The sequence below is a fragment of the Schistocerca gregaria genome, chromosome 8 (genome assembly GCF_023897955.1).
Source record: "Schistocerca gregaria isolate iqSchGreg1 chromosome 8, iqSchGreg1.2, whole genome shotgun sequence".
Classification (NCBI taxonomy): Eukaryota; Metazoa; Arthropoda; class Insecta; order Orthoptera; family Acrididae; genus Schistocerca; species Schistocerca gregaria.
This window is the reverse complement of record NC_064927.1, coordinates 313009107-313297464: the sequence shown is the minus strand read 5'-3', so window position 1 is coordinate 313297464 and position 288358 is coordinate 313009107. Positions and strand designations below refer to the sequence as shown.

Below are 288358 nucleotides of genomic sequence, written 5' to 3'. Positions count from 1 at the left end.
CAATGAGGTGTTATCCTAGGTGTCGGTGATTCCTAAGAAAACCATAGGATAGCGTAATTGGTAGTCGAGATCTCCGCTTTCTGGTTTTTGGTGAAACAGATAAGGGGTTCAGACAATCAGGCGGCAGATGCATTTAGCCAAATCTTCATTGAGCATCAGGAGCCTCCTGAGATAGTGCAGTCTCGTGGGAATTACCATGTTTGTCGGGCTGTACTCACAGAGATTCCTGCATTGCTCAGAAACTTGGAGGATCAGCAGGAATGGGATCCTGTGCTCCAGAATGTTAAACAATACCTCCTTAGTGGAAAGGAGGTAGCTGCATATCAGATTAACAAGGGAATTCTATGTTGTAGTATCCACTATAATGGAAAGTTAAAGATATGCCTTCCTAAGGAACTGGTCCCAGCAGTGTTTAGGTATTTTCGCATTTCTGTATGTGGTGGCCATATGGGGATCTTTAAGACCTTCATGAAAGGACACCTGATGTGGCCACCTCTGAATTCTGATGTTAGAAAATTGGTCCAGCACTGCCACAAATGTTGTTCAGTCAAGCCTAATCTCAGTGCTTGTACAGGTTTACTGCTCTCTAGTTGGGAAGAGAGGCACATGGTCAAATTCTTATAGACTACTTAAGGCCGTACAAAGAGTGGCACTAAGTATGTATTGGTTGTGCTGGGTGCATTCACCCACTTCATCTGACTGATCCCAAGTAGGAAAACGACGGTGCCTTTAAATATGAAGCATCTTAGCAAAGATACTTTCTTATTTTTGTCCCCCAAAGACATTGATCAATTGTAATGTGTCGACTTTCACAACAAGGGAATTCAAAAAATTCTGTTTTGGTTATGCCATCTCACATACATTGGTGAGCCAAATCATTATGGCTCTTGCTTAATGGCATGTTTGTTTCTTTGTCTTCATAACAAAATACATGACTGATTCTGCATATCAGGGATCCAACAGCTTGTTGTCAGGTTTGTGGAGGTATGTGACATTAGATGTCTACACATGGGTCCTGTAATTCATGTAAATAATGTGCCGCTGATTTGTGTACACAGTGATGGCACCTGATAGTGACCTGATGGGTTTCATAGGATTTTCATCAGGTGAATTTGGTCACTGTGACATCAACAAGAGTTCACTATAATGCTCATCAAAACAGTTCTTGCTCCAAGACATGAAAAATTATAATGCTGACAGATGACATAGTAGTTTGAGAAGACATCAAGCACGAAAGAATCCAGGTGGTTTGCAGCTGTTAGCATGCCTTTGATTACTATCATAGTTCCAATGCAAGGGCAGGAGAATGTCTCCCATTGCATAATACAGCTCCCACCAGCCAGCCTCTGTGGGGCACTGCACATTTCAAGCCACCATTCACCTCGATGACACAAACATCAACCTAGTGTAGTAAAAATGTCATTCACCCAAAGAGCTAACACATTTCCATTGATCAACATTTGAATCCTGATAGTCCCATGTCCAGTGCAATCATAATTGATGACATCATTGGACCAACATGTGAACATGTAGGGTTGATTTGCTGTGGAGTTCCATATTCAATTATGTGTGATAAATGGTGTGCTCTGAAATACTTGTGCATGCACCAGCATTGTGCTCTTTCAGCAGAGATGCCACAGATCACCATGTATCCTACTTTACAGAGCAGACAAGACTCCAAACCCCACGTTCTATGAAGAGTCTTGAACATCCAATCATTTAGTGTATGGTCGTAGTTTCACTGTCCTTCTACCGCTTTCCATAGATGCTCAAGACAGTAGCACATGAACACTCAACCAGTTTTGCCTTCTTTGAGGTACTTATTCACACGCTCCACATAATGATAACAATCTGCTCTTTGTCAAAGTTACTTATCTCAATGGATTTCTCCATTTGCAACCCATATCTTCACTAGGGTGATCCCCCATCTATGTCTGCTCCACTTACATACTTTTGTTACCATGTCACATGTCCACAATGCTGCCAGGCGGCATCCCTCTTTGTGGTGGGCAGTGGTCATATTGTTTTGGCTGATCAATATATCACCACCATTCCATACCATTGATGATTTATTATGGCCCTTCTCAAGGTAGCTGGGATAGGTCCATTAGCTGACTTAACTTCACATTCAGTTTCATGGTGCATGAAGCACATAAGACAGCTCCTGTTAAATTAACACTGGTATACCCAGTGAATTCCCCAATTTCTAATCTGTGGTCAATCAGTGGCCTCTTGTCAGAATAAATCAAAGCTAAGACCATTAGGAAGAACTGGAGCATGCAGTTAACAACATACAGTGAAGGTAGTTGAGCTGCCTTGTTGGTGAACTAGGTTACATTAGGAGTTTTGGACTCATAGTAAGGGTGCAGAGCAACTCTCTGCAAAACTTTTGTCATGTCATTTTGGTCCCTGTAAGGTTCTGAAGATTCCCACCTAGTAAGATTCTTGGTACAGAATGCAGCCACCGGTAAAATCCATAGGATCCATAGTAGTCAGGTGAAGGCAGGCCCCTAAGGGGATGAGTGCAAGGCTACTCCTCTCCCATAGGGTAGAGTTTTGGGGTGAGAGGATTGGACATGCACAAATATGTGTCCCGCTGAGCTGGCATCAGGTCTTTCTAGGGTGCTTATGTGCTGTCTAGTTAGTGCTTAAGTCTAGTAGAAGACAGTTTCTTGAAGGGCAGTGGCTCGGTACAAAGGTGTGGCTGTTAGCATTAATGCCTTCCAGGATGAGACCCACATCCAGGGTTCAAGACCAAGTTGTGGAGCTTGATTAATAAAGATGTTGGCAACAAAGCAAAGTGGTTTTCTTTGCTCGTGTGATCAGTTACATACAACAGTAGTGGCAGGGTAGAGTAGTACAAACATAAGGACATACCAGTCAAGCATTGCATTCTATGCTCTGGAGATCACTGTAACTGTGGTGCAAGTTCCCCTCATGTGTTATACATGTTGTTGAACTAAGAGGACAACATTTCTTGATTCTAATTTATATGTGCTTTTTCCCATGTTTCTCATGATCTGTAATTACCTGACCTTGTATGAAGCAAGCTGTGATAATTTTAATTCCCCTATTGTTTTGCCGTCTGCCTCAGTTTTAAAGAATATAACACCAGATCTAATTTTGTGCTTAGGTTTTTGTATATTATTGACTTTCTAATTTGAGTATTCCTAGTTAATATTTTTTGTTATAGAGTGAAATCCCATGGAAGCACAGTTTACTCCTTTGTGCAGCTGTCTATTCTTTAGTGTCTCACCTCTGTCCACCACCATGGACTGCATTTAGTGTCTGGATCTTTTTACACCAGCCCGGTGGAGGGCCTTTAGGCTGAGACTGCTGAACATCTGCTGTCCAATCGGTAAGCTGTCCTTCTGAGTCATTGCTCTAGTCATCTGTCTTCCATGCCTCCTCATCTGGCCCACACCCTTTTTCTTCATCACCTCCTTGGATTGAGGGTGTGCAGGCCGCCCTTCCTCTCTATTACCACCAGGAGCCCACTCCTGTCAACTGCAATGTTCTCTTTCTTTCTACTTGACAAATGGGGGTACAGCACCATCTTGGCTTCATCCCCAGATGTGCCTGCTCTGTGACCTTTGTCAGCTTCCTAAGGATAATAACTCCCCCCCCCTCCACCCCCCAATCAGGCATTTGCTGTTCTATGCACACAAATGGAGGATGCCACATTTATTCACACTGATGTCTCAAAAACCACATTTGGTGTTGTGAGTGCCTATGTTGTTGGCAACATCCCTAACAGATTTCAGCTTCCTGACCAGTGTTCGGTTTTTTAGTGCGGAGCTTTACGCTGTTCTCCAGGCTTGCCAATACATTCTTTGCCATAAGTGGCTACAGTATATTATATGCTTGGATTCGCTCAGCTCTCTCCTCAACTTCCAAGCTCTTTATCCCGTCCACCCTCTGGTCCACAGGATTCAGGACTGCCTCCACTTGTTCCACTTGGGGGCATCTCTGTGGCATTCCTCTGGATCCCAGGGCACGTTGGTATCTGTGGAAATGAGGTAGCCAATGTAGCAGCCAAGGCTGCAGTCTCTCTTCCTCGGCCTGCTGTTCGCATGGTTTCCTTAGCTGATCTACAGAGTGTTTTATGTCATCATGTTGCTCTTTTATGGCACACACGTTGGTCTACACTTCCTAATAATAAATTACGGGACATGAAACCTCTTCTCTGTGCTTGGACCTCTTCCTCCCAGCCTCATCATCAGGAGGAGGTAATTTTAACTAGACTCCAGATAGGGCACTGTATTTTTATCCATTGACAGCTTTTAAGTGGTGATCCTTCCCCAGTTTGTCCCCACTGCTCTCAACTGTAGATAGTGAGACACCTTTTACTTCAGTGCCCCTATTTTAATCCGCTAGACTCCCTTTTAGCAGATGGCACATACTCAGCCAATCGTGTCCTCAAGTTTATCAGTGTCAGTGAAATGGCATCGCTCATTTGAAGCCCTGTTTTTAGGGGGGGGGGGGGGGGGACAACAACCCTATCTTCAATAGTAGTTTTTAGTTTCCCTCCTTTTTGAGTTTTTCTCTCATTGCTGCTGATTTAACATTCAGATTTTTACCCTTCCCTAAGCCACAGAAGGGGTGCTTGTGACCACAGCAGTTTTGCACCATAAAGGCATAACAAAACAAAACAAGTAACTGTTTCGTAACTTAAATTCTGTTGTTGATGTGTAAACAAATATGAATTCTGTAATAATTAAAAACATTTGGAAGATGAAATATTAGTAATCTTAAAGTATCTATTTGGCTCTCTATGAAAACATGTTATCAAAACCAGCCCTTGATTAATTACAAAGTAATTAACAGCTTTGTCAAAAGTATTGTTTGCATAGCTGTGTATGGTAATTTCATGATTTAAACAAATAATTCAGCCTAACTCTTGCAGTAGAAGAAACTGTTAAAAAGACACAATTTTTCAATGTATTCAGTTAATTTAAAGAGTTAAGTTTAAATTATAATTTCAGTAAATTTAACTTTGAACAATGTGTAGTCTCAGCACCTATTATTGTGAGGCTATATAAGGGCCCGGTTTTTTGGTCACAAGACAGCCAGTCCATGGCCAAGTTTCAGGTGAGAAACCTGCGTTGGTTAGAACAACAACAATCCTTCAACTTAACTGTGAAATGTGTTAAACAATTAGGCTGTGTGTAAAAACAATGATAGTGACTGCTCCATATATACCTTTCTATTCTTCAAGAACTGTGAACTTTGTGGTTAGGGTTTTGCTGCTCGTAGATATTCAAAAGTAAACTATTGTAACAGTATGAGAATGTTCGCCTGCAACCTATTATTGGGTCTTATTGAAAGTTAAACAATAGTGCACTGGCCATACAACTGAGTAATATTGGGGGGCGTTGTGAACAGTGAAAGTAAAAGACTGTGAAATGCAAATGTGCATCTGTCAGCTACATCATTTACACTAGACAGTAGTTGCACATCCATCCCCAATTTTTTCAGCCAGTATGACAACACTGAAGGCAACAAATGAAGAAATAATTGAAGCAGGCAGAAATGTCACTACCTGAACTAACTGTTAGTTTTCCAGTTACATTAGTTGTGTTCTTGGAAATTTATTAAACACCCTTTCCCTTCTACTTTGGTTCTTATGCATTTGTATAATTCAAATGCCTCAGAGTGAAAGATATCTTTTGGGTTCATATATTCTGTTATAGTTCTTAGATGTTTGTGTAACTCAGAGAATTCAGAGTATAAGGCATCTTTTGCATTGACTAGTTATCATTGAAATTCTTATAATTGCTTAAGGCATTTTTAATAATAAAATTATCTAGTTGGTCCTTCAAAAAATGTGTTTTCTGGTACAAATGTTAACTTCATCTTCTAGCACCTAACCACTTCCTGCTTTTTGCTAGCTGCCTCACTTCAAGTATGATTTGGAAACGTATATGTTAGCGAGCTGAATGTGTCTCTCAAGTTTTTGGTTACATCTTTTGTTTGAGTTTTGCCCAAAGAGTATAATATGTAGCTTCAGTTTCTAACTAAGTGGATGGAGTTTCTTGCTTACTGTAGTGAAAACTCCGCCTCAGTTTCCTATTAACCAATCATTTCTACATACACTCTGATACCCCAGAAATCTCAATGGTGTCTGTTTCATTTTTAGCCAGCTTTACATGTGTAGTATTACATGAGCTACACTGTTTTCTAAGATAGCTTCAAAATTTGGGACCTTGTTGTTCTTCGGCAGTTGGTAATGTGAGTTTCATCACATCATCTGTGGGGACATTTCATTGGGCCCCAACAGCTGTCTTTATCTGAACTGGATCAGGAGCTGTCCAACCTGAAATCTCTTGTGCACACTGCACACAAAATTAGCCACAATATTTTAAGGTACCTTAAAGCCATCATTATCTGGCTTGGATGGGGGTTGTTCAATCTTAAAACAGTTCTGTGCACTCCAGGTTGTTGTGCACCGCTGACCCTTCTAGGAAGTCATGGCCTAGAATGCTACAGAACCTTCAAAGTCTCTGGCTCAACCCTTTTACTTGGCACTGAACCATAGGACCATGAGCAGTTCTAGATCAAACTGCTGCTGTAGATTGTTAGAAAGGTTGGTCTTCTCCACCCTTTCATCCATTTACTGTAATGAACCAAGTAGGACCTAGGATTCCTGGTAACAGGTATTTTTTTAACTGAATTTACTAGCCTTTAGCTTATAACTTACAGCCAGCTCTCACTTACATAAAATTGGCAGGCATTTTTAGAAAAGTTGGTGTTAGAATATTTGGTCACACACACACAACATTTTAGATAGAACATGCTTAGTTACAATGCAACAACAGTAAATCTGTACATCATGTTGAAAGGACTGTGATCCTGTATTTCTATCAAAGCTGTTATGAAAGTTGGCAATGGGTAACCAAGCTTCACAAGTTTTTTGTAAAAGGATTGTGGTACTGCCATGTAGTCTGAGTCACCCAAACAAAAAGATGATTTGTGTCTTCTTTTTCTCCACAAGAACAGAAAGGTGTCTCTACAATGCACAGTCTGCGCAGGTGTTTACAAAAACATGCATTTTTACATTTGAGTCTGGCTATTTTCTCTTGTTTCCACTAAACACTTTTCTATCATGTGTTTGTGTAGGACATGTTGGTAACAGCCGCAGTTTCATTTTCAGTGATCCCACATTGTGATTTCAGCTGAGCTAAATTAATGGAATGGCCTTCTTCATGCATCAATTTCAATACTTCAATAATCATATACATTATGGGGTTTTCAGTCAAACTGCTGCTAAAGTTTTTCAGTACTGTCAGATAATGAGTCACTAGTAGGAAAAAACAGAGATGCTGTCATTCACAAGAAGAAATGATGTGGTTCTAGTATTCTAACAAATTCTGTGGTCATATTTGTTTATTTATTTATTTAATACATGTGATCTGATAGTAACAGTGTGTTACAGATGTCAGATAAACTTTGCTAACATTGTTAACCTGTATTATTGGTAGATTTTGGTATTATAATATACTGAAACAGTTTGAATAAAATAGCCGAGTAGTTCATGTGTTACACTTAAACATAACCAACGAGATTACTTCTCTATGCAGTCTTTTACAGAGTAAAACAGTGGCTCAGCTAATAGGACTTCATGGATTTACTAAATTGTATGTTACCTTAAATATACTTAATACATCTGGGAAGCTTGTTGAACAGCTGGAGGTCTATGTGTAATGCTACCTTTTTTATAAAGTTGAGTGTTTGCTCATAATACATGCATATTTGAGTTTATTATGCTGTTGTATTAGTGTATTTTACTGTTCTTCTTTAGTCTAGATTCAGCTGCCACTATGTGGACTTAAAAATTTTACAGACTTCCCAGAAATGTATAGACAAGGCAGTGTTAGGATCTCTACTCCCTGAAGATGGGTTTGTGGGAATCTCTACATTTGTTTCAATTAATGATTGTCAAAGCTGCCTTCTAGATTCTGAAATGCTCAGGGCAGTTGAAGAACTTCTCCAAAATATCATGTAACATTTCAGGTTGGTCCATATGTACAATGAGAAGCAAAAAGATTGCTCAGCCTGAATAATTTAGAGTTCAAGAACAGAGCATTGTACAAGTTGAAGTTTAGAAGTGCCAGTGTTCACAACTGTAGTGGTCTGTGGAACTTCAATTTGGTGTTTACATCATCCAATAGGAGCAATGTAATAGTTAGGATACACTATATTCATTATTCATTGCAATTTAACTCACTGTATCATTTCTTTTGTAAATCATTATTTGAGAATGTAGAAATGGTTAAAATATAACAACTCCACATTGGTATAATTACTACAATGACAAGTGTTTCACATGTGTTTCAATGACTGAGTGGATAGGCTGATGTTTTATGAAGGTAACAGAAAAGCATTCAAATCTAATAGGAGTCAGTTATCATTTTTTATGTATATCTTTGCAGGTAATATTTTAAACCTCAATTCACTACAAATTGTGCAGTTGTAGACTTTTTAGGTTCCATATTCTTTCAAAAGATTCAATTTTATAATAGTATAATCTTTAAACAAACAGACAATTGGTCATAGTTAAAATATTGACAATAGATATATTTATTTGTAATTACCTTGACAGCCACTTGGTGCATCTATAGTCTTCAGCTAATTCAGCTAAGAGAAATGTCTAACTGATTGGTGTACATTATAGGTCTGCTTGGAAATGGCGGATGTGAATGTTCAAGAGTGAAAAATTGCTCTCTTTGAAAATGGTGTTAGTGCATCTGAGACAGGATATCATGTTGGTACTGATGCTCCCACAACAAGGTGATGGATTAGACAATTTAGAGATAGTGATGAGGTAGTGAGATGTCCAATTCCTGTAAGACTACGAGCCTCTATACAGAGACAGGATGAAGAATTGGCCAGGGTAGCTCAGAATGCTCCTATGTCACTCATCCAGGAACTATGGAGAGCTTCACATTTCCTAGGCTCGTCAAGAACTTCTCTTAGAAAATTAAGGGACCATGGAATCAGGTCCTATCACACTCTTATCGAAGGACCACTGTCTCCCAAACAAGCCATGGATAGGCTAGCAATTGTAAGTTTCTGGGATGATGTTGATTGGAGGAAAGTCATTTTCTCCAACAAGTGCACAACTGAGTCCACAAGCAGAGGTCTTGCTCTTGTTTACTGCACAGACAGTCAATGATATAACATGTGCTTCATGGTCACATGCACTAGAAGTGGACAAATAGGTGTGAAATGTTGGAGCTGAATGTCTTACATGGGTGTAGGAACTTTAGAACATGTCCAAGGCAAGTTCAGTTCAGTATGCTATGAACATTTCCTTGAAAATGGAATCACACCAGAGCTTGACTTAGGTATGATGATGGACATCTCACTTACCTCCATGATAATCATCCATCACACACTAGCATTAGGATACAAAGCTGGTTTCAAAGGAGGGAGAACATTATTCAGTGCCTTCCGTGGCAAGTCACCTGATCTCAGTCTCATAGAGCACTTATGCGCAAAACTTAAGAAAATTCTGTGGGACGGTTGACCAGACCCTCCTCTGGGAACTATGAACGCACTATGGGATTTTGTTCATTCTTCATGGGAGAGAATTGTCATGGATGAGGATTTTTTCCATAGATTTGTCAATTCTATGCTTTGAAGGATCCAAGCTATTCTTGACCCCAATGCACATGGACAAAATACTGATGCTATATCTAGCCTACACTTCATTTTATTTTATTTCATTTTTTATATTTTTTCTGTATATTATTAAGCCAACAACATTAATTTCAAAATACAAATCTACTTGCTACTATATTATCTGTATTTTTATGAAGGTTCATATGAATATCACCCTCCAAGGACGATTATTTGTATTTTTATGGGAGGCCAGATGAATATTACCCTCCAAGGAAGATTATTTTTATGGGAGTTAAGGTGAATATCACCCTCCAAAGATAATTATTTTTATTGTTTTTATTGTATACCTTCCAAGGAAGATTATTTTTAGATATTAAATTCACAAACCATAATTAGTTATTTACTGAACAGAATACTGAAAAAAAATGAAATATAATTTAATACAAAAACTAAATAATGCACAAAACATTTGTGACATTATTAAAAAAATGCTGTGATATGATTTGATCCTACACGTATTACAGCTAACAGTACAGTAAGCTGATACGCAACCAAGGAGCTACCAGTGTCTTCTTTTTAGTATAATAGTTAAAAAGGCCTACCATAGTTGAAGAATGTATATCAAACTGGAAACAATAGATACTGGAAGGCAAATCCAATTGCTCATGTAAACTGCATGTAAGGAGTCAAAAAATTTGCCAAACAGCTGATATGTTTCTCTTAGCTGCAAGCCATACAGACACAAGTTGGTGGCCAAAGTAATTACAAATTAATACATGCATTTTCAGTATTTTTCTATGACCATTATAGAATGACAATTACAGAATGGAATCTTTTGAAAGAATGTGGAACCTAGAAAAGCCTACAGCTGCACAATTTGTAGTGAATCACGGTTTAAAATGTTACCTGCACAAGTCTGAATAAGAAAAATAAAAAAATATGACAGTTGACTCCATTTAGATTCAAATGCTCATCCTTTATGTTCACAAACCATCAGCCTATCCACTCAGCCATTGATACAGATGTGAAACACATGTTGCTGTAGTAATTCCACTGATATTGAGTTCTGTTTCTAGGTCCTCAAATAATATTTTCAAAAGAAATGATATGGTGAATTAAATTACAATGCGTCTTGACATATAGTGTATCCTAACTATTATATTGCTTCTACTTTATGATGTAAACACCAAGCTGAAGCTCCATAACTGCTATAGTTGTGAACACTGGAACTTCTGAACTTGGGCATGCACAATGCTCTGTTCTTGGACTCTAAATTATTCAGGTCAAGCAATCTTTCTGCCTCTCATTATATGTGTAGTATGCACTAGTTACCATTTCTTGGCTAGCACATGATTTCAGCACACTCAAGGTGTAGCAGTCAATGCTTATTCTGTAATTTACTTTTGCAGTCTGTTTATTCCATTTCATGTTATCTTCTACCCACAATCCCAGGAATCTGAGCACGGCATTAGTATCTACTGGTTGATTATTTTCTGTTATAAGTGGTTGAGAAGGTTTTGCATTTGCATGGTGTGAAACTTCATGGAAACTATCTTTTTAGCACTGATGGTTAATATATTTATGGGAACGGGATTGGTAATCAAGATATAGAAAATTTAATTCCCATATATGTCGTAGCTCATATATATTTACACTTGACACTGCACCCGTACAGAATTAAGTATAACAAATAACTGATGAAAGTAAAGATGGAGGCTCGACAAAGCACTTAAGAATTCACAGATCACAGATATTAAGTTTTGTGGTCGACACGAACTGTCCCCCCCCCCCCCCCCCCCCTCCACCACACACACACACACACACACACACACACACACACACACACACACACACATGCACACTGCAGTACGCAGTACTGCAAATGACCAAGGGTGAGGGCATGCAAGATGCGAGTGTCAACATCGGTGGAAATTGTGCGAATAGGCAGGCACATGAAAGGTACTTCCATCTCAAACGAGATGGGTTGTGCAGGCGGAGTGGCGAGAGGCAGGTCCACTTTGTAGTCAGTCAGCCACCATGGGTGGATGAGACAGTGGCTGGCCTGGGAGGAAGAGGGCGGGGCGGTCAGCAGTGTGGTGGAAGCGTGTGTGGTCCTTAAGTGGATCGAGCCATCCGTAGAAATGAAAGCACGTATAGATGCTCAGTCCCACTCGCTCGGGAGTGTGAGGTTATGTGCAATGTTGACGTGTAAGGGACAGTCCGATGGCAGGACCTCGGTATCTGTCAAAAGAATGAGCACTCGGTCATCGAACATCAATATAGAAACATCATTCACTCAGTGCAGTGGCACACTGCAGGACAAACTCATTGTAGGTGTGTATGTCTCTGACATTGGAGATGAGGGCACAAAACCTGTGCAGGGTGAAACAGGGAGCAAGGTCGGGAAACCAGTGAAAGGTGGCACAAAGTCTTCGGTGGAAGAGGTGTGCAGTGAGGTTGATCGGAGCACGTCTTTGTTCTCGGTAAAGGATGGATTGTCTGCAGAGTCTGACTGTGGTGGCGTGAAACCATCAGGGATGACGAATGCAGGTTTCAGGCAATGCAGAGAAACTGTCTGTGTGTGGTCTTTAATCATGATATCAAAAGTTGTGTCCCCCCACCACAGGACCTTGTAGGGGCCAAGATAAGGAGATTAAAGAGGCTTCCTAATTACATCATCACACAGAATGACGTGGGAGCAGTTGGAAAGTGCAGTGGGAACATAAGACTTGGGCAGTGAGTGACTGATGGGTGGGTGCAAACACATTTGTTGAAAATGCGTGCGCATCCAGCTAATGAAATCTGTTGAGGGGGGAAGATCTTCACTAACCTGGTGAAGAATAAGTTCCCCAGTAGGACCGTATTCTTGTTGAAAACAAATTCGGATATAGTACCCTATAGGTCAGGTTTATAGGTTGAGTGTAAACCAAGTAGCACCCACGGGAGAGCTTCCAACCAGAGACAATCATGGCATCAAAGGGCCGTCTTGAGGGTGCAGTGCCATCTCTCTACCAACCCATTGCTTTGTGGGTGATAGGTGGTAGTTTGTAGTACTGCAGATATTGCAGAGGATGGTGAAAAGGGAGGATTTGAACTGTCAACCCTGATCAGTGTGATAGTGGTCGGGCAGCCAAAACGAGCTATCCATGAGCCAATGAAAGCCTTGGCCACCGTCTCAGCAGTAATGTTAGGAAGAGGAACAGCTTCGACCCAGTGACACAAACGGTTGATAGTTGATAAGATATATCTATGGCCCTCTGTAGGAGGAAGAGGCCTGATCAGCTCAATATGTATGTGACAGAATCATCCTACAGGAATGTGGAACTTGCCCAGAGGTGGGGAGGTGTGGCAGCCAATCTTGTTGCACTGGCAAGCGATGCAGCTGCGTGCCCAGGTTTGACAGCCCCATTTGATATTCTTTCAAACAAAACATTCTAGCACAAGACATGTGGTCAGGTGGGCTAGGTTATGCAGGGCGTCAGAAACCTGTTAGCGCAGCCCGGGTGGGAGCAAAGGGCGTAGGGTGCCAGTCGAAGAATCGCACCACACCTCATTGGAAACGCCAGGAAATTTAGCCTTTGTGAAAACAAGTGATGTTTGTGGGTCTCGTAGGAGAGCTTGAGAATGTTTATCAGAGGCTTGGAGGGAGGCCAGATCGGAAAGATCAACGATGCGGGAAACGGCACTAATCCGCGAGAAGAAATCTGCAGCGACGTTATGTGCACCCATGATGTAACAGACATCCATTGTGAATTGAGAAAGCAGGTCAAAGTGGCAGTTCTACCAGCATCTGAATAATGATTCCACTGCTATTATTAAACTGCTGTAGATAGGTAATTAGGCTATTATAGTAGTGCATAAGTATTTTTAACTTACCATCAAATCAAAATCCATTTTCTTCTTCTCTCTAGCCACAAAACATCAAATGGTAGCACTTACATTAAATACAACTGCAAATAAGAACAGTACTGACTAACAAAACAACAACTGAGCTGAAGTGAGGTCAACATTTGGTCCTGACTGAAATAGGGATGGGGGATGGCTGATTGTTCTTTTGATGTTTAGACAGGTTATTGCTATCATTGGCCTTGCTGACTGTCAATAGTGTGTATCCCACTTTCATCATATGATTGAAAACCAAAACATCTTTTAATTTCACTACACAGCATCTAGGTTGTATATAATTTCATTTAGGTAATAAGCGAAGTCTGGACCCCCTGGACCTACATTTTGGTGATCTCGTTGTGTACATGTATGATGTTTCTGGTTTGCTAGTTAATATTTTATGCTTGGATTATTTTTGACCAATTTTTGGCGTTTGCTGAAGATTTCTGCCAAAGCTTCAGAATTAAGTATCAGTTCTATGTTGTGTTTCATTCCTATGTTTGTATGTTTTCATTTCTTTCCCTTTTTATAATATTCCACACTGTTTTTACTTTGTTGTTGGATTTGACAATGTACTCATCATTGTGCATCCTTTTAGCTTGTTTCGTCACAATTTTTAAGACAGAAGTGTAGTTTTTATGGTATTTGATTAGTTGAGAGGGTCATTAGTTTGTTTATATAATTTACAGAAAATTCTCGTATTTGTTCTTAATGATTTTTTTGGAAAAACTACTTTAAAATGGTGAACTACTGTGTCAAGAAATATGTTGAATTTTATGTTAATATCATTGGCTGCATACATCTCTGGTCCACTTTCCTATACTTAAGAGGACATTTAGCTTATTTAAGTTATGTGGCGTGTAATACCTTCATAAACTTTTAGATGAGATTTGGTTTGAGATATTTTTGTTTACATGGGCACTTAGTATAACAGCTTGGTGACTGCTGAATGGTGCATTGTATACTTGTAGCGCTGGGCTAAGTTCAGATGTGGTTGTTATTATAGTAAGTTCAGTTACAAGGCGTGACTGGTTGTAAGATTTTGCTATGATATGCAATGTCTCCCTGTTTCTAATTTGGGTGAGGAAGTCAATATTAGTCACTGCATATAATGATATCATGTTTACACTGACTTTTGCTTAAAAACGAGTCAAATCTGAGCAGAGAATCACTAATGTTATTGGTCTGCAGGTAATGTGAATAGCCCAGCCTTCATCAAATATGGTATGCAGTACATGGTTCTGTCAAAGTTAGTGGCTTTTTTAGAACCATCAGTATAGATATTTAGTGCCTCAAGATATTGTCTTAAAACTGTGCTGAAGTTTTATTGTTAAAGTGAGCCTCATGGCCAAAGGTAAGTTATTTATTACCTTCACCTAAGACAATATCAGTGGGAAGGGGTTGTAGCAAACTTCTACACTCTCACAGAAAAGCTAGTGTGAACCTAGGATAGCCGCAAAACCACAGGTCATCTGGTAAAAATGGCATAGTGGCCAAACTACTGAAAAACCTTACACCAAACTCACACAGATCATCACAGACACATGGACACCAGAAAAGTTGCCAGATGACTGGAAATGTGCACTGATTCACCCTCTGCAGACAAATGGTGACCCCACAGATGTGAACAATTACAGGGGATTCTCACTAAAACAAGTCACACACAAGGATTCTCAGTGTGCCTACTCCAAAGGACACAGATGCAACTGGAACATAAGATCAGTGGGTACCAGGTGGGCTTCCACTCTGGTCTGGTCACTCCTGTGCACAACATATCTTCAATCTGAAGACTACTCTGAAAATCAAAGCCGTCAGGAACAGTCCAGTCATATGCACCTTTGTTGATTTCAAGAAGGCATTTGACTCCATCGACCGCCAGTCACTGTTTGAAATTCTACATGAACAAGGTCTGGACAGCAAGACATTGCGACTGACCAAACAGAAACTGACAGACACATCATCTATGGTGATGTTCAAGGGGGAAATCTCTGAACCCTTTGAGATCAAGAAAGGTGTTCGCCAAGGTGATGGGCTCTCATCACTCCTCTTCAATCTAATGCTGGAGAAGGTCATCAAGGAGTGGGACAAAGAGCTGCAAATACAAATACAATACACTGGAAGCCAGTGTGACTTGGACAACCCAAGGACAAGTTGGTGGTCAGCTGTCTAACCTTCGCAGATGATCTGGCACTACTCACAGATAACAAAATCACAGCAATCAGACAGATATAAGTACTCAAAGAGAGCACAAAAAAGTAGGGCTACAGCTCTCCTATCAGAGAAACTGAATTCTTCTGCATGAAATTAAACATACCAAATTTGAACACAAAGTGTGGCAAGATCAACAAGGTCACACACTTTAAGTACCTAGGTGAATGTTAGAACTGATGTGAAAGAAGAAAAGTGCCCAGAACACTAGGTTATTGAAAATGAAGAGAGCCTTATACAATACACTGGGTATTCACAACAAGAAATGCCTGTCCACCTGTGCCAAAATTCGTCACTACAACACTGTAATCAAACCTGAGGTGCTGTACGCCAGTGATATTACACACAAAGGCTGACCTTGAGAACTTTCTCACACAGGGAAGAAAAATTTATTGGGCCAAAACTCATGGACAAATGATATAGGCTTCACTCCAGGGACACCACAGAGAAGTTCTCCAACATCACAGCAGACATCAGATAGAGGCAACTAAAGTTTTATGGATACATCAGCAGACTCCCACAGACCAGACTCACCAACAGAATCCTCACATACATTCAGGGATCAAGATCACTACACGCTGGATGACACAAGTCAATACTGATCTGGAAAGAAGTCAGAGAAATTCAGCAGACATCATGGACAAAGGCATCTATAGACACAAGGTTTGCAAGTGGGAAGTGATGTCAAAGAAAACAGCACCTAAAGCCCAAAGGTGAAGGTGGACTAAAGAAAGGAAGAGTGCCTTTAGTAAACAAATGATGAAGTACTGGAAGAACAGGAAGAACAAGTAGTCATGGATGTTTCACTTGGTCTGATATAAGGCCTGTAAAGTGCGTAATAATAATAATAATAATAATAATAATAATAATAATAATAATAAACCTCTCTGCCATTTCACACCACACTTTCTCACCATAATGTTTCTATGACTTTTCTTTTCTGATCAACCTCACTTTTACACTTTGGAATGGGTGATACTAACATTTAATTCTCTTTCTAAGCTCAATATCTCACTCACTTTGTGAAGATTCTGACTACATTGTTCAGGCAAGCAACTGGGAAGTTGCAAACATTGTCACATTGTTTCTGATACCAGCTGCTAGTGTGTGTAATGTTACAGAGTGAAATTACTTGTGTTTAGTGTTTGTACGTGTGTGCGTGATGGTGGTAGTGAGGGGGGAGGGGGCATGTGCAGTGACTGGTACTGAGAAGTTAAAGAAGCATTTTTATGCATTATCAAATAACTTCTTTGCAAAAAAGTATTGTAACCAGCAAAAAAATGAATGGGGGTGCACTGTTTCAGACAGACTGGGCCTGTATCCAGGAGAATCAAGAATCCAGTCTTCATCCAGACATTCTCCTTTAGATTCTTTGTGGTTTCCCTAAATTACTTCAAGCAAATGCAGGTTTACTTTGAAGGAAGGTTATCAGACATAACAAAAAACCAATATATATAGAGGTCATGAATGAAGGAATGCTCAATTACAAATAACATCTATTAAGAGCAACAGTCAAAATCAAAACTCAGAATAACATTCTTGAGAAGTTTTGTGGTACATCATGGGGATCCTCAGCATCAGAACTGCATGCATCAGATATGGTGTTGGTTCACCCTGATGAAGGCTATTGCTTCCCAGCTTGGATTAAAAGTACTCACACAAAACTTGTCAACACACAGCTCAACCATACCATGTATCCTAGAACTGGTACAATTTCAGCTACACCTGTTTTCTGGCTAACTATATTTAGCCAGACATCCAGCTCTGTGGTAAGAAAGTGCACTTGTACAGGAGTACAATAAATACATAAAAATCCTTACCTCCATGTTCATACAGACATTTCGTTTGGACAGCGTGCTAATTCTGTAAATGTTAGCTGTTCCAGTTTACCACATTGTATTCGTCTATTTCAACAGTCTCCTGACAAATCACCATGATAGTAAGTATTATACTCAAATATCTTTCTATGTTATACTTTCTGATGTGTTCCACACCCACGAGAATCATCTCATATTTTTGGGTCTATGGTATGAAAACTGAATCTAATCTCTAATCTAATCAACCATCAGTAAAGAAAGGCTTCACTCTCACCACCCACCTCTGGAAACTGCTTTGATACTAATGACTGCTGGAGACACACACATATGGCAGATTAATGTTCCAATAGTATAACTTAAAATTCCATATATATTGACCAAGCTATTTGACTTTGAATTGCTCCACAAGATATAGTCAGTTCTTAATCATATAAGAACCAATACTGGCAGGTGTGCTGATTCTCTGTGCATGTAGAGGTAAATAACTTCTCCAGTTGTGATTGTAATGCTTAAAAGCAGACTATCCACAATGTAGTTTAGTAATGTCCTCTGAGAGCTTGTCCTGATGATCCAACAGAATTCCTAGTCGTGACAGAGGTATCAATATTTTATTTATGGCTTGGATATTAGTCTGCATTTTGAGATAATTGAATACTAATTTTTAGTGATATAGCCCTATGCTAGATAAAAAATAAGTCCATTACTGATTACCTAACCCATCCTCATCAGACCATACCTCTATGTTTGTAATTGATTTTACAATTGAATTACATCTATTTTTTTCATTTCTTAAATTGTAATACCATGGCATGTGCAATATCCTTGTAAAAGTGATACATGGGTCATTAAAACTACTGCTGCACTGTGATTCCTATAAGCAGAGTGAACCACAGTGAAATGTCAGTTATGAGTCTGAATTTAGTGTGTTAGTTACTATCATAGATAGCCCCATATTAAGGATATGAGCATAGAGGAGCATATTGCAGGAATCCTGCACCACCACTCACAGCAGGGTTTGAAATTGCCTTCATCCGACTTATTATAAAGTGTTAAGTTTGTATCTGTCATATGGATGACTGTGATAAGTGTTTTTACAGTGTAGTGTTGTATTTGTGCTGTTAAGGATGAAAGGAAGCAGAGGGTGAACCCAGTGCAGGCACGTGGCCTGGAAGGCCACTGAGCTTAACATCACAATCTGACAGAATCGATCTCCATTCAACAGTGTTACATGACCTCACTTGGAATTTTATCAAGGACATTGGCACATAAGCCGGTGATTACGAACTTTTTACCACCTCTTCTCCTCCCCTTACTGGCCAAATATTGACAGTTAAAATTTCATCCAGCACTAGGATTTGAACCAGTTTTTGTCCGAGTCAAGTGCCACTGCACAAGTATGCTACAGAGGTGGGTAGGTTAGGTACACTGGATACTTATTCCTTTACTTACATATTTTTAATAAATTCATTCATTCACAGTGTTATATTCATCCCATCAGGAAGGAGAACTTTCAGGAATGTTGAATGAGTCAATGTATACATTAACAAAAGACAAGAAAATCTTGAAACATAATCTTGCTACCATATTAACAGCAAATTATCACTATACTGTACAATGTTATGACAGAAACAAAGTTGCTACTCTGAAAAGAACTGCTGCTTTCCCATTTTTAATACAGTACACAGAAGCTGATTATCTGTTATTGTTAGCTTAATATTTCCCTGATTATGAAGGTAGTTGTCACAGGAAATGTTTACCTTCATCTGAAAATAATGGGTCCTATCTAGAGTACATTACTAATTGTCATGTAGCTTTATACAAGTGGCAATGCACAACCACATGTTTGTGCCTGCCTCCCACTTGCTCTGGTAGATGATCCCATGCTGTAGCAGTAAAGGTGTGACCCAGCCAAAAAGAATTACATTGCAAACTGTATGCATCGAAGGACAAAAGTTTTTTCAGCTACATGCCTCTTTTCTTCAGCACTTCGGGTTTTTCCCTAAAGCATGCTACAGGAAGTGTCCCCAACTCCTGACCCTACACCTAGCTGTCCACATGATGAGTGCTGTGATATAATTTTCTTTTGGCATTAGGTTGATGCTGAAGTTATTTCATTATCAGAACTTAATGGCTAGCCATACAGCTACAAGATAGTTGCATGACCCATTTGTCTCTGTGTCTGTGTGTACAAACAGCATTGCAGGCTCCCACAACACCTATGAGGAACTAGTTGGTGGTACTGGTACCATAATTGATGGCTACATTATTCAGCACCTGCCACATGATCTCATGTCCTAAGCATGCAGTAACCATTTGATGGAGCCCATTAAATTACAGCAAGTGCAGCAAGATCTGACCTCTTTTCTGTGAAGTATATGGAAACCGTTTCAGTGCCATGCATGCAGCTGTTAGAGGCTGATATCCCCAACTGTGTTAGATTAGCTTGACTTACAGTATCTCAAAGTTTGTTTATTTGTGTTTTATAACTTGCTTTCTTCACCACATTAGATTAGATACGGTCATGAACCTCTAAGCTTATTTACTTGTATTTGCATATTTTCTTACATTAGATTAGCTCTATTTACCATACCTCAAGGTCATTAACAATCTTTCCCATGTTGTTTTAAAAACCTGTTTAAACTGATTTCACAGCATATGGCAGGTGGGAACCTCTCATGTATTATATTCATAATTCCTTCATGAGTGGTGGGGATTATCGGACCTACTTGATTCAGAGTCTTTGCTCATAGACATTTTGGCAGCAACTTACTTTTGTGAATGCATTCCACAATTAACAGTTCCTGTTAATATTCCAGTGAAGGAACTGTTTTGTATTTGGACATCTTTTTCTTATGTTGTTTCCATTCTTTACCCACCCATTTTACCATCCATGCTTAGCAAACCCATGGCATCCACTTGTCATGTGCAGTGAGTAACAAGATTCCCACACTGGTAATCCCTGCTGGACCGCCCTGTTCCCCGTCTCCCCCCACCCCCTCTCCCCTTTCAGCCCAAGCACCACACAGCAACTGAACACAATGAGCAGCTGTTGACATCATGTTTCACACATAGCACAGCACACTACTCTGCCATTGCAACTGTATTACAACAAGTGAAGGATCAAGTCATTGGATGAGTCTGATTCCTGCTTAATGGTATCTTTGAGTTTGGCCTGCTCGGTAACCAAAGCAGACTTTGCCCTCCCCAATCTACAAGTGTGTATGGCCAGGTGTCATGCTTTCCTCAGCCACTTTGCACAGCTCATTGGGACCAGCACCACCTCAGCTCACACCATTTTTCTCCCGTTCTCCAACCCCCAGCCAGCCCATACCAGCATCCACGTGTTGGCTTTTAACTCCTGTGACCACTGGCTGTGGTTTCCTTCTGCAGAGGCAATATTCATAGGCTCCTCAGTCACCTGAAACTTCATGCATTTTGCCCTAACAGTTGCACAACTTGAGCCTTTGGTCATCTCAGAGGCATGCGTTATCATTTCAAGCACACTACAGTCCAATAAATTCAGTGCCCTGAAACACAGACTGATAGTGCAGTTCATCATGTCAGAAATAAAGCACATGTGCACCCTATTTTCATTGGGGAAATGCACTAATCTCTGGCCCTTGCAACATGTCCTGCACCTCCATGCACTTGCTGAGCCTACAATCATTCCTGAAGGTACTTGCACAACTGCCTGCTTCAGTCCGCACAGCATTGACTATGCTCAGTTATGTGAACATTGACAGTGCAGCCACCATGACAGCCGCAGTCTTCAAGTCCTTCATCCCCCACACCATTGCTGATGGTGTGCAACGTCACAATATTATTCATGCAGTCTCGACACATACAGTCTGCATCAGCACCTGTGCCCTCCGTGTACCACAAACCCTCCATGGACATGGTGCAGCTCATGACACACATGAGTGGTGAGATCATCAAGCTCACCTCTGCCCTGCAGTGTGCACACATCCTTCACCCCCATTTTGTGCCCATCCCCGCCTCATGATGCCTACGACCACCAGTGCACGTGCCCACACAGCCTCACAGCCCCTCGACCAGTTACTGGCAGCCAGGATGTTTGGTGTAATGGTGAGTTTTGTTCATACCATTAGCAGGCAAATACATATCAGTAATGTTGCAAATGGCTGGGCAACATGCACATGGCCCAAACACCAGCAGCACCCAGAAATTGGCACACCCAGTTGTTCTGTTATTTCTCACCACCTGTTCATGAGCAACCATCAGAACCCCTTTTACCCAACAGCCCACCTGCTTGACACCACTCTGATCTCTCCATCTACCCCTGCAAAGTGTTACTCTCTGTTAGCCCCTCCCCCTCATCCTCTTTATGGCTCATGGCTCCTTAATAACAACCTACTGTTTCCACACAAAGTTCATCAACATGAGCCTCAGCAAAGATCTGATATGGACATTTACTGTGGCTGACATTATGGACCCTATCCTTCATACGGATTTCATCACCCACTGTGGCCTCCTTCTTGACCTGATGAATCACTGTGTTGTAGATGGCACATTCCACTATTCCACTCCTTGTAGAACCCACACTGCCACCCACTATGCAATCAAGCAATTGTCCTATTCTGGCTCCTTTACTGACCTCTTCACTGAATTTCCTCTCCTCACTCTCCCTTCCAGCATGTACAAGGAGGCACACGATGGTATGTTGCACTACATGACAATAGTGCTCCATGCTGAGCTTGCAGTGTGACACACTAGAGACTGATGTATACCATGCTGCTGCCTCCATCATCACCAGTGTCTGCAGCACTTCCCCCACTGATGCCATACCACCTCCCCTAGCAGTCCACCTTTCAATGCTAGGAACAGGCACTGCCACTGTGTCCTTCAACCTGCTCTTTCCTTCTCACATGGGGTTAACTGTGTGGCAGTTAACTACCTACACATTCATGCCCATGAACCACCTGCTCTAGCATTTGATCTCTTGCTGCATTAGGCAACGTGTCACCTTGACAAGAAACATCACATCACAATCTGTATGTATCTGAGGACAAGAGTTTTCTTTGCTGCACAAGTCTTTGCCACAGCACATGGGATTTTTTCCAAATCACGCTGCAGCAAGTGTCCCCAATTCCCAGCATTTTCCAAGCTGAGATCAAGTTGTCCACATGGAGAGTACAACAATTTAATGTTCTTATGGTGCTAAGTTCACATTCAAGTTATTTCATTATCAGAACTTACTGACTTGCTGTAGTGCTACAAGATAGGTGCATGACACATGAAGACATCAATGGTCAGTCAGTTTTGTGAGTCTGTAAGGCCAACAGCATTACAGGCTCCCACGTCTGTGGAGAACTAGTAGGCAAGACTGATACCGTACTTCAGGGCAACATTATTCAGGACTCGTCTTGCATCTCATGTGCTAAACATGGAATATCCACTTCATGGAACCTGTTAAATTATAGAAAGGGTGGCAAGATCTGACCTCTTGTATGTGAACTACATGCAAACCACTGTCCAAAGGAAAAGGCACTGTGACAACTTCAGCCACTTGCGATAAGCTTGAAATCTGGGTTTGAGTCCCAGCCTGGCACAAATTTTCATTGTTGTGATTCCATTATACAACTGATGGTTGTCCTTATTGGCAACTGCAAATACACTTATTATATTAGATTACTTATTCCACCACACAGTGGATGGTGGGTACCCATTGTGTGCACCTGTAATGCCTTCAGAGTTTTGGGGATTACTGGACAAATTCAGTTGAGAGCTTTTGTTTGTAGACATTTTCATTGCTACTTACCTTTGTAGATGCATTCTGTAATTAATTGTGTCTGTTAACCTTCCAATAAAGGAACTGTCTTGTATTCATATGTCTTTTTGTTACATTGTTCCTGTGCTTTACCCATCCATTTAACCTCTATGGTTAGTAAACCCATGGCATCAAACTGTTATGTTCAGCGAAGAACAAGATTCCCATAAAGCACTCCTACTTGTCATGTAGGTTACAGAACTTTTTAGTCAAACAATACAAATATTCAGTAATTTTTAGAAAGAGAGACTAATGAGGAACGTTTTAATTTTGTTTTGGATTGGTAGGGATTACCAATTTATTGCTGAAAATCTTCCCACCAGAATAACGTAACTCCATTCTGAGTCCTGGACAAGGAGACAGTCTGTATGAAAGCTACGTTTGTGTCTTATATTGTGACTGTGTAAACCACAGTTCAGCTGAACTGATTTTTATTAGCACCAACAAAACTCACTAAGGATAGAATGTGTTTGAATGTGAGTAAGAATTTTGAGATTCTTAAAAAAGGCTTCTGCAAGATGTGTTGTTGTCCATTTTACACAATCTTATTACTGCTCACTTTTGTTAAATAAGCACTTTACTCTCTATATTAGGTTTATAACATTCTTCAGTGAATGACTCAAACTATACACTAGTGCAAGGAGTGTTCTCATCAATGCACCTAATGTCATCTTCAATGTACAATTAATGTTATGGTCCAAACTGTTACCTTCATATTCTATCTTTTTATGCATCTTTTCCAAGATTCTTCCCCAAAGAGCGCAAATCACAGGTGGCATTTTTGAGTCCTGCCCTTGGCTTACAATATTAGTTACCTGGTAATTATTTTTCTGCCACATGGCTATGACACAGCAATAAGCCCTTCCTGGTCTTCCTTCACTTAAATTATCTTTCACCTTATTTCTTGTACTGTCCCAATGCTTCTGGACTCCTTATGTTGTCTGAAAGCTTTTGTTCTTAGTTTCCAAACAATTGAAGCTATTGGACTTAACAAAACTGCAACTAACTGACTTGCAGCATCTCCTGAATCTGGACTGAAATGCTTGATTGTAAACCAGTATTCTGTTCTAGCCATAAAATTACTATTGAAGAATATGGATTGTAGAACTATTAACTCTACTTGCCAAAACAGCAGTGAAGCAGTAATGACAATAATTGCATCTCCTGAAGTAACAGCATAATTTCTCATGTCGATTGTATTACAACATCCCAAATGCCAATAATGCTGATATTTGCTTTTTTCAGATGTGCATATATTTTACTTTGTTGGTATTAATATACACTCCTGGAAATTGAAATAAGAACACCGTGAATTCATTGTCCCAGGAAGGGGAAACTTTATTGACACATTCCTGGGGTCAGATACATCACATGATCACACTGACAGAACCACAGGCACATAGACACAGGCAACAGAGCATGCACAATGTCGGCACTAGTACAGTGTATATCCACCTTTCGCAGCAATGCAGGCTGCTATTCTCCCATGGAGACGATCGTAGAGATGCTGGATGTAGTCCTGTGGAACGGCTTGCAATGCCATTTCCACCTGGCGCCTCAGTTGGACCAGCGTTCGTGCTGGACATGCAGACCACATGAGACGACGCTTCATCCAGTCCCAAACATGCTCAATGGAGGACTGATCCAGAGATCTTGCTGGCCAGAGTAATTGACTTACACCTTCTAGAGCACGTTGGGTGGCACGGGATACATGCGGATGTGCATTGTCCTGTTGGAACAGCAAGTTCCCTTGCTGGTCTAGGAATGGTAGAACGATGGGTTCGATGACGGTTTGGATGTACCGTGCACTATTCAGTGTCCCCTCGATGATCACCAGAGGTGTACGGCCAGTGTAGGATATCGCTCCCCACACCATGATGCCGGGTGTTGGCCCTGTGTGCCTCGGTCGTATGCAGTCCTGATTGTGGCGCTCACCTGCACGGCGCCAAACACGCATACGACCATCATTGGCACCAAGCCATCGCTGAAGACGACACGTCTCCATTCGTCCCTCCATTCACGTCTGTCGCGACACAACTGGAGGCGGGCTGCACGATGTTGGGGCGTGAGCGGAAGACGGCCTAACGGTGTGCGGGACCGTAGCCCAGCTTCATGGAGATGGTTGTGAATGGTCCTCGCCAATACCCCAGGAGCAACAGTGTCCCTAATTTGCTGGGAAGTGGCGGTGCGGTCCCCTACGGCACTGCGTAGGATCCTACGGTCTTGGTGTGCATCCGTGCGTCACTGCGGTCCAGTCCCAGGTCGACGGGCACGTGCACCTTCCGCCGACCACTGGCGACAACATCGATGTACTGTGGAGACCTCACGCCCCACGTGTTGAGCAATTCGGCGGTACGTCCACCCGGCCTCCAGCATGCCCACTATACGCCCTCTCTCAAAGTCCATCAACTGCACATACAGTTCACATCCACGCTGTCGCGGCATGCTACCAGTGTTAAAGACTGCGATGGAGCTCCGTATGCCACGGCAAACTGGCTGACACTGACGGCGGCGGTGCACAAATGCTGCGCAGCTAGCGCCATTCAACGGCCAACACCGCGGTTCCTGGTGTGTCCACTGTGCCGTGCGTGTGATCATTGCTTGTACAGCCCTCTCGCAGTGTCCGGAGCAAGTATGGTGGGTCTGACACACCGGTGTCAATGTGTTGTTTTTTCCATTTCCAGGAGTGTATAAATTTTTCTTGCTGAAGTCTTATATTAAGAAACACTCATTCATCTAGTTCTTCTGTTACTGCATCTAGTTTTTCATTCAGTCATCAGTTCATTCACACATTATATTCTGTAAAACCTGTCATGAAGGAGAGCCTTCAGTAATGTGGAATGAACCACATTATACCTTAGAAAACAAAACTACTACTGGCTACTTCAGTCAGATCATGTTCAATTACATTTTTTACACAAATGACTTATCATTTGACCACCACCCCCTTCCCCCCTTCCCCTTTCCCTCACAAACTTATACTCATGTCAGTTTTTACTACTAATTATGATACAAATTGTCTAAAAATCTTGTACATGGTTCCCTGGTTGCACTCTCAGCTTGTACCCAAGTAATCACTACTAATTGTGATATGTCCTGCATAGAAGTCTTGCAGTTGTGTCTCTGGTGTCCCTCTCAGTTTGGTGCCTCAAGCAATGACTTGAGATTCTTGGGCCTAAAACCAGCCCTTGAAGCAGAACAGAGCAAAAGGGAAAGCAAATTGCTACCACAACTCTTAGTTCATTGAGGGTCAGCCACCACATAGAGTCCAATACAGTTACAAGAATGTAATGGCTCTATTTTGTACACTAATTATAGCATGTGCAACCATTTTAAATTAAACAAAGAACAAGATAATAATGCCACAAACATTTAGAAGTAGTAATGTACACCTAGTGGTTAGTGTAATATATAAATGATTATGAAGTACAAACACATCAAACCATAAAACTCAGTCAATTTGTAGGAACATCTGAAACGGTGTTATTTTGTTTTGACTAACATATAATTTACTCATTTTTGTTTATCGGGCAATATATATAAAGCAATGTTTGGGAGAATATAAGAACTACTATTATCCATCTTTCAAAGGAATCATGTGAGTTTAAACAAATAACAAAACACAACACATGTAAAAATCACCAAAATGTAATTTACATGTAAAATGCAACATTATTGTAAATGTTAACTGAAAGTTCTGTTAAAATGTATGTCAGAAACATGGTAAGAACACCAAACTTAATTTTGTTATTGTGTAATTAATGTAATTGTCAAAGTCACAGTTCATTCTGCATATCTCATGAAAATTCATATGTTATCATTGTTTTCTGGGTAACTTGTATGTGCAAAACGAATAGCAATGTTTATACTGTATTTGTACATATGTTAAACTGACTTGATGATGTGCTTCCAGTTGTAATTACCAAAAACTGGAAGATTAACAGTGGCATAATTGTTGGAAAGTCTGTATCAGAGTGCAAGTTGGGGAGTTCAAGATTCACTGTTGAACTGCTATTTGCGATGGACCTCCTGTGTCACAACGCATGTTTTAAAAATGTATCAAGGGGTACCCATTATTTTATGGCACATTGCACACTGATGGTAATACTACTGATCCTGTTCATGTCAAAATGACCAGGACATTGAATAAGAAGAAATTAAGTGTCTATTTTACACCATGTGTCTGAACTGAATAATTTTAACAAGACTTATTTGCAGAAAGTTTATTTCATCACACTCTTAATAATTTTCAACAAGAAGTTACATCTCATCCTGACTTCTGTAAAAAAACACTCACCATTATCAGAGCTAATGTACGCAGATTGATAATTACACTAGATTAATTTATGTACGTATATTGAGAGAAAAGCAGCTATTTTCATAAGAGCAACAGCTCTTCCTCCTATACAACTTAGCTGTAGATTTGATCTAATACTTCAAATAAATCATTTATATAATATTGCACTAAGCACTGTTGGCTGTGTGTATACAGGCAAAGTCACAATCTGTCAACTAAAAAGTTATTTGAGGTAAGAATAAATTATATTGCTAAGTCCAAATATCCTTATAAATAATAGAAGTATGGGCTAATCACATTTTTAGTTTATTTTTGAAACTTTACTCATCATGAATTCCTGCCTGATGTCCTCCAGCAACCTGTAACATTTATTTATTTATTTATTCATCTCAGAATGATATAGAATATGTCATAGTAACAAAATATAAAAAATAAATAAATAAATAAATAAAATAGATCCAATATACATACAGAATATGTAAGTATGATTTATAAGGATTGGACAGGTGGTTTGCTGAGGGATCCATCACAGCATTCACTTGAAATGATTTAGGAAAACTGCAGAAAACATGAATCAGGATGTTCAGACAGAGAAAAGTCAATCCTCCTGATTATGAAGTCAGCATCTTAACAATTGCACTGTCACATTCAGCTGGTCTCTATAGTATAATGTTCTTTGTTCTTTTGATCACATACAATTTGGGCCAAATGTCTTATGATTAAAAAAAATGTATGGACAACCCCAGGTGATTCCATGATCATGAACATGCATGCCACCATGTCCTCCCATCAGCTTTTCTGGAAAACTAATCAACATCCTTCTTAATGAGTGAGGCAATAGCAAGATATTATTATCAATTGTTTGCACCAAAGAACCAAACTCTATTTGGAATCTTAGAGAGGGACTCATAGTCTATATGAGAATTATTTTTACTTCCAGTATTTTCATTGCAAATTGTAGTGTTTATGCTAAATTCTCACTTATTACTAACAACAAATGCCATTATGGAATGTATGTATTGGCATCTAAGTGTAAGTATCCCTATATCCCTGAAGAAGTGTCTGAAAGATGTACAGTTAGCAAACTTTTAACAACATTGTTATTGTGCACTTCAGTAGGATAAACACATTTTTGACCTTAATCACACTGCCCCAGAACATTATGCCAAAGGACAGCACTGAGTGAAAATATGTAAGATGTGCTAGTAAACCTGTCTGCTATTGACACAATGAGAGATATTTTTAACTGCAAAATAGGCAGAATTGAATTTTTTGTTAACTTATTCACATGTAGGTGCCCCTTCAAATCATCACAAACTTTTATAATAAAAGATGAGTCATTACATGCATTGATTACAATGTCACAAACTGCTGAGGACAGACATCAATATATAAAATGGATATAAACGGATCCAGAACTGAAATAAGAATTATAATTTACACTTTGAGACAGAAACAGGACAGAACACAAAGGAATTATCTGAACTGTATGAAAATCTGTGGATGTGATGTAGATGTATAGATATACAAATGATTACTTTGTCAAAAAAATTGGACAGTTTATTCAAGAGAAAGGGCTTTGCAAGTAAAGCACAACAATACTGCATTGATCCACCTCTGGAGCTTATGTAAGCACTTACTGAGCTTGACATTGATTGACAGAGTGTCTGGATGTCCTCCTGAGGGATATCATGCCAAATTCTGTCCAACTGGCATTTTACATCATCAAAACCATAAGCTGGTTGGAGGGTCCTGCCCATATAGCTCCAATGTTCGCAATTGGGGAGATATCCAGATAACATGCTGGACAGGGTAGAGTTTGTCAAGCACCAAGGCAAACTGTAGAAACTCTTGCCATGTGAGCGTAAGGCTAGGATGGCCTGCCATGAAGGGCAACAAAACAGGGATAGAATATCATCAGTGTACCCCTTTGCTGTAAGGGTACCACGAATGACAACAAAAGAGGTCCTGTTATGAAATGAAATGACACCACAGGTTGTAAAAGAACTCCCTCCTCTAGCATTACTTTTACTCAACAGAAGTAGTTGATACCAGACATGTTTTTGAATTTTGAATAGATCAATATTATATCAGCTGTTTTTCTAAAAAGAAAATCATATGATTTTGTACGTGATGTGTTATATTACAAGCTAAAAATCAATAAAAAGAAATTACTTTATTTTCTTTCTTACAATCAATATGTACTAGCTCTGAATTTGTTACAGTTGTAATTATTTTCTTTTAGAAACATTTGAAATTGTGAAATATTTGACGTACTTAAAACTTATATTATTAATTACACAATCTGCCACTATTTATTATGTGTATTTCTGGATTCATTTATAAAATAATAATATAAATTGATTGAAATCCATTTGCCAAGAAAATTTGTTAACCCTTTGGAATATTGTTATTATAACAGAGTGAAGTAGTAGTGGGCATGCCTCTGATTGACCAGATGTGTTATCTTATTTGGGAAAAGCAATGTAACTTTGGCTCTGTTAATGTAAAAATTCAAAAAACTGTGTTGTACAGAAAAATGTGAGAGAATAAAATATTCATGAAAACAAAAAATACAGCTCAGGCATTTTCAAAGTTCATTATGTTAATTGGAACCATGAAAACACAAAATTTCAAAAATTTCAGCTTCAAGATCAGCCCCTAGACATGAAGAAGTGGATCCAACTACAAGAAAAGAAGATAAGTAAAAAGTTTATTGTAAATGTTACTCCTCTCATGTTTTTGAAAAAAGAGATCTTACCTTTGGAAATAGTAGTGACAACAACAAACTGTGGGAGGGGGAGATTACAAGGTGCACACCAGGTTGTTGGGCCATATGGCAGGTGACAGTCAGGTTGGTATCTCATCACTGTTCTAGCATCTCCAGACATGTCTTCAATCTGAACTCTCATTGACTAAAGTAGAATTGTCTTCAGTGATGGGTCCTCCTTTGCACTGAGCCCCAACGATCAGTGAAGACATGTCTGGAGATGCCCCAAACAATTGGGGGATACTAACCTGACTGTCACCTGCCATAAGGCCCAACAACCAGGAATGACAGTCTGTTGCAGGGGTGGCTTCTCAGGTGGTGCTCTGGCAGCACTTATATGAGAAAGAAAGAAGGAGAAATCTATGCAAGTTGCACATAAAACATTGTTTTGGAGCATGTATTCCGTTTCTCATGGTAGTTTTCTGGAGCTTGGAGACAATGGCAGTTTGTCACCATCTTTCCTCATAAGCACTGTGTGAAAGGCTTGATTGTCAGTTTCTACATGCTTTTTATGCTGGAGAAGGAGGCACAGCTGGTCTGACTCTGAGCTTTACATTTCTTCCACCAGAGAGCAGTAAAATGCAGAACTTATAGAAACAGAATGTGCCATCTAGTGATCATGTAAGAATACATCAGAGTGCAAGTTTGTTGCAATCTAGTTTTAAAATCTTTCTGCACATTAATGCTAATGCATTCCTAACTGCAAATTAATGCTTAATTAAATCAAATACAGAAATAATAAACTTAAATGTCATTATAAATAGCTATATATAATGTGAATATAATTATACCCTTAGATTTTGAAACTAAGTGTGAGAGGCATTATTTCAATATTGGTATACTTCACAATGGCAGGGCTACTGCTAAAGAATAAAGAACTATTGTATTCATCACCTGTTGAGCATCTGTTTTCCAAACAACAGTGTAGTATTTCTGTTTATACTCATTACATTCATGTGATATAGCTCTGTACAGACACATTGTAGTTATTGTGAGGTCAGATAATTGACTGTATATAGCTGTGTGCACAGTGTTATCTGTAAGGTAAAATTCAGTTGGCTGTGAAAATAGAAAACATGAAAAAAATAAACAAGTTATTTAGTGACAGGACTCTTAGTGAAAAAATTCAGATAAAAAACACTCAGTCGGCCACTCCTGAATCTGAATCTGCAGCAGCAAACAAAAAATCAATGCCGAAAGTTCACTCCAGAAATTTAGCAAAAGAACAAATGTAGTTGTGGGTGTGAAGAAAGCAACACTGTTTTTGGTTTTCCTTGTGTGTTATTTGGGGAGACGTTCATTGGTGTAAGACCGAAATAACTGATATTGGGCATATATGGTCTAAAATGAAAGTACATGAAATGCCAAAGTGACACATAAATAATGTAATGTGCTTAGTCTTCCATTTCTAGGCAAAACTAACATTCAGGAAAAATTATATTCGCAATATAGACAAACAGTTGACAGCCACAACAAACATGCAGAAAAGAATAGATATACACTCCTGGAAATGGAAAAAAGAACACATTGACACCGGTGTGTCAAACCCACCATACTTGCTCCGGACACTGCTAGAAGGCTGTAGAAGCAATGATCACACGCACGGCACAGCGGACACACCAGGAACCGCGGTGTTGGCCGTCGAATGGCGCTAGCTGCGCAGCATTTGTGCACCGCCGCCGTCAGTGTCAGCCAGTTTGCCGTGGCATACGGAGCTCCATCGCACTCTTTAACACTAGTAGCATACCGCGACAGAGTGGACGTGAACCGTATGTGCAGTTGACGGACTTTGAGCGAGGGCGTATAGTGGGCATGAGGGAGGCCGGGTGAACGTACCGCCGAATTGCTCAACACGTGGGGCGTGAGGTCTCCACAGTACATCGATGTTGTCGCCAGTGGTCGGCGGAAGGTGCATGTGCCCGTCGACCTGGGACCGGACCGCAGCGACGCACGGATGCACGCCAAGACCGTAGGATCGTACACAGTGCCGTAGGGGACCGCACCGCCACTTCCCAGCAAATTAGGGACACTGTTGCTCCTGGGGTATCGGCGAGGACCATTCGCAACCGTCTCCATGAAGCTGGGCTACGGTCCCGCACACCGTTAGGCCGTCTACCGCTCACGCCCCAACATCGTGCAGCCCGCCTCCAGTGGTGTCGCGACAGGCGTGAATGGAGGGACGAATGCAGACGTGTCGTCTTCAGCGATGAGAGTTGCTTCTGCCTTGGTGCCAATGATGGTCGTATGCGTGTTTGGCGCCGTGCAGGTGAGCGCCACAATCAGGACTGCATACGACCGAGGCACACAGGGCCAAAACCCTGCATCATGGTGTGGGGAGCGATCTCCTACACTGGCCGTACACCTCTGGTGATCGTCGAGGGGACACTGAATAGTGCACGGTACATCCAAACCGTCATCGAACTCATCGTTCTACCATTCCTAGACCGGCAAGGGAACTTGCTGTTCCAACAGGACAATGCACGTCCGCATGTATCCCGTGCCACCCAACGTGCTCTAGAAGGTGTAAGTCAACTACCCTGGCCAGCAAGATCTCCGGATCTGTCCCCCATTGAGCATGTTTGGGACTGGATGAAGCGTCGTCTCATGCGGTCTGCACGTCCAGCACGAACGCTGGTCCAACTGAGGCGCCAGGTGGAAATGGCATGGCAAGCCATTCCACAGGACTACATCCAGCATCTCTACGATCGTCTCCATGGGAGAATAGCAGCCTGCATTGCTGCGAAAGGTGGATATACACTGTACTAGTACCGACATTGTACATTCTCTGTTGCCTGTGTCTATGTGGCTGTGGTTCTGTCAGTGTGATCATGTGATGTATCTGACCCCAGGAATGTGTCAATAAAGTTTCCCCTTCCTGGGACAATGAATTCTTATTTCAATTTCCAGGAGTGTATATTGAATTTAATTGTAGACTTTAGGTTCTGTGGTTCTTTGGAACTGGCTTTCAAGGGCCACTATGAATCTGATGACTCTCAAAATAAGGGGGTTTTGTGACCTAATTCAGTTCAGTGTGGAATTGGATAATGATTTTCAAGTTCATCTCAGTCAAACATCAGTGTTCAAAGGCATTTCTAAGACTGATCAGAATGAACTACTGCAATGCATGTTGGAAGTGTATAATGGTGAAGTTAGGTAAGAAATAAAAAATGCCAATTATGTTTCAATAATCTCAGATGAAATGACAGATTGTCTTGTGAATTTCAGTTGATTATTGTTTTGCATTATGTTGTTGAGGGAAACCTGTTGAAACATTTTGAAACTTCATTAATCCAGAAAGTCAGAACACTCATGCTATAGCTGAGTGTATTCTGAAAGAAACTGAACCATTAATTGGTGATGACTGAACAAAACTAATAGCTTAGAGTTACAATGGTGCAAATGTTATGAGCGGCAGCTCAAATGGTGTTCAGAAATTAACTAAAGACAAATACCTAAATGCAAACTACATCCATTGTTATATGCCTCATTTCAGTCTTATTATGTATATGGCAGACTCTGTCAATTGCAAATCCCACATCTTTTTTGAACATCATTCAGGTATTTCTTCTTTCATTTCTAACTCACCACAGAGATCAAAAGTGTTGCATAGCATTCTTCAAAAAAGCGTGCCCCATGTGTGTGTCGTGAGTAGTAACAGAAGTTTTTCATAACGTGGAAAATTTTATTCACTGTTATTAAAGTCACTAAAACAAGTGAGAGCATAAAACTGTCTTCTACTATTGAAAAAGCTGGTTCATACACACAAATACTGCTAGATAACAAATATATTTTCTGTCTTATGATTTTTCTGTAAGATAATGCTTCATGCAGATGTACTTTTTAATCAACTTCAGAAGAATGTAACCAAATTGACCAAAGCAAAACAATGCATCCAGAACTTCGAATCAATAATGTAGAACATCAAAGATGACATTGACTCCATCCATAATGAGATTAGTTTCGAAAATGACGAAATGATGCCTGCCAAGAAGTCACGTATTCTTGATGAGCATGCAAAAAGAGTTGCTTTGGAAGTGTGCAAAGCCCAAAGCCATCCTTTCTGATATAAAATTATGTTTTCAATTTCTGGACCCCTCATTGCAGCCAACTTATTCGATATAAATCAGTTTAACAAATATATCACAAATTTTCAAGACAAATGCCTTGAAATTACAGACACATACACAATCCTGGAATAAAGTAAGTTTCTTTTATGCTATGCTTGAATTGAGAGCAGTTTCTGAAACAGATCTGTCTCTTTTGCTGATTCTAGACGATGAACTTTGTGACACATTTGACGAGACTGTTAAAGTTTTGAAACTGATAATTATGATTCCTATCTCAACATCAGAAGCTGAACAGAGCTTTTCAGTGCTCATAAGGAACATCATGACAGAAGAATGAGTAAGTGTCTTAGGGATGCTATACTTTGAAAAGTCATTCATGTGTAAAACTGAAGATTTAAATTTCAGAGTGACAGATTTATTTGCCAACAAGAAGGAGCGATGAATGGATTTCCAATATTGTTCCTACAGCTGTTACTTCACCAAATGCAAATGAATATATAATATTGAACTCTAGTAAGAGCAAAAATATGGTTGTCATTGGAATAATACATAGCTATGACCATATTAAAGACTCGTGTGTAATAGAGAAATTATAAAGGCCAACAAACAGTTTGAGGAGATCTGCAAAATGTATCAAAACACTCAGTTTCTATCTGTTGACTACATGCAGAGACACAGTTTCACAAAACATAGAATGCACATGAATGGAAAGGGTAAGAGACTTCTCAGCTATAAAACTCTGGAAATGTTGACCGCAACTAGCAAAAATAAAAAGTTATGTGTCTGAAATGGCAGACCCAACTGTAGGATGCCAACCACAAACAACAGCACACACCCATCACCAGCTGCAGCAGCTACTGCTACTTTAGCAGAACCAGCACGAGTGGCAGCTACATCAGCATCAACAAATATAAATCTATTATCAGAAGCAGCAGCAACAACTGAAAAAGCATCGCCAGCCTCCCAGTCAACAACAGAACTACAACCATCACTGGCAACAGCAGCAGAGCCACAGCCACCAATGGCAGCAGCATCCCCAGAATCATTATAATCAGAAACACAGGCCACAAGAAAAGACTCAACACAAATAACGAAAAATGCAACATCAACACTGGTAGAAGTGATAGGAGCCAATCATCCCCCTAACAAGACAAAAATTTCATCCCCATGCCATCTGAAGGAGCAGTTGACACTGGAAAACTCATCAAATGGTCATATACTGAGGAAGAAGAAAGCAGCAGTTCCATCCCATCTCAATGATTTTTGCTGAAGAGCTACAGGAAAACCACAGTAAGATAAGTACAAGTGTAATATGCAGACTCATAAGAACAAACTTAATGAACTTCAATATTGGCTGGAAAACTTAAACTGCACTGTGATTTCAATAAATGAACACTGGCTTAGCAAAGAGGATCTTCATTTGGATATGAATTGGCAACTTACTGTAGGACAAATATTAAACATGATAGTGTATCTGTATATGTTAAAAATAGTGTAAACCTAATCTATGAAATTATAGATGTAAGTGGACTGTGCACAGAAACAATTTGAAGCTGCAGCCATATTAATGTTGCCAACGGTTGGCTGCTTCATCAGGAAAGAGGGAAGGAAAAGGAAAGATGAAAGGATGTGGGTTTTAAGGGAGAGGGTAACGAGTCATTCCAATCCCGGGAGCGGAAAGACTTACCTTAGGGGGAAAAAAAGGTAGGTATATACTCGCGCACACACACACACACACACACACACACACACACACACACACACACACACACACACACACACACACACATATCCATCCATACATACACAGACACAAGCAGACATATTTAAAGGCAAAGAGTTTGGGCAGAGATGTCAGTCGAGGTGGAAGTGTGGAGGCAAAGATGATGTTGAATGACAGGTGAGTTATGAGTGGCGGCAACTTGAAATTAGCAGAGATTGAGGCCTGGTGGATAACAAGAGAAGATATATTGAAGGGCAAGTTCCCATCTCCGGAGTTCGGATAGGTTGGTGTTGGTGGGAAGTATCCACATAACCCGGACGGTGTAACACTGTGCCAAGATGTGCTGGCCGTGCACCAAGGCATGTTTAGCCACAGGGTGATCCTCATTACCAACAAACACTGTCTGCCTGTGTCCATTCATGCGAATGGACATTTTGTTGCTGGCCATTACCACATAGAAAGCGTCACAGTGTAGGCAGGTCCGTTGGTAAATCACGTGGGTGCTTTCACACGTGGCTCTGCCTTTGATCGTGTACACCTTCCGGGTTACAGGACTGGAGTAGGTGGTGGTGGGAGGGTGCATAGGACAGGTTTTACACCAGGGGCAGTTACAAGGGTAGGAGCCAGAGGGTAGGGAAGGTGGTTTGGGGATTTCATAGGGATGAACCAGGAGGTTACGAAGGTTAGGTGGACAGCGGAAAGACACTCTTGGTGGAGTGAGGAGGATTTCATGAAGGATGGATCTCATTTTGGGGCAGAATTTTAGGAAGTCGTATCCCTGCTGGAGAGCCACAATCAGAGTCTGATCCAGTCCCGGAAAGTATCCTGTCACAAGTGGGGCACTTTTGGGGTTCTTCTGTGAGAGGTTCTGGGTTTGAGGGGATGAGGAAGTGGCTCTGGTTATTTGCTTCTGTACCAGGTCAGGAGGGTAGCTGTGGGATGCGAAAGCTGTTTTCAGGTTGTTGGTGTAATGGTCCAGGGATTCAGGACTGGAGCAGATTCGTTTGCCACGAAGGCCTAGGCTGTAGGGAAGGGACCGTTTGATATGCAATGGGTGGCAGCTGTCATAATGGAGGTATTGTTGCTTGTTGGTGGGTTTGATGTGGACAGATGTGTGAAGCTGGCCACATCTTGGCACAGTGTTACACCGTCCGGGTCATCTGGATACTTCCCACCAACACCAACCTATCTGAACTCCGGAGATGGGAACTTGCCCTTTAGTATATCCTCTCTTCTCGATATCCGCCAGGCCTCAACCTCCGCTAATTTCAAGTTGCCGCCGCTCATACCTCACCTGTCTTTCAACAACTTTTTTGCCTCTGTACTTCCACCTCAACTGACATCACTGCCTGAACTCTTTACCTTTACAAATGTCTGCTTGTGTCTGTGTATGTGCAGATGGATATATGTGTGTGTGCGAGTGTACACCTGTCCATTTTTCCCCCTAAGGTAAGTCTTTCCGCTCCCGGGATTGGAATGACTCCTTACCCTCTCCCTCGAAACCCACATCCTTTCGTCTTTCCCTCTCCTTCCCTCTTTCCTGAAGAAGCAACTGTCGGTTGCGAAAGCTAGAAATTCTGTGTGTGTGTCTGTGTGTTTTATTTATTGTGCCTGTCTACTGGCGCTTTCCCGCTTGGTAAGTCTTGGAATCTTTGTTTTTAATATATATATATATACGAGCTTTCGCAACCGGTGGTTGCTTCGTCAGGAAAGAGGGAAGGAGAAGGAAAGATGAAAGGATGTGGGTTTTAAGGGAGAGGGTGAGGAGCCATTCCAATCCCAGGAGCGGAATGACTTACCTTAGGGGAAAAAATGGATAGGTATATACTCGCACACACACACACACACACACACACACACACACACACACACACACACACACACACACACACATATCCATCCATACATATAGGGACACAAGCAGACATATTTAAAAGCAAAGAGTTTGGGCAGAGAACGAAGCAAAGAGTTTGGGCAGAGATGTCAGTCGAGTGGAAGTACAGAGGCAAAGAAGTTGTTGAAAGACAGGTGAGGTATGAGCGGCGGCAACTTGAAATTATCGGAGGTTGAGGCCTGGTGGATATCAAGAAGAGAGGATATACTGAAGGGCAAGTTCCCATCTCCGGAGTTCGAATAGGTTGGTGTTGGTGGGAAGTATCCACATAACCCGGATGGTGTAACACTGTGCCAAGATGTGCTGGCCGTGCACCAAGGCATGTTTAGCCACAGGGTGATCCTCATTACCAACAAACACTGTCTGCCTGTGTCCATTCATGCGAATGGACAGTTTGTTGCTGGTCATTCCCACATAGAAAGGGTCACAGTGTAAGCAGGTCAGTTGGTAAATCACGTGGGTGCTTTCACACGTGGCTCTGCCTTTGATCGTGTACACCTTCCGGGTTACAGGACTGGAGTAGGTGGTGGTGGGTGGGTGCATAGGACAGGTTTTACACCGGGGGTGGATACAAGGGTAGGAGCCAGAGGGTAGTGGTTTGGGGATTTCATAGGGATGAACCAAGAGGTTACAAAGGTTAGGTGGACGACGGAATGACACTCTTAGTGGAGTGGGGAGGATTTCATGAAGGATGGATCTCATTTCAGGGCAGGATTTTAGGAAGTTGTATCCCTGCTGGAGAGCCACATTCAGAGTCTGATCCAGACTGATATTTACGCAAATATATACTATTTTGTGCCCAGCCTTTCAGGCACATTGCACCTGGACACGTAATTATCCTGGTGTTTTCTCTTTTGCGCCCCAGATTTTCCACAAATATGGCTTGGAATTACTATGACCTGTCTAACCCTCATCATCATGAGGAAATATAGGATTTGTTGATGTGTGCTGAAGAGGAAGACCGCATGCTGATTGAGGATCTCGGGGATGAGAGTGACATTGATTCTGAAGACGAGGTGGAAGAACGTGAAGGTGATTCTGTAACAGAGCAAGATGTTGAGGAGACTGATGAAGATGAAGAAAGAAGGGACAACAAAACAAATAAAACTTCCTGGCAGATTAAAACTGTGTGACAGTAAGTGCTCTAGTGGTAGAGCACTTGCCCGTGAAAGGCAAAGGTCCCGAGTTCGAGTCTCGGTCCGGCACACGGTTTTAATCTGCCAGGAAGTTTCATATCAGTGCACACTCCGCTGTAGACTGAAAATCTCATTCTGGAAACAAAACAAATAGCTTTTATTTAGGAAGAGATAATAAGACCATGTGGGCCAAAAAGCCACCTGGGAAAAGGAAGCACAAGGAGTCTCACAACGTCATCACTCACCCTCCTGGAGTCATAGGAAATGCTAAGAATGCTAAAACTGCAGTTGAATGTTGGAATAATATATTCACTGATGACATCCTTGATAAGATCGCTAGATACACATACCAATATATGGACACTATCAAGGATTGTTTCTCCAGAGAGAGAGAGACATCAGTTCCACAGATGTAATCAAACTAAAGCCCTTTATTGGCTTGTTGTACCTAGCAGGCGCATACAGAGGAAACCGTCAAAGTCTGGAGGAACTTTGGGGGACTGAAGGCGACGGTGTTGAAAAATTCGGCCTCGTGATGAATCTCAAATAATTTAAGAGTTTGATACATTGCCTTTGTTTTGATGACCGAATGACCAGAACCCAACGGAAAGAATTTGACCAGTTAGCACCGATTCGTGAAGTTTTCGAAAATTTTGTGGTAAATTGTCAAAAGAGCTATTCCCCTGGTGAAAACATCACAATAGACAAAATGCTTCCAGGTTTTCGTGGAAGATGTGTTTTTCGGTAGTACATACCATCAAAACCAAACAAATATGGAATGAAACATTTTGCTCTTGGTGATGCTAAAATGATGTATGCAGTCAACATGGAGATCTACATTGGATAGCAGCCATTTGGTCCCTTCTTTGTCAGCAACAAGCCAAGTAAAGTTGTCAAGAGAATGGCTAAGCCTTTATTTGGATCTGGTCACAATATTACGGCAGATAACTGGTTTGATGATTTTGAACTCATGGACTATTTGAAAACAAAAAAGCTGTCATTTGTTGAAACTGTTAGAAAAAATAAAAGCCAATTGGCATCAGAATTTGTTGAAATAAAAGGGAAGAAATGATATAGCAGCATGTTTGGCTTTAATGATGAGAAGGTTTTGGTTTCCTACATACCACGCCAGAACAAAAATGTGATTCTTGTATCTTTGTTGCATACAATGACACTGCTATTGATACCAAATGGGGAGAGAAAAATAAACAACAGATTGTTTCTTTCTACAATTCAACAAAAGGTGGTATTGATACTGTAGATCAGATGTGTGCTACTTACAGTGTCAGCCGAAACACAAAGTGCTGGCCAATGATAATTTTTTTCACAATGCTGAATGTGAGTGGTATCAACTCATAGGTAATTTATCTTGGAAATCAACGGAGAAAATCACTGGCGCATCAACTTGTTTTTGGAGAGCTACACATTAGCAGTATGAAAAAGGTTGGAATCCCCTCCAGTCTGCAAAGTCGGCTCAAAAGATTTATCCCCACTGAAGATAGAGAGGAATCACCACATTTCCCATGTCCAAAAAGATGTAGATGCACCACCTGCACTACAGAAATGGGTTACAGAAGGATATCAATCTATGAATTTAAGAACTGCCGTAACGCAATCTGCCTATCCTACACAAATATGGTCTGCCAAATTTGCTTTTCTGTGCACCAATGTGTTCCTTATGGTAACTCTGAGTGAGTGTGAAAGACACAAGCATCAAAAAAGTGGCTTACAATTGGAGCTTTTTTTCTTAAATTAACTGTTAAGTAAAATTTATGTGCTAAAAACTGCAACTGCTTGGTGGTGGTTTTAAAATTTCAGTTCTTTCAATTTTGTTACTTTGGTGGTTAATAATTTTTTTTTAATCCACTTTCATATTCTCTGTCTCTACACATTCCCATGAAAGCAACTGATTACGTTTAGGGTACTAAAGTTGAGAATCTGAGATAATAGGTGATTTCAAAATCTGTGCCTGTCAGGCTCATTGTGCCCAAACTCAGGAGTCCCAGAATTGCACCTGACCGAGGGTTAAGGAGGACAGTTGATGACCATAACATAAGAAGTGGACATACAATTAATATCCTACATGCTAGGCTTGCAAAGACTCATAGCAGATACAGACATCTTGGTCCTATCTACTTCAACAAATTACCTAAAAATGCCTACACAGTGCCAGTAAATAAATTTAAAACTAGTCTTCTGCAGTGGATGGAAAGTAAAATAATTTACTCTGCTGAATAGTTCCTTGAGAACTTGAAAAATGACCACTTTTCTTATGAGAATGAACAATAAATTAACTACAAACTATACACATGTCACACTGTGCAACTATTTTATTACTGTATCATGTACTTATTATTAATTCTATGTTTGATTAATTATTTGTCATTCACTGAACTATGTAGTTCACTTGTCTTCTAACTGATCTAGTAGGAAACTTTTTGTTGTTATTGACATTTGCATAAATTTGTATTGTATCCATCTTGCATTATTATATTGTAGTTAATGACATCTGTACAAGTTTTTATTATTATTGTCATTATTATTGCACTAACACTGATGACATCAATAGTGTGCAAATATGCTCAAATGTCAAATAAAACATTTGTATTTGTATTCCCATTCATTATTACTTTGAAGTTTCTTTCCAAAGTCATGGAGTTGCTGCTTTTGGAGAGTCCAATGCCTTTATTTTTAAATGTTGGTAATTTGATTAAATTTGCTTCACAAAATCCAGATTACAATTTCAAATAATTTATGCATGCTCTATTATTTCTTGTACTGGCACTCAGTTTGTATCATACGCTTTTCTGGCAGTCGACTTGTGATGAAGCAAGATGGGATATGTTTACTTCCCCTCTTGTTTTGACATATGCCTCTAGAATTCATTTTTTAAACTAATTACCATTAACATACATGAATATACTCTGCATTTTCATGAAATAGAAAGACTGGCCCTCAGTTTTAAAGTATATTACACCAGATCAAATTTTGTGCTTAGTTCGTAAATAAAATAGAAAGAAACTTCCACATGGGAAAAATATATTAAAAACAAAGATTCCAAGACTTACCAAGTGGGAAAGCGCTGGCAGACAGGCACATGAACAAAACACACAAACACACACACAGAATTACTAGCTTTCGCAACCGATGGTTGCTTCTTCAGGAAGGAGAGGGAAAGACGAAAGGATGTGGGTTTTAAGGGAGAGGGTAAGGAGTCATTCCAATCCCGGGAGCGGAAAGACTTCCCTTAGGGGAAAAAAAAGAAAAAGGACAGGTGTACACTCGTGCACACACACACACACACACACACACACACACATATTGTCCTTTTTTTTTTTTTCCCCTAAGGGAAGTCTTTCCGCTTCCGGGATTGGAATGACTCCTTACCCTCTCCCTTAAAACCCACATCCTTTCGTCTTTCCCTCTCCATCCTGAAGAAGCAACCATCGGTTGCGAAAGCTAGTAATTCTGTGTGTGTGTTTGTGTGTTTTGTTCATGTGCCTGTCTGCCGGCGCTTTCCCGCTTGGTTTGTGCTTAGTTTTATGTATGTAATTGATTTTATACTTTATTCCTTGTTAGTATATTCTGTTATAGGGTCAAATCAGTAATTGTTTCATAACTTAAATTCTATTGTTGGCATATAAACAAATATGAATTCTGTACTAATGACAAACATTTGGAGGAACAACTAAGAATCTTAGAGGATCTATTTGGCTCTATTTGAAAACATGTTAGCAAAGCCAGCCCTTAATTAATTCCAAAGTAATTAACAATTTTGTCAAAAGTATAGTAGTAGAAGAAACTGTTAAGAGGAATTAATTTTTCACTGCATTCAGTTAATTTAATGAGTTAAGTTTCAATTGCAATTTCTGTAAATTTAACTTCAAACAATGTGTACTTTCAGTACCTATTATTGTGAGGATATATAAGGGCCTGATTTTTGGTCCCAAGCAGTCAGTCCACAGCCGAGTTTCACATGAGGAACCTTTATTAGTTAGATCAACAACAATGCATCCATGAAATAAGTGTGACTCAATTGGGCCGTGTGTAAAACAATGACAGATTCTGTTCCATATGTTCATTAGTAAACTATTGTAGCTGTATGTGGATGTTCATCTGCGAACAATTAATGAGGCTTATTGAAAGCTAAATGATAGTGCACTGGCCATATTAAATGTGGGTTATAGGTGGGTTGTGAATAATGAAAGTAAACATATGTGAAATGCAAATGTGCACCTGTTGGCTACATCATTTAAAGTGTCTGTGTTTGACTTCCACCCCCCCTCCCCCCCCCCCCCCAACACCACCCACGCTCCACCCCCAATTTTTCAGCCAGTATGAGGACAACAAACAAAGATATAGAGAAGGCAAACTGTCACATTTGGTGCCCCTGGTGAGGACTGCTGTATGCGAGCAGAATAAACTAGAACTCATGAAATTTGACAATGAAGTGGGAATTTGAGTGGTTTTCAGTACAGTTTTAAACAGAGGAAATGCAACAGTCAATCAGTGTTGGGTTTTCACGGCCACAGTAAGACAGCAGTCACTCAGTGAGCGGGTTCTATGGAAGCAGCCATTGAGAACAGGAGCAGCCAACCAGCACACAAGTGGACACAGCTGACTGAGATAAACAGAATGCCTCACCAAGAGAATTACAACTTTCAGCAGATGAGTTGAGATGACAACCTCAGCAGAGCAGCAGCAGACGAGTGAATAAAACAGGGTAATTCATTGAAAAACCTGTTTTGTATTATGTGATGCATAATGAGTGACCTCAATGAACAAGACTGTGTGATGGGAGACAAGGGCCAACAGGAGACTGGTTCCATGGACAATAGTGATGATAAATCAAACATGAATGTAACTGTGAATGATGGGGACGAAAGTCCTACTGTACACGAAATGATAAAAGTGTCATCTACATTTGGTGGTGATGTGAGCAAATTGGACAAAATCAGTACTGAAGTGGATGAAATCATTAATGTTATGAGGGAGGAACCTAGTAGCAAAAGTCAGCAAAGGTAACAGTTTATTGTTGTTGTTGTTGTGGTCTTCAGTCCTGACACTGGTTTGATGCAGCTCTCCGTGCTAATCTATCCTGTGCAAGCTCCTTCATCTCCCAGTACCTACTGCAACCTACATCCTTCTGAATCTGCTTAGTGTATTCATCTCTTGGTCTCCCTCTATGATTTTTACCCTCCACACTGCCCCCCAATACTGATGGTGCAGTTTATGGCGGACGGAAATTTGGAAGTGATGTTAAGACAAATTATGAGTAGTTTGAGTTGTTTGAGTAATAATAGTATGAAATGAAGGTTGAGGCAGTAGCAAATGATTTTGATGAAAAGGTAAAGAAAGTAGTACATAATATTAATGAGAAATTAACATTGATTAATAAATGTGTAGTAGAGAGTGAGAAACTTTGTAATGACAATAGTAGGAGATTGGAGGCTTCTGAAAAACAGTGTAAAGATGAAGTCAAAGCTGCCAGGAAATTTTGTGCTCAAAACAGGGTTAAACTTGAGAACCAAATCAATCATATTAAAAATGATTCAATAACTGAGGTAGAAACCAAGTGTGCAGTAGTGGTAGTGGGAAAACTGTAAAAGTAAATAAAAATGTAGACTCAAAATTGGCTAAAATGGAGAAAAAGATGGAAGAAGTACAAAATCTGAAACCTAGAGAAAGTGACAGGTCTGATAATCAATTTAGTAAATGGGATGTTAGTTTTTCCAGGGAATGGATTAATGAGGGTTTGTTGTATGAAGAGGATCACACATTAAGTAAAAAGGAAATGTGGCACCCTGTAATAACAACAAATGTACAAAGTATACATGTTAAGTGTTTACTGGACAGTGGTAGTGATTTGAATGACATTTCACAGGCAATTTTTGAATCTATTACGAACACAGAGGGTATAATAGTGATGCATGTTACTGGAATAAAAGTTATTGGTGCTAGTGGTAAACTATCAAAGGGTGAGGAACACGAGGTACTGTTAACTGTGAAATTGGCAGGACAGCTGTTTAGAGTGCAATTTCTTGGAGATTCAAAATCTCAGCATTGATGTAATATTTGAAACTAATTTGTTGTGCAAATAGCAAGTAGGGGGTTCAACAATCTGTGTTGGTTTCATTATGGGGCGATAATGCTTGCCTCAGCTATCTGTCTCATTTTTTGTTTTTCCTGAGGCAGTCAAACTCTTCTGAAAGGTGTCAGCATGAGTGGAGGAGAAGGTGCCTGTTATCTGAAAACTATTATTAACATCTGAAGTAATCAGCTCACTGGTGCAGCAGCAGAGGCAATATGCAGTAAAAACCATCTTCAATGCCAGGTCTCAATGTTAATTGTGGTATAATAGAAGTGTTTGTGTTCAGTGCAGGCCATATATGTGAGACAACTATTTATCTGTGTCATGCTACAGCCTTTTTTAACATTAAGGAATTACAACTTTAAACATAGTTGCCTAGAGTAATGTGTGTGGAAAGATTATGCAAGATTTGAATGCATGTTGCCCTTCAGGCTAGAATCTTAAGCGACTTGATGGAATACAAGCAAATAATAGTTTTACGAAGAGATAATTTTATCTGATCAGTAATGATAATTAAGTTTGCCTTAGAATAACGAGTGTTTTACAGTATAATCAATTTTGTATTGAATAACCAAAAAAAAAGCACTCCCTCTACAGGCCACGAGTGGCCTACTGGGAACATCAGACCTCCTTGCCGTCCTCAGTGGAGGATGCAGATAGGAGGGGCGTGGGGTCAGCACATCGCTCTCCCGGTCATTATGATGGTATTCTTGACCGAAGTCACTACTATTCGGTCACGTAGCTCCTCAGTTGGCATCATGAGGCTGAGTGCACCCTAAAAAATGGCAACAGCGCATGGCAGCCTGGATGGTCATCCATCCAAGTGCTGACCACGCCCGGCAGCACTTAATTTCAGTGAGATCACGGAAACCAGTGTAGCCACTGCGGCAAGGTCATTATTGAATAAGCAAAGCAGGTGTTTATTGGTTAATGAAACAATAATGAAACTGTGGCATTGATAGGTCACATTGACCACATAAAGCATGATCTTTGAACTCTAACTGCTCTGACAAGCCACCATGTTAATGTTCCAGTCAGCCTTTATACCTTGTACAGTGTACATGTGTATCTTTCTTTGTGCTGAAATATATGTATGTATAGACATTTATAGGAACAGTTTGTTGCGTATACAGTCATCTGTATTCTCATTTTCCATATTGGTGACTCCAAAGTTTCTATGTCTTCCGCGACTTGTGCGTCGGCTGTGTGGAATCAACAGGTTTTACATTTGATGCCATTGCTGCCTTAGCCAACATTTTTATAAGGATTTGGAGGCTCAACTGCTGCTACCATGCCACTCCAATCCCCTGCCAATGGTTGTTTCACACCTAACGGACAGTGATTCGCATTCTCCAATGAAGTTAACATCAAACTTTGCAGCTCTACAACTGCCAAGTGTTACGCCGTTACCTCAGACAATGGAATATGTTTCAAGTCGCCAGACGTGTACAACAAAATGTGAAAGGTGAAGTGGACGATTTCCAGAATTGTGTAATGATTGATCACTCATGTAGTGTTCAAAGGGACCCAAATTTGCACAAGTGCTTTGATCCTCTACGCATCGCAACGTTGGTTACAGTACATGCAAAATGCACACGCGGTCAACTGCTATGAAGCTATACCAGTTTTCCCTTCCTCACAATTTAATAACAGACATTTTTATTCATCAAGTTTGACAGACTCAACCACCTCAACCACCAGATCTGTCGCCCAGTTTCTCAACCACATAGATTGATGCACACCCAACAGCACTTCACCATTCAGAAATGTTGTACCATGACAATGTGACTGCCAGAAAATTTCACCAGTGATTTATGGTCCTACCACACGGGGTGCATTTCCGTTGTGCACAGAAAACTCTCGCTATTACCACACCAAGCACCAAACTACCCCCCCCCTCTCCCCCCCCCCCCCCCCCCTTACTCACAGGGGGCCTCGATTCCAACCATACAGCTGCTCGCTCCTTCCGCAGTACTATCTGCACCTGCCACACCAGCCTTCTGCATCATTTCCGAGGTGGACAATTTAAGTACTGTGCCTTTAACCACCGGTCCAGTTAACGGGTCTACCTCACGCACTACTCATCCATTCGTTCCCATGGTATCGACTGTGCCTGCTGCATCATGCTTCCATGACTCATCAGGGACATTGCAATCGGCCTTTGTTTGGGACATGTTTGCTAGTAACATGCCCATGCCAGTAGTGCTGGGTTACAGGACAGCATACCATGGGACAGCAGACCTTCCAAGATAAGATAGACCAAAGCCACCCTTGTCCTCCCCCCTCAGCCATCTGCCAAAGCTACCTCCTTTATTTGAGGACAACCCCATTTCATGGCTCACACTTGAGGAGCACCTTTTCAAGTTACATCAGGTGACCAATGACAACTCTAAATTTCAATGTCTTGCCATGTACCTCCATGACCACTCAGATTTAATTTGTGGCCTCTTCCTTTCGCCACCACCGTCATCAAAATACATGTTTGCCAAGAAGACAATATTGGACTGACTCACCTGCTCACCACAGGAAATATTAATCAAGATCCTGTACAAGGAACACTTGGGGAACTGCACTCCGTCACAACTCTGGCGCTGTCTGGCTTGTTCTGCCTCCGCGCCATCTACACCACCGGGCAGTACTCGTTTGCTCTCTTTCTGGGTTCTCAAGAATTACACACACACCATACATCCCAGTTTACATTATGGAACAGATCAATGAGGAAAAACCTCCTCCACTGTCACACACACACCATACATCCCAGTTTACATTATGGAACAGATCAATGAGGAAAAACCTCCTCCACTGTCACAGACACAAGCAGACATATTTAAAGGCAAAGAGTTTGGGCAGAGATGTCAGTCGAGGTGGAAGTGTGGAGGCAAAGATGATGTTGAATGACAGGTGAGTTATGAGTGGCGGCAACTTGAAATTAGCAGAGATTGAGGCCTGGTGGATAACAAGAGAAGATATATTGAAGGGCAAGTTCCCATCTCCGGAGTTCGGATAGGTTGGTGTTGGTGGGAAGTATCCACATAACCCGGACGGTGTAACACTGTGCCAAGATGTGCTGGCCGTGCACCAAGGCATGTTTAGCCACAGGGTGATCCTCATTACCAACAAACACTGTCTGCCTGTGTCCATTCATGCGAATGGACATTTTGTTGCTGGCCATTACCACATAGAAAGCGTCACAGTGTAGGCAGGTCCGTTGGTAAATCACGTGGGTGCTTTCACACGTGGCTCTGCCTTTGATCGTGTACACCTTCCGGGTTACAGGACTGGAGTAGGTGGTGGTGGGAGGGTGCATAGGACAGGTTTTACACCAGGGGCAGTTACAAGGGTAGGAGCCAGAGGGTAGGGAAGGTGGTTTGGGGATTTCATAGGGATGAACCAGGAGGTTACGAAGGTTAGGTGGACAGCGGAAAGACACTCTTGGTGGAGTGAGGAGGATTTCATGAAGGATGGATCTCATTTTGGGGCAGAATTTTAGGAAGTCGTATCCCTGCTGGAGAGCCACAATCAGAGTCTGATCCAGTCCCGGAAAGTATCCTGTCACAAGTGGGGCACTTTTGGGGTTCTTCTGTGAGAGGTTCTGGGTTTGAGGGGATGAGGAAGTGGCTCTGGTTATTTGCTTCTGTACCAGGTCAGGAGGGTAGCTGTGGGATGCGAAAGCTGTTTTCAGGTTGTTGGTGTAATGGTCCAGGGATTCAGGACTGGAGCAGATTCGTTTGCCACGAAGGCCTAGGCTGTAGGGAAGGGACCGTTTGATATGCAATGGGTGGCAGCTGTCATAATGGAGGTATTGTTGCTTGTTGGTGGGTTTGATGTGGACAGATGTGTGAAGCTGGCCACATCTTGGCACAGTGTTACACCGTCCGGGTCATCTGGATACTTCCCACCAACACCAACCTATCTGAACTCCGGAGATGGGAACTTGCCCTTTAGTATATCCTCTCTTCTCGATATCCGCCAGGCCTCAACCTCCGCTAATTTCAAGTTGCCGCCGCTCATACCTCACCTGTCTTTCAACAACTTTTTTGCCTCTGTACTTCCACCTCAACTGACATCACTGCCTGAACTCTTTACCTTTACAAATGTCTGCTTGTGTCTGTGTATGTGCAGATGGATATATGTGTGTGTGCGAGTGTACACCTGTCCATTTTTCCCCCTAAGGTAAGTCTTTCCGCTCCCGGGATTGGAATGACTCCTTACCCTCTCCCTCGAAACCCACATCCTTTCGTCTTTCCCTCTCCTTCCCTCTTTCCTGAAGAAGCAACTGTCGGTTGCGAAAGCTAGAAATTCTGTGTGTGTGTCTGTGTGTTTTATTTATTGTGCCTGTCTACTGGCGCTTTCCCGCTTGGTAAGTCTTGGAATCTTTGTTTTTAATATATATATATATATACGAGCTTTCGCAACCGGTGGTTGCTTCGTCAGGAAAGAGGGAAGGAGAAGGAAAGATGAAAGGATGTGGGTTTTAAGGGAGAGGGTGAGGAGCCATTCCAATCCCAGGAGCGGAATGACTTACCTTAGGGGAAAAAATGGATAGGTATATACTCGCACACACACACACACACACACACACACACACACACACACACACACACACACACACACACATATCCATCCATACATATAGGGACACAAGCAGACATATTTAAAAGCAAAGAGTTTGGGCAGAGAACAAAGCAAAGAGTTTGGGCAGAGATGTCAGTCGAGTGGAAGTACAGAGGCAAAGAAGTTGTTGAAAGACAGGTGAGGTATGAGCGGCGGCAACTTGAAATTATCGGAGGTTGAGGCCTGGTGGATATCAAGAAGAGAGGATATACTGAAGGGCAAGTTCCCATCTCCGGAGTTCGAATAGGTTGGTGTTGGTGGGAAGTATCCACATAACCCGGATGGTGTAACACTGTGCCAAGATGTGCTGGCCGTGCACCAAGGCATGTTTAGCCACAGGGTGATCCTCATTACCAACAAACACTGTCTGCCTGTGTCCATTCATGCGAATGGACAGTTTGTTGCTGGTCATTCCCACATAGAAAGGGTCACAGTGTAAGCAGGTCAGTTGGTAAATCACGTGGGTGCTTTCACACGTGGCTCTGCCTTTGATCGTGTACACCTTCCGGGTTACAGGACTGGAGTAGGTGGTGGTGGGTGGGTGCATAGGACAGGTTTTACACCGGGGGTGGATACAAGGGTAGGAGCCAGAGGGTAGTGGTTTGGGGATTTCATAGGGATGAACCAAGAGGTTACAAAGGTTAGGTGGACGACGGAATGACACTCTTAGTGGAGTGGGGAGGATTTCATGAAGGATGGATCTCATTTCAGGGCAGGATTTTAGGAAGTTGTATCCCTGCTGGAGAGCCACATTCAGAGTCTGATCCAGACTGATATTTACGCAAATATATACTATTTTGTGCCCAGCCTTTCAGGCACATTGCACCTGGACACGTAATTATCCTGGTGTTTTCTCTTTTGCGCCCCAGATTTTCCACAAATATGGCTTGGAATTACTATGACCTGTCTAACCCTCATCATCATGAGGAAATATAGGATTTGTTGATGTGTGCTGAAGAGGAAGACCGCATGCTGATTGAGGATCTCGGGGATGAGAGTGACATTGATTCTGAAGACGAGGTGGAAGAACGTGAAGGTGATTCTGTAACAGAGCAAGATGTTGAGGAGACTGATGAAGATGAAGAAAGAAGGGACAACAAAACAAATAAAACTTCCTGGCAGATTAAAACTGTGTGACAGTAAGTGCTCTAGTGGTAGAGCACTTGCCCGTGAAAGGCAAAGGTCCCGAGTTCGAGTCTCGGTCCGGCACACGGTTTTAATCTGCCAGGAAGTTTCATATCAGTGCACACTCCGCTGTAGACTGAAAATCTCATTCTGGAAACAAAACAAATAGCTTTTATTTAGGAAGAGATAATAAGACCATGTGGGCCAAAAAGCCACCTGGGAAAAGGAAGCACAAGGAGTCTCACAACGTCATCACTCACCCTCCTGGAGTCATAGGAAATGCTAAGAATGCTAAAACTGCAGTTGAATGTTGGAATAATATATTCACTGATGACATCCTTGATAAGATCGTTAGATACACATACCAATATATGGACACTATCAAGGATTGTTTCTCCAGAGAGAGAGAGACATCAGTTCCACAGATGTAATCAAACTAAAGCCCTTTATTGGCTTGTTGTACCTAGCAGGCGCATACAGAGGAAACCGTCAAAGTCTGGAGGAACTTTGGGGGACTGAAGGCGACGGTGTTGAAAAATTCGGCCTCGTGATGAATCTCAAATAATTTAAGAGTTTGATACATTGCCTTTGTTTTGATGACTGAATGACCAGAACCCAACGGAAAGAATTTGACCAGTTAGCACCGATTCGTGAAGTTTTCGAAAATTTTGTGGTAAATTGTCAAAAGAGCTATTCCCCTGGTGAAAACATCACAATAGACAAAATGCTTCCAGGTTTTCGTGGAAGATGTGTTTTTCGGTAGTACATACCATCAAAACCAAACAAATATGGAATGAAACATTTTGCTCTTGGTGATGCTAAAATGATGTATGCAGTCAACATGGAGATCTACATTGGATAGCAGCCATTTGGTCCCTTCTTTGTCAGCAACAAGCCAAGTAAAGTTGTCAAGAGAATGGCTAAGCCTTTATTTGGATCTGGTCACAATATTACGGCAGATAACTGGTTTGATGATTTTGAACTCATGGACTATTTGAAAACAAAAAAGCTGTCATTTGTTGAAACTGTTAGAAAAAATAAAAGCCAATTGGCATCAGAATTTGTTGAAATAAAAGGGAAGAAATGATATAGCAGCATGTTTGGCTTTAATGATGAGAAGGTTTTGGTTTCCTACATACCACGCCAGAACAAAAATGTGATTCTTGTATCTTTGTTGCATACAATGACACTGCTATTGATACCAAATGGGGAGAGAAAAATAAACAACAGATTGTTTCTTTCTACAATTCAACAAAAGGTGGTATTGATACTGTAGATCAGATGTGTGCTACTTACAGTGTCAGCCGAAACACAAAGTGCTGGCCAATGATAATTTTTTTCACAATGCTGAATGTGAGTGGTATCAACTCATAGGTAATTTATCTTGGAAATCAACGGAGAAAATCACTGGCGCATCAACTTGTTTTTGGAGAGCTACACATTAGCAGTATGAAAAAGGTTGGAATCCCCTCCAGTCTGCAAAGTCGGCTCAAAAGATTTATCCCCACTGAAGATAGAGAGGAATCACCACATTTCCCACGTCCAAAAAGATGTAGATGCACCACCTGCACTACAGAAATGGGTTACAGAAGGATATCAATCTATGAATTTAAGAACTGCCGTAACGCAATCTGCCTATCCTACACAAATATGGTCTGCCAAATTTGCTTTTCTGTGCACCAATGTGTTCCTTATGGTAACTCTGAGTGAGTGTGAAAGACACAAGCATCAAAAAAGTGGCTTACAATTGGAGCTTTTTTTCTTAAATTAACTGTTAAGTAAAATTTATGTGCTAAAAACTGCAACTGCTTGGTGGTGGTTTTAAAATTTCAGTTCTTTCAATTTTGTTACTTTGGTGGTTAATAATTTTTTTTAAATCCACTTTCATATTCTCTGTCTCTACACATTCCCATGAAAGCAACTGATTACGTTTAGGGTACTAAAGTTGAGAATCTGAGATAATAGGTGATTTCAAAATCTGTGCCTGTCAGGCTCATTGTGCCCAAACTCAGGAGTCCCAGAATTGCACCTGACCGAGGGTTAAGGAGGACAGTTGATGACCATAACATAAGAAGTGGACATACAATTAATATCCTACATGCTAGGCTTGCAAAGACTCATAGCAGATACAGACATCTTGGTCCTATCTACTTCAACAAATTACCTAAAAATGCCTACACAGTGCCAGTAAATAAATTTAAAACTAGTCTTCTGCAGTGGATGGAAAGTAAAATAATTTACTCTGCTGAATAGTTCCTTGAGAACTTGAAAAATGACCACTTTTCTTATGAGAATGAACAATAAATTAACTACAAACTATACACATGTCACACTGTGCAACTATTTTATTACTGTATCATGTACTTATTATTAATTCTATGTTTGATTAATTATTTGTCATTCACTGAACTATGTAGTTCACTTGTCTTCTAACTGATCTAGTAGGAAACTTTTTGTTGTTATTGACATTTGCATAAATTTGTATTGTATCCATCTTGCATTATTATATTGTAGTTAATGACATCTGTACAAGTTTTTATTATTATTGTCATTATTATTGCACTAACACTGATGACATCAATAGTGTGCAAATATGCTCAAATGTCAAATAAAACATTTGTATTTGTATTCCCATTCATTATTACTTTGAAGTTTCTTTCCAAAGTCATGGAGTTGCTGCTTTTGGAGAGTCCAATGCCTTTATTTTTAAATGTTGGTAATTTGATTAAATTTGCTTCACAAAATCCAGATTACAATTTCAAATAATTTATGCATGCTCTATTATTTCTTGTACTGGCACTCAGTTTGTATCATACGCTTTTCTGGCAGTCGACTTGTGATGAAGCAAGATGGGATATGTTTACTTCCCCTCTTGTTTTGACATATGCCTCTAGAATTCATTTTTTAAACTAATTACCATTAACATACATGAATATACTCTGCATTTTCATGAAATAGAAAGACTGGCCCTCAGTTTTAAAGTATATTACACCAGATCAAATTTTGTGCTTAGTTCGTAAATAAAATAGAAAGAAACTTCCACATGGGAAAAATATATTAAAAACAAAGATTCCAAGACTTACCAAGTGGGAAAGCGCTGGCAGACAGGCACATGAACAAAACACACAAACACACACACAGAATTACTAGCTTTCGCAACCGATGGTTGCTTCTTCAGGAAGGAGAGGGAAAGACGAAAGGATGTGGGTTTTAAGGGAGAGGGTAAGGAGTCATTCCAATCCCGGGAGCGGAAAGACTTCCCTTAGGGGAAAAAAAAGAAAAAGGACAGGTGTACACTCGTGCACACACACACACACACACACACACACACACACATATTGTCCTTTTTTTTTTTTTCCCCTAAGGGAAGTCTTTCCGCTTCCGGGATTGGAATGACTCCTTACCCTCTCCCTTAAAACCCACATCCTTTCGTCTTTCCCTCTCCATCCTGAAGAAGCAACCATCGGTTGCGAAAGCTAGTAATTCTGTGTGTGTGTTTGTGTGTTTTGTTCATGTGCCTGTCTGCCGGCGCTTTCCCGCTTGGTTTGTGCTTAGTTTTATGTATGTAATTGATTTTATACTTTATTCCTTGTTAGTATATTCTGTTATAGGGTCAAATCAGTAATTGTTTCATAACTTAAATTCTATTGTTGGCATATAAACAAATATGAATTCTGTACTAATGACAAACATTTGGAGGAACAACTAAGAATCTTAGAGGATCTATTTGGCTCTATTTGAAAACATGTTAGCAAAGCCAGCCCTTAATTAATTCCAAAGTAATTAACAATTTTGTCAAAAGTATAGTAGTAGAAGAAACTGTTAAGAGGAATTAATTTTTCACTGCATTCAGTTAATTTAATGAGTTAAGTTTCAATTGCAATTTCTGTAAATTTAACTTCAAACAATGTGTACTTTCAGTACCTATTATTGTGAGGATATATAAGGGCCTGATTTTTGGTCCCAAGCAGTCAGTCCACAGCCGAGTTTCACATGAGGAACCTTTATTAGTTAGATCAACAACAATGCATCCATGAAATAAGTGTGACTCAATTGGGCCGTGTGTAAAACAATGACAGATTCTGTTCCATATGTTCATTAGTAAACTATTGTAGCTGTATGTGGATGTTCATCTGCGAACAATTAATGAGGCTTATTGAAAGCTAAATGATAGTGCACTGGCCATATTAAATGTGGGTTATAGGTGGGTTGTGAATAATGAAAGTAAACATATGTGAAATGCAAATGTGCACCTGTTGGCTACATCATTTAAAGTGTCTGTGTTTGACTTCCACCCCCCCTCCCCCCCCCCCCCCCAACACCACCCACGCTCCACCCCCAATTTTTCAGCCAGTATGAGGACAACAAACAAAGATATAGAGAAGGCAAACTGTCACATTTGGTGCCCCTGGTGAGGACTGCTGTATGCGAGCAGAATAAACTAGAACTCATGAAATTTGACAATGAAGTGGGAATTTGAGTGGTTTTCAGTACAGTTTTAAACAGAGGAAATGCAACAGTCAATCAGTGTTGGGTTTTCACGGCCACAGTAAGACAGCAGTCACTCAGTGAGCGGGTTCTATGGAAGCAGCCATTGAGAACAGGAGCAGCCAACCAGCACACAAGTGGACACAGCTGACTGAGATAAACAGAATGCCTCACCAAGAGAATTACAACTTTCAGCAGATGAGTTGAGATGACAACCTCAGCAGAGCAGCAGCAGACGAGTGAATAAAACAGGGTAATTCATTGAAAAACCTGTTTTGTATTATGTGATGCATAATGAGTGACCTCAATGAACAAGACTGTGTGATGGGAGACAAGGGCCAACAGGAGACTGGTTCCATGGACAATAGTGATGATAAATCAAACATGAATGTAACTGTGAATGATGGGGACGAAAGTCCTACTGTACACGAAATGATAAAAGTGTCATCTACATTTGGTGGTGATGTGAGCAAATTGGACAAAATCAGTACTGAAGTGGATGAAATCATTAATGTTATGAGGGAGGAACCTAGTAGCAAAAGTCAGCAAAGGTAACAGTTTATTGTTGTTGTTGTTGTGGTCTTCAGTCCTGACACTGGTTTGATGCAGCTCTCCGTGCTAATCTATCCTGTGCAAGCTCCTTCATCTCCCAGTACCTACTGCAACCTACATCCTTCTGAATCTGCTTAGTGTATTCATCTCTTGGTCTCCCTCTATGATTTTTACCCTCCACACTGCCCCCCAATACTGATGGTGCAGTTTATGGCGGACGGAAATTTGGAAGTGATGTTAAGACAAATTATGAGTAGTTTGAGTTGTTTGAGTAATAATAGTATGAAATGAAGGTTGAGGCAGTAGCAAATGATTTTGATGAAAAGGTAAAGAAAGTAGTACATAATATTAATGAGAAATTAACATTGATTAATAAATGTGTAGTAGAGAGTGAGAAACTTTGTAATGACAATAGTAGGAGATTGGAGGCTTCTGAAAAACAGTGTAAAGATGAAGTCAAAGCTGCCAGGAAATTTTGTGCTCAAAACAGGGTTAAACTTGAGAACCAAATCAATCATATTAAAAATGATTCAATAACTGAGGTAGAAACCAAGTGTGCAGTAGTGGTAGTGGGAAAACTGTAAAAGTAAATAAAAATGTAGACTCAAAATTGGCTAAAATGGAGAAAAAGATGGAAGAAGTACAAAATCTGAAACCTAGAGAAAGTGACAGGTCTGATAATCAATTTAGTAAATGGGATGTTAGTTTTTCCAGGGAATGGATTAATGAGGGTTTGTTGTATGAAGAGGATCACACATTAAGTAAAAAGGAAATGTGGCACCCTGTAATAACAACAAATGTACAAAGTATACATGTTAAGTGTTTACTGGACAGTTGTAGTGATTTGAATGACATTTCACAGGCAATTTTTGAATCTATTACGAACACAGAGGGTATAATAGTGATGCATGTTACTGGAATAAAAGTTATTGGTGCTAGTGGTAAACTATCAAAGGGTGAGGAACACGAGGTACTGTTAACTGTGAAATTGGCAGGACAGCTGTTTAGAGTGCAATTTCTTGGAGATTCAAAATCTCAGCATTGATGTAATATTTGAAACTAATTTGTTGTGCAAATAGCAAGTAGGGGGTTCAACAATCTGTGTTGGTTTCATTATGGGGCGATAATGCTTGCCTCAGCTATCTGTCTCATTTTTTGTTTTTCCTGAGGCAGTCAAACTCTTCTGAAAGGTGTCAGCATGAGTGGAGGAGAAGGTGCCTGTTATCTGAAAACTATTATTAACATCTGAAGTAATCAGCTCACTGGTGCAGCAGCAGAGGCAATATGCAGTAAAAACCATCTTCAATGCCAGGTCTCAATGTTAATTGTGGTATAATAGAAGTGTTTGTGTTCAGTGCAGGCCATATATGTGAGACAACTATTTATCTGTGTCATGCTACAGCCTTTTTTAACATTAAGGAATTACAACTTTAAACATAGTTGCCTAGAGTAATGTGTGTGGAAAGATTATGCAAGATTTGAATGCATGTTGCCCTTCAGGCTAGAATCTTAAGCGACTTGATGGAATACAAGCAAATAATAGTTTTACGAAGAGATAATTTTATCTGATCAGTAATGATAATTAAGTTTGCCTTAGAATAACGAGTGTTTTACAGTATAATCAATTTTGTATTGAATAACCAAAAAAAAAGCACTCCCTCTACAGGCCACGAGTGGCCTACTGGGAACATCAGACCTCCTTGCCGTCCTCAGTGGAGGATGCAGATAGGAGGGGCGTGGGGTCAGCACATCGCTCTCCCGGTCATTATGATGGTATTCTTGACCGAAGTCACTACTATTCGGTCACGTAGCTCCTCAGTTGGCATCATGAGGCTGAGTGCACCCTAAAAAATGGCAACAGCGCATGGCAGCCTGGATGGTCATCCATCCAAGTGCTGACCACGCCCGGCAGCACTTAATTTCAGTGAGATCACGGAAACCAGTGTAGCCACTGCGGCAAGGTCATTATTGAATAAGCAAAGCAGGTGTTTATTGGTTAATGAAACAATAATGAAACTGTGGCATTGATAGGTCACATTGACCACATAAAGCATGATCTTTGAACTCTAACTGCTCTGACAAGCCACCATGTTAATGTTCCAGTCAGCCTTTATACCTTGTACAGTGTACATGTGTATCTTTCTTTGTGCTGAAATATATGTATGTATAGACATTTATGGGAACAGTTTGTTGCGTATACAGTCATCTGTATTCTCATTTTCCATATTGGTGACTCCAAAGTTTCTATGTCTTCCGCGACTTGTGCGTCGGCTGTGTGGAATCAACAGGTTTTACATTTGATGCCATTGCTGCCTTAGCCAACATTTTTATAAGGATTTGGAGGCTCAACTGCTGCTACCATGCCACTCCAATCCCCTGCCAATGGTTGTTTCACACCTAACGGACAGTGATTCGCATTCTCCAATGAAGTTAACATCAAACTTTGCAGCTCTACAACTGCCAAGTGTTACGCCGTTACCTCAGACAATGGAATATGTTTCAAGTCGCCAGACGTGTACAACAAAATGTGAAAGGTGAAGTGGACGATTTCCAGAATTGTGTAATGATTGATCACTCATGTAGTGTTCAAAGGGACCCAAATTTGCACAAGTGCTTTGATCCTCTACGCATCGCAACGTTGGTTACAGTACATGCAAAATGCACACGCGGTCAACTGCTATGAAGCTATACCAGTTTTCCCTTCCTCACAATTTAATAACAGACATTTTTATTCATCAAGTTTGACAGACTCAACCACCTCAACCACCAGATCTGTCGCCCAGTTTCTCAACCACATAGATTGATGCACACCCAACAGCACTTCACCATTCAGAAATGTTGTACCATGACAATGTGACTGCCAGAAAATTTCACCAGTGATTTATGGTCCTACCACACGGGGTGCATTTCCGTTGTGCACAGAAAACTCTCGCTATTACCACACCAAGCACCAAACTACCCCCCCCCCCCTCTCCCCCCCCCCCCCCCCTTACTCACAGGGGGCCTCGATTCCAACCATACAGCTGCTCGCTCCTTCCGCAGTACTATCTGCACCTGCCACACCAGCCTTCTGCATCATTTCCGAGGTGGACAATTTAAGTACTGTGCCTTTAACCACCGGTCCAGTTAACGGGTCTACCTCACGCACTACTCATCCATTCGTTCCCATGGTATCGACTGTGCCTGCTGCATCATGCTTCCATGACTCATCAGGGACATTGCAATCGGCCTTTGTTTGGGACATGTTTGCTAGTAACATGCCCATGCCAGTAGTGCTGGGTTACAGGACAGCATACCATGGGACAGCAGACCTTCCAAGATAAGATAGACCAAAGCCACCCTTGTCCTCCCCCCTCAGCCATCTGCCAAAGCTACCTCCTTTATTTGAGGACAACCCCATTTCATGGCTCACACTTGAGGAGCACCTTTTCAAGTTACATCAGGTGACCAATAACAACTCTAAATTTCAATGTCTTGCCATGTACCTCCATGACCACTCAGATTTAATTTGTGGCCTCTTCCTTTCGCCACCACCGTCATCAAAATACATGTTTGCCAAGAAGACAATATTGGACTGACTCACCTGCTCACCACAGGAAATATTAATCAAGATCCTGTACAAGGAACACTTGGGGAACTGCACTCCGTCACAACTCTGGCGCTGTCTGGCTTGTTCTGCCTCCGCGCCATCTACACCACCGGGCAGTACTCGTTTGCTCTCTTTCTGGGTTCTCAAGAATTACACACACACCATACATCCCAGTTTACATTATGGAACAGATCAATGAGGAAAAACCTCCTCCACTGTCACAATCACTGCCACCGGCACATCCAGCTCATCCATACTGTTGGTACCACAAGATTTTCGGGAATGCGGCCAAGAAGTGCAGATTACCTTGCCAGCATCCAAACACTGACCACAGGATCTAAGAGATACTGAGTACTGCACAGAACTTCACAGGCATCCTCAAACATTGCACTCCATCCACTCGTCCTCTCGGCTGAGCGGTCATTTATACAAGACCGACATTTTGTCGTGGCTTGTTTTCCTAGCCGACACAGGTGCTGACGACTCCATCATACCTACATTGTTGGCTCCTCCAGATTTTTCACAGACAATGTCGCTTCTACACACTGTTCATGAATCAACATTAAAAACTGTTGGCTCTGCTAAAGTTATGGTGCTTCTATCTCCTTCTCTACATTTTCTGTGGAGTTTTTACATCACTGATGTTGACAAACCAATTTTCGGTATGGATTTCTTGTCCCATTACAAACTCTCCCCGAACATAGTCCAACGTTCAGTGCTACACTACCCTTTTGACACTCAGATACCGTGCTCGGGCACTTATGCTCACAAGTGCTCCTCTCTCACAGACAATATTGTGACCTGTGTCACCAATCTACTGTCAGAGTACAACGCAGCAGTGCAGCCCCATTGGCAAAATGACGAATTGAAACAACGCAATGCTCACACTTTCGACGATCTCACTGCGGCTCATACCTTGCTGTTACTACTGCATTCCACAGTTCCTTCACCTGGTTGACCTCCATCAGCAGACACCAGCACGGACACTCATCAAGTTAGTTCAAAAACATTCATTGCGTGTGACGATTCATCTTCAGTGATCTCTGCACCTGCCACATGTCCGCTACATGCAGTGCCATGTGTTTCAAACAGTGCTTCTAATGACAGTCACACATGTGATGCGAACATGCCCAACGCGCAGGCAGCCACCCTGAATGTTGGTAAACATTACCCCTATAGCCAACCACGAGGTGGCCATCGTCATTTCCCATGAGATTCCAACGCCTCTTTCGCCAGCGCCAGTTACTCAAGGCAAAGCTAACAACAGACAGTCGCTGCACGGCCTGATCTGCTCCATTCTGTGCGAGCAGCCAACCTCTCAAAACATGCGCACGCTGCAATCATGTAAAAGGCATGTAACTTTCGTGCTGCCTATTCCCATTTGCGCTAACAGCTATGCCCCATTGCGCCCCACTCGTCCCAAAACTTCACCTCAGGACGTTATTCAGCCTCGTGTGCAAATCTCAGTCTCTTCCGTCACTGAATGACTGAATGACACACAAGATAATTACCACTTCCGGCCCTCCTATTAGGCACAAGGTTAGGCACCTCAAACCCATTATGTTGTGCGTGGCCTTGCAACAAATTAACGAACTTCTGGAGGCAGGCATTCTATCTACAGCAATCGGACAGCAATGGGTCATCACTGATTCACCTCGTCACCAAACACGATGGTTCTTTTCGAATGTGTGGTGATTACAGACCTTTAAATGCTCATACCATCATGGACAATTACCCAGTGCTGCACATAAACGATTTCTGATTGACTGTAAACGTGTGTATCACCAGATTCTCATAGCGCAGGAAGACATTACAAAGACTGCTATCATCTCACTGCTCGGTTTGTTCCAATACAATTTCATGCCATTTGTCTTAAAGAATGTGGCACAAACATGGCAACGTTTCGTTGACTCAATCTTACGACACTTCCAAGTTCTGCTTTACATATCTGGATGACATCCTCATTTTCAGAAAGTCGACTGAGGGCCACGAAGATCATTTATCCCAAGTCTTGCAGACCTTGAACTCCAATGGTGTTGAGGTCAACAAAGATAAATTCCAATTGCGCCAGTCTTCTATGACATTTTTGGGTTACACCTTCTCCACAGATGGAATACAATCTCCCAAATCCCACGTGCAGGCTATCAGACTATCATGTTATTGCCCCCCCCCCCCCTCCCCCGAGCAGCTACAAACAAAGAACTCCCACGTTTCATGGGTGCTATAAATTACTTCCGTCAACATCTACCTTCTGCCGCTGCCATGCAGGCCCTTGTGAAGGACTCGCTGTCTGGCAAACAGACTTCGGGCATTAAGCCAGTCCATTGGACTGAACCTATGCTAAACACCTTCAGGGCTCTAAAGACAGTGTTAGCTCAGACTGTCGTACTTGCCCACCCCGATCCATCTGCCAAGTTGTTCATCACTACGGATGCCAGCGACATCGCGGTCGAGGCAGTATTACAGCCTTGCAAAGGCGACACGGTTTCTACCCTTCATTTCTTCTCTAAAAAACTTTCTACAGCACAGAAGAAATATTCTGCTTTTGATAGAGAACTTCTGGTGGACTAAGAAGCCATCAAACACTTTCGCCTTGACATCGAGGGCCGTCCTTTATTCATCCTTACTGACCAAAGCCAAGTTCCCTGGCGTTTTGGATGAAGTGTGTTGCGCCTCCTCTACCAGCACTCTGCGGTCGTTGCTCCCTCCCATGTTGTGCCAACAAGCCTTTGATGCTTTGCATAACCTCATGCCTCATCACCCAGAATTTTGAATGGAAAAATGTTAAGCAGGACTGTCAAACCTGGGCACACAGCTGAATTTCCTGCAACAAAATTGAATGCCACAAGTCTCCTTCCTTGGCAAGTTTGACATTCTGCAAGGATGTTTTCATCATGTACATATTGATCTTATCGGCCCTCTGCCACCATCAGAGGGCCACAGATATATCCTCTCCACTAGGTTCGGTTGCCCATCCACCATCACCACCGACTAGCGTTGGCAGTTTGAGTTTGCACTTTTCACGATTCTATGTAACCCTTTCAGTACTAAAAAAATTAATACAACTGCCTACTACCTGCAAAGCAATGGTTTAGTGGGATGATGGCACGACACCCTTAAAACAGCACTCAGGTGCCATGACTGCCTCTGGTCTGAAGTGCTTCCTTGGGTGTTAATCGGTCCATTTGACCTTTAAACCTGACTCACAGGGAACCATCTCTGAATGTGTTTTTGGCGAGAACCCAGTCCTACCTGGGGAATGTATCCTGTCTCAAGCACTCGAGGATTTCCCCACCTCCGCAGACTTTATCAGTAGAATGTGCACCCACTTTAGACATGCACGGCTACACCTGCCTGTCAGTCATTCCCTGCAGGACACTTAAATGCCAACTGCAATCAAGCAATGCTCCCAAGTTATACTCAGGGACAATTCCGTTAGACAACCCCCATACCTCGGCTCCTTTGAAGTACTCTGGAGGTGCGAGACAATGTTCGAGATTATTGTTATAGATCACCTGCACACCATTTTGTTACACAGGCTCAAGCCTGCTGTCATGGACTCTGATGCCCCTCTGCCATCCCACTCATACCATCCAGAATTTTCCACTGCTGAGCCCTAAAATGAGTTAACTCATACCATGGTAGGGTCTTCTCCTTCTGATGATTCGTCACCACAGTTGGACAAGAAAGGCATTTGATGAGTAGTGCACACGCAGAAGCATATATGTTGCTCTTGGGTGGGTTCAGCAACAAGTCACTGATACGATCATGGTAGTCAAAACAAATGCCGTCATCCACAATGCCTTATTCCCAACATGTTGTCCACTGAAGTAAACCACATCACTTGGTTGTCTGCTTTTAATGGCAGCAGCTTTAGAAAACGATCTGGGGCCATTGTTTGCAGGGGTGTAGGAAAAGCACAAATTATGCAGAGTTCTGCAGTGTTCGCTGACTGTGCCTCGGTAATGGGCAATGTGATGTTATGAATGTCAGGGAGACATGGTGTACAGTCCTTGTAGGAAGGAAATCTGTACGGCCACTGGATAAACGCAGTGTGGCAGGTGTGGAAGGATCACCAGCTGATGCAGACCAAATCTTAAGCAGAGATGTGAAATTATGACTGAGCGTCAAGTAACAGATCAGAACCGAAGCAGGTGCATTGCCTGAGGTGTGTGTGGGTTTGCTAGAGTACATTTGTGTGGTGGATTATGCAGACCATTAAGTCTACTGTTGTGGCCTTGACATATTTTCATCAACTGTGCCCAAAAGTGTAAAGAAGTTCCAACAATTTTTGTAAGTCTCAATAAAGGTTTCAGTTAATACTCCAGTCAATTGACCAACCACTCATAAGCAGTGCCACTATAGAAGCAGGTGTGTGTGTTTGGGTGTCCAATGTGTAAGTGCACACAAGTACAACTAGAAAGAGGAGAGTAGCACAAAGGGCAGTAACACCTTTGTATTGTTAAATGTGTTTCCATCCGCACATACACAGACACTGCTTGTGTCTGTGTATGTGCGGATGGATATGTGTGTGTGTGTGTGTGTGAGTGTACACCTGTCCTTTTTTTCCCCTAAGGGAAGTCTTTCCGCTCCCGGGATTGGAATGACTCCTTACTCTCTCCCTTAAAACCCACATCCTTTCATTTTTCCCTCTCCTTCCCTCTTTCCTGACGAAGCAACTGCCAGTTGCGAAAGCTCGTAATTCTGTGTGTGTGTTTGTGTGTTTTGTTCATGTGCCTGTCTGCCGGCACTTTCCCGCTTGGTAAGTCTTGGAATCTTTGTTTTTAATATATTTTTCCCATGTGGAAGTTTCTTTCTGTTTTATTTACATCGTCATTAAAAAGACTGAGTGTGTAGATATGAGCATTATTTCAATTTTTGGATGATAAAGCACACTCAATAAATAAATAAATAATAATAAAATAAAAATGCACCATGAAGAAATTATCTGAATGGAATGGAAATCAATAAATGTAAAAAAAGAAGAAGAAGATGAAGAAAGTGGATGATTACATCATCAAAATTGCAAGCTGGTTGGAGGGCCCTGCCCGTAAGGCTCCAGACACTCTTAACTGGGGAGAGATCTGATGAACTAGCTGGCCAAGGTAGGACTTGGCAACCATGAAGAAAGGCAGCAGAAACTGTCATGGTTTGTGGATGGGCATTATTTTGCTGAAATGTAATCCGAGGATGGCTCAGCATGTAGTGCAACAAAACAGGGCCCAGAATATCATCAATGTACCACTGTGCCATAAGAGTACCATGGATTACAGCCAAAGGGGTCCTGCCATGAAATGAAATTGCACCCCAAACCAGCGGCAGTCACTGAGGCAGTTCACTGGTGGAGCCAAAAAGAAAAAAAAAGAAATAGTTTGGTAGCATTGAACATATTACGGAATTTTGTCAATAATTCAATGACCACAAGTGACCCCAGAAATTTGGTTTAACAATCTACACACAAAACAATTGTTACATATGAAGTCTTATTAAAACTACAGAACATATGTTTTTTTCTTCAAATTTATAGTTTCATGAACTGGCCATATGAAAATCCAAACACAAAATATATACATATAGTGTATTGTACAATTGCACAAAATATTCAAAAGTGTTACTTTTAGCAATAATTATGCATTTCATCATAAGTGATGTCCTTTTCGGGTAAACAAAGATTACATTCTAAGATACATACCACTTGATACAAGTCCTGTCTTCCTTCAGATAATAGATCCTCATGGGTTGCAAAAAGTTAAATTACACTGCACATTGCAGTTCACTGTTTAGACAGAAAATTTCACTTGCTCAATGTTTAGTATTTTTCACAAGCACTTTCATACTTTTAATCTGCTTTAACACCCTTTCTCATCAAGCTGTCCATGCCTTCGACAGGTCCAAGTGGCAGTTAGCAAGTAAATGCACTGCCTGTGATCAGTTCCCTTGGTGGTTCTCCTCTGGCACAGTACATGAAAAAATGAGACAAAATACCCTACTTTAGTACACTTACTTTTACTTCTAACTTAAGTATAAGAAAAAGATATTTAATACAAATGGCAAATGATAGTCATTAGATCATAAATAAATACGTAGTTCTCATAACATTGCAATAATTAACACTAAATTTGACTACAGTACGAAAGGTGTGGACTAGAATTTTTTAAAAATCAAGTACATATTACACTATAAAACTTTACTCTAAGTCGTAACTTTCTGGAACTGGTTAAACTTGAAAGACTTTTGTTTCTTTCCCATTTGCAAAATAGCAAACACTCAAGATGTGCAGTAGCATAAATTTACTAATCATTATGTTATGAAAAAAATAGAGCCATCAGCACATAACTTAATTACTATTCAACTCAAAATTAAGGGGATGGAAGTTGTACCAAACATTGCCCTATATTTCCACTCTGAGTACTACTCTCATTCAAACAGAAAATTAGAACCTCACAAAATCTCAAAATGTTAGCAAATAGTTGACCTGTCAGAATATTCACATCAGTCTAGCATCAGAGTTGTGTCAAGTCTGTGGTGTCTGTAAGGAGCACAAGCACATGGTTGTCGAAAGTGACAATTGACACATCGTCGACATGGTTATGTGGTACATTGCAGTGCAAGTTGAATGTCGGGGAGCCTGAGGCATGGATATGTGTGATGTCCTTAGTTTAGTTAAGTTTAAGTAGTTGTAAGTTCTAGGGGACTGATGACCTCTGATGTCAAGTCCCACAGTGCTCAGAGCCATTTGAACCATTTTTTGGAATGTCATCAATACCAGTTGAATACTTATTCTTCAGTGAATTAATAGTATTTAGGAGCTCTGTTGGGCTTATTGGACTGCAGAACATGGATATATTATTTATTTCAATAGATGAAAGTTCTTTCCATGTTGTATTAAGCGGATTTCCAAATTTTTCCTTCACTAATTTTCCAGCAACAGTTGGTAATGAGAATTGAAACTGTTTGCAACTCCCCTAGGGTCAGTGACATTCTTGCCATCATGCGATATCACAATATTTTTGTGGGTTGTCTTCTTCTCGGTAAGATCCTGCACAGCTTTCCACATGAACTAATTTTTATTGGGTTATTTCATAATATATTTGTCATTTTCCTTAATTTTTGCCTCTTTTATGACATATGTCAAAACTAGTTTGTATTTTTTGAAATAATTAGTAAATTCTGGACTGCTATAAGTTTTTGCCTGCAGAAAAAGTCCCCACTTCCTTTTACAAGGTACTCTAATGCCTGATGTCATCCATTTTTTGAATCTATCTGTGCTTTTGGAAATCACTTTCCTTCGTGGAAAAGCTATGTCAAAGTTATGCTTGAAAATGATCAAAAAATTTTCCATCTTTTTGTTGGTAATAGAGGTATCATATACTTCTCTCCAAGCTTGCTCACTGATTAGGTACTGGAAGTATTCAATATTTTTCCTGCTATAGATCCTTTTATGGATAACATTTTCTATCCTGGTCGAAATGTGATTTACAGGTATGGTCAGTAATTGTGAAAGGTTGTCACTATAACCAGTATCAAAGTTTTCCCTTATGTGAGTCATTCTAAAAAGTTACCATTTTGCACAGATTGTAGAAAAACACAGTGTTCGTGTCACCACTGTAGGAATTCTGATGTGGAAGGCTTACAGAATGAAGCTGTCTGCTAGTGAGTTAGGTCAACATGAATTTCTTACTACAAATGGAACATATAGGAAGGTTACGTGCATACATTAAAATTTTCACAGCAAATTGAGGACGATTTGTGTGACAAAGATATTCTTTTCTGCAGGCAGTCTTGTCAAATATCTTTGCCAAAAAGTTTAATTTGTGTGGTATTTCATTTATTTGATGGTGAAATCCACACAGTTGTTTATATTGATAAGAACTTTAACTAGAAGGCACATGATCCAGCTTTGCAAATGTTTTGTTTCAGGCAAGTTCAGGTATGGCCTTGTTAATGCCAAAAAGATGATGACTTTCCTTATTTTCATTCGTTATTGTTTTATGACATCATATTCTGTGGCAATCGCTGAGGAAAAAAAGTATATGTTGAAAAGAAACGTGTAGTAAGGACAGTATGTGGTGTCCACTTTCGACCCTCTTGTAGACATCTTTTTAAGCCATATGGAATACTGACAACAAGCTCTCATTACTTATACATCTTCGTAATGTTTGTTGCTAACAGTCAAGCACAGTCGGAAGACATTTACAAATATAATACTAGAAGGAAATATTATTTAAAATGCCCATCATATAGCTCTATTGTAGCACAGAAATGAGTGAAATATTCTGCGAGGAGCTATTAGGTCCTTTGAGGATCACACCATGGGTCAGCCAATTTAAAAGAAATCAAATAATTCATTTATGCTGATGCTGCAGTGATTTTGGAAGAGGGGAATAAAATACTTGCATGGGAACTATTTACTACATTTCTTGAATACTTTTCAAGAAACTATGAGCTCAGTGTTCTGAAGCCAAACGCCAAAAAAACCAGGGCATGTGTTTTTTGCCAGTAAACAAACAAGTGTAAGCAAAACTGCTTATAGAATGGAGGTGACAATAACTTCATTAATGCTAAAAATCGATGTATCTTGGTGTAAACCTAGATAGGACTTAGTCTTTCATACAACACCACCGAGAAGTTGTTTAACAAAAAAATAGTAGAAGGAATGTGACACAAAAACTAACAAACCAACTGGAGTACTTAGCTACACACCAGCTACTGCCCTCTGTTTATCAACTACAGAATATGCAGTATCTGCTTGGAGAAATTATCATTAAAAATAAATAAATAAATAAAAATGGATATTGCTGTTAATGAGACTGGGCATATTGTAACTTCCTGGCAGGTTAAAACTGTGTACTGGGCTGAGACTCCAACTCAAGACCTTTGCCTTTCGTGGTAAAGTGCACTACCATCTGAGCTACCCAAGCACGACTCATGCTCCGTCCTCACAGCTTCAATTCTGACAGTATCTCCTTCCAAACTGAGATGGTAGGGCACTTGCCCATGAAAGGCAAAGGTACCAAGTTCGAATTGGGTTTGGAACACAGTTTTAATCTGCCAGGAAGTTTCATATAGTGCACACTCTGCTGCAGAGTGAAAATTTCATTCTGGGCATACTTTGTTAGACTTAACAGAGAAAATTTACCTGATTAGTGCAGTTACTTTACATTGTACAAGGAGAGTTATTACAGCAAACAATGATAGCAAAAAGTGAAATACTGTCCTGTCTCATTTACTGCTTGGTCATAAAACATCATGATCTAGTTTTGGATCAAAGAAGAGTTATTTAAAAACTTGTGAGCCACTTATTGGAACCACAGAAACTAGCAGAATTGAAATGTTATGAAAACAAATATCAGACCTATTATGGGGCTTCAAGGAAGTTCTCCTGCTGGTTTATGACCTTCCATATGTGGTCTGAAAGATTTGGAAATAGGGGTGTTTTGAGTGGACTGCCTGAATTAGGATGAAAATTGCGACTGCAAATTGCCACAAAAAAAGATTCAGTCTACTGAACTTGAGTAGAATCTTTACCAACAGGGACTTTCTAATACGCAATTGAAAAGATACCTTTTCAAATACATAGCGGTAAAATCAAATTTCAGATTTAGTTACATTATTATTATTATTATTATTATTATTATTATTATTATTAAATGAATTTCTGAAAGTGCATTAAGTCATGATAAATAAATAAATAATACTCGATAGCCTTTCAGATATTACATTGTTGAAGACTGTTAATTCTTAGTGGAGATCACTAGGCAATAGAAGATCTCAATTAGTATTGAGCAATGTAAATTTATAATTAATTCATTTTCCTCGTGATGGATCCCCTAGCTAGTGCAGTTTTATCCTTTCAGTGAGTGCAGGATAAGGGCCACCTCATATCAAAATGTGAAGTGTGCTAGAAATTTCTCCAGCACTATTCATGTTCATCATCAAATTTAGTCAGTTAGTTTTAAGTTCCAGTGATCATTTGTACAATCAATTGAAACAATGTGGAGTAAGTCAAGTTATACTCACATTACACATTCATTTGAAAGTAAACTTACAAGTTAAAAAAATACATATGTGAGTTGGTAATTCCTGCCCTTCTACAGATTTCAAAAATAGAAGTTCTTTTTTTGGGATAAAAGCAAAAACTTTTACAGTTTCTTTCCAAATTTCACTTTGCTGTCTGCCAGACACATTATACTACTGAGTACGTGACCAAAAAATTTCGTTTGCAGCATTGTAATCCCTTTTTGAGCTAATGACAGCCATAATATGAAATAACAAATGTCATATCCTCTTCAGGTAAATTAATTATGTACATTATTGTTCCTTTGGAAATTTAAGGGAAGGATCTGCAAATACTAGTACTGGTAGATTAGAGTTTCCTTGAAGGAATTACATGGAAGTGAAGGAACAATCTTGTTATTTCTAGCAGACTAGTAAAATCTAGTGATAGGCCCATTCTAGCAGTGACTCTCTTATCACTTAATGACAAGACATATTTCCTGGTTGACTTAAGTATGAAGTAATAACACCCATATATTGAATAGTCAACAACAACATCTGCATTTCACAGCCATAATTGTAGCTAAGAGATGGTTCCACACAGGGTTGACTGTCTTTGAAAGTCAAATATGTAAGTAAACCTTTAAGCAAAATTTCACCACCTAGCAATAGCCAGGAAAGGCTGCACTCATATATTGCAGATGATTACTTGAAAGATCATCTGAATAAATCAAAGAATCTGAAGATACCCAAGACTGATGATGGACAATCAAAATATGTAGTCAATACAGGATGATAAATAACATAGCATTGCGTAATATAAATTCCCTTAAGCAACAAGGAAAACTCAAAATTTTGACGTATGAAATGGATTGACACAGGATTCTGATAACTGAACTTCAAGGCATGAGAAACACTGATCAGAAGCCACAGAATCGCAAGGATATAGAATTTCCAAGGAAATATCAGGTAAAAGTGTAATAAAGTAATGTTCATAATTCAGAACAGGATTTGTAGTCAATCTCAAAATAATAGTCTGTAATAGTATTTAAAGCAAAAACCCTTACATTTTCAACATTGACTGTAAAGACTGCATGTAAAATATATGCAATAATAAATGTCCATGCCTCAACTAACAATAAAAATAATTGGAAAAAACACAGAGAAGATGGATGGGTTTTGGGGTTTTGGATCAGATGGCAATCAATATCAACAAAAATCACAGCAAAATTTTAATTGGAGACTTTAATGCCCAGCTGAGATGGGAAAAGAGACCGTCATCACCACTGTCATCATCATCATCATCATCAGCAGCAGCAGCATTCTGTTATTAAAATGACAGGGTCTCTTCAAGTCCTAAGCTCAGACACATCTGCAACTCTTTTTTTCTTGGGTACTACTCCACTGATGAACTCCACTATCCTTCCATAGCTCTTTGTCCCATCAGCCTGGCAGTCTTCCTTGTGGTCTGTCTCTGTCTCTTGGACTTCATTCCACCACTGCCTTTATCAATTTGTTCTTCTGGCAACCTGTCCAGTCCACCGGTACTTCACAGTGGCTCTTCTCTCCAGGATGTAACTGATGTCAAAATTCTGATGCCTTCACCCCTTTATTTGTCTTTCCTTGTAAATCCCAATATAGACTTTTCCATGTCTCACTTCTTAGTTTCCATCTTGTATATTCATGAAGTTCCAGCACACTCAGCCATAACTCTACAAGGGGAGGACACACTTATCAAAAACTATATTTCTTTTCAGTTTTATTGGCATGTTTGTACTGAATATATGTGAATGACTTCCACATCCTTGCCACTCTAGCTCGATGCATTGAAAGATTTCTGATCTTATGTCTCCATTCATATTTAAAAGCTGACCAAGATACATGTATTCTTTAACAGTGTGCAGTGATGTGTTTTTCAGTTGTATGTTTCCTAACATGTTCGATTTATTAGACAAAACTTTTGTCTGGGAAAGGTCTATGTTCAGTCCCACTGTCTGTCGTTCTGAGGCAAGATTCAATACCAGTGTCTGTAGATCTTCAAATTCATTTGCCAACAGCACAATGCCTTTTGCAAACCTCAGGTTGTTCAATCTTGTTCCATAAATTCTAATTCCTTTTTCTTCCCAGTTCAATTCTTACACTGTCATTTCCAGGAAGTCAGGGAACAGCTTTGAAGATAAGGGATCACTTTATTTCACTCCTCAGTGTAGAAGTTTCATTTATGTGGTATAGACTTTTACACAATGGAAAATCCAGGATGGAATAATGACAATAGTATGAAAAGGGTAGATCACTACTCATCATACAGTAAAGATGCTGAGTGACAGATAGGCACAACAAAAAAACTGCCAAACAAATAAGCTTACAGCCAAAACAGCATTCATCAGAATTAGACAAAACACACACACACACACACACACACACACACACACACACACACACACACACATGCAAATGCAATTCACACATACATAATACAACAGTCTCCGATTGGTGAAGCCAGTATTTTAATATATGCCACCTCCAGTTCCTCCTTTCAGTTAAGGCTTGCTCAACTGCAAGATAGCCAACTGAATCAAAGGCTTTTTCAGAATTTACAAAGACTGTACAGAGGAGCATGTAGTATTTGCTCACTATGCCTATCACTTCCCAGAGAACAAAAATATGGTCTAATGTGCTGAAGCTACTGCAGAATCCTGCCTGCTCAATGGGTTGAGCAGAATCAATGACAGGACTGATACCATTTAACAATATTCTTGTAAAAAAATACTTGCAAAATTCAGATTAGCCTTATATGACAACAGTTTTTTTATGTCATGAATGCTTCCTTTCTTGTGGAACTGAATTCATTGCTTTGTTCTATAAGGCTCAAATAGATGCTCAGTCAATAGACAAAGTAAAGATTTTTGACAAGTGCTCATAAGTTACCTCACCACCAAACTTCTGATTATCAACAGACAATTTATGTAACCAAGATCAGTGTCCTTTTTCAAGGTATCAATAGCTTCTGAAGCAAGTATATCTGGAACTTTGGATGAACTGGAGAGGTTTTGATTTTGTTTTGTGCACATGTGACTGCAAAAATTTGTGATGAAATTTAAAATTCCCTCTTTATTGGTGAATGTATCATTGTCTCCATCTGTTACATACAGTTGTGATTAGGTCTAATTTTTGTAAATGTGTTTTTCTTCTTCTTTTCGGTAATCTAACTTATTGTCACTAAAGTAAGTTTGTTTACATATGATTGAGACTAGACCTAATCTTTTGTAAATGTGTTGTCTTGTTTTCCTGTAATTTAATCTGACTTATTCTCGCTAAAGTAAGATTTTTACCATGAGTGGAAAGTGTCTGATGTGCTGTAGAATTGTTAGCTCTGGGGTTTGGTGTGATGGGTGCAGCAGTTTTTTTTCCATTGGGGTGACTGTTGCGGCGTGGGAAATGGGGAAGTGGATCAGACTCATCAGTGGTTCTGTAGGATATGCAGTAGAGATAGGAAAATAGTGGAACAGGAGGGGAAAATCGCTGCCCTTCAGGTGCAGTTAGAGCAGGCTATGGAAGATTTGAACAGGTTAAGGAGGGAGAAGGGTTAAGAGAGATGGGAAATGGCAACAGGTAACAGGAGTAACAGACCTAGAACTTTGTCAGACAGCTTTATGGTGAATGCGAAGAATAAGTTTGACCTGTTGCTTCAGTTAGAAGCTGATGAGCCTCAGACAGAGGTAGGTGTAGAGAGGACACAACAAACTTTCAGTAGAAAATTGAATAAGAATGTAGGGAAGTCAGCAAAGAGAAAGAAAGTTTTGTTGTTAGGTAGTTCACATGCCAGAGGTGTAGGCCAACTTTTGCAGGACCAGTTTGGATCAGAATACCAGGTCACAATTTTTTTTAAACCAAGTGCTGCTCTGTGTCAGGTGATAGAGGATTTAGGTTAACTCTGTAAAGGTTTTACCAACGAAGACACCTTGGTTATTCTGGGTGGGCCAGGCAATAGTATTGACAGAGATCCTGGGTACAATATAGAGTGTGACCTGGCAAAGATTTCATCAGCAATGAGACATACCAGTGTTGAGTTTGTGTCTGTTCTGAGATGCCATGACCGACCTCATCTCAACTCTTCTGTCAGGAGAGTTAATTTGGAGTTGGAACGGCTGCTTCGGTCGGGTGCAGGGTTACATATTGGTTTGGTTGCTGTTGATTCTCTCTTTAGGTGGGATTATACTAGACATGGCCTGCACCTCAACAGGAAAGGGAAGGTAAACTGGTTGGGCTAATAGCAGGAAATGTAAGGGGGGAGCACTGCCATGAGTGGTAATAGACCAGTGGTCATAGGTGTTGGAGCAGCACCTTTTTTATGATAGGTAGGACAGAACGAAGTCAAGTTCTGAGAGAAGTAAAGATTGAAACAAACCTTCAGTTTGATAAAGAAATCAAACAGCATAATCCTGGCACAGTGGATCAGCAAACACAGCTGTTGGTTAAAAATTTATAACAATCAGCAGAAATTTTTATTTCCACCTGATTTCATTTCGGTAAATGTGGAATATCAACCATCTTTAGTGCATCAAAATATTTGAGAGCTTCAAAGTAAAATTAATGAACTGCTTATGTGCATTGATGAATTAGAGTCATAGAACCCAGTTGATATAATTTGCCTCTCTGAACATCATGTGACCACTGGTATAGATATGTTAAACCTTACAGAATTTAAGTTAGCCTCCTACTTTTGTAGACAAAAGATGAAGAAAGGAGGAGTTGCCACATTTGTTAAAAACAGTTTTAAATTTAAGAATATTGACATTAATACAATTTGCTTAGAGCAGAGATAGATGTACAACAGAGATAGAATTTCATAACAGGTCCTTTAAATTGTAGCCATATACAGAGCACCTTCAGGAAATTTCAACCTGTTTATAAATAGTCTTGAAGATTTATTATCTCATCTAAAATTAAAAACAAAGAACTAGTGGTTGCTGGTGATTTTAATATAGACATCCTATAAAATGCTGTCAGTGAACAGTTACTAAAATCAGTTACATTGTCATTCAATTTAATTACTACTGTAAATTTCCCCACTAGGGTATACAAATGTTCTAAGACTGCCATTGATAATATATTTATAGACAATTCTAGGCAACTAAGCCACATTACAAAACCAGTAGTAAATGGGCTATCTGACCATGACATGCAACACCTAACATTAAATTTTGAAAATTGTCAGGGTGAAACATCTATCAGAACTGAGTACATAAAGGCCAATAAAACAGTCAAAGACTGAGTAATTTAAGAGGTTGCTCGAAGAAATTAATTGGATGGATGTTTACAGCATCCAAGACACAAATGGAAAATACAAAACATTCATTAATAAAGTTAGCACCTTATTTGAAAATTGTTTTCCCCTGAAGGTAACTCAAATTAATCAGAAGTCTAATAAGAAACTATGGATCACACAAGGGATAAAGATATCATGTGAGAAAAAAAGGAAAATTTATCTGATACATAGTGACACCTTTGATACTAGCATTATAGCTTATTACAAAAATTACTGCAAAATATTGAAGAAGGTTATCCAGAAATCTAAACACCTGCATTATGAGAAGAAGATAAATACATCCAGCAATAAAAGAAAAATAATATGGGGTATAGTTAAGTCAGAGACAGGTAGGACCAGATGTGAGGAGGAACAAATAGCTCTAAAAATGAATGAAACCCTGGTATCAAATGCATGTTGTGTTCAAACCATTTAAACAAGTATTTTGTCTCTGTTACTGATAGCATGGGGTTGTCAGGTTCATTAAGTAATGTAATGTAATATCTGAGACCAGTGCACACATCTCAGCAAAATGGTATTGACACTTACTTCACCCAAAGAAATAGAATCCATCATAAAGTCCTTGAAATCAAAGCATTCTAGTGTTTATGATAACATATCAACAAAGTTCATGAAAGAGTGTTCATGTGAGCTTAATCATATCTTAAGTTATTTGTGTAAATAATCACTTGTCACAGGAACATTCCCAGACTGGCTTAAATATGCTGAAGTTATACCTCTCTTCAAGAAAGGGGACAAAGAAATGCCATCAAATTACCAACCGATATCACTTTTGTCAGCTTTTTCAAATATCTTTGAAAAGGTTATGTTCAAGCATCTACTTAAGTATCTTAGTGAAAATAACACACTGTCAAAGTCACAGTTTCTTAAGGGTTCTGGTATTGAGAAAGCTATTTACACTTACAGCAAAAATGTCCTTAATTCATTGGACAAGAAATTAGAGGCAACTGGCATATTCTGTGATCTGTCAAAGGCGTTTGACTGTGTGAATCACAGCATTCTTTTAAGTAAATTAAAATATTATGGCGTCACTGGTAGTGCTGCAGAGTGGTTTCAGTCATATCTTACTAATAGAAAACAAAGGGTGTCATTATGTAATACTTCAGCAGTAGGCAAACAGATATCATCTGACTGGGAAAAAAAATTACATGTGGTGTTCCCCAAGGATCCATACTAGGTCCATTACTGTTTCTTGTGTATATTAATGACCTGTCATCTGTTACATTACCAGATGCCAAGTTTGTCTTATTTGTAGATGATACAAACATTGCAATAAATAGTAAATCAGATATAAATTTAGAAAGAGCAGCTAATCAAATTTTTACTGACATTAATAAGTGGTTCACAGCCAATTCACTTTGAAGAGACCCACCATACGCAGTTCACAACTTCCAAGAGATTTTCTTCTGGTGTATGTATAAAATATGATGATATGGAAATAGGAGAAGTTGAGAGTGTAAAATTCTTGGGATTACAACTTGATAATAAATTCAGTTGGGAGCAACATACTAACGAACTGCTAAAGTGCCTAAACAAGTCTGTGTTTGCAATGCGAATGATGTCAGACATAGGAGATGTAAATATAATGAAACTGGCATATTTTGCTTATTTTCACTCCATTACGTCATATGGTATCATATTTTGTGGTAACTCCACAAACAGAGAAAAAATTTTGAGAGTACAGAAGTGTATAATAAGAGTAATGAGTAGTGTAAATCCAACAACATCATGTCGAAACCTATTCAAAGAAATGGGCACATTAACCACAGCCTCTCAGTATATTTATTCCTTAATGAAGTTTGTTGTAAATAATACATCTCTTTTTCCAAGTAACTGCTTAGCACACAGTATCAATACTAGGAATAAGAACAATATACATAAAGTCCAGTATTCAGCAACGTATATTTTCAATAAGTTATCAGCAACCATTAAGAGTTCAGTTTCAGACAAGGTGCCATTTAAACGTAATTTAAAAGAATTTTTGGTGGCCAACTCCTTCTATTCCATTCGTGAGTTTCTCAACAAGTGCAATAGACCATTTTAATGAAAATTTATTATACTTTAAATTTTGACAATACTTGGTCATAACAGCCAAGTAACTACCTAGTGTGTGAATGATTGATGTATGGAAAGCAGATGTAAGTCTTAAGTCTATAAATAGTGGAAGTTTAATTTTAAATCTTGTACATAATCTGACTGTTTTTAACTGAGGATCACTGAAATGAATAATTTAGTTTAATTTTTCACAGTACTTGGTTGTAATAGCCAAGAAACTAGCAAATGCCTGTATGATGGATTTAATGAAGGCAGATGTAAGGATTAAACCTATAAATATTAGAAGTTTAAATTTAATTCATGTACATAATTTTACTGTTTATTGACTGAGGATCATTAAAATTACTGAAACTCACGTTTTTCTAATTAAATTTTTGTAATGTGTTTATCTGACATGTTCCACACCCAGGAGGATTCCCTCTTTTATGGGTCTATGGAATGAATAATTAATCTAATCTAAACTAATTGCAATTATCTGCTTCTGGCTAACCATGAGCTTTTGCCTAGCTGTATTACAGCTTATTTTGCTATTTAAACTACATTTTAGAAAGGTTTCATTTCTTTTTCCTTTAAATTGGACTTCATTTCTTCTCCCAAGATTTTACACAGTTCAGTATACTCTATCATGTCAAGATCAGACTGAATTTTACCTTCCTTTCTCAGTGAAAGTAATTTTCTAGTTTTGTCACTAAATTTTGTAAGCTGATCTTTATTCTTCTTTGAGCCACCAGCTTCTTGTGCTCTTGAAACACTTATTTATGCCAGATCTTCTTTCATTGAATATTGAAATTTTAGCCTGAGGACTTTCTGGGAGCTTTCTTTGTTTTCTTCAAGTCTGATTCCTCTTTAGCCTCAGTCATTCTTTTTGTGCATTTATATAAGGTCTTGTTCTTATTCGTCAGCAGTCACTGCCAGTACTGAATTTGTTTAAAACAGAGGCATATTTAATAATATGAGGCATATTGTCTGTATAAAATCATTAATACTGAAGTTGGGGCCTCTGCATGTATATTTCTGGACAGGGTGCTTTCTGAAAAACATTTTCATTATGGGCATTTTAATAAATCCTGCAAACTGCATTAGTTGCTCTCCTCTCTCATCAACCTCATAATCACCAACTACCATTTTATCCTGTTCTTGCCTTTCTGTTTTAATATTAAAATCACCAATAACCAAACTAAGTTGTCAATCCCTTCCTTTTATATATATATGCCAATAACGCTCTCGTAAAAGAAGTCAGTCTCTTCATCTGGGTGACTTTATGAGGGACACAGACCTACACAATTTGAATTTTGTATATGAATAAAATGTCTAAAACTAATCACACTCTTTCACTGGATTTCCTCTCCAATATCAATACACCTTATCAGCGATTTTATTGCTTATTAAGAACCCTACTCCATTCTGCTTCCCACTGGGTTGACCATGAGTCCATATGTCATCAATGTATCTAAACCAAACCATTGTTTCAAAGCTGAAGGCTCCCAGGAAAGTAGCCTCCAAGTGTTCCACAAAAGGCTGGCATAGGAAGGAGTCACTCTGGATCCCATGGCCATGCCCCTGATCTGTTTGTATGAGGGCCACTCCAAAAGAAATGCACACTTTTTTTTAATCCATCTTTTATTCTACATGCTTGAAAGTTTTAGAGTGTATAGGAACACTATTTTCATGTCTCCACATAATTTCCATCCCTCTAAACTGCCTTATGCCATCTTGGAACCACCGCCTATATACCTGCAGGGTAAAATTCTGGTCCAACCTGTTGGAGCCACTATTTGGCAGTGTGCACAAGGGAGTCATCATCTTTAAACCTTGTTCCACAAAGAGAGTCTTTCTGTTTTCCAAAGAGATGATAGTCACATGGAGCCAGGTCAGGACTGCAAGGCGGGTGTTTCAGTGTTGTCCATCCGAGTTTTGTGATCGCTTCCACAGTTTTTTGACTGACATGTGGCAGTACATTGTCGTACAACAGCAAAACATCCTGCTTTTGCCGATGTGGTCAAACACGACTCAGTTGAGCTTGAAGTTTCTTCAGTGTCATGCCATATGCATCAGAATTTATGGTGGTTCCACTTAGCATGATGTCCACAAGCAAGAGTCTTTCGAAATCAAAAAACACTGTAGCCATAACTTTTCCAGCAGGAGGTGTGGTTTTGAATTTTTTTTCTTGGGTGAATTTGCATGATGCCAATCCATTGATTGCCTCTTTGTCTCTGGTGAAAAATCATGGAGCCATGTTTCATCACCTGTCACAATTCTTCCAAGAAATTCATCTTCACCATTCGTGTACTGTTCGAAACGTTCACTGCATACCGTTTTTCTTGTTTCTTTGTGAGCTACTGTCAACATTCTGTGAACCCACCTGGCACAAACCTTTTTTAACGCCAACACTTTCAGTATTCTGCGAACACTTCCTTCAACTATCCCAGCATAGCGTGACAATTTGTTCACTGTGATGCATCTGTCAGCAGTCACCAATTCGTTAACTCTCTGCACATTGTCTGGAGTGTGTGCAGTATGAGGCCTGCTACTGCGAGGACAATCCCCAATATTGCTTAGCCTGGTTTCATCACATAACCTGCTTGCCCACTGACTAACTGTACTGCAATCGAAAGCAGCATCTCCATACACCTTTTTCAACCTCTTGTGGATGTTTCACCCTATCTATTTTTCACAGCACAGGGATTCTATGACAGCACGTTGCTTCTGACGAATGGCAAGTGTAGCAGCCATCTTGAAGACATGCTGTGATGGTGCCACTCATGGGAACAGGCTGAACTAAGTCTGAAAACAAGCAGGAAGGATGTATCTACACACTGTAAAACTTTGACACATGCAGAATGAAAACAGTATTTTTACAAAAAAAAGTGTGCATTTCTTTTGTAGTGACCCTCACATGTCTGCCCGTCAAAGGTAAAGTGGTTGTCAGTAAACATAAAGTTGATTAAGCTGAGCAGGAAGGATGTCAGAGGTTCAGAATCAGGTGGGCGCTGATTGAGGAAATATTCAGCAGAAGACAGACCATGTACAAGGAGGATGCTGGTGTAGAGGGAGGTGATATTGATGGCAACAAACACGGTATGTGATAGGACTGAGACAGGCAGAGATTTTAGTCTAGGAAATGGTTGGTGTCTTTAATATACGACGGTAGTGCAGGTGTTGATCAACTTTGGCAGATAAATGTTTAGCGCATGCTTTGAGGCCATCAACTATGGGATGCCATGGGCAGTTGCGTTATCTGGCCCTCATGTGTCAATTTCAATACGATACTCAAAATAATATCAGTGATAAGCAAATTCCAAATAGTAAGAGGATTTGGATTATTATCTTCTTAAGCAGGTGATCACACTGTCAGCAAATGAATGATGATGTGCTGCCGAAAACAGGATGGCTTGAGAAGAGGCTTTGTTTCGACCCAATATATGTTAAGCAGAATGTTTAGCCAAAAATTCGCCTCTATGCTTCTGTCCTCACCACTCTGATCACTTGCTCACAGTGGCAAAACAAATTCATCTTCCCTTTCACATTATTCCAGTTTTGAATTATGTTCACTTTCAATTTCTTCGTCACTATCTGATCCAACGTCACTTCCTAAACAGTCCTCATTTTAAAACAGTACCCCTGAAGACAGGGTCAGTACCAAGAACAGTAGATGAAGACCTGGCTACTAAATCCACAACGCATAGTACCAGGTGCTGGTCTCAGGGAGCGCTAGCACAAAAGAAGCAGTAGCAGTAGCAATCCACATCACGTGCAAGTGGCTGCTGACAAAGGAAACTTAAGGGGAGACAGTGGCAGTCTTGCACTAATATTTTTGTAAATCCATATCTTTTCCATTTTTTGTTCAATCTCATTGAAATTTTGCACACTAATGTGTTGTTGTTGTGGTCTTCAGTCCTGAGACTGGTTTGATGCAGCTCTCCATGCTACTCTATCCTGTGCAAGCTTTCTTCATCTCTCAGTACCTACTGCAACCTACATCCTTCTGAATCTGCTTAGTGTATTCATCTCTTGGTCTCCCTCTACGATGCCGTACAATACTAAATTTGTGATCCCTTGATGCCTCAGAACATGTCCTACCAACTGATCCCTTCTTCTAATCAAGTTGTGCCACAAACTCCTCTTCTCCCCAATCCTATTCTGTACCTCCTCATTTGTTATGTGATCTACCCATCTAATCTTCAGCATTCTTCTGTAGCACCACATTTCGAAAGCTTCTATTCTCTTCTTGTCCAAAATATTTATCGTCCATGTTTCACTTCCATAAATGGCTACACTTCATACATGTACTTTCAGAAACGACTTCCTGACATTTAAATCTATACTCGTTGTTAACAAATTTCTCTTCTTCAGAAACGCTTTCCTTGCCATTGCCAGTCTACATTTTATATCCTCTCTACTTTGACCATCATCAGTTATTTTGCTCTCCAAATAGAAAAACTCCTTTATTACTTTAAGTGTCTCATTTCCTAATCTAATTCCCTCAGCATCACCCGACTTAATTCGACTACATTCCATTGCTCTCGTTTTGCTTTTGTTGATGTTCATCTTATATCCTCCTGTCAAGACATTTTCCATTCCATTCAACTGTTCTTCCAAGCCCTTTGCTGTCTCTGACAGAATTACCATGTCATCGGCGAACCTCAAAGTTTTTATTTCTTCTCCATGGATTTTAATACCTACTCCGAATTTTTCTTTTGTTTCCTTTACTGCTTGCTCAATATACAGATTGAATAACTTTGGGGAGAGGCTACAAACCTGTCTCACTCCCTTCCCAACTACTGCTCCCCTTTCATGTCCCTCGACTCTTATAACTGCCACCTGGTTTCTGTAGAAATTGTAAATAGCGTTTCGCTCCCTGTATTTTACTCCTACCACCTTGAGAATTTGAAAGAGCATATTCCAGTCAACATTGTCAAAAGCTTTCTCTAAGTCTACAAATGCTAGAAACATAGGTTTGCCTTTTCTTAATCTAGCTTCTAAAATAAGTCGTAGGGTCAGTATTGCCTCACGTGTCCCCATATCTCTTCGGAATCCAAACTGATCTTCTGCAAGGTAGGCTTCTACCAGTTTTTCCATTCGTCTGTAAAGAATTCGCGTTAGTATTTTGCAGCCGTGACTTATTAAACTGATACTTCAGTAATTTTCACATCTAATGTATATAGAACTAATATGATTTTTTTTAATCAGAATTTTTAATAACACTCTAATGCAGTGAGATAATTTTGAATTTTTTATTGCATTATTATTTTAAGGTAGACTTTTTCATAATTTAGAGGCAAATTTGGCAAATTTTTTAAATGGTAAAATAATCTACAACTAATAGGTGTACAATTAAGAGCTGTAACGTTTTGGTAAATTAATGTTATTATTTTCTGTGATATTTTGGATTTGCACATTTTTACAAGCAAACTTTTCAATATATTAGCAACCACAAAATTGTGTACAATATCTCAATTAAAATTTTGTTCTACTTAAATATTGCTTCAAAGTAAAAGAATAGGTCTGCCAAATTTCATTGCAATCTTTCCAGTAGTTTCTGATATATGTGTTCCTGAAAGCAGAAAAAATTAAGTTGCAGAAAAATCATTTTAAAGTTTGGATGAAAAAAAAAAAAAAAAAAAAAAAAAAAAAAAAAAAAAAAAAAAAAAAAAAAAAACCTGTCATACCTTAGCTAAAACTGCCCATATCCATATTCCATTTCTTCCTCATCATCCTCTACAGCTCTTTTAGCTTCTCTGCTCCTTTGCCTATGTTCTGGATTGAAGTCTTTGCCTTTGCGATTATTTGCTTATCAATGCAAAGTGAAGACACCAGGTATAAAGTCCAACTTGCTTAGGATGTGAAGTCTTGCCACATTCCCATCATTAAGCACTGCTGCAGCTTCCAAAGCAGAAATCTTCAGCAACAAATTGTAAACCAACACAGTCTTTGGACATTTTTTCCAAATAAAAGCATTGAAACTTTCATTTGGGATCTGTGTTTGCCCATGCCGACATTTTTCTAGCAGTTCTGGTGAAGCCAGTGCTCTAAAACCTTATAAGGAAGGTTATTTTTATGGGTATAAGCTTCCCCACTTTCCTTACTTTTCAAAAATTTGCACCATTCATTAGAACAGAGGCCATGCTGAGGTGTAGTGTCTGTTGACAAGTAATGAAACCAAATAGCCCATATTGCTTTCCTCATACTGTCCAAGATCGTGAGGTTACTTCTAATTACAACACCATAATAGACTTGTAGGCTGTCAATTCTCTTCTTTGTTAGTCTGTTTTTACCTCCCAGCGGCTTCCCATCCTCTAGTAGCTTGCCTTTATAGTCTGCAACAAGTCTTCGGAGTCATCTACCCATCCTCTTCTGAATATGGCCTAAGCACTCCAGTCTCTCAATAGTGCAATCTTTTCCATAGGGCTGACTTTGAACTACATTCTTGAAAGCACTAGAGTCTCCATCTTCCAAATACTGTAGATTTCTTACACCATACTTTTGCAAAGATCTGTGGAAAATGAATTTCATACCTACAGCTTCCATCCCACCACTGGAGCCTGCATAATTTCTGCTACAAACAGCTTTATGGGCTTCTTGCCATTCTATTTCTTTACCTGCATCAATATATTTCTTGTGCAAGGAACGTGCAGAACAATATTTAGATGTCACCTCGAAGTCTAATGCTTTTCCAGTGCTGATACTAATGATTGATGGAACTCCATGCAGTGAAGTATGTCCCCTCTTCATCCAGGAACTGTGACTGGAAACTGCTATATCGTCGCTATTAGTTGCTTCACAATTTTCTTGAATTGCCCCCAATACTCCCATTTTCATGCTCTCTTCACTTACTTCTGCAACTGCATTGAGGAGAGCAGTATTCCTTGCAGAAAATTTTAGGGGAGGGTGAGGCATGTTCATAATACCACATAAAAGGTTTCTGCCATCTCTTCCAATCCCTATACAACTTAGTCCATAAGCAAATCTCATATTGGCTTCATAGATTATATTACTGACCTTTGATGTCTTGAATGGTCTGTCAGCATCATAGTTTTGACACAAAATGTGCAATGTGCAAACCAAACCTTCTCTCTTTCCATCATCAACCAAATCCACATTTCCTCAACAAACAGAGCACTTGCAGGCTTTTCTATGTGCTTCTGCCACCATTTCCAGATCCACAATTCTGAAACCTGTATTTTTGTCATGATTTGCTTCTTCTGACACAATCCCTGTCCCAAGTTTTATTTTGGATGCACTTGGAGACAAGCTAATGTTTGCATCTGCAGGCCCGACCCTAACCTCAATGTAAGTTTTTCGCTTTATATTAGAAATATGGGACTTACTATATTTTTTTTATACTTCACCAGGCCTAGACATTGTAAAAAGAGATCGACAGATTCAACCTTGCACAAAGAATGGCACAATAAATCAAGCATCACTCAAATTCCACTGAACAGCACAAAACTTGTTTACAACACTCCACAGCCTTCTATACCACACCGATTGAACCAGAAAAGGCTCCACAGTCTTCTTTACAACATTGCTGTTATGTATAGAAAAAATCGCAACCTTCTAAAGCTATATTTTCTATGTTCACAGACTAATTCTGCAATTTACAGATGTTGCAAGTTATGTTAACTAGTTTGTCATACATACTTTGATGCAAGCTCTATTTCACTGCAGTCGAGCGAGGTGATTTAATGGTAAGACAGAAACACTGGACTTGGCGATTCTATACCTCAGCCCGCAATGCAGACAGGTTTTCCATGGTTTCCCCCAGAATCTCTTGAGACAAATGTCGGGATAGTATATATGAAAAGGATACAGTCCGTTTCCTTAACTCATCCTTCCTTTACACCAGCTGTCACTCCATTTCTAATGACCACGTCATAGATGGTACATTAAGCCCAAATTTAATATTTCTTTCTCACAGCAGAGTTTACAAGAAATCATCTGCCACTGCAACGTCCATACTTTCAGACTGCAAGGCCTTGGGTTCTGTATTAATTCTTTCTAGTGGTTTGTTCTGAATCTGAAAAAGGTAATATTATGCTTTTTTTGTACATATTGTTACATCTCCTTCCTTACATTTCTTATCCTTAAGAATTATGTTTGTCGGAGTGTTAAAAACGTCAATGGCTCTCTCTTCTTTAAAATTAGGTATTTAGGCATCTAGTAGCTAATAAATGTTTGCAATCATTGTATAAATGAGTGAAGTCTAACTGCGGGCTTTGTCAGCCTCTTGACCTCAGTGTCTTTAACGTTACCTTGGAAGTAATCCAAATTTTTTAGATCCTACCACCACAGCACGTTATGACCAAAAAACTCTGTAGATGTCTTCTGCTGTTACGAATAGAGGCCTGTTTCTTAGTTAGCCTCGTAGCTTCTACCGGTGCTATAAGAGCTTAATTTATAATGTAAGTAGATTATTTTTTGTGCATGATTCTATGTGCCACTAATGACAGATCCTCTGTTACACACCTCGGCCAAAACGACTTGCTCACATCTAACGCCTTTAGTTTTATATATTCAGTTCACTGATGTTCGTATCCTAATGCAGACTGATCATTGATTTGTGTAAAGGATATAACTGATTTACATGTCTTTACATCACAATGATTTCCAAAATAATCTTTCATTAGTCTACATAAACAAAGCTAAATACTTCTCTGCATCCATGGTGAAATGGTAACGTCTGTCACTAGTAATCAATACTTTCTGGATTCTGGTTTCGATATCCCAGCCACTGCTTGAATTTTGAGCATGCATCATCAGTAATGGTGGCCGAAGTTCTCCTCATTCAGTCAACGGCGTTTTCAAAGAAGATGGAGAAGTGGACGGAGTTCCAGTGCATCTTCCACGTTGGGTGGGAAACTGGCCTTAAAAGGAGGAAGAAGCAGCAATCATCAAAGATATGAGGATGCATAGCGATCATCAACGGTATGCAGATGCAGAAGGCATGAAAGCCATTTCACTAAAGGCACGTGAGTTTTATCAACAGGACGTGTGGTCTGTCGTTGAAAAGTGTCATGATGAACTGCACAATATTCCGTATCTGTCCCTTGTTCGGATCTCTGGGAGGGAACTAGCAACGAAGAGATGACCATGAGAAAAAGATTCAATAACTAACGAAAAGGAAACGTCTTACGACTCGGGGCGTGGAATGCCAGAAGTTTGAACATGGTAGGGAAGCTAGAAAACCTGAAAAGGGAAATGCAAAGGCCAGTTTAGATGTAGTAGGGGTCAGTGAAGAGAAACGTGAAAAAGATAGTTATTCCTGGTCAGACAAATATAGGGTAATATTGGCAGCAGCAGAAAATGGTGAAACAGGAGTATAATTCGTCATGAATGGGAAAGTACAGCAGACAATGAGCTACTGTGAACAGTTCAATGATATGATTATTCTCAACAGAACGGATACTAAACCAAAGAAAACAACGCAATTAAGGCAATGCTACAAGTAGGAGACAAAGAGGTAGAGAAGGTATATGAGGATATGGAACGTGTAGTTCAGTATACATAGGGAGACGATAATCATGAGAAAGGATAAAGAATAATCGAGTTCCGAAAGAAAGCTGGTAACAGCGAATAGACTGTTTAAAATTCACAACAGGAGAAAGTATATTCGAAAAGACGTCTTAAGGACTCGGTAAGATTCCAACTGGATTACGCCATGATCAGTCAAAAGTCCGAAATGCAGAAAAGCAGACTAAAGTTTAAGAAGAATGTTAGAAGAACAGTATGGATAGAAATGATATACTGAAATACTGAAAAGTAAACATAACGAAGCGATACACTTCGATTTTGATCGGATTTGAATATGCTGTAGTGTGGGGCAAAATACCCCCTTGAAAAAAAAGTTTAAAATTTTTGAATGAATGTCATTGAAATGGTATCAGATAAGAGAAAGTCTTCAAACTGAAGTTCTTTGCTTTTTAGTGTTCGTTACGAAGGTGCACCCGATTTGTCGAAAAAATCATGTTTTTAGAAATCCCCTTCCTCTCACTGTTTTGTTTTCCATTTCTACGTTTGACTAACAGCAAAACGTATAGTAGCATTAATATGAAATTCAGTCATATATGATGAAGCGGTGTTCCAAAGAAGCATTTGTCAGAAATACGCTAATAACCTAGAAACAGCGCTATGTCGCTGTAGCTCGCCCTATATGTGCCCGCATCAGTGCCCTTGTGATGTTGGGCTGTTTAATATGTCTTTCCCATATAAATATATTCTGAATGTATATTCTACCTATATTGTTCTATTTTTTTTTCTTTTAATTTTATGAAATACAAAATATCATGTGTTGTATTTGTGTTTTCTCTTTACATCTGGTGTATAGGTATTTTTTTTCATTTTAAAGTTGAATCCTTTTCAGATTTAATTATGCTATATTTTAAATTCTTTGTAAATTATTGCTATACTACAACTCCAAATTACTTCAATAATGGGGAAGAGCGGAGTTGTTCGGGTCAAAAAATTATGAATGCACTTTAATTTTGCGCACCAAGCACATGGGAAAACTGCAATTTCATGATACAAGCGGCAAGAAAAAGACGATTCCTCTTCTCCTTCCCTCAGCCAGCCAGCCAGCCTTACGGGACGTGTGGTTTGAGGGAAAAGATGGGTGCTGGAACGCCTAGCTCGCGTCACTGATTATGATGCCGACACTCCACGTGTTGGAAACGAAGTCTACTGTTTCTCTCGGCCCACGTCTTCGAGACGTTATTTATACAGGGAAAATGTCGATGAACCCCCCCCCCCCCCCAAAAAAAAATGCCTTTACTATGCAGGAAGTCTGATCAGCCACAATGGAAATTATGATTACTAACGATGAAATTGCTTTTCCGGCACAGTTAGAAGATTTGATTAAAGATGCCGTTAATAATGACGTATTTATGGAAAGCGCCATTTCAGAGCCTATTCTAATTAAAGAACCGTAGAAAAAGATTCTGAAGAAACGGTAAAAGATGATAAAAAAGCAAAACGTGATCTAGACCTTGAGCATAAACAAGAAGCCACTATATTTTGGCGCTCTAGTAAAAACAAATTTGATTTTAGTTTACTCGCACTAAGCATAAAGAGGCGATTTGTATTTACTTTCTTACGAGAAGAAGGAACTTCAGAGCCAAGATCGCAATAAGACACTGTTTTGTGGATGACCGGTTTCGGTAAAACTATGTTACCATCATCAAATCTTCGTGCACATTGTTATAAGCATCTTGTGCCAGGTGCACACAAAATCTATCCATTAAATCTCCAGATGCACATCATATGACATGAATGATGTGTTGGCACGTCAAAAGCAAAAGTTAAAATTACTATGTACACAAATCGCCACAACATTGCATCCACATGATCACACGTCATGCCTAGGAGGGTGCCACAACTCTGGTTGTCAGTAATTGACAGTCAGTCTTGTGGTGCCTTCGTAGGCATGACGTGTGATCATGTGGATGCACTATTGTGGCGATTTGTGTACATAGTAATTTTAACTTTTACTTTCGAAATTTTTTTGGAAATTTGTGGTAAGTTCTAAGGGACCAAACTGCTGAGGTCATCGGTCCCTAGGCTTACACACTACTTAATCCAACTTAAACTATTTACGCTAAGGACAAAACACACACCCAAGCCCAAGGGAGGACTCGAACCTCCGACGGAGGAAGCCGCGCGAACCATGGCACGACGCCCCCGACCGCACGGCTACCCCGCGCGGCTTTACTTTTGACGTGCCAACACATCATTCATGTCATATGTTATGCATCTGGAGATTTAATGGAAATATTTTGTGTGCATCTGGGACAAGATGTTTATAACAACCTGTACGAAGATCTGGTGATGATAACATAGTTTTATCGAAACCGGTCATTCGAAATACAGTTTCTTATTGCGATCTTGGCTAAGAAGTTTATTCTTCTCCTTAGTAAACAAATTTGGAAGTGTGAAACATAAATCTAGAAAGGTCACGAAGAGTGAAAATCTGTTTAAATGACTAGCACAGATTGCTGCAGGTGGGACGAGAAATGAGCTGTTAGCTACGCTATTTCAAAGCATATACTAAATAAATTTCAAATTGAAGCGGACAAATCAGTACCGATACATGATCTGGTATAAAGAGGTGGGCTGCTACACAAGCGAAGGAGGGCAATAGTTGTTGAAGGCTTCCTCAAAATGGATTCATAATTTTAAAGTAAGATAAAGGATTGTGCGAAGGGAAATCAGGAAATTCATCCCTCGAGCGCAAATAGCGACAAAAGAAGATTTGAGAGGAAAAACTTAAGAATTTGTGACGACTATGAAATCGGAAAGTGTATTAATTGGAGACACCAGTGTGTAAATCTGACCTATCAGGTTTCAATTTGGAAATATATGCAGGACGAACATTATCTTTCGGAGGGACACAAAATGTTGAAATTCTAGCATAATCACTGAATGCCATAACAAATAGTCATACGGTACAACCCATTGCATCTGCAAGCCGAAATTTAATGTACCCTTACTCATACTCTTGAAAGAAAAAGATAGCAAGTTAGGATCAAAATTTGAAAAATATTTATGCAAAGTAGATAATATCCTGCGTTCGCTTCTCCATTCGGTAAACCGTCAGCAGAGCTCGTAATAAAAGGTTTGAACAGATTTACGTAGCTAATGCGAATTAACTATCTGTCATGTGTTTAAATTCATGGACTGGGCAAAGCAAAACAAAAAAAATACTAACTTCATAGATAACATGGAAAACAGGTGAATATTTTAAAAATTCAAGCTAGAGTGATCGATATGGTTTAGTCATTGGACATATATACATTTTGTTCGTGCAAAAGTTTCTTGAAACATTTTTCAGCAGTAACTACACTCCTGGAAATTGAAATAAGAACACCGTGAATTCATTGTCCCAGGAAGGGGAAACTTTATTGACACATTCCTGGGGTCAGATACATCACATGATCACACTGACAGAACCACAGGCACATAGACACAGGCAACAGAGCATGCACAACGTCGGCACTAGTACAGTGTATATCCACCTTTCGCAGCAATGCAGGCTGCTATTCTCCCATGGAGACTATCGTAGAGATGCTGGATGTAGTCCTGTGAAACGGCTTGCCATGCCATTTCCACCTGGCGCCTCAGTTGGACCAGCGTTCGTGCTGGACGTGCAGACCGCGTGAGACGACGCTTCATCCAGTCCCAAACATGCTCAATGTGGGACAAATCCGGAGATCTTGCTGGCCAGGGTAGTTGACTTACACCTTCTAGAGCACGTTGGGTGGCACGGTATACATGCGGACGTGCATTGTCCTGTTGGAGCAGCAAGTTCCCTTGCCAGTCTAGGAATGGTAGAACGATGGGTTCGATGACGGTTTGGATGTACCGTGCACTATTCAGTGTCCCCTCGACGATCACCAGAGGTGTACGGCCAGTGTAGGAGATCGCTCCCCACACGATGATGCCGGGTGTTGGCCCTGTGTGCCTCGGTCGTATGCAGTCCTGACTGTGGCGCTCACCTGCACGGCGCCAAACACGCATACGACCATCATTGGCACCAAGGCAGAAGCGACTCTCATCGCTAAAGACGACACGTCTCCATTCGTCCCTCCATTAACGCCTGTCGCGACACCACTGGAGGCGGGCTGCACGATGTTGGGGCGTGAGCGGAAGACGGCCTAACGGTGTGCGGGACCGTAGCCCAGCTTCATGGAGACGGTTGCGAATGGTCCTCGCCGATACCCCAGGAGCAACAGTGTCCCTAATTTGCTGGGAAGTGGCGGTGCGGTCCCCTACGGCACTGCGTAGGATCCTACGGTCTTGGCGTGCATCCGTGCGTCGCTGCGGTCCGGTCCCAGGTCGACGGGCGCGTGCACCTTCCGCCGACCACTGGCGGCAACAGCGATGTACTGTGGAGACCTCACGCCCCACGTGTTGAGCAATTCGGCGGTACGCCCACCCGGCCTCTCGCGTGCCCACTATACGTCCTCGCTCAAAGTCCGTCAACTGCACATACGGTTCACGTCCACGCTGTCGCAGCATGCTACCAGTGTTAAAGACTGCGATGGAGCTCCGTATGCCACGGAAAACTGGCTGACACTGACGGCGGCGGTGCACAAACGCTGCGCAGCTAGCGCCATTCGAAGGCCAACACCGCGGTTCCTGGTGTGTCCGCTGTGCCGTGCGTGTGATCATTGCTTGTACAGCCCTCTCGCAGTGTCCGGAGCAAGTATGGTGGGTCTGACACACCGATGTCAGTGTGTTCTTTTTTCCATTTCCAGGAGTGTATTACATAATTACGATGTTAACTTACATTTAAGAAAATGGTTCAAATGGCTCTGAGCACTATGGGACTTAACTTCTGAGGTCATCAGTCCCCTAGAACTTAGAACTACTTAAACCTAACTAACCTAAGGACAACACACACATCCATGCCCAAGGCAGGATTCGAACCTGCGACCTTGGCGGTAGCGCGGTTCCAAACTGAAGCGCCTAGAACCGCTCGGGCACACTGGCCGGCTGCATTTAAGATATAATATTCTAAAAATTCAGTCCCTCATCTACAACCAATTTTCGTCTGCCAGATTCGTCAACCTTTTCAAATATACATGATACAAGAGTCGTTTACACTGAACAGAAGCCACTTAATTGTGAGAAACCTGTTCACTTCTGCTTTAAAAACTCCGATCCTGTTTGCGACTCCTGTCATGAAATTGCTATAATGTGCTTTGTGCGGAAAATGAAAGTGCATTCAGCATTTCTTTGAAGCGAACATTTCTGCACTTCCTCCTTATGGCACAGATTTACAGTAATGTTACAAAAATAATGTACAAACACTTCAACTATAGCGTAATTAAATCTGAAAAGGTTACAACTTTAAACGAAACAAATACCGGTGCACCAAACGTATAAAGGAAACCCACATTCAACAAAAGATTTTTTATAATTCATAAAGTTAAAAGAAAGAATATGTATTAGGCAATACAAGAAGAATATACATTTAGAATACGTTTAACTGGGAAAGACTTACGTAAGAACTCAGCTTGAGAATTGATACTGAAACGGTGACATATCGGGCGCGCTACAGCGAAACAGAGATATTTCTAGCTTCTTAGCTTATTTCTGACAAATGTGCCTTTGGAATACCACTTCATTATACTCGTACATTACTGAATTTGGTATTAACAGTGCTATATGTTTTGCTGTTAGTCAAATGTCGAAACGAAAAACAAAATAGTGGGAGGGGATTTCTAGTAACATGATTTTTTTCCCCAACGGATCTGTGTGCACCGTTTTAACGTACCTTAGAAAGCAAAGAAATTTAGTTTGAAAGTTTTTGTTTCTGTTTCAACGGTGTCCATTCAGAAATATTAAACTCTTCTTATTTTGCTCTGCACTCCAACATATTCAGCACATTCAAAGCCAATTGGGTAGGTTTACTTGTAAGAAATAGTAAGCCTCGTTTAAAGCTCTCTAAGGCTGTAGATGCTTCGATAAGTAATAACACAGTAGGCAGTTCGGTTGAACAGGAGCGAGCGTCTCAAAAGAAAGTAATCACAGAAGCTGGACAGACGAAGAGTGGTGCCAGAAAGGTAACTTTGAAGAAACCTTGGGTAACGGAAGAAATACTTCAGCTATTAGATGAAAGAAGGAAGTACAAAATTTCTCAGGGAAATTCAGGAATACAGCAACAGTTAGCGATGAAATTAATAGGTAGTGCAGGAAAGCTAAGGTGAAATGGTCCCAAGAAGAATGTGAAGAAATAGAAAAAGAAATAGTCTTCGGAAGGAATGATTCATCATATAGGAAATTCAGAACAACCTTCGATGAGGTTCAAAACGAGGGTGCCATCATTAAAGAGAGCATTGGTAATTATACTGTTAAACGCAAATTAGAGATCAGGTAGATGGAAAGAGTAGGCCTACACTCAAGGCCTCTATGACGAAGAGGAACTGACTGATGACGTGATAGAACAAGAAATGGATGTCGAAGAAGTCGGTATTCAGTAAAAGGAGAGCTTTGAAAGATCTGCGATCGAGTAAGGCGGAAGGAACAGATAAAATTCTTCGAAATTTTTAAAATCGTTGGAGGAAATGGCAACCAAACGACTATTTTTGTTGGCGCGTAAAATCTATGAGAGTGCAGACATACCACATAGGAAAAGATCATCCAGCCATTCCCGAAGATAGGATGGGAAAATAATTTGCAAGAACCATCGCGAAATTAGCTCAACAGCTCATGCATCGAAGTTGTCACAGGAATAATATGCAGCAGAATGGCACAGAAAATTGGGAACCTCTTAGATGACAATCAGTTTGGATTTCGGAAATTTAAAGACACCAGAGAAGCAGTTCTGAAGTAGTGGTTGATAAAGAAAGTAAGACTTAAGAAAATTAAGACGCGTTCATAGAATCTGTCGACCTTGAAAAGAGTTTGACAAAGTAAACTGGTGCAAGATGTCTGAAATTCTGAAAAAAGAGGAGTAAGCTATAGAGAAAGACGGGTAATATAGAATATCTGTAAGAAGCAATAGTGAACCATGAGAAGGGAAGACCAAAAGTATAGTGCTTATTAAAAAGGGTGTAAGACAGGGACGCACGCATTCACCCCTACCGTTCGATTTGCACATCGAAGCAGTAATGACGAAAATAAAAGAAGGTTTCAGGAGTGAGATTCAAATTCATGGTGAAAGTATATAAATGATGAGATTCGACGATGACATTGTTATCCTGAGTAAAAGTGAGGAAGTATTGCAGGACCGGTTGAATGGAATTAATCATCCAACGAATACAGAATATGCATTGAGAATAAGTCGAAGAAAGATGACAGTTTGAGGGTCGTTTATTAAGTAAAGCAATTTTTTTTTTACAGCTGGTTGGCTGTACTCAGAATTCCAGACCATATTATTCCCCACTCTTTTGGCTACAAAACCCTCTTCCTTATTTTCCAACGTAATCTCCGTTCAATGCGGCGGGCGTGCGCTACGTTAGTCGCAGAGCCTATATGCACCGTGGTACCACCCTACTGGTCGGCGTCGGAGCTAATGTTTCACTGCTTCAGTAACCTCCCATTATCCACGTACTACTTCCCGCGGAGTGCATCCTACATTGAGCCAAAGAGATGGAAGTAGGCAGATGCGAGATCCGGGCTGTAGGTTGGATGAGGGAGAACAGTTCACTGAAGTTACGTGAGATCCTGTGGAGTGCACAGACTTGTGTGAGATTTCGTGACGTGATGGAGCAGGAGACGCTCGTTGAATTTTTTTGGCGATGAACACGATGAAATCGTTTCCTCAGTTTCCTGAGGTAGCACAACACACCTGAGAGTTAACCATTGCACCATGAGAGAAGACATCGAACAAGATAACCCTTTCAAAGTCCCAGAAGATCACCACCATGATTTTAGCAGTTAAGGGTGCGGCTTTGAAATTTTCCTTCGAAGGAGATGTGTTGTGGCATCACTCCATGGATTGCCGTTTTGTTTCCGGTTCGAAGTGATGAAATCACTTTTCATCGCCTTTGTTAAAGTTCGACAAACATTGTCACAATCATCCTCGTAGCGTGCAAAAAATTCCGCACAGATGGTCCTTCGTTGCTCCTTATGGTCTTCTTCTAGGTGGTGAAGAACCCAGCCGGTAAAGACCTTAGATACGCCAAATGGTGGACGAGAGTGTCAGCACTGCCAACAGAGACGTTCAGTTGAGCAGCAAGGTGTTTGATTGTGATCCGTCGATCACCTCGAATGAGAGTGTCAGCACGTTCCAACATTGTAGGAGTCACTGCTATGTGCTACATTGTTGTGATGATGACAGCCCCCTCGTCCAACGACTCACCTTGTTTTTGTTCACTGCCAGGTCTTCGTAAACATTCTGCAATGGCGTATGGATATCTGCGACGCTCTGGTTTACCGCCAGAAGAAACTCAATGACAGCACTTTGCTCGGAACGCACCTCAATTACAGACGCCATTTCGAATGCTATGTATAGCCCCGTCACGTGCCGAACTTCAAGAAACTTTAAAGGCCGAAGTGGGGATATTCCACGATGTCCCACAACAAATTCCGCATTTCTTCAATCAATAACTGATGCCTACATCTACATGTGCATCTACAAGGATACTATGCAGTTCACTTTAGTGCCTGGCAGAGGGTCCAACGAACCACCTTCACTATAATTATACTATGCAGTTCACTTTAGTGCCTGGCAGAGGGTCCAGCGAACCACCTTCACTATAATTCTCTGTTGCTCCACTCTCGAACAGTGCGCCAGAAAGAAAGAACACTTATATCTTTCCGCGGGAGCTCTGATTTTCCTTATTTTATTATGATAATCTTTCCTCCCTATGTAGGTTGGCGTCAACAAAATATTTTCGCATCCGGAAGAGAAAGTTTGCGAAAAAAATTTCGTGAGAACATTCCGCCGCAGCGAAAAACGCCTTTGTTTTAATAATGTCCACCCCAAATCCTGTATCATGTCCGTGACACTCCCTACCTATTTCTCGATAATACAAAACGTGCTGCTATTCTTTGAACTTTCTCGATATATTCAGTTAACCCTATCTGGTAAGAATCCCACACTCCGCCGCAGCATTCCAAAATAGGACGGACGACCGCAATGTAGGCATTCTCTTTGGCAGATTTGTTGCATCATCTAAGTGTTCTGTCACTAAATCGCAGTCTTTGGTTCGCCTTCCCCAAGATTCTCTACGTGTTCTTTCCAATTTAAGTTGTTCGTAGTTTTAATTCCTAGGTATTTAATTCAATTTATGGCCTTTAGATTTGATTGATTTACCGTGTAACCGAAGTTTAACGGGATGCTTTTAGTGCTCATATGGATGACTTTTCATTATTTGGGGTCGATCGCCGATTTCGTACCACAGAGATGTCTTATGTAATTCGTTTTGTAATTTGTTTTGATCTTCTGATGACTTTACTTGACGATAAACGACAGGATCATCTGGAAACAACCTAAGACAATTGCTCGGATTGTCTCCTAAATCGTTTGTATAGACGAAGAACACCAGAGGGCCGATAACACTATATTGGGGAACGAAAGAAATCGCTTCTGTTTCACTAGATGACTTTCCGTCAGTTACTACGAACTGCGACTCCTCTGACAGGAAATTACGAATCCAGTCGCATAACTGAGACGATATTCCCTAAGCCCGAAAACTGATTACAAGCCGCGTGTGGGGTACAGTGTCAAAAGCCTTCTGGAAATCTAGAAACACGGAGCCAATCTGAAATCCCTTGTCAGTAGCATTCAACACTTCATGTGAGTAAAGAGCTAGTTGTGCTTCACAAGAACTATGTTTTCTAAATCCGTGTTGACTTTGTGTCAACAGACCGCTTTCTTCGTGATAATTCAAAACGTTTGAACACAATATATGTCCCAAAAACAAGCTGCATATCGACATTATTAATATGGGCCTGTAATTTAGTGAATTTCTCTTATTGCCATTCTTGAATATTGGTATAACCTGTGCAACTTTCCAGTCTTTGGTACGGATCTGTCGTCGGGCGAGCGTTTGTATACTATTGTTAAGTATGGGTATATTGCATCATCATACTCTGAAAGGAATCTAACTGATATATAGTCTGGTCTGGAAGACTTGCATTTGTTATGTGATTTAAGTGATTTCACTACTCTGAAGATCTCTACTTCTAAGCAGGCACTCTGAAGATTTATGGAATGATTTACAGACGTACTGGACTGAAATAGTTGCAAAAACAGATCTTATGTAGAGAATGTCAAGAGTATGTGCAGTTGTTATGGGGGCAGAAGATGGATCCCTTGAAGACGCTAACATATAAATCATATTGTTTCTTACTTAATGTCAGAGAGAGATAATCTGCATTTTATCGGTCTCTTTAGTTTGTACGATGTTGATGACCGTAAGTGTATATGAATTCGTCATTAGCTGGGTACGGCGGACCTTCTTCCTCGCTGAATTGGGACCATTGTGAATATTAGGGGCGGTATTAGAAGGACGTCTCCTGGGTCTATTTTTTTCGCAGTGTGTTTATCTCTCCAAAGTCTACTCGTTTATAGATATTTCATGAAACAACAAGAATCCTAAAATATCTAAACGCACATGACGGCTGGATTTAAACGGTGAACCCGAAGTAAAAATAGTTGTTGGAAAACTAGTTGCCAGACTGAGCTTCACTGGAGGAATACTAAAATAATTTACTTGTAATACACTGCCCGAAAGAGGTAGCTTACAAAAGCCTCATTCACTTATTGTTATGTACTGCTCGCCGGTTTCAGACCATTATCATTTACGACTAATTGAGGAGATTGAGAAACTCTGAATATGATCAGTACATTTCGTCTTGGGTTTAAAAATGGTTCAAATGGCTCTGTGTACTATGGGACGTAACATCTGAGATCATCAGTCCCCTAGACTTAGAACTACTTAAACCTAACTAACCTAAGAACATAACACCATGCCCGAGGTAGGATTTGAACTTGCGACAGTAGCAGTAGCTCGGTTCCGGACTGAAGCCGGCGCCATGGGTTCGTTAGCATCCTTAAGTAAGAGAGTGTCTCTTCGGCGCTTATAAAACTTCAGCAGCAGATGCTACAAGAGAGTCGCTGTCGTCAGAGAGAGACAAAAAGTCCGAGAATGTACAGTCCAAGAAGAATCCCGCAAGACATTATTTCCTCCCACACACATTTAGCAAACATTCACGACGCCATGGGGTTATTAAAGTAACGTGAGACGTTCTGACAGTTGTTCTTCCCTCACACCAGTCAGTAATACAACAGAAAAGGGGAGGAGAGGTGTAAGCGGTATCCAAAGCACCCCCTACTTCTATGCATTAGGTCAGGCCTATGGTGGAGGTGTTCATCTCCAGAGGCTAGTTAGCTGTAAGGTGAATGGACATCACGCACAAGAATGCGTGTAAATGTAAGAAATTCGTAAAAGTAAGAAATTCGTTATTTTAATAAATACAGAGACCAGCCACTTCGTTATGTATTTTTATTTAAGCCAATACGCGTTTCGGGCTTCCACGAATCTTCAATTAGCGTAAATACATATGTGAGTCTTGAGTCAGTAGATAGTTACAACATCGGCAGAAAACTGGATGCTGCGGAAAAAACAATTTTGTTTAGTTACGACACTTCGAGAGTTGTATGCTTGCAATATATTGCTGTTTAGATCTACTTACTTTCTACTCTGCTCGTTGTTATTTCAGTTTTTGCGTTTACGGATGTGGGGTAAAAAGTTGTTAACTTCTATTTTATACAAAACAACCTATTATCCGACATGTTGCCGACTGACATCTTTGTTTACATCCGTAAAATAGAAAGATTGTATTTTATATTCACGTTCTGTTATGGTCAAAGTTATATTTTGCTTACATGTTCAGGATGACACACAGGCTCAGGATGACATACGGAACGTGTAAGCAAAATATATCTTTGACCATAAAAGAACCTGTAAGCAAAGTATAATCGTTGTATTTTTCGGATTTAAGCAAACATGTCAGTCGGCAACATTCGCGGATAGTGGGCTGTTTTCGTTGCAAAATAGAAGTGAAAGAAGTGTTCGGGCCACATCCATATGCGCAGAAATCGGAATAACAACAGGCTCAGTAGAAATAAGTACACCTACACAACATATGTTGCAAATATACGACTCGCGAAGAGTAGTACCTAAGCAAAATTGTTATATTGCACAGAGCAGCTGAAGAAACCAATTTTCTGTCAATGTACTGACTGAAGACTCAAGTATATATCACACCAGCTGGAGATGGGTGAAAGCCCGAAACGCGTATTAGCTTAAATAAAAATGCATAACAAAGTGGATACTCGGTGTAATTATTAAAATAATATAATCAACAACCAAGGAACTTAAGTCAGTAAACTGGATAAATTTTTGTAAGAAATTCGATATTAATTTTGAGAAGTTCAATCTCTGGAAATTTTATGTCACCTGTAAAAGAACGAAATTTTCTCTGTAGAAAAGACTGACTGACTTATGCTACAATTCTTTGTACTTTAGCCAGAGACACGTAAAATGATTAAAGTCGTCACCGCTTCCGATTCTAAATATCACAAGCGGTATTTGGTGTGTGAATCGTCTAGATTCTGCAGATGAGCATCATATTACCGAAACCTGTTATGATTTTTATTATATTCTGTTAATGTATAATAAATTGGAGTGCACATTATTCTCAGTTAGACAGCAGTGAGATTGGTTAACAACAAGGCTCTAGATTATGGAGATCGAGATTTCATTCATTTGGGAGTAACCACGTTCAGTGTTAGAGCAGGAGGGCATCGCGTGTTTCCCTGACCCAGACAACAATGAACCAAAACGAAAAGCTCAGATCGCGTGTCAGCAGTTGAAGATCGACAACGAGCACTCAGCACAGTAGCCGTCAATAACTCCGTCAGTGGTGGCGTAGCAGACACACCTTGCTCTAGGGTGACTAAAGGACGCCCCGGTATTGGCGTCAACCAGCTGGAGACGTCCGTCCTTGAGGCAGAGGCGGCGCTGTGGCCTGTGAGGCGCGGAGAAAGTGCGGCGGCTGACCCAGATGGCGGGCCGGGCCTTCTTTCACTCGCTCACCCAGTGCTGCGCCGCCAGCCGTCGCTCACAGCCGCGAGCCGCCCGTACACGCCTTCGTTCCGTGGGCATGAGCACGCGGGCTTGCCGCCACCACTGTACCTACTAGACAGCGCTGCACCCATCATGGCCGTCGTCCGACGAGTGTGCGCGCTGCTTTTCTTGGCATCTGTGCTCTTCTGCTGTGAGTATCCGCCTGTGTTTCAGCTTACCTACCTCAAGTGTTGGAGCGTCGAAATGACATTGTGCACAGCCATCGTTGACTACTGAAAGGAACCCAGGCGATCAGCGTAGTGACGAGAGAATGTCATCAGTCTAGTAGCGTGCCCTAGGCGCCGTTTCCGTAGGGGCCCACTTTCGTGTCAAGCGAAAAAAATAACGAAGTGCGAAAGAAGAAGGGAGGACGGAGAGCGAAGTAGAAGAGGAAAGAGAACGAGTGGAAGAAGGAGGATGGGAAGTAAGCAGGGAGTTGGAGAGCATTAAAGTGGGAGGGGTCTGGAGACTTATGGAAGAAAATCACGAGGAGATTCAGATTGATCTGTGTTGAGCAACAGTTCCATAAGGTACGGCTGCTGATAATTATCGATGTATCGATACTTTATCAAAAATGTATCTACAAACATCACCAATACTTTTCCACCGACGTATCGATATCAAAATGGGAATATCGAGTGCCGAAATTTTTATTTTTTCCCAATTTTCGGTTAATATTTGAAGTTCTCCTTTTGAAACTGTAGTAGAACATAACTTTACTTTCACTGTGTGAAGGAGTCTTTCCAGCTCTTGAGCTTTTATCACGTCCAGTGTTTTTCTTCGGCTGTGTGAAGCAAGTATATGTAGCACAAAAGAAGAAGTCAGTCTGCTCGATTGCACTGGCTTGTTAGGGGTGGGGCGAGAGGTGTGTGTGCGGGGGTGGAGGTGTCAATGGAATACAAGATTTCCAATGCGAAAAATTTCTTCACGTCGGCTTTCTTCAAAAACGGTAGCTGAAAACAATGAACTAAAATCTAAATGATAAGATTGGTCTTTACGGTGGGCGGAAGCGTATGAGGGGAAATGCTTACGTAATTGGCGCTCGGCACTATCGACAGAACCTGCAGCGTGTAGCCTCACCACGAAATTACGACACATTAACTGCTGGGTTGCTAGCGTTGGTAGAAATGAAGAATCAGGGAAGTCCATATGAAGTGTTCCAGACAAATAGGATGTGTGACGAAACCGACCGATGGACCCATTGGACACCTTCTATTGTGCCACTTACAGGCACTTGTCATTGTAAGCAAAGTGGTTATCGCCAAGCGTAAACGTGCGTCGTTTTCCTTTCAATTCTTGCTTATAGAGGGATAGGCATGCGCTGGGTTGTTGATGCACAGAATATCTAATAATAAATCAATACTTAAATATACAGCTCTAAAACCGGCAGTATACTGTTTGTACAATGTGCAGCCGATATTTTTATAGGCAGCTACGTCGATACTTTTGCTACCTAGAAATCGATACTTTCCTTCAATATATATCGAGAGCCGTTAACACACTTTTTTAAATATCGATATATAGGATTCCCAATATTTATAAAAATTACAACAACCGTACCATAAGGCCTATCACTACCTAGTACGAAGACGGTTGTTTGTTGTCTTCAGTTACTAAATGGAGCCACTCTCGTTATGCCAAATGAACCTATGAAAAGGAAATGAAGTAGTATGCGAGCGGGTGCTGGAAAGCAATGCCTCCGATATTTTTATGTGAAAACTTTTAAAGCTTTCTGAATGAAACAAGCGCTATTAACATTCATCAAGGGAGTCAACCTTTTTCTAACAACCACTCACTTTCATATCTCTGTTAGCAGTAAAATTTTCTAGCGATCCACCGGTTCCAAAGTAATGGTGATCTATCAGGTAGAGAAGTAACTTTACTTTAGAAAACGTGCTAGCTGACAAACCCAGCATGCCCGTCTATTCATTCTACTACTCTTCTACTAGAAACGAAAACAAAAAAATGAGCTGTGTTTGTAGTTAGCATCCCGCATCGCTTCTGTAAGCAGAGCGCAGCTGCTTCACGTGTCTACAACGCGATTTTGTAATCATCTCTACGGCATCGTCTCTTCACAGCTCTATAGATGGCGATTGTTTTCGGCAGCAGCCATTTCCACTTCGCAGTTGAAAGCTGCCAGGTGACAGGGATTCCCTTAAGTTGTCTCTACTGTAGAAGTGTGTATTAAAGAATATGTTTTGAAACTTCATGCATGATGCAGCATTTTTTCACGCATCTTGGTGTTCATGGCGCCATACCTTTTGAACTATGTGTCGTATAATGACATATTTGTATAAGTGGCTTATGTCTGTCTACCAAAATATTTTGTGAATAGAGTTAGCTGCAAGGAAGTAATAAATTTCAGCGTCATGCATAATGTGGTAGTTTTTCACGCTACTTAGTGTTTGTGACGTCATATCTCCTGTACTATGATAGGTGGCTGGTTCTTATCCCAACTGATTGTAGCCAAGCGGCAAAGTATGGTTGAAATCGATGCAGTGGTTTAGGAGGAGATGTGGAATTTTTTTCCCTTTATTGTCATTTCATTCCCCTATCCCCATATGGGCGAGGGGTGGGCTGTCAGCGGATACAAGACGCCGCTCTTCAGCCATACGAGAGTAAAAACTTTAAAACATGTTTTAAAGCGAGACATAGCGGTTGACAAAATGAATTTATGACGTATCTACATCTATGTGATTACTCTGCTATTCATAATAAAGTGCTTGGCAAAGGGTTCAATGAACCACCTTCAATCTGTCTCTCTACCGTTCCACTCTCGAACGGCACGTGGGAGAAGCGAGCACTTAAATTTTTCTGTGCGAACCCTGATTTGTCTTATTTTATCGTGCTGATCATTTCTCCCTATGTAGCTGGGTGCCAAAAGAATGTTTTCGCAATCGGAGGAGAAAACTGGTGATTGAAATTCCATGAGAAGATCCCGTCGCAACGAAAAACGCCTTTGTTTTAATGATTGCCAGTCCAATTCACGCATCCTGTCTGTGGCACTATCTACCCTATTTCGCGATAATATAAAACGAGCTGCCCTTCTTTGTGCTTATTCGATGTCATCCGTCAGCCCCACCTGATGCGGAACGCACACCACACAGCAATACTCCAGGATAGGGCGGACAAGCGTGGTGTAAGCAGTCTCTTTAGTAGACCTTTTGCACCTTCTAAGTGTTCTGCGAATGAATGGCAATCTTTGGTTTGGTCTACCCACAATATTATCTATGTGATCGTTCCAATTTAGGTCATTTGTAATTGTAATCCCTAAGTATTTAGTTGAATTTACAGCCTTCAGATTTGTGTGACTTATCGCGTAATCGAAATTTAGCTGATTTCTTTTAGTACTCACGTGAATAACTTCACACTTTTCCTTATTCATGGTCAAATGCCACTTTTCGCACCATACAGATATCTAAATCATTTTGCAAGTCGTTTTGGTCATTTCATGACTTTACAAGACGGTAAATGACAGCATCATCTGCAAACAATCTAAGACAGCTACTCAGATTGTGTCCTATGTCGTTAATATAGATCAGGAACAATAGAGGGCCTACAACACTTCCTTGAGGAACGCCAGATATTACTTCTGTTTTACTCGATGAATAGGAAGACACAGAGTGAGTTGCATAATCTAAAATATAAAAGGTGGATTTATTGTTTAATTAAAAGATTGACACAGATGAAATGGAAAATGAATGTTTCACAAAAGATAAATGACAGAAGGACAGTAGCATAAGCTAAAGAAAGTAAAAATAGTCAGTGTGTTGACTGGTTAAAATAGGTACATACATGAGTGATGTGGTGAGTGGACCAATACTGTCAGAAAGAGGGGTATCATTGGACTGTAGCAGTCGGGGTAGTATGTAAGAGGGTATTTGTGTGTGTGTGTGTGGGGGGGGGGGGGGATGTTTGGAGCAGGAATTAGGGAGAGTGAGGAGGGATGCCGTTCCGGCCAGCCGTTGTGGCCGAGCGATTCTAGGCACTTCAGTCCGGTACCACGTTGCTGCTACGGTCGCAGGTTCGAATCCTGCCTCGGGCATGGATGTGTGTGCTGTCCTTCGGTTATTTAGATTTAAGTAGTTCTAAGTTCTATGGGACTGATGACCTCAGATGTTAAGTCCCATAGTGCTCAGAGCCATTTGAACCATTTGAATGCCATTCTGGACCAAGGCTTAGGACGTGAGTGGAGAGAAAGGGAGCCCTAGCCGGAGGAGGCCAGGTGGGTAGTTGTAGATCTGGTAGGATGGGTATATATCAGGGCGGATTTAAAGGTCGGCTAAGAGAAGATGATTAAATGAAATTTAGCTGGGAGATTATATGGAGGGTGTGGAGGTTTATGTTGGGGGAATGTGGTCGTAGAGGCGCGGCGGAATACCAGGAGTAGTGGACAATGGGGAAACTAGGGGATGGGTAGTGTCGATTTTACGGGTAACGCAGGATATTCAGAGGTGTTCAAGATGGAAGAGGACGGAGGGTAATTTGGTAAGTTCCTGGAGGATGCATGTGGGGGAGGATAAACGGATGCGAAAGGCTAGGCAGAGAGCGTGGCGCTCGAGGATCTGTAGGGCGTGATAAAAGGAGAGAGGAGCCACGTTTGCATAGCAGGCGATGGGTCGGATCAGAGATTTGCATAATCATTAGCTACGTATGCGCAGTGACCGGTAGCACAGTGTCGAAACATGGTTTCACAACCTAGAGCCGCGATGTAAACCTGCAAACTATGGCGATCACATCATTTTCGGAGAACATCGGGACACAACTGGCAGTATTCAAATGTACCCAGATTTTTTATTTTTTAATTGCTAATATTAACGTTTTGCTAATGCATTTTGTTGACCCCATGGCAACCTATTTACTATTAGGATAAACACGAATTTACTCTGATTTATTTCTACGATACCTGTTTAATAAATGATATTTGATATATATAATAAAAATAAAATTATTACGATTTTTCAAAATATTGTTTGGTAAGTGGCGCGACAGTCGGATAATTTCCATAACTCTTCTCAAGTTGCAACGCCTGGAAATGTTACAACAGTAAAACTACTCTCCAGCCACAGTACTGTTCAAAATAAACTATTGTCTCAGCGTACTATTAAGACTGATACTGTGATTACCATGATACTATGAAGGTTAGAGAAATGAGTTAAAATGTATTAATTTATCGTGTCGTGTTCCTGTTATCAGACCGAAAAATTTATATAATTTCATAAAACATACTTAAAAACTGAATTCCGGGACTTTCTAGCGTCCCGAAACAATATTTGGGTACGTCGTATGAGGAAAAACTGGAATAATTCCGGCTTTCCGAAACGTTTGGACACCCTACTTCAGGCACACCAAAGACTGTAATAGTATACTATATTTTGCACGAACGTTTAACTGTGAGAAAAAGTCAGTACCCGGCGGTTTCCGCATAATCTCGCTAAAAGTCAAAAAGAAGTTCGGTGTAAGGAAATGTTCGACATATTCGACCTAGAAAATACGAAATTCTTCTCAACATCGTAACAGGAAATAAAACTTGGATTTATGAAAACGAGCCAGAAGCTAAGCAGCAGTCAGCTGTTTAGGTGTTCTAAGATGAAACGAGACAAACAACTGAGATTCGTTCGCGAAGCACTGGCAAGAAAATGATCGCTTACTTCTTAGGATAGAGTGGACATGTCATGACCATTGATTTAGAGCAGGTTTTCCCAAATTTTTCCTGTGACAGAACACTTTGAGACTCCTGGGGCTTTGATGGAACACCTTGATTATTTTTAAGGACAATAAAAATTTGAAAAATGTGGAAAACTCGTTATATTCAGTGATTGCTTCAGTTTTAAATCATCATCGTCATCATCATCTTGAACAGTTTCCAGCCCTAGCCCGGGTCTGTTTGGAGCATAAGCCTCGCCATCTAGCCCTGTTTTCCAATCATCTTTCTGTGTTCACTCTGGTTCAGTCCTCACCTCTTTTTCCCACACACTCCTCCACACCTTTCAGCCAACTATCTTTTGGTCTTCCTGTGGGGCGTTTCCTTCGCATCTCCATTTCATGTATATTCTTGGGGATTCTCCTGTTCTCCATTCTCTTTAAGTGCCCTTACCATATTAGCCTGTCCTCTCTACAAGGATTCCTTTTCCACTACTTCCCTTAACTTTTTATTCCTCATCCTATCTCTCCTTGTCACTACTAATCCTACATCTGAGGAACTTCATTTCACATGCCTGTAATCTGCTTGCATTTACTTTCCTCATTGGCCATGTTTCAGATGCATAGATCAATACTGAGATGTAGTAACTTCAATATATTACCTCTTAGCTTTACATGGACATCTTTGTTTCAAACCGGACTCCTAAGCCTTCGCCAGAGTGCTGTGCCTGTCTGCCACGTTCGTTGATCTCTTTCTCATTTCTCCCATTTTCTTTGGCACATTTCCAAGTAGCTGATCGTTCCATCTAGTTCAGTTGTTCACCTCCATTTCTTATTCCGTTATGTGATCTATCTTTCCTTCTAATTATGACCAAGCCCTTAAATTTATTTACGAAAAATTTCATTCCATACTGTTCCACAGTTTCTTCCCAAGCAAACAGCTTTTCCTGAATCTCCTTCTCCCTGATACACAGATCAAGTTGCCCGTGAACATCATTCCTTACATCTCCTCTTTCCAGTTTTTTCTTCCACCTTAGTCATTATCTCAACAAGACCACAATGAAGAGGGGAGGCGACAAAGCAATTCCCTGTTTCACACCAAATGTTTGCTGAAACCAATTCTTCCTTTCATTTCCCCCTTTCACGCAACTCAGACACTTCCACAGTACATCTCCTCCACTCAGCTTGTAGTCTCTTTTTCCTTCCTTCCTTTTCTAGTACTTCCCAGACCTTTCTTCTAAAGACGTTGTGAAACACTTTTTTCTGCATCTAGAAAGGCCATCACATCACAACTGATAATACAGAAATCATAACAAAATTTAAAAAACTGGTATCATCCAAATGTCGAAAAAAGGCTAAGTTATTAAAAGTTTTTCGTCAAGCACTTATTCATTTCCCGTGGTATACAGCTTAGGAAACCCTACTTTAGACGATGGAAGAGCAACTGATGGTGGACGGTTTGCAGCAATTTGTTTGACACAAGTCATTCCTGGAGTCAGGAATAACAATCGAAAATGTATCATTCTCCGTAACGACAATGCCAGCTGTCACACAGTAAGACAAGCAACTGTTATCTGACAGAAGAAAAAAGAACTGAAAAAATGCCTCATTGCCCGTATTCACATGATGTAATGCGTAATGATTCGTTTTTGTTTCCTTGTGTTGAACACCTTCCATTCATCATCTCGTGAAGCTGCTTAATTGTTCAAAAATCAAGTTTGAGGTAGCAACATGCGACTGGAGAAATCTGCTCGTATACAGTAATGCGCTAGTTTGCGAGACAGAGATGTGAACCAGGCCAGGATCGGCAGGAAGATTAGGGTTTAATATACCGTCGATACCTAGATCATTAAAGGCGGAATACAAGTTCGGAATGTTTCAAGGATGGGGAAGGATTCGGCCGTCTACTTTCAAAGGACCCACCCCGGCATTTGCTTGGAGTGATTTAGGGAAATGGCGGAAAACATAAATTTCGATGGCCGGATGCGGATTCAAGCCGTCATCCTCCCGAATGGTGAAAATTTCTTATCACGAGAACGTGTTGACGATGACTCTTTCCCGGGACGCCCTTCAACACCAAAAACGGACGAAGATATCGAAAAATTAGATAATCTGATTCGATCTGATCGTCGGTTGAGTATTCGAACGAATGCTGAAACCGTAGGAATCGACAAAGAATCGTAACGCAAATTTTACACAACCATTGTAACACGAGAAAAGTTTATGCGAAACTTCTGCCGAAAACTCTCACGACTGAATAAAAAGAGGCTGGTGAATATGTTTGGACTTAAAACTGAATACCACTGAAAATGATCCTAATTTCTTGGAACCAGTGATAACATGTGACGGATGTTGGGTTTTCAATTATTATCCAGAAACTAAGCGCCGATCCATGCAAAGGAAGGGCCCAATTCCAGCGCGAAAAACGTCGAATGAGCAAATCAAAATTCAAAGCTATGACGACTGTTTCTTTCGATATTCATGGAACTTTTGTATTTTCTCTGGGTTTCTGAAGGTTAAACTATTAATGAACATTACTATCTTGAAGTTGAGAAAAAAAAAACAAGAAAAAACGACCCGAAGTGCAGAAGAACTAGTCAGGGGTTCGGCATCAAGACAACGTATCGGATCATACTGCATTATCTGTTGAGAGTGTCCTAGCGATGTACAGCATCCCACTGCTACACCACTTACCTTCATCTGTGACTTTCATTTATTCCCAAGGTCAAATTTGCATTCAAAGGAATAAGATTTCAGTCCGTTTAAGCAGTAAAAGAAAAAGCGGCACATGCCATCAAGATTCTCACAGAGGAAGACTTCCAGCGCTGTATTGTCAATGGAAAATTCGCATGGAGACTTGTAGGGATTTGTTCATGAGACCCAGAAAATATTGGATACTGTCTCCCAGGTAGATGCTATTTTCCTTGACTTCCGGAAGGCGTTCGATACAGTTCCGCACTGTCGCCTGATAAACAACGTAAGAGCCTACGGAATATCACACCAGCTGTGTGGCTGGATTGATGAGTTTTTAGCAAGCAGAACACAGCATGTTGTTATCAGTGGAAAGACGTCTACAGACGTTAAAGTAACCTCTGGCGTGCCACAGGGGAGTGTTATGGGACCATTGCTTTTCACAATATATATAAATGACCCAATAGATAGTGTCGGAAGTTCCATGCGGCTTTTCGCGGATGATGCTGTAGTATACAGAGAAGTTGCAGCATTAGAAAATTGTAGCGAAATGCAGGAAGATCTGCAACGGATAGGCACTTGGTGCAGGGAGTGGCAACTGACCCTTAACACAGACAAATGTAATGTATTGCGAATACATAGAAAGAAGGATCCTTTATTGTATGATTATATGATAGCGGAACAAACACTGGTAGCAGGTACTTCTGTAAAATATCTGGGAGTATGCGTGCAGAACGATTTGAAGTGGAATGATCATACAAAATTAATTGTTGGTAAGGCGGGTACCAGGTTGAGATTCATTGGGAGAGTCCTTAGAAAATGTAGTCCATCAACAAAGGAGGTGGCTTACAAAACACTCGTTCGACCTATACTTGAGTATTGCTCATCAGTGTGGGATCCGTACCAGATCGGGTTGACGGAGGAGAAAGAGAAGATCCAAAGAAGAGCGGCGCGTTTCGTCGCAGCGTTATTTCGTAACCGTGATAGCGTTACGAAGATGTTTAGCAAACTCAAGTGGCAGACTCTGCAAGAGAGGCGCCCTGCATCGCGGTGTTGCTTGCTCGCCAGATTTCGAGAGGGTGCGTTTCTGGATGAGGTATCGAATATATTGTTTCCCCCTACTTATACCTCCCGAGGAGAACATGAGTGTAAAATTAGAGAAATTAGAATGCGCACGGAGGCTTTCAGACAGTCGTTCTTCCCACTAACCGTACGCGACTGGAACAGAAAAGGGAGGTAATGACAGTGGCACGTAAAGTGCCCTCCACTACACACCGTTGGGTGGCTTGCGGAGTTTAAATGTAGATGTAGATGTATATTGAGGGCGGCAGACACCAAACATATATGTTTTTGAAAAAAATGTTTTGTAGCAATAGTCCCATTATTTTATCGCCACGCCTCGTATGATAATTGACTTGCCCACTTGAAAATGGCTGTATAGATGAAATTGACCTGTAGTGGCTTAAATATACAGGATGTTTCACAATTCCCATTACTGACATTTAGGGCTTGTAGAGGGTACTAGATAGATAAAGTTTTGTTAAGGAACCCATGTCCGGAAGTGTATCGCTTGGATATAAAATAAGCCCGAAAATCGGGTTGTTTTCAAGTCTTCAGCTTCACGGTACACACGCGTACTGACAATGAGAAGAGATTGCTGTCTCCATTTCCTGTTGTAATTATGACATCACGAACGACTTTCGTCCAGTCACAACAACGGATCCGAGAAACCGGTAAATCCGTAACTAGAGTCTTTGTGGTATTCCTCGGGCGACCCGCATTCTCAAATTTGAAGATGACGCACCTCCTCTCCTATAAGACAACCCTATGGCACCTCTCCTAGAAGACAACCCTATGGCACTACTCGAACCACTGCCCATGCCATGGGCCCCTGCAGAGCACATGAGCGAGGGCACATTATCTTCGCTAAGTTCAACCGTAACGCTTGGGAGTTGAAAGTGATCCGGTCTTCAAACTTATATAACTTCCAAAGAATACATTTCCGGGTATGGGTTCTTAATTTAAACTTCATCTTCTAAATCTCCCCTACAACCCTTAGAAGCCTGTAATACGAAATATGAAACATCCTGTACGATGTTTTAGGAAAATGAAAATAATCGTCGATAACAATGTTGCCTTCCCAGAAATGGTCACGAAATTGGTTTACAGGTTACCCTTTCTCTCACTGTGGACATAGAAGAAACTGAAAACTACGACATCTGTCTTACTAACGATGAGAACCCAGTTTCCCATAAACTTCGTTCATTGGATGAGGGCTAAAAATAAGTAAACTTCTGCTTCGGCTTATCCGTAGATATTCTACCGTTGCAGAGAAAACGTCGATCAAAATTTTTCACGTACTTGATATGCCTTTTAGAGAATAAACAGACTCGTCGAAGCGGTGGCACAGTTGCTACTATCGCGGCTTCATAATTCTGCACCTCGCGTTCTAAACCCTATTGTTACTTTAATTTTTACTTTCATTTTGCGTTTATCTACCCTAGTCCTTAGAAGATTACTGCACGGATGTTTTCCAATGTGTTCTGAAATAATGTTATCTTTATTCGTCTACTAATTTAATGTCTGGTGAATGAATTCAAGACAAATAATTTGAAGTTGTTTTCAGTGAGATTCCTGCAGTATATTTTGATTTATAACCAACTGCAAGCGCAGATTTCGGAAAATATGATTTGTTAAACCTCGTTCGTTGCGAAATTGTTGCTAATGTGTGATATCTTCAACAATGTTATCGACGTTTCTTTATCGAGTGAGACTGTTGCGAAGAAATGTCGCTGTGGCAAACCTACCTTGGCGTGATGCTCTCTGTGTTCGGAATTTCCCTGTTTCCAATGTATCTACGATTGGTATCACCCAAGGGAATGAACCAAGTCTTCCCGAAGAATCAAATGTAAGAGCTAAGAACTGATATTAGAAAATGTGAATTTAATGAGAGTGAAGCCCCTGAAAATACCATACACACATATATATTGTATAATAAATGTATGACACTTATTGTGAAAACCAATTGTGATTTTACAATTAGTATAACGCCCTTATATCCCCTAACTTGACAAGAAACATTCGTCTAGTAACCTTCAACGGACATGGGTAGTTCAATGAAAAAATAAAGAGAATGAAAATACTTTCGATCATACGACGTGAAAGTGAGGAGTGATGCTAGTCACCATGCCACCAACTGCGCTGAGCTATTTTGTCCCAAAAAGTCACAGATATTATGTCGAAAACCTTGAAGTTTGTTTTCTCAGCAATGCTCGAGTACCTACGGATATGCCGAGGCAGGTGTCGTTTAATTTGGCTCCTCCTCCACTGACCGAAGTTTCACGGGAATCTGGTTACGTCACTTGCCGTGTTGCGTCCGTAAACGCGTAACTCGAGGCACAGTATCCCAGATCTTATTGCAGGTTGCCTGTCTAACGTCTTCCAGGGCCAAAAAATTTTATTTTCAATATTTCCCGTAATTATTTATTGACTGAATTTCAAAATGTAAACGCTGCCGTGATCTACTCTTTGAGTTTAACACTGTAAGACTAGTGTTACAGTTAGAAACTGTGTATACTCGTATGTTCCTGAGGCAGCGTAACACATGGCGCACTTAATACCTGGACTATATTCACCCAGTATTTGAGTACTTACTGACTCCCAGTAAAATTTTAACGTAATTTCAAACCTTTATTAAACTTTTTATCGCTGCCAACCCCCACAAAATGATGGAAGTAAAAAAGTTTATCGGTGTCTATATATTCGTTGTTCTTGCAGTAAAACTCCAGCATCACGATTGACGTTATAAGTTTTTACTGCTTTACTACTATTTCTATTCGCAACGCATTTGGCGTATCCATGAATGTATCTTTAAAATTATATTACTGTACGACACACAGTTCAGGAGATATGATTTCATAAATATTCGTATGCCTGAAAAACTACCATTTGCTTAAAATGGAGCGGTAATTACCCATACTATATTCAACCAGTATTTCACAACGACAGCAATTAGCGACTTTTGAGCAACTTTAAACATAATTTCAAACCTTTCTTAAACTTTCTCTCACTCCCACCTTTAACGTAAAATAATTAACACATTAACTCATTTGTAAAGTAATCACACAGTTCGATTCTTTAAAGAACCAGAGGAGTGCCGATAACTGCCTAGACCACTGCAGGGGCCCACATCATGCTTCATAATTGGAAAAAAGCAGCCTGAATTATGTACTTACCCCTCTATCTCCCTCACCTAACGTTTTGCAGAAGTCAAGATGTCCTGCGGTGGGAAACTGCGTCAAAGTAGATTCATTGGTCTATGTTACACTTTTGCTCTAGTTAGTAACCAGTAAGCCTGGACCACATTCTTTTAAAGACTCGGATACTCATGTATAAAACAGCTTCAAACGCTTGATTAGTTTACAATAAATATTTGGTGTAAACTTGTAAAATCTTTGAAGAGGCAAAACTCTTAAAACTTATTATCTTAAACCTTCAATGTAACATTATTCATATTAATGAGTAGATTATGACAGCATTTAAACTTTTTAATTTTGTTAATTATTGTATGATGCGCAGGATACCAAGTTCATATGACACTGGAAGCCATTGTATAAGGAACCAGCAACTGGAACCCAGTGACCCTTTTAACCGTTATCTCTATACAAAAGGCAATGACCTGAGTGGCCGACTCATCACTGCCCAGGCCACAGTGCTTGAAATTTGGAAATGGTGTTGATCTTATGCTGTTGACATTATTTAAGAAGGGATTTTTCGAAATTCCGTCCCTAAGGCAGTCAAGTAGTGGGTGAATTGTTTTCAGAAAATATGTCGCTACAAAGGCAATTTTGAAGCTAGATGTACGAAAATTGGTATTTGGTTTCTCTGTCAGAAATGAAAGTACATCCATTAGCACTTTTGGAAAATCAGCCATTAAGGGGGTGAAATAGCGGGTGAAAGTTTTTTAAAATAAATCATTATTAAAGTCCTAATAAAGCATTTTTACCGCAACATCTATGAAAGCTGGTATAGGACTTCTAGGTTAGAAAAAAAAACACCGCATTCCAGTGTTTTTTTGGGAATTTAATCCCTAAGGGAGCGAAATAGGGGCTGAAAATTTTTGTGAAAATAGAAGTCATATTTACATATTTTTGAATCTAAATCTATGAAAATTTGTATTTGACTTCTTAAGAAACGTGTGATCTAGGATGAAAGCTTCTATGGAAATATCACTGCAGGACCTCATACTGCAGAATTAACGAAGACCTCCGACTCTAGCAGCCAGAATCACGTTTTGGTCAAATGTACATTCGGAAAAGACCGTGCTTCCATAACATAAATTAGCGTGGAAAGTTTAGAAGATGTTGCAATTTGTGAACAACATTAAAATTCGATTAAAGGAAAACAAAGAGAATCTGCTCAGACCATACACGCAATGACAGCGAAGCAGTGGGCGTCAAATAAAAATTTCATGTGGCTCGAAGACTCGCAAAAAGTCTTTCAGTTAGACTCCACTTCAGCGACAGGCATGACCCGAACATAGCCGAGTTATCCAAGAGGGGAAAGGGAACCTACAGTTTAATGTGGTATCCGAACCACGTGTCGAACCGCCAATTTTCACATAATCGAGAGGTGAATGGTATGTTAAAGGCAGCCTGAATAAATCGGTGGTCCAATCGGGATTCGACCACGTCACATTTAGGTTTCCACGCTCTGCGATTTTCCGGTAGACCTCCAGGCCCAACTTCATCCGTTTAGTAATAGAGATTAGCATTCCGTGCTCAATGCATGTGATTTACTAGGAGTTTGTCGATAGCAGCTCTGTTATGGATGTTTTGTTTATGCGACGGTCATTTCACATTTTTATTTGACGTTCTCTGGGCGCAAATTTTACCCTTCATATCCAAGAGCAACGTTTTTGCATACCCTTTTACGCCTGAGTAAGTTTACTTTTTCCTATGTTACTTTTTTTTTTTGGCAGCTGAGATTTGCAGTGAGCTATGCATGTTGCCTGACATCAGTCACAGTAGCTCATAGTATTCCAAGTAGGAGTGTGCGTTTTGTCATCGGTGCTCTAGCCCGTATTGGAATCTTCGTTGAAAATTCGTAACGCCTGCTATGACTGTAAATCAGAACAACGCTTCAACGATCTCAAACCCACTTCCAGCTTAGAAAACTCTCATGGATATAATATAAAAAAGAGCGCAGCAGATGACGGAAAAGTAAGAAAACAAGCCTTGTGCATCAAGTGTTTACATCTGGAAGATCACACGCATCTCTGCACGACCCGTATCACGGTACTCACTAGTTGTCATAACTGCGCCCGTCTGGTCAGTCCTGGGTCCCATACATATCCTTTTATCTTCCCCATTCTCTTTCTGCGACTGTCCCTGTCTTTAACAGAGAACGCAAAATAAAAGTACATTAAAAAACACTGTACTCATACTGTAGCCTATTCTAGGCCCGTGCAGAAACTATCAGTTCTGATAACTCTGTTTGTCGTGAGGAAGGCATAATATATTTTTCTTGCTTATCTTCACAACATTTTGTGTGCTTACCATTTTTTACAGTCTGTTGCGTACCTCCGGAAAACTTACTCTATTTGTAGAAGAGTGAAGCATGGCCCGCAGAATGGACTCCATTGTCTCATTTTTACGTTATTATCGTTCATACCATTGTTATCAGACAATCGGTTTATGTGAAATCCTTATTTTGACATAAATTTCAAGATTTTCCTTACTCACCCTACTCATTCTACCTCGGTATTTAGTGTTCTCGGCTCTTTTCTTTTCTATTGCTATTCCAAAATGCTAGTAAAAACGAAGAATGTTGAATCTAGTTCACAAAAAAAACTTTTCGCATAGTTTTTAGGAATGGCAACGGCCTTGCCACAGTGGATACACCGGGTTCCGTGAGATCACCGAAGTTAAGCGCTGTCGGGCGTGGCCGGCACTTGGATGGGTGACTATCCAGCCGCCATGCGCTGTTGCCATTTTTCGGGGTGCACTCAGCCTCGTGATGCCAATTAAGGACCTACTCGACCGAATAGTAACGGCTCCGGGCAAAGAAAACCATCATAACGACTGGGAGAGCAGTGTGCTGACCACACGCCCCTCCTATCCGCATCCTCAACTGAGGATGACACAGCGGTCGGATGGTCCCGATGGGCCATTTGTGGCCTGAAGACGGAGTGCTTTTTAAGAATACTGTGCGCTAAGAATGGCCACGTTTCGAAACATCTCTCTATTCTATAGTTTGAGACGACGAAAATTCTACAAACTACTTCTATTTTCTTAGCAACTAAAATATCAACTTACGTTCTCTCCTGAAATATACTCTGTTTTCGTCTTTGACATTTCGTTTATTTTCTGAAACGAGAACCACTTACTCGCAGTGCCTGTAACGATGTTCACTCCACAGTGTACGAGGATTCAAATAACTGAACTTTAACATAGGCTCAGGAGCATTCGAATTAAAAATACAGTATGTACTGAAATGTAACCGGACATTCTTGTGTAATGTATAATTGACCACTAGTATAAAAGGATGGGGAGAGTATTGTGTTGTCAGTATATAAGCTGTAACAGCAGAATGAGTAGGACAGGAGAGGTCAGTGACTTCGAACGTGGACCAGTCACTAGATGTCGCATACGTAATAAATCCATCAGGGTCATTTCAACCCTTCTAAGACTGTCCAAGTCGGCTGTTGGTGATATGAATGTGACGCAGAAACGCGAAGGAACAACCAAACCTAAACAAAAACCAGGCAGATCTCATGTACTAACAGACAGGGCCGTCAAGCATCCCAGAGGATGGTTGTAAAAAATTGCATGAAATCAGTGGAAGCAATCACTCTTGAGTTCCGAAGTGCTACGAACGGTCCAACAAGCTCAAGGACTTTACATATAAGTTTAAAAGAATGGGGTACAGTAGCCGAGAATCTTCATGTTTTCAAGGTCCAATGACGCCTCCATTAAATCTCGGGTGTCTAGCCACATAAATTCATCATCATCGTCATAATGATCATCTTCTTCTTCTACTTTTTGTAATATTTCGGCTGTACATCGTTCAGCCATATTCAGAGTGCGCCGAAAGACTGGCGCTTCAGCACTTTTTTTTTTTTGGCGCTTTTTATTCCCTCCTCTGAAGAAAGGCATCTGTTTGAGGGCATGCTGGCGTCTTCTTTCAGCCGCAAGGTTTTTACATATTTATTATTATTTGATGCAATTTCTTTTTCTTGCAAGTGCGTTGTTGAATATGGGTGACAATTTAGTTACAGTGGGTTTTTAGCGAAAAACAAAAACAAAAATATGATGGAATTTAAGTACATAAAAATTATGGAATACACAATATACGTAACGATAACAAAAGACATACAAAAGGCAAGGAACATGATGAGATCATAGGAATTAATTGTGTAATTAAGTTATAGCGTAGCTATTTTTACAAATCTTTTTTTTAATATACAGTGTACATTTTTAGGTGGTGTTGCGTTTATTCCTTGAGCATTAACCAATTTGTTTTACGTTTTTGATTGTCGATTTATCCTGAGAGGGGGTGTACGGTGTTTGGTGTTGTTTCGATTGTTTGTTTGTGTGTGTGTGTGTGTGTGTGTGTGTGTGTGTGTGTGTGTGTGTGTGTGTGTGTGTGGTGTGTGGTTATTGTTGTTGTGGTCTTCAGTCCTGAGACTGGTTTGATGCAGCTCCTCTCCATGCTACTCTATCCTGTGCAAGCTTCTTCATCTCCCAGTACCTACTGCAGCCTACATCCTTCTGAATCTGTTTGGTGTATTCATCTCTTGGTCTCCCTCTACGATTTTTACTCTCCACACTGCCCTCCAATACTAAACTGGTGATCCCTTGATGCCTCAGAACATGTCCTACCAACCGATTCCTTCTTCTAGTCAAGTTGTGCCACAAACTTCTCTTCTCCCCAATCCTATTCAACACCTCCTCATTAGTTATGTGATCTACCCATCTAATCTTCAGCATTCTTCTGTAGCACCACATTTCGAAAGCTTCTATTCTCTTCTTGTCTAAACTATTTATTGTCCACGTTTCACTTCCATACATGGCTACACTCCATACAAATACTTTCAGAAACGACTTCCTGACATTTAAATCTATACTCGATGTTAACACATTTTTCTTCTTCAGAACGGTTTCCTTGCCATTGCCAGTCTATGTTTGTGGTTAATCTGTTATTATTTCGTCAAGGTGATTTGGTGTTGTTGTGTTTGGAATTAGGGGTTGCAGGATTGGGATGAGGTCAGGGAATGTTTTAGCTGTGTTTTGGGCTATTGTGCGTGACTCCGTCCTTTTGAACTAGCGGACATAGCTACTGCGCATGCGGCCACCAGATACAGAGTTCCCAGAGACGTTGATTGACGGAAAAGAAAATAAATTGTGTATGAATAAGATCTATGGCTGCGCGGTCGACCAATGCAGGAATGCCGATGCATCACTGTGAGCTGCACTGTCGTGACGTCTTTGTAAGTTTACTACAGAAAGCACTGGATTCCATGACTTATCCAAGATGAAGATGATATTTCTGTTGATTAAATTCGTCACTGAGCGAATTTCATTTGCCTCTTTCACCATCGAGTCACAGAAGGCTGAAGTACACGGTAAAATTTAGTCGCTTTCGTACAACATAAAGTGATCAGTGAAGTGCTCAGTCACACCCGATTTATTGGGCTGTAACAGCCGGGTATACGTGCAGTGTTCTGTACATCTTTCATGGACAGTATGAGTCGTCTGTTGGATTTATGAAACTCCACATTCACAGAGGATCTTGTAAATCCCAGGCTTTCGGAGTATCAGATTATTTTTAACAGTACCAATGAGCACTACCGTCTATGGTGGAGGACGAAAAATCACTTTTACTTGGTGATCGCTGTGTCGCCAAGGGTAGCCCCTTGTCGCACTTGGTGGCTAATCTGTTTATGGAGGACTTCGAGGAAAAGGCGCTGGAATCTGCTACCTTAAATACCACAGTATTTTGGAGGTATGTTGACAACACGTTTGTGATGTGGCCGCGTGGCGAAGATAAACTACAAGAATCTGTAAATAAATCTCATTCCCATCCATAGAAAAATCAAATTTACAACGGAAATTGAAAACGAGGGATGCCATCCATTTTTGGACGGTTTGGTTCAGCCCAAAGATAATGGCTCCTTGGGACATGACACATAGATGTTTAATACGTGTAAATAGCTGCCACCATCCTTCGCATACAAATGAGTGTTCTCAGAGCTTTGATTCACAGAGAACACATTGTTGCTCATGGGAACAATCTGCAGTACGAGCTGTTGCATTTCAGAGAATTTTTGAAACGAACGGGTTTTGTACACAGCAGATACATAAGAGGTTTCGAATGGAATCAAAGATGGCCATAGGCAACACAGAAGAAGACACAGAAAGATTTAAATCCATGGCTTTCCTGCCATATGTGGGAAGCCTACCGTCAAAAATAGAGTGGATACTCAGTAAGCACAGTGTAAAATAGATTTTCCGTCCTCCACGGAAAACGGCAACACTCTTGTGATCTGTTACAGACGATTTAATGCTCTGGGAGGCTGGGGTTTACGAGATTCTCTGCAAATGTGGCCTTTCCTGCATCGGCGACATGACTCGTATAGTCCATGAAAGATGTATGGAGCACTGCACGTACACTCGGCTGTTACAGCCCAATAAATCGGCTGTGGCAGAGCACTGTATTGATACTGGTCACTATGTTATACGAAAACGTCGAAATTTTAGCGTCTGCTTCATCTCTCTAGGACTAGGTGGTGAAAGACGGAACTGAAATTCGCTTAGCGACGAATTTCATTAACAGAGAAAGTGGCTTCAGCCTGAATAATTCATGGGATCCGGCACTTTTCAAAGACGTGGTGACGGCGGAGCTCAGAGAGATGCATCGACATCCCAGCGTGAACCGACTGCGCAGCCACAGATACAGTTATCGCAGGTTGTACCTTCTTTGCCACCGATCAACGTCTCTAGCCCTTTTGTATATGTGGCCACATGCGTAGAGGCACGATCCACGAGTTTAAAAGGACGAAGCGAGTGCTGGAGCCTTAGTCTTTCGGCTCATTCTGAAGGTGGCTGAACGAAATACAGCCGATACATTAGAAGAGGAAGCTGACTTTACGCAGCTGCAAACCAGGAATTTAATGGAGCAATGACCGAGCATCTCCTGATAAGCCACACATTTCTGTCGTGAATGCCAATCGATGTTTGAGATTGTTTAGGGAGCAAGGGCATTGATCATTGGTTAACTGGAAATGAGTGATTTAGAGTGACCAGTCACGCTATACCATATGGCAGTTAGCTGGAAGTGGACTGGGTTTGACGAATGGCTGGCCAATGTTACCTGCCATCATATGTAGTGCGAACAGTGAAGTACAGAGGAGGTGGTGTTACGGTACGGTGTCTTATCTGTGGTTAGGGTGTGGTCCTTGTTTTGATGTAAATCCGGAAGGATACCAGCACAAACACATTTTACAACATCAGAATGCTCCCTGTCATAGAGCAGCATCTGGGAGACAATGGTTCATGGATAGTAACATTCCTGAAACAGGCTATCCTGCTCACAGTCCCGATCTAAACACAATGGAACACCTATCGGACGAGTTAGATCGTCGTCTTCGCCCGAGACTACAGTGTCCAACACCACTACCTTCTCTGGTTTCTGCTATTGAGAAAGGTTGGGCTGCTATTCCTCCACAGGCATTCAGAAACCTCACTGAAACTGTCCCCAGTAGAGTTCAGGCTGTCGTGAGTCAGAGCGGCCAGAGACAGCGGTGATGTGTTCGTGAGGTGTCCTTGCTCGAGTGAAAGCGTGTGTGGTTTGTTTTCTGAAGAAGGCTTTGCCCGAAAACTTAATGTGTAATAGTCAGTTAGTTGCGTCTTTACGGTAAGTGATAATATATCCTTTTCATAATGTTGTTGATATTTCAACCTAGAATTTTCATTGTTTGAAGACTTGCATACAGTAAGCCATTTCAAATGAATATCGGTTGCAGCAGCTATTCTTAGGCGAAGGGACGAGTACAGGATAACCTCGTGAGGATAGCTGAATCAAATAAGTCTTTGGGCTCAAGACCACATGAGCAAACCCCGTCTCTAGCTTCATTATTGTAAATGATTGTTGGGAAACTTATGCCGTGTTACTCTATTTACCACAGTCCTTTCGATTGGTTCCTTCAGAGGATTGTCCACCCGATCTCTCTTTGTTGAATGGGTGTTAGTACAACCTGACAGTTAATATTTTTCACTGGCAGGTTGAACTTGAACATGGAGAACAAATTATTTTCCCTCGAGGTGCAAGAGAAACAAACATCCGCTCAGGCAGTGTGTCGCTTACGTTTTGGATCAATTTTCACACAACTGGATAACAAGAGGTGTCACAGATGTTTCCTGATAGCAACGGTTTTCCCTCACCAGCCATACACCCGTTTGGCATGCAGCACGTCTTTGATGCTGGAAGGAGTTTTTCATAAAGGCTTTCTCCATCCTCGCGATCCGGACTGTTAAGTCAAGATCCAAGACACACAATATTCTATCGTCAAGATAGGATATCTTGTGATTAAAGGCAAGCTGAGTTCTCCCGAGCTATGCTTTCTTAAATCGTACTGGTATTTGGTCTCATGGAATTTTTTTGTATTTGAAGTGATAATTTGTTCAGGAACTCTGCAGCAAAAGAATGTATAGGACATTGATCTGTAATCTTATATATAGGAGTTACCTGAGCTTTTTTCGAGGCGCTTGAGGCTTTGTGCTGGGGGGGGGGGGGGGGGAGATTCGCAATAAATGCAATATAAATAAGGGTCTTTGCCTTTTGCGTGCAAGTGCTGTACCAGCTGCGCTGCCCAAGCACGACTCATGACCCGTCCTCACAAATTCACCTCCGCCAGAACCTCATCTCATACCTACCAACGTTGATATGAAACGTTCTGCCAGATTAAAACTGTGTGCCGGATAGGGACTCGAACCCAGAACCTTTGCCTTTCGCTGGCATGTGCTCTGCCAACTATTAACGTATTATCGCAAATCTGGACACACCTCAGCCATCAGCGAACTATAGATGAAGCAGCACGCTGCCTCACTGCAGACTGATAACGGAGGTACGAGTATAAGGAATAGGTTCCCAAATAGTGAGTGGCTCGAGGGTTTCTCGAGCAACAGATCCCAATACGTTGCCTCGACGGACAGTGTTCATGAGAAACAAGGGCACCGTCAGAACTGCGCCAGGGCGCCAGCGAAGTGTGAGAGTACTGCTGTTGTTTTCTATAAGCATAATGATCTGGTGGGCAGGGCGAACGGCAATGTGCGGCTGTTTGCTGATGCTGTCGTCGTTGGTTGATTGTAGAAGGATGCAAGATGGCGTAGACAAAAATTCTAGTTGGTGTGATGAATGGCAGCCGGATCTAAATGTAGAAAAATGTAAGTTAATGCAGATGAGTAGGAAAGGCAATGCGTAATGTTCTGATACAGCGTTCGTGGTGTGCTACTTCACACAGGCATTTCGATTAAATACCTAGGCTTAACGTTGGATATGAAACGCCTGTAAGGCGAATGGGGGAAGGGGAATGGGCGAATCTGGTTTACTGGGAGAGTAGACAGCATATAGAACACTATGCGACTCATTCTTGAGTATTACTCGAGAGTTTAGAATCAATTCAAGGTCTGAGTGCAGAAAGACATCGAAGGAGTTCAGAGGCTGGTCTCTAGATTTGTTACTGGTAGGTTCAAATGGTTCTGAGCACTATGGGACTTAACTCCTGTGGTCATCAGTCCCCTAGAACTTAGAACTACTTAAACCTAACTAACCTAAGGACAGCACACACATCCGTGCCCGAGGCAGGATTCCAACCTGCGAACGTAGAGGTCGCGCGATTCCAGATCGTAGCTCCTAGAACCGCTCGACCACTTCAGCCAGCCTGGTAGGGTCGATCCACACGCAAGCCTCGGGAACTCAAGTGGGAATATCTGGAGGGAAGGGGTATTTCTTTTCGAGGAACGCTGATGAGAAAATTCAGAGAAGAGGCATTTGAAACTGACTGCAGAACGATTATATTCCCGTCAACGTTTATTTGGCCTAAGAACCACTAACATTCCTCTTACTGAGGAACGAAGATAATTGTTTTTCACTCACTCTATTTGCGAGTGGGACATGAAGGACAAATTATTAGTAATGGTACGACGTAATCAACGCCATGCACCGTACGGTGGCCTGCTTATTTTGTACGAGTATCTAAACGTATTCACCCATACAAAATATAAGAAAGTCCTCACATTTATGTATGGTATCTTTTCATCTATTAATAACAGAGATATCAGCATCCACTTCTTTCTTCAGATGCAACAGTGTTAACTTCCGCAGCTAATCTTGTAGACACAGAAGATTGGAATTCAATGGAGTTCAGTCTGCAAAATCCGGGGAGATCGGAGGATTTACAGAATGTAGAAATTCTAGTATCGCAACATACCGTAGTATCTCCATATGGTGAAAGGAAAACACTTCTTCGGTTGCATAAATCGGCGTTAAGTACTCAAATGCTGTGCTGAAAGACCTGCCAAGAGAAAAAAAGAATCGAAAGGCAAGGCTAGCGAGCCAGACAATCTGGATTTTGGTTTCAGGTGGTTTCCTACATCCCACTAGGTAAATACCGGGCTGGCACCCACGTCCCACCTCAAATAAACGCTGTACAGACATTTAGAACACTTGAACGGGAGATTTATTGTAGGCACAGACACTAAGCGTACATAGATTCCGTCCTGCAGTATGAATAAGAGATTGTTGACGATAGATGTTTAATGTCTTTAAACCCCTAATCACCATCATCATATATCGTTCCCTGTCCACTGTAATAATGGTCGTTATTGGTGGAGAAGAACTATGAAGTGTACAAACTCTTATAGGCCTCATGTTTCAGTAAAAGTGGACACATCTGCCTATTGACATTAAGCGACTCGTGAAGCATAAGCAATGTTGGGTGATAATTGTAAAAAGCTGTAAACTATTTCATTAAATTGCGTTATGATTTCTCAACACAATAGTGACGGGTGTAAGAGACCTCCTCACATGCTAATAACTACAAGAAGCAATGAAGAGATTGACTGAGAATCCCAGTTATGACGATAGAGTTCTATGAAAAAGCAGATGCATTACAAAAGGCCACACTTAATATTTAAAACTGAAGTCAGGTATTACTTTCAAGCGAGCGAGTTTTCGTTGTTTTTATGGCGCTGTACTCGTTTTCGGCAGGAACACAGCGAACTTCAATTTTCGCACCCAACATTGTCCAACTGAGCTAGTGCTCCATCTCCTATAATGCCGATGCTGAAACCACATTAAATTCTTACATTTATTTCCTTCTATCTTCAAGATTTTGTAATTTCATGTAAGTATTTTTGTTCCAACTACATCTATTCAGAGCACACATGCCTATGGTTTACGGAGAGAACCTGTTCATAGACCGGCTGTTGAGGTATGTAGAGCAGCAGTAAGAGGTGGTGCCTTCGTCAACCTTTTCCTGGCAATAGCTGTCTCACCTCCAGAACAGCAGCTTTCTCCGGTTGCCCGTCTACTCCCTATTTTCGTTAGGTTTACGACCCAGCTCTTTGATCTCATGGTGGCGACACTTACATCCGTCCTCTCAAATAGTTTCCATCTCTCTCTCTCTCTCTCTCTCTCTCTGTCTCTCTCTCTCTCTCTTCGTCCTGATTACACACTGTTCTCATTCTGTAGTTTGAAACTTTCTCGTCTGCCTTACGATAAACAACTATGTCATCAACAGAGAAGGTATATTTCCAAAAGTAGAAGATAATTAACTTACAGTTACAACGCTGAGCATTCCAACCAAACTCTCATCGGTATCCGTTATCCAGTGGTTAGTAATCTTAAAAAATTGTGGGAGAGACTTCACAATCGAAAGGCATTGCACGTGAATGTCATGTGCTAGGGTTCGAATTCTTATTTGGTAGTCATTCTTAGCTTGTCACATGGTGTCAACACAGCGTATAACTCCACCAAGGATAAACAGAATTCCTCTCAAGACCAGCGAGAATGATATAGTTAGAGAAATGACCAGCAATGACCCAATATTTTTAAAGAAGATATCAGATAGAGAGAGAGACAGGCAGACCAATTAGTACCAGTGTTATGCCACGCTACTTAGTCGATCGGTAAAAAAGGATCGCTCACAGGAAACTGGGTTATTACGTCGAAAAGTCCCGCGGCCTCACGAAGTACACTATGCGATCAAAAGAATCCGGACACCTGGCTGAAAATGACTTACAAGCTCGTGCCGCCCTCCATCGGTATTGCTGGAATTCAATATTGTGTTGCCCTACCCTTAGCCTTGATGACATCTTCCACTCTCGCAGGCATACATTCAATCAGGTGCTGGAAGATTTCTAGTGGAATGGCAGCCCATTCTTCACGGAGTGCTGGAGTGAGGAGAGGTATCGATGTCTGTCGGTGAGGCCTGCACGAATTCGGCGTTCCAGAACATCCCGAAGGCCTTCTATAGGCTACAGACCAGGACTCTGTGCAGGCCAGTCCGTTACAGAGATGTTACTGTAGTGTAATCACTCCGCCACAAGCCGTGCATTATGAACAGGTGCTCGATTGTATTGACAGATGCAGTCGCCATCAAACAATTGCTCTTCAACAGTGGGAAGCAAGAACGTGCTTAAAACATCAATCTAGGCCTGTGCTGTGCCACGCAAAACAACAAGGGATGCAAGCCCCCTCCATGAAAAACACTACCACACCATAACACCAACGCCTTCGAATTTTACTGTTGGCACTACAGTGTGTGGAACTCTCTCGTACGGACGTATGACACAAGTGACACCCAATCACCTGATCGCGTTCGAAGTCCGTGAGTTCCACGGAGAGCCCCATTCTGCTCTCTCACGATGTCTAATGAATACTGAGGTCGCTGATATGGAGTACCTGGCAGTAGGTGACAGTACAATGCACCTAATATGAAAAACGTTCATTTTTGGGAGTGTCCGAGTACTTTTGATCACACAGTGTAAAATCGGGAAAAAAGTTGAAGCATAGTACTGATAATCACCACTCTACTCAGACTGGGGCATGAGTGAAAAAGACTATAACGTTATTTTAATATCTTCATTTTTCAACAGCTGCCTTAATGATATCAGCATTAGTCCTGCAGCGTTAATCTGTCTGGTTCAAATACACTCACGGGAATTTGGCCTGGAATCTCATTGAATGGAGTAGAATTGTCTTCAGTGATGAGTCCCGCTTCAAATTGAGCCCCGACGACCAGCTCAAAGGTGTCTGGAGACGCCCTGGACAGATATGGGATACCAACCTGACTGTCGCCCGTCACAAGGCCCGGCAGACGGGAGTGATGGTCAGCCATTTCTTTTCGTAGCAGGACCCCTATGGTTGCATCCGCAGAACCCTTACAGCATACCGTTATGTCGACGATATTCTATGCCCCGTTTTGTTGGCCTTCATGGCAAGGCACCGTGGGCTTACATTTCAGCAAGATAGTGGCCGCCCGCACATGGGGAGAATTTCTGCTTCTTGTCTTCGTGCATGCCAAACCCTACATTGGCCAGCAAGGGCTCTCCAATTGAGAACGTCTGGACCCTTGGGGGCAGGGCTATCCAAATAGCTCGGGAGTTTGACGATCTACATCTACATCTACATGGTTACTCTGCAATACAAACTTAAGTGCCTGGCAGAGGGTTCATCGAACCATTTTCGTACTACTTCTCTACCACTCCACTCTCGAATGGCGCGTGGGACAAAAGGAACACCTAAATCTTTCCGTTCGAGCTCTGATTTTCCTTATTTTATTATGATGATCATTTCTCCCTACGTAGGTGGGTGTCAACGAAATATTTTCGCATTCGGAAGAGAAAGTTGGTGATTGAAATTTCGTAAATAGATCTCTTCAGTGACTGCCACCCCAACTCGCGTATCATATCAGTGACACTCTTACCCCAATTGCGTGATAACACGAAACGAGCTGCCCTTCTTTGCACTTTTTTCGATGTCATCCGTCAATTCTACCTGGTAAGGATCCCACACCGCGCAGCAATATTCCAGCAGAGGGCTGAAAAGTATAATTTAGGCTGTCCCTTTTGTGGGTTTGTCGCATCTTCTAAGTGTTCTTCTAACAAAGCGCAGTCTTTATTTCGCCTTCCTCACAGTATTATCTATGTGGTCTTTCCAATTTAAGTTGCTCGTAATTGTAATTCCTAGGCATTTAGTCGAATTGACAGCACTTACATTTGTGCGGTTTATCGTATACCCAAAATTTATCGAATTTCTTTCAGTAGCCATGTGGATGACCTCGCATTTTTCTTTGTTTAGTGCTAATTGCCACTTTTCGCACCATACAGAAATTCTCTCTAGATCATTGTGTAATTGGAACTGATTTTACTAGACTGTACATTACAGCGTCATCTGCAAACAATCTAAGGGCACCTCTCAGATAATCACCTAGCTAGATCATTTATGTAAATTTAGAACAGCAGAGGGCCTGTGACACTACCTTGCGGAACGCGCGATATCACTTCTTTTCAGCTCTATGATTTATCGTCTATCACTACGAACTGTGACCTCTCTGAGAGGAAATCACGAATCCAGTCGCGCAACTGAGACGATACTCCATATGCACGCAATTTGATTAATAGTCACTTGTGAAGAACAGTATCAAAAGCCTTCTGGAAATCTAACGTGCCAGCTGGACAGAATTTTGCACGATATCCCTCAGGAGGGCATCTAACAACTCTATCAATGAATGCCAGCTCGAATAATTGCTTACATAAAGTCCAGAAGTGCATCAACGCATTACTAACTTGCTCAATTTGTGAATCTCTTTCCGTGAACAAACCATTCAATTTTTTTAAGAAATTGTAATCATTTGTTTGTACCTCACATCTACCGATTTCCATCCCATTCAGAAAATTCTATCTTGTCTTTTTTTTCTTGTCTTGCGATGCAAGCAGTTTGGATCGGAGTTGCTTCTATGATTTCTTGGGGTGTGTTTCGTATAGTGACATGGGCCCACTGAGTCAGGTTACCGTGAACCAGGCTGTGAACGTTCTCGGTGACCAACAGTTGAGCTCTCCTCTACATCTTCATGATGGGAATGCTGTGGAGACTCTTTATCTTCTAAGGTTACGACAGCAGTGTTCACAGGGCTGCGCGAATACGTTCCTCGTTTCATGAACGCTCGGACAACCTAATGCACTGTCCAGCTTAACCACCCGACCTGTAGTAATCAGCGTTCCTGCAATTTTGTAGCTCTACGTGCGGGAGTCTGTGTTACACTTTATTAACCTGATGCTTCTTAGGGGTGATTAATTTTTTCGCGGTGTGTTTACTATTCGGCTGATAGTGTGTATTTGACATATCTATCATCCAGGTTAACATCACAAAAAATAGGAGTACTCATTTCTTTAAACTAGTTACTGTTATTTTCACCGAGGTCAATCGAGGACATTAACAATCGGCAAGAATCAAACTGTGTTCTCGTGTCTTTAAATTCATATTTTTGATCAAACATTATTATTTTTGATTTTGAAAACTTTTTCAGCTGGATCAGATTTCATATTATGTTGTAAATTCCAATAAAAAATAGAAATTTTACCAAATGCTTCATTTGAGAAGAAAAAGTACTTTGAAAAGTTAAGTACGTTCAAGAAACGAAAACGTCTACTGTGCTGAATGTCAGAAGGAGTGAAGAACTTGAAACAATATCACGATTAGCATACATTAGCACACAGAACTTGCAATAAAAAATGATTTAAATGTCTCATAATTAAAGATTTAGAGGCGTCATCTGTATTTCCTGTGAAGAAATTTTTAATAGTTTTAATAGTCAGGATCGCATTCAGTACTATTTATCCGTGATGACCGATTTCAATAGTTAAGACAGTCATATTCTGATTTTTTAAAATCTTGCTGTTATACGTCCTGTTGCACTGTATCTGTATTACACGAGTCATTTTGACATTATAGTGAATAGTATGTAGCGCATTCCACACAGGTTTGTTAGAAATACAAATTATCACCCATAAAAACAATGCAGTCACACGAGGTGCTTTTAACTGTGACATAGAATGAACTGTGTTGGCAGCCAAGTCCATTCGTGGAAAAGAGCTCTACGGAGAAATGGAATAGTCTTTAGCGACGGTTGACAGGCCACAGTACGTCTCTCCAACTCAACCCAGACAGATTCTGTAGGATTAAGATCCGGAGATCTCACTGATACAACAATGGTACGGATTACTCCATACTGACAATTTTTTCTGTCTTAGTAGCTCGATGCTGACGGGCGTTACCGTCCACGAAGCCGAAGTCTGCATTGGATGTACAGCAGAGAGGGGTCACTTACGTTTACAGTACCTCATTCCTCTATCTCTGAGCGTTAACAGTATTTCTTTGACCAGCAACAAAAGTACAAAGCTCTATAATACCGTTCTATATTATACCTCCCCAGATAACGACCCAACTTTCACAAAATTGATGCTCCCCTTGAAGTACCTTTTATTGTACCGACTACCACGTTTCGTCCAGGGGGACATGAGACGAGAATTATACTGGAAACTCAGGCTAGCTACCATAACTCTGAAGAGCACATGTTTCAAATCATTCGTAATCCAATCGCGATGTTGCCCACTCACGTTGCAACCCTCCCTGTAATCCGTAATTGAGACACAGACTGTCAAAGTCAGACAAACAGAGGAATTGCTCTGAAACCTCACTATACCTTTGTGGGAGACACGCAATTCCTGTGGCGACTGCAGACTACATAAACAATTCCCTTGCTGGCATTGTCGGTTTTCTAGTGCGGCTTAGCACCATACTGGCTATACAATTTGTTTTACCCGACTAAGTAGTGGAGTCCCAGTATCAGATGGTTGGACGGCCGGACCTCTCGAATAAGCCGATCGACCAAACTCCTGTCACTTCTGTCTGTCAATCAGCATATTTGTAATCTCTGTAACTCAAAACAGAGTCAAAGAGAGGCGGAAAGCAGGGTAACGCTACTGGCTGCACATAGTATAGACATCAAAATTTGTTGTTATACTTGAATACTGCTCAGCTACTGGGATGAGTAACTAAAGGATTGATAGGGGAAACAGAGAATATCTGAAGAAGAACAGCGCGTTTCCTAGAAGATCCAACCAATGTATTGTTTCATCCTGAGCCGGCCGGGTGGCCGAGCGGCTCTAGGCGCTACAGTCGGGAACCGCGAGACCGCTACGGTCGCAGGTTCGAATCCTGCCTCGGGCATGGATGTTTGTGACGTCCTTAGGTTAGTTAGGTTTAAGTAGTTCTAAGTTCTAGGGGACTGATGACCTCAGAAGTTAAGTCCCATAGTGCTCAGAGCCATTGAACCATTTCATCCTGAATAAACACTCTAAGACCAAAACAAAGAAAAAAGAAAACGAAGGAATTATCCGAATGGGACGGAAGTCGGAAGATGTGGTGTACATGTACGGACAAATAAATGATTACAATTTTAGAAAAAATGGATGATTTATTCAAAAGAAAGAGCTGCACAAATATGGTATGTCCATAACACACTGGTCCACCTCTGACCCCTATGCAATCAGTTATTTGGCTTGACATCGATTGATAGAGTTGTTGGATGTCCTCCTGAGCGATAGCATGCCACATTTTGCCCAACTGGCGCGTTAGGTCGTCAAAATCCTGCAATTGCTGGAGGGCCCTCCCCATAATGCTCCAAACTGTCTCAGTTGGGGCGAGATACGGCGACCTTTCTGGCCAAAGTAGGATTTGGCAAGCACGAAGACAAGCAGTAGAAACTTTCTACGTGTGCAGGTGGGCATTACTTTGGTGAAATTTAAGCCCCCGGACGGGTTGCCACGAAGGGCAACAAAACGGGGTGTAGAACATCGACGATGTATGGGTGCTGCAGATGACAACCAAGTACTACCATAAAAGGAAATGGCACCCTGGAGCATAACTGCTGGTTGTCGGTCAGTATGGCGGCTATAGTTAGGTTCACACCCCACCACTGTCTGGGGCATCCCCAGACACGTCTTCGCTAGTCATTGAGGCTCAGTCCGCAGTGGGACTCATCACTCAACTCAATTCTACTCCAGTCAATGAGATTCCAGGGTGAAGACGTGTTTCGAGACGTACCAGACAGAGGTGGGGTACCAACCTGACTGCCCCCCACAACACGGCCTGACAATCAGGAGAGATGGTGTGGGGCGCCATTTCTTTTCACAGGAGATCCCCTCTGGTTGTCATCCGCGGCGCCCTTACAGCTCAGCGGTACGCCGACGACGTTTTGTACCCCATTTTGTTGCCGTTCATCGCAAGCCATCCTAGGCCTACATTTTGGCAAGGTAATGCCCACCCGCACACGGACAGATTTCTACTGCTTGCCTCTGTGCTAGCCAAACCATTGGCCAGCAAGGTCGCCGGCTCTTTTCCCAATTGAGTACTTTTGGAACGTTACGGGCAGGGATCTACAATCATCACCAGTCGGACCGAATTTTGCTCGATTTCCCTGAGGAGGACATCGGACAACTGTGTGAATCAATGCCAAACCAAATAACTGCCAGCGTAAGGGCCACAGGCGGACCAACGCGTGTATCACTTGCTCAATTTATAAAACTTTTTCTCTTGAATAAATCAGCCAATTTTCTGAAATTGTAATAATTTGTTTGTCTGCAAATGTACATCACTTCCACCGATTTTCATCACATTCAGATAATTCTTTCGTGGCGTCTCATATCGTTTGTCACGGAGTGTATCTCCCAATGAGGCCGTGGAGGTAAAATGAGAGAGATTCGATCTCACACTGAGGCTTACTAAATATTGTTCTTCCGGCTTACCATTCGCGACTGAAACAGGAAAGAGGGACATGATACTGGTATAGTACTTCTGCCAGACGCCTTAATGTGGCTTTCGAGTATTTATGTAGATTACTATCCAAATTGTTTTCCATGATTTCAATAATACCAAAAACAGCAATAATAATAATAATAATAATAATAATAATTCCTCGAATTGTTGGACATTCAAGATTTTCCTTAAGTCGTCGTGGAATTTTCCAGAGCATTGTTAATCCTACACACATGGTAGATTCACAGATTAAAATGCATATCACCTTACGAAATTCCTAAATGTCAAGGTATGACTTCAAGGAAGGAATATCTGGGTGAAAATTAGCACAAGAATCCAAAATTTGTTCATACCTCTGCGCTGAGAAAAATGAACACGGTTATTAATTTGTGACAGTTTCGGTGCTATTAAGTAAACCTGAAGATGATATTATATCATCACTAGCGCAACTACAGAAAATCTTAAGTTTTTTTATAGTTTGCTTCAGTTTATGCACAGAACACGAAGAAACAGCGCAGCTATAAGGGGAATTCAAATAGAAACGAGACAGACAGGAAATAGACAAGTAAGCTGTTTATTATTTCAAAAGTAATCGTCATAACCGGTAATACCTTTATCCCCCTGTGAGGTAAGACAGTCAATGCCTTCATGGAAAAATGTCTGTGGTTGGCTACGGAACCACGATTGTAACCAGGTATGCACCTCTTCGTCCGAAACAAATCGACGACCACGAATATCTTTCTTCGGGGCACCAAAAATACCTGGGGAGACATAGGGACTGTGTCGAGGATGGGTGAGGGCTTCCCAGCGAGACTGCTGTAGCGTAGCCGAATAACGTCGGCAACACGTAGGCGGGAATTATCCTGCAACAGAATGATGCCGGCCGTGAACAACGTCCGTCGACACGTCTCCACGTGGACGCTCAGCAAAAACTGAAGCGCGTCATCAAGTCTAAGCGCACAGGAATGTTTAGGAATGGCGTCATTCTGCTGCAGGATAATCCCCGCCCATACGTTGCCAAGGTTATTTCGATTAGAAGTTTCGCTGGGGAGCCCTTACCCATCCTTCATACAGTCCAGATCGCTGCCCATGAGATTTCCAGGTTTTTTGTTGCCCACATTCGTGGCTCTCGATTTTCTACGGACGAGAAGCTGCACGTCTGGGTACTATCATGGTTCTGCAGGCAACTGTGAACATTTTCCCATGAAGACATTACGTCTCTTCTTACAATGGAACAGACGTATCAACATTTATGTCGATTACTTCTGAAATAATAAACAATTTCCTTTCTTTTTCCCATCTGTCTCGTTTTCATTTTACTTCCTATTGTATAATGAAATAAGAAAATGTTGAGTTTCCCCGTCAATTGGCATTGGCTCCAGTAAATCGCAGTGTGTGCACGGTCGACTCGATTTTGTGTCCAATAATAATTGTAACGTTTCTGTTATAGGGTCCGACGAATACAGCCGCGTTTAGGTCGCCTGTGAGCTAATATCAGTTCTGTTGAGAAGTGGTTGCTCCTGGTGGACATTATGCTGGTCCATGACGAAAATTTATTGAGTCTCACAAACGTCGCCAAAACCCTGGAGAAAAAAAAAAAATACAAACAAAGTAACTTCTGTGGCGCATTCAATGCTGCTGAGTCTGCGGTGCACGTCTCATCTGCTACAAGGTGATCAACAATACTGCGCTGCAAAATGGACCGCAAACGGTCTATCTGTGGCATTAGGTTCTGAAGTTCACCAAATCATTACATTCTGATTCCACTTAAAATGAAACACAACTGAGACAATACGGGCCCAGTGCGATTTTTTTCTTTATCACTGAATCTCTTGGCTAGTCCATTGAGGTACACTCCATTTACATTGATGTGACCACTGCCTGCGTTCGACGTCAACGTGCAATAACCACTCACAGACAGCAGCGGAGGATATAAAGCGTGTCCGAGGGGCGCGGAAAACAGCGCTGTCGTTATTACGCTGAAACAGAGCGATTTATCTGCCGTCCAATGGGCATGATCATTGGCTTTCGGTACAATGGTGGAAGCATTTCCAAAACGGCTAAATTTGTAAGCTATTCTCATGCCGCCGTGGTCAAATTATATCGCAGCTGGCAAAACGGTGCTATCCAAACTCGGCGCCGAGACAACTGTGATACACCACGCGCCATGGATGACAGGCGTCAACGACGGCAGTGAAGATGTGTACGGGTGAATAGAGGGGCAGCTGTTGAGCAACTGATCGTCCAGATGGACCAAGGAGCTACCAACAGTTTCTCCTCAACGTCCATTCAGCGAACTCTGCTGTGTATAGGCCTCCGCAGCAGGCGCCTGTTTCATGTTCAAGCATCCCTCCTGACGACGGAGGCAAGAATTTGGACGCCAATACCGCAAATGGATGCCCACTGAGTGGCAACATGTGGCCCCTCCAGCTGGATCACGTTTTATGCTCCATCGGACAGATGGACAACAAAGGAAGTAGGTTACAGTACGCTTGTTCGCCCAATGCTTGAATACTGCTCAGCAGTGTGGGATCCGCACCAGGTAGGGTTGATAGAAGAGATAGAGAAGATCCAACGGAGAGCAGCGCGCTTCGTTACAGGATCATTTAGTAATTGCGAAAGCGTTACGGAGATGATAGATAAACTCCAGTGGAAGACTCTGCAGGAGAGACGCTCAGTAGCTCGGTACGGGCTTTTGTTGAAGTTTCGAGAACATACCTTCACCGAAGAGTCAAGCAGTATATTGCTCCCTCCTACGTATATCTCGCGAAGAGACCATGAGGATAAAATCAGAGAGATTAGAGCCCACACAGAAGCATACCGACAATCCTTCTTTCCACGTACAATACGAGACTGGAATAGAAGGGAGAACCGATAGAGGTACTCAGGGTACCCTCCGCCACACACCGTCAGGTGGCTTGCGGAGTACGGATGTAGATGTAGATGTAGATGTAGATGGTCGTTGGCGTGTATGGCGAGAAACATCTAAGAGACCGGAGGAGTGAGTGTTATGGTGTGGGGTATATTTTCGTGTCATTCTCTGGTGATCTCGTCAGTCTGGATGACGCAGAGGATCAAAAAAGGACGCATCTATCCTTGGAGAGCACGCCCACCACTACATGCAGTTCGTTTTTGCTCGGCACGATGACATCTGCCAGTAGGATAATGAAACATGTCAAACAGTTTGCAGTGTACGTGCGTGGGTCGAAGGGCACCAGGATGAGTTTACTGTACTCCCCTGGCCAGAAAACTCGCAGAGTTTACACCTAATCGAGAATCTGTGGGACCATCTCGATCGGACTGTTCCCGCCATGGATCCCCAACGGAGAAACCTAGCGCAGCTGGCCACAGCACTGGATTCGGCATAGCCCCACACCACTGCCAGTACCTTCCAGAACATCACTAGTCTCTTCCTGCACGTCTCGCAGTGGACCGTGGTGTGCACGGTGTTTATTCAGGCTTTTCAGAGGTGGTCACATTAATGTGACTGGACAGTGTAGAATTCCCCTCCATTAAGGAATCACAGTTCGAGTGAAGGGAAAACATGATAGTGACTGCTGAGCTTATAGCATTCCATTCTCTCATCTTCCTCAGTTTTTTGACAATAGTGCAGTTACGTCTGTCATTATCGTTGCTGTTTTGTGTGTGTGTGTGTGTGTGTGTGTGTGTGTGTGTGTGTGTGTTTGAAGCTTACAGGCACTCAAGGTGGAGGTTATCAGCGCCCGTTGTTGCTGTTCTTCTCGCTGTTATTGCTCTGGTCTTCAGTCAAAATATCAACACAAAATTCTGATCGGTTTCTTCTGTGTAATGAACGCTTGATGATTTAGGGAAATTTCCCTAAAACGAGAAACATACAAATTTGTCTACTTGGTAGTTTCTTCATTCCAAACTCTGTTCAATAGTTGTATTTACTATAGGTAAGCAAAGTCGTCTATCACGTAGTCATTATGATTTTTCGACTCTCAGCGAATGCCGTACACAATGGAACATTGCTACAGGACACTTAAATTTTCGTCTGCTCTTGTTTGTGCACAGCAATAAGGTTTCACATCTGCTTTTATCGCGGAAGTTAAGATCTCACAGTATCACTGAGACACGGTTTCCCTCTTTCAAAATCACGAAATAAATTCCCAGCTGTCGCACTAGAACAGCCACTGTCGGATTGCGACTTGTTCTCAACCGTCGCCTTCACATTCTTACCATTGCTACTGGTGCAAACCCCCAATATTTTCAGTGTGAAATCCAATATTTCAGTGAATTCCCTTCATTTTCTAATAATTCTGTTATTGTGGAGATTTCTCTTTCGTTACTCTTGAAGTCTTGACATCGCTTACACTTGCAACACTGTATCTGCTGTTACAGATTTTAACCATAGACTAAACCGACTGCGAGTGATGTATTTACTTGCACAGAATTTACTGTGGAAAGAGGATGCTGAAGAAGTCTCCATCTTGAGATGATATATTTAGCGTTACCTCATCATGCAATGCGTCAGGCAGAGAAAGTGGCCGGAAAGAAGTTATTCTCTATTGCGGTCACGGTAATCTGAGAAGCTCAACATTCTTACCTCACAATCTGTTGCACCCTATTTGTGCTTCCGATAAGTGCGCTATTCGAACTAAAAAGAAGGTTACCTGCTTGCCTGAGGTACTATGAAGAGGAGCGCCAACATTCTGTTGCAAAATAGCAGATGGATTGGTTGCGTGCTGTGTGAAAGTTGTGGTATTCGAACTGCTGAATCCTGTTTCCGTAACCTTAGGCGGGTATTCCGTGTTGGCGTGAGTCACACGCGACGGACGGCGAAAGTGAGCCCCATCTGTGTATGCTGCAAAGGCGAGGACGTGAGAACGGCAGCATCTAAGCTGGCGCAGCTTAAAGGTGTGCAAAAATCTGTCAAGTGAAAACCACTGCCAAAGTTGCTACTTTCCGTAGAGTTCGACGTATTCAAAGGAAATCGAAAGAACAATGTTTCTCTGAATCACTAATATTCAACGAGAAAACATCACTCTTCCACAGTGCGTCAGACGGCTGAAATCCGGTTCGTCCTTTCTAGTGCGAATTCTATTTGTCTCTACAATAATGACGACAAAGCACACTCGAGCAAAGCTCAGAATACTTCCCTGAAGGGGAATAACATTTCATTTCTGGACACAGTGAGAATTATCATTACGTAGGGGAAATGCTTAAGTTCAAATTAAAGGTCTTTGATCCAGCCAGTAATAGCCAGTAGGCGGCGCCAGAATTACGGGATTTGGATGGAAGAACACACGGAAATCAGCCAGCCTGATGGTGAGATTCAAGGGGACTTATCAACAACAAGTATCCTAATGGTTTAGGGGTGCATCCTAATGCGGTGGGGCTGACCGAAATCAACCCAGAAGCAACAGAAAAGTTAAAAGTGGCTTATTAGCCACACTTTTAATCTCTAAACGTGAAAGTTTTACTATACACTCAAACTTAAAAAACTAATTTTTTAACAATAATATCTACATTTACAACAAAAAATGACACATTTTAGTGGAAATGCAATCCAAGATCAAATGAGTCAGTTCCTAATTACAAAAACTGGAAAATTTGATATTTGTCGATTGCATTGTTTCGTATAAACCCTAAGTATTTTTCTGTTTATAATCCGAATCTGCCATAAAAAGTTGCATTCTCATTTAAAAATAAGAAGTTGACCCCCATGGAGCAAAGAGATTAGTGGTGACCAGTTTTGGCCCCGGCAGGTGTCCCCTTTGAAAATTATTACTTCTTATCTCGAACATTTTTTTCGTACCTTGCCAATTTTTCGAGATATTTAGTTGTTACAAGCTGAAACAAACATTTTATACTACGTGGATGTGAGAACAGGAGTGGTTCACATTTTCCATTATTCCCTCGTGTTTAATCTAAAAGATTTGACAAAAAAATCCAGTCTAGTACAGGAGACGGTGCGGGCAGGGACACCTGGATCTCATATTCTGTCAAAGAAATATCTACCCAGAACGGCCGAACATGTAGAGATGGTCTATCAAGCTGAAAAGTATAGTGCAGCAGGAATTCTCCCATCAAGCGAAGATCGTACTGTAGCTATGGCTGCAGTAATCGTAAATGAACGTATTACCCTGTCGTACTGAAGTCAACATCAAACGTTCAACTGCGGATTGACATTATTGTTTTCTTTGTGATAAATGGGGTTTCAGATACTAATAAACGAACATATTGCTCGGTATTGAATTCCTATGCACAAATAACTTCGTACTGAAAGCAGAGGGGATTTTTCGAAATCCAAACAACGCAGGGCGCTGGTGGAAGACAAGTGTTGAAGTTCTGGTAGCACTCTGATAAATTTTCCATCTTGCCACAGATGTTTAGAAACCATCATTTTGCACAACATGTGGCTGGTAACAATCGAGAAGCAGACGTATTTGCCTTTCGTCACTATATTTTCAGAGCAATTTTCCACTGTCATATGAAATGAAATGATCGTATGGCATTGTTGGCCGGGAGGCCCCATGCGGGGAAGTTCGGCCGCCGTATTGCAAGTCCTTTATAGCTGATGCCACAGCGGTGACTTGCGAGTCAATGATGATGAAGAACACACAACATCCAGTCATCACGAGGCAGAGAAAATCCCTGACCCCGCCGGGAATCGAACCCGGGACCTCGTGCGCGGGAAGCGAGAACGCTGCTGCAAGACCACCAGCTGCGGACTCCACTGTCATATTCTTTTCTGCAACTCAGTAGGACAATGTACCATTTGAGTCTTACTCCAAATACACTTTCAGACAAGGGAGAAGAAGAAAAACGCATCACGAAGGATATGTCCGATTGAGACATAAGTCGTTAGATGTGCTGTACATTTAAACAACCAAATGACTACAATTTCAGTACAAAAAGGTTCACAAATTAAGAAAGTAAATGACGCGTTCATCCATCTGTGACAACCAAACAGGTGCTGCTAAGAAATGAAATGGCACCCTAGACCATAAATCCCTGGCGACAGTCAGTTTGGTATCTGACCACTATCCTGGGCGTCTCCAGACAGTTCTTCGCTGGTCGTCAGGACTCATTTCGAAGCTGGACTCATCACTGAAGACTGTTCTACTACAGTCAGTGCGATACCACGCAGAAGATGTACCTGGAGATGGTCCGACATCGGTGAGGCATCAACCTGATTGTCAAATGCCTTATGGCCCAACACCCAGGGGTGACAGTCGATGGTGCCATTTAGTTTCATAGCAGGACCACTTTGGGTGTCATCTGCGGCACCAGAACAGCATAGCGGTACGTCAGCGATATTCTACGCCCTGTTTTGTTGCTCTTCTTGCCAGTCATCCTGGACTCACATTTCAGCAAGGTAATGCCCGCCCGCACATGGCGCGGGTTTCTTCTGCTTGTTTTCGCGCTTGCCAAACCCTTCCTTGGCCAGCAAGATAACTGGATCTCTCTCCAATTGAAAACGTTTGGAACAGCAACCAGCTCGGGATTTTGACGATAAAACTCACCAATTGGACAGAATTTGGCACGATACCCCTTAGTATGACATCCAGCAACTCTGTAAAATAATGTCGCTCCAAATAACTGCTTGCATAAGGGTCAGAGGTGGACCAACGCGTTACTGGCTTGCTCAGTCTGTGAAGCTCTTTCTCTTGAATAAATCATCCAAATTTTCTGATTTTAAATCATATGTTTGTCTGTACATATGAATCAGATGTACTGATTTCCGTCCCATTCGACTAATTTACCCGTTGTGCGTCGTTTCTGTTGTTTTAGTGTGTATTAGTAATAACCATAAAAGAGCTCAGTGGACGTTACGAAGAGCTGCAAATGGCAGCAGGCGGTCGTGTGAACCTCCGCTGTTGACGGAACTCACGAAAGTGAAGGCTTTTGTATGAGCCAGTCAGTTTATACAATCATCGGAATAAGATGTGTCGACGTCGAGATGTAACAGAGTGGTAGAACTGAGCTATCGTGTTTGGACGAGCCCACGATCCCATCGTGAGTAAAGTTGTGCGATTTGTTGGTGCCTCAGAGCACATGGTCCAACGTGTCTGCAAACAATATGTAGTATTTCGGAAGTCTAACAAGGCTTATGACACAGCGGTCGTAAAAACATCCTAATAGGGGCCGGAGGTGCATGCCACAACTTATCAGTGACGATCGGTTCAAGCCGGACAGAAAGTTCTGCTGTTAGAGAATGCACGTCCATCTCAACCAGTTTACGAGCGAACAATGAGAAGCGAACTGCATGAAATAGACCTTTGGAGTCGAATACTTCACAACAGGCCATAGCTGATAGCAGGATTTAGATCTGCGATCCTTCATTGGACAAATTAACACAGAAACTGGACACTGGCCGACTGGAGGCGTGTATCGTGGTCCGCTGAGTTGCGATTTTGCCTCTTTTCAAATGATACAAGGCGTCGAGTTCACAGACGTCCGAATGAGATGTTCAATTCACAGTGTATGCAGAGTGAAGTTGTAGGGCTATTAGCTTATTTTTTGGTATTCAATGAAAGTGATGTGAGCCCTGTCTTCATGTGATATGTCATACATCGTATTAGTACACTGGATATTTTTCAAACAGAATTCCGCAACAGTCAATCTGTTACGTCGCAGAGGTTCTGAGTACAAGAAATGTGATGTTTGTTTGTCGGTTCTTGGATATGCTGGTTCAAATGGCTCTGAGCACTATGGGACTTTACTTCTGAGGTCATCAGTCCCCTAGAACTTAGAACTACTTAAACCTAACTAACCTTAGGACATCACACACATCCATGCCTGAGGCAGGATTCGAACCTGCGACCGTAGCGGTCGCGCGGTTCCAGACTGTAGCACCTAGAACCGCTCGGCCACCTCGGCCGGCTTGGATATGCTGCTGAGTGGCACAGGGCACAGGGCTGTAACTGCGGAGGCTGTTGCTTTTTGGAAATATGATTTGGTAAAGACTGATTTGAGAAGTGTGAATATTTTCATGTAATGTTGCCGCGTTGCTTTTTCGCGTAATTTATCATGAGTTTGAGAAAGACGAACACATAGCAATTTTCTCTTTATTCGTTCACGTCATTTAGTTTGATTGCACCAACGTGATTAAACAAAATTACCTGTTCACATGGCTTGCACTCAGAGTTATAATTCTACAACTCCTTTGCCATTTTAGAATATATTATATGGCAGAGTAACAGTTTTGAATAAGAAATGATTTCTGTAAATATGGTTGTAATTGTTAAGGAATCAGAGTTTCGCAGTACAGTTTTTGAATGTCAGCCTCTTTCAATAATTTAATGAGTCGAGTTTCTAACCACCGTTTCCCCACGAAAATTTTGTTTTGTAATTTTGTGTCGCAGCATTGCACTTAGCGGAGTTACTCAAAAGTGAAGTATGATGTGCTTAACATAGCTGCTTTTCCTTGCATTGTGCTGTGCAAGATTTCTTTTCTTTAGTCGGTTTGCTGCTACACTGCATTTTTATTTTCACCACTTTCGAGCAGTACAGAGTTTACGTTCCCACAAAGTAATTCATCAACATTAGTTAGGGCCAATTTAATATCAATCAGGAAAAAGTAAGATAATTTACAGTTAAGGTGTGGATTTCAAAATTGTTATCAGGTTCAGTTTAGGTAAAGCTCAGATCAGATTTTATTTCTTACACAGACAATCTTATTATTACGGTCCAGTGTTACACTCGCCTGTGTATCATGTAATGTGTGGGATCCTACTTACTCAGTTTCCGTACACTAATTTACAGGGCCCTTTAATAGTAGCATTTTAGACATTTGTTCTTTCCAATTCGATTTTTAATTTTACGTAAAATTTTTATTGTGTTGGTTTTGTGTGTTGAAACTGCAAGTCACTTACTGTGACGTCTCGCGTTATAGCATTGTTCACTGCACTGCACGATACAGCAATTCACATGGTAGTTTCTTTATTACACAGTTGTAAGTTATCTAATTATTTTCCTTAACAGTTAATTGTATTACGTCTATACAGTTTCAGATTTATTTGGCGACTCTTTTATCAGATATTGTTTTCATAAGGGCACCACCACTTGTATTGTTCAGGTTCACGGTCAACGTAGACATACACGAAAGTTAGAGAATAGAAACCAATTTAGCTTCCAACAACAACATATTAAAACACCGTAAAACATAATGTATGTAATAAAATGCAACACCTACTGTCGTTCTTACGATATTATTTATTATATGGCTACCAGTTTCGGTGCTTCAGGCCTTAACTGACCCTGAGGGTGTTAACACCATATGTATATACGATTCATCAGTGGCTAGCTTCTATGAACAGGTTTTCGTAGACTGCGTAGGACAACGATGTACTGTCTGCAAACCATCATCTACCCAGTTTATCAACTACCAACTCAAGTTGACAGATCTTATCAACTACCAATTCAGGTTGATAGTTGATGGTCGGAGACACAACATCGTTGTCGTAGGTAGTCTACAAAAACCAGTCCAGAAGTTGGCCACTGATGAATCTTATATACGATTGGCGTGAACCTCGTCAGCGTCAATTAAGACCTGACGATGGTGCCCTGAAGTACCGAAACTGGTAGCCACATAAATAATAACATCGTAAGATGGGCTGTAGGTGTTCCAATTTATTACATAAGTGAACGGCCGGAGCCCGTCAAACCTCCAATCGGAAGGATGGACGTGCTAAAACATAACAATTACTCAGCTCAGACGGGAGATGGTTTCTAATGTTTTGGGAGTGTTTTTCATACTATGATTTGGAACCATTCGTTCATGTCACCGTGAACATGAACCAGTACGTTGATTTCATCATTCTCGGTGACCAACTATCGCTCTTTCTTCGACATCTTCACGATGATTTTGCTGTGTACATCCCCATCTTTCAAGATGATGACAGCCATCTTCAGAGAGTTTCACACCTACGTGCCTAGTCGGACGAACACTCAGGTATACTATCGTCATAATTTTTTTACCCTGTTTTGTTACACAACCTGTTTTAAGCCAGTGTGGGATTTTTTTTTAGGTGAGCACAAACTCCCATTGCGAAATACTGCTTGCGTCAGCTCTGCACGAAAGATCAAGGGACACCCTTCGGCAGACCTGGTTTCTAAATTGGCGCCTCTGGCACTGTGTGGTGCTGGCTCAACGCTTTCTTATCAAGCGTTCCATCTTGCACCAGCACCTGACACGCTTTTTTTTCCTAATAGACTAGAAAAATGAAGAACAAAACAGAAGGCATCTCATGACAGAAAACGAATAACTTTTATTCCATTTTCATCATTTTTATGCCGAAAGTGCTGTGACTAGTGGTATTCGAGTTAATTGCGATCCTTTCAAACCCTCAAAATTTCATGTTCAGGCACATAATGCGGACATGGGTATATCAACAACTCTACATTGACTCTCGTGGATGCTCTGCACTGTAGTTCTTGTTTATATCGTCAACAAAAGCTGTGTCGCCAAGTGCGAAAGATGATTGACGTTTCCAGATGATCAGTGGTAATTTTTATCGTCTGTTGAGAAAGAAATCACTATACGCGCTCTGAGACTCCAAGGGCCAATTCCATAATTTTGGATATTACTTAAAAATTTCTGCCTCTCAGTTAAGAATAGCTGTCACGTACACAATTTCAGTATAACAAAAAGTTTCATTACAGCACAAACTCCACAGCAGGGGGTAACATAATTATTTATAAACTTATGACATTTTTCGTACATTAAAATTCTGGTAGCTATTCTTAACTGAGAGACAGAGATTTTTAAAGTCAGATCTTATCATGTAACTGGCTCTCGGAGTCTCAGAATGCGTGATACGAATAAGACACAAGACAAAATATTCTTTACCCGTGACTCCGATCTTTGTTAAACATAACCGTATCTTTATCGAATAAACGTGACATATACCTTCAGTATTCTAATATTTTACTGAAGTGACTTTCTACAGCCGTCAGATACTTAAAGACATGCCTTTTTAACTAACAGCTGTATAAATAAACCTTCGTTTTCTACCGGTTTTGATCACTCACTTCATCATCGCTGGAAGAAATGGTAAATACATGAGATGGAAAAGCATTTCATCTTTCTCTTTCGCAACATCTAAGAGAAAGATGAATTGCTTTTCCATCTAATGCATTTGCCTTTTCTTCCAGTGAGGATGGTCTGAGTGACCGAAACCGGTGGAGAATAAAGGTTTGTTTATGCAGCTGATGGTTAAAAATGCAGTTCTTTATGTAACATATAGGTTCGTCTAATGATTACCCTTTTTATGAAGTACTGGCTTAGAAAATTCCTCCATATGCTCAGATGCTTGAAACGATGTGTATTTTCTATAACAGAAACTGTTTCTTTGAATGACTCGTAACTATCGGTCTTTATTCGAATCTTGTCCCAAATATTTACGTATAACACTTATATTTGGCTTTTCGCTGTAACGTATACTATTTGCAAAATATATTCGTAAGAAAAAGTGGGTGCAATGAACTTTCAATCAAAACTTTATCCTGTTTTGAAAACTTCACTAAAGAATTTCATTTCATTTCGCGGTGGGAAAGAAAACATGAGTGCATTTTTGGAACCGCAGGATTTGTTGGGTTTAAGAAGTTGCAGCGTGACATGTTGAGTGAATGACTTTCTTTTGTTCCCCTTGCTAATTAGAGCAAACGATAATTTGTGGGCAATCAACGAGTTCGTAACGCTTATTCACGTCTAATTACTTGTCTGCCGTTTATACACCTACGATAAATATGGAGTCGTTATTGGAGGATTATTACATTAGCCAGAGAATCCTTCTAGGAGCGATTTCTCCTCTTCTACAGTAAGTCTTTCGTAACTGTTTGCGCAGTCAATGCCCTTACCTAACGCAGTTCGCAGGTCTCCGCGTTGCACTAATCGCTGCTGATGCCGTGACGACTGGCTGCACTTTCGTCGGTAAATAAGCATCGACTAACAAGAACCGCTAACATGATTTCTGTCTTTTAAACAAGCACTAACACAGTTCGATCTCGAGGTCGTTGACGCACACTCCTGTAGCGACTTCCTATACGGATGTAGCCCATTGGGATGCTGATAGCTGAAGAAATTCACGTCGCCACTGTATGAGGTATGAGAGAAACAAATCGAGACTGATGCTACAAATTTCTGTACTTAGTTGAATATGTTCAAGTAATAGAGGTCGTGATCAAACCAAGACATATTTGAATCCACGTGTGTTTGTATTCACTCTTTTCATTACTCGAACATTTCGTTGTCTGAGAGGTTAAGTCGTTTTTACATTCGTTGCAAACGATATTCTCATACAGAATATCTGCTTTTTCTAAAACTGTCAACGCCAAATCAAGTGAGCAACAGAGATGTACAAGGACTGTGGAGTTTCTACACTACTGGCCATTAAAATTGCTACACCAAGTAGAAACGCAGATGATAAACGGGTATTCATTGGACAAATGTATTATACAAGAACTGACATGTGATTACATTTTCACGCAATTTGGGTGCATAGATCCTGAGAAATCGGTACCCAGAACAACCACCTCTGGCTATAATAACGTCCTTGATACGCCTGGCCATTGAGTCAAACAGAGCTTGGATGGCGTGTACAGGTACAGCTGCCCATGCAGCTTCAACACGACACCACAGTTCATCAAGAGTAGTGACTGACGTATTGTGACGAGCCAGTTGCTCGGCCACCATTGACCAGACGTTTTCAATTGGTGAGAGATCTGGAGAATGTGCTGTCCAGGGCAGCAGTCGAACATTTTCTGTATCTAAAAAGGCCCGTACGGGACCTATTACATGCGGTCCTGCATTATCCTGCTGAAATGTAGGGTTTCGCAAGAATCGAATGAAGGGTAGGGCCACGGGTCGTAACACATCTGAAATGTAACGTCCACTGTTTAAAGTGCCGTCAGTGCGAACAAGAGGGGACCGAGACGTATAACCAATGGCACCCCACACCATCACGCCGGGTGATAGTCAGTATGGCGATAGCGAATACACGCTTCCAATGTGCGTTCACCTTGATGTCGCCAAACACGGATGCGATCATCATGATGCTGTAAACAGAACCTGGATTCATCCGAAAAAATGACATTTTGCCATTCGTGCACCCCGGTTCGTCGCTGAGTACACCATCCCAGGCGCTCCTGTGTGTGATTAAGCGTAAAGGATAACTGCAGCCATGGTCTCCGAGATGTTAGTCTATGTTGGTGCAAACGTCATCGAACTGTTCGTACAGATGGTTGTTGTCTTGCCACCGTCCCTATCTGTTGAGTCAGGGATCGAGACGTGGCTGCACGATCCGTTACAGCCATGCTGATAAGATGGCTGCCATCTCGACTGCTAATGATACGATGCCGTTGGGATCGAGCACGGTGTTCCGTATTACTCTCCTGAACCAACCGGTTCTATATGCTGGTATCAGTCATTCGATCTCGACCAACGCGAGCAGCAATGTCGCGATACGATAAACCGCAATCGCGATAGGTTACAATCCGACTTTTATCAAAGTCGGAAACGTGATGGTATGCATTTCTCCTCCTTACACGAGGCATCAGAACAATGTTTTACCTGGCAACGCCGGTCAACTGTTGTTAGTGTATGAGAAATCGGTTGGAAACTTTCCTCATGTCAGCACGTTTTAGGTGTCGCCACCGGCGCCAACCTTGTCTGAATGCTCTGAAAAGCTAATCATTTGCATATCACTGCATCTTCTTCCTGTCGGTTAAATTTCGCTTCTGTAGCACGTCATCTTCATGGTGTAGCAATTTGAATGGGCAGTAGCGTATTTGCCAAAAATTGGTGCATTGATAAAGTGCTGTGCGTGGGCGCATTGAGCTGAGTCCATTGGTACTTACACAACTGAGGCAGTTTTTATCTTACTTATTAGAGCAATTTGTCCCAAATCTGAATCATAACTTTTTATTGCATGTACTCTCCACGTGTTCTGCAAAACTTTTTTTTTCATATAGACCCAAACATGTTTCAGTACATTTCTGTTGTCGGCAGTGGGTTTTTTTTTATTCAAATCTTAATTTTACATAATAGAGTTATGCAAGAGCCTCCAAACATTAGCAGGTATTGGTTGGTTGTAATTTGCAAGTTTAGCTTTGCCAAATCATTTTTCACCTGCGTTCCCACGAGTTTTTGAGAACCACACACAAATACTACATATATTTCGCAGAAATCCGTTTGTAAATATCTCATTTCGATTTGCTAAAACACAATGTAAACGTTGTTATTGTGTGTCCAGTCAATTTACTTACTGTTTGACGACTGGGCACCCATTCTACCGTAATGTCGCCCTGGGTATCGAAGGATACAGTAAGCCTTGTCTTACACGAAGACTTGCTCTTGGATTTTTCACTCGACCTAAAGACTGGACTTGCACAGTATTTCTTCCTCCATTTGCTCATAGCCACATCAATTAACCACCCAACAGAAATCTCAAAATAGAGTCAAACTATTCGCTGGCCGAACATGGGGCCTACACTCCCCCGCTATTTCCCACACCTACAAAACCTTGCATGGGATGTTATGTGCTCTACAAAAGTCCTTTCACTCCCTTCACATCGTCGACCGCCACTATCTCCGCCCTGCCTTCCGCATAAGTTTATCTTCGCTCATATGGTTCCTTCTCCATCTCATCTCATTCCCGCCTCTCCTCACTCCCCTACACTACCCGCGAACTCGACTCATGTCAATCCTGGCACGATGGCGCTCCTATACCGACACATTCCACCAAAAGTAGACTTGCACACACTCCACATCCTCTCCCAAAGAAATTTCAATCGGCCGTCTCTGTCAGACAATGAAATCCGCCGCGACCTTGAACCTCCTATCACCCATAACTCTTCCTCGCCTATCCCACTCCATTTCGGGGCTCCTCTTTCCTTTCCATCTTTCCTACCCCTTTCCTCTTCATACTGCGTCCTTACTCACATCCGCGTCCCCTACTCCCTTTCCGTCTTTCCACCAGCCATCCGACTTAGCCTGACCTCAATAGTTACAACACAATGGCGCCCCACGTCTATACCCACACTCTACAACCCTGCATAACACATAACTTTTCCCTCATCTAAGTATTTCCCCCCCCCCCCCCCCTCCAGCGGTGGCCGTTCAACTTTGAATGCAGGTGCAGTCGTTCTTTTTATGATCGACATCTCTCTGCAACATCTTTTAAATAGAGTTTCATTATTTTATTATATCTTTTAATCTCTACACTTAAATTATAAACGAATAAATGCTACAGTTTATTTTTTGTGAATAGAATCATTAAATCATTTTTATTAATATTAAAGACATATGATGTAAATATTTCATCCTTTGATAATGGATGACATAGCATCATAAGTGATGATACAGTTTTTAAAATATTTATTTTAGCAGTATCAGCTGCAATTAGTCACACTAGATAACTAGTTTCAACCACTTGATGATCATCTTCAGATCTAAAAATGAAATAAAATAAAACATTAACAACTGTTTAAATAAACAACGTAGACTGAAAATAATTAAAATCCTTAAAACTGTTTAAGTAGGTAGCATAGATGCTAAAAGAGGAATGTGATGCAATTGAAGAACTGGGCAGGAAGGGAAGATACGACTTACTACACAACAGAGTAAAGACTATGACATGGGATCAGAACATGGCAGGAAGTGCTACTATGGAAATTTTGAGTAAAGACGAAGAGGTAGTGTACAAAGATCCTGACGATGTCCTCCAGAGATGCGAAGAATATCTAAAAGAGCTATGTGACACAGATCGCAAACCAGAAACTCAGGAACTTGAATCACTCAACAGTGTAAGTGATGACGAGAACGGACCAACCATCATAATGGAAGAAGTAAAGTCTGCCAAAGCTGCAATGAAAAATTGCAAAGCGGTAGGTACAGATACGATACCGGGAGAAATATTAAAATGCTTGAACCAAGATGGAATAAGAGAAATATTGAGGCTATGTAATAAAATATATGACAGTGATGAACTGCCTGAGGACTTTCTGACAACAGTAATGATTCCATTACCGAAGAAACAAGGAACTAAGAAATTCAGTGAGCACAGGACAATCAGCCTCATTTCACATGCAGTCAAAGTGATGTTAAGAATAATTAATAAGAGACTTGAAAAAGCAATGGAGGAGAATCTTGGCGAGAAGCAGTTTGGCTTTAGACGGGATACAAGCACCAGAGATGCAGTAGGGCTCCTACGAATCTTAGGAGAAAGGTTCATTGAAAAAGGAAGAGACCTATATATGTGCTTCATCGATCTAGAAAAGGTATTTGACAATGTGGTTTGGGACAAGATTGCGACTATACTGAGGGAAAAGAGAGTGGACAGGAATACCAGAAGACTTGTAAACTCATTACATCTTAATCAAAAAGCCTCTGTTAAAGTGAGAGGAGAAAGTGCAAACTGGATGGAACTAGGAAAAGGAGTAAGACAAGAATGCTGTCTATCACCTACCTTTTCAACCTCTACTTGGAAAACATGACTGACCAATGCTCATTAGATGACAAAGGAGTAGAAATTGGAGGAAGGAGAGTAGGGTGTTTGAGGTTTGATGATGACATGGTCCTTCTAGCCACAGGGGAAAAAGAATTACAGTATTTGGTGGATACCATTAAAGCTAACGGAAAAAAGTATGGAATGAAAATTAATACAAAAAAACCCAAGTATTGGCCCTAGGAGGAAATAAATAAATAAAAATTATGCTGAATGGAGAAATATTAGAACAGGTGCAAAATTTTAAGTATCTTGAAAGCAGGATGGACGTCGAATGGATGTGAACCACAGAAATTAAAACAAGGATAGCAATGGCAAAAGAGACATTTTATAAGAAAAGGAGAATTTTCTGCAGCGGTCTGGACAGAGAACTCAGGAAGAGACTCATAAAACGTCTTGTATGGAGTGTTCTTCTGTATGGCGCTGAGACATGGACTTTGAGGAAGAAACACCGAGAAAATTTGGAGGCTTTTAAGTTGTAGATATGGTGGAGGATGGAAAGAATAAGTTGGATGGACAGAGCAAAAAATAAAGATTTACTGAGAAGAGTGGGAGAGAAAAGACAATTACTAGATGTAATAAAAAGAAGAAAAAGGAACTGGTTTGGGCATTTTAAGAAAGAATGTTGGCCTGATAAAAAATGTTTTATAAGGTTATTTAGAAGGGAAAAGGAAGCGAGGAAGGAAGAGATTCCAGATACTGGACGACGAGATGGACGGTACAACATACAGCAGCCTTAAGAAGAAAGCAATGGATCGCAGAAAATCGAGAGGCAAAGGACCTGCTAATGAAGCAGAAAACTGATGGTGATGATGTAGATTGAATTAATTGCATTACATCTTAAAGACAACGTCTTTGTCACACGTTAATACTTCAGGGTATAACTTGTCTGTCCTGTTCCCCTCCTACCTTCCTCCTCCCCTGACCCCTCACCCATGACACGTGGGTCACTATGAGGCAGTGTGGGACTAGCAAAATGCTGGATAGCTCCTAATATTGCCACAGATGTAATATAGTGGTGTTCCTTTTATTTAACAGCTTATGACCGACTTCTTTTTAAAGAAATGTGACTTTTCACAGCTCTTGATTAATCAGGTACAATTTTAAGAATTTTCAGTTTTACATACTTTCGTTCTAATGATATACAGTCATTCAGGTGGAATTTTAAGAAATTGAAATTTATTGTATTTTCAACCTATGTTATCTACTAAAGTAGTTATACACTCCTGGAAATTGAAATAAGAACACCGTGAATTCATTGTCCCAGGAAGGAGAAACTTTATTGACACATTCCTGGGGTCAGATACATCACATGATCACACTGACAGAACCACAGGCACATCGACACAGGCAACAGAGCATGCACAATGTCGGCACTAGTACAGTGTATATCCACCTTTCGCAGCAATGCAGGCTGCTATTCTCCCATGGAGACGATCGTAGAGATGCTGGATGTAGTCCCGTGGAACGGCTTGCCATGCCATTTCCACCTGGCGCCTCAGATGGACCAGCGTTCGTGCTGGACGTGCAGACCGCGTGAGACGACGCTTCATCCAGTCCCAAACATGCTCAATGGGGGACAGATCCGGAGATCTTGCTGGCCAGGGTAGTTGACTTACACATTCTAGAGCACGTTGGGTGGCACGGGATACATGCGGACGTGCATTGTCCTGTTGGAACAGCAAGTTCCCTTGACGGTCTAGGAATGGTAGAACGATGGGTTCGATGACGGTTTGGATGTACCGTGCACTATTCAGTGTCCCCTCGACGATCACCAGAGGTGTACGGCCAGTGTAGGAGATCGCTCCCCACACCATGATGCCGGGTGTTGGCCCTGGGTGCGTCGGTCATATGCAGTCCTGATTGTGGCGCTCACCTGCACGGCGCCAAACACGCATACGACCATCATTGGCACCAAGGCAGAAGCGACTCTCATCGCTGAAGACGACACGTCTCCATTCGTCCCTCCATTCACGCCTGTCGCGACGCCACTGGAGGCGGGCTGCACGATGTTGGGGCGTGAGCGAAAGACGGCCTAACGGTGTGCGGGACCGTAGCCCAGCTTCATGGAGACGGTTGCGAATGGTCCTCGCCGATACCTCAGGAGCAACAGTGTCCCTAATTTGCTCGGAAGTGGCGGTGCGGTCCCCTACGGCACTGCGTAGGATCCTACGGTCTTGGCGTGCATCCTTGCGTCGCCGCGGTCCAGTCCCAGGTCGACGGGCACGTGCACCTTCCGCCGACCACTGGCGACAACATCGATGTACTGTGGAGCCTCACGCCCCACGTGTTGAGCAATTCGGCGGTACGTCCACCCGGCCTCCCGCATGCCCACTATACGCCCTCGCTCAAAGTCTGTCAGCTGCACATACGGTTCACGTCCACACTGTCGCGGCATGCTACCAGTGTTAAAGACTGCGATGGAGCTCCGTATGCCACGGCAAACTGGCTGACACTGACGGCGGCGGTGCACAAATGCTGCGCAGCTAGCGCCATTCGACGGCCAACACCGCGGTTCCTGGTGTGTCCGCTGTGCCGTGCGTGTGATCATTGCTTGTACAGCCCTCTCGCAGTCTCCGGAGCAAGTATGGTGGGTCTGACACACCGGTGTCAATGTGTTCTTTTTTCCATTTCCAGGAGTGTATATTAATGTTTTATTTTTAGATGTAAAGATGATCTTCCTGTGATCGAAAACATTTATCACTTACGTCTAATTACAGCTGAGATTGCACAATAATTTTTTTAAAACGATAAAATGTTTCGTCCGTTAATTATATTGTTTCATCTTTATGTGCTTCTAAACCTTTTCGCTGAATACTGGGATGTGTGAAGCACAGGCACTCCACGATTGCCCGTATGGTGCAGGGGGATGAAAGAACAACAAACAAATTTGTCTAAAGTGCTTTCACACATACGCTTTTCGAGCTCAACTCTTCTGTTAAAATGCTTTGACCAGAACCTCTATATACATACCATAAACACTGAGTCTTATGTTTTCCGGTATTGCTTCTGGAATTACTGCAGTGTTTTCCTCCATCCCTGTCTTTCGCAGAGTCCTTGTCACCAGGAAGTCTCCTCTACCATTCAGAGACAAGTGATCGAGGCAGACAGTCTTCTCCATAAGATTTCGATACTGTCTAAAAAGTACTTGCTGCTCACTGTCTAGTTTTCACCTAAAACTTGATGTTTATTTGCTGTTCATTTTTTGTACGCGATATTTTCCGGTGGAACGCATCTGCATTTCTGTAATAAACACCTCACTCTATGTTCCGTGAGAGTCAACCAGAATGTTCGCGCTGGATCTAATGATTTTAATTCAATCTGATGTTCTTAGTATAAACGATTATTTTACAATTTCAGTTTATCTATGACTGTGCACATAAATATGAATGTGATTAGATGAATGTTCGATTTGTATTTGCATTTTTATTTTATAATTTTTTTCTAATTTACTGAATTCCAGCCTACGATATTTTAGTAACAGCGCTAATAATCGTAGTCTTAAACACCCTAAAAGTCATATTAAACATTCCAGCCTACGATATTTTAGTAACAGCGCTAATAATCGTAGTCTTAAACACCCTAAAAGTCATATTAAACATCAGTAGGCATGCTCGAACTGTTTCCTGAGGAGCGAAATTTACAAACACTAGTTTTCTGATGTCCGCCGCTCGTGGCCTCGCTGTAGCGTTCGCGTTTCCCGAGCACAGGGTCTCTGGTTCGATTCCCGGCGGGGTCAAGGATTTTCACCTGCCCCGACATGACAGTGTGTCGGTGTGTCGTCTTCATCATCCCATTACGGTCAGAGGAAGGCAACGACAAACCACCTCCTATAGGACCTTGCAAAGTACGGCAGTGCGGGTTTCCCGCATCGTTACCCTACGCTCTGTCAAGAAGCATGGGACTTCATTTTCAGTTGTTGGATAGTGTCTGTCACGTACGTGTGTACATTGTAGAATATATGGAGGTCACTGTTAGAGGGACATTTTCTGAATCTGACATTTCTGGATTCACTATGATTGCGAAAGGAACGTATAAGAGACTGTATATATTTAAAAAAGTTTTTGGATGAGTCTACCTCGCTCGCTTAAAAGACCAATCAGTTAGGTCACATTTTCTTATGGTCACATTCTATTTATGGTGTAAGGTATTTACGCTGCAGAGTTATTTGATTCTTTCTACCCTATTAATGCTTCGTCTTTCATTATTAATGAGCGTATTATCTGACAAAACAAATCCATCCATATCCCTCTGTTGACTGATAGCCCCTACATCTTTGCTGACTGAATAACATTTTACAACTTAAACTTATGTTGTACTTGGTAGTCTCGTTGCAGAAACCCGTGACTCTAACTAGGAAAGTGCATGATCTCGAACGCTCAGGACCACAGAACCACGAGAAAATATAATTACGATATAAATCGCTCATCCTAAAAAAAGTGGCGTGGGTCATTCGCATGCAACACAGCGCATTTTATCAGGAGATACATTTGAATGGTCACCTTATCAAGTTCTAACCAGGGAATACTCCAGCTCGAACAGGTAAAACCAATTAAAAATTACTGTAAACTATAGAGATGTGTCTGTTCTACCACAGATCAACAACGTTATTTATCTGTAAAACCCTGTTTTTGTGTACAATCGATGTCTGAAGGTTAACGAAACTGAACCCTTCAGGAGCATAAATCTCTGAAGCAATACCGTATAACGGACAATTATGAGCAGGAATTTCACGAAAGTTAGAGATCAGACATTATTTGGCAAAATGGTAAACATCTGCTTGAACCAGTACATGTCAACTAATGCAGTACCCACTGAGTTATATTCCACAAAATATACTGTGTTCAAACATTATGAATTACCTCGAAGAAAACGATTTATTGAGAAATTGTCAACATGGATTAAGAAAAAATCGTTCTTGTAAAACACAACTAACTTTGTTTCTGACGATGTAAAGAATGTTGTAGACAGGGGACGTCAATTTGATTTCATATACACACATTGAAAAAAGTTTTGCATCACCCCAGTTCCCAGAACTCCTGAGTATAGACGTTGACTGTGGATGTTGTATCGCAGACACAGTCCCTTTGACTGTTCAGAGATGTCACTAAACCCGCCCAGAGATGTAAACAACCATGCATGAGCAACGCCTATTAGACTGACGGGGTCCGACAGCCTATTAGTTCCACTCATTCCACCAGGATGGAGGCACACAGCTCATGTTTTCTGTAGTACAACCATGCCTAGACGGTCAATACGGCGGTTCCATCGCTTCCGCATTGTTACTTTATACAAGGAAGTGTTCTCAACAAGGGAAGTGTCCAGGCGTCTCGGAGTGAACCAAACCGATGTTGTTCGGACATGGAGGAAATACAGAGAGAGACAGGAACTGTCGATGACGTGTCTCGCTCAGGCTGCCCAAGGGCTACTACTGACGGCAACGCCACCATGTTGAATAATGCTTTTCATGCAGCCATAGGATGTCGTGTTACGACTCAAACTGTGTGCCATAGGTTGCATAATGCGCAACTTCGCTCCCGACGTCCATGGCGCCGTCCATCTTTGCAACCACTACACCATGCAGCGCAGTACAGATGGGCCCAACAACATGCCAAATGGACCGCTCAGGATTGTCATCACGTTCTCTTCACCGATAACTGCCGCATGTGCTTTCAACCACACAGTCGCCGGAGACGTGTTTGGAGGCAACCCGGCCAGGTTGAACGCCTCAGACACTCTGTCCAGCGAGTGCATCAAGGTGGAGGTTCCCTGCTGTTTTGGGTTGGCATTATGTGGGGTCGACGTACGCCGCTGGTGGTCATGGAAGACGCCGTAACGGCTGCACGATACGTGAATGCCATCCTCCACCGATAGTGCAACCATATCGGCAGCATATTGGCTAGGCATTCGTCTTCATCGACGAAATTTCGCACCCCATCGTGCACATCTTGTGAATGACTTCCTTCAGGATAACGAACTCGCTCGACTGAAGTGGCCAGCATGTTCTCCACACATGAACCCTATCGAACACGCCTGGGATAGATTGAAAAGGGCTGTTTATGGACGACGTGACCCACTAATCACTCTGAGAGATCTACGCCGAATCGCCGTTGAGGAGTGGTACAATCTGTGACCAACAGTGCCTTGATGAACTCGTGGATAGTATTCCACGACGAATACAGGCATGCATCAGTGCAAGAGGACGTGGTACTGGGTATTAGAGGTACCAATGTGTACAGCAATCTGGACCACCACGTCTGAAGGTCTATCTGTATGGTGGTACAACATGCAATGTGCGGTTTTCATGAGCAATAAAAAAAGGTGGAAATGATGTTCATCTCTATTCCAATTTTTTGTACAGGTTCCGGAACTCTCGGAACCGAGGTAATGCAAAACTTTTTTTGATGTGTGTATTTATATTTCCAGAACGCTTTTGACACCGTTCTTCACAAGCGTCTTTTAACTAAATTGCATGTCTGTGGAGTGTCGTTTCAGTTGTGTGACTGGATTTGTGGTTTCCTGTCTGAAAGGTAACAGTTCGTAATAACTTACATAAAGTAATGGAGTAAAAGAGAAATAATATTTGCCATTCTCCACGGAAGGGTTATAAATTGGCTCTCTGCTGTTACTGATGTACAACTTGAACACCGTCTTAGGTTGCTTGCATGTAATGCTGCTATTTACCTTCTCCTACAGTCATCAGACAATCAAAACCAATTGCGAAATGGTTTAGACAAGATATCTGTATGGGGCGAAAACTGGCAATTGGCTCTAAATAATGAAAAGTGTGAAGACATTCTTATGAGTTCTAAAGGGAATCCGCAAAATTTCGGTTGCACGATAAATCACACAAATCTAAAGTCTGTGAATTCGCATAATTACTCAGGGATTATGTTTACAAATAACTTAAATTGGAACGATCACATAGATAATGTTGTGGAGCAAGCGAACTAAAGACTGCTGTTTACTAGCAGCATACTTAGAAAATCCAACAGGTCCACTGAAGAGACTGCCTACACTATGCTTGTCCACCCTCTTCTGGAATATTGCTTCGCGGTATAGAATCAGCATCAGATAAGATCGGCGGAGTTCAAAGAAGGTCAGCTAGTTTTGTATTATTGCGAAATGGGGGAGAGATTGTCACGGATATGATATGCGAGTTGCGGTGGTAATCATAAAGCAGAGGCGTTTTCGTTGTGGCAGGATTTTCTTGTCAAATTTCAATCATTAACTTTCTCCTCCGAATGTGAAAACATTTTGCTGTCGCACACGTACGTAGGGAGAAATGACCATTATCATAAAATAAGAGAAAACACAGCTCGTTTTCCTCGAAAGTTCCAGACTGGAACGTTAGAGAAATAGCTTGAAAGTGGTCCAGTGAACACTCTGCCAGGCACTTGACTATGAATTACAGAGAGACCATGTGCGTGTAGATGCAGGTAAGTTGCAGTTCTGTCGTACATTATTCCGTGGTTCGTTATTTAATTTGAGTGAAGTGATGAAAACGCAGAGTAATGGAACGGTAGGTACAGTTAAAAGGGACAACATGTAAGCACTGCTGCACTATGGATGCATCATCCAGATGTTTGTCACAAGGTGTTCAATTCCGCCATCTTTTAATCGCTTCATTGAAACTTCCCCTGTGCAGATATGCTGGTCATAACTGTCTGTAACACACCACTACTTCTTCACCAACTTCTTCCTTTATAATCTTTATAAGCGTTAACATTCAGACATTGACTGTAGACAAACGCAGTTTTCCAGATGAATGACCTTGATGGGTGGTAGAACAGGAACGTCTCCACAGTTTATAACAATTTTAATCGGTTATAGCCCTTCGAGCTGGGGCACTTACGCGGTTAGACCTTCAACAGGTTATCATCCAGATGTCTCTCATAACAAGACGCGCAATTTTGCATGCGAATGGCGCATAGCACTGTTTTCCGGGATGAGTGGTTTATAGTGTAAGCACTTTTCGTGCAATTATGCACGTTCGAGACCATATACTTCCCTTGCTAGTGCTGTGAAAAGAATTCCGCTCTAAGACGCAGGATAACTGATGTTTCATCCTCTATGTGAGGTAGGGTGGAAGGACATCCTGTATGTTAGCATATTGCTCCATCTGCTGCGCTACCTTTTCTTGTGTAATATTTTCCGTTTTCTCACCAATACCGGAAATCGACCCGGGTTCTCCATAGTGCAATCAAACATGATACGCCCCAGGTTAGGAGGAGAAAGGTCTACGCAACCACGTGGATGTTCCAAACCATTAGACGTAAAACCATACTCAGTCGAAGATCCTAATACTAAGTATTTTCTGATAAGAGTTCAATGCTCGGAAACGGACATTTTATAGTGGTTCGTGGTCTGGATGAGCAATACGCGTGAAGCACAAGCTTTTAAACTGCTTACATTTCATAATAAACAATTGCGTGCCGCACTGATGAGGGTGTTGATTCCATGTCAAACATTGCACAGTCATGTGCTAGGCGTCCACAGCTGAACTGGCCATTGTTGATATGTAACATGTAGATGGGGCGTTACTCGTTACAGGAATTTCCAGACCTTGCGTTTAATGTGTGATGCTCAAGAATGTTGTGCCTGGAATGCAAATAAAATGTGTAGAGAAAATTTTCACGCCAGGTATCAGAATTTCCTCATAGCTAATTGCATCATCTCTGAAAAGCTGCTATCCGCTATGTCGTTAGCATATGACGTGAACAACAACAACGATCCTGTTATACTCACCTGAGGTACATCAGGTATTGATTCACAGTCTAGAGGACTGCCAACCAAGACAACACGCTGCGTCCTGTCTCTCAGGAAATTTTAAATCCAGCCGCGAAATTGGCTAGATATCCCACAAGGCCGTACATTCTCTAGTAGGTGTCGATGCGGTACCGAATCAAAAGCATTTCAAAGGTCCAGAAACACTCAATCAACCTGGTTTTCTGTACCTGCAGCGTGTGTAAAGTGCGCCACATCGGTTTAGTTAGACGATGTTTGCGGAACCTTCAACGATTTTCGTGGAGAAAGTTATTTTGCTCCAGACAGGTGACAAAATTTGAACAGAGAACATTTTCCAACAGTCAGCAAAAAATAAACGAGAATAGTAGTCCTGTGGTTCTGTTGCAGTTCTTTTTGTGGTTCGTAGAGACTCTCCACAGAGACGAACAGTAAAGGTAGAGTAAGAGTATTGGTGCAGGTTTCCTCTCCATATGTCCCAGTTATATCTTCTTTTGTTCAGTAGCGAACAATTATCTCTATCCCATGCCAACACCTGCCTCAGCTTTCCGTATCCGCTGCTCTTATTCTTTATATCCATAGCATTTCCCGTTGTTGCTTTTTCCATTTATCGTCTCTTCTGCTAGCTTTTCCTTGTACTTTCTCGCTCTTTCCCAGGCTAGTTAACTCCTGCTCTATTTTGTATCTTTCAGTACCACTACGACGCCTCTCTGTTAGTATTTCTTTACTCTTAGCGGATGCAGATATTGTAGCATGGAAAATATACTTAAGGCAAAGTTAATAGAATTGACATTATTCTAATAATCGTATGCATCATTATGTATGTCTTTTTCTTCTTTCTCTTCTTTTGTTTTGTCTATTTAACGAGTACTTTTAAACTAGTTACTTACCAGAATAACTTCTGTCTCCTCATTCTCCCGAAAATACATTTCTAATTTCACTGTGCTATTCCTTCATTCTTTTGATCTTTTCTTGCCGATTCGTCTGTCCATGAATTTGAGTTTCGTTACTAATGTTTCAGAGGCTACACAGATTCGAATGTTGCTTCTGCAATATCGTTCAATCTTAAAGGCTGTAAGATATCTGAAAGTTGTCTTACACATATAAAATTGGTCAAGTGCGATGTGACATAAATGGCCGCATTTTTTGGTTGAATCAACGTAGCAGCTCCAAGGGACCACAGATCTTAATAAGGGACATAAATATGAATTTCTTCCTGAGAAAAATGGGTTCTTAACAGTCGGACAGACAACATAACGGCCCTATAAGGGATTCGTTTTTACAGATTGAGAAACTGATGCGTAATAACAGGTCCCACCTGTATATTCGTCCACTACATTTCGTTAGTAATTTTGTTATTTGATTGCCAGTACCAGTATTTCCCACGGACAGCTTCATATCACCTGTGAAGCGAATTTCCAAAAGGATTCTTGGTGCCATGCAACAGAGGGCGTGGAAGACATTAACCAGGTAAAATAAATAATTAGTATGGCGCGAAGCATAGAACAGGTAAATCAGGAGCTTAGTATGACACATCTCACGAATACATATTCATTGTTTAATACTCATTTTCTGGATGTGGTATTCAATCTCACAAAAATGTACAACGTCCGGCTGCAGAAAAGAATGTCATCGTATTGTTGGTCCTCGATTTGTCTCCGAGTGATAAGAAAATAGTTGCTCTGATTCTCTCCAAGCTCATCTAATGTCACCGCGGCCTCTCTTTGCATCCGTTTCACTTGTGAAAGTTTGCCTCAAAGCTAAGCCTACTGCAAGTCCTGTCGCTTTCGCTCCTGTGCACAAGGCAAAGACACCTCATCCTTCGGAGGTCCTAGCAAACTCAAGTGTGCTCTTTACCCTTAACTTATTGGTCGTATACAAAAATATCGTACAGAATGTATTTGTTACTCCTGTAGCATAATTTTAAATTGCTTTAATATTTTAATAACTTTAAATTATTTGACAGTGTAGCCTTGGCTATACAATCAAAGTTCTTTGTATAATCAAAGGAGGTCCCAAATAGACACATCTTCTTCTGTATACTTTCCACTATCTTGTACCAGAAAAAATATGTTGTACGGTCATCTGATGAGCCATTCCTAGCATCGAGCTGTCAATCAACAGTACGCATCAAATGGTGCATTGCCTTTTTAAAAGTGTTTGAAAACAGAAGAGAAAATGATTCAGTGCTGTAATTTTCAACATCAGAGGGTCCTTTTCTTTTTATTTAGATACCATACCTGTGCATATGAGTACTTATGGAGATCTGGAAAAATACCTTTGTGAGAAGATGTGTTGCATCAGTAAATAAAAGCAAAGATAATACAGGGTGTACAAATCCGCAACTTCGTACTTGGTTTCTGATCATAACCATATAAACAACTACACTTCATAGAGTTAATTATTATTTTCTATTTCTTTTAATTGATCTCCAGTAGTTTCATCTACTGTTGTCTTAAAACAGCGTTCCGTGTCTAATTCGTGTAACCAGGGTTGAGCAAGAAATTTTGGTTTGGTTTATCCACATTATACAAAAAATGACCATCAGACAAACATATTTATTCCACACATTCAGTGATCTGATACCTGAACCTTTCCGTTGCATCCTTGGTGCTGTCCTTATTGACAACATTCCCTTCTTTGACGTCGATAAGTGGTTCAGGTACCACAGCTGTCATACCTTGTTGCTTACAAACGGTACATTGTGGTATGTCCATACTTGACTTACACATAGACAATTTGCATCACCTTTTCGTCTTCTTCCAGGAAAGACAGGTATCAACTGGACGTCCTCCATGACTCTGTGTCCAGAACATCCTCCTTCGTTTGCTTGGAACTTCTTCCGCTTTTCAAATCTTTAGCATTCCAAACCATCTTTTTCTCTCCCTCTTTTTCCTCTACTTTTCCCCTCTATGATTCTCTGTAGTAGACAATTCGTGTCCCATCCAAAACGTTTAACTCTTTCGTATCTTCCTCCTGAAGTTCCTCTCCTCTTCTCCCCTGCTCATCACTCATTTCTCATTCCATTTCACTTCTCCATTCTTGTCCATAACCACATTTCGAAACTTTCTAAAAAATTTATTCTTTAGGTCTGTCTGTACTGCAGAATCCGTAAGAAACAACACTCCACACAAAAAAAGTGCAACTCTTACTAAGTGAAATGCAGCTGTTTCTGGCTGTCAGCAGACCTTTAACTCTCCTGGAAGCTTTCTTTCCAATGGGGATCCTGCATTTCACTTCCTTTGTACAATTCTCGCTGGAAGTTATCAAGCTTCCCAAACACTCGAATGACTGACACTGTTCTGATACCATCCCACCAAGTGATATGTTAATTGCATCGTCTTCTTTTCACCATTTTCAACACCCTGGTCTTGCCGATTTCTAACTCTGTACACACACTTACAATAGTCTCTACCATTAGCTGGAGCACCCATTTGCCAATCTAGTACCTCTTTTATTACTTCGTTTAATGCAGCCGCTGCTGATGTTTTGTTAACACATTCTCAATCTTATAAAGCACAGGCTCCTAACTTTATTCTGCATCTACATTTATATCCTGCAAGTAACGTTATGATTTGTAGCGGGAAGTGTGTATTGCGTACTGAAACCGGGGACCTGGAAACGACAGAGAGGCTTCGTCCCGCCGGAGCCCTCAGTGGTTCACAAGCCCACAAAAGGCCACAGCAGTCCACCAACCAGACGCTGCTCCTCACCGAACCCAGGGTTATTGTAGTGCACAGTACTTTTCATACCATAACTTCCTTCTTTTCCTGTTTCAGTCCCGAATGTTACGTGGAAAGAGCAGTTGTTTGTAAGGCTCTATCTCAGTTCGAATCTCTCCAGTCTTTTCCCAAGATTCGTGTAGGAAGAAGCAATATGTTGGCTTACTTTTGAGAGAGTATATTCTCGTAATTTTAACAATAAACAACGCTATAAAGCTCAGTGCCTCTCCTGTAGCGTCTGCCACTAGAGTTGGATAAGCACCCTTGGAACGCTTTCACGCTTGGTAAACAACCTGTCACGAGACGCGCTGCTCTTCTTTGTATCTTACTTACTCTACCAATACTATTTGTGAATGACTGAGATTCACGAACAATACTCAGGAATCTGTCGAACGGTATTTTTGTAGGCCACCCCCTTCGTGGATCGACTACACTTCCTGAGCATTCTTCCAATGAATCAGAGTCTGGCTTCTGCCCATCCTATGACTAATTTTATGTGTACATTCCACTTTAAATAGCTCCGTATGCTTGCTCTCAGGAATTTGAGGGTCGTTGCTTCCAGTGATTGCTCGGCAGTCGTGTATTCATACAGTAAGGGGTCTTTTCGCCTATCTATAAGCAGTATGGTACATTTGTTTATGTTGACGGTCAAATCCTAATCCCAACACCGAGCGTCGATGTACCCGGCATTTCATAACAATTTTCTAGCGTTGTGACTGTATATGACGACACCATCTACGAACAGCGCAGTGGAAGTTGGCTTTCTCGTGGCTCACAGTAGGCCAACTCACTTCGATGCCTGGACATAACCAGAAAACGGATATAAAATCCTACAAAACTGTATTCTTTTAGATTCTTTGGATCGCCGACTAGGAATCCAGTGTCGGAATTACAAAATTCAAAATGGTGACTCCAATTTGGCGAATCAAAAATTACAAATTTAGCGGATTTGAGTGAAACTTCGGGTATAAAATGTTGTGAGGTCGCTGATAACAAATTAGAAGTACAAATTGCCGTACTGAAATGCTTTATTCGATATTGTTACATATTTCAATCGGAACCATAGTCACATTCGGCGCTTGTGTCATTATTGCTTTCAGAAAGGTCGCTGTCGTTCTGCTCATTGGGCTCGAAAAGCATATCTTTTATCTCAGGTAGCAGCTGTTTACCTTCCTCAGTTGTCATTTTCTAGACTCTTAAGATTGAATGAATCCGAAGGTGTCAGGAGCCCGCAGACTCATAGAGTACGCACCGTCTTTTCGCTGATATATTTGCTTGTAAAATCTCGGTAACTCCGAGTATCCTTATTCCGAGCTTCCTGCGCGTCCTCAGATAGCCTACCAATCGAGAGCATAGATCGTGATGTATCCGTGGTTCAAAACCATGAGGACTAATGGAATCGGACATCACTGCAGAATATTGTGAGTCCGGTGAAGTTATCGCCCGACTTTCGAGAACTGTACATTTCTTTTTCAGATTCCCTGATAGATATGCTTTGTTCTAGAGTTCTCTGCACAAAAAAAATTGAATATTCCTGCAGCATTTCGCGAAAATATATTACTCGAGGAAATTCTATTTATGTAAAAAAACTAGTTGCCAATTTGCGAAAAAAATATGATCACAATTTCGAATAGCTCCAAAAGAAATTTATAGAAAATCCTAATGAAATTTTTTGTATTCTGATAGTAGTTTACAACACAATTACAATGACGAGGGATCCATTTCTACCGTGTGCCACTGCCGCAAGGTAGAGAAATGACCGTCCATTAAAAATGTGCAAATATGTGCCCGAAAATACATTTGAACTCGTTAATTCTACCCTTAAGGTAGAAGGAAAGCCATTTACGGAAGAGGAGCCAAGCAGAGGAAAATTTTGTAGCCAACGATTTCGAATAATTTTAAGTAATTATAATGTCGTGTGACGAAGGCCTCCCGTCGGGTACACCGTTCGCCTCGTGCAAGTCTTTCGATTTGACGCCGCTTCGGTGACTTGCGTGTCGATGGGGATGAAATGATGATGATTAGGACAACACAACACCCAGTGCCTGAGCGGAGAAAATCTGCGGCCTAGCCGGGAATCGAACCTGGGCCCTTAGGATTGACATTCTATCACGCTGACCACCCAGCTAATGGGGGCGGACAATTTGTAGTACGATTACGCCATTACACAGATTAAAACTGTCATGAACATTAGATCTGGAATGATGCACAGCTTATTTTATCCTATAACTAGGCAGGTTTGCTGTCATGTATCAAAAAAACCATAGAAACAATATCTGAAAAATGTGTCATTGTCCGATTCACTGTTTACCGTCAATTGTCATGACGCGTATCATATCGACTTGAGACTGGAATCCCACCACAGCATTGAGCAAGTACGCAGCAGTGCAACCTACAGTGTGTTAACTGTAAGGCGTCAGAGTTGTGAGGTGAGTGCGGGGAGAGGAGGAAGAAAGCATTGGCCGGCGAGGGGAGCGGAGAGGAGCCGTTGGGGGTGGGGGGGACAAGGCACGTTTACCAGTTGCAGTGCTGGCACTACAAATTGCGCGTCATGCTTACACGAAAGCAGACGAAAGGCTTGGAATTAAAACTCGCTTTAAATGTTGTTCGTATAACACACGCAATATAATTTTGCGACCATCGCTACGTAATACCGGTTTCCTTCTAACCGTAGGCCTACCGGTAGGGGTTGTTGGCGACTCCTGAGTTGGGCCAGCAACTGGCTCTTCACTCATTTTGATAATGTTTAGCACAACTGCACGAAAAAAAAAACACGCCGAACAGTACAGCGCAAAACAATAACGAAGCAGACGACAATGGCTACCTTATACAACACAGTCAGCTACGTAATGTTGGCAGCAGTCGCAAATGCGTGCCTATCGAAGCCTCCCGACGTTTGCCGACTTCTACCGATTCAGGACTAGGGAGAGGTCTGCCATCTAAAAGTTTACACACTGTACACAAGGCTTCGTGCGACTAAAGCTGGAGCGCGCACTTTTTTTCTGTTCTGTCCAGGTTTCGAAGCGAGTTGACCTACTGTACGAAATGCAGCCCAGTGATGTCTCCGACATCCACTGGTATTTCGAAAGCTACTCGCCCTGTCATTTCCAAGGAACAAGTGCAACGAGAGAGAGATATGTACAAGGAAATTAAAAACTTTGGTATGCAGAATATATGACGAAACAGAACACGTACACTCCGTTAACACTACCACCACCACCACGAAATCATAGATTACCAACGTCAGAAGTTTTGGACTGTGTATATTAATTAGCAACCCATAGAATTGACGCTGTCTCTCTGTTTTTTTAACAGGGAGAGAACAGGATTCCAAGCAGTATTTAAGCAAAAACCTTCATCTTTCTTTATAAGGTTACTTGCTAATTTAATCTCAGCTGCTTCCTTAATAACACTATCCCAATAGCTTACAATAAATGCCGGGCGTGAGTCGTGCTTCGGTAGTTCAGATGGTAGAGCATTTGCCCGCGAAAGGCAAAGGTCCCGAGTTCGAGTCTCGGTCGGGCACACAGTTTTAATCTGCCAGGAAGTTTCATATCAGCGCACACTCCGCTGCAGAGTGAAAATCTCATTCTGGAAACATCCCCCAGGCTGTGGCTAAGCGATGTCTCCGCAATATCCTTTATTTCAGGAGTGCTAGTTCTGCATGTTTCGCAGGAGAGCTTCTGTAAAGTTTGGAAGGTAGGAGACGGATACTGGCAGAAGTAAAGCTGTGAGTACCGGGCGTGAGTCGTGCTTCGGTAGCTCAGATGGTAGAGCACTTGCCCGCGAAAGGCAAAGGTCCCGAGTTCGAGTCTCGGTCGGGCACACAGTTTTAATCTGCCAGGAAGTTTCATATCAGCGCACTCTCCGCTGCAGAGTGAAAATCTCATTCTGGAAGTAGCCAGATGAATCATGATACCTCAAAAAGAAGCATGTACATTACTAGTATTTGCACGGCGATTCTGGTGGTGTAGTCAGATGTTCAATATCTGTATTAGTTTAAAGTTTAGTATCTGATAGTAAATTATACAAGTAACACCTAGCAATAAATTTCCAAAATGTAAACGGTTCATCCGATTTCGTCGATCGACGTGTCTTTAGAAAGTTATTAGTGTAAACCTAAATTGGTATGAATTACGGGCATGTAACTTGAATAGTACATGAGTTATTGGAGATCAAAGTGGGCGGTTATTATCGATCGCGACAAGCCATAAGTACTCCACAGTTACACGAAAAAACGATAGCAGCATGCTTATAAATATATTTATTCATCTATGTCTTTGTTTATATCCGATGTGTGCTATTCATGAAGAAATTGGTCAAATAGTTGCTGTGTTTTAGAAAGCATAGAGACGTTAGGCTACTGGCCTACTTTTGCTTGCTATTCCTTTGATATACGTCTATTTAATTTATTTATGAATTTAATAATATGTGGTAGACCGTGTTTATGGTCAAACCATACGAATATTTATTTAATTTCAAGTCATTTAAATGTAAATCCAGTATTTCGAAAGTGTTTTATGTTTGTGAGACTGCGTTGTCTTGAAGACACGGCGCGAGCGCTCTAGGCAATCACAGCGCTCGTGGATGGGGAGACTCGATAGAGGTGGGAGAACAGTACAGGAGAGGACACGGGAGAGTCCGGAACAGGACAGCACAGGACACGGGAGGTGCTGGACGCGACGGACGTACGGTCGCAGGAAAGACTTGGAGAGTGGGGAGCGGTTTGCGCGTCAGTGCCGACTTGTGAACGTGTGAGATTTCCGTGATTTCTACAGTGAACTATGTTCACAGCGAGAGCTCTGTTCTCGTTCATAACTAATTACGTGAGCAGGAATCTATTGTTTCCCTGTTATTCAGCTTATACACTCCTGGAAATGGAAAAAAGAACACATTGACACCGGTGTGTCAGACCCACCATACTTGCTCCGGACACTGCGAGAGGGCTGTACAAGCAATGATCACACGCACGGCACAGAGGACACACCAGGAACCGCGGTGTTGGCCGTCGAATGGCGCTAGCTGCGCAGCATTTGTGCACCGCCGCCGTTAGTGTCAGCCAGTTTGCCGTAGCATTCGGAGCTCCATCGCAGTCTTTAACACTGATAGCATGCCGCGATAGCGTGGACGTGAACCGTATGTGCAGTTGACGGACTTTGACCGAGGGCGTATAGTGGGCATGCGGAAGGCCGGGTGGACGTACCGCCGAATTGCTCAACACGTGGGGCGCGAGGTCTCCACAGTACATCGATGTTGTCGCCAGTGGTCGGCGGAAGGTGCACGTGCCCGTCGACCTGGGACCAGACCGCGGTGACGCACGGATGCACGCCAAGACCGTAGGATCCTACGCACTGCCGTAGGGGACCGCACCGCCACTTCCGAGCAAATTAGGGACACTGTTGCTCCTGAGGTATCGGCGAGGACCATTCGCAACCGTCTCCATGAAGCTGGGCTACGGTCCCGCACACCGTTAGGCCGTCTTGCGCTCACGCCCCAACATCGTGCAGCCCGCCTCCAGTGACGTCGCGACAGGCGTGAATGGAGGGACGAATGGAGACGTGTCGTCTTCAGCGATGAGAGTCGCTTCTGCCTTGGTGCCAATGATGGTCGTATGCGTGTTTGGCGCCGTGCAGGTGAGCGCCACAATCAGGACTGCATATGACCGACGCACCCAGGGCCAACACCCGGCATCATGGTGTGGGGAGCGATCTCCTACACTGGCCGTACACCTCTGGTGATCGTCGAGGGGACACTGAATAGTGCACGGTACATCCAAACCGTCATCGAACCCATCGTTCTACCATTCCTAGACCGGCAAGGGAACTTGCTGTTCCAACAGGACAATGCACGTCCGCATGTATCCCGTGCCACCCAACGTGCTCTAGAATGTGTAAGTCAACTACCCTGGCCAGCAAGATCTCCGGATCTGTCCCCCATTGAGCATGTTTGGGACTGGATGAAGCGTCGTCTCACGCGGTCTGCACGTCCAGCACGAACGCTGGTCCATCTGACGCGCCAGGTGGAAATGGCATGGCAAGCCGTTCCACAGGACTACATCCAGCATCTCTACGATCGTCTCCATGGGAGAATAGCAGCCTGCATTGCTGCGAAAGGTGGATATACACTGTACTAGTGCCGACATTATGCATGCTCTGTTGCCTGTGTCTATGTGCCTGTGGTTCTGTCAGTGTGATCATGTGATGTATCTGACCCCAGGAATGTGTCAATAAAGTTTCCCCTTCCTGGGACAATGAATTCACGGTGTTCTTATTTCAACTTCCAGGAGTCTATTGTATTGGCTGGACCGTCGACACCAATACGTATTTTGCAGAAATATAACACATTCTCGAAAGTACTTCTACTATCGTATTCATCATTTAAGGTCGTTAAGATAGTACCTGCAGATTTTATTTAATTGCAATCTTTCATTTATGAATTTCTACGTAACATCTCGGTTGCTGAGTGATAGGAACTTTCAACCATTTGATTCATGTGTATATTCTTATTGTATTCTGTAGAGTCGGCAGTATTTGGCCTGTTGTGCGATAACTACGTATCCCAGGCCCTATACAACGAAACCAGCCGAAACTTTTAATATTTCAACTCTGAGTCAGAGGGTACGTAGTTGAGGACCTCATTACTTCATTTATTCTTTTGAAATCCCGCAAACTGTAACAAGTTTGTTAAATATCTACATGTCCTCATTAGAAAAGACAAATATAATTGATAATTTATTAGTCAATAGTGATAAAAATACGTTGTATAATTTACAATCCAAGAACACTGTAACAGCTCTGTGTACAAACTCTTTGTGACGCCACAGTATCGTAATATCTTTGTAGCATGTATTGTGAGCAAACAGTGTAAGTGATGATTTGAGTGTGTCTCACAATCTGTATAATGGAGGAGGCACAACACCTCTAAGTAGCGTTTAAAAATAGTCAAAGATTCATTTTGTCCCATTTTCTGATTCTAGTCTAACTTCAAAAAGAGGCAAGAGAGGCAAAAAATCACACATGCAAACATCACCAAAAATATTCATGTAAGCAAATGCACAAATACACCTGAAAATGAGAACAAATTCTCGAAACGCGTTGTCCTAAGCACCAAAAAATAAGTAACTGGTGCCGTTTTCATTATTTTAACCAAAGCTAACCGCTGAGGAGCTCTTATAGCTGCAAGATATTCACAGAACAAAGCTTTGAGCTAGACCACGAGGCGTGTCTGGATAGCTCATCCGGCAAAAAATGGCAAAAGGCAGAGTTCTAGACACATTCTATTTCATTGAAATTTATGCTGAAGAGCAGCTGCGGAGTTGAATTTAGGATAGAGGTGTGTCTGGATAGTTTAGACGGCAAAATAATTGTCAAGGTGAGAGTATATGTTTAATGCCAATTTGACACACATTTCAGATCGTCACGAAATTTTAATGTTTGTAACAGTGCGCTTCCCGCTTATCTTTTTCGTGTCTATGCAATATTTCTTTTACGATTAAGCAGTCCACGTAACTCATGCGGTCTACAGTATTTATTTTCGTGGAGGTATGTGCCGTCTATTTTCTTTGTACTTGGAACTAAATTTTCACTCTATCAAAAGTTGGGTAGTTGTGGTACACTGCATAAGTGACGTAATAAATGGTAGGATTATCGGTAGTATTGGTAGCATTGGTCGGGAAAGAAACATAAATGAATATATGAAAGAGAAAATGGGAGCTGATGGCTTCTCTTTGTTTTGAGTTTGTTTGGTTGTTTGTTTTGCATACAACTAGAACCACACCGCAGTGTTAGTCATTGTGTATTTATCATCCTTACGAAATATAAATTGCGGTTTATCAGTAATAAAAAATAGTTTATTGCGTAACCTCTGCGTTTTTATCCAACCAAAGCAATTAATTTTGACACAAGTACAATTTATATATGCGAACATAAAAAATATAGTTACTATTGTTATTTTGGCCCCAGTGGAAAGTTCTTCACCATGATCAAAGACAAGTGTTCCTTGTTATTACTGATAAACGCTAAAGTTGTTTATGAATTATAGAGACATGTTTTTACATAAGTTCGACGAAATATTGAAGCGATCACCTTTCCGTTCAGGAAATTGCATTGATTGGATAAGCAAAGAAAGCGATCATTATGAGGTAACACCCGATAGTAATGCAACACACTTGAGGTACAAATAATGCGGGTACGTCCATAACTGTCCAAAGCTTATAGGAAACCTACCATAGTCTTATGCTTTCTTACGCTAGTTACGGTAGCCTACAGTAATTTTACAACTCTACGTAGAACTGATTAGAAGAGATTTCTTCTGCAAAATTTTCAAGTACAGTCGTTTCTGAAGTCGTAAACGCAGATCCCAGAAATTTCTTTCTAATTTGGATGTTAAATACTTTATTGTCTTTGCGCTACGTACTGAGAGAGGTAACTGCGTACGTGTGCTCTGCTTGTAATGCCTGCGCTCTGGCTATCGCGTGCGGGTAGTCTGGCAGTTCACGCTCTGAAAGACAGAATGCTGCCTGAGAGGCCGAAGTGTGTTCCCCAGCTAAAGTAGAAAGTCCTTGCGAGACTACTGTATTACAGCCTGTCCTTGGCGATCGCACATATGGCCATGTCCACACACTTTCGCTAACGAGCACCTTTCGAACTGTCACAGAATTCCAATGTTAGCAGGCTCCAGAGAAAGTTGCATGGATGTAGCTGCATGCGGTTGGGGAGGCACTGCAACGGGTGTGGGCCTGTGTACGTCGCAGGCGTCTGACCTGGTAACAAAGATCTACTGCACAGGTTTCCATTGTCCAGATACGTTAAATCCTCCCATAGTGATGACAAGTGAACGGTGACCCGTGGAAAACTACAGCAGGCTCTGGGGTAACCATCTATAAGAAGCCAGCTATAAAAGCCAGCTGTAAAAAGTACTCCGTATCTTCGTCAACTTTTTGAAGGTCTTTTACTGTGCTACGAAACAACAACTGTAAGAAAAGCAGCTCTTTTCTTTCTTTCTTTTTTTTCAAATGAAAATGTATATCTTTGTAATCACTGCTACCAGTAACATTTATTGTTTTTGCCGCTTCGTGTTTCAGAGAATGATCATCTGGTAGATTTATGTCAATTAGCAACGCGTGGTCGATTCGTATGTACGTGTTTTGGACAGGCTTTGGAACTGCTTTTGAGAAGTCACTGGCTGTTTTCCCAGTCTCGCCTTTCATAAATAACTTACGTAATATCCAGAGCCGCTTGCAGCCTCCATTCCCTGGAGGTAATTAGATCATGTACCCCCTTCCTCCCATTCCCCCCCCCCCCGCCTCTCTCTCACTCATTCTCTCTCTCTGTCTCTCTCTCTCTCTTTCTCTCTCTCTCTCTCTCTCTCTCTCTCTCTCTCTCTCTCTCTCACACACACACACACACGCGCGCGTCTGCCCTACGTGAACTCATCGCTGCGTCGCTGACATGTTGAGTAGTCAAATGCAGTATTTCAAATGATTCCCTTCGACCTGACGTACGTTTACTACTGCATACGTGCTGAACACCATGATGACAGTTATCTGTCAGTCCTGCAGCGATGAGCGACATACTAACTGGACAAACGCCAAGTATGATTGTGAAAGTATTGCAATACTCGGTGGAGTAGTAAACAAATACTCCACATGAAGAATCACTATGAGTGTATAGAATCTCTCTTGATTCCATGCCATTATATTTAAAAGTTCTGGCTGCATTATGTGAAGGATGCACGCGTAATTCAATTCTTAAGCGATTATCAATAGTTCACTAATCCTAAACTTTCATACATCGTCATGTACCTGTTCTGTACTATAACTCTGCTGACACATCTAACCATCTATATGCTGCAATTTTAGAAACGTTGCCCTATTATTAATAATATACTAATTTTAAAGTTTTTTATCATTAAGTATATAAATTGGGTACGTCATTATGTGTCTGCATACAGTATGTCATCCTTTAAGATCGACGGTATGCAGGTGGTAGTGGATCCCAAGCTGAGTATTCTGAGATGAGGAACCAATTGTCGCAAGTGAATATTTCGGGCTCTGTTAGGTCTTATATGAGCAACTAGTATGCGGCAGAATCTTTCCAATCTGTTATCTTTCACAAAAATCACTGCATATTGCTAGAGAGATAGGGAAAAAAACGGTACTTAATGTTATCGACTATTCTCATCTCGATGCTGATACTTTTTTACTTGATAGTTTCAACTGATACTTTTACAGCAGTACTTTATAGTATGCATCGCGTAGAGTGATCGCAGTGATGATCTATTAGACTTTGGTTATTTACCCAAAATTTTGGCCACATGACTCAGTTCCAACAGTTACAACAACCGAATATGCGAGCACTAACAGGCCAGCACTGTGTCACCACTGTGGGCAAAGCGGCGGTTTTCAAACTTTTCCACCCACACTCCATTGGTCTGAACATAAACACTGGCTCCTTTCGCACATGACGCCAGACCCGAAATATGGGGCAAATAAGCTCAAGTTTTGAAATAAATAAATAATAGTAGTTATTTCTTAATTCAGTGTTGATATAACACGTTTTAATAATGGATAACACATTTTCACACATTTTAATCACCTTTTAAAGTCATCAGATCTTATTCTTGGAACGAAAGAAATCGGAAGGATGAACTGGCTTCTTCATCATTAATTCTTCAAATCTCGGCACAGGATTGCAATTTGTGATGTGCATTTCTTCTTAATAGCTGCTAATGTTGAAAGTCTGTCTCACAAAAGTAGGATTTTGCAAAAGGAATCACAACTCGCATGATCTCGTTGGCTACTTGCTGATACTGACCAGCCTTCAAGCTGATTGTTACTGAATCATTTATTTAGAGTCACGTAGTACGATGCAGCTACCATATACCACGCTGCTATACTTACTTGCCTGCTTCGTAGACATCATTACTGGCGGATCCCAAGCTGATAAATCAAATTATTGTTTTATTAAATGACCGCAGCACCCATTCTATAATGCCGCGACGCTCGTGGGAGCTGAAACGCACAGTTTGAAAACCCCTGTTTTCGATCAATGGGAAGACAATGTTGTGCAAGCTAATCACAAAGTACCTGAAAATTCCACTGACATCAGTTCTCTCGGAGCGTTTATTTTCAAAAGCAGACAGGACGTTCTTAGAGTCACGTAATACATTATTAGCGAAAGGACTGCATAAAATATTGCCTTTGATTGACTGTACGGAGGGAGAATGTGGGTTTTACGTAAGATTTAATTTCTTTGCTTTTGGGTAATAATGCACTTTTTTGCTGATAGTCTGTTCTGTAAACTCTTATTTGAAGTTCCTGCAAATGCGATTTCCGTTCCTTGATACATGCTTTCTACTATCTTTATTATGAATCAATAAGTTAAGTCTTTATACTTTTGAATTCAATGAAAGGAATTATTCTATGACATTAGTCTTCGTTGATGATCGAACTGTGATAACTTATAGCAATAACACACTCCAAACAGCTGCTCATATTTTATCTACAACAATTAAGTTACATAATTTGTCAGTATCTTCAAAGAAAACAAAAGTTTTGGGTTTCAGGGGCCAGGACCCAGTTCCCTGTAAAATAAAAGTAAATGATTAGAAGATAGATTAAACTCGTTCAACTTTTTAGAAAATACGGTTTCATTCATAACTGAAATGGACACACAAAAGCAAGTTGAAAGTTTTAATTACGTTGTCTGAGCAACCCATAGCACCCTCAGAACCAAAGTAAGAAAGGAATCCCTTCTTAAATTCAACGACAGATGTCAGCATCAACCATGAAATATGGAAGCTAGTTGTGGACAAAGAATATAAGCATCAGACACTCGATATCCTAGAAGAGTCGCTGGATAAACGATATCCGACAGGAGGAGGAATATTGCCATCAGGAAGCAATTGGGAGTGAAAAGATTAAATGAACAGGTTAAGGAATACAGAAACAACTGAATAAAGATTGTCACAAATATGGAAGACTACAGAATACCCAATTAATTATGAATAATTAGTGAATGGACAGAAGATCTTTAGGAAGACCGAGGAGAAGGTGGAAAGTTCAATAATCTATACCAAGAGGATGTGGCAAGTGAATGCCTAACACATGCAGAAAGAAGAAGTTCCAAATTTTTAAAAATTTTGATCTGTAATAAAAACAGCTCAATTTATTTTAACATTTGTCCTATGTTATTTAAGACTTGTGGAAACCTACTCTCACACTGTGTATGATAAAGAGATTTATAAACAGAGATGGAGAGATTATAGTCCATAGATATAACTTACTCTAATCATTGTATCAACGATAAGTATCGATATCTCATGGTATCGATACGTTTCTTTGTGATGCTTTTGTGAGTACCATGGATCTCTTACGACACTGCTCATCAGTAAAGCATCGATACTTATCGCTCGATATCGTGTTCCTAGCTGCGGCACGCTGTTGTTGCTATCTTCACAAATAATCCGCTATTGTTTATGATATGTCCAGGGTGGGGTTTACTACTGATTACAGTTTATGACTGGTTCTCGAAGATGAAGAACCAGTCCTTACATAACTGGCCGACATGCGTGTAATTTGTGGTGTAACAAGGTGGAAAGCACGAAATGATAAACGAATGTTCTAAGGAAAACTAACACAACATGCGACATTCTAATTGGAAGAAACTTATAGCCATGAACAGAAACTTTGACAGTCTGGGTCATTAGATGTCGAACGTTTTCCACAAATAACTGTTCGCATGATAGTATTTAAGGAGTTTGTGTTGATTCGTAAGTAGGAGATTCATCAATAAGCACCCGTCAATTTGGCCGTGAATTTCACACTTCGAAGAATGTGGTAAGGACTGTACAGCAGAACAGCTTTTACGCCCCTAGAAACGCTGTATAGAAGCAATGAGGCCAAAGTATATTGAACTCAGAGTTCAATTTGGCCATTGAATAATGTTAGATTGATATTGACAGTCATCGTGTTGAATAACGGTTATGAGTTAAAGTAGTTGCTGTAAAGGCTCTTTACACGATCAAACTCGTTCGTCAAATTCGGTGTTTCGTTCCCAGTAAATGTTCAAATAAGCGCGCTAGCGTATCAACGCAATTTGTCAAATTAAATCCCACTTCTGAACCAGCTGTCACGCTTTGCGTATCGTGTTGCGAAGTATTTTGACACTAATGAGAATGGCTACCAATGCGGACAAAGCATTTCTTCTAGAAAATGTGTCGCTGCTTACCCTCAGTACTTGAGGACTACATCAACTTTATCTTTTTTACTAACTTACTAGAATCACTTCGCATTCATACTGAAAAAGAAGACACAGTTATGAGAAAATCTGCTTTCTTCTACTTGGTTCTCTAATGCCAATTCATTAAAATACCAGAACGTGGTAACTTATAGGAGAGCTTCGATTTTATTTATTTCACTGCACTCTCACTTGTATGTTTGTAGAATATCGATTTCTTTGTTAATGTCTTCCTGCATAATAGATGGCTGAGAAAGACTCAACACCTCTGCCATTTTGCTGATTGCCATTGCTCGTTTACTGATTGCCAATGCTCGTTTGTTTTTATCCTTACCTATAGTTTCTATAATTGTGGAAACTCACTGTGAGCTAATTTGTAATAAAAACTCTCTCTCGCTGAACATGTGGGGTGAAACATCGACATCAACAACGTCCGATATTTTGTTAGTCCGGCCGTCAATCAAAATTTCTCTCAGACACGTCAGATTGAGTCGATGTTTGACAAACATATCAAACAAAGCAACACACTGCTAAATAATTTCAGAAACTAGTGAAATTTAACAAATATTTGGTCGTTTACGACGGTCTTAAGATGTGTGTTGGTTATATGAATAAAAAACTAAAATGCTCGTTGACTTGAGTGCTCAGCTCAGAATATTCTAGTATCTGTATACGTTCGACTCTTAAGTTTTCATGCACATAGTATTTCCAATGTTCCGATTAAGTTGTATTTTTTTGTAACAGTGAAGACTGCTCTTTATGTCCTGTCCTGAAGACGCTCAATGGCACAGAGGTCCTATATTTTGTATCAGAATCTGAATTACTATGCATTTTTGAAGTATTTTCGGTTACACGGAAGCTTATTTCTTGTTTTCTGTGCTCTGTTGTACGTACTACAAAACAAGTTTCTAGCTACTCAGACTCAGACCAACCATGTGTAGCTTAATTTAAACGTTTAGAAATTAAAGACAAACAGCTCTAGTCGCACGATGAGGAAGCTCTCACTACTTTCACTCTCATTATTCAGAAGAATCTGTCTGTGTCGTAACTACTGTTCTCATCCCCGCGCTTTTTACTGAGTCTGTGCGACTGTCGCTAAGTCCGTCTGGTGAAATTCCAAATACAGAAGATGCACTGTACGAATCGCATCACAAAGAGAGTTTCGACCACTTACTAACACCTCCAGGAAAATCTGGCAAATGCTGCATCTTTACTTGAAAAGTCCCTATTCTAATTCTGGTACATGACTTTAGCAGCCTGTCTTTGTTAGGACAAATTTCCCACAAGTAAATACCACGATTACGAGGACGGGTATATACTTTATTTTTCTGTATGATATAATGCAAGGAAGGAAAATGAAACAGTAATATAAAAAGTACAGAGCCTCTAGTGGCTTGCGTCATGAAAAGGTGAAAGAAGACACATTATAAATGTCATCTCATGAAATCTTAAAGACAATAGCGCTCCTCACAACGCAATTATTACATAACAGCTTCTCAGATTTTCACTCTGACGTTGTAACATGCTTGTATTACTTTCGACGACTACTGGTCGTTACCTGTCCCCTGACCTGAGGAAGAAAGTTGTTGTAAGTGAAGATAATGTATTATGTACGGAGATTTATAACCTCTCTTACATACTCGAATACTTTTTTTTTGGGGGGGGGGGGGAGAATACGTTAACTAGACCTTCCTTCCTTACTATTCATCAGTCAAAAATATTTCGTTCCGTGGATTCAGATGTCTACAAACACACGTATATCTGCATCAATAAATCCCAATTTCTTTGAAGAGTCAATTCTCCATATACAAAAACTGCTTGAAACGTCTCATTGCTTCACAAGTATGTTAATGCGTTAAGTATCTGACTTCGAGCATGTAAGCGAGAAAAAGTTTACGAAAGATTTTAAATTATGCTGGAGGTCGCCAAGTGTTCCAGGTAATTTGCGCTATGTATTAAGGAAAAGCTAGTTTTTCGCACATCTCAATGTTCGACGTCATACCTCCTGAACTGTGTCTCGTACAATGATATACACTGCGCAACAAAATTAAAGGATCACTTTTTCGAAGCCCAATAATTCCGACCCGTTGCGACGCACAAGTTTGAAATTTGGCTCGAAGGTGCATACAGCCTTCCTCTCTAACGGTGCAAAAATAAAATGGCGAAGGGTCCCTCTAAGATCTCCCAATTCGGCATCAGACTGAGTGCTACCCTCGCACCTAAGCTGAGCATGCTACAAATGTACCTGTTTGGAACTTCGATAAAAATAAAGCCACGCAGCTGCTCTAGCGCCTCAGAATTAGGCAACCGCTTCGACACCCCTGCCACAGGCGTCGTTTGGTTGCCTTCAGGCGCTGGTTATTAACTCACTTAAACGTCTCATAAACTGCTGTGCTGTGGCCTTTTTTTTCCTCATGTATCGACATCTTGCTGTTCGGAGAGGCATCGTCATATATCCTGAACTGCATGTCGAACAATGATATAATTTTACAGGTGCAAATTGCGTTGTAAATAGAGTTAGCTGTAAAGAAGTAATAAATTAAAAAGTCGTGTTTGATACTGAAGTTTTACCATACGAACAACGAAAATATAGTATGCTGTAAACATATTTTCCTTTCATCATTTGGTTGGGGGTGTCAGCGAGCTGAAATTTCATAAAAGTTCGAAATTATGTGTTAAGTTTGTAGGAAATCGCTAAGTGCTCTTATTCTCAAATATTGGATGAATCTAGTCGGGGTATTTTGTCGTCGTCACTTACGCTGCCTCGCACAAATACACAGTTTTGAATCCTATTACTTGCATAATTGCCGGCCTCTGTGGCCAAGCGGTTCCAGGCGCTTCAGTCTGGAACCGCGCGACCGCTACGGTCGAAGATTCGAATCCTGCCTCGGGCATGGATGTGTGTGATGTCTTTAAGTTAGTCAGGTTTAAGTAGTTCTAAGTCTAGGGTACTGATGAACTCAGACGTTGAGTCCCATAGTGGGTTGGGTTGTTTGGGGGAGGAGACCAGACAGCGAGGTCATCGGTCTCATCGGATTAAGGAAGGACGGGGATGGAAGTCGGCCGTACCCTTTCAAAGGAACCATCCCAGCATTTGCCTGAAGCGATTTAGGGAAATCACGGAAAACCAAAATCAGGATGGCCTGACGCAGGATTGAACCGTCGCTCTCCCGAGTGCGAGTCCAGTGTGCTAGTCACTGCGCCACCTCGCTCGGTGAGTCCCATAGTGCTTAGAGCCATTTTGAACCATTTTTGCATTATTGTGTTAAACTTTTAACATAAGATTATAGCTCTTAATGAGCAGTTTAAGTCAGCATTTTAAATCTCTAAATGCAGTGAACAATTACGTGAACTGGTAAAAATCATATTATTGTTGTCCCTGAAAGCTGTTCGACAGACAACCTGCAACTGGTAAGTGTGGTTCGAAAACTCCTGTTACAAACTCCGAGCACTAGCAGAGGGGAGTGAGTACACAATATTTTGAATAGGATCCCATGTCCGAAATGTACCGTTTCCGTTTTACGATGGTTTCAGTTTGGATGTGTAACGCGTACACACCTGCTAAGCGACAGGTGAACAGGCCGAGGTGGTGCAATCGCGTGGCCCCAGCGATCGCCGTATTTAATTCCTGTGGACTACTTCTTGTGGGGTCGTATGCAAAATTTAATTTACGAGACTCCTGCAGCGACAGAGGAAGATATGCTGACACGACTTCTGGCTATTGCTCTAGAAACTGGAGAGATACCAGATGGAATAGAGAGTGTGTACCACAACATACTTCGCAGGTACGGTTCTGTAACAACGTTGGTGGTCGCCACATCGAGCCGCTGTTGTAACGCATCAGTACTGTTCTGTAGGTACGATATGCTGCGTTCTTTTTTGTTTTGGAACAACGTAATTACGTGTTGCTTAAGTGTTAATACAAACACATGTTCTTAAGTGATAAATGGATGTTTCATTATGTTTCCTTTCGAATTGTTACGTAATAACTGTACTGCGTCACGCCTAATTCAGTACCTCAAGAAGAAATGCATGAGTTTAACGTCTGAACTGAAACTGTCCTAGAACGGAAATATTATATAATCACTCACCTCTACAAGTTCTTGGAGTCTGTAACGAGAATTTCCCGAACACCTTGTAGGTTCCACAGGCCATTGCACGTTGTGTCACTGGAAGTACACGCTACGCCACGTTCCTGTTCCATTCATGGATGGTAAACTGTAGCAAAGACTGTCGATGTCATCCTGAAAGAGCTCAGTGTTTAATTTTAGCGTAGTGGTCATTACACGAGATGTAATCTATGTTCAGGACGAAGAGTGTTTTTTGACTGCTGTTGGATCGCTGACTCCCAGCATTGCGACAGTAGAATTCTGCGCGATATTCAATGTCTTTCTTGAATCACCACCCATCGCATTTTTGTTTGAATGTCTCTCTGACTTAACAAAACACATGGCGAGTCGTGCAGCGGGTCTTCGACCGACGACCATTACTCAGGAATTGCTTGCACATATCAATGTTCTGTAGTGTCCTATTTCGTTCCCATATTACTGTTCCATAGGATTCTTCCAATAAATTTGAAACTGGCATATACCTTCACTACGACTAGAGACCAAACAGATACTGAACCCTTCGAAGTTGTGATCGATGCCACAGACTGATCGTCGAAAGCACAAAAAAAAAACTATATCGCCTCGTTTCACTTATTTACCTGCATCGCGTTCACTGATTTATTTTTGGAGTCAGCTCTTAATCTTTGCACCTGACAGTAAACATATGTTAGTCCTTTATTTTGTAAAAGTTTCTAACAGTCACCTCTCTTATTGTGACGCCTGCAAACAAACTCGTTGGTTATACAAAGTTTTTCCCTAGTTCACAAACTATCTGATAAAAAGTATCCAGACACCCCTATGTACACTGGGATGACAGATAGACAGGTGGTGGGAGTATCGCGGACAGGGGGTATAAAAGGCAGGTGCATTGGCGGTGCTGTCGTTTGTTCACAGCTGATTCGCGTGAAAAGAATTCCGTCGTGATTATGATCGCACGACGGGAATTAACAGACCTTGAACGCGGAATGATAGCTGGAGCTAAACGCATGGGACACTCCATTTCAGAAGTCGTTAGACAATGCAATATTCCGAGTTCCAAAGTGTCAAGAGTGTGCCGAGAATACCAAATTTCAGTTATTACCTCTCAGAACGGACAATGCAGAGGGCCGATGACCTTCACTTAATGGCTGAGAGCAGAGGCTTTTACGTAGAGTTGTCAGTGCTAACAGACGAGCAACACTGCGTGACACAACCGCAGAAATCAATGTGGGACACAGGAAGAACGTATCCGTTAGGACAGTGCGGCCAAATGTGGCGTTAATGGGCTATGGCGGCACACGACCGAGGCGAGTGCCTTTGCCAACAGCACGACATCGCCTACAGCACCACTCCTAGACTCGTGATCATATCGGGTTGGATCCTAGACTGCAAAGCCGTGGCCTGGTCAGATCAATCCCGGTGTCCGTTGGAAAAGAGCTGATGGAAGGGTTCAAGTGCGGCGCAGACCACACGAAGCCATGGACACAAGTTGTCAACAAGGGACTGTGGAAGCTAGTGGTGGTTCCATAATGGTGTGGGCTGTGTTTACATGGAATGGACTGGGCCCTCCGGTCCAGCTGAACCATTGCAGCCATTCATGGACTTCATGTTCCCAAATAACTATAGAATTTTTATAAATGACAATGCACCATATCACCGGGCTACAATGGTTCGCGATTAGCTTTGAAGAACGTTCTGGACAGTTCGAGGGAATGATTTGGCAGCCCAGATCGCCCGACATGAATCCCATCAAACAGTTATGGGATTTAGTCGAGAGGCCTGTTCGTGCACAACATCCTATACCGTGAAACTTCCCATTTGTATGTGAAGAATTACAGTGCTCGAAAAACTCTTGCGCTATTTGATTTTCAAACAGCTGAGAAAAACTGAACGTACTCATACAGCTTTCTCTGTACGTATTCTGATCATCAGTAAACTGACAGACAATATTTTTAGCGCTTCAGCAATCCCTACAAAAGAATGGCCCTGCCTAACAATAACCTATACCTTTCATGAAACACTTACTTCACAAAAATTTTCGTTACTCGAACTACTGCAATACAGTGAGCGCCACTACTGCCAGCTAAATAAAAGATTCTAACTACTGAAGGGACTAACTACTGATAGGCATAGTTAGCAAATAAAAGATTTTGATAGAGAACAAACAATGTATTTATCTTAACAGTGTTCAAAAGTCATAATATATATATATATATATATATATATATATATATATATATATATATATATATATATATATATATATATATATCAGTTCATGACATCCAGTCTTACAAATTTCCTTTTTTCTGACAGACACACGTTCAGATCGTCCGGGCTCATAGTAAACTCTCAAACTTCTGGCATCTCTCTCTCCACATCCACCATAACTGGCGGCTCACCTCCAACTGCCCAATGCTACGCGCTGTTCACATCCAACTGCCCAACACTACACTAGCGAATATTCCAACAATGAGTCCAAACAGCCACAGACTGTACACAGCGCAGTCAGCAATTTTCATACACAGCGCTACGTGACGTCACCAACATAAATACCTAAACAGCCTACTTACAACCGGCAACACTTACGCAATTATGGACGGCTATGGAGGCAGTATGGCTCAATATTTCTACGGTGGACTTCCAAGGACTTGTTGAGTTCATGCCACATCGAGTTGATGCACTATGGGAGAAAAAGCATGTTGATATAAAGAGGTATCCCATGTCTTCTGTGACCTCGGTGTAATGTGGAACTGACCACTAGATGCCACGCAGGGCGGAACCGCCAGTATAAAAGGAAGCGGGGAGTATTTCTGTAAGGAAGCAGTAACAGCGGAATGGTTGGACTAGTGGATGTTATCGGAGAAACAAGTACGTCAGAGACAACTGCTAAAGCTGTCCACGTCAGTGGAAACGCGAAGGAACAGCCACAGCTAAACCGAGACGACGCAGACCTCGTATATTGTCGGATAGGGACCGCCGAGCATTGTGTAGGGCGGTTGTGAAAAGTCGCGTGAGATCAAGCGGAGGGAATCTATTGAGAGTTTCAATGTGCTACCAGGAGTCCAGCTAGCACAACGACTGTGTTTACGGAGTTAAAACGAATTGGGTACATCGGTCGAACAGCTCCTCATGAGTCACACACTTATGTTGTCAATGGTAGGCGACTCTTGAGGTGGTGTAAAGGGCGACGGCAATGGGCAGTGTATGATTCGAAGGGAGTGGTTTTGGATAATAACTAGCGCTATACCGTGTGGCAGTCCGGTAAAAAGGATTAGCTTTGACAAAGATTGGAAATTTTAGAAGGTTCCAGAGGAAAAATAAACTGCAGATCCAGTCCTGTGGCTGAAACTGTCATTCATCGAGGCAACGGAGCATCGCATTCGTAGGAGACAGATATCGCTTCGCTGTTTCCTCACCCCCCCCCCCCCTCCCCCTTCCCCGGCTAGTTAAGAACCATCCCCTGCCGTGTGGGTCGGGCATAAAACATCTCTGAATCACGTTGTGAATCTAGTCGTGTGAACTAGCAGTTGAAAATTGATCGCGTTTTTCCAGAGATGTTTCATACACTTCAACCACGACGGATCCAAAGACAGTTTTCTTTATTACTCTGGAGTAAGATATCAATTGAGTTCCAGTCTATTTTTACTAATTTGTTTCCCTGAGTAATTTGATTTAGTTACTTTAGCAGACTGTATGCATTCGTTGAATCCTATTAAATCTGTTTAAGAAAAGGTTTATCAGCTTCCTTCAATAACCCTTGAATGTTCACACGTATTATTGTGCATGTACTAGCTGATTATGGAATTTAGTAAACACTGCGAATGTCTCGTATATTTCTGTTTTATTGAGACAATTAACTTCTTAAATTAACGGGGAGAAGTGGCACCCGGGGATCAATGAAAGGAGAGTTGATCCTGGTGTGTATTCAGAATGAGATTTTCACTCTGCAGCGGAGTGCGCGCTGATATGAAACTTCCTGGCAGATTAAAATTGTGTGTCGGATCGAGACTCGACGGTCCTGAGTTCGAGTCTCGCTCCGGCACACAATTTTAATCTGCCAGGAAGTTTCATACTAGTGTGTATTGTTTCGGTATGATAACAGTCAGTCAGTACTACATCCCTTCGTGTACCTATGACCAAAGATATGCTTTCCCATGAAACAGTCCTTTGTCATTAATGCCTCATAAATTATAAATGTGTCTCTGGGCCTTACAGTGTCCAGGCTTCTCAATTCTCACGACACGATATTAATTATGGGTTCGAATCCTTTCACTGTTTGTTCATTACAAGTTTAATTTTTTAACGGGCACTATTTTTCACTTCTCGTTTATTAGCGCAATCACTTTGACAGCGAGCGGCAAAGATACTAGTATGATAAGTTCCAAACTATTTACGGTCCCAATATCCTTTAATGATTCGCATACAGCGAATAAAGTCCTAATTTAACATAAAAGTCTCCGTATAGTCAATAAACCTCTTCGCAATCGTAAGTTCACGATCGTAGCGTTTCGTTTAACACGTACAAACACCATTCACTTGAATATCAATGTTCGTACACCCAATCACGTCTAATTGACTCCGTCTCTGAATTTATCCCAGAATAATCTATTATCCACCACTCCATTGTCTAATCCAGTTCTAAGAATGCAATTTAATTATGCTTCTAATCTCAAAATTCCGACTACCACGGAAGAACCCACTCTCCACCGCTGGAAACAAAAACTCAAGAGACTTAACAATGCTACGCATTGGTTTATGTATTACATTCGAAACAAAACGCAGCTCTGTTATGTCTTCTTTGGATTCCTTTTGTACTACTTTGCGTTATTCTATTCCGAATATCGGCTCTTTGTAAAAATTTAACTAACTATTACTTCGAAATAGTACTACCGATTTGTGGCTCTTAAGTAATTTCGTACTACAGAATTTAATCTAATAATCGTTTCTCTATAACCACTCTAAAGAGCAGTTACACTCGTTGCGGCTACAATCCGTCAGCGTACAATGACGTCTTTGCTGCCGTAGGGGCGGTCCAGTGGGAGGCACCGGAGCCTATAACTTCGACGCACTGCAGCGACGTTGGATGACTTCTGTGGACACGGATCCTATTCTCGATTTGTTCCTCAAGACACCCTCTGCAACCCCTCGAATTCTGTCGCAAATTTCTGGGCAACTGTGTAGAATTATTTTTTCTATAAACAAACTAAACTGTAGAAATTGGCAGAGCAGTTTGTACTATCACCAACTGCCTCAACAATAATCTAGTTTATACTGTCACCATTTTCATATGTCCGCATGATCTGTATTAGATAAGATTAAGTGTATGGTTCATCTCAACAGATTCATGTAGAGGAGACACTGCACATGTCAGAAAAACAAGAATACACAACAAATATTTCCAAAGAAAAACAAATACGCTAATGTACCTTCCACAAATCTCAGCTGTAATTGTCTTCATGAATGTGGAATAAGTAAAAGAAAATGTTAAACATATTTTTATTTAAAAGGTATTAAATAACTTATCACAAATCGTGTAAATATGGAATACAGTGAAAAGCATATGACAGTTCTTAGTCTGTTGTAGCTGTACATCATCAAACAGAAAAATCATTTTACAACACTGACAATGGTCTCATTACTGCATTGAAATGGTGCAGAAGTCGGATTGCACTAAAATTCATTTTATTTGATATTATTAGTAACGTATACACATCAGTTGGTTCTACTATGCAGTTTTCGGCGAAATAGGAGAAGTTGTCAACACTTCAGACTTCTGTTAATCTGAACTTCATTAGCAGTTATACGTTTTGCATCTGTTGGGACATTAATTAGTAATGGACACCTTTCTGGACCAAACTGAGCGACCTTAAATGTTTCTGAAGAATATTCTTCTTTCTAGTAGGAGCCAGTGAACTGAACTGTCGATATGGAAAAGAAATACAATTACACCGAAAATTTTCTTTAATGAATTAACGTATTGGGATGCAGTTATTAGTATCCCTTGTTCCTTGAATAGGCTACAACAGGATGTTCTTGAGTTCACACCACTAGTACACTACTAGCCATTAAAATTGCTACACCAAGAAGAAATGCAGATGATAAACGGGCATTCATTGGACAAATATATTATTCTACAACTGACATGTGATTACATTTTCACGCAGTTCGGCTGCATACATCCTGAGAAATAAGTACCCAGAACAACCATCTCTGGCCGTAATAACGGCCTTGATACGCCTGGCCATTGAGTCAAACAGAGCTTGGGTGGCGTGTACAGGTACAGCTGCCCATGCAGCTTCAACACGATACCACAGTTCATCAACACTAGTGACTGGCGTATTGTGACGAGCCAGTTGCTCGGCCACCATTGGTCAGACGTTTTCAATTGATGAGAGATCTGGAGAACGTGCTGGCCAGGGCTGCAGTCGAACATTTTCTGTATCCAGAAAGGCCCATACAGGACCTCCAAAATGTGGTCGTGCATTATTCTGCGGAAATGTAGGGTTTCGCAAGGATCGAATGAAGGGTAGAGCCACGGGTCGTAACACATCTGAAATGTAACGTCCGCTGTTCAAAATGCCGTCAATGCGAACAAGAGGTGACCGAGTTGTGTAACCAATGGCACCACATCCAGAACCTGGATTCATCCTCAAAAATGACTTTTTGCCATTCGTGCACTCAGGTTCGTCGTTGAGTACACCATCGCAGGCGCTCCTTTTTGTGATGCAGCGTCAAGGGCAACCACAGCCATGGTCTCGGAGCTGATAGACAATGCTGCTGCAAACGCCGTCGAACTGTTCGTGCAGATGGTTGTTGTCTTGCAAACGTCCCTATCTGTTGACTCAGGAATCGAGACGTGGCTGCACGATCCATTACAGCCATGCGGATAAGATGCCTGTGATCTCGACTGCTAGTGATACGAAGCCGTAGGGATTCCGCACGGCGTTCCGTATTACCCTCCTGAACTCACCGATTCCATATTCTGCTAACAGTCAATGGATCTCGACCAACGCGAGCGGCAATGTCGCGATGCGATAAACCGCAATCGCGATAGGCTACAATCCGACCTTTATCAAAGTCGGAAACGTGATGGTACGCATTTCTCCTCCTTACACGAGGCATCACAACGTTTCACCAGGCAACGCCGGTCAACTGCTATTTGTGTATGAGAAATCGGTTGGAAACTTTCCTCATGTCAGCACGTTGTAGGTGTCGCCACCGGCGCCAACCATACGTGAATGCTCTGAAAAGCTAATCATTTGCATATCACAGCATCTTCTGCCTGTCGGTTAAATTTCGCGTCTGTAGCACTTCATCTTCGTGGTGTAGCAATTTTAATGGCCAGTAGTGTAATAAGTACCCGTTACTGGGTGAACAAGTATCAGTAATGCGTGGACCAAGAAAACTGTAATAATGCTAGGTAAGACAGAAACACGGCTATTATATGCCCAAAAAAAGATGTTCCACTCTTTAGCGTCGCGAGAAACTAGCTTTGTCCAGGGCTTGGACTAAATAGCTGTTAGCCGTATCACACTGCAAAAACGAGTACTTGGTGACCTAAATCCTGTGAGCTCACTTACGTAACACACGCCAGCAAAGATGTGGTCCTCATAATCATGGCCGTCGAACACAAGAGGCATTTCAGAAAAAAAACGGTAAGTAAAGCAATACAATGTTCTAAACAATGTCATCATTGTTATTTTCAAAGAACTTCTCTTTCCGTCTATGGGTATCGGAGTAGAACCTCGTGTTTTCATTGTCAGCTTTGTTATCTATGTGCTCTCAGTCACGTGGTTCTTTCTGCAGTTACTCCAAAAACTGAATACGTCTCAATGAATAGGAGCGAAATCCAGCACCACTTTCTGGCAAGATCCTGGTGAAAACAGTTTTTAGGTGCATACTTTTGACATGTGAATAAAGCGTCAAGCGTGTATCCAGGTTTACCTGTAATTACATTTCACAAATGACTGTACGTAGCGATTTTCATGGTTGAAAATAATAATAATAGTAAACGGGTTTCGATAAAAACACACCCACAAACTAAGCAAGTCGAACCGTATAACTTTTTAAGCAGATTTATTTACACATTGCTGAGCCTATCCAGCTGCTTATTGAAATAGACTGGCTAGTCGAAAAAGCGAGTTTAGCACATGGTGACAGTGGGCTGTCAGCTCTTTCGTTCTGGAATCCAGTTTGGTGCTACGGGCAGGTGCTGTTTCAGGACACAGCCGCAGAATATTACTGCAGACTGGTTCATCGCAGCCACCAAACCTTGGCGAATAAATTTCGGTGGGCAGAGCAGTCACGTATCAGTGTGAAGAATAGTGATAGAAAATGGCCCTCAAGGTTTTTGCCCAGCGCTGGTGGATCCCTAACTAAAATTTTGTTCCCTATTCTCTTGCTGTAAAGCACTTAGTTACGCGATCTGATGGTATTCTTTGCTGCTTCCCAGTGTTACATGTAATGAATTTCTGTTACCGGGTTTCGACCAGTGACGTAAGAAGTGTGTGTCAAGCAGGACGCGAGCGCTGGGTACGGTTTCGTCGCAGACGGGAAAAAATTTAGAAAGACAAAAAAAAAAAAAAAAGAAAGGGTAAGAGAGAGAGAGAGAGAGAGAGAGAGAGAGAGAGAAATAGGGGGAGCGGAAAAGAAGACGTAGAAGTATAAGGGAAAGAATTGTAAGGCTCTAAATGGCAAAGGCGCAGAAATGATGAGGATATCCAAATTAAGATTGCGTTGAACAGCAGCTTATAAGGCATGCCGCTTCCTTGTCGGGAGACACTAATGTTTATTCTTTGGCTTCTAAATGGGTCCACTATCGTTATGCCAAGTGAGCCAACGCAACGAGAGTGTAAAACGAGTATTTTACGTTAGTTGTTTTGTTTTTTATAGTTTTGCATTGATCGGCAATGAAACAATAAAAAAGGTATCGCATTATTGTTGCAGGTGATGCAACTTTGGATTGTGTATTTTCCATGTTTGAATCATACAAAAAGCATTACTGAAATAAGTAACTTCTTATTGTAAATTGGTACTGATCTCAGTAAACAATTAACAAACTAAGCAGCGACGAGGATTAAACAAGAAAGTTATCCCTGGTTACGACTTTGGTTGTGACCATCTCTCATAATATAATGTAAATACCATTCCATTTACAAAATACTCTAGTGCCATTAGTTATCCAAATTGGTTACTTATTATTGGTACATTTCTTATTGCACGCTCTCATCGAAAAGCACTAGCGTAGAAAAATATGGAGAGTTATAGAAATGTATTATATTTGTTGTTCAATTGTGCTCATCTAGATTGCTATAAGATGTCTGCATTGCAAATAGAGTCAGATCCCCAAAAATTTTGTTTCCAGTTTTGCCATATGACCACTGCCCTGATTCTTTTCAGTGTTAATACCTAGACTTCAGGTCATCAGTTACATGTCTCACAATGAACCCTTAAACGAATGAGTAATTTATGAAAACATAACTTACGGTTGTGCCGTTGTTTCCGCGCAGTATAGTTGCGAATTAGTCTGCAGTTTTCAGGTTGCAGCATATCTGGATATTCAGCCAGATTTTAATACTGACATCTCTGTACAAAATCTGTCTTCTTTAGGTACTGAGTTTAATGCAACCCCAAGTTGCATAACAAAAACTCGAATTCTGAAATGTATTGAAGACTTTAGTCATAAGTCTTTTCCTAAAAATTCAGAAATTTCCGCAGATCTCTCCACTATTTGCCGGGGAAATGAAAGCAAATCTTGTAGAAAAATATCTCTACGTCATCCTATACCAAACTGTGATGGAATAAAACCTATGCTTTGCTATGGCAGCAAAAAGAACAGTTAATAATGAAGTCTATACGGTGAACAGCAATTTACATAAAATGGGACAGGAAAAGAAATGAAGAAATCCCATGTGTACTGGGACTGCAACTGATATTGGAGAATGCACATCAATACCAAGAAAGACTTAGAGGATGCCAAAGGGACGCCTTACAAGAGAACCCACAGAAAACGTTCCAAGCTACAGACACAAAGGCAGAACGTCCCACGAACATAAAAAATAAAGTTTAATATTAGACTGTAATACTCCTCCAAGGTCTAAGACATGTCCGAATGACGATGACTGTAATCAAGCAGGAGACTGATCACCGTACGTAAAGTAAATGCAACACTGTGATAAACGCAGTACCTGTTCACAGTTTATGATGAAATGATAAACATCAAATTCCATGAGGAAAAAAGTGAGATTTTATTATGTGTTGACCACTGCGTTGCATGATAATGAAGCTAAAGTGACAGAGAACGCCCCTGTTTGTTTACAAAATATTCAAAAGAAGTGAAAACACGTCTGTGGTATTCGTAAGAAAATATGTCGATAGTGCGGAAGGAATACTGAATGCTGCATCGTTATTAAGACAAAGGGGGAAATAACTCATTCGAGTAGGTGAACTTCTACTGTATTTTATTACAGTACGGTTAGAATAGAATTGTGCTGTTTGTCAACTTTGAGGCAAAGATGCGGCGAATCAGATAGTTTTTACGGACGTGTACGGAAGCGCGCCCCTGCTTTCATAACGGCTAAGAAGGAACGTTTCACAAAGGCACTTTTATGGATCCTCGATAAACGCCGCGGGCGATCCTCCGTTGTTAAGTAACAAAGGAAGATTGCGTCAGAAACTGGCCTACTCGCCGTCAGAAGCAGCAGGCGGCGAGAAACAACAAAAAACGACCAGTTGTTACAAGTTACGAAAGAGCCGCCGCTCTCGTCGTGCAAGCTGGTTACTGGTTGGGGGGCTTCTCCGCTCTCAGAGACGTGGCTGTGCATCTTACTTGATCCACGCTGTCATACAGCTCTGCTCCATGTACTCTATGTTCAAGCTAAGGCAGTGCTCTGAGAGATTCATTGATTTATATTATTAATTGAACTTATATTGAAATGCCTTATACAATGTGGGACACGATGACAAATGTTTACTAAACGTTTTGCGTTTAATTTTTCCTCTACTCATTGCACTGTATTACAATATTCTTAATTTAATTTCACATTGTTTGCTACGAATATGTACCGCATTTGAAGGTGACCGCCTCACTAATCCATGTAACTTCCGTGCAAAATTTACTTTTTTGTAACTGATCGGTACGAGTTGCGCACGCCCTTAAAGAGCGGATATATGGCAAAATTGCGAAAAAATTCTAATTCTTTTATTGCGTATTTTATCAGATTGATTCTTTAAGAATAACATCGCAAAGTACAGAAGTCGAATTTAAGTTAGAAATATGTTTTTAAAAAAGATTGGGCGTCTGTGCTGGTAACGCCCCCTCTTTCTGTGTGGTGTTCCACACCTTCTCTACGCTAAAAGGATGTGAGAAAGATTTTAGTTTTTCATATATCAACCTGTCTTGTTCGAAATGGGTCATAACAGTGGAAAAGCTATCGGGGTAACTTAACATATTGTGAAAACAATGCAGTAAGCTGTGTGGGCAACACTCTTCCAAAAAGTTTCCACAGATATGATAATCATCAACATTCCTTTTGTGACACATCGTGGTGCAAATATCTTCAGGCAGAAGCCAATGGAAAGCCGTACACCCACAAATACGGTTTGCCACTTGCTGTTTTACATGTTATAAAACCAACTTTCAGGTACCTAGCCAATTCTGAACTATTGAAAAAATGTGTACATGGGAAAACACAGAATACAAATGAGAGCTGCCACCCTCTTAGATGGCTGCATTGTCCAAAATCAGTATTTGTGTCCGCAATTGTTGTGAATATAGCTGCATGTGATGCCTGTCTAGTGTTCAGTAGTGGAAATGTAGGTAGGATTAAGTGCCTGCAGAGACTCGGTTTCCACCCAGGTGCACTCACACTGAAGATACTTAGATACGTCGATGAAACACGACTTGGCAAAGCTCAGGCAGCAGAAGAAAATATATGCATAAGTTGGCTATGCAAAGGAGGCGGGAGAAGAGATTACACTAGGAACACGAGGAAGAGAATGCACTTTATGAATATGGGCAGCATTGGTTACTAGAGGTATATCAATAGTATGAAAAACTGAAATAAAAGCTTTCAATGCGAACTGGTATAAACTGACTTTTTTGAGCTATAATGTATCTTTCCTCAGGGGCTATAGAAGCTAACATCCTGAAATTAGACATAAATCTTAAGAATTATTTATTGAAAAATCCTGTGCAGAGCTTTTCCGTTATCTCTTTTCTGACAATAGTTCTCCATTAAACTTTGAAAAAAATAGAGAAGTCTTGGCTAACACAAAACCGGAAAATTAATTTCAAAGCAACAATGACGCTAACCAAGATCTGTTCCACACGTTTTATTAGTCTCTTACGCAGATGTAAACTGTGGAATTCCATTTTGATTGGTTGATTAGCTTACAACTACTTATAAAATGTATGTCGATGCGCATTTTCGGAAACAAATTTCACAGAATATCAATCATTATGTTGTACATAATAGTCTCAGGTTTTGCTATTTTAGCTGCAACATTTTTGGAGATATATATTTTTAACTACGAGAGTGCATTTTGCCCTACGTATGTCCTTACGTAGTTGGTGCAGAAAGACAAACAATAAAACATTCCCCCTATCATATCCTCTTAATCCAGCAGTGGCCTCGCTACTAACCCCTCTGCCCCTAAGGTAAGCGGCCAACTTTACACAGATCACAGTCCGCATACACCAAAGCTAATTAAAAGCAAGCACATCTTTAAAAAAATTACTGTCTCTGTATTTTTGTTTGTTACTAGCCGGAGTAACTACTCTGTTAAAGACCTCTCACCATAAGTTGATGTTCTTGGATTCGTCTGTTAGTTGCTGGATTCATATTATTATAAAATACAGCTGAAACCGCGGACCGCGTGAATACTTGATTCGGGTCGCATGCGGCACGCGAGCCGCTGTTTCACGGCTACTGAATTAGGGCGACTTGCCGTTTGTTATACTGGAAAACATCACCTACATTCATATATGTTTTACACAAAAATGAATATCTTCTGCTTTTTTATTCACTTAAGAAACGAATGGAACACACGGTAGTTACCATTAGAAACAAATGAAGAATGAAGAAGGTACGCTACTGTTGACCAAAACCTTGCAACTTCAGTTTTTGTGCTTGCAGTCCCAAGAATAACATCTTCTGCGTAAGATGCACGACACAGTTGACATTCCATTAGGTGCTCCGTTGTCTGTAATTGTCTACAGTCACAGTTGGTGGTCCCCACACAGAGGTGATCACTCCTGGATCTCCCATATTCAGAACGGAGACAGTTAAGTGACCTTCAGACGACCCAGTTCTGTTCATACCCAAATGGGATGGTTTCCGAAGGGAGACGCCAGGTAGACAAATCCACGATTGTTTCTTTTTTGGTGTAGCTGCTATTGTCTGAAAGACTGAAGTGGTCTTGAGGAAAGTTCTTCTGTATCTGAATCTTGGGGCTGCTGCGACGTGCCTGTGTAATGGATGGTTTTCTTGTTGAGCCGGGTTTGTTCTCTCCGTATTGGCAGCTACTTCATGATGAATATCTGGTGGTGCTAAGCCGGCCGGAGTGGCCGAGCGGTTCTAGGCGCTACAGTCTGGAACCGCGCGACCGCTACGGTCGCAGGTTCGAATCGTGCCTCGGGCATGTAGATGTGTGATGTCCTTAGGTTAGTTAGGTTTAGGTAGTTTTACGTTCTAGGGGACTGATGACCTCAAATGTTAAGTCTCATGGTGCTCAGAGTCATTGCAACCATTTTGGTGGAGCTATGGCAACGAGTTGGTAGACTCAAGTGGTGTAGGTTACAAAAAGCCTTTAAAAGCCTACACGTTCACTTAGCGCTTTGTCAAGAATGTTTACGTGAGTGGATTTAAACCAGATGGGCACGCTTACTCTGCAGCACTGAAACATGTGTTGCTAGTACGGTAGTTTTCAGACTGCCTATTAAACAGATAATAAGGAAAATATTAGTAAATGTTTTGTGCCTGTACGATAATAAAACACCGACGCTGCGACGGACAGAGCAGAAAAGCCTAGAGGCTTTCTAGATATGTGTTTGTAGGTGAATCGAATGGGAGGTGTGAAATGGGCATATAAATAGGAATTGGGATTTTGTTACACAGGGTGAACGAGAAAAGACGGATTCTGCAAGGACACTGGATGAGAAGAGATTGGATGCAAAATGATACAGAAGAAAGAATGGTAACTGGGAAGAAAATAAGAGGAAGAATAAATTATACGTTAGTGTATAAGTTCGTAGCATTTTTGTTTTGCATGTTGGTATTCCGGTTGTTATGGCTTTATTTATCGATTGTCATTTGTTATTTGCAGTTCAGTGTTGCTATTTGAGTTTATGTATTGTGATTTTATCATTTGGAGATAGTGAGTGGAGCTGTGGACGCTAGTAAATGGAGTCCCAAGTGGAGAAATCGGAACATTTCCGCCAAATTCTTCTGTTCGAGTTGAGTAGAGGAGTGACAGCAGTGGAGGCAGCCAGAAACATTTGCACCTCGAACGGGGATAGTGCCACTGGAGAGAGCACGGCAAAAAAATGGTTTTCTCGTTTTGATATTAGTGACTCCACATTCAGGGCGACCTTCGAGGTTTGATGAATATCGTTAAAACGCATTAACTCGCAATGATCCACGTCAGTGCAGTCGAGAACTGGAAAATATGATGAACTGTGATCATTCCCTCTCGCCCGACATTTGCATGCAATAGGGAACGTCCAAAATTCGGCTGCACGAGTATCGCATGCTCTCAGCCAAAATCACAAAAATCAGCCGGTGCTGTGCTTGCTCGTCATCAATTGCCTAGTGAGCAACATCGACTATTCCAGTCCTGTATCGTTAGGAACATCGACCATTGTAGTCCTGTATCGTTTCTTGTGATGAAAATGGTGTCCTTATGCTGACAAGGAAAAGAAAGGAATGGTTGAGCCCAAACAAAGCAGCATCCGCATCTGGTGGAACAGTCACGGTGTGGTGTACTACGAATTGCTTCCCAGAGGTGAAACCATCACTGCTGACATTTAGTGGCAACGACTGAGACGTCATACAGACGCAATCGAAGAACAACGACCAGAAAGATGGCGTGAAGTGGTGCTACTCCACGACAACATCCACAAGCATTCTGTTAGACTGAAAAAAAAAAAAAAAAAAAAAACACAGGAGTTGTGTTGGGAACTCATTCCGCAAGAACCTTATGCATCTGATCTCACATCTAAGGTTTCACCTTTTCGCCACTCTATCGAACAATATTCAAACAAGTTCCTTTCCGGATTAAAATGCGCTCCAGATATGGCTCAACGAGCTCTTCGCCTCAAAACCACGTCATTTCCACAATCGAAAAGTTACCCTAGCGTTGTAAGGCTGTCGTAAATAGTGAAGGAGAATATGTTATTGGTGACTGAGGTCTCTGTTACGTTTATCTGTTGAAAGTTATGGAAAAAACCCTATGAACTCATACACCAGCCCATACAAGCTAGCAGACAACGTGAAGGTGGATGCTTCACACACAGCTACGAAGACAACGAGCAGGACTGGAGAGTGCTGAACTTCAAGCGATGGACCTGCCTAATGGGCAGAAGATATCATCAGCATCACAATGGCAAAATTAAAGTAGATGTACTAGAAGACTTTTGCTGTGTTATTCCGCTAAGCGTATATTCGAGTGTTCCTCGCAGATGAAGGAGTGCAATTAATGTAATTATTCATAAACCTCCATTTTATCACCTCCGACTGGCATTTTTCATCTAAATTCATCATTTCGAATGACTCGATGTCGTCCTGCACCTGTTCCTGTCTCGTCCTAATCCCTTTATCTCCACATCTAGGTAATCTACTTGACATATCTAGTTTTCTTGCTCCTAAAAATTAGCTCCTCAACTTCTCCCTTAGTAACAACTTTATATTCCTGGATGTTAGACTGATTACCCATTTTTCAGACACCAGTTTTCCATAGACAGCTTTACTAACCTATTCCTTTTAGTGCATTTTCATTTACGACTTCCTTTTCCAATTCATTTTCAGCATTTTTCTGTAAGGGACGGAATCAAAGCTGGAAGAGACCCCGCTGATGTTTTATGGAAGGATTATGGAGTTTACCAGCCGCTTTCTTGGTATTTGATACATAGACCATCACACAGCCACCATACTTTCTACAGAACTTACCAGTAGACAAACTACCCTGTTCAGAAAGAAATTAATGACGAAAGTGACTTTCACGTGATGTATCACTACCAAATAACATTGCTCGATGAAATTTGGACCGTACACAGAAGGAAGCGCTGCACTATAGTATAAAAGGTAAATACGCAACGAGATGAAGAGAAATGTCACTTTTATTTAAAGACAATAATTACACTGGGTCACCGCGACTGATGATATGAAGATGGTATCTGTTCTTTCGGACATGTCCGAAAGATGGTTAAAATGGCTCTGAGCACTACGCGGCTTAACTTCTGAACTTAGAACTACTTAAACCTAACTAACCTAATGACATCACATACATACATGCCCGAGGCAGGATTCGAACCTGCGACCGTAGCGGTCGCGCGGTTCCAGACTGTAGCGCCTACAACCGCTCGGCCAACCCGGCCGGCCATGTCCGAAAGAACAGATACCACCTTCATATAGCTAAGGCTAACCGGCCACTGACGTTCTTCTTCTGTGCTGGATGCACACGCACAGCCTGAAGTCTTACGGGGCTCGGTAAGATTGTCTGCCGCGAGTAATGAGAGTAATGGGCAGGGGTACTACGAATGTAGTGTGTGGACATTAAGTTGGGAATGTGAGTCTCACGGGGAGCGTGCAAGGGATAAGTCCCTGCAGTCGCACTATCCTCTGTGCCCTCGGTGGCTCAGATGGGTAGAGCGTCTGCCATGGAAGAAGGAGATCCCGGTTTCGAGTCCCGGTCGGGGCGCACAGATTCAACTGCCCCGTTGTTAGCGACTGATGATGGTCCGCTGCACATTACAAGAGATGGGACACGGTTCTTAATAGGTTGTGTGATCACCATTGACGAGAAAGCGTGCTCTGCACTGTTCTCTCATGCTGGCGACAAGGTTGCTACGCAGTTCGTGTGGTAGAGCGTTCCATTCCTTTACCAGTACGGTTGACAGCTGCTGGACGGTCGTTGGTGTACGCGGACATGCTACAACGCGTCTCCCAAACGCATCCCGCAGGTCCTCGATGGGACTTTAGTCGGAGCAACGGAAGGCCAGTCAACATGCCTAATATCCTCTTGTTTCAGAAGCTCATCCGCCTGCGCTGTTTGATGCCGTCGCACATTTCCATTCATAAAAGCCAAGTCAGGGCCGAATGCTCCCCGGAAAAGACGTTCACCGAGGTGGAGTTCAGTGTTACAATAACATGGACTGGTGACCGTACCGTGTTCAAAGATTTAGGGGACAGTTCGCCCATGCAACACTATGCCTCCCACACCGTAATAGCTGGAACCACCAAAACAATGATGTTCGACAGTGCTCGACATACCCTCAAATGGCGAGAAGTGGGAACACGTAATGTACGAAGGAACATTGTCGGAAAAATCGTTTTGGTTGATCAAGTGTTATGGTGTGAGGAGGCATAATGTTAATGAGATGACCTCCACGTCTTTAAACACGGCACACTCATCGCTCGAAGTTATTATGACCCTGTACCTAAAACGTTACTATCAATATGTTTGATTTAATATCGTGTACTCATCGTTGCAGACGATCTTTCACAGCCGTAGTCTTGGTTTCCTACACAGCTACTGTAAAATTTAACTATAAAGTTAAATGAATATTTAATTCACTATGATGTTTCAGCAGAGTATTTATTACGATCTCAAAGTAAATCGAAGCATCTTGACAAAACTGAAATAAGTAGTAACATAGTTACAATAATGAAATGAATCCTACTCAACAAGTTACATGCTTTCTGTCCAAATACTCAAAGTACTGACTTCACCTGCCAACATGGCTGTAACTATTTATACTTTCTTAACAAAATGATTTTTTGATTAAGTAACAATGAAAATTAACATGTAAAAACTGAAAATACATATATAAACGTATGTCTGCTCCAGAACAGCAAGTACAGTTCTATATTATTTTGTGTCCGTTATTTTATTCGAGTATAACTTCTCGAATACGAAATTACAATAATGCATTTTCATATTTTATTTATTACTAGAGGCTCCCTTCATGGAAAATGTTCCATTCACTGACAGAGCTTCTATACCTTAAGGTAATTGCAATGTAATATTTAGTTTTGTAGCTATAATTTTTTCAGGCAAATCACATATTTTGTTTACATGTGCGATCCTGAAATTAGACTGGAAAATGTTCGTTTTAAGTGGGTTTTAATGGGCTGTTACGTTTCATACTTCCTTCCCATGTGTGTCTTTTCAAGGGTGCATTCGGCCTTTACTTCATTTTCATGGATAACAGTGCGCAACCGCCTGAAATACTGCAAGTGGAGGAACTGTTGGAACGAGAGGATTTTAGGCAAATGGACTGCCCTGCTCGTTCCCTCGACTTAAATCATATCGATCACTGTGCGATGCGTTAGGCACACGTATTGCAGCATGTCCATAGCACGATGGACTATCCAGTAGTTGTCAACCGCACTGGCGGAGGAATGAAACTCTATACCACGAGAACTATTTATCAACGTTGTGGCCAACGTGGGAGAATGTTGCACAGCATGCATTACCGTCCGTGGTGATTGCACACGCCATTAATATCCATGTCCAGCCGTTTGTAACATCCAGGGGACAATAATGAATCGATGTGACTTCAGTGTAATTATTGTATTTGAATAAATGCCTCGTCCCTGTTCGTCTCAATGGGTGCTTCTTTCAGTTACGTTATGTACGTTATTGTAACAGTTCATTTCGTGTATGTTTCAAGTTTCATCGAGTTATACTTCTTGCCAGTGACACATCATGCGCAAGGTACTTTCGTCATTTTTCCAGACCAGTGTAGTTTGTTTAGCCGTAAGTTGATAGCAAAGATGGTGGCTCTGTGATGTGCTATGTAGCAAGTGGCAACAAAGCGACTGGTAAACTCCCTCATCATTCCGTAAAGACGGAAGCTATTATGAAGTGAAAAATAAAGTACTAACTGAACAGTCAGTAGAAACAATGGGTTAGGAAGGAAGTCTATGGAAAAATCTTAGCCTTCAAGTTCGTCCTTCAGTTACGCACACCAATGTATTTGTTAATATTATCATTTACAAAATAGAATATTGTTTCCCCTCGAGATAGACAATATATCAAGTTTTACCCGTCTTTAAATTAGCTTTAGAGTTATAGCAAGAAGCGTTATAAATCTAACATGTCCCGAGCTCTTCCCACAATTATACATCACAGTCACCGCCACAACACATTTACTGCTGGCCATTAAAATTGTAACGCCATAAAGGCGGCACACAGAGAATATTGTATTCGCTTGAAGTGCTAATGTATTACTTGCTTAAATATGCAAAAATGATAAGCATTTCAGCGCCTCACGCGAAGAAGGTACAGCGAGTAACGGGTGTAAGTACAAATATTTTTTATATGCGGTATCTTAATGCGTAAGGTAAAGTCCCCGAATATGCTCCCTTATCCAAATATGGCCACCCTTTCCAAACTCTCCAGCAAGTGGCACAGTCATGTGGAATTGCCGGCCGGAGTGGCCGAGCAGTTCTAGGAGCTTCTATCTGGAACTGCGCGACCGCTACGGTCGCAGGTTCGAATCCTGCCTCGGGCATGGACGTGTGTGATGTCCTTTGGTTAGTTAGGTTTAAGTAGTTCTAAGTTCTAGGGGACTGATGACCTCAGAAGTTAAGTCCCATAGTGCTCAGACCCATCTGAACCATGCGTTATTGCTGTGAATTTCTTCAGAGGTCGCTGGTGAGCTACGAAGAGTGCCTGAAACAAGAAGCTTTCTGTGTGATAGTCCGGAATCTTGTGTTTTGTTTTCGGAGAAAAGGTTAAGTTTTTGCTACGTTTTAGGTACAGAATGTTTCACTGTAATATATAAATGTTAGAAAACCAATTTTAAATCACAAGTAGTCAGCACTCTTTGCTTTATTTTGGATGTTTTGAACATATTTTACATCAACTGTACCGTTGGCATTCAAGCACCATATGCAATGCTTGACATTCTCCTAATATGACCCCCATGCCGGATATATTTATGGCCCCGAGGCCACATTTGGGTAAATAGCTTAGCACATCATCAGATAGTTTATCTTCTTATTTTCAGATGGCAAAAAGATGAAACTAGGATAAAAATTCAATGTTCAGTGCAATTGAAGATGTTCAAAAGGAAAATATGCCTGTTAAAGAAGCGGTACGTGAATTTGGGATACCGAGAACAAGACTCTAAAATCACAAAATGCTGAATCTGCAGATGTTTTGAATCTTGCACTAGGACGTAAAACTATTTTACCTCCGAAGATAGAAGCTCTGCTCGTCGAGGATTGTAAAACAATGGAGACAAGTTATTATAGATTACATGCAGATCATGTTAAGTGTATAGCTTTTCAGCTAGGCATTGGAAATAATATTGAGCATCCTTTTAAGTTTCAACAAGAACATGTAGGTAAGAAATGGTTGCTGGTTCATGAGACGCCATCCAGATATCTCCTTCAGAACACCGCACCTTCCATCTAAAGCTAGAATCCAGGGATTCTGAAAGGAGAACGTGGACAATTTTTTTTCGATTATGAAACCGGAAATCGAGGAAATAAAACAGAATCCTACGAAAATCTTTAATGTTGATGAAACAGGCTTGACTATAGTTCAGCATAAATGTAGAAAAATTGTTGACGTAAAAGGCAAATAAATGTCAAGTTCACAGATTTTCTCCTGCTGAACGTGGTTCACTTATAACTCTTGTAACGTGCATGTCCACAACTGGATAATTTATTCCGCCTATGATGGCTTTTCCATGCAAGAGCTTCAAGACTGAACTACTAAACAGAGCGCCTCCAGGTACAATCGGGGCAACGGCAACTCATCCTTCTGGAAGGATACCGCTGGACTTGTTCACGAAATGATTCCAGCAGTTCTTCAACATTGTGAAACCATTTAAAGGCGATCCAGTGCTCTTGATCTTAGATGGTCACATGACGCACACTCTTAACATAGATACTATTCAGCTTGGCATAGATAATGGTGTTTCCGTAGTTTGTCTGCTTCCACGCTGCACTGATAAAATGCAACAATTGGACGTTCCCATTAAAATCATACTATGACCAAGTAATTGGAAAATGTTTGGATGCTCACAAAAACAGAGGTGTTACTCCTATCAGATAGGTGTTCTGATGGATCATGCTTACAGAAGAGCTGCAAATATGTCAACACCTATCAGTGGGTTTAAATCCACGGGAATTTTCCCCATGAAAGAATATATCTTCCACTCACATTTTATGTAACCAGACTCTGCTCCAGAAGTTAGTAATCGTACCTAGTCACCCAAGGATCTGTGCCTGTCATCGAATCAAGCGCTTCCACCCGACAGGGTTTAGCTAACCTTATTGTAGGCTCACCTCACAAAAATATTATTGTGGAGTCACATCAGAGGAAACAAGACAAGGAGGAATCAGCTGCAAGAAAGAAGGCAGGTTGTGCCAACCGAAGGTGGAAAAGAAAAGTTTCTTCTTCTGAAGATTCTGTTACTTAAGAAGATTTCAGTTCAAATTCTGAAGTAGTCGATGTTAGTGACGAAAGAGACGGTGGTGAAGATGCAAAATGCCCAGTGTGCAACAAATGTATCCACAGGAAACAAAGGGCAAAAATGGATTCGGTGTCTACAGTGCTTTTCGTGGAGCCATGAAAAATGCAATGGACGAATTTCACGTAAAACTACATTTGTACTCTTTGTTTTAAACTTAAATATTAATACTCGAGAGTTTTCTAGTGTAAACTAATTTTTGTAAGTTCTTATGTGTTTTGCGATTGTATTATCAACTTTCAAAGTTTTGTGTGCCTTTAATACATAGGGGCCATATTCGGGTCACCTTTTTCATAAATAAACGAATGCCAATTTTTGCTGTATCATTATTATTTGCATTCTTCATAAAGTTACTACAAAAGTTGACCTTTGCACACACAGTAAACATACATGAGCGTATAATGACACATTCACTTGTCTTTCTTCTAGCAGTTTGATGGATTTATAATAAAAAAGGGGCCATATTTAGGGACCTTACCTTACACGAATCAGTGAGCCGCTTGTTTTTTCTCTGTGTTGAACATTCTTACCACAAACATGTCATATAATTTGATGCCTGATGTTTTCTGCATAGCCGTAGCTGTACCACTAAACAGACTACAACAGTCAATATATACTAATCGATTTGAGCCTACGCGTACACACTTCAACATCGAACCTTCTGCTATGGGGAAAATGACTACTAATGGTTTGCTCTCGCCACATGTACTTGGAGGCACTGAAAACTAAAAACTAAACTCCGTCCGAACAGGCCTCGGAAGGCCCAACGGTACCGACCGGCCACCGTGTCATCCTCAACCCACATGCGTCACTGGATGCGGATATGGAAGTGCATGTGGTCAGCACACCGCACTCCTGGCCGTATGTCTGTTTACGAGACAGCAGTCACTACTTCTCAGGCAAATTTTCTGGAAAATTTTCAGAAAATTTTCTGGAGCAGTTTGCCCCAGAGTTTTCTCATGTTAAATCGGCTATGTAAAATTTACTTTACGCATTTTTGCTAAACACTATTTGATGTAAGAAGTTAGCTGCAGCCACTAGAGAAACACCCGAGAAGTCGCACCCAAAAACGGCAGGAGGGAATTTTCGACTTCTCGCCTCCCGAATACGTAACCAGAGTAGCTAGTATCATAATAGTAGTGTTAACACCATTACACTACATAGGATACTGGTTTTCGGAAGACAGGAAGTCATTTACAGAATACATAACCAACCATAGCATATAAACTGTCACCACAAGGGAACAAAATGTGTTAGATATTTCATGGAAAGACCAGGCTGCCAATGAGAATACAAACTTGAAAAGCATTCAAAATGCTCACTACCCTAAGATGGGGCTGGACATATTATTCCAAGCTTATTTACGGAAATAACAAACAGAAACCAATGCTGGATACTGTATACTCTATAAGGGATGTATGTATAGCCATTTTCCTATTGGAATGAGTGAGCGCACCAACAAAAATTCTCTCTCTCTCTCTCTCTCCCTCTCTCTCTCTCTCTTTCTTCTTCTTCTTCTTCTTCTCTCTCTCTCTCACTCACACACACACACACACACACACACACACACACACACACACATACACACACACACACAGAGAGAGAGAGAGAGAGAGAGAGAGAGAGAGCAGACATCATCTTCTGCTAATACAAACGCTTGCACTTATTTTGTAACATTTAAAACGAGATATGTGACAAAACATATGCCTTTTCCAAACAGTATTTTTGTGATATCATACACCTGCGTCATGTACAACACCTAGACTGATAACCCCCTCTTTTACGGCCTTTTCCCGAACTGTAGCCCGTTTGTTTACCTGAAATTTAAACTGTGAAACAGCACATATGGATGAGAAATATATGACATTTAACTCTCGCTGGCTGTGTTGCCTGAACTATTGCGGAGTCATGACCTAAACACAGTCTTCCCAACCATTTAACTGGCAGCCACCGGTGGGAAGTGCTGAGATATATCACTGATCTCTCTGTCAACCTTCTGACGGTGTTGCATCATTTCACTTCACGCGTTCCACTCGCCCAGTCGTCGAACACGAAGGAGGTCACGCATTTTTTACCTTGGGGAACGGCAGCCTATTGACCGAGATGGAAACAGGTGTGCATTAACTCGTTGCTCAATAGATATGAACCTTCTCTCACCCCAACTTGTCCGTGAACGCCTGTTAAACCTATCTGGTCGTTATGGAATATGTTAAACATTGGGTTTTCAGGTGCAAGGAACCACAAAGACGTGAAACATTCAGCAGGTACATATTTAAATTAGTCGTTTATTTCTCGTCCTTTTTCTTCTGAATGTTACTTTCACATTGATCGCCCTGAAATTTACTCTGTCGAGGGTTTAAATTCTGTTTTCAGTATTTTGGAGAAATGTGTTAATTTTTTGGTATTTTATGTTATGGGCCTCCGGGCACAACAATACAGCTATTTCATGGTTACAGGATTGCCTTTCAAAACATTGTAAACTAATTTACAACACAAATCCCATTTAAATTGAAGGTGCCACTTAAATAAAAGAACGTGCTGAAAAGTAATACCTCCGATTTTTAATGTGGGAACTCTCGAAGCTTTTTAAGTAAAACAAATGTGATTAACATTTTACATCTTCATTCGTCATCACTACGTATTTGTAGCCCTCTGACGCTACTGGGCTCCAAATTACAGCGTCTAACATGCCGGCGTGTAACGTAACTGTGTCGGTGGGTAGAAATTGCGTGACGTAATCGAAGAGTTCGTCCACACATGAAGCAGCTTCTCCTTTAGTATATAACGATGCCAGACCACACACGAGTACTGCCACATCTGCAATAGTTCGACGCACTGGGTTCACTGTTATCGATCATCCTCCATATAGTTCGGGCTTGACTGTATCCAATTTTTAATCGTATCTAAAACTTAAAGAACACCGTCGAGGATTCCACTTTGGTACTGTATTGATGAAGCGGTGCAAGCAAAGGTGAGGTTGTGGCTCCGCCAACAAGATCAAACATTATACAGAGACGGTATCAACATTTTGGTCTCTCGTTGGAAGAAATGTATTCGTCACCAGGGTAGCTATGTTGAGAAATAAATATGAGGACATGAAGAATAAAAATGAAGAAAGTTAATAGCGTCGGTTTTATTTAAAAAGCCTTAAGAATTTTCATATAACACTCTCGTAAGTACAGTTTCCAATATATCTTTGTATGTATATATATTCTAAATAAGCAAAATAAACAAGCCCGTGCACACACACACACACACACACACACACACACACACACACACACACACACACACACAAACTGAAACTGTTAGACAATATTTTAGTGCCAACATTCAACAAGAATTTCACGAGCAACAGTTTGATTCCTTTGTGTCCAGCCCACTCAGAGTATATGTGGTTGATACACTCGATCTCCCACAGTTACGGTAAGGTGATGGCATGACTTGTTATTAGTAGCAGCCATGGGCAAATTTCAGTCCGGCAGTGATCGTTACTAACTGCCTCTTGTTTCATACCGCACTTTTAGCGAACCATTGTGCCTGCGATAATGACCGTGGATTTGTCTGTACCAGCTGCCCTTGTGCAGATCTTCGGCTTTCTGCCATTTCTGTGTTCGTTGTTACGATGGAATTCGTTGACTCCAGTTATATATTCGTGGTAGCCATTATTACTTAAAGACATATTGCTCTTGAGTTCGTGTTCTAAGCAGAAGATTAATACAGTATTGGGAGTCACGGCTTTATTATAGAACTTCTTAGGGTATTCTAGAAAGCCGCTACTGACAAGTTCTTTCTCCGCAAATTCGTAAAGGTAGCTGGCTAGGAATGGTGATACTGGTTTGAAGTCGTTGTAGTTTCTGAATGTGATAATTTGTTGCTGCCCTCCAGACAGGACAGAGGTTCTCCGTTAGAGACAGGTTACAGACCCCAAAGAGTAGGAGTCCACATATACACTCCTGGAAATTGAAATAAGAACACCGTGAATTCATTGTCCCAGGAAGGGGAAACTTTATTGAGACATTCCTGGGGTCAGATACATCACATGATCACACTGACAGAACCACAGACACATAGACACAGGCAACAGAGCATGCACAATGTCGGCACTAGTACAGTGTATATCCACCTTTCGCCGCAATGCAGGCTGCTATTCTCCCATGGAGACGATCGTAGAGATGCTGGATGTAGTCCTGTGGAACGGCTTCCCATGCCATTTCCACCTGGCGCCTCAGTTGGACCAGCGTTCGTGCTGGACGTGCAGACCGCGTGAGACGACGCTTCATCCAGTCCCAAACATGCTCGATGGGGGACAGATCCGGAGATCTTGCTGGCCAGGGTAGTTGACTTACACCTTCTAGAGCACGTTGGGTGGCACGGGATACATGCGGACGTGCATTGTCCTGTTGGAACAGCAAGTTCCCTTGCCGGTCTAGGAATGGTAGAACGATGGGTTCGATGACGGTTTGGATGTACCGTGCACTATTCAGTGTCCCCTCGACGTTCACCAGAGGTGTACGGCCAGTGTAGGAGATCGCTCCCCACACCATGATGCCAGGTGTTGGACCTGTGTGCCTCGGTCGTATGCAGTCCTGATTGTGGCGCTCACCTGCACGGCGCCAAACACGCATACGACCATCATTGGAACCAAGGCAGAAGCGACTCTCATCGCTGAAGACGACACGTCTGCATTCGTCCCTCCATTCACGCCTGTCGCGACACCACTGGAGGCGGGCTGCACGATGTTGGGGCGTGAGCGGAAGACGGCCTAACGGTGTGCGGGACCGTAGCCCAGCTTCATGGAGAAGGTTGCGAATAGTCCTCGCCGATACCCCAGGAGCAACAGTGTCCCTAATTTGCTGGGAAGTGGCGGTGCTGTCCCCTACGGCACTGCGTAGGATCCTACGGTCTTGGCGTGCATCCGTGCGTCGCTGCGGTCCGGTCCCAGGTCGACGGGCATGTGCACCTTCCGCCGACCACTGGCGACAACATCGATGTACTGTGGAGACCTCACGCCCCACGTGTTGAGCAATTCGGCGGTACGTCCACCCGGCCTCCCGCATGCCCACTATACGCCCTCGCTCAAAGTCCGTCAACTGCACATACGGTTCACGTCCACGCTGTCGCGGCATGCTACCAGTGTTAAAGACTACGATGGAGCTCCGTATGCCACGGCAAACTGGCTGACACTGACGGCGGCGGTGCACAAATGCTGCGCAGCTAGCGCCATTCGACGACCAACACGGCGGTTCCTGGTGTGTCCGCTGTGCCGTGCGTGTGATCATTGCTTGTACAGCCCTCTCGCAGTGTCCGGAGCAAGTATGGTGGGTCTGACACACCGGTGTCAATGTGTTCTTTTTTCCATTTCCAGGAGTGTATTTTGATAGCGATGATATTTCACTGGTTAGCGGGTCGAAAACGAGCATGAATTGGGAAGTCTTCTCTACAATGCGTCGACATGTTGCCTTCACGTCAGTCGCTGACTTAGTGTCGCCACGAAGTACTATCAGCGTGCATGGAAACGGTGTAGCAAATTAAATTTCTGGAGGAAGTCACTCGGTGAGACGGAGTTTGCTGGCTTTTGACGCCATTTACCTACATCTATAGCTACATAAATGCTCTGCAGTTCACAGTGAAGCGCCTGACAGAGGGTTCATTGAACCTTCTTCAAGATATTTCTCTACCATTCCGCTTCTGAACAGCGTATGGGAAAACGAACGCTTATATCTTTGCTTGCGGGCGCTGATTTCTCTTATTTTATTACGACGATCGTTTCTCCCTGGGTAGATTGGCGCCAGCAAGATATTTTCTCATTCGTAGGAGAATGTTGGTGACTGAAATTCGTTAAAAGATCCTGCAGCAATGAAAAACGTCTCTTCTTTATGATTTCCACAGCAACTCGCATATCATATCCGTGGCAATCTCTCCGTTATTTCGCGATAATACAAAACGAGCTGCTCTTGTTTGATCTTTCTCCATGTCCTCCGGCAGTTCTACCTGGTAAGGATGCCCTTACTGCACCACAATACTCCTTAAGAGGACAGGCAAGTGTTGTGTAGGTTGTTTGTTAAACAGACCTTTTGCATCTTCTAGGTGCAAATAAAACGCAGCGCTTCGTTCGCTTTCCCCACAACAATACCTACGTAATCGTCCCAATTTAAGTTATTCATAATTGTAAGCCCTAAGTATACACCTTTAGATTGTGTGATTTATCATGTAACCGAAATTTAGCGGATCCCTTTCAGCACCGGTACTTCACATTTTTCACTTAACAGTCAACTGCCACTTTTCGCACCATACAGATGTATTGTCTGAGTCATTTCGCAGTTGGTTTTGTTCTTCTGATGACTTTACGAGAAGGTAAATGACAGCATCATCTGCAAACAATCTTAGAGCCATGTTCAGATTGTCTGCTAAATCATTTATATGGTTTAGAAACAGCAGAGGCCCTGTCACACTTCTTAGGGCACGTCAGATATCACTTCTTTTTTATTCGATGACTTTCCGTCAGTTGCTACGAACTATGATCTTTCCGGCAGGAAATCACGAGTGCAGTCGCACAACTGAGACGGTACTCCACAAAAACGCAATTTGATTAGAAGCCGCTTGTGACTATAGGTGTGGAAAATCCGTGTGGAAATCTAAAAATGTGGAATAAATTCGTCATCCCCTGTCGATAGAGCCCATTACTTTGTGTGCTTAAAGAACTAGTCGTGATTCATCAGATCAACGATATTTTCTGAATCATGGTGACTATTTGGCAAAAGATCGTTTTCTTCGAGCTGATTCATAATGTTTGAATGCAGCATATGATCCCAAATCCTATTCCAAATCGACGTCTGTAATTCATCGGATTACTCCTATGTAAGTTTTAACAGAACTTGTAACAAAGAAAAGAGAGGTGTTCGTTGTCAAAAACTTACAAATGTCACCCGGCTGTGACGGTAAGCCTCAGTTTTGGGTGAAGGTTTTTCATTCTTCTCCCACTAAGTACCACGTCTTAGTTGGACTCAGTCTCACCGTCAGTTCTATGGAACTGTAATGGTTGACTGCATGGTATGGCCGGCCGCGGTGGTCTCGCGGTTCTAGGCGCTCAGTCCGGAACCGTGCGACTGCTACGGTCGCAGGTTCGAATCCTGCCTCGGGCATGGATGTGTGTGATGTCCTTAGGTTAGTTAGGTTTAAGTAGTTCTAAGTTCTAGGGGACTAATGACCACAGCAGTTGAGTCCCATAGTGCTGAGAGAGAGCTGCATGGTGTGAACGAAAAAGCACAGTTGAAAAGACAGCGTCTAATTCACTCTGCAAATAGTTCAAGACAGTTCAACATAATTTCATGTTAAGGAAGGTAAGTAGGGAGTACTAAACCTACGCTAATGTATGTAATAACGATATGGCTATTTATTTGGTGTAACTAACTTTTGGCATTTGCAGAGAAACGTAAGCAACAAGCAAAATAATATTTAAATTTTTGTTTAAATACTGCGTGGTTTAATTATAGTAGGTAATGCGGAGGGACATTTCTACGGTCTAGTGAAGCAGGGGATACAACCCGTCGGCTTTGACTAATGACGTCATACATCACTCATAGATAATAATGTCTTCAGCTTCAGCCATAGATAATAAAACAGTTCTGTGTTCCGGATAAGAGCTATCATTGTACATTCAAATAATTGTTTGTGATTCTGAAAGAGATCGCCACATATTCCTCAAAATATTTTTCTTACGCATTTATTTAAATAATTGGTTGTTTGCAATTCATTCGGTACTTAATTTTATTCTTAGTTATATTGAGGTAATGTGGACTTTTAGTTCCTTATTTTAGGACAATTTTTAGTATCTCATTTCCGTTTGTAAGTATGGATTTATGTGTTCCGATGAAGCTGGGTGATTTGAGAGAGGCTGTGGGCGTAGACATATTGGCCACGATTTGTTTTATACAAATGTGTGGTCTCGTTGCTGAGTATGTTCAATGTCGTGAGTGCGGCGAACACATGTGCCTCAAAAGTGTATCTCGTCGTCGTACTCATAACTTATTCTTATGGCGCTGCAGCAAAGATCGGTTGGGGCGGTCCATTAGACGTGAGACGTGGTTCAAAAAATCTAAGCTCACGTTAAGAGACGTTATGAACATCACATACTGTAGGTGTTTGAGATATCCTGTGTGGCTGTGTGTCCATGAATGTCGTGTGAGTAAGCGTACAGTTGTGGATAGGTACTCTTTTTGTAGTGAAGTTTGTGGTAATACATGAAATATAGGGGGCCATAGAGGGTGGAGGGGGGGGGGGGGGGGCTGTTATTGTCGAAATTGACGAGACGCATTTTGACAAAAGGAAGTACAACAGGAGTGAACCTCCGGTGGGATTACATGTTTGGGGTGCTGTAGTTTCAGGTCAAGAGTGTGACGATGTAGTGTTTAAAGTAGTACCCAATCCAAGGAAGGAAGTTTTGGTCATCTTAATTGAAGATCACGTTGCAGAGGGTTCCATTGTAATTTCAGATGGTTTTCCTTCATATAGGGATTTAGGGGAAAGGGGTTACCATCATCTTATAGTTAATCACAATATTGAGTTCAGATCATCATCCACAGGGGCTTGCACAAATAGCATAGAGGGTTATTGGCCAGCTGTGAAATCTCTTGTAGGGAAGGGAAAACGACGGATTCCAAACTTCAAAGTCACTTAGACGAATATTCACGGGGGTGTAGTATTCCCCGAACATATTTCCTGTTTAAATGTTTTGTTAAACGTGTTGGGCAAACGTACCGTGCGAAATATGTTAGCTAATTGCGCATAAGGATTGGAGGGGGGAAGGGGGTGGGGTGAATCCGTTTGTGTGTGTGTGTGTGTGTGTGTGTGTGTGTGTGTGTGTGTGTCAGTCTGTGAGTGTTTTCGTAATGTTCTGTTTGTTGTGTGTGTGGGTATGTGATTTTTGTTGATGTCTTTCAGGGCGGGCTTCGGTTCTTTTAAGAAATTCCCGTGTGGTAAGTTCAGTTTTCCATTTTTTCTTTTACTGCATTTGACTATTTTTGACGTATTTCATTGTTGTGATACACCATTACGTATGTTTTCGTGTACTCCAGTGCGTAATAGAAATTTCACAGCAGTCATTCTTTTTTCATTTCCCAGTACTAGGAGCAGTATGATTTTTTTCGAATCTCTGCTAGCAGTATTAAAGGTGAAACGCCCCGACACAACTAAAATTTGTATCCCGTCCATCAGTTGACCTTTACACTGAGACTACCAATTCGAAAAGTACGACATATGTAACGTTGATGAGATTTAGCTATATATGACAGCTGGAGAGCAGGATGCAAATGTTGCGAATAGCTACATAGCTCAACTAAAGAATGGGATGCTATTGTCACTGCTGTCATAAAAACTATAATTTTCGGTCGATACTATTAGCATCGAAGGCGAAAAAGAAGCTGTACCCCATAGTGAGGTAGAGGATACAAATTGTGTATGTGTCGTCTTTTTGCCTCTTCGCGTAGTTCAACTGAGGTAGAGATTGATTGCAAATGTAACGTACGTCGATTTCCACGTTTTCGTTAGCATTGTACATGTATATAGGTCAACGGAAGTATGGGATACAAATATTATGAACGTAGCTCCTTCTGCCATCGGTAGTACTAGTATCTATGTAAACCAGACTATTAGTGGTAGTGGCGACGAAAGGAACAACGTTTGTTAAATTTGTATCCCGTGCTTCAGTTGACCTATATAGTTCAGCTGAGCAACAGGATATTAATGCTAACGACAACGAAGAAATCGACGTACGCTAAACTTGTATCCCGTACTGAAGTTAACCAATACAGTTCGAGTGAGTTTCGAGATACAACCCATATACACTCCTGGAAATTGAAATAAGAACACCGTGAATTCATTGTCCCAGGAAGGGAAAACTTTATTGACACATTCCTGGGGTCAGATACATCACATGATCACACTGACAGAACCACAGGCACATAGACACAGGCAACAGAGCATGCACAATGTCGGCACTAGTACAGTGTATATCCACCTTTCGCAGCAATGCAGGCTGCTATTCTCCCATGGAGACGAATGTAGAGATGCTGGATGTAGTCCTGTGGAACGGCTTGCCATGCCATTTCCACCTGGCGCCTCAGTTGGACCAGCGTTCGTGCTGGACGTGCAGACTGCGTGAGACGACGCTTCATCCAGTCCCAAACATGCTCAATGGGGGACAGATCCGGAGATCTTGTTGGCCAGGGTAGTTGACTTACACCTTCTAGAGCACGTTGGGTGGCACGGGATACATGCGGACGTGCATTGTCCTGTTGGAACAGCAAGTTCCCTTGCCGGTCTAGGAATGGTAGAACGATGGGTTCGATGACGGTTTGGATGTACCGTGCACTATTCAGTGTCCCCTCGACGATCACCAGAGGTGTACGGCCAGTGTAGGAGATCGCTCCCCACACCATGATGCCGGGTGTTGGCCCTGTGTGCCTCGGTCGTATGCAGTCCTGATTGTGGCGCTCACCTGCACGGCGCCAAACACGCATACGACCATCACTGGCACCAAGGCAGAAGCGACTCTCATCGCTGAAGACGACACGTCTCCATTCGTCCCTCCATTCACGCCTGTCGCGACACCACTTGAGGCGGGCTGCACGATGTTGGGGCGTGAGCGGAAGACGGCCTAACGGTGTGCGGGACCGTAGCCCAGCTTCATGGAGAAGGTTGCGAATAGTCCTCGCCGATACCCCAGGAGCAACAGTGTCCCTAATTTGCTGGGAAGTGGCGGTGCTGTCCCCTACGGCACTGCGTAGGATCCTACGGTCTTGGCGTGCATCCGTGCGTCGCTGCGGTCCGGTCCCAGGTCGACGGGCATGTGCACCTTCCGCCGACCACTGGCGACAACATCGATGTACTGTGGAGACCTCACGCCCCACGTGTTGAGCAATTCGGCGGTACGTCCACCCGGCCTCCCGCATGCCCACTATACGCCCTCGCTCAAAGTCCGTCAACTGCACATACGGTTCACGTCCACGCTGTCGCGGCATGCTACCAGTGTTAAAGACTGCGATGGAGCTCCGTATGCCACGGCAAACTGGCTGACACTGACGGCGGCGGTGCACAAATGCTGCGCAGCTAGCGCCATTCGACGACCAACACGGCGGTTCCTAGTGTGTCCGCTGTGCCGAGCGTGTGATCATTGCTTGTACAGCCCTCTCGCAGTGTCTGGAGCAAGTATGGTGGGTCTGACACACCGGTGTCAATGTGTTCTTTTTTCCATTTCCAGGAGTGTATATGTGACTTGAGGCATTCTATGCTACCAATATTTCAATCCATTTTTCTCCTTCATTTTCCACAGAAATATAACGATACAAACACGCGGTATCTTTAAAGTGAAAATACTACTTGCCTTGATATATGGCGACTATATTTTTCGTCTGTCGTATTCCTTTGTTTCTGAACAGGCTTGTCAGCTCTTCCATCTGTGTAATAAATGCTCTCTGGCCAATTCCGACGTCATTGGTATAAGCCGACGGGTTATATCCCCTGCTTCACTAGACCCCATTTCTATGTGCTGCGTACGTACCTAGTCTCCCTCTGCCGTAATTTTCTGATATTTTTTTTATGTTTCACTCTCTGCATCGAAGATTAGAGGCCGCTGTTCCTATTGTTGGGTTGGCAGAAGTGCCAATATCGTGTTACGAAGGGAGGCCGAAATGCACGCGTTTTACCTCACGCAGACTGGCGTGGGGAGGAAAAGACTATACTGACGAGAGGTCTGGAACATGACAAGGAATTAGAATTCAGAAAGCGGACGTAATTAGTTGGATACTTAACTTTAATCCATTAATGATGAACGTCGCTCTTGACGTTACATGATTCACAATATTATCTGTTCAGAATAGTAACTGAATATGGCGCCTTGCTAGGTCGTAGCAAATGACGTACTGAAGGCTATGCTAAACTGTCGTCTGATCAAATGAGAGCGTATGTAGACATTAAACCATCGCTAGCAAAGTCGGCTGTCCAATTGGGGCGAGTGCTAGGGAGTCTAGACTATACCTGCCGCGTGGCGCCGCTCGGTCTGCATCACTGATAGTGGCGATACGCGGGTCCGACGTATACTAACGTACTGCGCCCGATTTAAAGGCTACAACCTAGCAAGTGTGTTGTCTGGCGGTGACACCACAGCTGTGTAACCGTCAGCACCTCAAAGATATAGTCGTATTTCCACGAGTACATATCGCTTCATAATCTATCTTACTATTTAACAACAAGCAAAAGTACAGGAATTAGTGGAACGGAAGACTTTCGTGAACATCGAGAACGCAAACATGTTATAAGTTTTCTCCGAGAAACAGAACTCACCGACCTACCTTGACACATAACGCCCGCCACTGAGTTGGCTGTTCAGGCGAAGCTTAAACACAGATACGGAGCGCTCGTTAGCCGTCACCTTTCAGTATTCGCCAAATCACTTTGGATGCCTAGCAACCACAACAAACATATACCGGCAGCTCTTCAGTGATAGTCTTTTGTTACTTTGCGAAGATTATAGCGCTAGGTGAATCACGTTATTCTACTGCAGTCTACAGGATTCCTTTCAAAATGCAACAGAGCGAATCTCCACAAGTTTGAACTAATCGATTTGGAACTGGAATGAAATTATTTTTCTTGTTTTTAGTTCTTATATTTGACGATGATATAATTCTAACGTAATGATGATAATGCACGTCGAATGAGCAAACACGACCATTACTTTAGCGATTTAGTTAGGGGATATGAAATGGATGGAAAAAAGCAATTATTTTTACGTACACTATCTGATCAAAAATATACGGACACCTCTATGTAATGTGAAGTTGAGCACTTACGTCTCACGAGAAGTGGGACCTGCCACTAAAAAAGGAGGCGGTAAATATTGTATTGCCAGTAAAGAAGCAGTAACATCAGAATGGCTCTATCAGTGGAGCTCACTGACTTGCAGCGTGCTCTAACAATTGAATGTCTCCTGAGTAATAAATCAATCAGTTATAATACAGCCGCTCTAAAGCTCCCCATGTCGACGTGATTGTGAAGTTGGAAACACGAAGGAACAACCACAGCGAAACCATGACGAGGCAGATCTCACGAACTGACGGACGGGAACGTCAAGCATTGGGGAAGATGGCTGTAAAAAATCACATGAAATCAACGAAAGGAATATCTCAAGCATTCCAGAGCACTACCAGCAGTTCAGCTAGCACAATGAATGAGGGTGGGACGTTAAAAATATGGGGAACAATGGTCGAGCAGGACCTCATAAGCTACACGTTTATTTAGTCAATGATAGGCGACGCTTGAGATGGTGTAAAGATCGACGATACTAGTCAATGAATGACTGGAAATGAGTGGTCTGGAGTGAAGAATCATACTACACCCAGTGGCAGTTGGATGGAAGGATTTGGGTGCGCTGTTACAGAAGGGGTATTTTTTCATGGTTGGGGTATGGTTCCCTAATTGCGCCCTAGAAAACTGGAAACGCGGAAGGATGTGAACACGTTGCACTACACGGTGTACTGCGTACAATAGAGGAACAATTAGGAGACAATGACTGCATCAGCATGACAATGCAAACGCGGAAGGATGTGAACACGTTGCACTACACGGTGTACTGCGTACAATAGAGGAACAATTAGGAGACAATGACTGCATCAGCATGACAATGCACCCTATTGTAAGGCAACATCTCTCTTGAATCCTGCCTAGTCGTCGAATATGGGGTGTCTAAGAAACCTGCTTTCTCAGCTCGCTAGACAACATTCAAAGAACCTTCTTTTTTCCCTTCACTGAGTTTCGATTCCCCCCGAAGGGGGCAGGCTGGCAACAGCATCGTACTCCGCTCTTCAGCCTACAGAATTTGTCTTAAAAAGATAAAGATAATAAATAATAAAAGCAGGCGCTAAAATCGGTGACTTAGATGGTAAAATGGAGGAAAATCGTGGAACTTGAAACATAAAACAAAGGGTTGATGATGCTAATAAAATACATATGAAGTAGAAAGGTAAAATAATAGACAGACAATTGAAAAACACGTCGACAGTTTGGTTTCTGTTCGCAAGAGATATAAAATTCACACCCAGCGACAGCATGATTTCTGTTCACAACACTTTGGAAAGACAAACAACACTGAAAATTCACTTGACCACTGCACTAAAAAGTTGGCACAAATATGACATACCACAGCCGAGGGCAGACGGGGGCAACCTGGACAGATGATGTGAAGGAAAAGGGGGGGGGGGAGAGAAGAAGAGGAAAAACGAAGTGGGTGAAGGGGGAAAAGGAGCCGATGGAGGCCGAGGACCCATAAGAGGGGAGGGGGGGGGGGGAGGCTGGGCAGATGCGACAGGGAGTGGGGAAAGGCAGAGGAGGGGAATTCTAAAGGACTCGGGGTTGGGTGGCGGGGAGAAGGGAGGCAGAGAGAGGTTAGGCGGGGAGAAAACAGGATGGGAGAGGCGCGAATTCAAAGAGCTCATATTAACGAGTTTTATTACAAAAGAGTCAATGACAATACTTAACTTTGAGAATTACAAGACGCGTGGCAAGCAAAGGGCGACATACAAAATAATAGAGTTTCTTCAGTGCAACAGTTCCTAGTTTGAGGTACATAGACTGTGCGAGCAAAGTAATGAGCTAGATATAGACCGGGATGGCGCAGTGGTTAAGACACTGCGACTCTCGTTCAGGGCAGCTTAGCTAATCCCCGTCCAGACTATCGAATTTAGTTTGTCCGCGATTTCCTTAAATCGCTTAACGGAAATGCTGGGATAATTCTTTTATCAAGAACTCGGTCGATTCCTTCGTCATTTTTTCCTGCTGACGTTGTCGTTGACGGGGCGTTAAACACTAAACTTCCTTGTTTCCCCTCCCATTTCTTTCTAGGCGATCACTAGATAATGATGGAAAACTCGAACTTTTTATCTGTGATGCAGTTTATGGGGGAGAGGTAATAAACGGTGAAGAGGGTCCAATAGGGATGAGGAGGCATTGGTTAAGAAATCAGAAGGAGTAGCAGTCTAGGAAAGGATTGATCGGCACCTGTTTTGAAAAGTAGGAAACTAGAGACACGTAACACGCCTTTTACAAGAACTGTATTCATGTGTCAGATGCTTTTTCGTTTGTGCAATTATGCCTGGAACTTTTTAAGACATTTCGAAACGCCTTCTTAGCCGAACGGTGCACAATAGTTTTGTAGTTCTGTTTTCCTTTACTGAGCAGAATACGTTATTTTAATCCTATATAAAATTACAAAAAACTTTATAAACTCTATGTAAAACTTTCAAAATTTTCTATATATTGTTCCAATCGCATTTAACATTTAATTTCTCTCTCTTTTTACACAAAGTGATGACCAGTTTTGGTAGCTTAATTACCGTCTTCAGATTTGAGAACAGACAAATCAAAAGAAACATGGCCGTAAGTGACAAAATTGTGTAAAAATTTCTATTGGCTTACTTTTAAAAATTTACAGGGCATTAACATCCTAATGTAGCATTATAAATGCACTCACATTATATAAGACTGTTACATGAACCGTAACATTATTATTTTAAATCTTCATGTAAAACGAGATATGTACAGCATAAAACGAACGTAAGGGAAAACACATTATGTAAATAATGTTATATGTACATAATGTACTAATATATATTTTTCCTTACGTTGTTTAAGGCTGTACGTAGTACCTTGTATCTGAAGATTTAAAATAACAATGTTATGGACGATGTAACAGTTTTATACACTGCGAGTGCGTTTATAATATTTCATGTAGTATGTTAATTCCCTATAAATTTTTAAAAGTAAACGAATAGTAGTTTTTACATAATTTTATTACTAAAGGCATATTTCTTTCGGTTTGTCTGTCCTCAGATCTGAAGATGGTAGTTAAGCTATCGAAGCTCATCACCACTTTGTAAAAAAATTTTTGATGTTAAATGCGATTGAGGTATCAGTAGGAAATTTTCGAAGATGTAAAAAAAATTATGGAAATATTTTAAATCTTTTATAGTTCTACATTTGATTATTTGTTTACGATCACTTTAGCTTATTGGGACAATGTCAGATTTATTCATTAAGTTTTTTTTTTCCAAGGGAAGGTCGACTGCACAAACTGTGAAACTTAACAAACTTAATTATGTGAAGAAGACGAGAGCCGCCTTTCAAGTATTTAGGAGAGGACTTCAGCGAGTAAGTTATGCATTATTATGTATTCGGAACGTTCTACCAGTCGTCCAGTTTCTCGACGACAGAAATTCGGTCCGCGGTCCCAGATCCATTCGAGAACCAGTGTCCGAACGTCCTCATCGTTGGAAAATCTCTTTCCACACGAATGCTCTTTCAGCTTGCCGAAAAAATGGAAATCACAAGTTGCAAGATGAGGACTCCCCTATCAGAATCACTCACGTCTGTGCGGCCTTGGCCAAATTTTGGCACTGTTCCACTCCGGCTGGCTGCCACAACTCTTCTCTCAGAACCATTCGGCTATCGCTGCTTTTCTACCGGCAGCACAGTATTCTCAGTCACCATTTTTACTAGCGGATTCGCTTCTCCTGATATCCAGCGGTCAATTCCGCACTACATATGGACGTTCAGGTACATCTGCTGAGACAGTGTAGAAGTTACTAGTTACAGTAACTGTGTGCGGTAGCTGTACCAGTATGAGGTTATCACTTCATAAATTATGTTAAAGACGTTCACTGAAGGAAGTAATTTGCAGCGGGAAATGTTCTAACATGAACTAATTGGCAGCATTATCCGTGTAATAACAGCAGTGGGATGGCTAAACTAGCAACACGAGCCAGGTTGAGATGTGTGTCATAGCTTCAACCAGCTAAAGTTTGGAACGACAATGAGCTGACTTGAGGTGGATTTGCGTCTGATATATAACAGTAGTTGTAGCATTATTCAACCTTGGATCACTTTTAGAAGACTACTGTACATGCTATGATATTACAGTTTCAAAGAAAATTAAAAAAAAATCATTGTATCGTGGATGATGAACCACAACTGTGATTTAATTTGGCGGTTTATGTAGACATAAAATGAAACCAGACACTTTTTGGATTTGAGCTTTGTGCAACTGAAAATGAAATGAAACGACTGTATGGCATTATTGACAGAGACCCCATGTGGGGTAGTTTGGCTGCCTAGTGGCCAGTGTTTGTATCCGACGACCAACCGGCGACTTCCGTATCGGTGGTAAAGAGTCGTAGAGGGTATAAAGGCCTGAAGGTAGTGAACAAATTCAAATAGATATATATTTCAGCAGTTGTACAGAGATTAAGAGTTCGCACAGGATAATCTAGCGTGGAGAGCCGCAGTCTTTGTATTGTGGAAGACCATAACGATAACAATGTGGCAGTATCTGATACATCTAATGCAGATTGAAGCCGACGTGTAGAGTCTGACGAGGAGAACACGGCAAGTACCACAGCCCGATTTCCCAGAAACTTCGCTCAGTCAAAGGGTTGTCAAAATAAGCGAACACGTGTCTCGGCTAATCCGTAGACACTCAACCGTTTCTAAGAACACGTCGGTTAAAGTTTTCGAAGTACTGTATGTGCCTTTTGGCGAACACGTAGTCCAACTGAAATGGTGGAACAGTGGATAGCGTCACGCCTTCACGGTTTAGCGCCATGTTCGAAACCCCATTATAACATTCATTTTTGTTTTTCATTTATCTATCCACGTCCGAAGGAGATCACTAAAGGAATGTTTTCCAATCTATATTGAAACAAACATTGTCCTGATTCGTTTACTAAAAAACTAAAATACAGGGTGTTTATAAATGAAAATCGGGGTTTTAACGCTTTATAATATTCATTGTATTAAATTTACAGTTACAAATGATATGTCAAATGAAAGATCAACTCAAACAGTTTTACCAAGAACCTTATAAATGTTCAATGTGAACACCATTTTTCACACGGCACACATCAAGTCTATAGCCGAGTTCTTCCCAAACGTTGATAAGTGTGTCTTCAGTGATTGTAGCAACAGCTGCTTCAATCCGGTTTCTTAACTCAGGGAGGTCTGCTGGTAGCGGAGGCACGTACACACGATCCTTCATGAAGCCCCAAAGGAAAAAATCGCATGGCGTTTGGTCGGATGAACTTGGAGGCCATGCAAAGCAAGCCATCTTTGGGCCCCTTGCGGCCTATCCAACGATCGGGTACAGTGAAACGCTTACTTCGCTATGCCAGTGAACATTTATAAGGTTCTTGGTAAAACTGTTTCAGTTGTTCTTTCATAATCAGCTGCAAGCGCCAGTTTTCGTTAAAGTGATCCATTATGCGTCGTTTGCCGCGAAATTATTGCCAAAGTTTGAAATTTCAGTATTGTTAGCAACATTTCTTTCCCGAGTGAGATTCACAGGAAGAAATGCCACGGTGGCAAACCTGCCTTCGTGCGATGCTCATGGTGTTCGGAACTTGTGTGTTTCGAATGTTTCTACTATCCGTGTCATCCAAGGGGAATACACCAAATCTTCTGTACAATATACGTAAAGAAAAAAAATATAAGAACTGGTGTAAGACTGAAATATAAGAACATGAGAATTTAAAAACATTGTACCACACATACTTATGTTATACAAGAAATGTGTGACAATTATTATGAAACCCAGTCGTAATTTTAAATTAATATAACGCTCATGAATCCCCTAACTTAATAAGAAGCTTTGGTGTAGTAGCTGACGTAGGTAGGTAGTAGCTGACATAAATGAATAAAATAAAAACGATCGGAGTTCCGAACACGGAGCACAAGAGTGAGACGTCGCAACGCTAACCACCGCAGCACAACTTCTGCCGAGGCTATCCCGCGGTAAAAGACATCTAAATTCGTACAAAACATTGATCGTCATTTTCTCAGAAAGGGTCGAGTATCTGAGGACAAGCCGAGACACGTGTTCGCTTACTTTGACCTCTCTTCCACTAAGCGAAGTTTCTGGGAAATTGAGTAGTGGCACTTCCCGTGTCTTCCCGTGAGTAAATGATACAACAAATCAAAGTTGGAGCAGTTAGAAGTAACCAGTTGCGTTAGGGCAGTAGTCTCCTGTTGACGAAAAAAAGTGAGCGAAACGTCAGCAGCCGTGGCGGTTAGGCACTCGAGCGTTGCCTTAACACACGCAATACGCACCTAATACGGTGCCGACGGGACTGACAAGCGACTCGACGTCTGCTCTGTAGGCAGTGCGTGTGGGACAGCTTATAGCGGTCCCTGGGACTCCCACTCGAATTAGTAATCGGGCGCCGAGTGAGACTGCAGTGTAAGCATGACTCTCGATAACGCAGAGCGTAACGCAGTCATTAACTCGATGGCTAATTTCAGTACCATGTTGGTTTACTAGGCTCAAGGTAGTACACACATACACTACTGGCCATTAAAACTGCTACACCAAGAAGAAATGCAGATGATAAACGGGTATTCATTGGACAAATATATTACAACTGACATGTGATTACATTTTCACACAATTTGGGTGCATAGATCCTGAGAAATCAGTACCCAGAACAACCACCTCTGGCCATAATAACGGCCTTGATACGCCTGGGCGTTGAGTTAAACAGAGCTTTGATGGCGTGTACAGGTACAGCTCCCCATGCAGCTTTAACACGATGCCACAGTTCATCAAGAGTAGTGACTGGCGCACTGTGACGAGCCAGTTGTTCGGCCACCATTGACCAGACATTTTCAATTGGTGAGAGATCTGGAGAATGTGCTGGCCAGGGCAGCAGTCGAACATTTTCTGTATCATTAAAGGCCCGCACAGGACCTACAACATTCGGTCGTGCATTATCCTGTTGAAATGTAGGGTTTCGCAGGGATCGAATGAAGGGTAGGGCCACGGGTCTTAACACATCTGAAATGTAACGTCCACTGTTCAAAGTGCCGTCAATGCGAACAGGGGGTGACCGGAACGTGTAACCAATGGCACCCCACACCATCACGCCGGGTGATACGCCAGTATGGCGGTGACGAATACACGATTCCAATGTGCATTCACCGCGATGTCGCCAAACACGGATGCTGTAAACGGAACCTGGATTCAGCCGAAAAAATGACGTTTTGCCATTCGTGCACCCAGCTTCGTCGTTGAGTACACCATCGCAGGTGCTCCTGTCTGTGATGAAGCGTAAAGGGTAACTGCAGCCATGGTCTCCGAGATGATAGTCTATGTGGCTGCAAACGTCGTCGAACTGTTCGTACATATGGTTGTTGTCCTTCATACGTCCCCAGCTGTTGACTCAGGGATCGAGACGTGGCTGCACGATCCGCCACAGCCATGCGAATAAGATGCCTGTCATCTCGACTGTAAGTGATACGAGGCCGTTGGGATCCAGCACGGCGTTCCGTATTACCCGCGTGAAACCACCGATTCCATATTCTGCTAACAGTCATTGGATTTCGACCAACGTGAACAGCAATGTCGCGATACGATAAACCGCAATAGCGATAGACTACAATCCGGCCTTTATCAAAGTCGGAAACGTGATGGCACGCATTTCTCCTTCTTACACGAGGCATCACAACAACGCTTGACCAGGCAACGCCGGTCAACTGCTGTTTGTGCATGAGAAATCGGTTGGAAACTTTCGTCATGTCAGCACGTTTTAGGTGTCGCTACCGGCGCCAATCTTGTGTGAATGCTCTGAAAAGCTAATCATTTGTATCACAGCACCGTCTTCCTGGCGATTAAATTGTGCGTCTGTAGCACGTCATCTTCGTGGTGTAGCAATTTTAATGGCAGTAGTGTATCATTGAGCTGACAACCAGTGTAAATGCCATTCATGGCAAGGCGGTCGGGTAGATGAAATAGTGACCTGCTGTTTAATCCTAACAATACCAGGGGAGGAACTTTCTGCCCATCTAAAAAAAATTAAAAAATAAGAACGAGATTCGTTAATTGTTGTTGAATTATATTAAAAGTGTTGTTTTGAAATGGCCACTGTTTTGTAAGTAGGTCCAGAAACCGAAAATTCCCTTTTAGCAAACACTTACTAATATCAACGCACTTTCAAAAATGTGTAGGTCTACTGCCGACTTCAAGCAGCCTTCCACTATAACACGGAACAGCAGCTTTCCACTGAAAGTTTTGCGGTCCTAAACACTAGTCCATCCTACAATCGCTACACAGTCTACTTTGAGTTTCATTAATAGTGAAATTACCGGAAACACATGCGATTTCCCACAGTGTCGTTCCCACTCTTATTCGTAGTTTCACCCCTTTCCCTTTTCATCACACAGTCTTCATCTGCATCTATATCCCTCAAACCACGTGATGGTGTCTGGCGGCGGGTATCTCTGGTACTACTAAGTGATCCCCCTTCTCTGTATCATTCGCAAACGGTGAGTGGGAAGAATGATTGTCGGTAAACCTCCGCATTTTGCTATATTTTTTTTTAATTTTTCTAGTCAAATCCTTTTCGCGAGACTCACGTCAGAGGAAGTAGTAAGTTTGTTGTCCGACTCTTCCCGGTATATACTCTTTCGTAATTTCAAAGGTAAACCTCTCCGTGATGCAGAACGCCTCCTTTGTAGCATCCGCCACTGGAGTTTGTTAAGCATCCTCGTAAACTTCTCGCACTGACCAAAAGATCCCGCAACGAAAGGCGCCGCTCTTCTTTGGATCTTGTCTATCACTTCTATCAATACAACTTGGTAAGCGTCCTAGACTGATGAACAATATTCAAGAATCAGATGAACAAATGTTTTCTAATCCACTTCTTGCGTGGATGAATACATTTCCTTAAGATTCTTCCAATGAATCTCAGTCTGGCACCTGCTTCCCAACTACTTTTTCTGTGGTCATTTCACTTACGGTCACTCCGGATAATTACTCCTAGATATTTTACGACAGTTACCGTCTCCAGCAATCTGTAATCAGCAGTGTAATTGTACAGTATCTGGTTTCTTCTCCTATGTATAAGCAGTATGTTTACAATCATTTACATTCATAGTCAACTGCCAGCCCCAGCACCATTCATCAGTCGTCTGCAGGTCTTCCTGCAAATCGCTAAAGTCTTCTGGCGTTTGCTACCTTCTAACAGACAACCGTATCATCGGCGATCACCCTTTTGAAGCTTGCGACTTTGCCTGCTAGATCATTTATATATATTGTAAATATTAACGGTCCCACTACATTTCCTTTGCTTTCTCCTGAAATTACATTTACGTCTAACGATTTTGGTCCGTTAAGAGCGACCCTAAGCTCTGTTTGCTAGGAAGTCTTGAATCCAGTTACAAATCTGGTACAATAATCAGAAAGGTCTTTTTTTTCGCTATACAGAAGTGCTGGGTTGTGTCAAATGCCTTCCAGAAGCCGAGGAACACAGTGTCAACCTGAGAGCCATTGTCTAGAGCACAGTGGATTCAAACTAATCACATCTGATGCGACGGAGGCCTAGAAATGCTGAACGGGTTTGGGGACGAGTGTCCTGAGGTGCAGAACAATCTCCATTGTTGTCTTAGTGTGATTTTGAAATCATTCAGACAGAATCTTGCCTTGATGGAGTGATGTCTAATGTTATTGGTGACCAAATGGATGCATATAATCTAACAGCAGATTCTGATATTATTCGTCTGTGACATACGATGTCAGTTGTATGACGAGGCCCACGTCTCGTTCCATGCAGACATCTTACACAAGAGAATACCTCCAGCACCTGTCTGAGCAGTGCCCTGTTGGCAAGCAACACACATCGCCTCTTGCGATTTCTGGTATACGCCATAGGCGTCTACCGATGGCTCATCAGTTGAGACGACCTCTTTCCACACTTTGAGCGCCCAGTGGCAGTGTTACTGTTTGATCCTAATGTCGGTGTGCTGCGATGTATGGTGACCAGAGGTACATATTTGAGATGGTGACTGATGTACCCCACAACGTGGAGGTATTTCTAGATCGTTTGATTGCCAACCGTGTGTTGCTACTCAACACTGAAACGGTGATTGACTCGTGGCCTGCCGGCCTGTGTGGCCGTGCGGTTCTAGGCGCGTCAATCTGGAACCGCGGGACCGCTACGGTCGCAGGCTCGAATCCTGCCTCGGGCAAGGATGTGTGTGATGTCCTTAGGTTAGTTAGGTTTAAGTAGTTCAAAGTTCTAGGGGACTGATGACCTCAGCTGTTAAGTCCCATAGTGCTCAGAGCCATTTGAACCATTTGACTGGCGGACTGGGCCCCAGCGTCGTAGCTGCGGGCTGGCCAGGCGAATGGCTGCCAGGTGCGCGACCTTCAGCATGACGCACTTTCAAAGTTATTGTGTGGTTTCTCTTCCTAGAAAATAAGTATTTCAGGGGGAGGGGGGGTGGAGGGGGGGGGGGGGACGGGGGCCCCAAATTCAAACGCTGCTGTTACAATCCACTACAGTGAACGACAAGCTTTGTCGTCAACAAGTTGCAGGCCACGGCACTTGCCTCTGGTGGCGGTGGCTACCCCAAATTGAAGCACTCGAGAGGACTCACTTGAGTCGCTGCTACGATAATTCCCAGAGCCTTCCAATAAGTCGGATGTACGATGCCCAAATCGTCAGACACCAATTATGCGGCCACTATCCAACGAGCTACTATCGTACATCTTCTTCCGGCAGCGTTCAACAACAATATCGAATGGTGGTGATAGGTACTTTTGCTTCCCTTCAAAACGTATCCCAGAGTAGGACCTGAGAACAACCCAGTCGGGTGACAAACGAAAATTATCGTTTCACTTGGAGACAGGAACGCTTTCACGCAAACACACCAGCTATCTCTGTTACTCATGAGTGTAATACACCTGGGAGAGACGGCGCGACTGGATAGGATTCTGGACAGCGTTTAGTGGCGTGTGAATAGAGGAGGAAAGATAATTTTCGATTTGAAACCTCACACGTGTCTCTCTATTTAATTACTGAGTATTGTCAACATGGGACCTGTTCTGGATCACGCGACACTGCTCAGCGCCCAGTGAAGGCAGCTGCGTTGGCTTCGTGGAGAGCTCTTCAGAGTTCATGGTTTCCTGTCGCTGCAAAGTGGACCGGAAACGTTTATGCTTACCTGGAGAGGCGACATCTAGAACGACAGACCAATTGATTCCTTCTGACTGTAGACTCACTTTCTAATTGTATACTCCGTGAGTGGGAGACTTAAGCCTTGCGCATAGTGTATTTCGCTAATCTTGTGGCGACATTGACCGTTCGGCTGCTTGACGCAGGTCACGCTTCTGACGCCTAGATCAAATACTAAAACACAGTCCCAATTAGTCCTGCTGACAGCTAAAGATATGGTATTGTAAAAGATACAGCGCTGGAATATTTTACGGCATTGATATTATCGAATACTTTAAACTCGAGAGCATGGAGAAGAAAAACTATTTATCCGCAATGTGATGCCTTTCTGGTTACTCTATCAATCTATCCAATGCACCACAGAAAACACGAATTTGTCGTGTGCATTTTTCGAAATAAGGGGTGCTCTCCGCTTGACTCAGTAATATAGCACTTTATTTTGATGATTCAGTTAAAGAGGTACATTTACTTATTAGTTATTATCAATGTGGCAGACAGAAGATACAGAATAGCCTGAAGCACATACTGTAAATAGCAAGACCATACATATTTTTATTGGAACTACACACTCTGGAACAAGTCTAAATTTCTCCTCATGGCTTTGTACCAAATTCAACAGTTGTTTCTGTGTTGTTAGTTGTGGCTCGCAAAACGAATTTGCAGCTTTCATTCTTAGGCCTCCCTTTCTCCCACGAAGAATTGCAACGCTGCATCCTATCAAAAGAGTTGCTGTTAGTGAAAGAGAGGACAGTTTAGAAACTACGACATGAACCGTATGAATACTCCAAATCTGCTAACAGCTCACTGACGGGCCGAACCTAAAAGAACGTTTGTAGAAAGTAAGTCTTCAAGGCCTCTCTGAGGGGTTTTTACGCAAGACATAACCATACACTGCTGTGTTACGTCAACAAGTCTCTGACGTGTACAGCCTGTAACAGGTCTTCAGGGACCTTTCCTCCTTTGCCCTCATTTTCAGACACGCATTGCGAGTCATTGGAGACAAGTTAACAGACGACACCGGGGCGTGGGAGACACAAGCATCGAATTAAGTGACGTGAAACACTACGCTACCGCCATTGTGATACAGTCTTGATATGGTCAGTCGGCAACGATTTCTGTAAAATGTAACAATTTAATGCAGTATCGGAAAGGTAAATTTGCATGTGCGAGGTCTGTTCAAAAATTCCTGTACATTCGTAATTTCGCGCCTATGATGCATTGGAGCGATAATGCGGTTCGCATTCTTACACGCGTCTGGGTGTTTAATGTGCAACTGCTGGAAGTTTCATTGTTGTACGCGAGGTTCGAGATGGCAAAGTTTCAGGAGCAACGCTTTTGCATTATATTTTGCGTGAAATTAAGGAAAAACTTCACAGAGGCACATCATATGGTGCAGCAAGCCTATAGTGATGAGTGCTTAAGCCATACTCGGTGTTACGAATAGTTCACACACTTAAAAGATGGCCGGACAGAAGTTGAAGACAACTCTCGTTCATGACGCCCTTCGACATCCTCCGACGACGCTCACGTCAGAAACGTCAACGAAATTGTGCATGCCAATCTAAGAATGAATGTCCGAGGGATTGCAGAAGAATGTAACATTTCAGTTGGATCAGATGTTATGAAGTCTTGGAATACATCGTGTTAGCACCACGATCGTCCCACGGCTCATGAGTGAAGACTAGAAAGATCTTCGCCTTGCAATTTGTGAAGAGATTTTGGATCGCACAAATGAGAATGGGATCTTCCTTAAGAGAATCATGGCTGGTAACGAGACGTGGGTCTACGGTTATGATATTGGGGCCGAGGTTCAGTCTTAACAATGGATCGGGAAAGGTTTTCGAAGACCAAAAACAGCTCATGAGGTCAAGTCAAATGTCAAACCCATGCTGATAATTTAGTTTGACTTTCAAGCATTGATTCATCATGAATTCGTGCCACAGGGACAAAATGTTAACCGGTGCTACTACCGGGAGGTGTTGCGACGTCTGCGCGAAAATATGAGATCGAAACGACCTGAAATGTGGCGAGACAGTTCATGGCTCTTGCGTCAAGATAAGGCACCCGCACATTAATCCATGCTGATGCTTGACTATTGCACAAAATGCGACATCACTCTGCTGCGACATCCTCCGTCTCTCCAGACGTTGCCGGTGAGGACTTTTTTTTTTTATTTCCAAAGTTGAAAACCCCATCGAATGGACGAAGATTTCCATCGATAGACGAGATAAAATAAAATTCGCAGATGGCGCTTCGCGCGATCCAGCAAGAGGCGTACCAAGACTGCTTCCGGAAGTGGAAACGGCGTTGGGAGCGGTGTATCAATTGTGGAACAGAGTCTTTGTAAGGAGACTATGCGTAACAAGTAAATAAGAAGCGTAGAAAAATTTTGTGGACAAAGTTCTGGGAATTTTTTGAACAGACCTCGTATATCGCAATATCGGTTCAAAAACGGTTCAAATTGCTCTGAGCACCATGGAACTTAACATCTGAGGTCATCAGTTCCCTAGAACTTAGAACTACTTAAACCTAACTAACGTAAGGACATCACACACATCCATGCCCAAGGCAGGTCAGGTCAGGTCAAATATCAACCCATGCGGACAATTTTGTTTGACTTTCAAGCATTAGTTCATCATGAATTCAGTCACAGGGACAAAATGTTAACCGATGCTGCTATCGAGAGGTGTTGCGAAAATGTGAGAACGAAACGACCAATATCGATTACCACAGACTATGAGTAACCCGACAGGAGGGAGGGGCATTTGTGTCTCACTCGCACCATGTGAGAGAAGTTTTTTTTTTTTAACTAATCAAAAGTTGTCTTCACTGTACAGTGAATGAAGATTTGTTAGCCCATCTGACTATTTTATCAGCTGAAAGATGAGTTTCAAATGAAATAGATTTCGCCGACCGAAGTGGCCGTGCGGTTCTAGGCGCTGCAGTCTGGAACTGAGAGACCGCTACGGTCGCACATTCGAATCCTGCCTTGGGCATGGATGTGTGTGAGATCCTTAGGTTAGTTAGTTTTAACTAGTTCTAAGTTCTAGGGCACTAACGACCTCAGAAGTTGTGTCCCATAGTGCTCAGAGCCATTTGAACCATTTATTGAAATAGATTTCGACGACATTATTGAGAATTACAGTAGAAAAAGGACTCGAAAACATGTGCTACAATAATATCCGTGGTATCTACTATCTAATACTAAGATAGGAAACAGATATAACTGTACAAGCTTTGTTTGGAGACACATAGAATGAATCGTGATTTTTCTTATTCCATACTTAGTTATTTCTTTGCACTCCGCATGATGGTTGCTGCGCTCAATGCTTATTCGTATTCTAAATTTCTCACCTGTATATTGAGGTATGTACACCTCCGGAAAAAGATGCAACACCCTGAAGGACAAACTCATGTTATTGTTTTATGGACAAGTGAGGTGGCAGATGGCTCAATGGCTCACCATCGGAAGATCAAACGATAACAAATTCAGGGCAAGTGAAACACATGTGTCACAGAAAAATGTATCCAAACAGTCACACCAATGCGTAGTGCAGACACCCCCCTTCCCCCCTCCACCTCTGTGTCGGCAACTCAAGCATGCAGGCTCAAGTGCAAATTATCATAAAGATGCCGAATGGCATCCTATGATAGATTGTCCCAAGCATCTTTCGCCTTTTGTTACAATTCCGCAAAGGTTCTTATAGGCTCTGGACAACGATTGAGTTCATGCTTCATCATGTCCCATACATTTTCAATTGGCCAGAGATCTGGTGATCGTGCTGTTCAGGGCAGTGCTTGTACAACACGAAGAGCACATTGCCTTGCAGCAGACTTATGTGGATGTGCATTATCCTGCTGTAGAAACACATCTCTTTCCTGCGGTAGAACTCGCAGGAACACAGGGGTCTTCAGTGTAATGGGTACTGGTTACTTTACCCTGCAGAAACACGAGCTATGACCTTGAGTTGTAACTGATGGCTTCCACACCATGAAGCCAGGGATGGGACTTGTGTGTTGTGAACAAATGAACTCTGGAACAGACAACTCACCAGACCTATGCTGTACATATGTATGCCCATCAGTCACGTACAGACAGAACTTACTATCATCACTGAAGTCAACAGACCGTCATTACATTCTGCAGCAACTGTTTTATGACGCCAGATAATGATGCTTGGCAGTGTCGGACGTCTGTAGCAGCCTGGCCACAGGCACAGGTGACGTGAATCTTGCTGCAAACAGACGGTTCCAAATGGCTCCTGATGACATAGCTGGCGCACCATATGTACAGATTTCTTCCCTGGATGATGTCCGGTCAGCTGCTGCTGCTTGCACAATGCTTCAATTTTGACGTGGCCTGTTACACACTGATTTCCAAAACCAGGTCTACAATTGTGGGAATGATCGATTGCAAGCAACGGCGCACCACCGATGCATTGTTGCAACATGTCCTGCAAACCGTGGGTACATTCCATCCCGTTCCTGCACTCTCACAATGCGACCCCGCTCTGAAACCGTTCAACAGGAGTACATACTCGTCGGTGGTGCATGGTTGTACCCAAGAATTAGTGTTGTTAAAGCTGTTCACCTCTAAATGCAGCTCAGTTACTGCCTGCGCAGCAAAAACAGAGGATGCACAGACAGGCTTCCCGAGCGCCATCTCATTGCCAATTACTGTAACAAATGAATCACTAACACTACGACCTCTCAGTTTTCGCATACAACTGAGCACAGTCCTTGAGGGTTTTACATTTTCTTTCCAGAAGTGTATATTACAATTACTACAGTGTAGACTACGCACATTATAAATATCTGATATTTATCTCAACTATCACACCTACACTACTGACTACTGAAACTGCTACACCACGTAGATGACGTGTTACAGACGCGAAATTTAACCAACAGGAAGAAGACGCTGTGATATGCACATGATTAGCTTTTCAGAGCATTCAAACAAGGTTGATGGCGATGGCGACGCCTACAACGTGCTGACATCAAGAAGGTTTCCGACCGAGTTCTCGTACACAAACAGCAGTTGACCGGCGTTGCCCGGTGAAACTTTGTTGTGATGCCTCGTGTAAGGAGGTGAAATGCGTACCATCACGTTTCCGACTTTGATAAAGGTCGGATTGTAGTCTATCGCGATTGCGGTTTATCGTATCGCGATATTGCTACTCGCGTTGGTCGAGATCCAATGACTGTTAGCAGAATATGGAATCGGTGGGTTCAGGAGGGAAATACGGAACGCCGTGCTGGATCCCAACGGCCTCGTACCACTAGCAGTTGAGATGACATGCATCTTATCCGCATGGCTGTAACGGATCGTGCAGCCACGTCTAGATCCCTGAGTCAACAGATGGGGACGTTTGCAAGACAACAACCATCTGTATGAACAGTTAGACGACGTTTGGAGCAGCATGGACTATCAGCTCGGAGATCATGGCTGCAGACACCCTTGACGCTGCATCACAGACAGGAGCGCCTTCGATGGTGTACTCAACGACGAACCTGGGTGCACGAATGGGAAAACGTCATTTTTTTCGGATGAATCCAGGTTCTGTTTATAGCATCATGATGGTCGCATCTCTGTTTGGCGACATCGCGGTGAACGCACATTGGAAGCGTGTATTCGTCATCGTCATACTGGCGTATCACCCGGCTTGATGGTATTGGGTGCCATTGGTTACACGTGTCGGTCACCTCTTGTTCGCATTGACGGCACTCTGAACAGTGGACGTTACATTTCAGATGTGTTACAACCCGTGGCTTTACCCTTCATTCGATCCCTGCGAAACCCTACATTTCAGCAGGATAATGTACGACCGCATGTTGCAGGTCCTGTACGGGCCTTTCTGGATACAGAAAATGTTCGACTGCTGCCCTGGACAGCACATTCTCCAGATCTCTCACCAATTGAAAATGTCTGGTGACTGGTGGCCGAGCAACTGGCTCGTCACAATACGCCAGTCACTACGCTTGGTGAACTGTGGTATCGTTTTGAAGCTGCAGGCGCAGCTGTACCTGTACACGCCATCCGAGCTCTTTTTGACTCGATGCCCGGGCGTATCAAGGCCGTTATTACGGCCAGAGGTGGTTGTTCTGGGTACTGATTTCTCAGGATCTATGCACCCAAATTGCGTGAAAATGTAATCAGTTGTCAGTTCTGGTATAATATATTTGTCCAATGAATACCCGTTTACCATCTGCATTTCTTCTTGGTGTAGCAATTTTAATGGCCAGTAGTGTATGTTAATCTTTTTTTTTTTTTTTTTACAAAATGTAAATAGAAAAACGTTCGTTTCTAAGCAGTCGTGGGCCTCAATTAGTTTCACCGCCCAGTCTCCGAAGGGCTTAATCCATCCCTGTTAGTAACAGCTGACACTATTTTTGATTCCAGGCCCAAGACGTCGACATCGATTGTAAAGCGGTTTTAGCAGCACAGAATGTACACAAAGTCTGTTCAAAATATACTAAACGTTGATTTATACACGTAAACGAGAGAAACACAACAGCGCCCTCCAGCAGAGATGCATTGGGGCCAGTGACCTCTAGGTAGATATCACTAGCTTGGGATACTCACGAAAATGCAGCTGTTTTTTCCTGTGCGGAATAATGTCACTAACTAATATATACAGCTTTGTTATTGTAACGAAATTCTGCTTCGCCTTCTGGAATTACGCAGCTTCACTTTCGTCTTCCCTTTTAAACAACAAAAACTCTTAGCTGTATAGAATTCAGATTAGGTTATAGAATAAAAGGAATGTTCAACTGTCTGAAATGCAGGAGGTTGGCGTAGGTTATCTTTAGTCAGAAAGATTCCTAAAAATTACTAATAAAATGATATTTATTTAGTATGAAGAAATACTCAGCGTAAGTGATGCTTTTTCTTGTGAGTGTTCGGTACAATTAGATTAAATTCCTGTCACTGTGCCTCTGAGTGATGCCTACGTAGAGTCCAGAATTGGCCAATGGCCGAGGGAGCCTAAGTCTTGGAGACGATGGACGAACACAGTAGCTTGGACACTCGGCGGTAACTGGAGGCTGTACATGACTCGAGGCACTGAAGAGAATTGTCCACCATAACTCAATGCTCCAATATTTAATGAGGCATTGACCAACCACTATCCACATGTGTGATGCTCTTTGGTTGTCAGCTACGGCCCCTGCCGGACCTCGGTATAGTTCGTAGAGCCAGCCCATACAGCTGCTGTGCTATGACAAAAAATTGTCAGGATCAGCCTTATAATAGATAAGAACATCAACACAGATGGTCTTTCTTGGCTCTTTATGGTCTTCTGTTGGGCAGTGAGGAACTCTTCAGGCACACTCATTTGAGTAGCCCAACTGGGTGACGAGTGTGTCTGCAATCAACAGAGATGTCCAGTTTTGCAGCGAGGTCTTTGAATGAAAGTGTCTCCACATTCCAACGTTACAGGAGTCACATCTGTGTACAGCCAGCCGATGTGTGCAAGATCGGACAGTTTTGCGTAACCTTGTTGCAATGATGACAGATGTTTTGCCCAACGACTTGCTGTGCTTTTGTTCCCTAGTAGATCTCTGTAAACAAGCGCCTATGAATGTCTGCAATGCTCTGGTTTTCGGTCTAAAGAAGCTCAATGACAACTCCCTGCTTGCAATACATCTTTGTTACAGATGCCATTTTGAAGGCCACACATAGTGCCGCCACCAATCGAAGCTTCATGACACTATAGGGGCTGAACCAGGAATCTTCCACTATGTTCCACGACAAATTCAGCATTTTTCAACTAAAATTAACCGAGAAACGCCTCTCGTAATTTTCTGTGCCTTACTGCTCCAGTATAAAAGCATGGAGTGACAACAGGATTGCTCTATGAGTGGCTGTTGCGCCCGAAAAAGACAAGAAATCCTCTCCTTCTTGGCAGTTGCACAGTTCACAATAAACCATCACCTCTATATAGTAATAAAGTACATGTTTTTCTTGCTAACACAATTTAAAAATTGCAACTGCTTGACCTGGGTACAATTCAGAATTTTAAATCGTCGTATCACAAATAAGTTGTAATGATGGCACTGAAGATGATCAACGCCCCAACATAAGTTTTGGAAGTGACTACCATGGCCAATAAAACATGGAAGAATGTTACCCTGATGACAATATCGATACGTTTCAAGAAATGTGTAGGCCTATTAAGCAAGCAGCCACAGAAATATCTGCAATGACAGCAGAGTGGTGAATTGGACTCAGATTTCCATAATACCTGGGGCCTTCTTCACGACTAAGGAGAAAATGTGACAATAGATAATTTCATACATTTTGTTGATCATGTGGAAGTCTGTGATGCCCTGTTGGTACGCAAAAATTCCTTCAGTCAATTATTGGCAAGAATGAAGATAATAAAGGAGAAGAAGAAGGAGAAACAAAGCGAATTTCAGCTGTGACTTCTTTCGAAGTCTTCATTGGATACACGTGTATGCACATCCTTAGAACAAAAGTTTATGTATCTTTGGCTTTGGTCACAATGGAAAATGTGCTCGACTAAATACAATGCAGTAACAAAAAGGATGACTGTGTTCTTTCCCAAATAAAACTGAAATTGTCTTGTGTATTTTTGGGAATTTGTGTGTTGACATAAATTAATAAAACTGATTAACAAAATAAACCTCCTTTTGAGTTTAACTGTTGCTTTGTAAAGAAATACAAATGTTATTGAAATTACAGTACCAGTGATATCTGTTAACTTTAATTTTGGTGGAGATACCTTTGCTTTGACTTTTTCTTGATTCATTTTCACTCCTGGTAGCATGATGATCAGCTTGTCTATAAGAATTCATGAAGAACATTAATTACAGGTTAGCACTTCCACCAGCATTCTGACAGTGGCGGAACTTTTACAGCAGATTTTTACAAGTGGATTCTGATTCTATGACTCTTGGCAGCTCAAAGAACTTTTACAAAGATATTCATATTGGCAGTGAATGACATATAAATGTGAATGCTGTGACGTTAAACAGATGATTACAAGGTGCAAACTCACTCATTTATTGCTTCATGGTTCTATATAGGTATAGATGACAGTATGAATATTTAGTGGAATCAGTAACTATTTATTAGTTTATAATAATAAAAGGTCAACTCAAATTAAGTTTAGTGTGGATGTCAGTCTAGTGAACCAGGCAATAATTTGGATTAAACGTTTATCAGGCAACTGTAAAATTAGGAAAGTTACATCAAATATTTGTTATCACCAAGCTTCATGTAAAATTAAAAGGTTTGCAACTTTCCTGATTTATTTGGTTTCTTAATTAACTCATTAATCTGGTAACCAAATTTATTTTTCAAGTCAGTAAAATTAGAGCAACAAGAATGACATCAGCCCTTGAAATTAAAAGAACTCAAAGGTCGAAATAGCAAAAGTATCTTCTACAAATAACTTTTTCAATATAAAGTTTTGTGGAGAAAATTAAATGTTTTCTAAAAGGAGTAACTGTAGGGCTTTATTTTCAAACAATTAGCTAATTGATCTTTGGAAATCTTAACTCCATATGTTCTACAGAGGTTGAAAATGCTAAACAGCCATTTAAATACTCTGTTTGCACATAAACTAATTCTCATGTTGTTGGAAATCTCAGAGGTGAATAATTCTTAAAAAGTAAAGTTTTATAAATGTTTTCCTAATTTAGAAATTACTCATTTCACATAACTATAGCATGTGCATTGCATAAACACTGATAATAAAAAGAAATACAACAATTATGTATTTAAGAAGTACAGTTGCAGCAAGTGGAGGCAGCCTTACAGTAACCAAGACATAAATGTTTTAGGTAGTTGAAACAGACATTGATAAATATATTGAGATCTTCGATAATGATGTGTTACTACAACATACAAATCAATTATTTGAACGAAAACAATCAATTTTTGACTGAATAATTTAATTGGATGGACAAGAAATCTACTCACCAAGCAAAGAAGGTTGCAAATAGGCAAGCTTTCAGAGCCAATGGCTCTTTCTTCAGGCAGAAGGGTTCAAGGTGAAGGTAGAGGGGTGAAGGAAAAGGACTGGGGATGTATAGAACAAGGGGTAGATTTCAGGAAAGTCACCCAGAAGAACGGGTCAGGGGAGACTTACCACTTGGGATGAGATGGAAAGACTGACTGCTGGGGACTGTATCGAATGAGATTTAAAAACCTGGGAGTTTAAAGATGGAAGACAGGGTAATAAGAGTGAAAAGCTATGTACATTGTACAGGGGGAAGGGGGGGGGGGGGCAGATGCCAGTGAAAAATAGTTGAGTAAGAGAATGAAACATGTATGGAACTAAAATGGAGTGAAGAAAAATGTAGTTACTGTGAAGAAATGCTGACACAGGAGAAATTAATGCAAATTAAGGCCAGGTGAGTGGCAAGAAACAAGGACACGTTGTAGCACTAGTTTCCACCTTCGAAGTTCTCAGAAACTGGTGTCTGGGGCAATAATCCATATGGGGCATGTGGTGAAACTAGTGCTGAGGTCACAATTGTCATATTGTAGAGCATGCTGTGCAACAGGATCTTGCCAGTGTGTATACTGGCAACAGACATTATCCTGACAATTCTGACCTCAGCACCTGTTTCACCGCACATGCCATCTGGATTCTTGCCCCAGACACCAGTTTCTCAAAACTCTGCAGGTAACTTTATTAATGAATGCCTTGTATTTTCTGTTTGAGTCAGAAGTATTGTCAACATCTATCCAGTTCATGTCTTTGAGAAAATTCCTGAATTTTTCAATTTTCTACTTATTTATTGCCCTCCTGTGCTAAGATTTAATAGATTTTATATCCTGACAAGTTTCAACCTTTAACAAAGGATTCTGCATGTAATGACCAGATAGCCCATTTACTATTCGTTTTGTGACATGAGTTTCTCCCCTAGATTTGTCCACAAAGATATTATCAATAGCAGTCTCAGAGCATTTACATATCCTAGATGCAAAGTTCATAGTAGGAACTAAATTAAATGATAGTGTTACTGATTGCAATAATTGTTCACTAACAGAGCTGTTCAATAAATCCACATTCAGATAACCAGCCACCACCATTTCCTTGTTTTTTACCATGAGATGGGACAACAGAGCTTCCAGCCTATTTATGAAGAGGTTAAAAGTTCCTGAAAGTGATCTGTATATACCTACTATTATAAATGACTTATTATGAAATACTACTTCTGCTGCAGAAGCTTCTAAGTGCTGCTCTGAGCAGAATTTATTAATATCAATTTTCTTGAAATCAAAACAGTTTATAACAAATGTTACAACCCCTCCTTTCTCCATATTTTCTCTATAGAAGTAAGAAGCAAACTGGAAACATTTAACTCATCTATACCAATGATCACATGATGACAGTATCGTGGTCCAACTTCATGTTGTTCACATATATCACATCATCATCATCTGATTTGAAAAAAAAAAAAAAAAAAAAAAAAAAAAACAGTAATCCCTGAGGACTGAACCCTAAAACTTGATATTTTTAGCCATTTACCTGTGTAGCCCTCATACCACACTCATCTTGATCTGAACATACATGAAGAAGAGAATTGTTCCTCACTGTTACAAGGTGTACAATTTTGCTTCCACCGTTTGCAGATAGGTGGTGACAACCGTGAGAAGCGGTCGAAAGAAATAGATAGCAGATGTCAGGCAGTTAGCTTGGACCTCAGTCAACATAACCTCATTCAAACTTAAGTCGATTTGTGTCTGCATCGTAAAGTTGTTCTTGATTTAAAATGTCCGTTTATGAGCCTAATTCTTGTCATTTGTGGGAAGTGTTACTGCTTTGTTTCAGTATGAAGAAAACAGCAGCTGAGTCTCATCACTCTCAAGTACGTATTGTATGGACGCTATTAGTGAAAGAATGTGTTGTGAGTGATTTCAACACTTCAAGAATGGTGATTTTAACCTCATAGACTGGCATAGTGGTGGAAGAGAGTATGTTTTTGAAGATGCAGAATTGGAGACATTGCTGAGTGAAGACTCACATCAAACTCAAGAAGAATTGGCATGATTAGTGGGAGTGACACAGAACGCCATTTAAAACCATCTCAAGTCTATGGGCATTATTCACAAAGAAGGAACTTGGGTCCCATGTGAGCTGAAATCAAGAGACATTGAATGGAATTTGTGTATTTGTTATTAGTTGCTTCAGAGGCAAAAACGGAAGGTATTTGTGCATTGCGTTGTGACAGGGACAAAAAATGGGTTCATTACAATACCCCTAACCTCAAAAAATCATGGGGGTATCCAAGCGATGCTTTCATGTTTATGGTCAAACCGAATGATCATGGCTCCAAGATTTGGTGGGAAAAACTAGATGCCGTGCACTGTGAGGTGTTAAAACCAAGTGAAACAGTCAAAGGTGTTCATTATTGAATGCAATTAATGCATTTGAGCAGAGTATTCAACGACAAACTGCCACAATACAGTGAGTGGCATGATAAAGCGATATTGCAGCATAACAATGTTCAACCCCACGTTGCGAAAGAGTTCGAAACATACTTGGAAAGATTGAAATGGGAAGTCCTACCCCACTTGCTGTATTCCCCAGACATTGCTCCCTCTGACTATCACTTGTTTGGATCAATGGTGCATGGTCTGGCTGACCAACACTTCCAATCTCATGAAGAAGTGACATATTCGTGGTTCGCTTCAAAAGATGAACAATTTTTTCGACACCGGATTTGTACACTGCCCAAAAGATGGGAGAAAGTAGTGACCACCGTTGGAAAATACTTTGAATGATACATGTGTTACCAATTTGTTTCATTAAAGCTTCAAATGTTGGGGAAAAATTGTGGAAGCAAAGTTGTACACCTCATACATCTACATAGCATTGCACCTTCATGGATTACACCTGATACTGAAAGAATGTCCCATGAAGTAATTTTTGAAGACCAAGTTATTAACATAACTTGGAAACAGTGATTTTAAATATGAATGGAGAAAAGTGTGAGTATATAATGATGTCATGTCCACTACACTGACAGTTATGTATTTACTATTTATTTTTAATATATTTTGTGCCTTAATGTCATGTTTCGTGGAAAAGTGAATTATTTTCCCCCTCTGTTGGTCTCATTATGTGTGCACCACATGTGTATATGTATATTTTTAACTTTTTTTTTCTTTGTGTATTGTGCCCTTCTGTCATGAACATATGTAGCTGTTTTATATGCAAAATATATAAATATGTATCACTTGATGGACTAAATGGAACATAAATTTCTCTTGCTGCTTCACAAACAAATAAGTACAAGAAAAAAATTATAAGATTACACAAAGAACAAAATAAATTTCTGACAAAGAACAAAATAAATTTCTAACATTTTAGATATGACAGAAAAAGCTGAAACAGACATCATCAGAAAATGTTTATATGTGTCTTTATTTTTCTGCTAACTAAAAAGTAAAACAAGGCTAGGAGTTGAGTAATTTTGTGATCTGTTGAAGGTAATAGGGAAAAAAATAGAATGTATGTCAGATCAAAGACATTGCTTCAGTGAGTCAAATAATACAAATGCTCAAAAGGATTCTTTAATAGTACTGTTAATGGTTTCTGCATTGTGTTCCACAGAATATGTTAACATGAACACTTTCTTTTTATGAGTGTCTTACTTGACGTTTATTTCCTTTCTTTTACCAGTGGATCAAAAGTGCACAGCTTCAGCTCAGTGCCTGTGCTTTTGCAATGTAACACATTCACTTCCCAGTTAGATGAGGTGAAGAGGAAATAACGGTGTATCCATGGCTAGCTGGACCAGGACTAAGGACCTTAACAGCTATTAAAGAACTTTTTTAGCAATAAAACCAAAACAAGGAAGTCTCACTTGCAAGATGTCAATGAACATTGGGTATTGATTCTAAGCTGGTACACTAACCATAAGCTGTAATAAATTTAAAGTTATTTAAACTTCTCTCTAGCTTCTTTTCCAGTTCTTGTGATATAATGCTTTATAACAGTATCTCTGTGTTTCAGGTTCTGATGCACTGATTATTCCCCAGGAGCTACCATCAATATTGTCACTAATTTATTCCAACCTTCCTCCACTCAAAAAAGGTAAATATCAATGCACTTCAGCCTAAAGTTATTGATCCAAATGGATTTCTCTTTGAAAAAATCTTGATTTCTCATACTTTTATTTTGTACTTTGCCTGCATTTTAAATACTAATGCATGTGTGTTAATATATCATACTTACTACTTTCTTTAAATGAGCAAGTACAGTTGTTCATAAGAAGAAGACCAATTATAAGAGGTGTGTGAGGAGTGGAGCAAGTAAGCTCTTTCCACCAACTCACAGCATAGAGGCTCCTGAGGGGAGAGGGGAAGAGCTAGTGGAACAAGCTATGCTAAAATCAACCATTGCTGGCAAAAAAAATGCATTCACATACTATTTGCACTCCAGGTGGCACTGATAGTGTCATCTATTAGCCTCCACCAAACAGCTGTCAACTGATACATATAATGTGTCTACAAAAAGTAAAACTGGGACAGGGGCACAATAAAAGCTTACAAGATTAATGAAACAGAAATTGGTAGATTCGTGTTGAATGATGGTGCTTCTGGTTACTAATTCCATATCAGTTTTCATAGACAGTTCAGAACTGAAAAGAACCAGTACTAAAACTTACACTGCGGCAATAAAAAGAGAATGAGTAAATTGCCATTTTGAGAACTGTGGCTGTAATACTGTAAGGTTTGTAACTGAAACAACAACCAGACACAAGCATGGTTTAAAAAAATGTCTTTGATTAAAATAAACCTTTGTAAATCATAATTGCAGTTGGTTACTGTTTCAGTTATAAGCCGTATACAGTGAATAAAATTTTGAACATTTATTCACTTATGTAGTGCTACATTGTGTGTACATTCAAATCTCCATGACTAAGTTTCTCGTACTCATGTCCCTACATGGAACTAGAGGATTACAAGTAAGTAAACTATCAAAGCAAAGCATAAATACAATGCTGCTTCTGCAGTAATAATCCTACATGATTGTATCACTGAAATGCGTTGAGTAAGCCCACATCCTCTTAGAAAACACTGAAAAGTTATTAATGTGAGTTGCATGAAGGAAGTTTCTCATCTGTGTATGGCACATTATTGTTGCTACTGCCCAGTTCAGCATTACTGGTATTAATATCATTTCATCTATTGCAAGTTCGAAGACACTGCCATCCTCCAGTAATTTTCTGCCAGTTGCTAGACCTTCCAGCTGTACTCTTCCCAGTCAGAAGCAGTTACCGATAGAAGGCATTCACTTGCAATCTTAAGCAGATTGTCTTTGAACAAGTCCCCTGAAATGTTGCACTTCCTAAACAACTGATTTATTGTTGTCCATGCCAGTTATACTGCATTCAAATCACAATTACAGAGTGGCAAGCAGAAAAGTATGTGACCTTCCTCTTTTGCCATTTAATCAATCACATATGTTTTTCAGCGGGTCTATGTTCTTGAATTAAAGTGAACAGAGCCTGCTTCTTCATGCTCTCTCAATGAAGACATCATGCCTGCTTTGCAGCCATTCCAACATCGTCACTTTGAAATCATACCATGTGGTTGTTTTGTCCATCTGTCTCTTATAGTATCTAGCCTTGTCCATGACAGTGACTGACATCAGAGGAAGATTTGGGAGAAGCATACTTGCAAACCAACCTTTTAAATTTTCCAGAATTCATTTGACCATGGTAATCATCTTTTGTGGATTTAGTCCAGAACTTTAGGTAGGCCTCACTGGCAAATCCCTTCCTCAGTCCAACACTTCCAATAACAAGTCTATGAGTGCAGCTTTCCCATGCCACAATGTTGAAATCATCATCCTTCTCCCAACATTGCCAGCTGCCATATTACTGTCTATCGAAGTGGAAGAACCCTGGAGATACCAAAAGGTATCAGATAGATTATATAATGGTAAGACAGAGATTTAGGAACCAGGTTTTAAGTTGTAAGACATTTCCAGGGGCAGATGTGGACTCCGACCACAATCTATTGGTTATGACCTGTAGATTAAAACTGAAGAAACTGCAAAAATGTGGGAAATTAAGGAGATGGGACCTGGATAAACTGAAAGAACCAGAGGTTGTACAGAGTTTCAGGGAGAGCATAAGGGAACAATTGACAGGAATAGGGGAAAGAAATACAGTAGAAGAAGAATGGGTAGCTCTGAGGGATGTAGTAGTGAAGGCAGCAGAGGATAAAGTAGGTACAAAGACGAGGGCTGCTAGAAATCCTTGGGTAACAGAAGAAATATTGAATTTAATTGATGAAAGGAGAAAATATAAAAATGCAGTTAATGAAGCAGGCAAAAAGGAATACAAACGTCTCAAAAATGAGATCGACAGGAAGTGCAAAATGGCTAAACAGGGATGGCTAGAGGACAAATGTAAGGATGTAGAAGCTTATCTCACTAGGGGTAAGATAGATACTGCCTACAGGAAAATTAAAGAGACCTTTGGAGAGAAGAGAACCACGTGTATGAATATCAAGAGCTCAGATGGCAGCCCAGTTCTAAGCAAAGAAGGGAAGGCAGAAAGGTGGAAGGAGTATATAGAAGGTTTATACAAGGGCGATGTACTTGAGGACAATATTATGGAAATGGAAGAGGATGTAGATGAAGACGAAATGGGAGATACGATACTGCGTGAAGAGTTTGACAGAGCACTGAAAGACCTGAGTCGAAACAAGGCCCCCGGAGTAGACAACATTCCATTAGAACTACTGACAGCCTTGGGACAACCAGTCCTGACAAAACTCTACCAGCTGGTGAGCAAGATGTATGAGACAGGCGAAATACCCTCAGACTTCAAGAAGAATATAATAATTCCAATCCCAAAGAAAGCAGGTGCTGACAGATGTGAAAATTACCGAACTATCAGTTTAATAAGCCACGGCTGCAAAATACTAACGCGAATTCTTTACAGACGAATGGAAAAACTGGTAGATGCAGACCTCGGGGAGGGTCAGTTTGGATTCCGTCGAAATGTTGGAACACGTGAGGCAATACTGACCTTACGACTTATCTTAGAAGAAAGATTAAGAAAAGGCAAACCTACGTTTCTAGCATTTGTAGACTTAGAGAAAGCTTTTGACAATGTTGACTGGAATACTCTTTTTCAAATTCTAAAGGTGGCAGGGGTAAAATACAGGGAGCGAAAGGCTATTTATAATTTGTACAGAAACCAGATGGCAGTCATAAGAGTCGAGGGGCATGAAAGGGAAGCAGTGGTTGGGAAAGGAGTGAGACAGGGTTGTAGCCTCTCCCCGATGTTATTCAATCTGTATATTGAGCAAGCAGTAAAGGAAACAAAAGAAAAATTTGGAGTAGGTATTAAAATTCATGGAGACGAAGTAAAAACTTTGAGGTTCGCCGATGACATTGTAATTCTGTCAGAGACGGCAAAGGACTTGGAAGTGCAGTTGAACGGAATGGACAGTGTCTTGAAAGGAGGATATAAGATGAACATTAACAAAAGCAAAACGAGGATAATGGAATGTAGTCAAATTAAATCGGGTGATGCTGAGGGAATTAGATTAGGAAATGAGACACTTAAAGTAGTAAAGGAGTTTTGCTATTTAGGAAGTAAAATAACTGATGATGGTCGAAGTAGAGAGGATATAAAATGTAGACTGGCAATGGCAAGGAAAGCGTTTCTGAAGAAGAGAAATTTGTTAACATCGAATATAGATTTATGTATCAGGAAGTCGTTTCTGAAAGTATTTGTTTGGAGTGTAGCCATGTATGGAAGTGAAACATGAACGATAACTAGTTTGCACAAGAAGAGAATAGAAGCTTTCGAAATGTGGTGCTACAGAAGAATACTGAAGATAAGGTGGATAGAGCACGTAACTAATGAGGAAGTATTGAATAGGATTGGGGAGAAGAGAAGTTTGTGGCACAACTTGACTAGAAGAAGGGATCGGTTGGTAGGACATGTTTTGAGGCATCAAGGGATCACAAATTTAGCATTGGAGGGCAGCGTGGAGGGTAAAAATCGTAGAGGGAGACCAAGAGATGAGTACACTAAGCAGATTCAGAAGGATGTAGGTTGCAGTAGGTACTGGGAGATGAAGCAGCTTGCACAGGATAGAGTAGCATGGAGAGATGCATCAAACCAGTCTCAGGACTGAAGACAACAACAACAAACAACAATCGAAGTTTCATCCAGATAGAATATTTCTTTGACTGCTTTCATGACATGTTTCATTTCTACAATGAAACATGACTGCTTGTCATTAATGTCTCCAGGTCCAGCAGTCAAATCCCCATATTCTGCAGTTTCTTCCATGTGAATCCCATGGACAACAAAATCTTCCACAGAGGTGTAATGCCCTAAGTCCAGCAGATGTTTTCCTTGAATATTAATAAAGTTTCCACAGCCTGGGCAGTCTTCCAGTTTGTCTGAAGACACCCTTCTCAAAGTTATCCAACTAGATTTTCCCAGTAGATGTCAGCCTAAATGAAAGAGAATAAAAAAAAAGAAAAGTCCGAAAGAGGAGTTCCGTACTATGCAGAATGTGTAGTTACAAGAAACAAGGAGAGGTTCCAAAGGAAGGATCTACTTTTTGAAACCAGTTATACAGTAGTGTAGGTTGTGGTCCCAGATATCACATGATGCAGGCACAATTAACAGAATAAAAATAATTGTTGGCAGTCATTCCTATTACAAAAGGCTCTGCAGTCAGGATGACCATGCATATTGGAAAACAAAAAATTGCTTCAACTGTATGAAAAACCTTTTCTTTTGGACTCACAATAAAAGTCCAATAGAAAAGGATTTTCATACTGCTGAAGTGATTTTGTACATTCCATGATACATTTCTATTGCAATATAAAAACATGTCTGACATGTGATAGGACTTATGCCTTATGCCTTCATCACACCAACCAAGTATTTTTGCCATTAAGAAAAATGATCAGACAAAAGTCCTGACGCCTACCAACTTCTGCTGATTCAGAACTAGGGTTCCCTTCCTCTTATCTTTGTGAACAACCTGTAAGTATCATAATGAGATCTGTAATCTTAAATTAGGCTTCAAATTTGGCAACATGACTTCTTTCAAAAAGAGAAGAATAGTGTCTGATAACAGGTACTGGAGGATAAATTTAACAAGATAGATCATAAGAATATCCCTAAAAATGAGGACATGAGTTGTGTCTGGATAGCTTAGTCAGTAACAGCATTATCCATAAAAGACAAGCTTGTGGGTTTGAGTCCTCATGCAGCACACAGTTTTATTCTGCTGGGAAGCTTCAACATCACTGAAGACTTCTTTCAGCCTAAAATTGGTATAAAGTATATGGGCTTGCTGCATATTACCTAGAATAGGTAAATTACAGTTTACAGGATGATTCTATGATGATGTTACAAACTTTCAGGAATGATGGAAAAGGGTAAATGTGTCAGTTTGAGGTAAGGAACTGAAAGTTATAAGTGAAAATCATTCCGATATCTCTGACAGTGAAATACATATGCCAGTACTCTTGTTGCTGAGGTTGTAGGATAGGTAATCACAATCAGCATTGAGATGCAGAGGCTGGGATCATAATTAACCTAATCCAATGCAGACAGCATACTGTGACAAGAGCAATACTGCTGTACAATGTCTGTACTGTAGTATATGGCAACTCTGTTTACAAGATGAAGTACAAAAATAATTCAACCCTAACCAAATGGTGGTGTACCTTGTGATGGAACCTACTGCAATGATTTTCATGTATGGGCAAGCTTCGGGCAAGCAAACTGAAGCATCTGAGAAACAGAAAGGTTGTACAGGGCCAAATATCCATGTAGAAGACATGTAGCTCACACCATGTTTCCAAGATTGTTCCAGAGATTAAGTAAAACAGGGCAACAGGCACCACATTACAATGAATGCGGAGGATGACAAATTATGTGGACTCCTGGCTTAGGAGCTGCAGTGCTTGCTCAAGTTGCACTTGAAATGAATGTTTTGCAGAGTACTGTGTGGTGAGTATTGCAGGAAATACAGCTACACCCCTAAAATCTACTGAAAGTACGTATTTTAATTCCTGATGACTTTAGACCACATGTAAAGTTCAGCCAATGGTTCTTGCAGTGTCTTACTGTTGATAACCACATACCTGCAGATGTACTTTTCATTGATGAAGTCTGTCTCACCAGATACAGAATGCTATATAGATGTAACAGTCATTTTTGGACTGATGAGACTCCCCATGCTACAGTTGTGGTGAGCCATTAATACAGGCTGTTAGTGTGTGGGCAGACACAGTCACTGATCATGTACTAGGCCTGTTTCTTCTTTCTCCCTGCTTAGATCCACCCATGTACACAGTGTTTATCAGAGATGTAGTAACCATGTTTCTGGGACATATCCAACTTGTTATTCATCAATAGGCATGTTTCCAACTTTATGGACCCACACCTCACTCTGGAATTAGGGTTCATGAACACCTGTATCAAACATTCCCTGAAAAGTAGACAGGCACAGAACGCCCTGTTTAGTGGCCAGCACATTCACTTGATCTCATCCCACCTGATTTGTTCTTGTGGGAACATTTGAAAAGTCCTATGTATGTGGGACCTGTTGAGAGTGAAGAGGATCCCCGGGCAATAATTATCACTGCCTTCAACACTGTTCAAAAGACACCATGGATATTAGAAAAGGTACAACAGAACTTCGTGTGACAATTCTATGCCTGCATTCATGCTGTAGGATGCCATTTTGAATAACTGTAGTAAATGCAGCAGGTTGTGAAACTTGTGCAGATAAATGGAATTCTCTATCACTATACCAAAGGCTTAGGACTGTTGTTCTCTCTGACACCAAGTTATATGTTTCATAACTAGTCCATCAACAGGGAAATTATCTAAAGCTACTGTGGAGTACTCAGGAAGAAATCTGTACATCATGATCAGATCGTAAATTGAAGCCCTTAGTTTGGGCACTGTTTGAGACTGAGGTGAAACTTGAGTGGATTTTCACATATGCATTTGACCCAGTCATTTGTGGACTAAGTTTTCTTACCTCTGAGTGGTATATTTACCCTTTCCATCATCTCTGAAAGTTTACAGTTATGAAAAGGATAGATTGCTACTCTGTATAGAGATGACACATTGAGTTGGAGACAGGCACAACAAAAACAGATACAAAAATTATTTTAATATGCCTCTTAAGTTGTTGATGTCTGTAGAATGGCTTCATTGTCCAAGATGGCCAGGTTTTTTAACTTCATGAATGAAAACATCAATTGTTGTAGGCCTTTCTCAAGATATATTGTACTTCATGTTTGTGTCATACTTGTCTCGTAAATCAATCCAGATTTACTTACCATTAGGAAATCAAACACTACAACATAATTGATGAACGCAATTATTGAAACCTTATAATTTTAAACAAACAATACTACTGTATTACTTAATAATACCGAAAAAAGATTTTTTTCCAACAGCAACATCAACTTGAGGCATTGTAGTCTGACAAAAGAACTACATACAAAGAAGTGTGTAAATAGAACCGAGAAGAAAGACTGTGTCTGGTGCACTTTTTCTTACAACTATAAATAATTTACTATTATACACCATAATGTTATAGAAATTCGTTTCTATTTTCAATTACTTTCATTACATATAGTTTTTAAGAGGAGTTGTAACTTAAATAAAAGTATGTTTTCTTGTGCAGAAAAATCAAAGAAACAAACAGTGACAATAGTTATTTTTATGATTAAGCTTTTTCACTATAGGAAGTCTATATATCTTTGTTTAAATAATGATGTTACATAATTTTTCATTAAATAAAAATCGTTTTTGTTAAGTTATGTACATTTCCATAATCAAAGGGCCACTATTTAACTAGTGAATAATAAACTTAGATTCCAGACAACTTAATTTCATAAATTTGTATGACATTTACTATGTCTTCCATAAATTAGACAATGGAAGATTACAGTGTTTTGGAATATACTTATATCCAAAATGAAATCCTTACTTGTTCTTCTTTATTTTAAAGTGAAGTGATATGATGACGAACTTTGAGAAATGTTACGTTCACCTGTTATGTACTGCATGACTAACAGGAATGTTCACATCCATTATTGACTGGAAAGGAAATTATTGTTGTTATATTAGATAAAATGCAGCATACACTTCAACAAATAATATACATTGTAAACTATGAGACTTAAATGATATCACATGATACAAAACAAAAGGTAATATAGATCTCCTCATTTTGATATCCTGACCTAAGTGTTGGTAATTTATAACCTGTAGTGATGATTCCGTATTCCGAATCTGCTATGTCATTGTGCACATTCTCTGGGTTTCGTACTGTGACACACTGTGTTTTGCTTGTGAAATAATGAAATCCAAGCACAGTAAGACATCTGATAGCAGGATATTTGAACTTTTCTAGGAGAACATCATAAACTGCATGATCAACTACTTTTGATAAGTCACAGAAAATGCCAGATGGCAATATTTTGTGATTTCATTTTGTATAAACTGATTTTTGAACTGACAATGGCATGTTCCAATTATTTTATTTTAGGACAGGTGTGTTATTGTTCTTGTGTATCTAGTTTTTTCCAGTGCCTTCAAAAAGGAGGTATGCATTGAAACTTGGTAGATATTAATATGTGTCTTACTCCCTCAAAGACTAGCACATTTCAGTCATCCAGGTATAAAACATGTGATAGTATCATATTGTACAGGTGACTGAACACACTGCATACCTGTGAAGAATAGAATTTTAGTACTTTACTTGAGGAACTATCAACCCTATGGGAATTGTTTTTGAGGGAGAGGTGATTCGAGGCATTTCATTAAATTCTTCGTGTCTTTGGCAGAGCTTGGAATAGAAGTGATTTGATCATCTTGGTGACACACACACACACACACACACACACACACACACACACACACACACACACACAAATCTTAGGTACTGTAGTGTGTGTGAATAAGATGTTTTTCTGAATTCTGATATGTTAATGTTTTTAATTCATTTGGGTGCTAATTATTTCAATATGTTCTGTCAGAGAGATGAGCAGACTTAATATTGCAGTTTTTTTCCCTTAAGGGTCATTAACAAGGTCGCAACCACAATAACATCTGGATGTTCTATATTATGTTTTCAGGAACAGATTCACGTTTTGGTTTTGGATTTCGATTTGGTGAACATGCAGATTTCCAGGTACTTATACAGCTTGGACCTCAAACAGAGACACAGCCTATTGGCCCACTACCTGAGAACAATGGAAACTCTAAGAGGCACGTTATCCAGCAAACCTTCTACATTCCAAATGGTGAAGAAATAATCACAGACACACAAGGTGGGAAATGGCTCTCATCTTGGAGATCAGCATTCACCCCAAAAAAGAAGGTAAGTATTTTACCTTTCCTTCATACTCTGTATTTATTTTTGCTTTTATCCCCAGTTAGTTTCTTCATTCATCCATTCATTCCAATTTCTACTTTCATTTCTCCATTTTCTTCTTCTTATTATTTTAGAGTGTGGCATTTCTCATATCTTAAAATCCGAATTCTTATATCTACATGTGCCTCTCCCCATTCCTGCCCATTTCCATGGGATGAAAACAGTACTATGAAAAGGATAACTTTCTTACTCACTGCACAGAGGATGTGTTGAGTATGAGACAGGCATAATCAAAAGATTGCTAAACTTTAAGCTGTCCAACAAATTAGTCCATCTTTGGAAATAGGAAACACACACACACATATTCACACAAGAACAACTCACACAGATTTTGCCACTGTTTCCAACCACTGCATCCTGACTGCAAAGTGTGACTGCATCTGACATGAGCTCCAGTATGGCTGAGTGGTGGGGGCAAGGAGGAGGCATTGTATGGGAAGGATACGGGATAGTAGGGTGAGTGGAAGGAGATGGTGTGCTGCCTTTGAGGGCATTCCAGGAGCATGTTTGAGACATGATAAGGCTGCCAGATGTACAGTCCAGAGGCTTCACACTGGGGGAGGATGGTTGAGAGAGGAGGGGGGGGGGGACAGGCACAAAAGAAAGAGATGCATTGGTGGAATGAAAGTTCTGTGTAGTGCTGGAGTGAAGGTGGAGGCCAGACATGTTGTGGGAACTATGGGTATGTTGTAGGGTAAATTCCCACCTGCGCAATTCAGAAAAACTGGTGTTGGTGGGAATGATGCAGATAGTGCAAGCTGAGAGGCAGACATTGAAGCAAAGTACATCATATTGGGCATCATGTTCAGCAACTGGGTGGTCCAGATAACTATTGGCAAAGTAGTGAACATTCATGCAGACAAACAACTTGTTAGTTGTCATGCCCATACAGAAAGCAGCTTAGTGTTCCAGCTTAGTTTGTAGATCACATGCCTACATTCAGAGGTAGCCCTGCCTATAAATGGGTAGGAGGTGCCTGTGACAGGACTGAACTAGGTGATAGTAGGATGATGTATGGGATGGGTCTTGCGTCTATACCTTCCGCAATGATATAAGCTATGAGGCAAGGGGTATGGAATAGAGGTGGAGTAGGGATAGACAAGGATATTGTATAGGTTTAGTGGGTGCCAGAATACCACTGAGGGAGTGGTGGGGAGGGATATTCCTCATTTCATGGCACAATGAGAGACTGTAGAAATCCTGGCAGAGAATGTGATTCAGTTGCTTCTATCCTGGATGGAATTGATGCATGCTCCTTTGTGACTGGACAGTGGGTATGTGGGAGGTGGTAGGAGACTAGAGGGGCAAGGCAAGGCAGGTCTGTTTCTGAATGTGGTTTGGAGGACAATTTTGGTCTGTGAAGGTCTCAGTGAGCCTTGGCATATTTGGAGAGAGACTGCTTGCCACAATAGATGTGGTGACTTCAGGTGACTAGAATGGTTCAAATGGCTCTGAGCATTATGGGACTCAACATCTTAGGTCATAAGTCCCCTAGAACTTAGAACTACTTAACCTAACTAACCTAAGGACATCACACACACCCATGCCTGAGCCAGGATTCGAACCTGCGAACGTAGCAGCCCCGCGGTTCCGGACTGCAGCGCCAGAACCGCACGGCCACCGCGGCTGGCGACTAGAATGTCTTCTATGGAATGGGTGGAAGCTTTTGAAGTGGAGGTAGGAGGTATTGTTGGTGGTTGGTAGATTTGATATGGATGGAGGTACTGATGTAACCAAACTTGAGAGTGAGGTGAACATTGAGGAAGGTGGCTCATTGGGTTAAGGAGGAGTAGGTGAAAGGAATGGCAGAGAAGTTTTTGAGGTTCTGGAGGATCACAATAATGTCATCAATGCATCTTAACCATGTGAGGCACTTAGGTTTCTGGATGGGTAGGATGGATTCCTGAAGAGGCCCCATGAATAGGTTGACGTAGAATTGTGCTGTGTGCTCATTGCTGTACTATGGATTTGTTTCTTCAAACAAGAACTAATTTCAGAGACAATAAAGTTGGTCATGGTGACCAGGATGGAAGTTGTATATATGGAGTCAGCTATGTATTGGGAAACTTAATATTCAACAGCAGAAATGCCATGGGCATTGATGAGTGTAGAGGGAAGTGGCATTGACAGTGACAAACAGAGTGCCAGGTGGTAAAAGAACAGGGACTGTGTTGAGTTGGCAGAGTTAGTGGTTGGTGTCTCTAATATGGATGAAAAGGTAATAGAAAATACCTGAAGGTGTTGGTCCATGAGATCAGAGATTCTTTCAATGTTGTTGTTGTTGTGGTCTTCAGTCCTGAGACTGGTTTGATGCAGCTCTCCATGCTACTCTATACTCTGCAAGCTTCTTCATCTCCCTGTACCTACTGCAACCTACATCCTTCTGAATCTGCTTACTGTATTCATCTCTTGGTCTCCCTCTACGATTTTTACCCTCCACACTGCCCTCCAATACTAAATTGGTGATCCCTTGATGCCTCAGAACATGTCCTACCAACCGATCCCTTCTTCTGGTCAAGTTCTTCTCTTCTCCCCAATCCTATTCAATACTTCCTCATTAGTTATGTGATCTACCCATTTAATCTTCAGCATTCTTCTGTAGCACCACATTTCGGAAACTTCTATTCTCTTCTTGTCCAAACTATTTATCGTCCATGTTTCACTTCCATACATGGCTACACTCCATACAAATACTTTCAGAAATGACTTCCTGACACTTAAATCTATACTTGATGTTAACAAATTTCTCTTCTTCAGAAACGCTTTCCTTGCCATTGCCAGTCTACATTTTATATCCTCTCTACTTCGACCATCATCAGTTATTTTGCTCCCCAAACAGCAAAACTCCTTTACCACCTTAAGTGTCTCATTTCCTAATCTAATTCCTTCAGCATCACCTGACTTAATTTGACTACATTCCATTATCCTCATTTTGCTTTTGTTGATGTTCATTTTATATCCTCCTTTCAAGAAACTATCCATTCAGTTCAACTTCTCTTCCAAGTCAGAATTACGATGTCATCGGCGAACCTCAAAGTTTTTATTTCTTCTCCATGGATTTTAATACCTACTCCAAATTTTTCTTTTGTTTCCTTTACTGCTTGCTCAATATACAGATTGAATAACATCGGGGAGAGGCTACAACCCTGTCTCACTCCTTTCCCAACCACTGCTTCCCTTTCATGCCCCTCGACTCTTATGACTGCCATCTGGTTTCTGTACAAATTGTAAATAGCCTTTCGCTCCCTATATTTTACCCCTGCCACATTCAGAATTTGAAAGAGAGTATTCCAGTCAACATTGTCAAAAGCTTTCTCTAAGTCTACAAATGCTAGAAACGTAGGTTTGCCTTTCCTTAATCTTTCTTCTAAGATAAGTCGTAGAGTCAGTATTGCCTCACGTGTTCCAACATTTCTACGGAAGCGAAACTGATCTTCCCCAAGGTCGGCTTCTACTAGTTTTTCCATTCGTCTGTAAAGAATTCGCGTTAGTATTTTGCAGCTGTGACTTATTAAACTGATAGTTCGGTAATTTTCACATCTGTCAACACCTGCTTTCTTTGGGATTGGAATTATTATATTCTTCTTGAAGTCTGAGGGTATTTCGCCTGTCTAATACATCTTGCTCACCAGATCGTAGAGTTTTGTAAGGACTGGCTCTCCCAAGGCTGTCAGTAGTTCCAATGGAATGTTGTCTACTCTGGGGGCCTTGTTTCGACTCAGGTCTATCAGTGCTCTGTCAAACTCTACACGCAGTATCGTATCTTCTATTTCATCTTCATCTACATCCTCTTCCAATTCCATAATATTGCCCTCAAGTACATCACCCTTGTATAGACTCTCTATATACTCCTTCCACCTTTCTGCTTTCTCTTCTTTGCTTAGAACTGGGTTTCCATCTGAGCTCTTGATGTTCATACAAGTGGTTCTCTTATCTCCAAAGATCTCTTTAATTTTCCTGTATACAGTATCTATCTTAGCCCTAGTGAGATAAGCCTCTACATCCTTACATTTGTCCTCTAGTCATCCCTGCTTAGCCATTTTGCACTTCCTGTCGACCTCACTTTTGAGACGTCTGTATTCCTTTTTGCCTGCTTCATTTACTGCATTTTTATATTTTCTCCTTTCATCAATTAAATTCAATATTTCTTCTGTCACCCAAGGATTTCTGCTAGCCCTCGTCTTTTTACCTACTTGATCCTCTGCTGCGTTCACTACTTCATCCCTCAAAGCTACCCATTCTTCTTCTACTGTATTTCTTTCCCCCATTCCTGGCAATTGCTCCCTTATGCTCTCCCTGAAACTCTGTACAATCTCTGGTTATTTCAATTTATCCAGGTCCCATCTCAAATTCCCACCTTTTTGCAGTTTCTTCAGTTTTAATCTACAGGTCATAACCAATAGATTGTGGTCAGAGTCCACATCTGCCCCTGGAAATGTCTTGCAATTTAAAACCTGGTTCCTAAATCTCTGTCTTACCATTATATAATCTATCTGATACCTTTTAGTATCTCCAGGGTTCTTCCATGTATACAGCCTTCTTTTATGATTCTTGAACCAAGTGTTACCTATGATTAAGTTGTGCTCTGTGCAAAATTCTACCAGGCGGCTTCCTCTTTCATTTCTATGCCCCAGTCCATATTCACCTACTATGTTTCCTTCTCTCCCTTTTCATACTACCGAATTCCAGTCACCCATGACTAATAAATTTTCATCTCCCTTCACTATCTGAATAATTTCTTTTATTTGATCATACATTTCTTCAATTTCTTCGTTATCTGCAGAGCTAGTTGGCATATAAACTTGTACTACTGTAGTAGCTGTGGGCTTCGTATCTATCTTGGCCACAATAATGCATTCACTATGCTGTGCCTCCACTGAGGAAAACTCTGGTTTTATGGATCAGCAACTCCAGTATATTACTTGTAACCCATTCTACTATGTAAATGTCACCAACTATTCCCTCCATTAACTCTCCACAGTTCCTGTTCATTTACCAACTGACACCCTGCTCATCACGGTCAATGCCACCGCCATCCACACTAGTGCACTCAATGCCTATGGTCTTGCAGCTACTAAACACTACCTTTTGCAATGAACAGCTGACTCCAAACATACAACCACCTTCCTGGTCACCAATTATAAACTCATTCACATTTACTTCTCCTTTGAAGGCATCATTTGAAAACAAATCCATGGTACATCATTGGGCACCCACATCTCGCCATCCTAATCCATTGTAATCATGAGTCATCTAGAGGAATCCTTCCTAATCACCCAAAATCCCAAACCCCTCATCTGGTTCATTTTCACTGATGACACCTTTGTGATCTGTACTGAGGGTGCGGACACCCTAGCCACCTCCCTCCAAAACCTCAAAACCGTGTAACTCATTCACTTTACTTGGTTCTCCCCAACACAACAAGCCACCTTCCTTGATGTTGACAGACACCTCAAGTTTGGCTACAACAATACTTCCATTCACTTCAAACCTACCGACCAACAACAATAGCTCTACTTCAACAGGTACCATCCATTCTATACCATCCCTTCAATATGGGCTAGTCACTGATGATCATCACATGTGTAGTGATGAGCTGTCCCTCTCCAAATATGTAAAGAGTCTCACAGAAGCCTCTCCAAATATGTAAAGAGTCTCACAGACTAAACTTTGTTCAGAAACAGATCCTTTGCCTTGTCTCTCTAGTCACCTGCCTCTTCCCACATACCCACTGTCTGGCCACAGGGAAGCTCTCCTATCATGTCTTAGTACTACTCAAGACTGAAGCACTGCCAGGGCTTTGACTGCTTCTCATCATGCTCTGAAGTGAGGAACATCCCACCCACTATCCTCCCCAGCCCTCCCACACTCATATTCTATTGCCCACAGACCCTATGTAATATCCTTGTCCATCCATACTCCACCCCTGCTCCAGCTTCTCAGCTCATGGCACATATCCCTGCATATTCCTAGGTGCAAGGCCAGTCCCATACATCTATACATCCTTTCACTGCAAACTAGTTTAATCCTGTCACAGGTTTTCTCATCCCCATTAAAGGCAGAGCTACCTGTGAAAGCAGCCATGTTATCTACAAAACAAACTGCACCCAATGTGTTTCTTCCTACATGGGTATGACAACTAACAAGTATCTGTCCACATGAATGGTCACCGCCAGACTGTGGCCATGAGACAGCTGGATCACCCAGTACCTGGACATCATGCCCACCACTATCTGCTTCACTTCAATAACTACCTCACAGCCTGCACCATCTGGATCCTTGATACTTACACCAGCTTTCTCAAGTTGTGCAGGTGGGAACCTTCCCTAAAACATACCCATAGTTCCCATAGTTGCCCTGGCCTCATTCTTCACTAGTCCCTGTTTTCCACCCACCTAACCTCTTCCCTGCTCCCATTCCAACACTACACATGCCATGTATTTCACCAATGAAACCTTCTCTACCTTAAGATATTCTTCTACTTTTTGAAGGAAGTTTTTGTTTGAGCAATTCTACTTCTGACTACTGCTTTGCTTCAGAAGTTCCTGCTGATCTTACTTCCTAAATTAGTAAATGATTCACTTTGGTCATTTAGTTCATTATCTATGTAAACTGGGACTCTGAATTTTGTTTCTTTATCACATACCATCACTTCTATTTTCATATTATATTTTATTTTCATATTATATTTTCCCCCATAACTTTATCCATTTTAGCTACAATGGCTTCAAGGTCTTCTCCAGTTTCCGCTATAACAGCAACACCATCATCATATTTTAAAATACCTATTCTTTGGCCTTGCCTCTGAGTCTTATTTGACTTTTTTAATTGGAGATAATGAGATACAATACACAATGTTGTTGGACACCTTGCACTTGGTTTGTCCTTCCATAAATAACAACTGTCTCATTTTTGTAAGGTTACATATTAGTCTTTGATCATTGTTTACCACTGAGCTTTTTCAAGATCTCAAACATTTAGACCCATTTGATATTATGAAATTCTTTTTCTAAGCCTATGAATGCTATGTATGTGGTTATATTCCTTACCACTTCTTTCTCTAAAGCTTATCTTAGAGCTAGAATTGCTTCTCTAGTTGTTCTGTTGTTCTGGAATCCACACAGATTTTTTGGAGTGTAGCTTCAACCTTCTGTTCTTTGTTGTTTAGAGAAATTGTGGTTTTTTTCTGCATGAACACATAGACTAAGTCCTGTAGTTTCCATATTCTATTGCATTTATTTTCATGGAGATAAGTATCATGATACATTTCCTCAAAATATGTGGACAGTTTTACCTGTTCATGCATATTCCACACAAGATTAAACATCTCATTTATCAGTTTAGTTCCTACTAATTTATGAACTTTACATGGAATATTGTCCATTCAAAAAGCTTTGCTGTTTTTTAGTTTCTCTAGAACTAGTTCAAACTCATCTTTCAAGGTACATTTAGCTGAGCTGTTTGCGTCTACTCATATTCCTAAGTAGTGTTTGAAGTAGTTCTTCTCCACTATACATTTACTAAGTGCTGTTTCATCTTCTTACAATTTCACCAAGGATAACCAGCATGTTTCCATTTTCATACATAACAGTTCTGCTTCTATTTCTTCTGTTTCCAAAAATGTTTTACTGATTTATAAGCTTTGTCTTTGTTTCCTTTCTTCCACATTATCTTCATCTGAGAACAAGACATTCTCAAAAGATCCTTCTCTTGCTTGTCTTGTCTCTCTATTGATTCTGTTTCTCATGCTTTCTGATTTCTCTTGTTCTTCTGATTTTTTGCATGTTTTAGTTTTCTGCTCCCTTCTATCATATTCAGCAGGTCTTCTGTATCTTCACTTTCCTATTATTTCTTTTTTAGCAGTTTTTGTTATGACATACCAAGTACACTGAAAGTAGCTGCAGTCATCTGTATCAGTTGCCTTGTTTGTTGCCTTCTAATATAATTGCCATGAATTCTTGTTTTTGAGCCTAAATATTTCCCACTTAACACTCTCTGTTTTTAATTATCATTAATTTAAATTCACTTGTCATCACTACCAATGTATAGTCCATTTTTACATCACAACCTGCTAACATTTTCTGTCTTTGACCTGATTTTTAAAACTTTATTAAATGTTTATGAACTCTTAGCATCATCTGGCATTTTCTGTGAATATGTTGTTCCTTGGTGATGGTTAAAGAAAGTATTTGTGATCCAAAGTTTGTATCTTTGGTAGAACTTTACAACTTTGTATCCTGTTTCATTCCTTGATCCAAGTCCAAATTCCTCAGATAACTTTCTTCTCCCCTTCCCTCACCAACAATAGCATTCATATTCCCCCAAAATGACAAGATTTTCATCTCTTTTAACTTTTCTGATGATCTCTTTGAGGCGATTACACATTATATCAGTTTCATCCCATTCAAATCCTGTTGTCAGCATATATATGTGGATTATGATTATATCTCTTGATTTTACTTGTAATCTGATATCTTTCATTATATAGCATACATCCTTTCACTCTTATTCCCAGACATTTTATTGATCATAACCCTAACTTCAGCAAAACCAGGTTTATTTTGCGCTATTTCACTATGTATATTTCTCTGGCTTTAGGAAAGATAAAAGTACCAAAGAGACAGTTGCATCCAGTACAACAATAAGTATTGAATTTATGGTCATTTATATCAGAAGAGTAAATACACAGGTGACAAATGCTAGCTGAACACAAAATCAGGCCTGAAGACAAGTACCTCAAATACCATCAGTAAATATTCATACCATAACTCACTTGTTAGCTAATATCTCTGGCCTACTGACTTATGAATCTAAAATTGTATTCATACTCATCAGAGATACTACTATTGATATTTAAATACCAATACAATAAATTGTTTGTAGGAAATAAACTAATGAACAGCATTTAATACCAGTGGGATACATTTATATTTACCAGTATCATTTAAAGTGTTATGAAAAATTAAGACTTCTTTGTAACAGTTGCCAACCCAGAAAAAGTGTTTGACTGTAGCAGGAGGTGCAAAACTGTTTGAAATTCTCAGACGTAAACTACAGCTACGAACAAGTAACATAAAATGTGTGCAAGAACTAAGAAGAAAATAAGAGTGGAAGACAAAGGATGAAGATATGGAATTGAAAGTCGTGTAAGAAATAGATGGATACTTTTGCCCCTACTGTTCAATCTGTATGCTGAAGAAGCAAAGTCAGAGATAAATGAAAGTTTCTGGAGTGGAATTAAAATTAAAGATGAAAGGATATCAATGATAAGTTTCACTGATGACATTGCTATCTGGAGTGAAAGTGAGGACAAATTGCATAGCCTGTTGAATAGAATGAACAGCATAATGAGATAATGCTATGGATTTAGAGTAAATTAAAAGAAACATGAAAGTAATAAAAATTAGCAGTAAACTTAACATCAGAATCGGTGATCACAAAATAGACAAAGTGATGGAAAATCAGAAGAAGCGAGGAAAGTACAAAAAGCTGACTAGCACATCCAAATAAGGTGTCAAAAAGAGATAGGGAAGATTATAGCATGCAAAGAGGCATTTCAGAATTTTTCTGCCTGTGCTCCGTATGCAAAAGATGAGGAAACAATTCATAATACATCGTGCAATAGTACCACTCTGCAAAGGATTGCAGAGTATATAGATAGATAGATGTAGAGATAGATGTGATTAAAGCAGTGGACTCATGTCTGAGTGGTGTAGAATTCATTCATTCACTATATTCTTCAGACATCTTCATAAAAAAGAAACTTCAGGGATGCTGAATAATTTAATGTGCATATTAAACAAGATAAACAGCCATAAGAAACTGGATTAATAATACAGTCCTACAGATTTTGATTTTTAACCCAAGACATCATTCCTGGTTGTCAGGCAATACAGTGGCCTCTGCCAGGGACTTAAATGTGATTTGCAGAGTATCCACGTACATGTAGATGTAGATGTAGAGGGCAACAGTATCTAACCATTGCCTGAGGCATCTCCACACACATCCACACTGGTCATCGGGGCACAAGTCAAAGCAGGACTCATCCATGAGACAATTCCACTCGAATCAGTGATATACCAAGAGGAAGACATGTCTGCAGACACCCCAGATGGTGGTGGGATACAGCGGTACATCAACAGTATTCTACACTTCATTTTGTTGCCCTTCTTGACAAGCAATCCTGGTCTACATTTTAGCAATAAAACACCTGCCTAACAAGGTGCAAATTTCTACTGCTTATCTTTAAGTTTTCCAAACTCTCCCTTGGTCAGCAAGGTAACTGGATCTCTCCCCAACTGAGAACATTTGGAGAATTCTGGGTAGGGCTCTTCAGCCAGCTCGGGATTTTCATGATCTAACACACCAGTTGCACAGAACTGGGTACGACATCCCTCAGGAGAACATTCAACAATGCTGTCAATCAGTGCCAAACAAATAACTGTTTCCATAAGGGCCAAAGGTGGACCTACACATTATTGACTTGCTCAGTTTGTGAAGCTATTTCTCTTGAATAAACCAGCCAAATTTTCTGAAATTGTAATCAATGGTTTGTCTGCACATGTACATCACTTCTGTTGATTTCCATCCCATTTCGATAATTCCTTCGTGGTGCATCAGTTTTTTGTCTTAGAGTGCAGTAGTGTTTAAGCCCGGACAAGAAAATTTGAGTTTACTTTTGTTACACCACAATTTTCAACTGGTTGTAGATCATTACAGTATTGCCTCTAAAACAAAAGAGAGGTGTCATCGATTTAGCTTACTGCATATGAACTGAGAACATTGACCAATATCATTAACATACACTAGGAAGGGAAAAATGATATAGAATTGAATCTTGGGAAACCTCCAGTATTATTATTGATGGATTGGAAGTCTGCAATCTAATTATCTATGTTATCTACTAGGTACTCAGTCTTTTATACTTCTTTCACATTCAATATTGACTACACGTCAATGTTTGCAGCCTAAATGGAACTTATAAACAGTGCAATTTAGTTTCAGATATGTCCTTGAACACCTTTGTGCTCATAAATTTATGAGTCAAATCGATTTACATTACAGAGCATTGACACTGTGATATTTATGTTGCAGGTAAATCTGCAGGAGACTAAAACTGAAATACCTATAATGGCTCCGGATCCAACACAGAGCAGAAACCAAGTTGTAACACATCTGCGTAAGCTCTACACCAATACAAACAAAACAGCAGACACTGCTACAGATACTGGGAATTCCACACAAGTGGAATAATGTTTATTTATTTATCTACATCACCAAAGAAAGTGTAGTGCTATCTTATAGTACTGCCATGTGTGTATGCATGGAACTTTATACACTTCATTAGCAATGAAGCGATAAATTTACCTTATGTTAATAAACATGTATCTTAATTTATTGTGTACAATAAACCGAATCTTTTTATTGAAATACAAATCAATGTTTCATATGAACAATACCATAAATGTGTTTAGTTACTACATTACTTTTGTGAAATAAAAAAAAATATTTGACATGTTCACAATTGTTTGGGATCCTAGAGACTTGATGGCCAGTGTTGTCTGTCAATTGAAACCAAAGTGTGACAAATCGATTACATATGCCTTAAGTGTTACAGTTCAGTTCTTTTTAAGCAGCCTACGCAAAATTCATTATTTGCCTTTCCTGAAACAAGATTCTATTGTTTAGTAATTTTTGGCATCATTTCTACACCTGAGAGTCCAAAAGAAATTACATTACTGTAGATATATTAATGTATTTGCTAGATGATAATGACACAGATTAACACAATAACCAGTTCAATTCACTCTGAATGGACTACTTCTCATTTCCTCAAGTGCGTGACACTTCTTTCATCACTCATGCCACTGCAAACTGTAGTTGGTATGTGTTAATTAATCAATGAATGCTCACCCACCTATGAATCCTCACCCAAATACTATGATGTGCTCATCTAATATGAATGGCCATATAAGTATTTTCAAAAAAAAAAAAAAAAAATACAACACATAATTATTCAGTTAAATCAGTAGACTATGTAACTAAAGCAGTCAGCTATAAAAGGCATTTGTTCCCATATTCAGTGGCCTGTTAAACCCCTCTGGCAATTTGATCACAGATGTAACAACCCACTAAGAGGTTAATATCCTTCCTAATTTACTTTTAACCATGACATTACAGTAAACAATGAATGGAAAAATACACCAGAATGTCAAAAGTTCTTCATCACTAGAAACAGTGATGCAACTAGGCCATTGGTTTTGGAGAGCTGAGAACATCATATAAAGAGGAACTGTAGCTTTGTAGAACTTCCCTCAGAAGCCCTTAAAAAAAAAAAACTTCTGTTGTGCACACTGGACATTATACTTCAGTTCAGACTGAATTGATGGGTGTATTAAACAAATTCAATATATCCAAACTAGATTGAAGATGAAAATGCATTTGAATCATATAGTTACAGGACTTTTTTAAGGGATACTGATTGTAAAAACTAAACAGATAGTCACAATGCTTGGAACAGCTTCAAGGTTTCAAATGGAATCCAACAGTATCCATGACAAATTTTACATACCCATCGTGGCAAATATCACTTCTTTCACTCATTCAGCAAACAATGGCTATACCATCATTAATGCAAATGCATGTATCAGCAATGACAACAGGAAAAAATCCAGAAAAAGTTGTAGAGTTTTGGTAAAACTGGACACATGAAAAATACCAAAGCACCACATACAACTAGGAGACTTAAATTACAGACCGGCACGGACAGGAAATACAAGAGAATAGTAGGAAATATTCACATACACACGTGCACCAATAAGAACAATCCTGCATACATTTTCAGAAGAGGATTAGGCATGGACACAGACTGCTTTTTAACAGAGATAAGAGTCATATTTTGGTATAAAAAGACCAAATATCAAAATTAGAAAAATTCATAGAAATGACACAAAATTTTTGTCAGACAACAGGAACAAATTCATAACAAAGCTTCTGGCTTCACACACAGCTGATGGGAGATTGGGATGATATCAGAGAAGCAATGATAGAAATGGTGAAAGAACTAGAATAGCCACCAAGAAGAAGGAAAGATGGACGGTGAACAAGGTGTGTGATGAAGCAATAAAGCACAGAGTAACAACTTGGAAAAATGGAACACCCATAAAAAGGAAAGAGGCTGGAATACAGTCACCGAGATTAGGAAAGAGGTATAAAAAATTGCTAGAATAGAGAAATTGAAATATGACCAAAAAGATTAGAGGAAATAGATACAAATTTCAGATGGAACAACAAAATTTTCAAACAGGAAATTACAGGATACAAAGCAATGACCTTTCTCTTCAAAGTATCAACATGCTAACTGACTGATAACATCAAAGATAAATGTGAGCTGCTAACAAAATACCTCAAAAAACTTCTCATCTCCAATGAACAAATGCTATGACTAATTTTTAGACAATACAAAAAGGAAAACCTGTCTTCAGAATCACTGACACTGCATCAAGTAGAAAGCACAAACGCCAGCTGAAAAACAATTGAGTTCAAGTGAAAGATGAGATATTTGCTGGGATGTGGAAACTAGGAGGGAAGTAAGCAGCTAAAACTATTTATGGAGTTATTACACATTGTTGGAAGATAGATGGAATACCAGAGGATTGGAAATAAGCCACAATTCATCCACTACATAAGAAGGGAGACAATACAGACACCAACAATTACTGAGACATATCTTTACTTCCAGTTGTGAACAAATTTATACCCAAAGCGCTGCTGAATAGGCAGAACACACAACTGATGAGTATCAAGCTGGGCCTTCTGTCTTTTTAACAGTTTCTTCTACTACAAGCATCAATACAAATTATTTATTGAAATCATGAAATTAACAAATATTAGTACACAAATAATAATTTGGACAAAATTGTTAATTAATTTGGAATTAATTAAGGGCTGGCTTTGCTAACATGTTTTCGAATAGAGCCAAATAGATACTTTAAGAATGCTGTTGCTTCGTCTCACAAATGTTTATAATTAGTACAGAATTTATATTTGTTTATATGTCAACAATAGTACTTAAGACATGAAACAATTACTGATTTCGCCCTATAATAAAAGATACTAACTAGGAGTAGTCAAAATAAATTAGAAAATCAATTAAATGCATCAAACGAAGCACAAAATTAGATATGTTTTTATATTCTTTAAAACTCAGGGCCAACCTTTCTCTTTTATGAAAATGCAGATTATACTCATGTATGTTAATTGTACTGGGAGATGAAAAAGCTTGCACAGGATAGAGCAGCATGGAGAGTTGCATCATACCAGTCTCAGGACTGGACACCACAACAACTACAACATGTTAATGGTAATTAGTTAAAATTGAAAAAAAAAATAATAATTTTAAGGAGGCAGATGGCAAAACAAGAGGGTAAGTTCAAATTATCCCATCTTGCTTTTTCACAAACACCAATGTGAAGATACTGAGGAGCACTTCATAAAATTGCAGATAAAGCTGGATTACAAATGTCATTACAGAAAACCAAGTATATTTAACATAAACACAACAGAGAAAAATATATACAAACACAACATGAGAACACCAAAAGAGTTCATAGTTCAAGTATTTGCAAGAACTGATACATAAACAATGGATTAGATAACACCAAAAGTAAAGAAAGTTTAAAGAAAATGGAATTATCTTACAAACTCAACCAAAAAAAAAAACAAAAAAAAAGATATCAGTATCATTCCAGGCAAAAATTTATCCCTGCACAGCAGTAATTATTCTGGAAACACTATATGGATCTGAATATCTTACAATGAATAAAAGAAGTGAGGAAGAATACCGAGAAAAGAAAAGAGAACGTTCTGAAAAACAATAAGGAAGAATAAATTAATGTTCGGCAGCCATTTTAACGGAATGAAGCTAACCAAGAACATATTCAGTTTCATTACCAAATTAAAAAGTTCTACAGGATGGCTGGTAGAGACAGGAATGGATCTGAGAAGATTCAACATCACAAAAGACACCATAAAGTATAGGGAAAATTTTAGAGTACTGTCACAACAATCTTGATTTTTGTCCTAGATCTTCTCCTAGCTGTTTAAGCCCATAAATATTCTGCAATGAAACAGTAGGCCTATCTAGTTTTTTGTCAGTCCAGTGACACAGCTTCTTATAATAAAAGAAAAACCAAACTAAGCTTTTTAACCGAGGAAAAGAATAATTTAATTATAAAGGAAACTCTCTTGTGCTTATTAATTCCTTTAGGAGCAATGTGGCAATTTAATATTTCTTTCTCAGTAAGACACAAAGGACTTAAAGACATTAGCTGCCAGTGAGCACTGATTAATATCAATGGGGCAATCTGAAAATTTGTGTTGAACCAGGATTCAGACCTGGGCCTCCTGCTTACTAGGTAGAAGCAGTGAGCACTATGCCATCTGAACAGTGGTCTCCACAGCTACTCTAACCTAGCATGACTCCCATCAGACCCAAATTCTCAACTTATACCACATGCTATTGTTGTAGTTCCCCTACTCATTTGTCTCATTAATTGTGGCATTTCAGCTCATCCCTTAAGAGTTTGAGCCTGGTGTGCATCTGCTCCGAAGGGCTCATTGGCCATTATCACCTTAATTATATATGTAGTGTCTGCTCTTTTCAATGTTTGTGTATTCTTTTACCATGCCCCACCTTCTTCTAGTCAAGTTGTGGCACAGATTTCTCTTCTCTCCAATCCTATTCAGTACCTCCTCATTATTTATGTGATCTACCCATCCAATCTTCAGCATTCTTCTGTAGTACTACATTTTGAAACCTTCTAATCTCTTCTTGTCCAAACTATTTATCGTCCATGTTTCACTTTCATATATGGCTACACTCAATACAAATACTTTCAGAAACGACTTCCTGACACTTAAATTTATAATCTATGTTAACAAATTTCTCTTCTTCAGAAATGCTTTCCTTGCCATTGCTAGTCTATATTTTATATCCTTTCTAGTTTGACCGTCATCAGATATTTTACTCCCCAAATTGCAAAACTCATTTACTACTTTAAGCGTCTCATTTCCTAATTCCCGCAGCACCACCCGATTTAGTTTGACTACATTTCATTATTCTCATGTTGCGGTTGTTGATGTTCATCTTATATCATCCTTTCAAGACACTGTCCATTCCGTTCAGCTGCTCTTCCAGGTGCCTTGCTGTCTCTGACAGAATTACAATGTCATTGGCAAACCTCAAAGATTTTATTTCTTCTCCACAGATTTTAATTCCTACTCCGAATTTTTCTTTTGTTTCCTTTACTGCTTGCTCTATATACAGACTGAATAACATCCGGGATAGGCTACAAACCTGTCTCACTCCCTTCCCACTCATTGCTTCTCTTTCATGACCCTCGACTCTTATAACTGCCATCTGGTTTCTGTGTAAATAGCCTTTTGGTCCCTATATTTTACCCATGTCACCTTCAGAATTTGAAAGAGTTTATTTCACTCAAAATTGTCAAAAGCTTTCTCTAAGTAGACAAATGCTAGAAATGTAGGTTTGTCTATCCTTAATGTATTGGTGTAGTGCTTAGCACACTGGACTCGCATTAGGGAGGACGACGGTTCAATCCCGCGTCCGGCCATCCTGATTTAGGTTTTCCGTGATTTCCCTAGATCATTTCAGGCAAATGCTGGGATGGTTCCTTTCAAAGGGCATGGCTGATTTCCTTCCCCATCCTTCCCTAATCCGAGCTTGTTCTCTGTCTCTAATGACCTCGTTGTCGACGGGACGTTAAACACTAATCTCCTCCTCCTCCTTAATCTATTTTCTAAGATAATTCATAGGGTCAGTATTGCCTCACGTGTTCCAACATTTCTATGGAATCCAAACTGATCTTCCCCAAGTTCAGCATCTACCAGTTTTTCCATTCATCTGTAAAGAATTCATGTTAGTATTTTGCAGCTGTGGTTTATTAAATTGATAGTCCAGTAATTTTCACATTGGTCAGCACCTGATTTCTTTGGGATTGGAATTATTACAGTCTTTTTGAAGTCTGAGGGTATTTTACCTGTCTCATACATCTTGCTCACTAACTGGTAGAGTTTTACTAGAACTGGCTCTCCCGAGGCTGTCAGTAGCTCTAATGAAATGTCATCTACTCCCAGGGCCTTGTTTCAACTTAGGTCTTTCATCGCTTTGTCAAACTCTTCACGCAGTATCATATCTCCTATTTCATCTTCAACTACATTCTCTTCCATTTCTATAATATTGTCTTCAAGAACATTGCCCTTGTATAGATCCTCTAAATACTCCTTCCACCTATCTGCTTTCCCTTCTTTTCTTAGAACTGGGGTTCCATCTGAGCTCTTGATATTCATGCAAGTGGTTCTCTTTTCCCCAAAGATCTCTTTAATTTTCCTGTAGGCAGTATCTATTTTACCCCTCGTGAGATATGCCTCTACATCCTTACATTTGTCCTCTAGCCAACCCTGCTTAGCCATTTTGCACTTCCATTTGATCTCATTTTTGAGACGTTTGTATTCCTTTTTTTCCTGCTTCATTTACTGCATTTTTGTATTTTCTCCTTTATGAACTAAATTCATTATCTCTTCTGTTACCCAAGGATTTATATTGTCCCTAATCTTTTTACCTATTTGATCCTCTGCTACCTTCACTATTTCGCCTCTCAAAGCTACCCATTCTTCTTCTACTGTATTTCTTGTCAATCGTTCCCTAATGCTCACCCTGAAGCTCTCTACAACCTCTGGTTCTTTCAGTTTATCCAGGTCCCATCTCTTCAAATTCCCACCTCTTTGCAGTTTCTTCAGTTTTACTCTACAGTTCATAACCAATAGACTGTGGTCAGAGTCCACATCTGCCCCTGGAAATGTCTTATGATTTAAAACCTGGTTCCTGAATCTCTGTCTCACCATTATATAATCTATCTGAGACCTTCCAGTATCTCCAGGCTTCTTCCATATATACAACCTTCTTTTATGATTCTTGAACCAAGTGTTAGCTATGTTTAAGTTGCGCTCTGTGCAAAATTCTACCAGGCGGTTTCCTCTTTCATTCCTTCCTGCCATTGCACATTCATCTACTTTGTTTCCTTCTCTTTCTTTTCCTACTAACGAGTTCCAGTCACCCATAACTATTAAATTTTCGTCTCCCTTCACTATCTGAATAATTTCTTTTATCTCATCATACATTTCATCAATCACTTCGTCATCTGCAGAGCTAGTTGGTATATAAACTTGTACTACTGTGGTAGGCATGGGCTTCATATCTATCTTGGCCACAATAATACGTTCACTATGCTATATGTAGTAGCTTACATGCATTCCTATTTTCCTATTCATAATTAAACCTTCTCCTGCATTACCCCTATTTGATATTGTATTTATAACCTTATATTCACCTGACGAGAAGTGTTGTTCCTCCTGCCACCAAACTTCACTAATTCCCACTATATCTAACTTTATCCTATCAATTTCCCTTTTTAAATTTTCTAACCTGCCTGCCCAATTAAGGGATCTGACGTTCCACACTCTGATCCATAGAACGCCACTTTTCTTTCTCCTGATAATAATGTCCTCCTGAGTAGTCCCCACATGGAGATCCGAATGGGGGACTATTTTACCTCTGGAATATTTTACCCAAGAGGATGCCATCATCATTTAACCATACAGTAAAGCTGCATGCCCTCAGGAAAAAGTACGACTGTAGTTTCCCCTTGGTTTCAGCCGTACGCAGTTCCAGCACAATAAGGCCATTTTGGTTAGTGTTACAAGGCCAGATCAGCCAATTATCCAGACTGTTACCTCTGCAACTACTGAAAAGGCTGCTGCCCCTCTTCAGGAACCACATGTTTGTCTGACCTCTCAGCACATACCCCTCCGTTGTGGTTGCACCTATGGTATGGCTATCTGTATCGCTGAGGCACGCAAGCCTCCCCATCGATGGCAAGATCCATGGTTCATGTTGTGACATTTAATTTTATGGTCCACTATATATGAAAGTACCACATAGCCTATTAGTATGGTAGTTTACTCTTGACAACAATGACATATAAAGTGGCTGACAGCTTAAGTATAAAACATATCTGTTGTGGCAAGAAAAATGTGAAAAATTTATCAGAGACAGCCAGTGAAAGCACAAAAAATTATTCAACACACCTGAAATGACTTCAGCTTTCCCAGTTTATTCCGTATTATCTGCTATCATCTGAATCCATTGTTAGCTTCAACACAATACGTGACTGTTTTATGATAAGTTTATTTTACAGCATTCATGATTTTTCATTGTGGTGGAGTACCATATACTCAAGAGTAAGCAAACTGGAGAATTCAGAACCACACAACAACAGTTTTTCAGGGAGCTGAGTTAATGAAATATATTTGATAATAAATTATGATCCAGACTGAAGGATGTTATTATAAGACATATGACTAATGTAGTAAAGATAAAAAATCTACTCACCAAGTGGCGGCAGAACACACACACAAAAGACTGCTGTAACTGGCAAGCTTTCAGAGCCAGTGGCTTCTTCTTCATGGTTGAAGGGTAAGGAAAAAGGCTGAAGGAACAGGACTGCAGAGGTCTAGGAGAAGGGGTAGGTTTTGGGAAAGTCACCAAGAACTGTGGGTCAGGGGAGACTTACCATATGGTATGAGGAGGAAGGACTGATTGTTTCGGACTGCGTTAGATGAGATTTGAAAACCTGAAAGCTTAAAGACGGAAGTAAGGTAATATGCAATACAGAGATTACTACTGAAACATTTCACTCTAATTAACTCATGCACTATGTTTTAGTAGTAATCTCTGTCTTCCATATTACCCTGTGTTCCATCTTTAAGATCTCAGGGTTTCAAATCTTGTCCGATGCAGTCCTTAACAATCAGTCTTTGTTTCTCATCCTGTACAGTAAGTCTCCCCTGACCCTCGGTTCTGGGTGACTTTCCTGAAATCTACCTCTTTTCCTAGACCTCTCCAGTCCTTGTCCTTCACTTTCTTCCATCCTCTTTAACCCTTCTGCCTGAAGAAGGAACCACTCACTCCAAAAGCTTACCAGTTACAACAATTGTTTATATATGTGTTCTATAGCCACTTAGTGAGTAGATTTTTTTCTGTCAAATTAAATAATTTTGTCAGTAATTGATTGTTTTCATTCTTATAATGTAGTGAAAGGATATACATGACTACCTTTTATTTTTAACTCATAATATGTTATTTACTGAATATCTTAATAGTTATTTGATTTTAGATTTCAGATTGCAGGAAGATTTTGAATATTTCACATGTATCCATCCAGGTGGTGTCATTCAGACAGTGTAATACTTTCACAAGCTGTCTTCTTGCCATCATTAGGAATTCCTGATTACTTCTTGTCTTCTTCTGGGTGCCACCTTTATATCCTTTTCTCCTGCATGCAGCCTTTAACCTGCCATTACAGGAACAGACCTGGCGCAGTGGCAAGGGAAGTGTCCCAGTGGGGCACAATCTGGTGTCCTCAGACCCACTGCCATGAGTGCCAGATGAAAGTCTCAACTGGGATGGTGACAACACACCCTTGTCTTCTTTGGATGCCACAGTGGGAGCAGATATTCATGCAGGCTGTTGCTGTGGTTTTGTCATGCTCAAGGCTGGGTCCAAGGTCTTCCTTAATACAAAATTGTTGTCTTTATTTATTAGTTCATTGAGTATGCAGAACTCTACATCTGCTTTTAGAATACAATTTGAGAAGTTGTTGAACTGTTACAACAGTGCAGTCGTAATGCATGAAATGCCTGTTGGAGAGACAGTGCTCTGCTACAGAAGACTTTATTGGATATTTATTGTCTGTGTGGCATTTACGCTCCATGCATCGCTCCTGTATCATCTGGATAGTGTGGCCTACATACATTTCCCACACTGGCAGGGGGTGCGATAGTCTCCCGTTTACAGAGTCCTATGTCATGCTTAACTGATCCCAACAAAGCTTTTTCTAACTGTCGTTGATGTGTTCCTGATGTATGGGATAACTGCTGTCATAACACATTTCTGTTCATTCTCAGGGAATTGTGGCCTCAGCTTCTTTGGTATTATTGCACATTGTATCTGGTGGTTGCCATAAACCTTTTTAATGAACATTGCCTCTAGGTGCTCCTGTTCAGCTGCTGCACTACCTCGGTCCATGGTTTCTCGTGCTCTGTGCACTATAGTGCATAGGACACATTCTTGTTCTAAAGTGGGAGAACAGCTGGAGGTATGCAAGTACAAATATGTATGTGTGGATTTTCAACAGACACTGTGTCCTAATGCGGCATCTAGTTCTCGCTTGATGAACACATCCAGAAATGAAAGTTTATTATTTTCTTGTTCCTCCAATGTGAAATAAATGTTTTGGTGCAGCAAATTCAGGTGACCAATATTCATTCCAAACTATGACAGTGAAGAAACTTTACACATGAGCAGCTGCACTGTCTAGGCTTTACTGACTACCTAAAGTTTACAAGAGAGGACTGCCGTTTGGCAGATTTTTAGCAATACAGGTGGACCACATAGCAAAACACCTGAGAATAATGCTTAGTCTCTTTGCTGGCAAATGCTAGCATTACATATGGAATATAGCACATTTCATCTGGCTACTCCATGACTTCTGCCTCAGCCAAGCAGACTTTATTTGTTGTTCCTTGTCTGTGTGGCATTTATACTCTGTGCATCTCTCCTGTACCATCAGGATAGTATGTACTATGTACATTCCCCACACTGGCAGGGGCAAGTGACGCAAGCCACAACTTGGGGTGCCTAGCTGAAAGGGATACTAGAGACACCCCAACTGTAATATTTCTATACAGGACATATCACAATTTGTAGCAGCTGCTTGGCGCCCTAAGCTGAAATGTCCAAATGGATTGTTAGTATGTAGTGCATAAGACTATTGGTACTGCAAACTAACATGGAGAAAGTGTATAAAGGAAGAAGGGGGAGGAGGGCACTGAATGGTAAGTCAATTGCATGAAAAAATGTTCTCAAATTAGACCTTCCACAAAGACTTAATGGTGAACTTCACTGTGGTGTTTCTCTTTAAAACGGTACCTCTAAGAGACTCTCTAGGCTTCAGACCTGGAAAGTTTGGGTCAGTGCTAATGAATCTGAATTTATGCTTACATAAACCTACTTTCTGTATGATGGAAATAGGCAACTCTGAACAAACAGATGGACTGGCAAGGGTTACTTGCTGACATCAGTGATATGCACCACATTTATGGGAGCATTTCAAGGAGAAGCCCTGGTGTCCACAGCTACAAGTCCTTCACTATTTCTTCCATATGTAATGATATATATATTCATAATCTGGCCACATGGAGGACTTCATCTGTAAGATTTCCTGCAATATGTGAATTCACTGCACCTAAACATCAGTTTCACACAGGAAATAAAAGAAAATAATCTGCTTCCATTTCTGGACATGTTCAGTAATTAAAGACAAGATGGCACATTAGGACACAGTATCTATAGTATACCAAGCACAGTGGTGCAAATAGAACATCAGCTCTTGAACAAATACAGTCTAGCACTTGAACTGCAGCATCTTCAAATGATGTTCAGTATAAACTGTTACAATACATTGTGCCGTAAGACCAAAGCAACTGGGGCCTTAGCCGGCTGATGATGAAGAGAGACATTTTGCAATGACGACTATACCACATCTGACAAACACACCAATGAAATTTGTAAGAATACCCCAGAAACTCAATGTAAAATGCATTTTCTGCCCACCAGCCAAAATGAAACCCTTATTGGGGTCAGTCCAGGATGACCCAGGGCTCTATAAACCAGGAGTCTACAACATCCCTGCCAGTGCAGGAAGCCTATGTATGCCAGACTATCGAAATGATACAGAAGAGATGCAGGGAGCATTAACGCCACACAGACAATGAACAGGCTACAAAGTCTGCTATAGCCAACATCTCTACATTTCTCATGGTCATGTCTTGAATTACGATGGCGCCGTATTGTTGAAATAGTCCAACACCTTCTAGGATGGTACATTAAAACTGGCTGTAGTGATTCAACTACATGATAGAGAAATAAATAAAGGCAGTGGTTTTCAACTGAGCAAGGCCTGGGACCCAGCACCGAGCATAGTCAAAATGCAGTGGCAGTCTACGTGGCAACCTGCTCCTATCATGGCAACTGAAGAGGACAAGCCTGTGTTGTCACCATTCCAGCTGATACCTGTATCCAGTGCTGGTGGCAGTGGGACAGAGGACATCAGATCATGCCCTGGAAATGCATTTCCCTACCACTGTTCCAGGCTCATGCCCCAACACGGCCAGCTTGGGGCTGTTGGCAGGGGAGGAGGGGATAGAAGAGGTGACCAGCAGAAAACAGTTAGTCATCAGGAATTGTATGAAGATGGCAAGAAGTTGGATTGCCAATAAATTATGCCTTCTGGATGATGCCATCTGGCTAAAAACCTGAGAAATATTCAAAATCTTAATAGATAAATATTACATCAGAAGAGAAACAGTTTCACATACTACAGGATGGTCCAATCATAGTGACCGAGCCAAATATCTCACGAAATAAGCATCAAACGAAAAAACTACAAAGAACGAAACTCGTCTAGCTTGAAGGGGGAAACCAGATGGCGCTGTAGCTAGCCCACTAGATGGCACTGCCATAGGTTGAGTTGTTTGGGGATGGAGACCAGACAGTGAGGTCATTGGTCTCGTTAGACTAGGGAAGGACAGGGAAGGAAGTCAGCTGTGCACTTTCAAAGGAACCATCCCAGCATTTGCCTGGAGCGATTTATGGAAATCACGGAAAACCTAAATCAGGATGTCCAGACGCGGGATTGAACCGTTGCCCTCCCGAATCCGAGTCTAGTGTGCTAGCCACTGCGCCACCTCGCTTGGTCTGCCATAGGTCAAACGGATATCAACTGCGTTTTTTTTAAATAGGAACCCCCAATTTTCATACATGTTCGTGTAGTACGTAAAGAAATATGAATGTTTTAGTTGGACCATTTTTTTCGCTTTGTGATAGATGGTGCTGTAATAGTCACAAACATATACACTCCTGGAAATTGAAATAAGAATACCGTGAATTCATTGTCCCAGGAAGGGGAAACTTTATTGACACATTCCTGGGGTCAGATACATCACATGATCACACTGACAGAACCACAGGCACATAGACACAGGCAACAGAGAATGCACAATGTCGGCACTAGTACAGTGTATATCCACCTTTCGCAGCAATGCAGGCTGCTATTCTCCCATAGAGACGATTGTAGAGATGCTGGATGTAGTCCTATGCAACGGCTTGCCATGCAATTTCCACCTGGCGCCTCAGTTGGACCAGCGTTCATGCTGGACGTGCAGACTGCGTGAGACGACGCTTCATCTAGTCCCAAACATCCGGAGATCTTGCTGGCCAGGGTAGTTGACTTACACCTTCTAGAGCACGTTGGGTGGCACGGGATACATGCGGACGTGCATTGTCCTGTTGGAACAGCAAGTTCCCTTGCCAGTCTAGGAATGGTAGAACAATGGGTTCGATGACGGTTTGGATGTACCGTACACTATTCAGTGTCCCCTCGACGATCACTAGAGGTGTACGGCCAGTGCAGGAGATCGCTCTCCACACCATGATGCCGGGTGTTGGCCCTGTGTGCCTCGGTCATATGCAGTCCTGATTGTGGTGCTCACCTGCACGGCGCCAAACACGCATACGACCATCATTGGCACCAAGGCAGAAGCGACTCTCATCGCTGAAGACGACACGTCTCCATTCGTCCCTCCATTCACGCCTGTCGCGACACCACTGGAGGCGAGCTGCACGATGTTGGGGCGTGAGCGGAAGACGGCCTAACGGTGTGCGGGACTGTAGCCCAGCTTCATGGAGACGGTTGCGAATGGTCCTCGCCGATACCCCAGGAGCAACAGTGTCCCTAATTTGCTGGGAAGTGGCGGTTTGTTCCCCTACGGCACTGCGTAGGATCCTACGGTCTTGGCGTGCATCCGTGCGTCGCTGCGGTCCGGTCCCAGGTCGACGGGCAAGTGCACCTTCCGCCGACCACTGGCGACAACATCGATGTACTGTGGAGACCTCACGCCCCACGTGTTGAGCGATTCGGCGGTACGTCCACCCAGCCTCCCGCATGCCCACTATACGCCCTCGGTCAAAGTCCGTCAACTGCACATACGGTTCACGTCCACGCTGTCGCGGCATGCTACCAGTGTTAAAGACTGCGATGGAGCTACGTATGCCACGGCAAACTGGCTGACACTGTCGGCGGCGGTGCACAAATGCTGCGCAGCTAGCGCCATTCGACGGCCAACACCGTGGTTCCTGGTGTGTCCGCTGTGCCGTGCGTGTGATCATTGCTTGTACAGCCCTCTCACAGTGTCCGGAGCAATTATGGTGGGTCTGACACACCGGTGTCAATGTGTTCTTTTTTCCATTTCCAGGAGTGTTAGTACGTGGTATCACGTAACATTCCGCCAGTGCTTCATGATACATTACCCATGTTGAAATGGACCATATACCAATTGCCAGAAAGGTCGATATCATGTTGATGTATGGCTACTGTGATCATAATCCCCAATGGGCGTGTACTATGTATGCCTCTCGGTATCCTGGACGACATCATCCAAGTATCTGGACCGTTCAACGGATAGTTACGTTATTTAAGGAAACAGGAAGTGTCAGTCACTTGCGAAACATCAACCACGAACTGCAGCAAATGACGATGCCCATGTAGGTGTTTTAGTTGCTGTCGCGGCTAATCCGCACGTCAGTAGCAGACAAATTGCGCGAGAATCGGGAATCTCAAAAACGACAGTGTTGAGAATGCTACATCAACGTTGATTGCACCCGTACCATATTTCTATGCAACAGGAATTGCATGGCGACGACTTTGAATGTCGTGTACAGTTTACGGGTCGACGACAGATTTTTTTGCACACATTCTATTTAGCGACAAAGCGTCATTCGTCAACAGTGGTAATGTAAACCGGCATAATATGCGCTATTGGGCAATGGAGAATCCACGATGGCTGCGACAAGGGGAACATAAGCGACCTTGGTGGGTTCATGTGTGGTGCGGCATTATGGGAGGAAGGATAATTGACCCCATTTTATCGATGCCAATCTAAATGGTGCAATGTATGCTGATTTCTTAAGTAATGTTCTACCGATTTTACATCAAGATGTTTCACTGCTCGACAGATTGGCGATGTACTTCCAACATGATGGATGTCCACCACATAGCTCGTATACGGTTGAAGCAGTATTGAATAGCATATTTCATGACAGGTGGGCCACAGGTTCACCGGATCTGAGGTCCCCGGATTTCTTTCTATGGGGAAAGTTGAAGGATATTTACTATTGTGATCCACCGGCAACTCCTGACAACATGCGTCAGGGCATAGACAATGCATGTGCGAACATTACGGAAGGCGAACTACTCGCTGTTGAGAGGAATGTCGTTACACGTATTGCCAAATGCATTGAGGTTGACGGACATCATTTTCAGCATTTATTGCATTAATGTGGTATTTACAAGTAATCACATTGTAACAGCATGCATTCTCAGAAATTATAAATTCACAAAGGCACATGTATCACATTGGAACAACCCAAATAGAATGTTCAAACGCACCTACGTTCTGTATTTTAATTTAAAAAACCTAGTCGAGCAGTTCTAGGCACTTCTGTCTGGAACCACGTGACCGCTACGGTCGCAGGTTCAAATCTTGCCTCAGGCTTGGTTGTGTGTGATGTTCTTAGGTTAGTTATGTTTAAGTAGTTCTAGGTTCTAGTGGACTGATGACTTCAGATGTTGAGTCCCATAGTGCTCAGAGCCATTTGAACGATTTTGTTTAAAAAACCTACCTGTTACCAACTGTTCATCTAAAATTGTGAGCCATATGTTTATGACTATTACAGCGCCATCCATCACAAAGCGAAAAATGTAGTCCAACTAAAACATTCATGTTTCTTTACGTTCTACACGAATATGTAATAAAAAATGGGGGTTCCTAATTAAAAAAACACAGTTGATATCTGTTTGACCTATGCCAGCGCCATCTAGCGGGCCAACCATAGCATCATCTTGTTTCCCCCTTCAAGCTCGACAAGTTTCGTTCTTTGTAGTTTTTTTGTTTGATTCTTATTTCGTGAGATATTTGGCCTGGCCACGATCAATGGACCTCCCTGTATACAGGGAGGTCTCAGTAATGCAGTGAGCCTCCTGAGTATTAGGCAGGAGGAATGATGACATTCCCTCCATTGCACTGGCCTGCCAGGGGTGGTACAACGATAGAATGGTACAGTTGGCAGATCTATGTTGCAACAAGATGTCTCATGACTCTGAGTACCTGCAGATAGCAGCTTTACAGTTTCATTGGCATCTGAGGAATAGACTGCCGCAGTGCAACTTACCTGTTGTTCAAGAGAAGTGCTTTATTATACTAATTAACAGCCCAAAAACTTATACAACAGTTTAAGTAACCACAAAGCTCTGATTGTACCTCTATACCTCTTACAGTTTCTTGTCCTGGTATGTTGTCACAGCTATACTGATACATCCTGCCAGTACCATATGTACACACATTTTGCGTCGTATCATAACACAAGTCTAATACATACTCCCATTACTTGAACTTGAAATCCATCCTGACATCTATCCCTCTTATTAAATTAAATGCTTAACCCTCTTTCCATCCCTCTAGTTTACCTTCTCCTTTTGATTTCCTTCATGCAAAACGTGATTCTGTACCTCTTTTTTTCTTTTAAACATTGCACAGTGAGTCAGGAGGAAAGATAGCCTATATGCTTTCAGGGGTGATAGTATTAGTGACTATGGACAAGAAACGTCATATGAACATACATATTGTACGTAATATTTCTGAGAAACTGATGAAGATAAGGGGGAACAGAACAAACGCAGGTGGCAGTAAATGAAACATTGTGCTCTAATGTTTTGTTTAGTTGTGATCATTTCCTCACAAAAGATGTTCAAAAAGTCCATTGTAAACTGCAATGCATTTTTCAGCTTCTGGGTTGCTGATCGGAGCTGTTCATATGGTCCTTTACCTGAGCATATGCATGTAAAATAAAAATGATAAATTCCTCCTTTGCATCCATTCTGAGCTTGCAGACTTCACTCACAAGTCAGTTATTTAGCTTTATTTTCCATAAATAATTTGAATGGTTCCTTTATTGAAATGATGTCGAATGAGTAAGTTCACAGAATATATATAAATGATTAGTATTAACAAAAGCAGTGAAGCTCACATGATACTAGGTACACAAAGACGGTTTAAACCTAAAATTGATAGATATGAGAGTTTGGGGAAAATTTAAGTATATGTCAAAAGGATAGGCAAATGGAAATGGAAGTGATGGACTTGTCACAGTAGATAAGAAACTCAAATACACAGAGGTAGAAACTGAACCTGCTTGTGAGATTGTTTGGGAAAGACAGGATCAGGGGTTGGCACAAAATGATAATTAGATCCATTTATGGCCCACCAGACTCTTCTCCTGATGTAAGTGGAAACTTAAGAGAAAACCTTGTACTGAAGTTTCTGAATCATTCTGTAATCATTGGTGGAGACTTTAATCATCCAACAATTAATTGAGGAAATTACAGTTTCATTAGTGATTGGTGTGATTTCTTATCCTGTGAAACTTCGCTAAATGCATTTTACTAATGCCTTCTCTTAAGGCTGCCTAGAACGAATAGTTTGGAACCCTGCTCATGATGGAAGTATATCTAATGGGAAAAAGTAGACCTGACGTCTTTGAGGATGTCCACATCGAACTGGTATCAGTGCCCATGATGTGGTTGTGGCAACAATGATTACTAGAGACAGGGTTATATGCATTTGCATATTTGGTTCCTTTTTACGGGTTATTGCATATTTTAACTACAAACTAGTGACGATGCATATTTTCGCACTATGTTTACAATATTCTAAAAATTTAGACAGGCGTTCTCTAGCTCGATCTAGTTTTGATGTTTCTCAATTGACCGCAACCTAGAACTGCGTGTAATCATTAATTGAGAGCCCACTGCCTAGCGAAATCATTGCAGAAAAGGAACAGGAACAGGCAGACAGAGTCAATGCTTCTGCGCCCGCTCCCCCTGCAATCCCCTCTGCTGTCATACCGTACGTGTCGGCAACAATTAAATTAAACTACCCAAGGAAGGAAGATGGCGGCTAGTGTTGATATACATAGTGTTCGTGCGGAAAAAAGTGAAAATTACACTGATAAAAACAGCGTGTGCACGAATTGTAGTGATGAAATCAGAAAGTTAAATGATCGTTTAAGTAGTGTGCAACTAACCATTAACACTCTGATGAGCGAACTAAAAAAACTCACCGCCGGAAAGTGCGAACCTACGTCAAACTTGCCTCACAGTAACCACGAAATTCCAGGCAAAGTGAAAAACAAAGTGCCTCATTCTCAACAAAGGTTATTGTATGAGCATAATACCGCGTTCACCAGCAGATTCAATGCGCAATCAACCGTGCAAGGTAAGAAACATCGTGCATGTGATAAAACTAACTTCCGAGTTGAATATGAAAATACAAATACGTGGAGTGATACATCCAAAAGAATGCCTAACAACTCAACTACTGTTATGAAAGGAAATGAAACTGAAAGACCCGAACACTTGCGTGACACAAATATCAAGTATTTGTCCAGCGCTGATACTAAATTGTTTGGCCATAACGACGGCGGACCCTCTAAACAGGCAGAGATCCCTAAACGAAGAAAAGTAGTTTTGATGGCAGACAGTCATGGTCGTGGATTTGCTCGCCTTCTGAGCGGTCAGTCCAGTTTACAAACAATCGCTTACATAAAGCCTGGTGCTTCTATGTCGGAAGTTTGCAATCATGTGCGATCCACGGACGTTACTGACTTATCCTCTGAAGACTTTGTTGTGCTAATTGGTGGGTCAAATGACGTATATAAAAACGAAACCCACAAAGCAAAACAAGAACTAAAAAGGTGCTTAGGACAGTTGACACACACAAATGTTTTAGTGCTGAACATTCCACATCGGCATGACTTACCTTCTTGGTCATGCGTAAATAAAGAAATAATCAATGCCAACCAACAAATTTCATTACTTTGCAAACATTTCAGAAATATAGAACTCGTAAATGTTAATAATATTGGGCGCAGATTCCACACATTACATGGATTGCACGTTAACAACATGGGGAAAAAACTGCTCGTCGGAAAAATCGAAGAAATTATCACCAAGAGGTCATCAAACACTCAAAAGAAAAATCATCCTGGATTGGCCCCCCAAATATTCGAAGGAAACAACGCCAGCAAAACTTCACTCACCAATATCAACAACAAAAGAAGGAACTAGGTGCCTCCAGGCACAGTGAATGCAGTAACAGCTCTACCAATTGCAGACCCAACTCTATCACCAGCAGCAATATTATCAACAGTAAGATCAACAGCTGAACAACTACCAGGGGAGCCAGACACAGAAGAAAATTCTGCTGCAGATGATAATAGAAGAATATATCCAGTCGGGAAAAGAAAAGCAGTACTTCCAGCACACCTGAATGATTTTTATTGACAAGGTAAAGGTAAGTGATCAATTAAATATGCCAAAGCCTAACAAACCCTTTAATTTCATGCTGATTCATCAAAATGTCCAATCATTGCTAAACAAATTAAGTGAAGTTGAAATTTTATGTACTGATGAGCTAAAAAACATTTCTGTAGTGTGTATAACCGAACACTGGCTGCCTAAAGATGCAATGTCAGTCACAAAACTTGCAGACTTCAATCTTTCTTCGTCATTTTGTAGAATTACATCCAATCATGGAGGGTCATGTATATTTGTTAAAAGTGGCATTGATTATTTTAACATAAAACCCATTGAAACGCGTAATTTTAAATCGCTCTGCAGTTTTTAACGATGTAGTATCAACCAAGTGCGTTATATGTGGGGAAACTGTGCTAAATGGTATTAGGATATGTGAGTTCAATCATAAATGGAGCCATTCGTATTGCTTTATTCAAGAAGATGTACGAATTCAATGTGACTGTAACATGGAGTGTAACGGCCGCGAAAACGCAACTGAAATGTGCTACGCAGGTTTAGAATTAAATATACTCGACGAACTTCAGAAAGAGCTTGACACCATCAGGGACTATACGGAAACACTAGAAAATGCGGCAAGATGCTTACGGGAATCGTCTGAAGTGTCTCATATACCGGTAAGGCAAGACGGTTTAGTAAGTGCTAGTTGTAAACATCGTAAAGATGTAAACAGTGCGACCATGATCAGATATATGAACAACCTACTCACACAAAAACATAAAAGTGAATTAATTGTGGAAAAAGACAATGTGAGTATTATAAGACAAAGAAACTTAGACCTAAATAGCCATGCTGAAAAAGGGAAAGGGAATATTCGTAGACGAAACCTAAAGAGCAATGCGATGTGTAAACAAGAATCCAAGCAACAGACGTATATATTTGCCGACAGTCATGGTAGAGGACTTGCAGAAATTATGAGAAATAATCACCCTGACCTTAACGTAACAGGAATTATCAAGCCAGGCGCGCCACTACGCGAAGTTTTGAAGAGCTGTGACAACATTCTGACGCCCGGTAACAATTGCATCGTAATCGGGGGCGCGAATGATGTTTATTGCAATGAAACTTCGCGTGCAACGAGAATCCTGAAGGAAAAAATCAAGAGAATGCCTAAAGTACATTTCTACATTGTCAGTGTTCCACGAAGGCACGATCTGATGGAAAACTCGTGCGTAAACATTGAAATTGTGAGAGCAAACACAATATATGAGAAAATATGTAGAGGTTACGTGAATGCGACGTTTATAAAGATAGAAAGTGTGAATAGAGAGCACTTTACAAGTCACGGTCTCCACATGAACACAAGAGGGAAAAAAATTATGAGTGCCGAAATAATTAAATTCATTAATGAGTCGTCGATAGAGCAAGGGACTCCAATCCCAATTCCACCAATACAAGATTCGTGTGTAACAGTAGAACCAGGATTATCAGCGGTAACAGTTGGGTCTCCGACATTACCAGAAACAGCAGCAGCACAACAACGAGCAACAGAAGCATCATCATCATCAGCTGCAGATCAACAACAACCAGTAGCAGCAGAGAATCTGTCAGCTTTAGCAGCTGCAGCAGACACACCAGCACCGTCAACAACAGCATCCAGTCCAATAGACACAATTAGTAGACTGCCAATCAGAAGAAGAGTGACAAGACCCTCACACTTGAAGGATTTTTGCTACCAGGCAGCCTGAAGGGGACACTACGGCGAGCTGTGCACCAAATCTAGGTAGCTGGACCCTGCTGTATCAGAATATACAAGGACTATGCAACAAAATGAGTGAGCTGGAAGTAATTTTAAATTGTAATGTTAAGGAGGTTTCTGTGCTGTGTATCAATGAGCACTGGCTTCGGGACACACAGATTTGTGCAGCAAGTATACCAGACTTTAACTTAATAAGTCGCTTTTGCAGGGAAAATTATAAATGTGGAGGTGTATGCATCTATGTTAGAAGCAATGTTAAATCTAAAGAGATAAAACCTAGCAAGGTGAAGTGTGCAGAAAAAGATTTTGAATGTTGTATTTGTGAACTTACAGACTGTCAAACTATCATTGCTTGCATCTATAGGTCTCCATCAGGTGACTTTAACCAATTCTTATATTATATAGATGATCTTTTAAATGAATTGAGAGGCAGGTCAAAATGCACAATAGTTCTTGGTGACTTTAACATTAATTTTAACAAAAGTAATAAGAATAAGGCACAATTACTACATCTGTTTAACTCATACAACATGCAACCTACTGTGTGGGAAATTACCAGATATGGGGAGGGGTCTGGAACAACACTTGATCAGATATTTACCAACAAACAAAGCTGTGAGTACAATATTGAAGTAATAGATACAGGCTTTTCTGACCATATGGCTTTAAAAATGATGATAAGGAATGAGAACACTAAGAAATGCACGATCACTGAAAAATATGTACAAAGAAGACTTATTAATGCAAACAACATAAGGGTTTTTAATAGTATGCTAAAAAGGGTGCAGTGGGGCGTAGAACAAACTGATGATGTAGACAAAAAGTATGACAGTTTTTTTACTGATTATAAATATTGCTACGATGTGGCATTCCAGTTAAAAAGAATTAAAGTTAGTGAGAAGACAAAAACATGGGTAACACAAGGGATTAAAAAGTCAGCAATCACCCTTAGAAACCTAAGCAAACATGCTAGAATAAATACAACAATTAAACCATACTATAGGAAATATAGAAGGGTCTATAGGAAAGTTTTACAGGCAGCAAAAAGGCTAAGCAATGATTCATACATTAACAAGGGAAGCAATAAATCAAAATCTATTTGGAAGGTTATAAACAATAGCATAGGAAAACGTAAAACTAAGACCCATAACTTCAAAATTAAAAGTGAGGGGAAAGTGATAGAAGATGCTCAACAGATAGCCAATATATTCAATGAACATTATGTGAACATAGCACCGAACCTAATTAAAGGTCTATGCAATTCAAAGAACAAAAACATAAAAGTACCAACTTGTGAAAAGACGATGTTTCTGTACCCAGTAACAGAATGTGAAGTTAGAAATGCTATTAATAAACTAAAAAATAAAATGTCTTGTGGTATTGACGGAATTCCAGACAAGGTAATCAAACACAGTTCTACCAGTATAGATACTAACCTAGCTGACATTATTAATACTTCTTTCAGGACAGGGGTGTTCCCATCAAAACTAAAACTCTCCATAGTAAAGCCACTACACAAAAAGGATAGTACAGCTGACATAAATAATTATAGGCCAGTGTCATTATTGTCAGGTTTCTCTAAAGTAATAGAAAGAGTAATGTATGAAAGGCTAGCTGACTTTCTGAATAAAAATAAAATACTGACTAATGCTCAAAATGGGTTTAGAAAGAACAGGTCCACAGAAACGGCAGTCTTCCAATTCATGAAAATGGTCCTAAATGCCTTGGACAAGAATGAGTTAAGCTGCGGGATATTCTTAGATTTATCTAAAGCGTTTGATCTAATCAGCCATGATTATTGCTTATGAAACTAGAATTTTATGGGGTCCGGGGACTTGCCTTCAAATGGTTCAAGTCTTATCTCTCGGATAGACAACAGAAAATACAAATATACCATGGAGGCAAAGAGTATCTTTCTGACTTCAAAAAACTAGCTATGGAGTGCCCCAAGGTTCCGTGTTAGGCCCTCTGTTGTTCTTGGTGTTTATAAATGATTTGCCAAAGCATCTGACAGTGGCAGAAACGGTGATGTTCGCTGATGACACTAGCATTTTCATAAAAGGATCCACCGAGGATAATCTACAACAGAGTGTCTCAAGGACAATAAATGAGACAGAAAAATGGTTTAGTGATAATGCGTTGATCATAAATAAGGATAAAACAGCATTGATGAATTTCAGTAATATTAAAAGTAAAACTAGAAGAACAGTAAAAGCTGAGCTAGGGAGCTATGTTATTGCACAAGCTCCACATACAAAATTCCTAGGTATATGGGTGGATGAGCACTTGAGATGGGAAATGCATCTAGAAACTTTGAGTAAAAAACTAAGTAAATGCTGCTATGTGCTTAGAATGCTTCGGGACTGTTGCAACACTGAATCATTGCTGTGTGCCTATTATGCTTATATGAACAGTTTGCTTAGATGTGGTGTGATCTTCTGGGGAAATACAGGTATGGCAAAACAAGCTTTCAAACTTCAAAAAAGGGCTATTAGAATAATGAAAGGGGTTCCCCGTAGAATGTCATGCAGGGAAATATTTAAAGAATTTAAAATAATGACTCTTCCTAGCTTATACATATATGAATGTGTCTGCTTTCTGAAAACTCACCAGGAATTTTCAACAGTAAATAATCAGATTCATAAACACGAAACAAGAAATAGAGATGATTTTCACAGAGAGGCCCACAAAGGAGCACTATACCAAAAAAGTGTCAACTACCAGCCCAAAATACTTTTTAATGCATTGCCTGCTGCAATAAAGAAAATTAAAGAATGTCATAAATTCAAAGTAGATGTTAAACAATTTTTAATAAGAAACAGTTTTTACAACATTGAAGAATATCTAAATATGGGAAAGTAACATTATTTATATAAAGTGAAGTAAAATACTTGTATTTATTATGCAAATTTTTGTAACACATTAAATAACAGAAATTATATTGTAATTGTCTAATAGGGGAAAGTAAGATTATTTATATAAAGTGATGTAAAATATTTGGATTTATTATGCAAGTTTTTGCAACACATAAAATCTCAGAAACTATATTGTAATTGACTACATCCATACAATGTATATTGTTAACGGATGAATAAAGAGATTGATTGATTGATTGATTGAACTGTTAGCTGAAGAGAAAATTTTTGAAGTATCCGCAGTTGAACTCTCTGCATTAAAATTAATAATCATCTGTGTATATAGGAGCCCTGATGGGAACTTAAATGATTTCTGTCACCAACTAGAAGCAGCTTTAAACACTATAAAAAACTTCAACAAAACAGTGATCATATGTGGAGATTTTAATATAGATTTTCAAGAAATCTCAAAAGACCAGCAAAGCTTGATGACCCTACTGGAAACATATAACATAAAAACCACCATTGACTCTCCTACAAGAGTTACACCAACAACTAGTACAACAATTGATCAGATATTAATAAACACAAATGTAAATAACAATTTCTGGGCCGGAAATCTTAATACTGGCTTCAGTGATCACTATGCACAGTTTATTGCTTTGCACACCCCAAGTGAAACAACTGAGAAAGAAGATCTTGTAAAAGAAGCAAGGAAATTCACTAACAAACAAATAAACATTTTTGTACTGAGACTAAGTGAAGAAACTTGGTATGAAGTGTATACTTGTGAAAATACTAACAAAAAGTTTGAAAAATTCATGGAAATCTTCATGTCATACTTTGAAGCTGCATTTCCATTAAAAAGGCAAAAATGTCAACCTAACTTCAAAAAGAACAAATGGATTACAACAGGTATTAGAATATCTTGTGCAGAGAAAAGAAGATTACAAACTATAGCAAAGACACAGAACATGCCTCCTGAATTTCATTTGTACCTGAATAATTACAAGAGGATCCTCAAAAATGTTGTAAGAAAAGCTAAAACAATGACAAATGACAAATATATTGAAAATTCAAAAAACAAATCTAAAGCTATATGGGAAGTTATAAAAAATCAAACAACAAGTGAAACTAAACAATATAAAAATATGAACTTATGTTATGAAGGACAAATGATTTCTTGCCCAACAGAGCTTGCAGGGACCTTCAACAAATATTTTGCAAATGTAAGTGAACAGTTGGTGAGTGGACTGGAAGAACACAACAAAATATCACCTCCACCATGCAATAGTGTGAGAAATGCGTCTACATCTTTGTTCCTTTCACCCACAAATTCTGAAGAAATTTTATCAGTTATAAAAACCTTGAAAACAGGGTACTCATGTGGAATTGATGGAATACCAGATGCAATTATTAAAAAATGCTGTCTTGCCTTAGCTGAACCCTTGACACATTTGTGCAACAGCTCACTGGCATCAGGAACCTTCCCCTCATGCTTGAAAACAGCAAAGCTGAAACCACTGTTCAAAAAAGGAAATCCAGAATGTGTTTCATATTATAGACCAATAGCCCTACTGCCTGTATTTTCAAAAATTTTAGAAAAAGTTTTTTATAAGAGATTGTCTGATTTCCTAAATAAAAATAAAATTCTATCTCCTTCACAACATGGCTTCAGGAAAGGCTATTCAACTGAAAGTGCAATATTTGAATTTCTTAATGAAATCAATGCTAAACTGGATGCAAGTGAGTTTGTGACAGGCATATGTCTTGATTTATCTAAAGCTTTTGACGTCATTGACCATAATGCCCTACTGCAGAAGCTTGACCAGTTAGGAATTAGAGGTATATCCAATGAGTGGCTCAAGACATACCTATGTGGTCGCAAACAGGTGGTTGAAGTGCAATATACTGACCATAACAAAATCAGCTACTTCTATTCAGGATATGAAAATGTGAAATATGGTGTCCCTCAAGGATCAGTATTAGGACCCATCCTGTTTCTCCTCTATGTCAATGATCTTATGTACAACAAGTATTGCCAAACTACCCTCCAATTTGCAGACGATACAAGCTTCCTTATTAGTGCTAAAACAGAAGAAAAACTAAAAGACTCCGCTATGCAAACAATGAACAGTGTAGAACAGTGGTTCAGATACAACAAGCTAATTATAAACAAAGAAAAGACAGTAGCATTGAACTTCTATAATGTAAAAGGAAGACCCCACCCAAACATAGAAATAGAACTTAGGGACAGAGTTCTTGAAAGTGTTAACAGCACTAAATTTCTGGGACTCTGGCTCCAGAACAACACAAAATGGGAGGTACATATTGAATATTTGCAAAGAAAACTAAGCAAAACCTGTTACATGATATGGATCTTAAAAACTTGTTGCAGCAAAGCCAGCCTATTAAATGTATACTACTCCTATGTGCATTCTGTAACTAAATATGGCATAATCTTCTGGGGTAATACAACAACAAATATTAAACTTTTCAGGATGCAAAAGAGAATACTAAGAATTATTGAAGGGGTAAACAATACGAAATCGTGCAGACCCATATTCAAAAAACTGTCAGTTCTTCCTCTTCCCTGCATTTTTATCTACGAAACATCAGTTTTCATCAAACAATATATTGATAGACACGCAGATATCTTATTAAAAAATGAAGATATACATGCACACAATACAAGGCAAAAATCTGACCTTCATGTGAAACAGGTGAGAACATCATTGTGCCAAAAAGGCACACTACATACTGGGATAAAGATTTTCAATAATCTACCTAAACATATTAAATCAATAGGTAAACTCTGTAGTTTTAAGGCTAAAGTAAAGGCATATTTGATTGATCATTGCTTTTACAGTCTGACAGAATATATAAAAGCCAAACAACAAAAATAAAGATGCATTACTAATTTCTACTTTGTATGTTGCCTGTGATGTTTGTTGTATTTAAGAATCTGTGCTAAATAACCTGACTATCTAGTCCTTAGCATTGCAATACAAACTGTATTTTTATCTTGTAAATACCTAACCATGTCCAATATCCTGTGATGTTTGTTGTATTTAAGAATCTGTGCTAAATTACTAACCTGACTATCTAGTCCTTAGCATTGCAATACAAACTGTATTTTTATCTTGTAAATACCTAACCATGTCCAATATCCTGTGATGTTTGTTGTATTTAAGAATCTGTGCTAAATTACCTGACTATCTAGTCCTTAGCATTGCAATACAAACTGTATTTTTATCTTGTAAATACCTAACCATGTCCAATATCCTTGTATATATTCTATACATATAGGATTTGAAGGACTAAATAAATAAAGCTTTTAGTAGCACGTTCGTTATTTCAGTTTGGCTTTCTATTTACTTGTACACAGTTGAATATGTTTATGACTTGTGTGCCGTGCCGCCCGAAAAAAGAAATGTCATTTTGTGGATAGCTGACCATCCTGTAACATTTACATATGACAGAATTGATTTATATTGTCGAGTTTGTCAGAAAAACGTTTCGTGCAAAAAAAAAAAAAAAAAAAAGAGTTTCGAACAGACCAGCATGTCAAGACAAGTCTTCACATCGCAAGAATGAAGAAGAAAGGACCACAACAACTTCTGACAACAGCAAGTTGCATGCAGGGATTTGTCCAAAGGTAACCAAAAACGTCGATTTAACATGGATCTATGTGAAACATTCATTGCAAGCAATGTTCCTCTTCACAAACTTATAAACCCTGTCCTCAAAGGCTTCCTGCTCAAATATTGATTAAATCAAAATATAACAGACGAAACAACATTGCGTAAAACTTACATATCTACAATTTACGTGAATGTTCCGGAAGAAATACGCAATGAACTCTAGGACAGCATTATCTGGATTTTAGTTGATGAAACTACAGACACTTGTAGCAGTTACACTGCAGTTTCATTATTGGTGCTTTAAAATAAGAGCTTTCTTCTTCCTATTTAGCTTCCTGCAAAGAACTTGAAAAAGTAAATCATTCTACGATCGCCAGATTTGTGAATGAGGGTATTAGAAAAATATTCACAGAATCTTCTGGAGATGAAAGGGTGTTTGTGTTGATTTCAGATGCTGCTCCCTATGTGTTCATAGCAGGAAAAGCCCTTCGAGTATTTTATGCCAATTTCATTCATGTGAAGTGATTTGCTCACAGAGTGCATCTCATTGCTGAAGAACAGGGGCGGTGACAGGGGGGGAGGGGGGAGGGAATCCCTATGGGGCCTATAACCCCCCACCCTCCAATGGAGTATCATATTTACTGGATAAAATGACTTCAGAAATCACCGAATATATTACTCCGACAGATTCAATCACTTTTTTTTAATAATCATGTAGCAACATAGGTTGCAACGTATTTCAAACACATTTTCACTAAAGAATAATGGCGGCAAATAGCTTACTATCTAAACCAATAAATATCATTTAACTTAAAATGGGCTTTTTATTATTTATTAATACACTTTTTTTTACCCTGAACTCCAAAACAGTTACCAAAGACGTCTTTAAGCAAAACCAAATTTTACTCATTTGTCGATGGAGGACCCCCAACTCTCCTTTTGTTAACCGATACTTCAGTCCCTCAAACCCCCTTCCCCCTACTATTAGCCCTCCTCCCCCTCAACCGACTTCTAGAATCGCCTCTGCTGAAGAACGAGGTTCCACATTTGAGAATGTAAATAAAATTATTTCATCCACAAAGAAAATGTTTCTAAAGGCTCCCACTCGCATCAAGACCTACAAAGAAAAACTATCAAATGTGCCTTTACCTTTCGAACCAGCAGTAGCTCGTTTGGGTACGTGGGTGGAAGCTGTGTTGTTTTCCAATGATCATTTCGAGGCCATTAGAGGGGTAGTAAACGGCTTAGAGAGCGCAAAGGCTTTGGCAGTTTGCCAGTGCAAAGAAGCTTTTAATGATTCAGGTATTAAAAAAGACATTGCTGTGATAAGCACTCATTTTTCCCATATACCAGCAAGTATTGAAAAGCTTGAAACACAAGGTTTAGCGTTGAATGAATCTGTTCAGTTAATGAATTTTTCTAGTGAACTCCTCATTGCTGGAGGTATTCCCAAGAAAACTTACAAGTTTGTAAACATTTCAGACAGTGACCCAGGCTTTGAACTCTTGTGCCAAATTGACAGTTTATTAATGGGATGGGGTGATCTTTTACCTGATACAATAAGTGCCAACATAGCACGCAAGTTCAAATAATGCCGAGTTACCTTAGTTGATAAAGAACGGTCCTTTTCTGCTTGTAAAAATGTTTTGAGTGACCGAAGACGCAATCTTACTACCAAACATTTGGAACAGTACTTGGTCGTTTGTCTTTGCAACAGTAGAAGAATGTACAATAAATTGTAACTGATGCTCTGGTATAGTACTATCAATTAAAAGTTAATGCTGTTCAAACAGATTCATGATTTTATGTTGTTTTTTAAATAAAATGTTACTGAGTTTTTGAGCGTGCCCCCTCTGCATGCCATTTATTTCCAAGTTGGTCCTATACATATCGACTGTTTCGCTACGACTCATTCCCATCACATCCGCTGGTTACCGACAACAATAGCAAAGAAGGAACAATTCTTGAAACACGGTATGCGTCGCTATTTTGCAAATTTTTAGTAGTTAATCCCAGAAAGGCGCCCTTCCTAAGTTCTACGAGAAAGTATTCAGAAAATGATATCAGCGTTCTAAATGTAGGCCTACCGATTTTTCGCGTGGCCGACGCTCTTCCTCGTAGTTGAAATGCACAGCCTCGACTCTTGATATATAATACAAGTAGTATCTACCATGGTTCATTTTTTGTATATTTCATATTTCGACACTTTTCATGCATTTTAAAGCATTTTC

The 288358-nt window shown here is 41.0% G+C and overlaps 1 protein-coding gene across 1 annotated transcript; it reads left to right on the top strand.

The window, feature by feature from the left end:
• The first annotated feature begins 96896 nt into the window (after positions 1-96896).
• Positions 96897-258739, top strand: LOC126285164 (uncharacterized). The gene is made up of 5 exons (XM_049984475.1): positions 96897-96908; positions 99488-99776; positions 237864-237944; positions 247005-247249; positions 258398-258739. Exons 1-5 carry the CDS (start codon positions 96897-96899, stop codon positions 258554-258556), a joined length of 786 nt encoding a protein of 261 aa, XP_049840432.1. The 3' UTR covers positions 258557-258739.
• The last annotated feature ends 29619 nt before the right edge of the window (positions 258740-288358 follow it).

Coding starts and splice junctions, on each gene's coding strand:
- LOC126285164 (XM_049984475.1), top strand. Junction 99,777..237,863: donor GGCATCTGTGCTCTTCTGCT/GTGAGTATCCGC, acceptor TCTGTGTTTCAG/GTTCTGATGCACTGATTATT. Junction 247,250..258,397: donor CATTCACCCCAAAAAAGAAG/GTAAGTATTTTA, acceptor TTTATGTTGCAG/GTAAATCTGCAGGAGACTAA.